The 277,013-nt window shown below is 43.0% G+C and overlaps 3 protein-coding genes and 2 pseudogenes across 6 annotated transcripts; 4 read left to right on the top strand and 1 right to left on the bottom strand.

The window, feature by feature from the left end:
• The first annotated feature begins 7,091 nt into the window (after nucleotides 1–7,091).
• On the top strand, nucleotides 7,092–45,770 carry SEC23B (SEC23 homolog B, COPII component). 3 transcript variants are annotated; one of them, XM_036092665.2, is made up of 20 exons: nucleotides 7,092–7,505; nucleotides 9,521–9,744; nucleotides 10,922–10,979; nucleotides 14,749–14,835; nucleotides 16,056–16,292; nucleotides 16,397–16,482; nucleotides 17,470–17,614; nucleotides 18,044–18,202; nucleotides 19,007–19,122; nucleotides 22,536–22,659; nucleotides 23,887–23,967; nucleotides 27,654–27,743; nucleotides 30,174–30,280; nucleotides 31,687–31,840; nucleotides 33,755–33,832; nucleotides 36,756–36,917; nucleotides 38,254–38,340; nucleotides 40,576–40,731; nucleotides 41,103–41,168; nucleotides 44,674–45,770. In XM_036092665.2, the coding sequence occupies exons 2-20, from the start codon at nucleotides 9,524–9,526 to the stop codon at nucleotides 44,761–44,763; spliced, it is 2,304 nt and encodes a 767-aa protein (XP_035948558.1). In that variant the 5' UTR covers nucleotides 7,092–7,505; nucleotides 9,521–9,523; the 3' UTR covers nucleotides 44,764–45,770. The 3 variants fall into 3 exon arrangements, with proteins under 3 accessions (XP_035948558.1, XP_035948553.1, XP_077913001.1); XM_036092660.2 differs by having other exon boundaries at nucleotides 9,510–9,744; XM_078056875.1 differs by having other exon boundaries at nucleotides 9,498–9,744.
• LOC118536053 (proteasome assembly chaperone 2 pseudogene) lies at nucleotides 28,912–29,954 on the bottom strand (annotated as a pseudogene).
• A 4,069-nt stretch (nucleotides 45,771–49,839) lies between the features above and the next one.
• SMIM26 (small integral membrane protein 26) lies at nucleotides 49,840–51,399 on the top strand. Its single transcript, XM_036092764.2, has 2 exons — nucleotides 49,840–50,025; nucleotides 51,067–51,399. The coding sequence occupies exons 1-2, from the start codon at nucleotides 49,908–49,910 to the stop codon at nucleotides 51,231–51,233; spliced, it is 285 nt and encodes a 94-aa protein (XP_035948657.1). The 5' UTR covers nucleotides 49,840–49,907; the 3' UTR covers nucleotides 51,234–51,399.
• A 15,552-nt stretch (nucleotides 51,400–66,951) lies between these two features.
• On the top strand, nucleotides 66,952–239,987 carry DTD1 (D-aminoacyl-tRNA deacylase 1). Of its 2 annotated transcripts, XM_078056872.1 has the most exons (6): nucleotides 66,952–67,107; nucleotides 72,634–72,724; nucleotides 74,584–74,819; nucleotides 93,851–93,957; nucleotides 224,646–224,817; nucleotides 239,400–239,987. In XM_078056872.1, exons 1-5 carry the CDS (start codon nucleotides 67,065–67,067, stop codon nucleotides 224,796–224,798), a joined length of 630 nt encoding a protein of 209 aa, XP_077912998.1. In that variant the 5' UTR covers nucleotides 66,952–67,064; the 3' UTR covers nucleotides 224,799–224,817; nucleotides 239,400–239,987. The 2 variants fall into 2 exon arrangements, with proteins under 2 accessions (XP_077912998.1, XP_077912999.1); XM_078056873.1 differs by lacking the exon at nucleotides 224,646–224,817.
• LOC118535959 (large ribosomal subunit protein uL11 pseudogene) lies at nucleotides 115,286–128,083 on the top strand (annotated as a pseudogene).
• Nucleotides 239,988–277,013: the final 37,026 nt, after the last annotated feature.

Here is a 277,013-nt window from a genome sequence, read left to right as displayed (position 1 = left end):
CCTCATGCTCTCTCTCTCAAATAAATAAATAAAATCTTTTTAAAATAAACAAATGGGAATGAACAGGAAAGTGCTTCTTCTTCCTTGCCCCTCCCATTGACTTACTCACTCTGTACATCGAAGGTGTTTCAGCATCTGTTACTGAGGAACACTCTCAGGCAGTTTATTTTTTGGACAGGCATAAGCAGGTGATCAAGGATACACTGCCCCACCACCACATTCTTTAGGAAGAACGAGACATAGTCTTTCTTCTTGAACCTGAGACTCTGAATTTCCTTTAATTTTTCTTTTCTTCATTCAATATTATGGAATTTTAAATGTAACCTTAATCACTTCAGAAGGAATGAATAACTGAGACACACAACACCATGGATTGATCTCAAAATAATTGTGCTGAGTGAAAGATACTAGACAAAAAAGAGTACATACCATATTATTCCGCTTATTTAAAACTATGGAAAATACCAGGGGCACAAGGAAACATTACACATGTTCATCATCCTGATTGTGGTGATGGACGTCAAAACTTAATATATTGTACACTGTAAATATGTGCAGCTTATTGTGTGTCAATTATACCACGATGAAGCTGTTTAAAATTTAAATATAAATTAAAACAAGCAGAGGCATTCCTGTAGCCTAGAGATTTCTTGCTTCGTGGTTTTTCATTCAATAAACAATGACACTCCATTAACAGGAACTGTGGGCTGAAAAAGGATCTATCCTTCCTCAAGATTTAAGATTTGTCTTTCTTCTCACTCACAAGGTAATTGAATCTTCCCTTGAGAAGGAGAAAAATAAGGTAATGGCCTCAACTGTCACCTTTCTCAGATTGTTTTTGTCGATAATGTTTGCAAAGATTATGTACTTACACATAAATCCACCTTGTTTTCTTTTCTACTTTCTATCTCTTGGGTGAGCATTTTCTGAGCTTATCATTATCAAAGAAGAAATAGCTTGATTTCAAAACTAACATCATTTTTATAAATTAAAAATGCACATTTATGTCTGGTATATCATTTGCTAATATTGAAAGAGCCATTCTTAAGAACTTGACAAAGACGTTTTCATTTTTCTTTTCTTTTTTTTAAGATTTTATTTTAAGTAATCTCTACACCCAACATGGGGCTTGAACTCGTGACCAACTGAGCCAGCCAGGTGCCCCTCATTTTCATTTTTCTGACAGACTCAGCCATCAGCCTCTACGACTCTCTTTCTGAATCACCTTCCTTTGCCTGAACTTTTCTTTTCAGGTCAGAATCTCTTCTTTAGGCAGTTTGCCTCTGAGTCTCCAAACTCACTTTCTAGACATTCTACCCTCTACTGTGGTTCCTTTTCTATTTCTTTCACATAGTATTATTGTTTTAACCAATAAGAAGAAAGGAAAATATAAGGAAAGCTTCTTTGGAGTCCTGAAGGACACCTGGGAGTTAAGTGAGAAAAGAAGAGAGGCAACCAATGATGTGGAAATGTTGGAGTTCAGAACAAGGGGCAAGAAAGAATTCTTGAGACGTCTTCGGTCCCAAAAGGTGGTTTTATTAAAGCACGGGGACAGGACCCATCGGCAGAAAGAGCTGCCTTGGGTTTGTGAGGAGCAATTGATTATATACTTTCAAGTTGGGAGGGGGTTAGGGATAGTGTAAGTCTCTAAGGAATTTCAGAAGCAAGGTTTCCAGGACCCTGAGGAGGCTAGGTATTGTTAGGAAAAGATCAGTTATTACTGTCTAGTAAAACCCTAGTCATGAGACCCTTCGGATGTGTCAGTGGGCCATATGCTTGGAGGATGATTGCTAAAATAGATCTTGGGGTAGAAATAAAGGAAGTTTCCAAAGGAATTTTTATATGTTAAAGGATCTGGGAGGTTGGGATAGTGTTAAGCTAAAATGGCCTTTTGCCCTTAGGAAAGTATTAACATTGAGGCAGCTGAGTTCCTAGAGGAAGGTCACTCTGCCTGTTTCAAGGACTTGTCAGGGGGCTGTAAGTAGTAAGGAAATTTTAATTTTTTCCTTTTGCCTTTGTTCCCCACATAAACCTGGCTGTTCTTAGCAGTGTGGAGGGTGTGCACAAGGGCGAGAGGTGAGACACAGCAGCATAGGCTGGGAAAGACAATTGGTTCAGTGCTGTAGGATTGAGGTAAGTAGATCGTGGAGGCCCTTGTACAGCAAGATGGGGCATCTACTTCATCCTGTGAGTGACGGAAGCCAGGTAGAGTTTTAAACAACAGAAGGTCTGGGTCAGATGTGTGACTCTGAAAAATCTATCTGGCAATCAAAGTGAGATTTGGGTTTGACAAAATTTGGGGAAGGAGATCATTCTGCGGGGCTGTTGTAGTAATTCAATGAAGGAGAATGAGGGCTTGAACTAAGTAGATAGATGGAATTGAGAAATAATCAGAATAAAAAAATCAACAGGACCAAGTGATTCATTATTAGTTTCAGGTTTAGGGTGTCAAGAGATGTAGGGAAAGAAAAAAATATCTTTTCCTTCTACCCTTCTAGGTTCTTGGCTGGGACTCTGAAACAAAAGACATATGAACAAGAGAAAAGCATGCAAATTGATTTTTAAGTATGTTTTACATGACATAGGAGCCTTCATAAGGAAATGAAAACCCAACAAAGCAGTTAAACCAAATTGTTTTTATGCTAGGTTTGATGAAGAGTGGTAGGTCGTGAGGAAAATGCAATAGGATAAAAGGATATGAGGGGCGCCTGGGTGGCTCAGTTGTTGGGTGTCTGCCTTCGGCTTGGGTCGTGATCCTGGAGTCCTGGGATGGAGCCCCGCGTTGGGCTCTCTGCTCAGCGGAATGCCTGCTTCTCCCTCTCCCACTCCCTCTGCTTGTGTTCCCTCTCTCGCTGTGTCTCTCTCTGTCAAAGAAATAAATAAAATCTTTAAAAAAAAAAGGATATGAGCTAAGGGTAGTAAACTGGAAGAAACTTAGCAAGGCCTGTTCATTTTGATTCCTCTCATCATCTAAGGGAGGTATACGCAAAACTACCTCCAAAGGCTGAAGGAGCCATAAGACCAAAGAAAAAGCCTGGTAAGTCCAGCTTGACAAGAGATGGTTTACTAAAAGGACTCTAGTGTCTTGGGCAGCTGCAAGATGAGTAGATCTCTGCAAGCCCACCTCTCATAAGACTTGCTTTTTTAGCCATAGAGGCAGGGGAATATGTCTTGGGAGACCACCCCCAGAGGAAATGTTTGAGAAGAGTTGGGTCATAGTCATATCTCCAGAGCAGGTCAAGGATGTTAGGCCTCAAGGGTGTACTTAAGGGTGTGGTTAGACAAAAAGAAGGTGTGGGAGGGGGGCAGCTGTGCTGGAGAAGGCTTCAGGTTACAGAGAGGTAGTAATGGTGGATTCATCCAAGATGGCGCTAGTCCAGCTCACACAGTACCCCTCTGTCTGCAGAGGTAACAGATGTCTCCTCTTGGTAAAGGGAGGGCATCTCTCACATGAAGGTCTTATGACCTTTTTGAAGGGAGACAGGAGAGGTCAGTGGGACCTTCCTTGCGCCTACCCTCTCTCAAAATCTTTCAGCTTAAAATATTCAATATGCCAACATGTCATATTTTGGGGTAGTGTGTCTTGAACCACATCAGAGACAAGAAAGGACCAAGAATAACTCCTTAGTTACTAGGCTGACTGGGAGAAGAATGGTATCTCCAAGTGAAATAGAAAGTACAAGAGATGGGTTAGTTTAGGGCAAGGGGAACAGTGAATTCAGTTTAAAAGATAAACTGAGCCATAGTAAAATTATCAGAGCTTATCTGAGCAAAATTCAGTTTGAATCAAACAGCATCAAACCAGAAGTGGTTAGGAGCCCTCTGCCAACAGGAGTCAGGGAAAACACTTTTATAGAGAAGGTATGGAAGCAAAGAGAAGAAACTGATTGTCTAGTTGGCTCTTTGTGATTGGTTGTCCTCAGTGTTTTGATTTCATAACCTCGAAGCATTTATATGCTTACATTTTAGTTTGCTTATGTAGGCTGCCATGGCCTTAGAGCCACATCAGTCTAATGGCCTTCTTGTTCAATCAACTTAAGAGGACATATGGAGATTGAGGTGCCAAGAATACCCAGAGATATCCAGCAAGTTGCTGAATATATGAATCTCATGTTAGATAAGTATGAGCCAGAAATATAGAAATTAGATTATAGATGATGAATAATATCATGAAAATCGTGAAAGATTTTGAAATAGTCAAGAGTTTACTGGGTGAACTTCCATGGAATGCTGGGCATTTTTTAAAGGAATCCCTGGGGTCATCTGATTGTAAGGGGTGTGTGCCTTTATCTTTGACTAAGCTATTTCACAACTCTGTAGAGACAGAAATTAATTTACAGAAAACTGGTAGTGATGAAGGATAGTTGGAAGAGAGGCAGGCAGGGACAGGCTCCCCATCCCCCCTAAGAGGAAACTACCCTTAAAAGGATTTTACACCATCCTGGAAGGAGCCCTCCACTCTTTCCCACGCATTAGATGACAAAAACCTGACTGGATGACAAGCGCATGGAGGGTTAATCAAATTAAAACAGCCCGCCAACAAGCCCATAAAAACCCCTAGACTTAGAAACTCTGGTGGCAACCCTCTGGGTCCCCTCCTTTTTGGGAGAAGCGTGACCAAGAACCACCAGCACTGCACGGCACAGAAGGAAAAGATATCCTGCAACAATAGTAATGCAAACATTTCCTGTCCATAGCAATGCAAATGAGTCTTGTCCACAGAAATGCAAGTGGGTTTTGTGTGTTAGGAAATATGAATCTATAAATCAAATTCTTCCTTGAACCAGTCTGAACATCCTTACTTGTTCCCTCATTAATGAATGAGTTATGCAGAATCTTTGACACATGCTCATTTTATATTTGTATGAGGGCCAGAATTTTACCTTTTGAAACTTTAACAATTTTGGAGATTTTATTTATTTATTTGTCAGAGAGAGAGAGCACGCACAAGCCAGGGAAGCTGCAGGAAGAGGGAGAAGCAGGCTCCCTGCTAAGCAAGGAGCCCGATGCGGGACTCGATCCCAGGACCCTGGGATCATGACCTGAGCCAAAGGCAGCCACTTAACCGACTGAGCCACTCAAGCATCCCTGAAACTTTAACAATTTTGAAGGTTTCACCAACATCCTAATGGATTCACCTGACAAAACTGGGTAAATCATGTTGCTGAAGAACACCTCATGGGCTGCTTACTTAAGCCCAGGCATGTTTTGCTTTTGGCTCCCAGACTGAACAGTGAATATGCAAGTGGCAGTCGTACAACAATGGACTGACTCTTTCTCCAGGTTTCTTCTCTTTACTGATTTTGTATTTTTCTTTTTGTTTCCGATACATTTACAGCTGGTAAGTTTCTCACCATTGATGGCAACAACAATTAGGAATTTGGTTTTATATTCTGACCATTTGGTGATCTCATTAAGTTAATTAATGGTTTACATAGATATATTCTCTTTTGGATAGGAGAAGACAGAGAATCTGGTTGGTTTTTTGTTTGTTTGTTTGCCTTTTTGTCTATTTATGAACTCAGATCAGTCAAGATTTCCATGCCCAGTGGGAAGGAGAATGGCTCTTTGATACCTGATCTAGTGAGTTTTTGTGTTTCTGCATTCACTTCTGACCTGTGACTGAAGTGGTAGAACCAAAGCTGTACTCTCTGTGTGTCTGTGCGTCTGTCTTTACGGCTGTAATCCAGAAAGGTCTTCACATCCTGTGGAGTGTGAAATGTTTACTAAGTTTGGAGAGCTTTAATAAATTAGATGATTATATCTCTTAAAGGAGTTATGTTCTGATTGGCTTATTGAGATAAATACACACTTACATAAATCAAATATTTCTACACTTCCCAGAAAATAAAGAAATTAAATTTCCAATACTTTAGGGGTGGCTGGGTGGCTCAGTTGGTTAAGCGACTGACTCCTGATTTCTGTCCAGGTCATGATCTCAGGGTTGTGGGATCCAGCCCCACCAGGAGCTCCGTGCTTAGCATGGAGTCTGCTTGTCCTCTCCCTCTGCACCTCGCCCCCCACAAAAATAAATAAATAAATAGATAGATAGATAGATAGATAGATAAAATCTTAAAAAAAAAAAACCCTTCCAATATTTTAAATGTTTAAGATTGTATTTAAAATATCCTTTTCAAAAATTTCTAGCACTGAAAGAATCCAGGTTCAAATAATCAAAGCAAGCTTTTGGCAAATGATAGTCTTTTAAAGTTTGGTTAAAAAAACATGGCTGTCTTTTTTCAGTGTAAACCATAATACAAATGTGTATGTATTTTAATTCAGTTTGTTTCCTGAGAGAAAAATTAGTGTGAACTTCCTAAATTTATTCAAGTTTAATAATTAAATAACCTAACATTACTCTGACATAATGTTTTAGGAACTGGAAAAATATAAATTTATTCAACAAAACTGAATAATTATTCCACAAACTTTTTATATTAAGAGTAATTACGTAAAAACAAAGAGTAATTATGTTTCATAGTACATCAACTTAAAACTAATTGGTGTTCTGTAGGTAATTTAAAATTTTGTACTAATATTAAGTTGAACTAATTAATGGTAACCCTTGGATGTCTAGATATGTTCTAAGCATAATATTAAGTTTATATAGCTTTCTTATTTTCATATACTACAGAGAGGCTGTATTTCTGGGTTAGATAATAAACGTGCTCATTTTTGTCACTTATAAAAAGGTGTATAATGCCTTTGATGGTTGTAGAAAGCAGTGCTCTATAAAGTTAGGAGTTTTATTAGTCTCCTAGGATGCTTGAATATGACAGCTCTCAATTATTCACCTTCTCGTAGATGGATGACAGGGACAGACACGCAGAGAGTAACTGTGCACTACTGCCAGTCCCTGCAGAGAACGCGAATCCAACACAACGAACGAAAGGAGGAAACCTGGTAGTAATTTAAGGAAGCATTTCTCTACCTGTCGAAATTCCCTAATCTAGCGCTAGTGGCCGCACTGTCCCTCCGCCCCGCCCCTTCCCGCCCTGATACCTTTTCCCGGCCAGCTTCAGTTTCCTCCGCACGGTGCCCCTCCTTTTTCCGGTGCCACACGTCATCATTCTCGCTTCCCGGTAACTAAGGCGATGAAAGGGACTTCCTACTAAGGTGAACGGAAGTTATGTTGGATCAGGGCGAATCCCTGAGGCGTGCAGGCTGCACCTAGGAAGCAATCCGGCAGACACTGGAGTTTTCTGAAGGACAAACGTTTAGAGGTGAACGTGGAGGAACTTAGGATCTGAGGAGTTTTGGTTTTGTGGACCAAGGCACGACTGTCTTGCCCCATTCCAAGATGGCGGCGCGGCTTCACTGAAAGTCTTGCTTCCGCTCCCCCGCCGGAGAGGCCCTCTTTGATTGGCCAGCGGACGGCGCCGTGGAGTGACACACAGGGGCGCTGACCAGTCGGCTGAGAGCTGAGCTGGACTTGGCGGTGGGAGCCGGAGCCGGGCTGTAGCAGCTGTGGGTGCGGACAAGGCCAGGTGAACGGCTCCTGCCAGGTGAGTGGGAGAGCAGGTGATGGGGGGTCGAGGGCACGGACAAAAGTCTGTGTAAGGACCGAGTGGGTGCTCCTGGAACGAAGCCTTCTCTCGGCGGCTCGGCGGGCAGAGGAAGTGAGGGACTCAATGACCCAGGGGTCTGCTGAGAGTGACGCGTTCCTCGTCTTGCTGTGCGGCCGGCCGGCTTCTGGCTCGGGAACCCCCGGAATCTCGGGGTGCGGAAGGATTCAACTTTTTTTCAGTTAAGGAAACCGAAATGTGGGTGAAATGACTTCTGCTTCGTGGCAGCTGGAACTAGGACCCGGGTTTTCCGACTACCCTTCAACCATTAAACTTTGCTTAAACTTGGCTACTGTGTCCTGAAAAGTTATGCTTTGATGGGATGAGCGGTTCAGTTTTTCGTGTGTGTGTGTGTGTCTTTTTTTCTTTTGGCAGATACTGCTACAAAATCTTTAAAGTTCTTTCATTCACTCATTTATTCAGCTATTAACCTCTTCAGAAAATCTTTGAGGATATGGTGTGAGCCGTAAATCGACCGCACTAGAAAAATGCACATTAACTCATGCACACAATTTTGCATACAATTTCAGAAGATTTTTTGACCCTCTGAAGTCCCCCGTTGGTTTTGTGCCCAGAGTTAAGAATCCGTGCTCTAAAAGAGGTGAGGGGAGGAGGCAGTGGGAAGAGCAGGTTTTAATATGTAGCTTCCTGGGGACATTGGATGGAGCCAGTACCTTTTAATAATGAATTGTTTTGAATGGGGAAGTTATTTAATGAAACCTTTAGAGGCACTTCCTGAGAATTGTGATATTAGAACATGCTTTTATTCCCACCTGAGTTATCCCTTTGCCACTCAGGTAGCTGCAGAAGTGGGTCCTGTGTAAGGGTGCTTCAGTTTCCTGCCTTTGCTGGAAAGAACAAATACATGCTTTAGAGCTTCAGTTGGAGCAAACATTTGGAATTTTTGTCGTCTGGGTTGTGTGTAGTAAACTAATTGATTCATTTGCTTTTCTAGTCATATAAAAACCATTTCCTTAGTTCACATTATTTACAGTATGTATGGCACTTCTCATAATAACATAGAGACAGTTATTCAACACTGCATAAAGTGAGCACTAGAGGCTACTAATAATGTAGATTCTTTAATTTGCCTGTTTTTCCATTTTTCTTGAGGGGCTTGTTCCCTTGAGCCCTAGTGACTGAAATGTGTGTTAGCCTTAGCCTAGATTTTAGGATGTAAACAGGATGTATGAAACATTCAATGGAGTTGGCAGTGTGGGGGTTTGAAAAGCTTAGTCTAAACGGTTATTTTATTAACCAGAATCTTTTGAGGCATGAGCATAAGCAACCATGGTGAGGAGAGAAGTCCTGGTGAAAGATTCATTCAGCATGATAGCAAACCTATCGTTGTAATTTTGGTGATCCCAAGTAAAAATACTTTGGCTCAGAACTGGTGGTGGATTATGAATTGGATTCACACGTCAACATACAGTTTTTGTCTTCACAGTTAACAGAGAGGAGGGGAAAGGGCACAAAAATGAAATCACTTAGAATGTAAAATTTAATACGGTGTTTGCTTTAATAAAGCACAGAAGGAAGTGGATCAAGGGGGAAGGTAGCTGGATGCTGAAACAGGGTTTGAGACTTACTCTTGGGCAAGGGGAATTAGAATTCCCTTCTCATAGATCACACAGAGTGATCTATGAGAAGGTTTACATTAGTATTCAGCTACTTGCAGCTTAAAAATGATCAAATAATGGTAAACTCCCCACACCTTTTATTTATTTCTTTAAGTGGTAAAGAGAGTTGAGAAAGGAACAATAGTCAAAGATAACTGTGAAGTTAATTGGCTTTTGGGGATCAAAGGGAAGGGAGATATCATCCTACAGTGACTGGTTCTTCCGGACTAAGTGTTTAAAAAACATTGCGTTAGACGACTATCGACTATCTTCTTTTTTGAAGTTTAGTTGAGAATTTCACATAAAATTACAGCTTTATCTTCAGTTTCTTTTTAGACTATGGCAACATATCTGGAGTTCATTCAGCAGAATGAAGAACGGGATGGTGTGCGCTTTAGTTGGAACGTGTGGCCTTCCAGCCGTCTTGAGGCTACGAGAATGGTTGTTCCCCTGGCTTGTCTCCTTACTCCTTTGAAAGAACGTCCAGACCTGCCTCCTGTACAGTATGAACCTGTGCTTTGTAGCCGGACAACTTGCAAAGCCATTCTCAATCCACTTTGGTATGAATTCTTTTTAAAACTAGTGAAAAAGAAGAATACAGTAATTATGACTTTTATGTGGTTCCCATAAAAGTGATTCAATTTGGGCAGGTCATCAAATTTGAGTAGAGAAGTGCATGGTAAGATTCTTATGTGATAAATGCTTGTAAAGTCTTCCCGGCCTAATACTCCAGATAAAATTGGAACTTATGGGAATGAAGCGGAAGCAAAGGGAAATGATTTGAAATTCCCTTTTTTTCTTTTTTTTTGCTAATTTCAGTTTGCTTTTGGCTTAACTGTAGATTATATGGGTGCCTTTTAAAGCATTTTCCAAAAATGAAAAGCTTTAAACAGTTTTTTCATACTTACCTGGTATGGTGATGCTGTATGGCAGGAAGTGATACGCAGAAGAAATCACAACTCTTAATGATTGTTAAGTGTAATTTTTTGTACCTGAGATAGTGACCTATGATATTTCTCTTAAATGTGGGCATTATTTGAAATAATTTTTTAAAGAGGTGAAGAGTATCAGAAATACTCTTTAAAAGGTAATATTTTTATATGAGGGAACATTTTTTACTGCATTGCCCTTGCTATTACTTAATGTAACCCTAAGTACAATGCTGCTGCTCTTCTTGTGAAGAGATAGCCATTGCTTGTTTTCTAAATGTAGAAAGGGGACAAAGAAGCAACTGAAGTGTATCTTTAACCAGTTCTAGGAAGTGTATCCACCCAGAAGCATGCCTCCCAACTTTTTCAAGTGAGCTAGGAGAGGTGAAAGTCAGCCAGGTTTTTCCTGTGTATGAAATGTGCTTTTAGTATTGAAATTTGGTAGTTTCACATATCTGAACAATAAAGATGTTAGAAAACTCACACAGATTATATTAAGATAATAGAGTAAAAGGGAAATAACCTATAATTTATATAAAATCATGAAATTTTAAATATTATCAAGGAAATTAGAAAAGAGGAAAAAAAGATTTACTAATTCTTCATGGCCGCTGTAGGAAGGAAATTTTTGGTGTATTTAACAGCCAGAACTCTTTAACTGCAGTGGGCATTTTGCATACCTCCATCCATTCATGCACACACACAGAAACATATCTATGTGATTTACTGAACTTGAGGATTACATTTGAATGCTTTCTACATTAAAAATGAAAATGGTACCTAGCTGCTATATTTATCTTTCTCACAGTCAGGTTGATTATCGAGCGAAACTTTGGGCCTGTAATTTCTGTTTCCAAAGAAATCAGGTATGTGAATTTTTTAAGTGTTTTTCTGTGTTTCATTTTGGTGGAACTATTCTAAAAAAAATAAAGTGAGGTTGAATTTGTGTCTGCCCTGACAGTCATCAGTTTCTGCTGAACTCAAGGTGATAGCTTTTGTTAAGCATATTTGAACATTTGTGATTTCTCTGTTGAATGGTGACCTCAGTTTCATTATGTGGGTTTTTATCATTTAGTGTAGAGGGCCATGGAATTCCCTTTTTTTATGTGCTCTGTTAGCAGTGAATATTTTACCATAAGAAAACAGATCTGTTGTCTAGGGGTGCCTGGGTGGCTCAGTCGTTAGGCATCTGCCTTTGGCTCAGGTCATGATCCCAGAGTCCTGGAATCGAGCCCCGCATTGGGCTCCCTGCTCCGCGGGAGGCCTGCTTCTCTCTCTCCCACTCCCCCTGCTGTGTTCCCTCTCTCGCTGTGTCTCTCTCTGTCAAATAGATAGATAAAATCTTTAAAAAAAACCCAAAAAACTAAAAAGCCCAGATATGTTGTCTATATTTCGTTTGACTTGTTTATTCTAATTAGATAGTGTACATTATTGAATTTTCATTTTTTGATCTTTGTAAATTTTAGGGTCCAAGTACCAGTGTTGAGCCTCTTTTGATTTAAAAATTTTAAAACTACTAAACTTAGAAGGAGCTCAAAAATGATGAGAGACACTTTTGTTTAAAATGAACTCTGCCTGTAATTCTAAAACTGGATTGTGGTGATCTTTGCACAACTCTGTACATTTACTAAAAATCATCAAATTGTACATTTTAAATGTGAATTTTAAGGCATATAAAATACACCTCAGTAAAGCTGTTAGAAAAAAATTAATTGTTCCCAACATAGTATACAGTGCTTTAGTAGATCTTTTTTTTTTTTAAGATTTTATTTATTTATTTGAGACAGAGAGAGCACACGAGCACAAGCGGGGAGGAGGGTCAGAGGGAGAGGGAGAAGCAGACACCCCGCTGAGCAGGAAGCCTGACAAGAGGCTTGATCCCAGGACCCTGAGACATGACCTGAGCCAAAGGCAGACCCTCAACCAACTGAGCCACCCAGGCACCCTCTAGTATAACTTAAGATATTAATAACATCATTTATTTATTCTTATATTTGATTATAATTACAATTAACAGTCTCATTCTCAGATATGTCACACGGTAAGTCCAGTGATGAATAGACCAGTCAATGTACTAAGTATAGGCCTGGAAAGTATAAGCAGATACCATTCAAAATTTACCTCCAGAAGAGATTTCAGAAATATATGCAAATCTTTTTTTTTTTTTTTTTAATTTTATTAGAGCGAGAGGGCAGGAGCAGGGGGTGGGGTGGGAGGCAGAAGCAGACTCCCCACTGAGCAGGGAACCCAATGCAGGGTTCGATTCAGGGACTCCAGGATCATGACCTGAGCCAAAGGCTGACGTTTAACTGACTGAGCCGCCGAGGTGCCCCAGTATATGCAAATCTTAAAGACCTGTGTACACTCTATTACATTCAGAATTGAAGTCTGTGTCTAATATAAATTTTTTTTTAAGATCTTATTTTTAAGAAATCTCTACACCCAATGTGGGGCTTGAATTTAGAACCCCGAGACCAAGAGTCACATGCCCTCTTGACTGAGGCAGCTGGGTGCCCCTTAGTATAATTTATTGTGAAAATTCTAAGGCATCAAAAGACAATGTCAGCAGATCTAAAGGGCAGTCCACAGAATGGGCAAAAATATTTGCAAATCATAAATCTAATAAGGGATTAATATCAGGTCATTCAAGGGAGAAGATAATGGGGAGATGTTGTTTACAGGTTCAGAGTTTCAGTTTTGCAAGATGAAAAGAATTCTGGAGATGGATGGTGGTGATGGTTGTACATTATGAATATTTAAGACCACCAAACTGTACACTGAGCAAAGATTATTATGGTAAATTTATATGTATTTTACCACAATAAAAAAAATTGGGGAAAAATCAATCTATAAGCTATGAATTTCAGATGTTTGCAGAAAATTTTAAAGACAAAAGAAAATGCCTGTGATAATATGTTAAGCATAAAGAGCAGGTTGCAAAATGATATATACGAGATGAGCTCAGCTGTGCTTAAGTAGAAAAAGTCTGAAAGGAAATACGCCTACATGTTGACAGTAGCTATCTCTAGTTGGTAGGAACATGAGGGTTTTTTTCTTCCTCTTTTATTTTATTTATTTATTTGAGAGATAGGCCGTGTGTGAGTGCAGGGGTGGGGGGGTGGGAGGGGCAGAAGCAGGCAGCCTGACAACTTGGGACACGATCCCAGGACCAGGGGATCATGACCTGAGCTGAAGGCAGATGCTTAACCAAGTGAGCCACCCACGCACCCCCCCCTTTTTTTTTTTTAAAGATTTTATTTATTTATTTGAGAGAGAGAGAATGAGAGAGAGCACATGAGAGGGGGGAGGGTCAGAGGGAGAAGCAGACTCCCTGCAGAGCAGGGAGCCCGATGCGGGACTCGATCCAGGGACTCCAGGATCATGACCTGAGCCGAAGGCAGCCGCTTAACCAACTGAGCCACCCAGGCGCCCTTTTTTTTTTTTTTTTTAAAGTTTATTTTTTCAGCAATCTCTACACCCAACATGGAGCTCGAGCTCACAACCCTGAGATCAAGAGTCACACGCTCTTCTGAATGAGCCAGCTATGCGCCCCTTTTCCTATTCCTTGTATTTTCTTGTACTTGCTGGTTTTCCTACAATATACATGCATTACTTTATTGATGACAGCTAAAATAATAAACCCAAATAAAAGTGTTCGACTTCCACGTAAACTATTGATGAAATAGCTAAAACCTGAGCCCTTAATTTGCGGGGCAGCACTTAAGAAGTGGTTTATAACAGTGCATTTTTTATTTTTATTTTTTATTTATTTATTTATTTTTTAAAGATTTTATTTATTTATTTGAGAGAGAGAGAGAGAGAGCACATGAGAGGGGGAGGGCCAGAGGGAGAAGCAGACTCCCCGCTGAGCAGGGAGCCTGATGCGGGACTCGATCCTGGGACTCCAGGATCATGACCTGAGCCGAAGGCAGTCGCTTAACCAACTGAGCCACCCAGGCGCCCTATAACAGTGCATTTTTTAATCATCTAGAAGTTACAACATGCCCTAATACATTAAAAAAAGTTACAATGGGATATAAATATAAGGCAGGGTTATTGATTTAAAATTTTGATATTTTGATATATATATTTATTTTTTTAATGCAGGCTCTGATTTAGGAGTTAGGATGAGAATTGAGTCTGTATTTCTTCTCTTTCTTTTTTTTTTTTTTTAATATTTTATTTTTATGTAATCTCTATACCCAACATGGGGCTCGAACTCAACCCTGAGATCAAGAGTTGCATGTTCCACCAACTGAGCCATCCAGGTGCCCCAAAATTTTGATTTTTATATTTTAGTTACATGTTCTATATTTTACAGAATTAATACCTGGTCATTGCCTATTTTTTTTTTTTTTAAGATTTTATTTATTTATTTGACAGAGAGAGAGACAGTGAGAGAGGGAACACAAGCAGGGGTAGTGGGAGAGGGAGAAGCAGGCTTCCCGCTGAGCAGGGAGCCCGATGTAGGACTCAATCCCAGGACCCTGGGATCATGACCTGAGCCGAAGGCAGACGCTTAACGACTGAGCCACCCAGGTGCCCTTTTGCCTATTTTTATAAATGGAAAATAGAAGGTATAACATAAATATCTTTCAGTCCTAATGAAAGATTGCTTTGTTTTCTTCCCTTCAGTTTCCTCCTGCTTACACAGGTATATCTGAGGTGAATCAGCCTGCTGAATTGATGCCCCAGTTTTCTACAATTGAGTACGTGATACAGGTAACTTCTTTGTTGTGCATTTAATGAGCAGTGTTAAATATTGAGTTTCTCTTGAAATTGTCTTTGTCTTCAGTGTCCCATCCATTCCTGGGCAATTTAAAGCTGCAAAGGCAGCAGGATCCTGAAGACTTGGTCCTGGTGCGTGTGCACTTACTGGCATTATTTGCAGTCTTGATAGGCGGCTAGAAAAGGGATCACTGGTTGAGTTCAGCATCTGTCCCCCACAGCCTTCTCCAGCTTTGTGATGGTACTCCATCTTGTAGTCAAGCTTAAAAACCTTAGGTTCATCCTTGACTTCTCTTTCTCGTGCATTCCATATCCAGTCCACTAGGAAATTCCATTGGGTCTATTTTCAGAATCTATCCACAGTCCAACCACTTCTTTCCCCCCACTGCTTTTGTCCTGGGCCAGCCAGCGCCTCTCACTTAAATTACTGGGCCATCTCTTAACCCTTCTCCATAATTTAACCTTTTCCCTCTTATATTTTATCCTTAACCCAGAAGCCAGAGTAACTCTTTAAAAACGTATCATGTTACTTCTGTGTTCAGAAACCTCCAATGGTGAAAATGGCTCTCTTTCACCCAGAGTAAGAGATAGTCTTCAAAGCCCTGCGTGGACTGGCCCGGTGTTATCACTTGGACCTCAACTTGTATTAGTGTTTCGTTCAGCCACATGGGCCTCATGACTTTCCTTGGGCATGCCAGGAATGCTCTTGCCTGTGGGCCTTTCCTCTGGCTCTTCCTCAGGCTGGAATTCTCTTTCCCCTATGACTGTATTGCTCCCTCCCTCTCCTCTGGGTTTTTGCTTTCATATTACTTTCTTAATGAGGCTGCCCTGATCTCTTAAGTAATACTGGAACCTGCCCCCTACCTCTACTCCTGGCATCTCCTTATCCTCTCCATTCCAGAAAGTCAGCAACTTGAGGCAGGCAGGTATCTTTGTTCTTTTGGCTCACTGATGTATCTCAGGACCTGGGACAGTGACTGGCACATGGAAGGCATTCAAAAATGTAGAATAAATTGTTGGATACAAACAGTTTTTACATTTAATTTGTTTTAATGTAACCTGTCATTTAATGAGGTGAGTAGAAGTTAGATGTCCTTATTCCCTGTAGGTAATTATAGATGAAGACTTGTTATTTACATACCTGATTTACTTTTAAAAGAGCTGGTTTGGTCTATTTGTATACTGATCATCATGCTGTATTTCTTTGCATAAAGCGAGGTGCTCAGTCCCCTCTGATCTTCCTCTATGTGGTTGACACGTGCCTGGAAGAAGATGACCTTCAAGCACTCAAAGAATCCCTGCAAATGTCCCTGAGTCTCCTTCCTCCAGATGCTCTGGTGGGTTTGATCACATTTGGGAGGATGGTGCAGGTTCACGAACTCAGCTGTGAAGGAATTTCCAAAAGTTATGTCTTCCGAGGGACAAAGGATTTAACCGCGAAGCAAATACAGGTTTGTGCTTTGCTCATACCTAAGCAGGAGCAAGGAGATTTCTTAAACATGAGTTGGTCATTCACTCTAGTGTTATGGGAAATGAGTCTTTTTGGGTTTTTTAGGATATGCTGGGCCTCACCAAGCCTGCCATGCCCATGCAGCAAGCAAGACCTGGTCAACCACAGGAGCAGCCTTTTGTTTCAGGCAGGTGAGCTACCAACATAGAATGTTGCACACACAGTAGTGGGCATGCGGGCCAACCCACTGGAGTGAGGGAAGGAAAATGTTAGAACTTTTATTTTCTTATTTTTAGAGAAAAAAAGAAATGATTAAGCCTAAGAATGTTTAACGTTTCATGATCTATGTAACAATTTGGTATATATTTGAAGCTCATAACTAAGTTGCGGATGTACACATACATATGTATGCACACATTTGTGTGGTTAGATTTGCTGAGAATGTCTTTCCTGTTAGTATCGTACCATCACAAATGTTTTGAGACCACCATATTCAAGCCTTCCCCTCCTTTTACATATGGCTGTTGTCCTTTTTGAGTCTGAAGTAAAACTAGGAAAACTGAAAGCTTCTGTGGGATGTTCTCAAGCAAACCTGGTCTCTCTTTAGAATGATGAAGGTGGGGGTGCTTGGGTGGCACAGTTGTTTCAGCATCTGACTCTTGATTTCAGCTCAGGTCATAATCTTAGGGTCGTGAGATTGAGCCCCAAGTTGGGCCCCATGCTCAGTGAGGAGTGTGCTGGATATTTCTCTCTCTCCCCCCGCCAACTCCCTCACTCCCCCTCTCCTTCTGCCCCTCCCTCCTGCTTTCTCTTCCTCTCTCTCTCCAAAATAAATACATCTTAAAAAAAAAAAAAGAATGATGAAGGTGGTCCACGTACAGGAATTTTACATGGATTGAATTCACATTAGACCTGTCTTTAGGATTTCTCTGCTGCTTAAATTTAATTAAACTGATTTGTTCCTATTTAAATTCAACTTTTTTTCCGTGCTATCTACATAAATTGCCATATGTTCAGCTTTAAATTATATTCTTGAATAAAATTGCTTTGAAGAAAAAAATTCCAAGTTTTTACTACTCTGAGTAATTATTTTGAAGAGCTGTAACTGTGTCACCTAGGGCTAAAGACCAGAGTACTTTATTAAACCAGGATTGATGTGTCTGTTGAAAATCATGCAGATTTCTGCAGCCCATTCACAAGATTGACATGAACCTCACTGATCTCCTTGGGGAGCTGCAGAGGGACCCATGGCCCGTGACTCAGGGGAAGAGACCTTTGCGATCCACTGGTGTTGCTTTGTCCATTGCTGTTGGCTTGTTGGAGGTAACTCACAACTTACCGGGGTGCCTCAAACCATGCAAGTTTGTTCCCACAAGTTGTATTTGCTAGTCTTGTTTGAAAATGAGTTGTGACCTAAATCAACTGACTGTGTTAATTTATCATAAAGCACTTCAGTTATTATTATTATCCACAATGAAGGAGCCCCATAATGTTTTGAAAATACCAGAAGTTTTCATGAGAAACACAAGGCCATTAGGGCAATGGCAAGTGCTCACAGTGAATTAATAAAGTCTATGAAGCCACCAGGTTGGAAGAACTAAGGCTGCTTCTCTGCATTGTCATCTGTGTTATTTCTTACTATCATCAGTATTCAGCAAGCTGAAGAGAACTGTATGGAATTTTTTTTAGGGAAACGGAAGCATACTCAGGGTGGGCTGTATGTTTCTAAAATGCTGCCATTTACTGTTCTAGGGTACTTTTCCAAACACGGGAGCCAGGATTATGTTGTTTACCGGGGGTCCCCCCACCCAAGGGCCTGGCATGGTGGTCGGAGATGAATTAAAGGTTCCTATTCGTTCCTGGCATGATATTGAGAAAGATAATGCACGTTTCATGAAAAAGGCAACCAAGGTAGGTGCTCCTGGACATAGGCTGTAATTCTGGTTACCCAGTGCTGGGTTTGGGCTGCTCTGGAGTGACAGCTACCTTGCTGAGGCCATGCTTTGTGGTCAGCAAATTGTTCTTGCTCAGGTGACCTTCCAGATCCCAGCTGCTGTTAAATTGGTGCCCCAGCTCTGAGTTCTTACTTAGAGTGGGTGGGCTTAAAACTGCTAAAAGTGTTTTGAGCAAGTTTATTGGGTGTTATAAAGAAAACTATCTCCATATTCTTTTTTAAAAAATTTTTTATTGTTATGTTAATCACCATATATTACATCATTAGTTTTTGATGTAGTGTTCCATGATTCATTGTTTGTGCATAACACCCAGTGCTCCATGCAGAACGTGCCCTCTTTAATACCCATCACCAGGCTAACCCATCCTCCCACCCCCTCCCCTCTAGAACCCTCAGTTTGTTTCTCAGAGTCCATCGTCTCTCATGGTTCGTCTCCCCTTCCGATTTCCCCCCTTCATTTTTCCCCTCCTGCTATCTTCTTCTTTTTTTTTTTCCTTAACATATATTGCATTATTTGTTTCAGAGGTACTGATCTGTGATTCAACAGTCTTGCACAATTCACAGTGCTCACCATAGCACATACCCTCCCCAGTGTCCATCACCCAGCCACCCCATCCCTCCCACCCCACCCCCCACTCCAGCAACCCTCAGTTTGTTTCCTGTATCTCCATATTCTTATGTTTGGTTACATCCCTTTGGTATAGTGAGACATACCTCGTGAATAATATTGTTTCCTAAAGGTAATTTTTCTCCACTCACAGCACTATGAAATGCTTGCTAACCGAACTGCTACAAATGGTCACTGCATTGATATTTACGCTTGTGCCCTTGATCAGACTGGACTTCTGGAGATGAAGTGTTGTGCAAATCTTACCGGGTATGTTGATAGCAAACACCTGGGAAAATGGAGCGTGTGTATTTTAACGAAAGAGAAGTGAGTGATGGAAGCATAGGAATGTGCAAGGCTGATTTAGATAAGTTTTCAGAAGGCTCCAGGCTGTTGTGTCTGTAGCAGGGAGGGTATATGGGCCTCTTGGAGAAAGAAGCAGTGATTAGCAGGAGGTTGCAAGGTTCAATTTGAATGAATCATATCAGAGTAACTCTACTTCTTCCTTAGAGTTGTCACAGAGTCTGTAACAGGGCAAGAAAGTGAGCACGTGTGGAGTATGTGGCCTTCAGCAAGCCACTTCCTTGTGAGGGAGGGGGGTATAGGGTCTGAATGCCAGAGCAATTAGGAGACCCGTCACCTGACTTAGTAACCGTAAGTCTTGCCCAACTTGGAGCACATGCTCAGCGTGGAGGGTGCGCGGCAGTGCTTAGCGCCTAAGTCCGTGTCACGCAGACAGGCCACAGCAGAGACCTGTAGTTCTCAAAGCACAGTGGGGCCTCGCCAGCAACCTTCAGGGTTCCCGGGGATGGATGAGAAATGTACTTCCTTGGGCCTCGCCCCAGACTTGCTGAATCAGACTCTGAGGATGCAGCCCAATAGTCAGCTTTCCCACGCTGTCCAGGGCATTCTGGTACACGTGAGTGTGAGAACTGGTGTGTACCACTGGTCTGAAGGAGGCTGCACACCAGACTCTCCCCGGGAGCTTTATTGTTTATTTATTTTTTTACTTATATTTTTAAAATTTTTTGTTTGTTTGCTTGTTTAAGTAGGCTCCATGCTCAGTGTGGAGCCCTGCCGGGGAGCTGTAAAAACTACTTTTGCTCTGAGTCTTGTCCCTCAGTGATTCTCACGTAGTTAGCATAGGGTGTGACCCAGTGTCAACATTTGTTATCCTTCCCTGGGTGTTTCTAACGTGAAGCAGAGTTTGAGAACCACTGGGGTGGACCTTTAGTGTCCAAAGTGTGGTTGAACGCAGGCAGCATCAGCCTTGCATGAGAGCTTGTAAGGAATGTAGCATCTTGAGCCATACCCTAGACCTTTTGTGTCAAAACCTGAATTTGAATAAGATGCCAGGTGACTTGCACAGAACAGTTTGAGAAGTACTGGCATAGAGCTGTGGGGTGTTCCTGAGATTCCTAAGATGTTCCTGAGATGCATTTCTAACAAGCTTCTGGGTGACACTGCTGGTCCTTACTGAGTAACAAAGGGCATGTGGTAGGTAGTCACTTGAACCAGTCCCAGAGACAGCAGATGTGTTAGGTGCCCGAGGCCCAAATGACACTGACAGAGCTATACCGGTGAGCCACATTTAATAAGATTTCCTGCCAGTATCCTCCAGGAGCTCTTGTCTTAGAGCATCCAGGGAAAAGCCTCACTGTGTTTGTGAACATCCCCGAGTTTATACGCCAGAGTGTGTGTGTGTGTGCGCGCACGCGCATCTCTCCTGTGGAAAGGGACCATCACTTCTATCAGGTTCTCAGGGAGGTCTTTGACTCCAGAATAACTTGGTATTTAGGTCACATAATCTGTTGCACTAGTATGGTGTCGGGGAAATGTATTAGCAATGACATTAAAAAGTCTCAGAGGTTTTAAGTTGTGGCTCAATGTTGGGATGACTTCCAGAAAAGACAAGGTGATTGTAGGCTGTGTTACAGGAATTGATTATCTTCAGAGAAGATCATAGTCTTGGTTTCCTTGGTGCCAGGCACACCCAGATTATATCATCTTCCATTCTGAGCATTTCAGTTTCAAAGGGATATGTAGAGGAACGGGGGGTGTTCAAAGGCAAGTGGTAAGAGTGCTGGAGAGTATTTGAAACTGTGTCATAAGGAGAATGATTGAAGGATCTAGAAAAGATACCACTGAAGACAGATGGGGCGTGAGATCTATATTCAACAATCGAAGACCTCTCCTGTGGAGAGGGCATCAGATTTGTTGGTTGCATGTACGACCAAAGGGGAGCTGCTGGGAAATAGAATTTCACCCAGTATGAAGAAAGACCTATTAACCCTCAGCACTGTCCATGCCTGGAATGGACTGCCTCTGGAGGGCATGCGTTCCTGATACAGGAGGAGTTCAAATCTAATCTGGGTGATAACCTGGCATGGTATGTTGTAGAGGGTTGGTGTGAGTCAGGATTAGGTTTGTGTGAGTGCAACAGAGGTAGGCAGCCAGGGCTGGGATATTGGTTTCATCTTCATTGGGGCTGAGGCCCTTCCTATGCTGCTCCACCACCTTTATGTTTTACCTGCAGTTCAAGATGGTAACTGGGCTCTCGCTGTGTTTGAGCAGCAGGAAGGAGGAAGAGTCAAAGACAAGCGCCTTCCCATGAGAATGCCCCCCACAAATCACAAAGGCCATTTCCAACAAACAAAGCTGAGTTATATGGCTACGTGCAAGGCAGGCTGGGAGATGTAGCCTTTTTTTTCCGGGGAACCATGGAACCCATGAGTAAGGAAGGGGCAGAAAGGGTCGACATTTAGGACCAAAGAGTCATCTCTGTCCCTGGAGGGGTCAGGCACTCTGAGATCGCTAGGCCAGATGATCTCATGTTCTGCCTCGTTATGAAATCCTGTTTGATGATCGATGGCTGGATGCATAACTTGCATCATGCTGTGTTTATCTGCCCTAATACGTGAACTGCTGAAATTTTGAACAGTATTTTCCTCTAACTTCAAAAAGGCATGAATATAGTTATTCATACACTAGAAGAGATAATTCACATACAGCTAAAGATTCAATGTTTTGAGGCAGTGAATTAACCTGAAAAGGATTTCCCGCAGGCTTGGGTATTTCCCCTACCAGAGAAGAGTGAGGAGAGCTGGACACATTTTCTCAATAGATACAACCCATTAAACCTGTGGGTTTATCAGTGAAGGGTTCTTTTGTTTTCTTTCTTTTTTTTTTTTTTTTTTAAATAATTACGGATTCACAAGAAATTGCAAAAATAGTACAGAGAGGTCTGCCCATACTCTTCCATGTAGCAGCTCCCAGCGGTAGCATCTTACAGAAAAGTAGTGCAGCGTCACGGCCAGGAACTGACATTGGTATGATATGATGAACTATATTACAGACCCTACTTGAATTTCACCAGTTTGTACTGGCACTCATTTTTTTAACATGTAGGTATGCATCGTATGAGACTGTATCATCTATTGGTTTGTGTAACCACCACTGTGGTAAAGATTTAGAACTCTTCTAAGGAGTCCTATCTTTGATGTCTTGAAAATAGTGTCTTTTGTTTAAGTACACATTGAACTTGCTGTTTCCCATTTAAGTTAGTAGCATCTTCATGGGCGTGGTTTTTTTTTCCTTCTTTAAATTACTGTTTGTGAACACTGGGGAAGCATCCAAATGGCTTTCGGTCATCTTAAATGTTCACTTGCTTCTTTCTTTCCTAGAGGCCACATGGTGATGGGAGACTCTTTCAACACTTCTCTCTTCAAGCAGACGTTCCAAAGAATTTTTAGTAAAGATTTCAATGGAGATTTCCGCATGGCATTTGGTGCTACTTTGGAAGTGAAGGTACGATAGCTTTCTGATACTTTAATGGAAGATTAGTGCTCTTACTTACTTAGTAGTCAGACTTAGTAGTCAGACTCACCTTGCTGGACACGGGCATCTAAAGGTAAATTAAAAGGTTCCCAGCAAAATAGTTGAAGAATGTATGTTGATTCTGTCCCTTTGCTTCTTGAAAATGACCTGTATATTAATTAACGTTCTAAACAAAGTGCTGTCTGATTCCCCTGCAGGCTCTTCTCTGTCCTGCTCTAGGACATCGGGCCTAAGAATTGGTGGTGGGCTGAGCAAAGAGGCAGCTGCATGGTGTCGAGTGGCCCTGCCACTGTTAGTATGGGCCACCATATTCATAGAACCGTGTTTATATTTAGCACCTGCCTGCAGACTAGCCAGAGTACCTGAAAATTAGTGCAGCACTGTGAGTTTGGGTCTTGTTTTTTCTTGTAGGGACTGAAAGCCCTGCACACTTGATTCTGAGTCATTGAGAAAACATTAGAAGGAGCTGTTACATAATGGGATTAGGATTATTACTTTGAGAATTGGAGATAATCATTAAGTCATTTAGATTAAACTTTAAACAATCTTCTCAAATGTTTGAGGTTTTTTTTTTTTTTTAAGTTGAAGAGGAATAGACTTTAATGAATTGAGATTTTAAAATCTAAGTATATTGGCTTTGTTATGTTGGAGTTCATGAATTAAGTATTTTTAAAACAACATAACAGTATATTCACTGATGAGAAATTATAAATAATTACAACTAAGTACATGGGATTGGAAAAAAATGTAGTATAGTTGGTAGAATTGTTATCTTCTATGTGTATAATTATTTCAAAGGTGAGGGGGTGCCTGGCTGGGTCAGTCAGAAAAGCATGAGACTCTTAATCTCGGGGTTGTGAGTTTTGAGCTCCACGTTGGGTGTAGAGATTACTTAAATAAACTTTAAAAAAAAAGTAAGGCATATCCTTTGTTTAAAAAAAATTTTCAAAGGTGAGAGTTGAAAATATTGCATCATTTTTGGAACAAAGTTAATGCAGTTTAAAGGAAGATCTTATTAAAGTTTGCATCAGATCATCATGGGCATGGAAAAGTTGTTAAGAGCATGATCCATGTAGGATTTCTTCTCGGTGGAATGATGCTGCTGCCATATTTTATCTGTAAATTTTAATTGTGTCTTCTGCGAGAGGTGGTTTTCAGTGAATTTTAACTTTATATTCTTGTGTATTTCCATTTTAGACCTCTCGGGAACTGAAAGTTGCAGGAGCCATCGGTCCTTGTGTGTCTCTGAATGTGAAAGGACCATGTGTGTCAGAAAACGTAAGGAAAACTCCATCATCCTCACCTCCTGTGCCCCAGGATTTAACCCATTATAACCCATTAGAAATGTCAGAGCAGGGTGATCTTATCTTACATCACGTCATCTGTTGGGATGTGTCTATGGTGAGGGGAGAAGGGCCAGCTCTTACTGACGACCACAACTCTGAGAGGTGGTGTCATATCTGTCTGTCCATCAGTCTATCTAAAGGGTCAGGGAGAGGCTCAGAGGGGTCTAATATCATGTTCTCTGGGTCAGAGCTGATAGGGAGGAGCTAGAGCCCAGGTTCCCCTGATCCACTGTCCTTGTCTGGGTTTCTGTGCCAGTGAGCCACAACATAGTCTATTTAGCAAGGCAAGCATTCAGCAAGAGCCTTCAAGAGTAAACCTCTGTGCTTGTTGCCCTTAGAGATGATACCTTTGTCTCACTTCTCAGAGACCATTTTGAGTTGGTTGGGCTCAAATGACACTGTTGTACATGTAGATAGCTATGTTCTTTGGGTAACAGATGTTGAGAATATGTGAAGAAGTTAAGTTACACTAAGTGGTGAGGTGGCTTTGCTGGTGGCTCACTTCCTCTGCTTATACTTTAGCTGCTAGGAGACAAGCCAGCGGGTCCAGTGAGTCCTGTCCAGGGGGGTTCTGGGCGGGGGTTGTCCCAATCCCGTCCTTCCCTCGTTGTCCTCTTCAACGAGACAGTGGTCTGTAGAGCCAGATGTGGATACAAGGGCACAGATCTACCCCTGCCAATTTTGTGTCCCTTACAAGGTATTGACTCACTGTGGGATTCAACGTCTTTATCTGGGAAGTGGGGATAGTAATAGTACCTCACTTGACAGCACTGTTGGGAGGGTAAAGGAGTAAGTTCAGGTAAAATGCTCAGAAGAGCCCCAAAAGAGCCCCTGGCACAATGGAGGCTTACGCCAGATTTCATCTTTCATGTTCTCACTTTGTCTTCATCAGCAGTGAGCATTCACTTAGTGACTACTTTGGTTAACCTTTTGTTGAAGTTGCCAGAGGCAAAGTGATTTGAGAGAATATTCCTGTAATCCCTTGGGCAAGGCAGGTGGCTGCCCCAAAGCCCATCTGAGGAGTTACCCATTACCCTAGTGTACTAAGGGACTTGTACCCCTAATTCCTGGTGGGGCTTCAGAAGGCTGCTCTGTTCCAAAATATGTTCCATACATTTAAATTCTGCCTAAGAAGGTAATTTTATGAATCAGTACAAGCCAATTAGCTGTTTTAAGATTAGGTAGGGATCAGCCATGAGATTTTGGGAGGGGGCCTGGAGGATGCAAAGAGGGGGGAAATACAATTCAGCATCCAGAGAAGTTTAAAGAAGAGCGTAAGGAGTTCTGTATATGCACCATTTAGAGTCCACACTTACTAACATTTAGTCATACTGGATGTCCTCTTTCTTTGCAGTATTTGCTTTGTCTATCTGGTCATTATCTGTCTGCCATGTTCACTTTGTTGTACTTCACAGAACCTTGGAACAACAAGCTGCAGACGTCACGACACTTAGTCTTTCAGTGTGCATCTTCTAAAATTAAGGATGTTCTACTGTGACATTTTATCAAACCTAAGAAAACAGTAGTTTGCTCATATCATCAGTGTCTAGTCATATTCTTTCCCTAATTTCTCCCCAAATATCCTTTGTAGCTATTTTTCCCATCCTCTAACTAGTATTGCATCTAGCATTATATATCCTTAGTCTTTTAAAATCTGGAATGGTCTTCCTGTTCTGCAGGGTTTTTTGCTTTTTTGTTTGATGACAGTGATTTGTGCCAGGCGTCTGTGTCTTCTGCAATAGAGTATCACACATTCTCAGTGTATCTGATCATTTCCTAGTGGTGGTGGTGAGCTGGTTTCTATCCTCCCTGTGTTTTCTGTAAAGTGAAAGTTAGATTAGCAATTAGATTCAGGTTAGACCTTTTTTTTTTTTAATTTTTTTAATTTTTTTTTATTTTTTAATTTTTTTATTGTTATGTTAATCCCCATACATTACATCATTAGTTTTAGATATAGTGTTCCATGATTCATTGTTTGTGCATAACACCCAGTGCTCCATGCAGAACGTGCCCTCCTCAATACCCATCACCAGGCTAACCCATCCTCCCACCCCCCTCCCCTCTAGAACCCTCAGTTTGTTTTTCAGAGTCCATCATCTCTCATGGTTCTTCTCCCCCTCCGATTTCCCCCCCTTCATTCTTCCCCTCCTGCTACATTCTTCTTCTTCTTTTTTTCTTTCTTAACATATATTGCATTATTTGTCAGGTTAGACCTTTTTGTCCACCACAGTTCCTGAGTGATCTTACACCTCGTATGTTTCTTCAAGAGGCACTTCTGTCTGATCATGTGTTAGTGATGCTGAGTTAGACTGCATGGAGAAGGTGATGACTGCCCCACGTCTTTCTGTTATAAGGGCACATTTCCTTTTTGCCATTGGCAAGAAATCTGTTGAACGAGATTGCAGCAAAATATGAATATCTTGTTTGCCAATAGCCTTTCACCTAATGGTTTAAGCATCCATTGATTATCCTTATTTGAATCATTGTTTCATTGGAGATTATTAAATGGTGATTTTCTGATTTTATCTTCATAGTTACTCTGGTAAAGGCAGGGTAAATGCTTACGTAAGGAATTTGTGTGTTAGTGAGAAAATGTACTTTTGGGGCTCTGGAGGGTTTGTGGTCTGCTCAGGCGTTGGTGCTTATAGAAGAGGAAGATTTTTCTTTTTCCTCTACCCATCTTGATTTCATTGGCTGGGCCCTGCAAACGAGACTGACAAAAGACAGGGTTTCACAAGAGAAAAAATTAACTCATGCATTGTGCATAAACATGTGCATACTCAGGAGTAACTCAGAGGGGTGGTTAGAACTTGGAATTATGTGGCATCTTAACAAAAGAAGAGTAAATTTGTAGAAAAGTGACAAGACACAGGAAAGGCACTTTGAGCTTCTAGGGGTGGCACATGGTGGAAAAGCAGGTAGATGCGCGAGCTAATGGAAGAGAAGGGTTGGTCTTAGCAGGTTTGTTGTGTAGATTTTTCTTGTACCATCTCTGGGCTGATAAGCACCTAGAGTTGTCTTTGGTGATTGAGAATCATCCTGCCCTTGGTAGGAGGAGGGCAGGGAGTTAGGTTTCTTATGTCTGCTGTTTTTAAATTACCTTCAGCTTAAAATAATCCTTGTCAGAGTGGCATATTTTGTGATGGCATACACCGAGCCCCTTGACTGGAAACTTGAAGAAGTTTCATATATTAAAAATTGAGTTGGTGGGGAACCTGGGAGGCTCGGTTGGTTGAGCTACTGACTCTTGATTTCGGCTCAGGTCATGATCTCAGGGTCATGGGATCAAGCCCTGAGTCAGGCTCCGTGCTTGGTGGGGACTCTGCTTGAGATTCTCTCTCTCCCTCTGCCCCTCCCCTGACTCACTCTCACACGCGCTCTCTCTCAAATAAATAAATAAATCTAAAAAGAAAAAAGCTTACTTTTAGAGTCCTGTAATACATCTTAAATTTTATTCTGGCTTGTAATTGTACTTTTTTAAATTAAATTTAAATGTTCATTTGGAATGAGATCTTCTAAGTAGCCTACCATTCTCAGAGTCAGTACTTTTCATCAGTGGTTAACCACAGGAATAGCTTCTTTGTTTTTTTTTGTTTTAATTCCTCTTCTCACCCCTAGGAACTTGGTGTTGGTGGCACGAGTCAGTGGAAAATCTGTGGCCTGGATCCCACATCTACGCTTGGCATCTACTTTGAAGTAGTCAATCAGGTGAGTTGGATTTCTTCATGAGTCTTCATGTCTCAGTGTTGTGTTTTCTGATTTATTACAGACCGGTGGCCTCTGGCTTCTTTCTGTGCATACTGATGCTACTTTGGCCTTGTGTTTGCCTGATACCAGTCCAGCATGATCTTTTTTCTCCTTTTAGGGTTTGGTCAGAGTCAGACAGCGTATTGCTTTCACAGCTTAAATTGTTGGACTGATAAGCTCATCAGAAGGGGAATGGCTTTTACCAGCCATCGTAATGTTTGTGAATTTTTGAGTGTGTCAGTTTTTTCCCCAGTATTCTATTTTAAAAAATTCTTTTTTTTTTTTTAAAGATTTTATTTATTTGACAGAGAGAGACATAGCGAGAGAGGGAACACAAGCAGGGGGAGTGGGAGAGGGAGAAGCAGTCTTCCCGCCGAGCAGGGAGCCTGATGTGGGGCTCGATCCCAGGACCCTGGGATCATGACCTGAGCCAAAGGCAGATGCTTAACGACTGAGCCACCCAGGCGCCCCTTAAAAAATTCTAATTTACAGAAAAGTGAAAAGAATTTTACAGTGAATGGTTGTACATCTTCCACTCAGATTCTGTAGTTAACATTTTACTGTATTTACTTTGCTTTGCCACATATCTATTTATCCATCAATTAATCTTTTTGCTGCCTTTTTTTTTTTGAAAGAGAGGGGGTGTGAGGGAGGGGCAGAGGGAAAGGGAGAGAGAGAATCCCAAGCAGGCTCCATGCCCAGCGCAGAGCCCCACATGGGGCTCGATCTCATGACCCTGAGATCATGACCTGAGCTGAAATCAGGAGTCAGATGCTTAACCGATTGAGCCACCCAGGTGCCCCTTATTTTTGATGCATTTTATTTTATTTTTTTATTTTTATTTTTTTTAAGATTTTATTTATTTGACAGAGAGAGACACAGCAAGAGAGAGAACACAAGCAGGGGAGTGGGAGAGGGAGAAGCAGGCCTCCCGCTGAGCAGGCAGCCTGATGCGGGGCTTGATCCCAGGACCCTGGGATCATGACCAGAGCCGAAGGCAGACGCTTAACGACTGAGCCACCCAGGCGCCCCATGTTTGATGCATTTTAAAACAAATTACACTCATCAGTGTCTTTCAGCTTTAAACACTTTAGCATGCATATCATTTACTTGAATTTAGTATTAATCTGAATATGGTTCCTTTTTTTTTTTTTTTTTTTACTTAGGAAATATTTTATTGTACAAAATTTACATTTGTTGAATACAGTGAAAAGCATGGCAAAAGAACTTTTTGTTAATCCATTTTCTTTGAGATTTTTTTGTGAAAAGTAAAGATTTATTTTCTAATACATTCGCAGATAATATAACTTTTTATATAGTTGTTTAACAGTTGTGTTGGTAATAAGTGTCTTGGGACATAAGGTATAAAACTGAAAAAAGATCAAAAAAGCGCAGGGGGAAGACCACTACCAAAGAGCGATCTCCACGAACTTGGCATTTTCCACTTCAAGGCAGATGCTGTGGGGTCATCACACTGTAAACATGGTTTGATTATCTGAAGCCATTCGTTAAGATACTCAACAAGACCTAATGCATCTGGGATATTGTCTCCTTCTGAAACAAATTTCAGCAGAACCACCATTGGGATTTCTTTAGAACAGCCTTCATCATAGAGTGTTTTTGTGATACCTCCTCCAGGAATACGAATACAAAACTCAGAATCATCTATTTCAGGAATGCATGGGCTTTTTTCCATTTCTTCCCAGTTAAGGCTCATTATTTTAGTTTGAACACTTTTTTGCACAAAAGGTGTGAGTAGGTATCTGAAAGGAGTACTGCGAAGCTGTAGATCATTACGGTGATATGAATGACTGCTTGAAAGAACAATAACTTTAGCACAGTTAGTACTTTTCACCCAGGAAAGCAGTTTTTCACAGAATGGCTTTGATTTATACTTAATAAAAATGGATCTTAACCGAAGAGCCACTAGCTTCTTTGAAGGCAATGAATATATTTCAGCATTTATACTGAGTTCTGTTGAATTTTCTTCTGCAGTTGCATATGGATTGTTTCCAACCATCGGCACAAGACAATCATAGAAGTAACCAATCTTACACATATTTAGTGTAGAAATAATCAAATCCATTGCAAGCTGGCCAATATTTCCAACAGATACTGCTGGCATTAGGAAAGTGTAGCCCGTGAGGTCGGGGACCGACTCTCCACAGGGAACGAACAGAAGTGGGAGAACGGGGTCTCCTTTTTTTTTTTTGAGGTGAAAGTTATGTACAGTGAAATGCCCAGATTTTAAGTGTACCATTTAGAATGCGTCAAGAACCGCGCTGTCACCACTGTGTCAGTCGTTTTAGGAAGAGCACAATGGGCTCTGTGACCGTTTGTGTTTGAGTCGTGCCTGTAACAGTAACCAGGTGTGTGGCCTGTTGCCTGCAGCACAGTGCCCCGGTCCCCCAAGGAGGCAGAGGTGCCGTCCAGTTTGTCACGCAGTATCAACACTCCAGCACCCAGAGACGCATCCGCGTGACCACCATTGCCAGAAAGTAAGCAGTCCCGGTTTCCTTCCTGTTGAGCCCCGGATGTTTTTCCTTTGAAGAGATAATTTAGCACCTGTTAGTTTATCTTTGTAATTCCATTGAATGGTTCTCACCAATCCTGACTGGCTCATTTGATCAGAGAAGGAGGAGGAGGAAGAGGCTTTGCTGGCCAACCTAGTGAGGCCTGCAGGCACTTGCCTGGAAGAATCCTCTTTTTGTAAAATATTAATTTTCGTTATTATCAGATAAGTAACCCATAAATACATCCTCCTTGTAAAAGATTCAAACAGCTCATAAATGTAGAAAGAATCGGTGTCTTTACCCACTCTCCCCAGAGGTGAAATGCTCTTACTGCACGGGTAGCTTCACGGGCCCATTTCCATGGAGCTCTGTACCATAGTGTGTATAATGTGCATGTGTGGCTTCTTGTGTGGCATGTTTGTAAGCTTTTCTCCGTACGTGTCAGGGACATCTTCCACGTCAGTACGTACCAGCTGCTCCTCCCCTGTAGTGGCCGCACCGCGTTGCATGGTTTGGATGGGACGTGTCCCTCCTCTCTTAAAGGAATTTCACATCCTACCTTCCTTCCAGCAGTGCTGCATTCATGTGTTCAGGTCTTTATGTGCATTGAGTATTTCTTTCCTGCCGCTTCATAGAAGTAGAATTTTGTATCCCACGAGACTACTCTTCTAAGAAGTGAATTTGTATTCTCCCCAATAGTGTAAGGAGAGTGTCCGTTTTCTCATTAATAATATTATCGATCTTTAACATGCCAATATAGAGCAGTTTGCCACTTTTAATGTATTTTTCTGTTTATTAATGGGTTGAACACTTTTCATGTTTATTGGACATGTATATTTCTTCTGTGATAGCCTTTGCCCATTTTGTAAAACCTCTTTCTTTTTCTTGTTCATTGATTTGCAGGGACTTTTTATGTATTCTGGATGTGATTATTGTTGTTCATATCTGTTCCTGGTCTGTCTGTCGTCTTTCAGTTTTGTCCATAGTGTCTTTATCTGTCTAAAAAATTTTTGTATATGTGCTCGTTCTTTCTACCATGGATATGATGTGGAAAGTCATTTTGTGAATTTGTAAACATACAGATTTTTGCAAGATTGACCTAGAGGAAGGAACTGAAGACTTGGGTACCTTTTGGGTATCTACTCTTGTGCTATCTTGTAGAACATTGGGAAGTTCTCTGTAATTTTTCCTTTGTTCTTAAAGCCTTCAGAGATCACATGAGGGTAAATGAAAATGTATGTAAAACTCCTGTGATTCCTTATTGACAATTGCAGTTTGAATCTATGTTGCCTTAGATGAAGGAGCAGGACTTAGGTTTCTTTATCTTAACGGAAAGCTGGTTTTCTGGTCTCTCCCGAATGTAAGCGTGGCACTGATTCTGGAATTGTCAGTTGGGCAGATGCGCAGAGCCAGCTCAGGCACATAGAAGCAGCATTTGACCAGGAGGCCGCAGCAGTCTTGATGGCTCGGCTGGGAGTGTTCCGCGCAGAGTCAGAGGAGGGGCCCGATGTGCTCCGGTGGCTGGACCGACAGCTCATCCGACTGGTGAGTTGGCAACTGTGGCACCAGCTTCAGGCATAATCTCTGCTGTGTATTTGAGAAGGGAACTCTGGCACATGCACCTGTCACTTCATACAGTCAGCCAACAAGCACTTTGTGTTGCTTACTTTATGCCTAACATTGGACGTCCTGGGAGTGACATAAGACAAGTGTTACACATGCATTTTCCCCCCGCGAGGGCTTACATTAGCATTAGAAAGAAACAACATGCACAGGACATTTAGAGAAGGATGCAAATCTGTGTACAGTAAGGGTTGATTTAGATGAGTCCCTGTGGGTCTGTGGTTCTATATTTTCCTTCCAGGTTTAAGAGATTTTTTTTTTAGCAATAGGGGTCCATTGCCCAGTGAGTGTAGAGACGTGTGTGATTCTGGGTCTAATCAGGAGAGAGAAACCACATAGTCATTTAAACAGGGAAAGCATGAACAAGCTTGTGGGACGTGGCTGTGCATTTCAGCTTATGCTGAAGAGACCATGGGAGCACAGATTGGTGGGAAGTAATGAAGGTGTGGCTTAATTGTAGAAAGCTTCATTTTATTTATGAATTTATTTTAATTTTTATTATTGAAGTATGGTTAACACACAATGTAATTTTAGCTTCAGGTGCACTATAGTGATTCAACAATTCTATTGGAATGCCTTGATTTTAAAGTTAAGTCACTGCTTAGGTGTGATTCTTACTCAGGGGCGTGCCATCAGCATGATGCTTATGTTTACATTTACCATTACCAAATGAGATAGACTGGAGGGTGAAAGGCTACTGATAGGGAGAACAGTGGAGGATTCTGGAGGCTCGAGAGCTGAGACCAGGGTGGTGGTAGGACCGTCGAAGGGGAGGGAAAGTTTGGAATCAGGATGTATGCTGAAAGAAGAGTTGATAAAGCTTGTTCAAACTAGGTGGAATCAAAAACCAAAAAATTAACATTAACTTAAGTTTTGAGTGTGGGTGACTGCAAGGATGATGGAGAGGTAAAAGAGCTGGAAGATGGGAAAGGGTGGAGAGAGGCATAATTTTTTTTTAATGTGATAAATAGTTCAACTTACTTTACTCATGAACTTGTGAAAGTACGTCCGAGGGAAGCTATCCTGTAGTTAGTTGGAAGTCCCTACAGGAGCTCAGGTTAGAGGCAGCACTGGACAGGGGCAGGGTGGGGGGGTGGATATGGTTGACATCAGTCTGGCTTTCCTGTTACTTGTAGCCGAAGCAGTGAGGATGGGATCAGGGGGCCAAGACCTAGCCTCTGAGGAACCCACTGTTGGGACGTAGGGAGATGAAGGGCATCTCAAGACAGAGAAGGATCCTTTGGAGAGGAGAAATAGGAAGGTGCTATGTTAGCGGCTGGAGGAGAATTTCACAGACTTTGGGGGAGCCACTTGACCTGGGGAGTCCAGGAAGGTGAGAGCCATACCAGGTCATTGGACTTGGTAAGAGAGGGTAACTGTCAGAGATGGGCTTTCTTTCAGTGGCGGAGGGTCCAGTTGTCTAGTGGCCAGAGGAGATGTGTGAAACAAAGAGGAAATAAAAGCGGAAGAGAAAATGTTGTTCAGAAACTTGTCTTTGAAAAAAGGAAGAAAATTGAGCTGTAGTGTTGCAGACTTAGGAGCTTTTCCTACGGAAGAGGCACCTAAGACAGCTCCTCGAGCCACTGACTGGTCAGAGCAGTCCGCCGGCAGCATCTCCTGGGAGCTGGGTAGAAATGCAGGATCTCTCCAGATCTGCGGAATCAGAATCTGTGTTTAGCAGCGCCCTGGGTGATGGGTCTGTCTGGCTATGCTGGAGAAGCGTTGGTCTGGGACCCTCAATCAGTCAGAGTTGAGACTGGAATGTAGCTCTCCTACTGCAAGGCGTTTTCCAGGTGACACTGACTTGACTTTTCTTTTTTGCTTTTCTTTCAACAGTGTCAGAAGTTTGGACAGTATAACAAAGAAGACCCCACGTCTTTTAGGTTATCAGATTCCTTCTCTCTGTATCCTCAGGTAAGTAATATGTATTTTTTTTAGTATATGTGCTACTGAAGTGAGCACTGTATTTTTTAAATAACTAAAGAAAAATAAATTGTTATAGAAATAAAACTCTCCGCTCTCAGGCTAAAGTGAAGACTTGGTGGGTTTTGAGGCTCCATCTATAGGTGATGAAGGTTGTTCAGTTCAGGACAGATACTGTGTCTGTGTGCGAGACAGTGCCTCAGCCCTACAGAAGACAAATGACACGCAGGGAGGAGAAGAGAGCGGCTCCCCAGCAACCCCAGCAAAACAGGGTTGTTGCTGAAGACCACAGCAGAATCTCTTCATTTGTAGAGGTTCTGGGTAGGCAGCTACCTCAGCAGCCACTCAAGAAAATGAAGCACCCGTGAAGGTGAATATAACAAAATGAGGCCACAGATCATGACAGATATTTAATGATATGTATGTAGTGACGGTGCTGATCGTACCTGGGAATCAGCAGTAAGCAGCTCCTGTAAATGATCACATCGTGCGTGAACCAGGCATTCGGGAGCCGTTGGACAGTGAAAGGGGGGAGAGGAGTGGACACGGCATGAAACCGCTGTCAGGAATCTGTGTATTTACCTCTCATGACGTCCTTCCTCATCTGTAAATGAGGAAGCTAGAGCCGGGCTCGGTGGGTGGTTGTGAGGATGGCAAGCCGAGGCGGAGAGTGTTGCCCGCAGGCCCAGGCGCCCGTCAGGCACTTGGTGTGGGTCAGCTCCACAGCGGGGCCCACGACTCTCAGGTGGCCCCTTCACGGGCGCAGCTTTCCCGGAACCGGAAGCAGAGCCAACTCTTTTCCCTTCCCTCGGAGATGCCTTAATGAGGAATAAGTAGAGAGCAGCACACTTTCATTTTTAAATAAATTTGTGAGCACTCACATATCCTAGTAGGAACTATTCTTTTGATTACTCAATTTGGAAAGTGGACACAGATTTCAGTCATGAACTTGTATAGCTTGAACTCTCAGGATTGAAAGGGGGCCTTAGAGGTCCCTTCACCTGACCCCTGGCCCAGGGCAGGGCTCTGTGGTCCCTGACGCCCGCGCCTGTGGCCTGTGCTGGGGCAGTGGAGGCTGTCCGGTGTTGTGGAGGGCACCCCAGGCCTGCCAGAGTCCGAGCGCAGCTCCGGAGCTGGCTCTGCCCCTGCTGACCCTGGAGGAGGCTCTGAAGCCCCATGGATGTTGGTGTGCTCTTTACAAGGAAGGAGTGGGTCTGGAGAAGTGGTTTGCAGTCTCTTTGAGGTTGTGGAGCCCTTTCTTGGAGAGGACCCCCTCAGAAGCCAGCACATAAGCAGACAGACTTGCAGCTGCTCTGGTTGTGCCCACCCTTACCACCGCTGCTGCCAGGGCACCTTCCACCGCCCCCCATCTTGGGCCCAGCGGACCCGCTAAGACCGAAGAGCACAGTTGGAAAACCACCGAATGGGGTGGTTTGTAAGATTCCTTTCGTCGAGGCATCTAGGTTAGAGGTCAAGCGCCCAGTCTCTGGAGCCAGATGCCTAGAATAAAGCGGTTCTGCCCCTCAGTGTGAGTGGCCTTGGGCAAGTTGCCTACCCCGCAGTTTGCTCACCCATAAACTACAGGTGGTAAGAGAACCTGCTTCGTGGGTATATTAGAAGAATTAAATCATTCTTTCAAGTCCTTTGCGCCTTGCACACAGGATGTATTGATTATCAGCCATGATTATTATGTAGGAACCAATGGTTCAACATTTGGAGTCTCAGGAAGCTTTATACTTCTCAAGGCAGCTCATTTTCATGTTCTGGCGCCTCTTTATCCCAACGTGGGGCTTGAACTCATGACCTTGAGATCAAGACCTAAGCTGAGATCAAGAGTTGGACCCTTGGGGCGCCTGGGTGGCTCAGTCAGTTAAGCATCTGCCTTCAGCTCAGGTCATGGTCCCAGGGTCCTGGGATCGAGCCCCGCACAGGCTCCCTGCTCAGTGGGGAGCCTGCCTCTCCCTCTCCCTCTGCTGCTGCCCCTGCCTTTGCATGCGTGCTCTCTCTCTGTCAAATAAATAAAATCTTTAAAAAAAAAAAAAAGAAACGAGTTGGACTCTTAACCAACTGAGCAACCCAGGTGCCTCGTTTTATTTTATTTTTATTTCTATTTTTATTTATTATTAAGTATTGGCTCCTCTTTAGAGAGAGCTAAAAGTCTGCCATGCCTCTTCTGATCTCAGGGTAAAGAACATACCTCTCCAGGCTCCTCTCTTATCCCTGTCTTCCCTCCACCCCTGATGCCAGTGCACCAGCCTGAGTGCCTCTCTTCTGTAACTGCAGCTGGAGTCCCCTCCCTCTGGCCTCTTCATGAACATCTTTCAGACCCCAGTGGCTTGGGAAGCTTGCTGCTGCCCCTCCATCCCCACCCCATCCTACTAGTACTTTCTGGTATCGTGCTCACAGCTTTTTATTGTGGCTGCCCAGAGTGGGCCTTTTCCTCACGGCACTGTGGCCTCTCTAGAGCAGACATTCTGTCTGCAGCCTGGCCCAGTGACTCCAGAAATAAATGCTTCTTTGCCTTTCCCCTTACCTGTGGAAGCTTTGACACACCCACAGGGCCCCTCCCCCTTTCTTAAAAATAATGTTTATAATTGTGGTGAAAAACATCTTTTTAACCATTTTTCAGTGTGCAGTTCAGTAGTTTTCAGTATATTCACATTGTTATGCAGCAGATCTCCAGAACTTTTTTATCCTGCAAAACTGAAACTGTACTTATTAAACAGCAGCTTCCCGTTTCCCCCTTCCTCCAGGCCTTGGTACTACCATTGTACTTTCTGCTTACAGGAACTCATAGGCCTTTGTCTGAAAGTCTAGCTTCTCTTTCAGAGACCTAAGGCAAGCTCGCTGTCTGGGTGTCTAAGAAAGTTACAGCTGTATGCATTTGTCTCTTTTTTTTTCTTTGTAAATGCAGTTCATGTTCCATCTTAGAAGATCTCCATTTCTCCAAGTGTTTAACAACAGTCCTGACGAGTCGTCATATTACAGACACCATTTTGCCCGACAGGATCTAACCCAGTCCCTCATCATGATCCAGCCCATTCTGTACTCCTATTCATTCCACGGGCCGCCAGAGGTGAGGTTTACGTGAATGCTTTTGTCAGAATTGGAATCACGTAATACAGGTTGTTTTTTTTTTCTAGCAAGTTTACTTTTAGAGCAAAGCTGTAAAAAAAAGAAAACTTTGAGTCTTTATAGTAGTTTAACATTAATTCTGAGTATTAAAAAATACACATAGGAGAAAGTCACAGGACGTATAAAGAAAGCTATTATCTGTGGAAGGCAGGATTATATATTAAAAAAACTTATAAAAATATGTAGATACTTTTTTTTTTCCAGTTACTTTGGCCCAGTAATTCCATGTCTTGTGCCTGAAGGAAATCCTCTTACATATAGGAAAAGCTTTGTTCAAAGAAATAGGAAAATGAACTATTATAATAGAAGATTAGAAAACAATCCAAGTGTTTAATAGTAGGAAAATAAGTAATCTGAGAAATATTTACAAAGTTTATGTAATGTGATAAAATACTAAATGTTATATGAAGGGGTACCTGGCTGGCTCAGTTGGTAGAGCAGGCGACCCTTTATCCTAGGGTCATGAGTTCGAGCCCCACATTGGGCTTAGAGATTACTTAAAAATAAAAATTAAAAAAAAAGAAGAAGAAAAAAGATACAAGCATCGAATTTAATTATTCTAGAAAGGGGGCAGTACCTGGCTAGCTCAGTCAGGCGAGCATGGGACTCTTAATCTCTGAGTTGTGAGTTCAAGCCCCTCACTGGGTATAGATATTACTAAAAAAAATAAAATTACATGAAAAAAATCAAAATAGAAACTTTCCTAAATTGTGTATTTTTTAGCATACAAGAATTAAAAACTAAGTGAAAATAAATGATGAATATTTGTTGGACTTGGGGACAAATTTTCAAATTTTCCTTAATGAGTACATTACTTTTATTATTGAAATAGAAATTATTATAAATGGATTTTGTAATAAACTTTTAAAACTCCTATTACGAGCTTTTCTTTTTCATACAGGCATCGCTGTTTTCAGTCAACTACAGCAATAGATTTGAGAGGATGTGTCTCCAATAGATAAAATACATTTCTAACACAAAACTGAGAATGTTTAGAATTATCTCTGGTTCCTGGAGCAAAAGATGTCCTTAATCTCTCTTCCCAGTTGATGAGGGATTATTTGGAGCCTCTTTCTAATACAGAGTTGATACTTAGAACTTCTGGGTCAGGGAGCAGAAAGCAGGAGTTTCCTTAAAGATGGAGAGAGCCGTTGTGCCAGGTGCCATTCGTACGCAGCCTCCTAGCTGTTGTGTAGACCACCCAGGTGGGGGGTGGAGCAGTCGCCATCGGGGGCACAGGGGGAAGACCAACGCCATCTCTCTCTCTTCTTCTTCAGCCAGTACTCTTGGACAGCAGCAGCATTCTAGCTGACAGAATTTTGCTGATGGATACTTTCTTCCAAATTGTCATTTATCTTGGTGAGGTAAGAAAATACTAATTTCTTTCCTTACTATTGTTTTGGCTTTCTTTTTCTTAATTTAGGTTTTTGTGACATTTGGAATAATTTGGGCTTGGAAGACCTGCTGTTTATTAGAATGAGTATAGCGGTAAAATCTTTTTTTCAGGTCCCTGGGGTATTTGTATATTTAGTAATTTTAATTATATTTGCTGTAAGTAAATCTCAGGTGGTCCTTTTAAATCACTCTAACTTACTGCTTTTCGAACTGTAAGACAAGGTCACTGTACTTTCCCTCATTCGACCCTTGACATACACTGCTGTCCTTTTGGAGTTACAGTAGAGTTATTAGTAAACAGTAAGTTTGGGGACTCCTGGGTGGCTCAGTCGGTTAAGCATCTGCCTTCGGCTCAGGTCATGATCCCAGGGTCCTGGGATTGAGTCCCGCATCGGGCTCCTTGCTCAGCAGGGAGCCTGCTTCTCCCTCTGCCTGCTCCCCCTGTTTGTGCTCTCTCTCCTTTCTCTCTCTCTCTCTCTGACAAATAAATAAATAAAATCTTTAAAAAAAAACCACCAAAAACAATAAATTTGGGACTAAAATTTTTCTCTGATGAAATAACATGGCACCCTGACCCTTACCCTGGTCTGTGGATCCCTAGGATGACTGTGGATGGCTTTCAGGGGGGAGTCCCTTTCTTCCTCAGAGGGGTTTCCTAAGAAAGGGAATGGCTCCTCTGAAGAAAATCCTTTAACTGAGCATTATGTTCATTGATAAATTCTTTTCCTTCTGTTGTCCATTCTTTACCTTCAATAAATTGCTTTGGTGATTGACTTGACTTCCTAGTCTATCTATATGTTAGATGTGATTTCAAATGTTCTGCAAAGGTATACATTGTATTTCAGAATTCCCTTAATAACTTAGGATGAATTCGTTTTCTGATATTAATATGCGTTTTACAGTTTTTAACTTTTTTCAGCATATTAACACCCACTCTGCTAGGCGCTTGCCCATTGGGTGACCAACTGCTGTTCCCACTGGTTCCTATAGGAGCAATAATCATGATGTAGGTTTCTATGCCTTCAGCTCAGCCCTTAAAGACTTTCTGACCACAACCCCCATCCTGTTCATTCACACATTTATTGAGTACCATCTGTGTGCATGCAAGTGATGGTTTCTAAAGACAAAGACAGTGACATGGTTCTCACTCTCCAAAAGCCCCATATCTGCTGGTTGTGGGTGTTCCGATGAACTCTTGGACCCAAACGAGCTTATGGGCATTTCCTCTATGCCACCAGTCAGTCAGAAATTAAGACCTGAAAAATGTTACTGGAAACTCTGAAAAAGGGAGAGCAGGCTGCAGAAGGAAGCACCTAAAGAGAATCTTCTTCTGGTATCAGACTAACAGTTCTGTTTTTAAAACCCATCGATCACTTGTTACATCCTCTTACTCCATTTCCCCCTCCACTGTTTTCTTTTTTAGTGTCCCCTAAATAACACGTGAAAGCACGTCAGGTTATTTATAAAGTTATATTAATCAGTCAGCGAATATTTCTTGACTTCCTGTGTGCACAAGGCATTTTCTAGAGCTGTTGCCAATAGGGATAAAAGAGGGGGAGACACAGTGTCAGCTGAGGTGGGGAGATTGGCTTTACCTTCTATGCTGTAGTATATTGCCTTCTACTTGCCTAATGAACACCCATGCATTGATTCTTGCAGCTTTTCTCTCCCCCACCAAGAGTATCCTAACTCAGAGCCCAGGGGAGTTGGGGATGAGTCTGGGTGACACTAGGCACTGGAGTTAGGCGTAGAGGTGTGCCCCTAGGGAAGAGAAAGAGGGGATGGATTCCATGTAGGAAGCCAACAAATCCCTTTCCCTACCAGCTGGAAGGACATGGGCGGCTGGACCCAGTGATGGCAGTGGAGATGGAAAGGCCAGGTGGCTCCTTGGGACAGCTGTTCCCTGGGTGTTTTTAGCTGGTTGGTATGTACAGGTAGAAAGGGAAGAGGTGTGACTGATGGCTCTGACGTTTCTGGGAGAACTGTGTAGGTGGGGGTGTCCTGGCTGCATCTCTTTGCTTACTCACACTTGTCCTACCCAGCTCCCCTTGCTACCCACTGCAACTTGTCATTCTTGACATGACTTCTTCCCTGGAAACAAGTTCTGGGTGGTAGTGGGAGTGTTAGAATGTCAGGAGTGTCAGAGAAGACTATTGTTTCTGTGTTTCCACAATGGTTTTGGTTGTTGGTTTGTCTTGGTGCAGACCATAGCCCAGTGGCGTAAAGCTGGGTACCAGGACATGCCTGAGTATGAAAACTTCAAGCACCTCCTGCAAGCACCACTGGATGATGCCCAAGAGATTCTGCAAGCGCGCTTCCCCATGCCACGTTACATTAACACGGAGCACGGAGGCAGCCAGGTGAGTGAGCTGTATTCCAGCTCTCGTGTTCTGGTGGTTTCATGATGTAAATGACTATATATCCAAACAGCATGGTTAATATTTTATGTGGTGACATAAATTGACATTCAGGCAAACTTCCAAATATGACTTCTTAAATGAGTGGTAATAATACATTAATGTAGAAAGTAGAGGATTGCCAAAATAAAACACTTCATGCTTTAGGAACCCTAATAAATGGAGAGTCATTGGCTTACACTAATGAAATGGGTGCCTTTGTGGTGTTAAAAAAAAAAAGCTAATTTAACAAAAGGAAATGTGGTAAAAACTTTTTTCCTACTACACCAATATTAATGTCACTTATAATCTTTAAATCTCTTGTGTTTTTAAAGGCTCGATTCCTTTTGTCCAAAGTGAACCCATCTCAGACACACAATAACCTGTACGCCTGGGGACAGGTAAGAAATTGTCAGGTATCTGGGGAGGAGGCTAGGCTCCTTTTTGAAAAACTAGTTACCAAATGGATCTGTTTTGGCTTTAGAGACAGAATAACTCAGGTATTTTGCTGGAGGGGAGAAAAACCTTTCAGTACCATAGCTGAGACGGGAGGGGGTGCCTCGTGTGGATCCCCTTCTGCAGTACACAGCCTAATATGACAGATTCGGACCAGAGGACAGAACTCTGTGGCGTGACCTGCATTTGGCTCTCTTCATAGACACAGCAACACCTCCCCAGACATCCCCTTGCCCCCCAACCCCACTGCTCTCTTTCCCAAGGGTGTGGGGCAAAAACATCTCCTGCTCACCACTGGCTCTGTCTCCTCCTCACTTTTCAGCCTCTGTCTCCTTCTTTATCTAATTATTCCCAACATTTATCTCTCTCAAGTCTTTCCTTTCCCTCTTCTCTTATAACATTTTTGAAAATTAAACTTTCTTTTGAGGTAGTTGTAAATTTACAAGCAGTTGTTAGAAGTAATATGGAGAGATTCTCTGTGCTCTTCACCTGCGTCCCCCAGTGGGAATATCTTGCACAACCATAATGCAGTATCACAGTCAGGATACTGACATAGATAAGGTCCAGATACACGTTTCCATCACCACAGGGATCTCTCATTTGCCCTTGTATAGTCACTCTCACTTCCCTCCAGCCTCCACCTCTTCCTTAACACCTGGCGACTGCTGCCGTGTTCTTCACTTCTATGATTCTGGTGGCAGTCCTTTTCTTTAGGCATCTGAAAAATATTTTGCCACTTCTCTTGGCTTCTGTGGTTTCTGATGAGAAATTCATTGTCATTATTGTTTTTCCCCTGTAGGTAAGATGTCATTTTTCTCTGGCTGCTTTCAAGATTGTTTCTTTGTTTTTGTCTGTGTCCAGTGATTGTTTACCAGCCTTTTCAGCTCCAGGTCTAAATACCATGTGTTTGGTGTGGATTTCTTTGGTTATATCCTATTGAGAATTTGCTTGACTTCTTGATTCTGTGTATTTATCTCTTTTGCCAAAATTGGGTAGTTATCAGCCATTATTCTTTGTTTCTTTTTTTTTTTTTTTTCTTCTTTGAAAACGTGTTTCCACTTTTTTTTTTTTAATTTTTTTATTGTTATGTTAATCCCCCTACATTACATCATTAGTTTTAGGTATAGTGTTCCATGATTCATTGTTTGTGCATAACACCCAGTGCTCCATGCAGAACGTGCCCTCCTCAATACCCATCACCAGGCTAACCCATCCTCCCACCCCCTCCCCTCTAGAACCCTCAGTTTGTTTTTCAGAGTCCATTGTCTCTCATGGTTCTTAGCCATTATTCTTTGAATAGTTTTTCAGCCCATCCTCCTTTTCCTTTCTCTCTAGGACTCCAGTGACATGCCTGTCAAGTCTTTTGTGGTTCCACAGGGCCCTGGTACCCTGTTCATTTTTTCCCACCTGTTTTCTATTTTTCAGTTGGGTAATTTCTATTATTTTATCTTCCAGTTCACTGATTATTGTCTCTGTTCCTTTTCTTTAATGAACTCACACATCGAGCTTTTTATTTGTTTCTGTATTTTTAGTTTTAAAACTTTACTTTGGTTTTTCTTTATGTCTACTTCTTTCCTGAGACCTTCTTTCAGGCTGTTTTCTCATTTGTTTCAAGTATGTTCAAGTAATTGCTCATTGAAGCTGCTTTGAAGTCTTTGTGAGATAATTCTAACACTGTTGTCAATTTGGTGTTAACACCTGCTGACTGTCTGTTTTTCATTCACTTTGAGATCTTGGCTGTTGGTATGACAAGTGATTTTTGATTGAAATGTGAACATTTTCATATTTGTTATGAGACTCTGGATCTATTGAAATTGGCTGTTTTAGCTGGCTTTTAGTCATGCTACTTTGGGAGAGAAGTGGGGGAAGACATTGTTTCATTACTGCCAGATAGCAAACCAGGTTTTCCATTGGCCTCTTGACACGACACCTGGGTGGGGGACAATTCATTGTTATTGTTACTGTTGAGTGGGGATGGGTGTTCCAGCTCCCCACCTAGTCTCCACTAATCCCACCATGGAGATGGCCTTGTTGGTGTTGGATGGTAGTGAAAGTGCTGACTCTCCACTAGGCCGCCTCTGATACCCAATGCAGGGGGCACGGAGGACATCTTACTACTGCCAGGTCTGGGTTGAAGTGCAGGCTCCCCGAATGGTCTCTACTGGTACCATGGCAATTAGGGAGACGTCCCCCTGGCCATTGGGGAGGAAGTTCCCAGTGCCATACTTGGCCTTCTCTGAGAGCATCCTGGTAGGGGTGTTGGGGTCCCTTGTTACTGTCTTGTGAGGGTGGCAGTCTACGGTGCTCACTCAGCCTTTGCTGGTGTGGGTGGGGCCACAGTTTTTTCTGTCATCTTTGACTGGAGTTATTATCTAACATTTGTTGTGTTGCTAGGCTACGCTGGTCCTTTAGCTAGAGAAAGTTGGCTTTCTCTCTGTTTTTGTCTGTGTCCAGTGATTGTTTACCAGCCTTTTCAGCTCCAGGTCTGGAATATATGAGGCAAAAAGGAAACCCAAGGCACTCACCACTGTGTTGTTCCTTGGGACTCAGGGCCCTGGTTTGTCTGCTCTCTTCTCTCCACCTTTCATAGTCTTCTTATTTTTTTTTATATAAAATGCCCAGGGTTTCTAGTTGTGTTTAGTGGAAGGAATAGGGAAAAGCACAGGTACTCCTTCTTCCCAGAAGGCATCTTCTTATAAAATTTTAATTATGCTTATATTTTCCTAATAGTAGTACAGTATCATTTTGGAAAATTTGAATATGTTAAAGAAAAGATTAAGAAAGAAAATTAACATTACTTATAATGCCACTATCTAGAGTTAAGTATTTCCAGCTTCTTTGTAGGTAATATAAAATGTGTATATTATGTATATTTTTACTTATTTTTTACAAATTTGGGATCTTACTAGAAATCAAGGTTTCTATTCAGTTCTTTTCCCTTCACATTACATAAATCGTGAACATTTTCTGATAGTACAGATATCCATCTTTTCAGTGGAGATCCTGATCCACTCATTAGTAAATATGCCACCCTACAAGCTTCTGTTGTAAGCATGGCATGAAGAACATTGGGTTAGGTGCTGGCAGAGTGATGGGGAAGGTGAGACACGGTGTGTGGCCTCCAGGAGCTCATGCTTGATGGGCAGCCAGACTCTGAGCGAGTCATCAGAACTATGGAGAGGATTAAAGTAGAAGGGCATATGCCCGAACTGTCTGTAGTGGCAGGGATGGCCTGACCTCAGTGGTTTGGAGAAGGGTTTTGTGGGGAAATTATGCTTCAGTTGATAGAATAGTTAGCTAGGCAGAGGGTGGCAGTGGCGAGAGTCCTCCTACCTAGCAGAGGGGGTAACACTGTGAATGTTCCAAGGTGGTGGAAGCGTCCTTAATAATTCATGAATTCTAACCAGCTTTTCAGATACCTGCCAATAAATCTTTACCATTAAATTTCAGGAAACAGGAGCACCCATCCTAACTGATGATGTTAGCCTGCAGGTGTTCATGGATCATTTGAAGAAGCTGGCTGTCTCCAGTGCTTGTTAAGCTGGAAGATGTGAGCAGAACATTGAAGAACACATCGGATTGTGTTCACAATTGCTGATAACGGCTTAAAAACATTCCTTTCACTTTACTTGTGGGTTTTAATAAATAATCAAAGGAAGCATTGTATGTAACTCTTTAGATTATAATTTATTTGTATTCCTTATTGTGCCCCATTTCCTGCATCATGAAGTTGTAAGGTCATAAATGTTTTGGTACTTGTAGATGTTTATATGCTTTTTATATCCTAACTTTACAGTTATATAAAATCAGAGGTAATGTATTTTGGCAACTTACTTAGGTGAAAATCATAATGACCAGAAAGGAAATAAATCGGGATAAAGAAAGCACCGGCTAAAATAATGCTAATACAAATTTGATTTCCTGAAGTCTCTGTGTGTGTATGTGTGTGTTTTTAGTGACTCCCCTGAGAGATATTTCCTGAACTTAATCCTCATTTTCTGTCTTAATGTTAACCGAGGGAAAGCTTGAAATATGTGAAACTTTATCATCAAGGCAGAGCTGTCTGGCGTGCACTGTCGCTAACTCACATGTAAACAGCACAGTCCAGGTAGCCATAAAGAGTGGCTGATGGGCATCAGTGGCTGTAACAGAGTGATAATACATTTATCTCGGGCATCAAGTAAAATAAACAGGTACTGTTTTTTAATCAAAGTAATATATGCATGGTTTTAAGAAACAAAACAAAACAGCGTATCCTAAAGAGCTTTATAATAACAGTTCACTCCTTGAGCCTAGAACTACTCTTTAGAGGTGACTGGTTTTAACCTTTCCTTTCAAGTTATTTGTTGATGTATCAGGGTTAGGCAATGTGTCTCTCAATTCCCATTTTCCAGAATGAGGACCTTTCTATACCTTTATTTTTCTATTATCAAGGTTGGTAAAATTTACATTCCAACCTATAACCACAGTTATGTCTTCTGTTTCAAAGTTCATTCTGAAAGTTGAAAAACTAATAAAGATCATTTACATAGTTGTGATAATGTAAACATTGTCCGTGTTTGAGTCAGGTAGTATTACATTTTTCTCCAAGGGTTTGCTGTCTCAGTTCCTACACCACTTGAAGGAAAACATTCCCAGTGACAAAATCAGTCACTTACGTTCTTATATTCTAGCACTCCACAGGTTGGTTTGCTTCTTTTTTGCATCATAACTTCATGTATTTGTTTTTTTTCCTAGAGTTTCTAATTTTTTTTTTGGCAGGGGGAGAAGATTTTGTTTTCTATTTATTCAGAAATTTGAATTTTTTTTTTTTAAGATTTTATTTATTTGACAGAGAGAGACACAGCGAGAGAGGGAACACAAGCAGGGTGAGTGGGAGAGGGAGAAGCAGGCTTCCCGCTAAGCAGGGAGCTCGATGCGGGGCTCGATCCCAGGACCCTGGGATCATGACCTGAGCCAAAGGCAGACACTTAACGACTGAGCCACCCAGGCGCCCCCAGAAATTTGAATTTCTTATTCTACTGAATGAAGTCCATTCTTTATTTTTTTTTATAAAGATTTTATTTATCCATTTGAGAGAGAGAGCATGAGAGCATGGAGGGTCAGAGGGAGAAGCAGACTACCCGCTGAGCAGGGAGCCTGATGCGGACTCAATCCTAGGACTCCCAGATCATGACCTGAGCTGAAGGCAGTCGCCCAACCAACTGAGCCACCCAGGCACCCTGAAGTCCATTCTTTTATAGATCACTGATCTCCCCTTTAATCACAGGCCGATTGCTATGACAAGTCATCCAGGAATTTCTTTTGTTTGGAGGCCTGGGTTCTACAATTCCTTTTATCCCATAAGTCATCTGCTATCTTAAATTACATGGGAGATAACTCACTGAATCTATTCTGGCTTCATACTTGACAGCTTTGCTGGGTATAAAATTCTAGGCCCCAAACAACTTTCTCTCAGAACTTTGGAGCTATTTTTTCATTCATTTGACAATTTGCTATGTACGGAGTATCTTACAGACACTGGGAATGTAGCCAATAAAATTTCTGCCCTGGTGGAGCTTATGTTCTAGTTAGGGAAGGCCAACAATAAAAAAAAAAAAAAATTAGAAGTAAATTATATAATTTATTAGAAGGTACTGAGTCCTCTAGAAAAACAAAGCTGGAAACTCCTATCCTTTGGATGTTGGGCCATCTGGATTGATTCTTCTTTATATTTTGAGTTTGTATTACAGCCTTTTGCCTTTGGTGTGCGTTCTGGGGGCCTTTCCTATCTTAAGGTGTTTAACACATTTTAAATGCCAAGGGCTTTTATTTTGTGTACATTTTCCATAGGATATTTTTCTTACTTTTTGGATTTAAAAAAAAAATATTTGAGAGAGAGAGAAGGAGCAGGGGGGAGGAGCAGAGGTAGAGGAAGAAGCAGACTACCCACTGAGCAGGGAGCCCGACACAGGGCTCGATCCCAGAACCCTGAGATCGTGACCTGAACCGAAGGCAGACGCTCAACAGACTGAGCCACCCAGGTACCCCAGATTTTTTTTTTTTAAGTAGGCTTCATGCCCAGCATGGAGCCCAACACAGAATTTGAACTCATAACCCTGAGATCAAAACCTGAACTGAGATCAAGAGATGCTTAACCGACTGAGCCCCCAGGTGCCCGATATAATTTTTAATTGAGATACATCATATAGAAGAGCACAGAAAACTGTATAGAGATTAAGGATGAAACTGTTCCACCTTGGGCCTTTCCATTTCAAATTAACAGAAGGTAGAATGTGACAGACGCACCTTGCACTGGTGTTCTCTTCAGTGACAATGAGTTTAGGTGCTGAGGTGAGGTGGCAGCACTGGGTGACCTAATATAGAAGACATTGCCATGCAGGTTCTACCTCTGGGTACTGGTGGCTGTTTCCAGAGAGAACATGGAGATGGGGAGTAGTGTATGGAAAGCAGCCATCCTGAGGTGGAAAGCATGGAGCCCAGTGTGCCCAATGAAGACTCTTAAATCCATCTTGAAGACAAGGAAAGCCTCTGACCTCTTAGGCAGGGGAAATGACCAGTTAGGGATTTTAAAAACAGGAGAGTGGCAGGATGGATGCGAGGAAGCTGGAATCCAGGTGAGGCCTGAACAGAGGCAGGTGTTTAGACAGAGGTGGGGTGTTAGGCAAGAGTCTGAAATCAGGTCTCCGGTTTGGGTGATATGTCAATCATTCTCTGAATTACAGAAAAAGAAGGAAGGAGTTCTTTGCTCTTTCTTTTCTAGCATTGATAAATTCAATCCTGGACATTTTGAGTTTAGGGAGCTTGTGAGAGATAACAGAATGCCCAGCAGGTTGGGAATAATTAATATGGATTTACTTTCAGGAGCATTTGGAGCCGATTTCAGTCATTAACAAATAAAGTAAATAATATGAGCAAAGTTGCTCAGAATGAGAAGAGAAGCAATCTTGCAACAGAACACTGATGTTTTTGTTTTGTTTTTAACAACTTTATTGAGGTATAACTTATATACAATGAACTGCTCCCATTTAAAGTATATAGTTCAAAGAGTTGCTTTTTTTTTTTAAGATTTTATTTGTGTGTGTGTGTGTGAGAGAGAGAGAGAGAGCACACACAAGTGGGGAGGAGGGGCAAAGGGAGAAGCAGACTCCCCACAGCGGGGAGCCTGACACAGGACTCAAACCCAGGACCCTGGGATCATGATCTGAGCCCAAGGCAGACACTTAACCGACTGAGCCACTCAGGGGCCCCCAGTTCAATGAGTTTTGACAGATGTGTACACCTATGAAACCACCACCACCATACAGAACATTTCTATCCCCCCAATGGTTTCCTTAGGAGGCAAGTACTGGTCAGCTTTGTCCCACTGCAGGTTGGTTTGTTCCTAGAATTTTGTCTAGTTTCATTTGTTTCTGGCTTCTTTCACTTAGCATAATCCATTTGAGATTCACCATGTAGCTGCATATATCAGTAATTCTTTTTTATTGCAGAGTGGTATACCACATTTCGTTTATCCTTTCACCAGATGATATCGATTTGGGTTGTTTCCCATTTTGGGCTCTTATGACTAAAGCTCTGTGAACATCCATTTACATGTCTGTGTGGATATGTTTTCATCTCTTTTGGACAAATTACTAGGAATGGAATATCTGAGTAATATGGTAGGTGTATGTTCAACTTTTTAAGATACTGCCAGTATTGCAAAGAGGTTATGTTCCCACTAGTAAGAGGTCTGATTGCTCCAAATCCTTATAACTCTTGGTATTCTTAATACAAATTTTAGTCATTCTAATAGGTGTGTAATGGTGTCTTGTGGTTTTAATTTGCTTTTCTGTGATGACTAATGATGTCCCTGCACTTATTGTCCATTTCTAAAGGGTGGGAGATACCGAAGAAAATTATGTATTTGAAGCCATGAAAGGAGCAGGTGTGGTCAATGGTGGCAAATGCTTTAGAAATCAAATTTGATTATGGTTGAAAAGTAGTTACTGGATATGGCAATTTACTGAACGTCCATGCTGTGCCAAGCACATCACTTTTGCTCTCAAGTTGTTTGGTCTGTTGGAGTGGGGGTAGATTATGCTTTGAATTTAGAAGCGTATGGTTAAGAGACAAGTTGAAGGTGGGCAGAGTCAAAGGAGATGTTCTGCTTTTGAGATGTGGGTAGAGTTAGAGTGTAATCCCGAGGAGGCAGTAAAGAATAGGACCCACACCCCAGTGGAGAGATTACCTTTGACCAGGGGGAACCCAAGGCTCACCCGGACTGGGTTCCAGAAGGGAAAATGGGGAAGAGCTGCGGGGGGAGACAGGCATTCTCGCGTATTTGAGAGCTGCAGGAGGAGTGGACTTAATCTTCACAAATACCATCTGAATCCTGTGTAAGGCAGGTGTTACAATTTTCCATGCGAGAAGTTTGTTCAGAGAAATCGTCATTTGGTGTCACGTAGTATGCGAGGCCGTCCCTCAGCGGCGCAGCCCGGAAGCCCCCTAAGCCCCCACCTTAGGGTCCAATTTCCCGGCGCGACTTTCGGGACTACACGCCCCAGGATGCTTCGGGGCCAGGGCAGGAAGCGGCCTCCCGGGATCGGCTCTCCATTGGAGGTGGCTGCTGTTGTGACGCGCCGGCCGGAAGGCCCGCCTCCGCCCTGGGCCTTCCCGGGTCGAAGCCCTCCCGGAGCTGCACAATGCGCGCGGACCAGGCCACGTCTTGGTACCGGCGTATGTCCGTGGTCTACGCGGTGGGCGCCTGGACCACGCTGGGCTCCATGTTTTATTTAGGCCGGAAAAAACGCAAGCCACCAGGTACGACCCTCCGGCAGCCTTCGGTGGGGCGTCCTGACGGGGTCATAAAAGCGGCTTCGCTCTGCCGCAAATACCGGGTTTATTCTGCAAAACCATTGTTGAGAGCAATGCGCTATAATGGAATCTGCCTGGCACTACCTTTTCAATCTTCCCACCTACTTCTTGTGTATTTGAAAAATCTGTACAAGATTCCAGAGGGAAGGTCAGAGACCCTGGACGGTGATTTATTTAAAGAGGTGATGCCTCGGTTACATGAGCCCCCGTCGCAGTTGGCGAGCAGTTTCAGCACTTCCGCCAGCCGAGCGGTATTAAAATCTTCCCAATTACTGGGCGGAAAAGGAAATCCCCGAGCCTTCAGAAATGTGCTGGAAATCCGTAGACACCTGTCCGATTCTAGTTGCCTGGGGCTGAAGGGGCGGAGTTGATGGGGCGGGACTTGCTAAAGGCGGAAAATATCCTAAAACTGCGGTTGCACAGATCTGAATATACTAAAAGCCATTCGGTGGTACATTTCAAACGAGTTGATTGTATGATCTGTTAAGTGTTACCTCAGGAAAGCTGTTCTGTAAAAACCGTGCTGAAGATTACATTTGGTGATAAAGCTTATCAGCGGCCTGAAAGTACACGTGTCCAGGATTGAGCATTTAAACACATTTCAGGGTCTGTAGTGGTCATGTCATATTTATTATTTTTCGCAGAGAGAAAATAGTGTCAGGAATCTGACGGGGGTGGGGGTGATTCCTACCTTAATTTATTTTATTTCCAAGACTTGACTAATAATTTTAAGGACTGCTGTCTTAAATTAAAAGTTAAGGGGCGCCTGGGTGGCCCAGTCGTTAAGCGTCTGCCTTCAGCTCAGGTCATGATCTCAGGGTCCTGGGAGTCCCGTATGGGGCTCACTACTCAGCTGGAAGCCCGCCTCTCCCTTTCCCACTCTCCCTGTTGTGTTCCCTCTCTCGCTGTGTGTCTCTCTGTCAAATAAACAAAATCTTAAAAAAAAATTAAAAGTTAATAATTCAGGTGTTCCATTTTTTTCTAAAGGTGATGAAGTAGAGCAAAAGGATGTCTCAAGAAATGAAATGCTTGAGCCCCCAAAAGGATTTTACTTCGAAACAATTGTCACGTATAAAGAAGATTTGGTTCCAGTCTCTGACAAGATCCTCAACTTTCTGAAATCATGGACTGGTGGCCCTGGACGGGAACCATGATTAGCTGCTGAATGCTGAAAACTGGGACTTTGGTTCAGCATATACATTTCATGGATGCCTTGATTTCCAATTTATGTTTATGGAGAGTGTATCCATTTAATTTAATTTTGCTGTAAAATATAATCACTCGTAGTATGCAATAAATATTTCCTTGAGGAAAAGTCAACTTGCATATTTCAGAGGTGTCCCTCAATACTTACATGAGTGAAAGGTTGAAGTGAAATTTCACATTGAGCTTCCGTAAGTTCAGTTTTCTGAGAATGTTTCATGTAACTTTATATTTCTCTCGTGTTGCCGGCAGACAGGACTTTAGCAGTCCCTTGAAGGTTTCATTCAGCTGATCTCCCACGTTCAGCCTGGGATTTATAGCAGCCCTTTGGGTACTATTGGGTACTTGGTAAGTACGTTATAAATTAGATTTTATAATTCCTGAATTAAATAGACTTGACCTTTTTAATAGGACCTGTACCGGAACCCGTCATTCCTTCAGCAGGCGTGGATTAAACCCCCGCTGTGGCTACCAGTATTCCAGACATGGGGGATACAAAGTCAGGACAACATGGGTCACGCCCTAGAGTGCTGCACTGGTCTCTGGTCTCCAGTGTCTCTTACGGCTGCAAGTAACAAACCCACACAAGTGAGCTTAAATCAGAAAGGGGTGTTTATTAAAAATGTGTATGGACAGCTCAGAATTAAAGCCGAGTATGTTTTTTTTTTAAAGATTTTATTTATTTATTTATTTGAGAGAGAGAGAGAGAGAAAAAAAAAACAGCATGAGAGGGGAGAGGGTCAGAGGGAGAAGCAGGCTCCCCACTGAGCTGGGAGCCCAATATGGGACTCGATCCCAGGGCTCCAGGATCATGACCTGAGGCGAAGGCAGTCACCCAACCAACCAAGCCACCCAGGCACCCAAAGCCGAGTATGTTGAGGTCTTAGGAGAGCCTGGCACCCGGCTCGTGAAGGCAGCCAGCCAGCCACTCCCTGAGCCTGCTTGGGCTCTTGTCGGCCTTGTTGCCTCTCTCACTACACTTCCCCCAACCCCCCTTTCTGTAGTAATAGAGCCAGGCCTAGGAGACCTCGCTTCCCAGCCACAGTGACAAAGTCTGATCAGCCCCTTCCCAACCCAGTGTTCGGCTTCCACTCTTGTGAGACTCAGTCACTTTCTGTCAGAGCCCTGCCCTGTGGATTACTGAGTACGCCTGAGTTATTAAGAAAGGCATTCGCGGGGTACCTGGGTGGCTCAGTTGGTTGAGCATCTGACTTTGATTTCTGCTCAGGTCATGATGTCTTGAGATCAAGCCCCTTCTGCGTGCTAGGCGTGGAGCCCGCTTGGGATTCTCCCCCTGCTCCTCCCCCACTCAAAAAAAAAAAAAGTGGCATTTGTTTCTCATTTGAGTAATGTTTCTTGTTTGTAGCTATTCGGGACCCTATGAGGATTAGGGATGACTGGTAGGACAGGAATCCATCGTTTCTAATTTCCTGCTACAGAACTATCTGGTACCTTCAAACCTTTGCCTTGATTTCTCCTTGATGTCCGTTCTACCAGTGTTTTGGTGCAGTCACCCTAAGTGAGGAAAGATTCCAGGATAGCAGGTAACAGCTTCAGATGCCAGCAGCAGAGAGCCCCTTCCCAAGGGATACCGGAGGTCAAGAAAGGGTCAGTGCCAGTAGGGTAGGTGCCCTAGTGGACCACCGTGATTGGCATCAAACAGATGAGCAAGAAGCAGCATATGGTGGGCAGGGAAGGTGAGAGAAGGGAGTGAATCCGAAGCACGGAGAGACAGGAACAGCAGTATAACCATTATGGGAGACCTTCCCAACGCAGAGAAACACAAGAACGAGGACTTGGGGCCTTTGGCAGGTGAGAGCTACCAAGAGATGACACCCAGGATGAATGCTTCTACCTTCCCTCAGCCGGCAGGAGGTTTACCCAGGATCCATAAACTAGTGCGGCCCAAGGGGACGTTGGCTTAGATTTCCCTGGGACTTGTCTGGGTGTGTTAGCTAGATCTACCCTCACATCTCTCTCACACCAGCTCCGACCAAACTCCCCTGAACTAGAGATCCATATCCACCTAGCATTGCCACTTGGATGTCCCCTAGCTACGTCCAACCCCACCGCTGAAATCGCCGCCCTCACCCACAGCCCGCTCTCCCCTCCCTCTCTCAGAGAACACTCCGTTGTTCGAATCAGAAACCCACCGTTCTAGGTTTCCTTCCCCGCTCGCTTTTCCAGTCACCATGCCCTGTCCTTTGTACCTTTGAAACCCTCCTCCACTCCCTCTTTGCTGTGCAGCTGCGACTCCTAACCATCTCCTCATCTTCACTGTCGTCCCCTCCAATTGGTTTCCACAGTATTAGCCAGCATGACTTCTTTGAAATTAATTTTTATCAAAGCAACAAATGCTTATAATTCTTAAAAACCAAAAATGCTAAAAAAAAAACGAGGGGCGTCTGGGTGGCTCAGTCGTTAAGTGTCTGCCTTTGGCTCCGGTCATGATCCCGGGGTCCTGGGATCGAGCCCCACATCGGGCTCCCTCCTCGGCGGGAAGCCTGCTCCTCTCTCTCCCACTCCCCCTGCTTGTGTTCCTGCTCTCACTGTCTCTCTCTCTCTGTCAAATAAATAAATAAAATCTTTAAAAAAAAAAAAAAAAGGAAATAAAGTTGCCTGCTTTGCCTCTCTAACCCCTATTCTATTTTTTTTTTAAGTAACACCTTTGGCTTTCGGCTTGGAGGAGGCCAGGGTGCATCTGTGTTCCGTCATCCCGAACCCGGGTTCACCCAACACCAGCCACCTCCACCACGCCACCTTAGTTCGACCCCCAATGTGATCAAAGTCATGTACCTGAGGTGCAAGGGTGGGGAAGTCGGTGCCACGTCTGCCCTGGCCCCCAGGATAGGCCCCCTGGGTCTGTCTCCAAAAAAGATTGGTGATGACTCCAAGCCAGTGATTGGAAGGGTCTGAGGATTACAGTGAAACTGACCATTCAGAACAGACAGGCCCAGATTGAAGTGGTACCTTCTGCCTCTGCCCTGATTATCAAAGCCCTCAAGGAACCGCCGACAGACAGAAGCAGAAAAACATTAAGCACGGTGGAAATAGCACTTTTGATGAGATTGTCAACGTTGCCCAACAGATGTGGCACCGATCTGTAGCTAGAGAGTTCTCTGGAACATTAAAGAGATCTTGGGGACTGCCCAGTCTGTGGGCTGCAGTGTGGATGGCCGCCACCCTCATGATATCATAGGTGACATCAACAGTGGTGCCGTGGAATGCCCGGCTAGTCAAGAACTACAAAGGAAAATATTTCAATAAAGGTTCATTTGACAACCAAAAACTAAAAAATAAAAGTAACCACTTTCAACTACTAGCTATTTTTTCTGGCATGAGTTTTACTAATATCTTTGATTTATCAATCCTATATGGGGTTTGTTAATGAGGATTCAACCCCCCTCAACACTTTCTTTCTAGCTGTCTTCCCAATAAAAGGAATTGCAGTTTTTAGTTGAATCATTCATATTTACCTTGTTTTAGCTATGCAAATATAGTTTGTTGTTAAACCAAGGAATAAGCCGTAATTAAGTTTCTTATATAACTTTTCTTCCTGGAGTTAACTTCATCCTTTTTTTTCCCATTTGCTTAATCTCCTTTAGGCTTATTTCCACTTCATTCCACACCCTTCAACCTCTCAGTATAATTTCCACACAAACTTTTCCAGTACTTTAATGGCTCTTTTTTTTTTTTTTTTTTAATCTTGGAGCTCTCTGTCCTGCTATACTCTGGACTGATTGCTCCTTAGTTCTGCTTCACACACACGTTTGTCATCTTTTACATCTTATGTTGGATCCCCTGTTTTCTTGGTTCCATGTCTCCATAATTTTGTGAAGAAGTGTATAATTTTTTGGAGACTTTTTCATACCTGAAAATATTTTTATTCTATTCTCACACTTGATTACTAGTTGGCCTGGATATAGATAAATGATAACATTTTTTTCCTCAGAATTTTGAAAGCATGGATCCACTGTATTCTAGCAATCCCAATATTGTAGGTGAGAAGTCCCAATCCTTTGACTGTGACCCTTTTTTTTCCTCCCTGGAGTCTTGGGACCCTCTCTTTAGTGCTCTGAAATCTCAGTGATGCATCTCGTGTGGCTCTTTTTTTTTTTAGAGATTTATTTACTCATTTTAGAGAGAGAGAATGCAAGTGGGGGAAGGGGCAGAAGGAGAGAAAATCCAAGCAGACACCTGCTGAGCTTGGAGCCTGACACAGGGCTGGATCCCATGACCCATCAGATCAGGACCTGAGCCAAAACCAAGAGGCGGAGGCTGAACCAACTGAGCCACCCAGGCCCCTCTGTGTGGCTCTTTTTTATTCATTTGGCTGATCACTTAGTGGACTCTGAATTTCTAGAGACTCTTACTCAGTTCGGGGGATTTTCTTATTTTTTTAGCAATTTCTTCCCCTTCTGTTTTTTTTTTTTTTTTTTTAATTCTTTAAATTTTTTTATTGTTATGTTAATCCCCATACATTACATCATTAGTTTTAGATATAGTGTTCCATGATTCATTGTTTGTGCATAACACCCAGTGCTCCATGCAGAACGTGCCCTCCTCAATACCCATCACCAGGCTAACCCATCCTCCCAACCCCCTCCCCTCTAAAACCCTCAGTTTGTTTTTCAGAGTCCATTGTCTCTCATGGTTCTTCTCTTCCCCTTCTGTTTTGTTGTTGTTGTTCTCTTTGTCTGAAATTCCTAATAGACATTCCAGACCTTTTTCATTATTTTATAATTTTTCTTTACTACTCTTCATCTCATTTTTGCTCTACTTTCTTCGGAGAGAGGCATTCATTTATACAGTCAACAAATATGTGCTGAGCCCCTACTCTGTGCCAGGCGCTGCTGTGTGTGTTGTGCACTATATAAACAGTGACTAAGGGTGTTTTACCTTCTAGCCAGGGAAGCAGACAGTAAAACAAGCGAATACGTGTCTTCCATAATCCAACCTTTTAATTGAATTTTTTATATTGGCTACACCTCCAGCTGTCAAGAGCTCTTTCTTGTTCTCGGTTCTTTTTTTTTTTTTTGAGAGAGAGAGAGAGCTTGAACGGGGGTGGGGGAGAGGCAGAGGAAGAGGGAGAGAGAGAGAGAGAAAGAATATCAAGCAGACTCCACACCCAGCTCTGAGCCCAATGCGGGGCTCAATCTCACGACCCTGAGATCATGACCTGAGCCGAAATCAAGAACCGGACGCTCAACCGACTGAGCCACCCAGGCGCCCCTCTCAATTCTTTTTTTAATGGCATCCCATTTGCTGATGAATATTATTTTCTCATTGCCGAAGGTATTCTCGTCTGTTTTACTCTCTCTTGCACTGTGCCAGAAATTCCTTTTTGCTGTTTGATTTGCTCTCTGTCAAGTTGGAAGTGCTTGTCTAAAACCCTTTCTTCCTGGACAGGTCTGGATTTAAGAACTGTTTGCAGCTTCGGGGGGAGGCATTATGATCAGGGTATGCCCAGCTTTCTACTGGTGGATGGTCTGGCAGTCAGTGTTCTTAGCAGCATACCAGAGACCTGGAGCAGTTCATGTGGAAAAGGAACTTTGGAAAGGACATGGGAGAACTCCCAGAATTGGAGGGAGAGTTGGGGAAACCTGGCTGGAGACAGCATGGCCAGGGACAGAACCCCAAGTGTACTGCTGGCTCGCTGCCGACTACAGGCACGGTGGGAACATGGGGCTGGGGGCAGGGCCGCTCCTGCCAGGACCCTGCCTCTGGTACCTAACAGCGGGGTTTCTGAAGACCCCACCTGCTTCTCATCACTTACCTCTGAATCTGTTCTGTGCAGTGATACTTAACTGATGGTGTCTTGGTCACATGCCTGGGCCCTAGCTGCAAAGGAGGCTGGGAAAGGGAGTTTCCAGTTTCTTTCTTAGGGATGTGTGGACTTTGAAGGTGAGGAAGTTTTCCAGATATAGGAAGGATATCCACAAAATGCTGGGCAGGCAAATACCATGACAAACGTTCACGCCGGGCAGCAAGCCTGACTTTTATTGGGAAGTATTGAAACATCAGTGTCTGCAAGTCATTTTCCCCAGCAGAAGTTCCTCCAGTCTCGCACCTGCAGGTAGATGCCTGGCTGCAGGAATTCTGGGAGCTGGATGGGGGAGAGCCTTGGGGTACAGATTACAGATTTCCATGTAGTCCAGTGCCCTGTCCTCGGGCTGCCGCCATGAGTATCTCTAAGCAGAAACCTCAGATCTCCTGAGTAAAGGGCAGGGAGTGGGGGTGGGCACCTGGGAGTTCTGCTAGGGAATCACTGAAGCTGGGGGTGGTCCTGGCCACACTACCCAGGCAAAGTCCATCTAGCTATGGAAGGATGGCTATTATAAAGCTGAGGATTGTCAAAATATACTTTTTGAGGGGCGCCTGAGTGGCTCAGATGGTGGAGCACATGACTCTTGATCTCAGGGGGTGAGTTCAAGCTGCACTTTGGGTGTAGAGCTTACTTAAAATCTTAGGGGCACCTGGGTGGCTCAGTCGGTTGGGCTCTGACTCTTAATTTTGGCTCGAGTCATGATCTTGGGGTGGTGAGATCTGCGCTCGGCACAGATTCTGCTTGTCCCTCTCCCTCTGCTCCTCCCCCTGCTCTCTCTCTCTTTCTCAAATAAATAAATAAAATCTTTTAAAAAATGTATATACTTTTCAAAAAGTTAAAAACATGAATCTAATACAAAATCAGATGAGCAAATACCAAAGACTTGTTCAACTCATCAGTGAAAACACCAGTAGGATGATAAAGCTTGTTCAAGGAGAATGAAGCAACAAGGATAATTTAGGCACCGGAGAAAGAATTGTTAGAATAGGATTTCTGGTTAATGTTCTACAAGGGGTAAATACCTACACTTTGGGGTTTTGTTTATTTGTTTACCAGACAGGAATCACTTTTATCCTTATTGGCCAAAAATCTACAGGTTGATGTGTAACTTCACAAAACCCAGGCTTTTAATCATAGGTAAATGATGGGTTAAACAGAGGTACATTCCCCCAGATAATTAAGGAATATTTGAGTGGGCCTGTAAAAAAATTCTTGGACCCAATTCCAATTGTGTGTGTGTGTGTGTGTGTGTGTGTGTGTGTGGTGGGGGGTCCAGACACCAAAGCAATTCTTGGGAACCAACTGGGGGTCCTATGATTCAACTCCATGCTGACACTATTTACCCAGAGATGGTATCAGATCCCACAGGTCAAGGGCTCAGTCCTGTAAGACTGTCACCTCCCCCCAGATGCCAGTCACAGCCCAGGTCCTCCTCACCTGTGCTTCTGCCTGTGGCAATCGGCTTTTCCAACAACACCTTCCTTGGACTTCAGACACCAGGCTCAAGCCCAGTTGTTACCTGTTCTTTTGACCCACCAACTATAGATCAGAGGTTCCCATGATCCCCTCCTTGGATTCAATTAATGTGCTAGAGCAGCTCCTGGAACTCAGAGAAACATTTTACTGACTAGATGACAGTATGTAACTCAGGAGCAGACAGATGGAAGAGATGAACAGGGCAACGTGTGGGGGGAAGGGCGCAGACCTTCCCTGTTCTTCCCAGCACACCTTTCTCCAATCTCCATGTGTTTACCAACCAGGAAGCTTTAGAACACTGTCCTTTTGGGTTTTTATGGAGGCTTCGTTACATAGGCATGACTGATTAAATCCTGGGTCACTGGCAATGGAACTCAATCTCCAGCCCCTCTCCCCTCCCCGGAGGTTGGGGGTGGGTCTGAAAGTTCCGACCCTCTAATCACATGATTGTTTCTCCTGACAACTAGCCCTCATCCTCAGGTGGGGTCCAAAAGTCACCTCATTAATGTGACAAAAGACATATTTATCACTCTCATCACTTAGGTAATTTCAAGAATTTTAGGAACTCTGTACCAGGAATAAAGGAAGACCAAATACATATTTCTTATTTCAAATCATAATATCACAGCTTGTTAAACACAGTGCTCCAAATGACATTAAAAGCACTTGCTATCTTTCTTTCGGCTGATACTGCAAGTTTTGGATAATTTTCCTTTACAGCATCCTGGCAGAACTCCGTCATTGGCGGTGCAAAGACTCAGTGACTCCGTCGCCAGGCCTGCCCAGTCACGGCTGCCTCACCAAACACCATAGGTGAGTTGAGGGTCACGTCCAAGGTAAGGAGGTAATTTGAGTGGATTTCGTGGAAGGGATCAGTCATGCTTGGCTTAGGAGCAGGGGTGTCTTTCTGCTGATTTATCAGAGGACTATCTTGCCATGTTTTTCTATTTTTTCCATCACAGATTCAGCATACGTTAAAATGAACATGAGATCCTCCTGGACTTAATCTATTTTCAGAGAAGAAAATTATACAATTGTGTACTGATGGAACCGGAAATACGCCCAAGTGGCAGAAGTCAAAGGAGCAACAGAGTTAAGGTTCTCCTAAGCATTAGCAATCCACCTGTTGGAAAAACATGCTTTTTTGGGGGCACTGTGCTCCCACATGCTCTAGCAGGCAGAGTGTTGGGCTTTAAACATTCAGGGGAGCTCTGCTTTACCTGCCTGAATTAGACTTTTAAGATGAATTACAGGATCTATCATTTCCAAAATGACAGATATGGCCCAGACAGAGATGATGGATATGTCATTGTAAAGATACGCTTATTTGCAGATTCCCCTCAAGATCAGTTTCTGAGAGCTGTATTACGTTTACTCCTTGCCGCAATCCGAAGAAGATATTCTCCCCCACTTTACAGATAAAAAGACAGAGGCTAAATGAAGTTAAACCATGTTTCCTAAAGTCACACAGAGAGTGGCAGAGCTGGGACAGAAAGCAAGGTTTTTCTGGTGCCAAAGCTTAAGCCATTGGCATTATGTCAACCTCTCTCATAAAACAGAGAGGGAGCTATTGATGATAAGCTTTGGAAAGAAACACTGAAAACTTTTTGTTTTCCTAGAATCCGAATTCCAGAAAGCCCAAGTTACCAGAATGTTTTATGCTTTTGTGAGAGCCAGATAACAAGTGCAAGACTACCATCAGGGACCTATTAAAAATAAAAGTCCAGTGAATTTAGGAGTCCAGTTGAATTTAGTCCAGTGAATGTAGCAGTTTGGCTACATATTCTATCCATTGGCTGTATCTATTTGCTGTCTAGTAGAATGGTGGTTGATGATTTGAGACGCAGCAGCATCCCATGTCATCATAGAAAGGTTGCATATGCAAAAGGAATTTTTAGTATTAAATTTATTTTATTTATTTATTAATTTATTTAAGAGCGTGAGCAGGGGGAGGGGCAGAGGGAGAGGGGAGAGAGAATCCCAAGCAGACTCCACATGGAACACGATCTCACAACCCTGAGATCAGGACCTGAGCCGAAACCAAGAGTTGGACGCGCAACCAACTGAGCCACCCAGGGGCCCCAGTATTAAATGTATTTCAAGTGCTAAAAACTGTCATATCCAGATATTACTATTACACAGAAGACATCTCCCATACCACAGCTAACTCAGAAGCAGAAACTCACCAGTTCATTTTTCACTCATTCTTCCTTTATTCATCCACCTATTCATGTCATGTCTATAGAGAACGCACTATAGTCACTACCCTGGAGGGAATGTGAAAGTGATTACTCAATGCACAGCTCACAGGTGCGGGGGTGAGCAGTTATTTCTTTGTCTGAGATTTATTATTGTCAGGTCAATAATATCTTCTATTTAAAATGGCTGGAAATGGACTGTTCATTAATACAATGTCTTCGGAAAAGTACTCCTATTTGTAATTTGTGGCAGAGACTGTTGACTTTTTGTTCCACAGGAGTATCTGCCAAAGTCTATGGCCTCTTTGAAAGGAAAGTGGGCCACATCTGTCCTGGGGTGTGAGTGAGTGATGAGCCATCTCCTGGGCATGCGCTTCCCTTCCCGAGGCCCTTCCTACTGGAGGAGCAGGGAGGTGGCTCTGAGACATCTCGACCGTTTCACCATTTGGATGAAGACGACTCCCAAAAAATGGTAGAACAAAAAAACAAGGGGTGCTTGGCTGGCTTAGTCAGTAGCGTGTGCTACTCTCGATCTCAGGGTTGTGAGTTGGAGCTCCATGTTGGGTGTAGAGATTACTTAAAAATAAAATCTTAAAAAAAAAAAACAGCAACAAAAAGAAAGGAATTGACTTCTCTGGGCCTGTGGAGGACCATATCAGTGCAGGGTTTTATGAGAAAAAGAGTCAATTTCTGAGACGTTCAAGCCACTGTTACTTTGGTCTCTGTTACAGCTGATGTAACTCTAAGCAAATCCCATCTTCCTATTAATTTATTAAAAAAAATTAATCTAACTTTCCGTGATAGAATAATTTCCTCTACTTTCCTGAGCCTCAGTTCCTTTTGATGAAGAGGCATCATATCTACCCTGTCTGCTGACAGGGTTATGACTTTCCACTGAGAAAGTGCTCTGTGTCCATGCTACAGTTACCAGGAGTAAAATATGTCTGAGGTAGTCCTGGGAATCAGGTGTGAACACCTTCCTGCTTTAAGTCCAGTCCCCTCCTGTAGTCCTCTGCCGCTTTGCTCTTGGTACCCCAGGGAGTCATTTGTCGCATGGAACTTGCCTGTCCCCTGAAAGAGGTCTTACCCTGGTGTTCATATACTTCTTCAGCAGCGCAGTTTAGCAATGTGTATCAAAATGGAAAATGGCGTATCCTTTGATCCAGCAATCCTGCTTTCAGGAATTTATGGAGATAACTGAAAAGATTCAGGCAGAAGCCTCTTCAATAAAACTTGCTCAACATGGCATTGAGCTGAAAACGACCTTTTGGTAGACACTGCTGATTGCCTTCCTGACATCCACTACTTCCATTCCTGCTTTATTACGGACCGGTGAGTATACCCCATCCGGTGCTTTAAGGGGGACTGGCTCCATCCGTAGGGCAGGTCCTGGTTGGTCCAAGTCAGTGTTTCTCAAAGGGGCACTACTGACACTGTGATGGGTCAATCCCGTTTGTCGGCTGCCCCAGGTGTTGCAAAAGCCTCAACATTTCAAATTCTCTGGTCATTAAATGCCAGTAACAACCTCCAGACACTGTGGCAGCTCCAGACCCCCTCTTCACACGCACCTCCTGTAACTCTCTGGAGGGCTGTATGGCCGGAGGCAAGAACCTTTTGTCTCAGCCAATCATGTGTGTGGGGGGGTCAAGTCCCATCTCCCTTCCAGTGATTGGGTTAAGCATGGTCATGTGATCTCATCCTGGCTAGCCAAGTGCGAAGGGCTTCCGGGCAAGATGTCCTAGCTTCAGAGGAAGGATCGGGAAGAGATGGTCTCCTGTACCTCTGGACATTGGGTCTGGATAGACTTCCTAGAACAGCCACAGCCATACTATAAGTCTAGGATACAAGCAAGAAGCCACGTTCACACATTTATTCATTGAACAATGTTACCGGAGCTCTGGGTACTGTGTTAGATGCTTCGGATACAAGGGTAAGCATGAGAGACATGAATAGAACACAGCCTAACAGGCACTAGAGTAATTGAAAGTTGCCGGAGGATGGGGGCACCTGGGTGGCTCAGTCTGTTAAGCGTCTGCCTTTGGCTCAGGTCTCCATCCCAGGACTCTGCTTCTCCCTCTGCCCCTCTCCCTGCTCGTGCTCTCTCTCTCTCAAGTAAATAAATAACATTAAAAAAAAAAAAAAAGAAAGAAAGAAAGAAAGAAAGAAAGAAAGAAAGAAAGAAAAAGAAAAGAAAGAAAGAAAGAAAGAAAAAGAAAAGAAAGAAGAAAGAAAGAAAGAAAGAAAGAAAGAAAGGAAGGAAGGAAGGAAGAAAGAAAGTTGCCAGGATATGAGGGAAGAACCATGGGATGGTGATGGGAAATAACGGGGAACAGGGATGCTTTTGTCTGTGTGGTCAGAGAAGTTCTGTCTGAGGAGGAAGCGTTTGAGCTGAAAACTTAAAGGAAGGAGAGGAGCAAGATGTACAAAGAATGGGGGGAGACTATTCCAGATGGAGGACCAGCAGATGCTGAGGTCCTGAGGTAGGAACAAATGGATTTATTTGAGAAATGTGAAGAAGACCACAGTCTGGAAAGTGAAGAATTTATACGTTAGGAATATCACTTTCATTTCTCTATGGAGAATGGGTTGGAGGGGGACCAATACGGCAATAGGGAGATAAGTGAGAGAGCTGTGGTAGAAATCCCAGTGAGAGATGATAGGGAGCATGTGACAGGATGACATGGTGGTGGGGCGCCTGGGTGGCTCAGTTGTTAAGCGTCTGCCTTCGGCTCAGGTCATGATCCCGGGGTCCTGGGATCGAGCCCCGCATTGGGCTCCTTCCTCTGCGGGAAGCCTGCTTCTCCCTCTCCCACTCCCCCTGCTTGTGTTCCCTCTCTCGCTGTGTCTCTCTCTTGTCAAATAAATAAATAAAATCTTAAAAAAAAAAAAAAAAGGATGACATGGTGGTGGAGAGAAGAGGGCACTTGGGGGTATGTTTTGGAAAGTGAGAAGATTTGTGATGGACTAGATACTTGGGGAGAGGGGAAGGGGGTAACTACGAGTCACTTAGGACTCTGGTAAACATTGGAGCCATTCGTTTAGATAGTAATGGCCCAGGTGGTGGAGTGTGGAGGGATTAGGGAGTTCTTCTAACAACAACCGGTGTATTGCAGTTCCGTCCTGGCACAAACCATCCAGACAGCCCTGACCTTGCAAGTTTAAGGGCACATCCCCAACAAGGCTGCTCTTACTTCAGATGCCAAATTCATTTTAGGGGTCCAGGCCACTGTATTTCAGACCAACGGGCTACGGATTTGGGAGTTTCTGTGACTCCCTCAGGTTTGTCACAATGACTCACATGATGGGTCTTTCTGGTGACCAGCTCCCCTCATAAAGTCAGGTGTGATCAAGGGGTGCGAAGAACAAACACACTCCTATCACTTGGGGGATTCTGAGGATTTTAGAAGCTCTGTGCCAGAAATCCAGAACAAAGACCAGACAAATTATTACACAACAGGGGTGGAAATCCTGAATTCCATTTAAAATCTATTCATTTTATGACATCTCTGATTCATGGAAATGGAGATGTGAAGGTATTTGGAAGCACAAACTCACAGGAGATGTCTGGAGCAGAAATGAAAATGTGAGTCGGGGGCATGAAGGTGGAATTTAAAATAGATGAGAATGGAGAGGAAAGCCAGGGTGCAAGTGCAGTGAGGAAGACAGGGGAAGGAGGGAACCCTGGGGAGAGTAGTCATTGAGAAGCCAAAGGAGAACTCGTGCAGAGGGGAGGAGGCCCCTGGAAGAGGGACCTGCTTTTGCCTCTGGTGTTGACCTTTTTTAGGTCAATAAATGTAAAAAAAGAACTTGGGTGTTTTGGTATGTTTTTAAAACCTTTAATTAATTAATTACGATTTTTATTTTTAAGTAATCCCTACACCCAACGTGGGGCTCGAACTCACAACCCTGAGATCAAGAGTTGCACTCTCCTCTGACTGAGGCAGCCAGGGGCCCCTAAAACCTTTTATTTTGAAATAATTTCCAACTTACAGAAAAGTAAGCATCCTTCCCTTCCAAATTGTCAACATTTTACTTGATTTGCTCTATCACTCTCTTTATTTTCTCTGTATGTATTATTTTTCTCCGAAGCATTTGAGAGTAAATTGCAGATATGATGTGCCTTTACTTCTAAATACCTCAGTGTGTATTTTCTATAAACAAGGATGTTCTCTTACATACAAATCAGGAAATTAATATTGATTTAATGCCATTATCAAATCCAACAGTTCTCAAAGTGTCCCTTTAGAGGATGTGTGATTGCCAACTCTTTCTATGATAATATATAGACAATATTTGCCTTTTTCACTCTTACTCCTTCAGGAGTGTACAATGGGGGTTTCCAGAGGTTCCATGGTGTGTAATGACCTCATTGCTCTAATGTTAACATATAATGAATTTATTATTGTTGTTTTTAAATGCATTATAAATCAATGCTTAATGATTTTTCTCTGTTGTAATTTCTAATACAGTAAATCTCTTTAGATATAACCTAGATAAACAAAAGCTATTTGGGGTGTTCAATAATTTTTAAGAATGTAAAGGGATCTTGACATCAAAATGTTTGAGCTATGCTGATTTAATGTAAAAAATTTTCAAATTTTAAGTTTTTCTCACTCTTCGGGTCTCTGGTTGGGCCTGACAATTAAGCTGACAAAGAAAATAACAGGAGAAAAGTTCACAGATTTATTTAAGTTTTACAGGACAGGGAAGCCTTCACAAGAAAATGAAAACTCAAAGAAACAGACTTGTATATTCTTATGTTATTTTAAAGATTTTATTTATTTATTTGACAGAGAGAGACACAGCGAGAGAGGGAACACAAGCAGGGAGAGTGGGAGAGGGAGAAGCAGGCCTCCCACGGAACAGGGAGCCCGATGCGATGCGGGGCTCGAATCCAGGACCTTGGGATCATGACCTGAGCCGAAGGCAGACGCTTAACGACTGAGCCACCCAGGCGCCCCTTCTTATGCTATTTTTGATGAAGAGTGGACATCATGGAGGAACGTAATAGGTCAAGGAGTATGAGGTAAGCATAGTAAACCGGGAGAAACTTAGCAAGGCCTCTTTGTTCTTGCCATCCCTTTGTCTTTGCAGATCAGGGTGTAGGGAGGGCACCTCTCACACAAGGATTTTTGACTGGTTTCAGGGAAGAAGGATGGAGGGAAGTTCAGAGTGACTTTCCTGATCCTGCTGCTTTTTCAAGCTCCGTTAGTTTACAGTATTCAATATGCCAAGGTGCCATATTTTGGGGTACATGTTCTGAATGTCATCACACCACACCCACTAATACTATTAGAGGGCTTTGAGAAAAAGGCACACTGAAAGGGGCTTATTTATTTATTTTTATTTTATTTATTTATTTATTTAAAGATTTATTTGAGACAGAGAGCAAGACAGCAAGAGAGAGCCTGAGCAGAGGGGAGGGGAGAGGAGGGGGGAGGCAGAGGGAGAGAGAGTAGCAGACTCCCCACTGAGCAGGGGGCCTGATTTGGGGCTAGATCCCAGGACCTTGAGGTCATGACAGTAGCAGAAGACAGGCACTTAACCGACTGAGCCACCCAGGCGCTCCTGAAAGGGGCTTATTTTTATCAGTGATAATAATTTGTTAGGGTAATACTTGTACAGTCCTTTGCGGCTTTCGAATGATTTTTACACAACCCTGGGTGGGGGGAGCTGCTAAGTATTAGTATTAGAGGAATTAGAATTACAGGCTCATAGATCTCTGCACTGCCATGGCATGGCTAAGTCATATGAATACTTACATACCGTAGTTAAATGGCTATTTTAGGCAGCAGATTCTGTTCTGTCTGGTTTCTGAGAAGCCACTGAAGCAGGAAGACAAGGGAAAAGGAATTTGGGAGCATCAGGACAGAGGGGTGGAAGGGTGAAAGGCGGAGCACAGGATTAGGATTCAGGACAAAGCTGGGATTTAGGGATGATTGGCTCCTAGGTCGAGGATGTGAGAAACACCGGGTGCAGAAACTGCGTAGAGGCGGGGGCCGGGCAGGGGTTTCTGGATCTGGTGGGGGCTGGGCCCACCTGTGGCTGGGGCGAGACCGAGGAAGGGGCAGGACCTATACCAGGTGGGCGTGACCGACGCGGGCGGGGCCGACCTCTGGGTGGGCGTGGCCGACGTGGGCGTGTCACCGCCAACCGGGGCCGACCGGGCGGTTCGGCGCGCTTCCTGGTGTCACCCGCAGAGGGCGCCGGCCGCCGAGCCGCCCGCAGAGTCGCGAGGCCGGAAGGAGCGCGGCGCCGCCCCACTCGCCCCAGCCGCCGCCATGAAAGCCGTGGTGCAGCGCGTCACCCGGGCCAGCGTCACAGGTCAGTCGGGCGGGGCCGGGGCCGGGCCCGGGAGGAGCCACCCCTGACCCCACGCCCGGCAGTCACTGGCCGCCCCCGCGAGGGTTCCGCCGGGCCGTCCCCAGGGCCGCTACGGCCGCTGCGGGCCCTGGCCAGCTCGGCCCCCGCAGCCCGAGGTCCCCGGGTTGGCTCCCGGCGCCGCCGCGGCCGCGGAGCAGTCCACGTGCCCCGCGGGCTCCCGCGCGGCCCTGGCTGCAGGGTTCTGCTTTGGGTTCACGATAAACGCGCCTTATTATCGTCTTTTTTTTTTCTGGCCCCGAGTATCGGGTGGCAGAACCTCCGAGCATCCCCATGGCCCATTCTGTGGAATGTTGCACAAACAACACGTAGGCAGCATTTCCGGAGCAAGGACCCCGATTCCCCCCCTTACAACGTTCTGTTTTAAATTTCCCATTCTTGCCTATTGTCTACATGTCCCAATTTTTATGGAGCTTGACTAGCCAATAAAACGCACAGATATGAAGAGTTGTTCATATGGATGAGTTCTGACAGTTGTGCACACCCACGTGACCAGCACCCAGGCTGGATACAGAATGATCCCCGCCCCCAGGACACCTCTCTTTCTCACTTCTCTAACCCTGCAGGGATGGGGTCAGAATCTAAAGAATTCTGGATGAAATATTTCTCTTTGCCACCAGTTTCTTGTGGACCAAGCCACCCAGCCATTAGTCATTGCTGGATCACTGTAGTCTAGCTCAAACATCAGAGATCCAGATGATTAATGTATATAAGGTAGTCGAAAGTCAAACCAAGATAAAAAGATGTTAAAAATTTTTTTAATGACGAATTTTAAGATTGTCTTCTAAGTCTTCTGGTTTTTTTCTTCAGACTTACAGTATTGTCTCAGTCCAAGTAATTCCAGATATCCTTTTCTTTAACCAGTCTACACCAAGTATGTGTTCTTGTGTCCACAAAAATCTAAATTTAAAAACAAAGCAACAAAATCCCCTAAAGAAACAACGCACCCAGCAAAACCATATATTTAGATCTGAGAGTCTACTTTTCAATGCTACCTAATGATTTCTAAGCTGTTCTGTTAACTGATTTTGGATATGGTCCTGGAGTAATAGGGAACACAATAGCTTTGGGATTTACACGGCTTTTAAAAAAAAAGGTTTTTTGGCCTTTCAGTTAATATTTAAATGAACTAAAACTGGGTAAATACATAGATGAAAAGATTTTTTGCTTTTTTGAGCAAAATCTTGCATTCTGCTCTGTGTGGTCATCATGAACAATGAGTGAATTTTGAGGAATTTAAGTTTTAATTTTCTCTTGCACTCTTCATTCTGCTGATCTGGAATATTGAGAACATGTATTTTGTGAGATTTGCTGAATAGTTTGAGTGATTTTAGTTTGCTATTTAAATTGGTGCTTTTGGGGGCGCCTGGGTGGCTCAGTTGTTAAGCGTCTGCCTTCGACTCAGGGTCCTGGGATTGAGCCCCGCATGGGGCTCCCTGCTCGCAGGAAGCCTGCTTTTCCCTCTCCCACTCCTCCTGCTTGTGTTCCCTCTCTTGCTGTGTCTTTCTCTGTCAGCTAATAAATAAAATCTTTAAAAAAATAAAAAATAAAAAGATTTAAATTGGTGCTTTTGGTAAAAAAACAACAAACAAACCTGCATATTAAAAAAGGTAAGGGTATTTAAAAAAAGAGAAGGGTATTTAAAAAAAGAGAAGGGTATTAATTGTGGGAAGTTTTAAATAAAATGGAATTCTCTCTCAGTGCTGGAGGAACCTTCAGGTTAGCCAGGCCTTCTAGTTGAACTGTAATGGAAAGATTTTCTGATTCCTTTAGAATGTGACTGGCTTCACTGAAACATGGCTGTACACAAATGGCATTTTATTATGGGGTCTAAAATGTCACTTCTGATTTTATGGTTGGGACAGAGTACAATATTAGGAGTCATGTCTAATTATGTGGTAGACTCACTTAATGAGATTGGTCAAGCACATTTTGATTCCTTAGCATGGTTATTGTGATAATCTAATTTTAAAAGCTTTATTATGGAACATTTCAAACATGTTCCTTTGGTTACACAGGTGGCAAAGTGTGGTAACTCCCATGTCCCATCACTTAGCTTCAGCAGTGAAAATCTGAATAGAATCATAGGATGTTGGGAAGAGGATCTAAAATGGGCTTGAGTGAGTTAATTTGAGAGGTTGTGAATTCTTCTTGAAGAAGAGGTCAGTGTACATGGTAAATTGACCAAATATCTCAGGTCTTTTCTAGTCCTGTGATCTGTTGTCTAAATTAGTGACTCTCAAGTTTTTTCCCTTGGAAATCCATTTGTCTATAATAAAAGAACCCTTTGGATCTCCTAGTTCTTCTACTTGTCCCTGGAGGGGGGAAACAAAACTACTCCAAAATATGTTATAGATAGGCTTTGGGGCATAATTTTTTTCTTATTAAGGCAGTAATACATTATAAAAATGTTGAAACTCTTCAAAAATTTTTTTAAAGATTTTACTTATTTATTTGAGAAAGGGGGAGCTTGAAATAGTGGCAGAGCTCGGAGAGGGAGAAGCAGGCTCCCCACTGAGCAAGGAGCCCCTCTGGGACCATGACCTGAGCCGAAGGGAAACACTTAACTGACTGAGCCACCCAGGCGCCCCCCTTTTTAAAAAAACTTTTTTTGGGGCGCCTGGGTGGCTCAGTCGTTAAGCGTCTGCCTTCGGCTTGGGTCATGATCCCAGGGTCCTGGGATCAAGCCCCACATCGGGCTCCCTGCTCTGCGGGAGGCCTGCTTCTCCCTCTCCCACTCCCCCTGCTTGTGTTCCCTCTCTCACTGTGTCTCTCTCTGTCAAATAAATAAATAAAATCTTTAAAAAATAAAAAATAAAAAAAATAAAAAAACTTTTTTTTTTAAAGATTTTATTTATTTGAGAGAGAGAGAGCACGAGAGAGTGGCTGAGGAAGAGAGAGAAGCATGAAACTCTTCAGGTAGTGATTTGAATCACTTTGAATAGTGATTCTACTTTTCGGAATCTGTTCTAAGAAGAGAATACTAATTGTAGGAAAAGATTTAGAGGGATGAATAGGCAGAGCAGGGAGGATTCTTAGAGCAGTGAAACTGCTCTGTATGGTACTGTAATGATGGATACATGTTACTGTATATTTGTCCAAACCTATAGAATGTACAACACCAAGAGTGAACCCTAATGTGAACTATGGACTTTGAGTGATAATAATGTGTCGGTGCAGGTTCATCAGTTGTAACAAATGTACCCCTCTGGTGGGGGATGTTGACAATGGGGAAGCTATGCATGTATGGGGACAGTGAGTGTAGTATCTTTTTCTTTTATTTTTGAGAGGGGATGTGGGGCAGAGGGAGAAGGAGAGAGAGAATCTTAAGCAGGCTCCATGCCCAGCTCAGAGCCTGATGTAGGGCTCGATCTCATGACCCTGAGATCATGACCTGAGCCCAGATCTAGAGTCGGACACTTAACTGACTGAGCCACCCAGACACCCTCAATCTCTGTATCTTTGCTCAATTTTGCTGTGAACTTAAAACTGCTCTAAAATGTAAAGTCTAAAGTCTAGTATACAAAGATTTCCCCCACAGTGTTATTTATTGAAGTGAGAATTTTGAAACAAACAATATATCCAGCCAAATGGGATGGTTAGTCGGTCCATTGGATGGACTGCAACTATTGCACTTGATGGGATGTAACTATTAAAAGATGTTTAGGAAAAGCTTATAACATGAAAAAATCCTTAGGCACTGTTAAGAAAAAGATGGGACACAAAAATTTATATACAATATTATTACAGTAGTTGAAAACAAATACAAAGTAAACCCATGGATAGAGAAAATATCAAAAGGAAATCATTGAAATATTAAAGTGCTTATCTTTGGGTGTTCTTTTTTTCCTTCCTGTTTCTTATATTTTCCAAATTTTCTATAATGCTTATGCATTAATTTAATGGTGGCTATAACTCAATAACCATTATATTTAAGCTTTTAAAACATACTATGGGGAAAATTTTAAAAAATACATTGATATTATAAGAAAATGATAGTGACTTCTTTAAAGAACAAATAAAGCCGGAAGCTTTTTCTAAAGCAACCCAAACAAGCGAACCACCCCAATTGTTTATTGCTTATATCAGGATAGATTATTTCTGTTTTCAGCTTCTGAGTCATTGGCTCAAAGGACAGTAAATCACTCATAGTCCATTATAAGCCAAGCAACACAGAAGAAAATACTTCTTAGCATAAAAAGAAGAGAAATTAAGCTTTACTGATATTTGGGTCAGAATGTGTTGATGCTGATACTCCCCTGGGGTCTGCATGTCAGGTGGTCCCTTGTCAGATAGGTGGAGAAGAGGGGGATTTCTCATTCTTTCCTTAGCTTGCAGGATATGGCAACACGTTCCAGTCTATGATGCCTTGTCAGGTATATTTACAGATACTATGACCCAGCAGAAGCAAACAGGAACATGGCAGAGTCTACACTTCTCCGGATTGGAACATTAGGTTAATAGATGGTAAAATAACAAGACATCAGTAATCTAATGAGATTTGGCAAAAAGTTGGCCAAAAATTTTGAAAGATACAAAGATTTAACATTTGAAATATGGATTTAGGTTTACCATCATAATGATGGATCTTGGCCTAAGAACTGTGCCAGCATGAGATACTGCCTCTTGTTAGTAAAGCGTACATTTGAGTATAAATACGTACACAGATGTTTGGAATATATATTAAGAGGTTTGTTGTTTTGTGGATGAGGTGCATGAATGAAAGGGATTTGGAGGTCATTGGTTTAGAATACAAAGTTTAGTACCAAACTGGGAAATAATAGAAGTTTGCTGACTTGAAGCTTAACTTGTATTTATTTAATTATTTTTTTTTAAATTTAAAAAGATTTATTTATGTATTTTAGAGAAGGGGGGAGGAGCAGAGGGAGAGGGAGAGAGAGTCTCGAGCTCTGGAGCTCGACACAGGGTTTGATGCCACGACCCGGAGAACATGACCTGAGCCGAAACCAAAAGTTGGATGTCAACTGACTGCACCACTCAGGCACCTTGAAGCTTACCTTTTAAACTGTGGTTTTTATGTATAATGTATTTATCTTTTCATAGTAAGTAGAAAAATTATTTCTTTATTTTTCTGACATAAATGTCTATTATTTTGTGCTGTCTCTATATTGTGTTACCATATTTGCTGATTCCCGAGAAAAGCAGGTATCTCTTTTCAGAGAATTAATACAGCTGAGCTCGATTCTCTGGAGAGGAAAACTGTTCTGTTTTTACAGATGGGCGAATTCTGTCATGGAAAGTTTGAGGTGTCTTACCCAAGGTAACACGGATGAAAATATGGCCCTAAAATTTGGCTTAATGGTTATTCATTTAAGAACTCATTCATTCTAGATAAAAAAGAAGTTATAAGAAGTATGTGTGATGTTTAAACATTCCTTTGGTTACTTAAAAGTGCATCATGCCACCTGTTTGGTTCTGAGTCTTTTTTCCTTTTTGTTTCCTTTCTAGTTGGAGGAGAGCAAATAAGTGCTATTGGACGGGGCATCTGTGTGTTGCTGGGTATTTCTCTGGAAGATACACAGAAGGACCTGGAGCACATGTAAGAGGCAGATTTCTGAGTCATTGCTGTTTGAATGGGCTATGTAGTGGTTATATCTCTATTATCTCTACCTACCTACCTACCTACCTACCTACCTACCTAAGTTATATATATACATACACTGGGAACTTTGATAGTATTTTGTTCCTATGAAGTGAGCCCCTGTTACTTTTATCTGTGTCCCATTGATGTAATATGGTTATCTCCATGTTTCAGGTGAGGAGACCAAGGAAGAGTAGTTTGTTTGTCAGATGACACCCACTAAGTCAGGAGCAGAGCTGGAACCCAATGGCCTCGGTCCCTATTTGCTCCTTTATCCATGAACCATTCTCTTATTGCAAAACTTAACTTCTTTTCTTTTTTTTTTTTTTTTTTTTTTAAAGATTTATTTATTTATTTATTTGAGAGAGAATGAGAGACAGAGAGCATGAGAGGGAGGAGGGTCAGAGGGAGAAGCAGGCTCCCCGCCGAGCAGGGAGCCCGATGCGGGACTCGATCCCGGGACTCCAGGATCATGACCTGAGCCGAAGGCAGTCGCTTAACCAACTGAGCCACCCAGGCGCCCTTAACTTCTTTTCATATGAATGATTTCTCTTTCCAATTTAAGCAGTATGATCTGGGCACCATTTATGCACTTAAAAAATGCTCAGTTGTTCATTGTATGCATAGGATCTGGAGCTCAGACAGTTAAATTACTTTCCTAAGATCATGAACATGTATGTAGCAAAAAGCCTGAATTCAAGTTAGAATCTAGGCTTGCTGACTTGGAAGCTGGTGCTCTTTTTACTAAGATGGGGGAGTTTGTCATTGCTGTTCCCTGACTGGCTCTCTAAGTACAGGCCGCCTCCCCTGTCCCCATGTTTGCCCTCCTCCCACCCCCAGCACCACATGGCACATTTGCTTCAGGTGTATGTGGATCTGTTCATTCTGCCTGTTGGTGCCCATACCTGGTATAATTCCACCCAAATGTCCCTTTGTATTAGGTTGAAATCAGACTTGGAACTTAATTCCTGCTAAGGAATAAATGTTCCCTGGTTCTCTTCCTTGCCAAAGTGACTGCTCTTTCTTTCTTTCTTTCTTTCTTTTTTTTTTTTTAAAGATTTTATTTATTTATTTGACAGAGAGAGATGCAGTGAGAGAGGGAACCACAAGCAGGGGGAGTGGGAGAGGGAGAAGCAGGCTTCCCACCGAGCAGGGAGCCTGATGCGGGGCTCGATGTGGGGCTCGATCCCAGGACCCTGGGATCATGACCTGAGCTGAAGGCAGATGCTTAATGACTGAGCCACCCAGGCGCTCCAAAGTGGCTGCTCTTTGTCATCCACATTTATAAGAAAGGCCCTCCTGGGGCTCAAGAGGCATGTGACACAGTTGTCAGGGAGGCTTTCGCCAGCCTTTTTGTATATTTGCAGTAACCTTGAGTTTTCTTCATGGTGTTTGCCCAGTGGTTCATTTTGAGTAGCTCCAAGAAAGGATGTAAAAAGGGGGTATCGTTTATTCCAGTGTAAAGATTGAATTCTTCTATAAAAAAATTAGAATTGGACCCATGTCTTGACATATCCACTAACTTGAAAGAGCAGGTAGTGAGTGGTTGTTCTTAGCTCCGGTTCCCGTGGGTAGCTGCTGGAGGGACTGACCAAAAAAAAAAAAAGGAATCCCAAAACAGCCCTGTGACTACCTCACATAACTTGCCCAGGGCCCAAATAACTTGCTCCTTTTGTCCTTATATATATGTAATACATATAATATTATGTCAGTATTATGTCCTTATTTGACAGGATGCTGGTGACATTTTGGAGGTATGGAGTGTGTTGGGGGGCTTATGATTCTTTAGGTAGCTCTCACCACTGTTTTCCTCTTAGGGTCAGAAAGATTTTAAACCTGCGCGTGTTTGAGGATGAGAGCGGGAAACACTGGTCGAAGAGTGTGATGGACAAACAGTACGAGGTGCTGTGCATCAGCCAGTTCACCCTCCAGTGCGTCCTCAAGGGCAACAAGCCTGACTTCCACCTGGCAATGCCCACGGAGCAGGCAGAGAGCTTCTACAACAGCTTCCTGGAGCAGCTGCGGAAGACATACAGGCCGGAGCTCATCAAAGGTAGGCAGGAGGGTGAGCCCGCCCAAGAGGAGAGTCTCCGGGACACTTCCAGAAGGGGGAAAAGAGAATCTGCAATTACAGCATCTCCTTTTCCAGGAAGTTTGTTGTTTGTGCTTATCACTTCCTTAAAACAACGTAGTGGCTGCTTCTCTGCCATGGTAAGATTCCTCTGAAGGCCCCTGATACTGTTTACCCTTCTTCATTCTTCTGTTCACCTGTGAAATGTTTAGCAACCCAGACGTGTGTTTGATACAGTGGTGTTTCATTTTGCTTGCTTATCATGTCCGACAGAGAAAACAATGCAAGCCACAAATGTGAGCCACATGTCCTTTTCAATTTCTAGTAGCCATATTAAAAAAAAGTAAAAAGAAACAAGTGAAATTAATTTTAAAAGTATATTTTATTTAACCCAAATATATCCAAAATAGTATGATTTCACCTCACCATCAGTATAAAAAGTTGATTGAGATAATTTTCATTCTTTTTTGGTGCTAAAGTCTTCTAAATCTTGGTGTGTAGTTTATACATATAGCCCATCTCAATTTGGACCAGGCACACTTCAAATACCCAATACCCTGTGTGCTTAATGGTTGTCATATTGGACAGTGAAGGCATAGGTCTTTGCCTAACTGCTTATTGGCGGGAATGCCAACCTAGTTTGACTGAGGTTTAGTCTAGAAAATGCCTTGGAATAGTGGTCCTGGTTTATGGGAGATTAATGAATCTGAAATTATGAGTCTGTTTAAGGGGACATTCATTTATATTGTTTTCATGTTTCTGGGGGGGGCAGATTGCATTTAAAACCATCATGTTTTGCCTTTTTCTTTGAAGCTATTAGAATGTTTAGCCTCCTTTGGTAATACATCTCACTGTGAGGCTGTTCTTAGTAGAATGTCTCAGTATCTGGCTGCAATTTCTTTTGCTACCATCATACTCTTTTGTAGACCTCTAAGACTTGTTAATAATAGTTAACTCTGTAGTATCTCCTATACTTTGACTTTCTCTGGAAGAAACAATGCTTAATCCCTTATTTATTGGACCTATTTTCAACCTGAAGGGTTAGAAGTTACTGCCTGATTTTGAAGCTCTGTAGCAAAGCCCCACATTGAGGATTGTCAGCTCATCAGATTTACTTAGGTTTAGAAGAGTGATATTCTTATCCCTCTTCAGCATTTCTTTCCTCTTACCCGTGTGAAGTGTCCGTTTGCCATGATTAGGATACCCCTGCCTTAAATCGAATCCCACTCTCTACTTGGGTCCTGATAGAGTAGAATGTATTTGCCTCTTCTGGAAATAATCCAAGTTTAGAGCTCCATTCATAATTCTGGTCATAGACGTCTCCAGTATTTTTTCCCACCCTGTGTCCACTGGGATCCTTCAGCATGGCTTTGCTGCAAACGTGTTTCTTCCCAAAATTAGTAATTAAGTCAGGTCCTCTGAATAATTATTTCTGTTTGCTGAGCTGAGGATTAAATGCTGTCATCATTGTCTTCTGTGCTTGATATTTGTAGAATCATCCCATTTCTGAGTAATCTCAGACGTATTTTAGAATGTACTGGAGCCCTGTATAAAAGCATAAATGAAGGCACTTTAAGTGGGAGAACACTAGTGGTTGTTAAGGAATGCTCAAGTGAAAACAAAACAGCTTTCATCTGAGTCGTTGAAGAGGAGTGTTTTGTGTATTATTAGGTGTTTTGTGTTCCTTTTACTTTTTGAAATGATATGTATTTTATCCAGATAATTCTCTGAAGTGCCTGAAGCAATGTACTATAAACACTATAATTTTATAAGGGGCCACAATTTAAGTATGTGGGGATATGATACATCTGATCGTTTTGATAAAAATTGACGTGATTTATGCGAAGAGTTTTAATCAAAATTTATTTCCAAATCCTTTGGACTTTCAGAAACACTTCAGTGAAACAGCAGTGCCTGTCTTGCTCTTTCAGCTTTTTATCTCTTTTATGGTCTTTGGTAGAACAGGATGCAGAGAGCATGTTTTACACGCTTGCTGTGTTTTGCTTAATTTTGAGTTTTTGGTTTCCAGCTCCAGTATGAAAAGCCCTCTGAGAGCTGAAAGGATGATGGAACACAAACCAACTGCTAATAAATACATTTTCTTTATTTTAGGATTCTCGGGGCTGCTTTGACAATTTTAAGACTTAAATAAAGTAGTTTAATTTCCTTTTTCTAGTTTTATAATACAATTGACATGTAACACCCTATTAGCTTTAGTTGTACAACATGATGATTTGATATCTGGGTATATTGTGAAATGATCACCAGTGTTACATTCCGTTAGTTCATCACCTCATGTAGTTACAGTTTTACTTTTCTTGTGATGAGAACTTTTAAGATCTACTCTCCTAGCAACTTTCAAATATGTGATACAATATTGTTAATTTTGTTCACTTCGGCATACCTTATATCCCAGAGTTTATTTATCTTACAACTGGAGGTTTGAACCTTTTGGCCACTTTCACCCATTTCACCCACCTTCCACCTCCTGCCTCTGGTAACCACCAATCTGTGCTCTGAATCTATGAGATGGGTTTTTTAGATTCTACATGTATGTGAGATTGTATAGTATTTGTCATTCTCTGACTGAAAGCCCTTAAGGTCCATCCATGTTCTTGCAAATGGCAGGATTTCCTCCTCCTCTCCTGCCTTACCCCTCCCCTCCCCCCCTCCTCCCCACTCCCTCTCCTTTTTCTTCTTCCTGAATAGTATTCTCCTGTGTCTATATACCATCTCTTCTTTATGTATTCGTCTATCAGTGGACACTTAGGTTGCTTCCATGTCTTGGCTATTGACTTAATTAGATTTAGTGTTTATTTTCACTCCTTTGCTCTTTAATGACTAGAACTTTATTTTAAATTTACATTTAGTTTATTTCTCTTAACTTGTTGTTAAGGATTGAATAGCAGGAGGATTGTCCCCTTTATTTCCTGTTCTGTTCCCTACCCGCCTCACCTTTCAGGCTTCTCCTCACTAGCTGCAGCTCTTCCCCTTAGGCCCCGCCCACCTCAACTGTCTTCATTGAAATAGAGCTTATTGCTTTATGACTGAAGCATGTGGAGGTATGATGAGTTCAGGTTCAGCTTGGGCTAGGTGCCCTCTGTCATCACCGCTGTGACTGTTCTCTGGGATTCTCTGAGCCCTGCTTTCCCCCCGTGCATGTCAGCCTTGTCCTCAGGCAGGCCTTCTGCAGGATGGTCATGATGGTTGCAGTCTTCACAGTTCACCATCCCAAGAAGGAGAGCAAGTCTTTGTTTCTGCATTTCAAGCGGAAGTCCTGAAGGTCACTTTGATTGGGCCAGCTTAGGTCACATGGCCACCCTTGAACCAATATGGGATGGACTGCGTGACTCAGTTTAGGTCATGTGTTTCGTAGATACGGAGTTGACCTCCTGGGGGCCACCTGGAGCCACAGTGGAAGTCTGGGGCTGTTGGAAAGCGGGATAGGAGAGATGCCTTCTGGAAGGGCTACCTGAAAGTGCCACTTGTGTGTCCTTGATTTGTTTTGTTGGTGGCTCATGGGAGGTGGGATTAATAGAAGGGGTGTGGTCAAGGGGAGTAGGCGGTCCTAGCAGAACTGCCTTTCTGGCAGTGGGGATGGAGAGGGGTCTGTCACAGATGTGTGTGCAGTTAATGAGGGTACCCCCTTTTCTGGGTACCTGGGAGGGAGGAGGAAGTAGCGTAATTCCCCCAAATGGCTCTTTGAGGCCTGTTCTGCCCCAGTTGGTCTTGAGTTGGTACTTGAAACCAAGCTGACCCACCACACCCACAGGACCAGAATTCTCAGCACCCTTGACCTGTTTGGGTGTAGTTTGTTTGGAACTCTCAGGCTTTGCTTCTGCCATGGCACCCCTCCCCACTCTGGTCCAGTTCAGCTGGCCCCCTGACCCTTTGGCTTTGTGGGAGCATCTCCTCTTCTCAAGAACTTGCCTACCTTGCCTTATGCTCCTATTCACTATTGCTGCATAGCATACTACCCCAAAATGCAGTGGCTTAAAAATAACCCTTCTGTCTTCCTCACAGTTTTGTGGGTCAGGAATCTAAGAGGGGCTTAGCTGGGTGCTTGTCTCTGATCCATATGGTGTTGGCTGGGGCTGGAGGATCTACTTCTAAGATGGCCCATGTGCATCTTGCTTCCCCTCTCTTTCCCACCTCATCTTATTCTCCAGGGTCTCTCCCCATCATTTGGGCTTCTCGCAGCCTGGTGGTCTGTGGGTAGCTTGATTTCTAACATTGTGGCTGGCTTCTCCCACAGTGAGCACTCCAAGACCAGGCGTTTCAAGAGACAGGAAATGAGAGTGCCAGCCCCTTGAGGCCAGGCCTGGAAAGGGGTACAGCATCACTTCTGCCATATGCTATTGGACAAAGCAGTCTCACAGCCCACCCAGCTTCCAGGGGAGGGATGGAGACCCACCTTGCAATGGAAGGGATGTCAGAATTTGTGGCCATCTTTAATCCTGCATGGCTCATAACTCTGGTGCTTTCAAAGGGTTTTTCCTGTTCTCTGGCTCTTCCTCTGATAATTGATTTAGGGGGAAAAACCCAGTGCATACATTCATCAGCTTTTGCCCTCTGCTGCAGAATGAGCCAGAGGTTAAGGGTGCTTTATTGGACACCCAGAGTGACTGAGTGGGCCCAGGAAACTGGGTCCAGATGTGGCCCTCGGCAGCCCATTGGGAATCTCCATCCTTCAGAAAGAGCACTGAAAGTAGTGTTCAGTGGGAGGCATTACATGCTCTCAAAGTTGAGTATTAAACATGCATTGCTTCTATAGTTAGGAAAAAAAATAAATGTTATACCAAAACGGAATAGTTGAAAGAGAGCTCTCTGCTCTCAAGCTTCTTGTTCCAACACTGAGCCATTTGTAACCGGCCCAGGGAAGCAATCACCTGTTGGCTTTGTTGAGCAAATCAGAAGCTGCCATGGTATTAAAAAGAGCTACCTGTGTATTCTCTGTGGGGTCTGATCTCTTGTGGGCGGCAAAGAGCTAGACCAGCGTGGAAAGACATCTCAGGAGAGCAGCTCTCTGAGTGCCTCAGCTCTGTTCACTCCGTGGTACGGCCATTAGGTCAGTGGCTCCTTCAGGTTCGTTCACAAAGAGAAGGCACCAGGAGGAGGAAGCCCACATCTAGTGTTTGCTTTGTGGTTAGTGTGTAATTTTTATGGATTTGTTTAATTTCCTACTCTTTTTACTACAATAAAGCATGTTAGCAATCTGAGTGAGCTTTCAGTGGAAGCCTTTTATATGCTTCGGCAAGGACTCGGATGCCAGAGGCATTATTGTTAATGTAAATTTAGGAAATCACAATGTGAGATCACATCTTCATTTTTTTTTTTTAAAGATTTTATTTAGTTATTTGACAGAGACACAGCGAGAGAGGGAACACAAGCAGGGGGAGTGGGAGAGGGAGAAGCAGGTTTCCCGCAGAGCAGGGAGCCCGATGCAGGGCTCGATCCCAGGACCCTGGGATCATGACCTGAGCCAAAGGCAGACGCTTAACGACTGAGCCATCCGGGCGCCCCGCATCTTCACTGTTAATAAATGGCAAGGCTGGTGGACTGTGGTACAGGCCGATCGCTCTCGCGAAGTCTCATGCAGATGTGTGAGTGATGTTGGCCAAATTAGTTTTCTTTTAAATTTTATTTATTTATTTGACAGAGAGAGAGAGTGAGAGAGGGAACGGAAGCACGGAGGAGCTGGAGAGGGAGAAGAAGCAGGCTCCCAGCTGAGCTGGAGCCCGATGCGGGGTGGCTCAGTCGATCCTAGGACACTGGGATCATGATCTGAGCTGAAGGCAGATGCTTAACGACTGAGCCACCCAGGCGCACCAAGTTTTCTGTCACTCCTTCCTTTTCATTCATTCTCTTCAGTGATTTGCTTACCAGCTTCCTTTATTTATTTCCGCCTCTTTTAGGTGTTAGACGTACACTATGTCATCTCTGTGACTAGTTTACTAACTCCCCTTTGCCCCGATGGCAAACTATATCCATTTTTGTTTTTGTTTTTGTTTCTTTTAAAAGATTTTATTTTTAAGTAATCTCTGCACCTAACGTGGGGCTCGAACCTACATCTCCAAAATCAAGAGTCGCATGCCCCACCGACTGAGCCAGCCAGCCTCCCCAATCCATTTTTGTTTTTAGATCCTAGCTTTTCATGATTCCTTGATTTGCTTAGTTGATTTTCCAAGTTGAACAACGGCCTACTTTTTACCAGTTCTCCTTTCCCCACCTGTCTGGAGCCACATTATAAACAGTGTCATAGATGTGGTGGTGGTTCAGTATCCTGCGGTAATGGCAGAGCACTTGCCTTATGCATCACACTGTAGGTGCTCAGTTATTTTGTGTGATGAGTGCCCCTTGGCCCAGGGAGATGAGGACAGGCTTATTTTGGTGGCTCTACTGTTCCATCCATTTGCTTCCTCCTTGGGCTCCTTCTCCTTCCCCCCCGTCTTTATTCTCCTTCACCCCTTTTATCTCATTTCCTGAGTCCCTCCATACTTTCGGTCGTGAATTGTGGGGTCAGCCTCTTTTTCTTGCCCAGTAGAGTCTGTTATTGCAGCTCAGTTTGAAGACATAAAGGCCATTTTTAAAAAAGAAGATGTAGGCATAGGCGTAAAGAAACTCACTATCGTCATAATCTGAGGACATGAAGTAACCCAGGATGAAAGGAAGAGTCTGAATCTCTCAGCAGAAGTAGGACAAATTTAAAACCATATTGTTTTGGGGTCCACAAATTCAGAAATGTTGATAAATTAGTTGGCTCTCTATATTTTCTTCAAACAAAGGGTGTATTAAATGATAGCGTACATGGTATCGTGTCTCAATTGCTTTTTCTTTTCTTTGCTGTGCCCTGAGGGGATCCTCCAGTTTACTAATTTTTTCTTTGACCATGTCCAGTGTGGAGTTTATTTATTTATTTATTTATTAATTAATTATTTATTTATTTTTTTATAAGGAAAGTTCTCTCTCTCTTTTTTTAAAGATTTTATTTATTTATTTGACAGAGACAGAGATAGCGAGAGCAGGAACACAAGCAGCAGGAGTGGGAGAGGGAGAAGCAGGCTTCCCGCCGAGCAGGGAGCCCGATGTGGGACTCGATCCCAGGACCCTGGGATCATGACCTGAGCCGAAGGCAGACGCTTAACGACTGAGCCACCCAGGCGCCCTAGTCTGGAGTTTAGCCTGTCATTTGAGTTTTAAGTCAGTCACTTATTTTTTATTCTCAGTATTTATTCTTTCTAAAATTAACTTCTTTTTTATTGTGGTAAAATACATGTAACATAAAATAAACCATTTTAAAGTGTAGAGTTAAGTGATCAAGTTGTGTAACCATCACCACTGTCTAGTTTCAAAACATTTTCATTACCCCAAAAAGAAACCCTATGCGCATTAAGTAGCCACTTCCCATTCTCCCCCACCCCTAGCCCTGGCAACCAGGAATCTGCTTTTGGTCTCTATGGATTTGCCTCATCTGGATATTTCATATAAATGGAACCATACAATCAATATGCAGCCTTTTGTGTCTGGCTTCTTTGACTTAGCATAATATATTCAAGGTTCATCTTTTGAACATGCATTGTGCATACATACATACATACATACATTGTAGTATATTATCAGTACTTCATTCCATTATATGAAGAATATTCCACTGCATGAATATATCACATTTTGTTTATCCATACATTCATTGATGGACACTTGGCTTGTTCCCAGCCTTTTAGCTATTGTGAATAGGGCTGCTATACACATGTGTGGACAAGTTTTTGTTTGAGCACCTGTTTTCAGTTCTTTTGGTTATATACTCAGGAGTGGAATTGCTGGATCATATGATAATTCTGTTTAACTTATTGAGGCACCGCCAAATTCTTTTCCACAGTGACTTTTTACATTCCCACCAATGAGGGTTCCGATTTCTCTGCATCCTTGCCAATACTTGTTATTTCCTTTTTTATTTTTATTTTTTGATTATAGCCATCCTGGTGGGTGTGAAGTGGTACAGCATGATGGTTTTTTTTTTTTTTTTTTTTAAAGATTTTATTTATTTATTTGAGATAGAGAAACACAGTGAGAGAGGGAACACAAGCAGGGGGAGTGGGAGAGGGAGAAGCAGGCTTCCCGCGGAGCAGGGAGCCCAATGCGGGGCTCGATCCCAGGACCCTGGGATCATGACCTGAGCCAAAGGCAGACGCTTAACGACTGAGCCACCCAAGCGCCCCCAGCATGATGGTTTTGATTTGCATTTTTCTTTCTTTTTTTTTTTTTTTTTTAATTTTATTTATTTGACAGAGAGACACAGTGAGAGAGGGAATACAAGCAGGGGGAGTGGGAGAAGGAGAAGCAGGCTTCCCGCTGAGCAGGGAGCCCGATGTGGGGCTCGATCCCAGGACCCTGGGATCATGACCTGAGCCGAAGGCAGACGCTCAACGACTGAGCCACCCAGGTGCCCCTTGATTTGCATTTTTCTAATGGCTAATGATATTGAGCATCTTTTCATGTGCTTGTTGGCCATTTGTATATCTTCTTTGGAGAACTAGCTATTCAAATTCCTCACTCATATTATTTTATTTTATTTTTATTTTTAATTTTTTAAAAAAGATTTTATTTATTTATTTGTCAAAGAGACAGAGAGAGTGCACAAGCAGGGGGAGGTGCAGGCAGAAGGAGAAGCAGGCTCCCCGCTGAGCAAAGAGCCCAATGCGGGACTCAGATCCCAGGACCCTGGGGTCATGACCTGAGCCAAAGGCAGACACTTAACCGACTGAGCCACCAAAGCGTCCCATCATCACTCATTTTAAAATTGAATTATTTGAGGTACGCCTGGGTGGCTCAGTCGGTTAAGCACCCAGCTGTTGATCTCAGCTCAGGTCTTGATCTCAGGGTTGTGAGTTCAAGCCTCGAATTGGGGCTCACAATGAAAATTGAATTGTTTGTCCTTTTTTTTTTTTTTTTTTACTGAATTGTAAGTAATTTATAAATTCCAGATACCAGACCCGTATTAGTAATATGATTTGCAAATATTTTCTCCCATTCTGTGGGTTGTCCTTTCACTTTCTTGATGGTGTCCTTTGATGCACAAAAGTTTAAAAATTCTTTTTCTTTTCTTTCTTTCTTTCTTTTTTTTTTTTGGCTCAGTGTGGGGCTTGAAATCATGACCTGGAGATCAAGAGTCTCATCTCCACTAACTGAGCCGCCAGGCACCCCTAACATATTTTTTTTTTATTGAAGTGTAGTTGACATACAATATTATATTAGTTTCAGGTGTGCAACATAGTGATTTGACATTTATATACATTACAAATGCTCACCTTGGTAAGTGTTGTTACCATCTGTCAGCGTACAAGTTATAACAATATTATACACTGTAGTCCCTGTGCTTTACTTTATATCCCTGTGACTTATTCATTTTATAACTGACAGTTTGTACCTCTTAATCCCCTTCACCTATCTCACCCATCCCCCACCCCTAACAGTTTTTAATTTTGATGAAATCCAGTTTTATTTTTTTGTGTGTGTGTTTTTTGGTTTTATATCTAAGAAACCATTACCAAAGTCCATGTCGTGAAGGTTAACCTTATGGTTTCTTCTCAAGAGTTTTATAGTTTTAATCCATACAGGTAGGTCTTTGATCCATTTTCAGTTAATTTTTGTGTATGGTGTGAGGTAAGGATCTAACTTCATTGTTTTGCGTGTGAATATCCAGCCTTTCCATCATCATTTGTTGAAAAGACTATTCTTCCCCATTGAATGGTCTCTGTACTCTTGTTGACTATATATGTATGGGTTTATTTATGAACCTTCAGTTCTGTTTCATCGTTATGTATGCCTGTTCTTATGCCAGTGCTTACACTGTTTTGATTACTATAGCTTTGTGTAGTAGGTTTTGAAATTGAAAATTGTAAGTCTTCCAATTTTGTTGTAATTGATTTTTGAATAGGTAATATGATCAGATAGTTCATACATCAAAATGATATGAAAAGGTCTGCCTTGGGAAGCCATGCTCTCACTCATGTGTCACCCACTCTGTTTCCCTTACTCTCTGTAGGGAAGCACTTTTAATTTTTTCTATCTTTCTAGTGTTTCTTCACGCACATGTGAGCAAATATGAATATATGTATCTTTTTATACAAAGGTAGCATCTTTAACAAATTGTTATTATTATTATTACTATTTTTAAAGATTTTATTTATTTATTTGACAGAGAGAGACACAGTGAGAGAGGGAACACAAGCAGAGGGAGTGGGAGAGGGAGAAGCAGGCCTCCTGCCGAGCAGGAGCCCGATTCGGGGCTCGATCCCAGGACTCTGGGATCATGACCTGAGCTGGAGGCAGATGCCCAATGACTGAGCCACCCAGGCGCCCCTTTAACAAATTATTTTAAAAAGGATTTCATGGTGTGTTCTAGAGATTCTTTCCTTATTAGTTCATAGAGAACTTCCTCACACCTTTTGTAACAGCTGTGCAGTGTTCTGTAGTGGGACCAGAGCCTAGCTTATTTAATCTATTTTAAATCTCATTTAATCTGTATTGTTGGACTCTTGGGTTGTTTCTGATTTTTGGCTCTTGAAAACAACAGAACAATGGTGATGTAATGAATAAATTTGTACATAGGCCATTTCATGTTCAGGCAGGCATACCTGGGGATAAATTCTCAGAAGTGGGATTGCTAGATAGTGCTTGATGGTCCTCTGTGGGCGTTGACCTTTTTTCAATGTGTGAGACATGTTCTTCACCGTTTTGTTAACAGAGTGTATTTGATCTAGAATGTTGTCTTTCTTACTGGTGAAAATGGCATCTCCTTTTAGTTTTAATTTGCAGGATATGGTTGAACATTTTTCAGATCTTTGTGTGATTTGTATTTCCTTTCCTGTGAACTGTTCATGTGCTTTGATTAGGTTCTTTATTTCTGTGAGCTTTTAATATGTGCTGTGAGTTGCAGATATTTTTCATCCATTTTGTCATTTGTCCTTTGTCCTTGCTTTAAGGGTTGTTTGCTGGATAGACCTTTTTTTTTTTTTTAATTTAATTTAATTTATTTATTTTAAAAGATTTTATTTATTTATTTGAGAGAGAGAAAGAACAAGAGAGAGCATGAGCAGGGGGAAGGGGAAGGGGGAAAGGGACAAGCAGACTCCCTGCTGAGCAGGGAACCCAATGTGGGGCTTGATCCCAGGACCCTGAGATCATCCTGAGCTGCAGGCAGACACTTAACTGGCTGGACCACCCAGGCGCCTGCCTGCCTGCCTCCCTTCCTCCCGCCCTCCCTTCCTTCTAAAAATTTTATTTATTTATTTTAGAGAGAGAGAGAGCATGAGCAGGGGTGGGGGGTGGGGGGAGGGAGAGAGAGAGAATCCCAAGCAGATTCCATGTGGAGCTTGGAGCCATGACCCTGAGATCATGACCTGAACCGGAACTAAGAGTTGGATGCTCAACCAACGGAGTCACCCAGGTGCCCCTGTGTTTTTTTGTTTTTTTAAGTAGGCTCCGTGCCTAGCGTGGAGCCCAACATGGGGCTTGAACTCACGACCCTAAGATCAAGACCTGAGCTGAGATCAAGAGTCAGATGCTTAACTGACTGAGCCACTCAGGTGCCCCAAGGACAGACATTTCTGATATTAATTTTTTGAAATGTCTGCTGGATTTTGAATCATAGTTTCTTAGGATTTTTATGACATTTCCTACTCCAAAGTTACAAAGAAATCGGGCTATTTTCCCCCCAGTGCTTTTATGCTTTCATTTTTTATTTTGAAATCCTAGATCCATTTGGAGTTTATCTTGTATACAATGTAGAACATAGATCCAAAGTTTATCTTTCTTAGGTGGTTATGAAATGGTTTCCCAAAACAGTTATTTAAAAAACCATCTTTACCTCCACTAATCTGAGATTCTGACTTCATCCCATATGAATTCCTATATGTGTTTATGAACTGTTAAGTTTTGTTTCTAGTCTGTGGTTTTTTTTTTTTTTTTTTTTGGTCTATTTATATGATGAAGAAACACTTTCAGTTATTGAAGATTTTGGTATGCTTTCATATTGGGTAAGGTGAGTCTCACCCACGTTGCTCTTTGGAGTTTTCTTGCCTATTCTTAATTGTTTTTCTGTATGAATTTTTAAATCAGCTTGTCTAGCTCTAGAAAATAATCTGTGTTATGTTTATTTGGATCACACTCATTGTATAAATTCATGAATCCTGTGGTGCATGATGATAATCACCCTCTAGCATATTCCCTTACCTCCTTTGTTTTGTGGCCATGGGGGCTCCCCGCTCAGGGGAGGGTCAGAGTTTGCAGGCTTAGTCCTTCCAGTCTACCTTTGAGCCTCTCCGAGGCTCCTTCTGCCATATGTCTTTTCTTCCTAGAGACTCTGAACTGGTTTAGAACCCTGCTGTGAAGCCCCTCCAAGGCCATTCTCTTCCAAAAGTGAAGACTTATTCCCTAGCCTGTGTCCCAAACCATGTCCAGTCACATCACCCAACCCAGCACACCAGAGGTTCTACAGTGAGGCTAAGTGATGATATTAATACACTCCTTTAATATAATACATAGGAAACTCATAATAAAATGCCAACAACCTGGGCGCCTGGGTGGCTCAGTTGGTTAAGCGACTGCCTTCGGCTCAGGTCATGATCCTGGAATGCCAGGATCGAGTCCCGCATGGGGCTCCCTGCTCAGCAGGGAGTCTGCTTCTCCCTCCGACCCTCGCCTCTCTCATGCTCTATCTCATTCTCTCTCTCAAATAAATAAATAAATAAAATCTTTAAAAAAAAATGCCAACAACATGGAGATGCACTGAACTTGAATGTAAACCTTCTTCCATTATTATAGTCCCAGGGAAAACTTTTAGGTCAAGCTTAAATTCTGTATCATATTCAGGTATAAAGGAATTAAAGTCTAAAATCGAACCCCATGGTCTGATGAGCTCAGAAGCCGTTCTTCCTGGTTTCTTACTTTGCTGCTCTCGATGGAAGGGTGTCCTTGCCTGGTGGGGTCCAGGCTCTTTCAGCACATCTGCGCCAGCACTGCACAAGGCTCCATGTAGGTCCTCTGGGGCCTCAAACACTGCATGTCCCTACCCAGGCTCCCTGGTGCCTCAATGAGGAGACCAGGGAGCCTTCCATGCAGTTATCCCAAGCAGAATGATGCCATGCCCGGGACCCCAGCAAAGACCAGAGATGTCCAAGCAAAGCCTGATGGCCAGAGAAAACCTTGCCTTCAGCCTCCCTGTTAGGCGAGGAGGGCTATGCCAGTTGCCTTGAATCTGACTTCAGAACTTCAGCTCAGATGAGAATTTAACCCAGAGAGAGGTTAATTTTGGGCTATTTCCCCTGGCAGCTCCTGTTTCTAGCTCTTTGGTTTGGAATTGGGGTGGCCCCTTGGTGGCAGGTGCCCTCACCTGGGAGTAGGCACTTTCATTTCCATCCTGGGCCACAGGGCCTGTTCACCGGTTCCTCTGGCCATGGAGTCCCAGGCCTGAGACATCTGCTGCCTGGAGGAGGTGTTTCTCTTGAGTGGATTGAACAGCGGCAGAGACAAGCAGAGACCCCTGATAAGGGAGACTTGAGCCTGGGGAGAAGCCACAAGATTCCAGGAATTGCCTTTCCAGTTCCCTCCATGGCCCTGGATGTGGAATGGAACCTGCCAGTGTTTCTAATGCTGCTGACTGAGGTCTAATGCGGCTGACAGGGCCTGTTATGTGCCCCTTTTTCTGCAACTGAATCCTTTCCCCAGCCAAGTCATTTAGGAAATGCTGTTACTGGAGCTGCTGGTCTTTGCTGAAAGCTCCCAGAGCCCTGGCCTCTGCTTCATAGGCTCCCTTGAGCCAGATCAGCCCGCTGGGGAATCCGTGCCCTACTGGTGGTGCCCCGAATCAGCTGAGTCCTCTGGGGAGGTGGGGGCGGGGGCACTCTACCCTCAGAGAAGCAGTTCCATGCTGGCGGACAGAGCTACCCTAGTGCCCATGACCCACTAGGGTCCACTCCCCTGGGCTCCAGGCGTGATGCAAACCTGTAGGTCTAGACCAAACTCCATTAGCTGCGGTGGCCCTTGCCTTGCCACATGCTTATTTTGAGTCCCCCAGTTCCACACATTTGCTTGATTTCTTGGTTCCCAGCCGGTGCACCTAATGTTGGAGCCTCCATCAATAACCCTCTTCCCTGCCTGCCCAGGCTCTGAACAACTTTAAAGTAGAATGAAGAGGAAGCCTGGGTGTTGAGGACTTTGCCTTAGTGACAGAGGGAGCTGCCTTTGGGGATGTGCTCAGGTGGGCTGGCCCGAGGCTCAGGACCTGTCCCCAGAGGTAGGCCAACTCTCAGCCTGGTCATGGCTGTGCAGGCTGGCTGTGGGAAGTGTACGGGCTTGCTCCCAGCCAATCCAAGAAACCGTCAGGCCTTTTGTTCTCCATTTTTCTTCAATAGCATGTTCTTTCAGTGTGGTTTTCTTGTCCCCTGCCCCCAACCCCCATTTGCCCATATTCTACCATGGACAGTGGTAGGAGTGACAGCAGTAACAGGGACCCAGATTTCCTGCAACCTGACTGCCGGGCTGTGGGCCCAGGGCCATGCCTGTACTAACATGCATCCTCCTTGTGGTGAGTGTCCTGCTGTCATCCTTGAACCAGCCGGGGCATGGAGAGGCGGGGCAGGGCTTCTCGGGGAGTGGTGACCATCATCAAGTATTGTTCAAAGGGGTGGGATGTCAGCCTTCGCAGGTGAATGGGGCGCACTGGTGTGGAGCCGGTAGAGACCTTGGACAACCAGGTCACAGCAGGTTTGGGGTTCCAGCTGGAAACGTGTGGCACAGACGTGCTTGACATGTGCCTCTCCTCCGGCTCTGGACAGAACCCTGGGACTTTGAGTTAAGGATGACTTGATTATATCACCACTGGAGCCCAGCTGTAGTTCTGCAGATATGTTTTTGTCTTTTAAGATTATTTTAAAAAATGTTTTTATTTTCTCTGGCCAGTATAATTTTTCATGGGGCTTTACTCTTTGATCTGAACTGGAAAAAATGTTCCCATTTTAAGACCTCTTAAAACATGTCTTTGGATTTATTGTCTGTACAAATGGAAATTCAGATAATAGTTCTGTTCATAACTGAAGAAAAACAGGAAAAGAAAATAAATTTCTCGCTACTTGGAGTGATAAACATGGTGAAGCATATGCTGTATGTCCTGGCAACAGAAATTCAAGGTCGGAAATAATTCCTTTTCTCCTGAGTCTGCCTTCAGCTTCCCTGAGGAGAGCAGCGGCTGAAATTTGCTACTAATTGTAGCCATAATTTTAGCATGCAATTAAACACATGATTTCCTTCCCAGCTGATGTCTTTTTAGCTAGTCTGACATGGATAAAACAAAAGCCCTGTAGATTTAAATGGCCACTTCAATTTGATAGGAGTTGAAGAAAAGTCACCATTGTTTGAGCACGTTTGGCTGCGCGATAGGAACGTGGTTAATCTTGCCTGTGAAAATGGTGAACAGCTTCGATGCTTCTAATGTAGTTTCTAATGCTGCTGTCCGAGCATTGAAGGGAACCAGCCGTTGGTATGCCCATTTTGCTAAGACCCTCCATGAGGTAAGGATCAGTGGAGGGAGTGATACCGGCGGGACGAGTCTGAGATGGAACTTGTGTGGTTGTGGTGGCAGGAGCAGAGGTGCATGGAGGTCACCTCATGCGGTAGTGGGTCTGGTGTCCGAGGGAGCCCAGGACCTGAGAGCAGAGCCGCTCTCCAGGGAGGGAGTCAGAGAGGCCCCAGGCTGGCCTGCCCTGGCCTAGTGTGTCTCTTTGGTGCTTTTCTTTTCCTTGGTCTCTCTCAGAGGGTCATCTGCTCTGTAAAGGATGTTTTGTGTGAAATTAGGGCTCCTTGCCCAGGGGAGTTTGGGAACTACCAGGGTAAAGAAACTAAATAGGTTTCTCTACTCAAGGACATGTTGAGAGTCTGTTATATGCTGCTGTGCTTTGTGATTCTCTGAAGGAGAGTTCAAACAAATGTGGTTTTCCAGAAGTATGTGACCGTGGCATTCTTTATTCAAGGAATACCTGGCAGGGCACAGTTTGGGAAGCATGGTTCTGGTTGTATGGAGCCTTTTGAACAGGACTTTTTATAACAATGAACATGAACAAGTCTTGAACATGACTTTTTATAACAAGAGCAAATGCTGATTTTGCACACACCGTGTGTGAGCTGTCGTCCCAAGCACTTGCATGCATGGTCTCATTAAATTTTCCCCATGTTTTAGGTCCTCTTGTTAGCATCCCTGTGATACAGGCAAGAAACTGAGCCATTGGGAGGTTAAGAAAGTTGTCCAAAGCCTCAGAGTTTGTGAGGACTGGGCCTGTCCTTCTCTTCCCAGCCTGGGTCCTGGTTGTCCTTCAAGTCCTGGACCCTGTGTAGCCTCATCCAAGAAGCCTTTCTGATTCCTTCCCCATCCCCAACGAGGACTCGGACCCTTCTCTGGTCTCCAGAGCCAGAATCCCTCAAGGTCTCTGCTATACTGCGTTGTCACCATGATATGCCCAGCTGTCCCCCATACTGGACCACAGGGTTCATGAGTGCCAGGGCTGTCTGTGCCTGGGAGCTGAGTCTTTGGTCTCTAGCACCATGCCTGGCACATAGTTGCTGTGAGTGAAAAGCAGTGAGTGGTTTTCACATGTGGACTGGATCTCATATGCTCTCTTTGTTCCTTAATGGTAGGTGGCAGCAGAAGAGTTCCTGATGGTTCTGTTTCTGAGGACTCATACTATTTTAATTCTGGACCCAATTCTTTTCTTACTTTGGATTTAAATGGATAAATTAAATATAAGTAAATTTAATTGATAAATTGTCAAGACCAGTGTGTTCTCTCGAGTAAGCGTCTGTATGTGTCATCAGCAGTGTTTAAGCCCGGGGCTTAACAGAGGTACTTGGATGGATGGAGTTGACATTCTCATATTCCACAGCATCATCTCTCAAGGCATATTCTTGGCTTTCTTTATAAATGTAATTCAGCATTTGGGGATTGATCAGACATGATTGAGTGGGTTTGGGTGTTAAAACAGAAGGTTTGGAATAGGACACAGAGAGGAGCTCTTTTCTGGGGCAGCCCGTGGCCATTGTGCAATGAATCCTAGGGAGCAGGATGATTCCCACAGTGAGGGAGCAGGACCTCCCTTCCCACCTTACCCTTTTCCTTTTATAGTTAATTTGTTTGAAAATTTTAATTATGAAACATACAGAAAATAGATACTAGTGTACTCACTACCCAGCTAGTCATGTTTGTCTGAGGTCTGTCTCTCTCAAATCCCACCATCCCCTGCCTTCTCTTCGGTATGAATGTGGTTATTGTCCTGTGTTTGGCTTTTCTCTTTCCTGCTCATGTTTTTTTCATATATATATATATATATATCTTCATAAACAATATAACTTGTTTTGGATATTTGAAAGTATCATATAAATGAATGAATGGTATTAAATGATATGTCCTTGTTGCAAGTTAATTTTTTTTTTAAAGATTTATTTTATTTAGAGAGAGCGTGCGCGTGTGCACACATGCAAGTGGGGGGAGGGGCAAAGGGGGAGAGAGAAAGAGAGAGAGAGAGAATCTGCAACGGACTCCCTGCTGAGCATGGATCCCAACATGGGGCTTGATCCCACGACCCTAAGATCATGACCTGAGCTGAAATCAAGGGTCAAACCCTTAACCAACTGAGCCACCCAGGCGCCCCAGCAAGTGACTTTTTAAATATCACATCATGTGTTTGAGATTTGCCCTGTTGACTCATGTGGCTGCCACATAGTATTCCACTGAGGAATTAAAGTAGAGTTTATGCATTCATCCCCCCACTGAGGGACAGATTCTGTCCACTTTTTCTGTTATAAACATTGCCAGACTGAACACCCTCGAACATTCCTTTTTTTCTTTTTTTTATGTTATGTTAGTCACCATACAGTACCTCATTAGTTTTTGATGTAGTGTTCCATGATTCATTGTTTGTGTATAACACCCAGTGCTCCATGCAGAACGTGCCCTCCTTAATACCCATCACCAGTCTCACCCATCTCCACCCCCTCCCCTCTAAAACCCTCAGTTTGTTTCTCAGAGTCCTTAGTCTCTCATGGTTTGTCTCCGCCTCTGATTTCCCCCCCTTCATTTTTCCCTTCCTTCTAATGTCCTCCATGCTATTCCTTATGTTCCACAAATAAGTGAAACCATACAATTGACTTTCTCTACTTGACTTATTTCACTTAGCATAATCTCCTCCAGTTCCGTCCATGTTGATGCAAAAGTTGGGTATTCATCCTTTCTGATGGCTGAGTAATATTCCATTGTATATATGGACCACATCTTCGTTATCCATTCATCTGTTGAAGGGCGTCTCGGCTCTTTCCACAGTTTGGCTATTGCAGACATTGCTGCTATGAACATTGGGGTGCATGTGGCCCTTCTTTTCACTACATCTGTGTCTTTGGGGTAAATACCCAGTAGTGCAGTTGCTGGGTCATAGGGTAGCTCTACTTTTAACTTTTTGAGGCACCTCCACACTGTTTTCCAAAGTGGCTGTACCAACAGTGTAAGAGGGTTCCCCTTTCTCCACAACCTCTCCAACATTTGTTGTTTCTTGCCTTGTCAGTTTTTGCCATTCTAACTGGTGTAAGGTGGTATCTCAGTGTGGTTTTGATTTTGTGTAAGAATTTCTGAGTAGACTCCCCAAGGTGGAATTCCAGAGTTGTAGAGTTTGTTCAAGCATCACAATGCCCTCCAAAGTGGTTAAATCAATTTACCTTCTCCCCATTCTATAGTCCTGTAACCCCACATTTCCCGACCCTGGTGTTCCCAGATCTTTTCATTCTTGCCAAGTCTGTAAGGCTTACAGTGGCACCTCTACTGTTTAGTTTTGCATTTCCCTCCCTACTTATGGGATTGGCCACCTTTTCCCGTGTTTACTGGCTAGTCCTACTCTTCATGTTTCTGATTACATTGATCTAGGTGACTTTTTAGACAGAGTAACCTCTCATAACTGTTTGCGTTGGTCTTTCAGATGGCAAGTTTGGTGCCTACATGCAAGTCCACATTCAGAATGATGGACCTGTGACCATAGAATTGGAGTCCCCGGCTCCTGGCGCTGCTACCTCTGATCCAAAGCAGGTAAGCCTGGACTCTTTTGGGGTCTGTCTCCTGGCTTTTGGCTTTGATTGAGTCCCTCAAGCAGTTCTCAGTCTGAGGTGGAGGAAAGACTTCATTGTAGCAACCTAATATCCATTTTAGTACATCCTGTCCCAAGAATGCATCTGTTTACGCTGCATCTCCTTGGTGCTGTGGTGGGCTGGACAGCACTTCTCCCTTACCTCCTCCTGACTTTGGATTCCAGAGAAAATGTCCTTTCCAAGAGCCCAGCTCTTCCCGGCTGCGAGGTGCCTTAGCCCCCACACGCCGCTGGGTGGCAGCAGAGTAGCGGCACAGCTCCACTGAGCCCTGACCTGGCCTCTGCACGGGTTTGGAATGGTTACCAGGAGTGGGTTTTGTCCCAGGCGTGGGTACATGTGCCTCCCGAGGTGCTTTGTAAATCCTTATTTTTCTAAAGCACTGTCTGACCTGGATTTGCTGCCAGCTCCCTAAGCTTTGAGGAAAAATTTTAATTAAAATAGAGAAAGGACATCTGTGATAGTTCTTGCAACCTGTATGGTTCTTATAGATGCTTAACACTTCTTGAGGCTTTAATTAATGTGTCTACTTAATAGCCTTCGAGGCACATGGGAGCAGGCAGAGGAGTGAGAACCGAAGGGACATTTCTGTTCTTCCTTCTCCCCTTACCCTCCCTCCCTTCCTAGGATGCTGTGAAGTGGAATGATGCAGTAAGTGGGGGAGTATTAGATAAATATAAAGCTGTATGACCTGTTCCAAGTTATAATGTTTCTGTCATTGATATTTATCGAATAAAATACTTTTGAGATACTCTTTTCACAAGAATAGAGTAGGAATAGATAGCAGCCCATAGTCTGAATCTTTATGGACAATGTCTGATATCAAAATAGTCCCCTGTCCAGCACGGGTCTGAGGACTCTGGTTGCCTCATGCATGTGCCACTGGGGAACTTCTTTTTTTTTTTTTTTTTTTTAAAGATTTTATTTATTTATTTAAGAGAGAGAAAGCGAGCATGAGCTGGGGGAGTGGCAGAGGGAGAAGCAGACTCCCTGCTGAGCAGGGAGCCCGAAGCAGGACTCGATCCCAGGACCCTGGGATCATGACCCGAGCCGAAGGCAGATGCTTAACCAACTGAGCCACCCAGGTGCCCCTCACTGGGGAACTTCTTACGAAGATGTCATTGTGACAGCCAGGGGGACAGAGTACTGTCAGCCTTACAAAATAGCTGATGTGAATTATTTTGTGCCTACTTGCTTATAAATTCACCTCTTAAATATGAAGGTCTGTGTGTATGGCCGAAGTTGATCTAAGACTTGCCATCAGTATAACCTGATACCGTCCAGAGGAGGATAGCAGACTCTTCTCCTCTTTGGGTCCTTACTATTATCAACCAAGAAAAACCTAATAGTTATGCAAAAGCAGACTGGTTTAAGTCAATTCACAGCATGCAGTTGATGGTTCTCTCCAATGCAGAAAGCTAAAAGGAAACTCCTGCCACCCCACCTCCACACATTCCTTCTGTTTTCTTTTTTCCTAAATTCATGGGACTACCATTTACCTTGTCAGCCAGGCCCAAATCTAGTGTCATCCTAATTTCATCCCTGCCTCTCCCAATACAATTTCCTATGTGCTGATACTGCTCTAATGTTTCTTTTTTTTAAATGTAGTAAGTAATTTAATCTTTATCATAGGGTATGATGAGGAAATAGAGGTACCATGCTTAAGCAGTAACTTAAGGTCACATAGCTGCTAAGAGGCAGAACCAAGATGCAAACCCAGTTTTCAAAATCAGGAAGCAAAAAATTATTGCCTAAAATCTGAGGTCACTGACATTGTTTTTGAAGAGAAATCTAATAGTCTCTGAATGCTTGCCACCTCCCAGCCTTTTTTGGAGAAAAATGCCTGTGGCTCCTGTGCTTTAGGGGCCATGGTTTATTTTTATTTTTAAAATTTTTAGTCCATTTATTGAAACTAAAAAAATAAGCAGTTTACCCATGGGTGATTTTTTTGTTTGTTTGTTTAACTGTTTTGTTTTGTTTTTTTCTTAGTTCCAAGTTATTATTTTTAAGGGGAACATAATCTTTCTTACTTGTTGCTGATACTTTGGGTTGATAGAGAAGCAGGAACATGTCTGACGTAGGAGTGCTGGACTTCAAAGGTGGTAATTGAAGTTCCTGGAATAACTATAACATTAAAGAAAATCACAAGTGAAAAATCCACATGAAAATTTAAATGTTTTATTTTGAAATAATTGGAGACTTAAGGAAAAGTTGGAGTCACAGTTCTGCTGGACGCTTTACCCAGCTCCCACTAACTTTATTGCCTTACATAATCATAGTACACTGATGGAACACTGAGGCTAATATTGATATAATATCGTTAATTGATGGAGGAATGTTGGGGTTCGGAGCCAGTGGCCAAGAAAGAATTCCTGAGATGTCTTCAGTGCAAAAAGGTGGTTTAATTAAAGCACGGGGACAGGACCCGCGGGCAGAAGGAGCTGCACTGGGGTTGTGAAGAGCAACTGATTATATACTTTCAAGTTGGGAGGGGGCTGGTAAGTCTCTAAGGAATTTTGGAAGCAAGGTTTCCAGGAACCTGAGGGGGCTAGCTATTGTTAGAAAAAGGTCATTTATTACTAGTAAAACCCTAGCCATGAGACCCTGTAGATGTATATCAGTGGGCCATATGCTTGGAGGATGATTGCTAACATGTATCTTGGGGGTCGAGATAAAGGAAGTTTCCAAATGAATTTTTATATGTTAAAGGATCTGGGAGGTTGGGATAATGTTAAGCTGAGATTGTCTTTTGCCCTTAGCAAAGCATTAACATTGAGGCAGCTGAGTTCCTACAGGAATGTCACTCTGCCTGTTTCAGGGACTTGTCAGGGGGCTGTAAATAGTGAGGAAATTTAACTTTTTTTTTGCCTTTGTTTCCCACATCATTAACTACACTACAAACCTTATTTAAATTTCACTAGCTTTTTTTTTTCTTCTGATGTCGTTTTTTTTTTTTTTTTTAAAGATTTTATTTATTTGACAGAGAGAGACACAACGAGAGCAGGAACACAAGCAGGGGGAGTGGGAGAGGGAGAAGCAGGCTTCCCGCGGAGCAGGGAGCCCGACGTGGGGCTCGATCCCAGGACTCTGGGATCATGACCTGAGCCGAAGGCAGACGCTTAACGACTGAGCCACCCAGGCGCCCTGATGTCGTTTTTCTATTTCAGGGTAATCCACATTGCATTTAATTGTTATTTCTCTTCTCTAATCTGTGACAGCTCTTCAGCCTTTCCTTGTCTTTCATGACCTTAACGATTTTCAAGAGTACTGGTGTGCTGTTTTGTTGACGATTCCTCAGTTTGGGCTCTCTGATTACACTGAGGTTATGTGTTTTGACAGGAATAGCAAATAGCACAAAAGTGATGTGCCTTTCTCAGTGCATCGTAGAGAAGTACATGAGACTGATCTGTCTTATTACAGGTGGTGTTAACCTTGATCCCTTGGTTAAGATGAAGTCGGCCAAATTTCTCCACCCTACGTGGAGTATTACTAACCTTTCCCCCCTCATCTGCTCTCTTGCTTGTTCATAACAGATGGCCGTCTATCTGCTTCACAAAGAAGCCATCGGATGGCATTGACCTTGCTTCTCCACCCCCCTCTTCCTACGTATGTAGCAGAGCTGCCCTTCTTTGTGCTGAGGCCAGTGCCTCCCCTGGGCCAGGACTGCCTCTATAATTTGGGGGCCCAGTGCCAAATGAAAACGAGGGGCCCCTTGTTAAAAAATTATAATAAAGAATTTCAGGATGGTCACAGCAGATCATGAAGCCAAGGTTGAGCCCTTCTACAAGCAAGGCCCTGTGAGCCTGTATCTGGTGGAGCCAGACCAGCCTGGGCTGTGGCGCCCTCCCCGGCCTCTCCTCTACTTTCCTGGCAGCCTCCATTAAGCCCTTTGTCCTCTTGTCCAGTCAGTCTGTCTCTCTCACTCATCCATCTAATTCCTGTGGCTTTTAAATATTCCCGAGCATTTCCAGTTGAGAAACGCCTCCGTTTCCTTTCTGCTTGCCGCCTGTTCAGTGTACTGTAATCTGCAGAGGCTCCTGCCAAGGCCCCCTGAGCTCCATGTTGCCTGATTCCGTGCCTGGTGGGCACTGATCTGGCCACTCAGCAGCTCCTACCACTGTTGCTGTTTGCATGGTCTTGAATCTTGTTTTCTGGGACACCGTTCTCTCCCAGGATTCCTCTTGCCTCTGCTTACTCTCTCTAGTTTGGTGTGATTGCTGTTTTGTAGTTCTGATTTATTATTCTGCTTTAACTCTATTTGGAGAAAAATTTTAGTCAAGTTTTTGTTTTCATTCTAAATCAGTGCCTCCTCTTTATAACATAAAGATATACAAGCATGATTTTTTTTTTAACATCTAATGAGGCATGCTAGCTTATTAGAGTAAGAAAGTCTTTTTTTTTTTTTACTGTTTTATTTTTAAGTAATCTCTGCACACGTGGGGCTTGTACACATGTGGGGCTTGAACTCACAACCCCAAGATCAAGAGTCGCATGCTCCACTGACTGAGCCAGCCAGGCGCCCCAAGAAAGTCTTTTATTTTAGTTATTTCTGAGTTTTTCTTTTAGGAACGTTCTCTTCAAATGCATGTATTATGCTGTATGAATTTCATTTGTTTTACTAGTTAACTGGCCCCGGAGTCTCAGACCCTGAGACAGCGTGCAGATCTGTGTCCTCTTGCTCTCCAGTAGGTGGCGACAAGTAGACATGCAGGGCCCTGGTGATGGTGGGGGCCAGCCTCTTTGCCTGTGGTCCGTCTCTGCCTTTCCATTCTCAGGAAGACTGGGTGTTATACGCAACTAAATGAATCGTTGAACACTACATCAGAAACTAATGATGTACTATATGCTGGCTAACTGAACATAATAAAAAAAAGAAAAGAAGGGGGTTCCTCTTTGGGCAAATAGCTAATTTGCTTGTGTTTGTGTTGGTAGGAAGACTGCAGCCAAATTGTTTTCACCGATGGATAAGCATGCCTTTCTGTCAGTTGAGCTTTCAATTCCAAATGTTTTATTTTCTCAATATAATCCAATTAGTAGTGAAAACTATGTACATTATAGAGAAATAGTTATTTTGGCAAGTTTTAAAATACAGGTTCTTTAGGGGCTGCCTTCGGCTCAGGTCATGATCCAGGAGTCCTGGGATCGAGCTCCATGTCAGGCTTTCTGCTCAGCAGGGAGTCTGCTTCTCTCTCTTCCCCTCCGCTCCCCCTGCTCCCCCCTGCCAATAAATAAATAATAAAAATCTTAAAAAAATACAGGTTCTTTAAACCATCTGGACAAATGTGCTGTGTGTGTGTGTGTGTGTGTGTGTGTGTGTGTGTATTTATGCATCACGTGTCTTTTTAGTACATGACCGTATACTGGGCACCTGAGGGAGAGAAAGAAGTCCTGTAACCCAGTCCCTGCTCCCAGGAGTAGATCTGGGGCAACGTAAACCTGGAAGGTTAATAACAGCAAGGGAGGTAAAGAGTAGTATATGACAGTGTAGGACGGGTCATAAGACCATCATGTCCTGCTCCTCCTTAAGGCCCTTCGGCGCCTTCCAGATGCTTTTAGATTACTATCTAAGTTCCCTCCTGTCACTTAGCATGCCTGAGTGCCCAGGCTTCTGTGCCTCCATCCACCCTGCTCCGCAACCATCTGCCCCTTGGTCCCTACACTTTACCTGCTCTGAGAACAGACTGAGCTCTTTCCTACCTCTGGCTCCTGTCTCAGTGTCTGTGTTTCCTCCTCAGAAGGGATCCTCTGATCCCATCAGTCCCGAGCAAGCCCCTGCCAGCTACTCTGTCACCATACTCTGATGATTAATTTCACAGCACTTGGCCGTCTGTTATTATCTGCTTGTTTCCTTGTTCCTCCTCTGTCCACTGTACTCCTAGAACTCAAGCTCCCTTGGTCTTGTTCACTGCCATGTCCCAGGAGGTGAGCCTGGGTTGCGTAGTTTGTTTTGGACTTCTGTGTCATGGGCTGGTGAGCTGTGCTGTCTGTGAATGTCCCAGGTTCCGAGAAGGCCGATGCCACTGCTGGGGCGGTCAAGCCGGGCCAGCCTCCCAGGGTATCGGAGGTTTTCACTGACCTTTAAGGATGCAGAGGGGAGGAGGTATTCTCGGTTGTTGTTCCCAAACTTACACTTCAGTGAGGGATAGATTCTTATTTTCATGAGTCCCAGAGCTCTATTTATGGGTGATGCAGTTACTTGCTGCTCGTGAAGCCTGGGCTGGTAAAGGTGACTAGTGGTCTGCCTGCCTTAACCAGGTCTCTGCTAGTTCTTGGAACTGGCCTTGCAGCCTCCTCATGCTTTTCTGTGGCTGCATCGGCAGCGTGCCCCATACATTTATAGGCTGCTCTGTGGGTTCCATGATGTATTCTGACAGAAGAAGTTGCAACAAGAGCATAATGTGTTTGCTCTGAAAGATATTTCCAAAGGGAACAGGGCACAGAAGCAGTAGCAGAACCACTAGCTAGAAGCTCTTTTCCCTGTTGCATTCTTGCAGAAGAACATGATTCTGGGAGGAACATACTGATGATTATCTAGAAAAGATTGCTAGTGCGTGAGTTCTTCTGTGGGTGGCTAGATACTGGGAGATTTCAACACCCTCCTTAGCCATTCCTGATGGGAGAAGCTTCTTCCTGCTCTTGCTTTAATTTAAATGCCCTTCCCCTTTAATTAGGGGGTGTTTGCCTGGGTCTCACAAAGAGGGGGTTGCATGTGTGTGTGAGCAGGGGCATTTTGTAATTGAGGGGCTATTTCCTCAGGCCCAGGGTCTACCTAGTTCATAGCATTGCCATTAATTATTTATATTTTCATTTATTTAGTGTGATTGAAACCCTCACTTAATTGAAATGCTAGAAGGAGTTGAAAAAATGAACTTTCAAATACACATCTTTGAACTAGCTCATGTGTTTATTGACACATTGCTGGGCTAAGTTGACCAGTGAAAAATGGTGCCAGAGCTTTTAATTTTATGCTTCTCTGAATATCATCATCACTTCACCCATAACTTTCTCCATAGACTTGTCTTATCAGCAAGGATCCATCCCTATGCCTGGAAACTTTGGAATGCCTGGATTGAGGCATTTATGGCTTCTGTAGGATCAGAAAGAAATACGTAGGGTAGAGAGGTGGGTGGGGAAAGAGCTCCGTTTGGTTTTATTTATTTGTACTTCCAGTGACAGGGTAGCCTTTTTAGTAATCCGTGCTATGGAATCCTGAAGGTGAAATGGAGGATAGACTAGGACACAGGTGGCAGCCTACTGCAGGTGCACAAAGGTGGGCTTTTCATTCCTGAACGTTCCAGTTTGAGGTTCAAATCTAATGGGAATTATTCTCAATATAAGGAAGAATTATGTTGATGCCCATAAGTTTGCATTTTTCCATAGAACTACATTAATTTAGTGTAGGCCTTTACTTTTTTATTCTTTTTTTTAAGGCTCGAACTCCATGTGCGAGTTCCCTATCTCTATTAGTTTCATCTCGGTTTTTACATGACCTGAGCCAGGCTCGAGTTGTTGACTTGCCACAAGGATGTGCTTCCAAGTCTGATTGCCAAAATGGTACCCAGATCCTCTCCTTTATTCCAGTCATTAGTTCATTTTGTCACATTGATTTATCAAACAAATGTTGACTTAGAGTCCTGTTTTGTTTATACTGAAGTGTTACTAAAACAGAAGCAGAAATTTAGTAAGAGCTTCTTCATTACTTTGTTTTTGTTGTTGCTGTTGTTCATCTTTGTCATGGTATCATGGTGGGAGTGCTGGTGACCCTGAGTCCTGGGACTTCGCCTGCCACACAGGCTTCCCAACAGGACAGGGCTGGTACCTGGCCAGACCTCTTGGGCTACAGAAATCACCCTTACTTTTCTTCCAGTGTGAACACTCACTTTCCTGAATTAGGAAAGCAGCATAACCCTCTGGAGGGTGGGTTGGGTATGGAGGCTGGGTGGGCTCTTGACCTCCCACAGCCCTGCCCTCTGCTCACCAGCAACCACAATCTCTGCTGAGTCCCATCAGTGTGTGTGTGGGGGCACCCTGCCTGGGGCATGCAGACCTGGCTGGTCAGAAAGGTTGGAAACCTTGAAGATGTTTCCAAGCAGGCTGGCTTCTTCCTAGTTGGGGGAGCTGCAAGAGATTGCTTTTGTCTTATCATTTAAATTTCTTTCCATATAGACGATTGTCCTAAGTTGGTATACTGTAGAATTAAAAAGAGGCCTTTCCAAGAGGTACATGATTGTATCTCTGCTTGGGGACACATTGATTGATCGACCGACCTTCATCTTACCTTCTTGAATCTATAACATGTGTTACTGAAATTGCAAAAATTGAAAAGAGTTTGGGTCCCTCCTATTGAAATATGGCTGGTAAATTAAAAACTGTGATCCTCTCGACCTTTGACACATGAAACATTTGTAATCAATTAGATTAAACAACTCTCTCAGGGCACTAATGGGTTAGTGCATTTAAAGTTTAAGGGCTTTGCTCCTTTGTATGTATTTTGGGCAGATTCTTAGTTATTTTAACCTTCTAATCTTATTTGTGGTTATGTTAAAAACACAAAATCCTAGGGGTGCCTAGGGTGGCTCAGTCAGTTAAGTGTCTGCTTTCAGCTCAGGTCATGATCTTGGAGTCCTGGGATCCAGCCCCGCATCAGGCTCTCTGCTCAGCAGGGAGTCTGCTTGTCCCTCTCCCTCTGCCCCTCCCCCCTGCACATGTGCGCGTGCATGAGCACGTGCGTTTTCTCTCTCAAATAAATAAAATCTTAAAAAAAAACCCCATAAACTCCTTACCTTACTGATTTGACCTGCCAAGGATTAACCAGCATCTTTTTTTTGGGGTGGGAGGAGCAGAGGAAAAGGGGGAGAGAGAGAATCTTAAGCAGGCTCCACCCTCAGCGTGGAGCCCAACATGGGGCTCGATCTCAGGACCCTGAGATCATGACCTGAGCCAAAGTCTAAAGTTGGAAGCTTAACCGACTGAGCCACCCAGGCCCCCCTAATCATCTTTTTTTTTTTATTCCCAGTGGAGGGAGGTGAATTTTATCCTTCCATGGATTTATACTTGGAGCATAGCAATACTTTAATTATACAGACTTAAGATTTTAATTGGGAATTTTTAGCTTTTTAGCTAATTTATTAGGAGCTTCATAGTTCCGGGCAATTGTAGAAAGATGTTTGGCAAATCAGTGGTGTTTTGTAGAAAGCCTTGTTCAAACATTTGCATTACTAATGGAGAGAAAAGAATGGTATGGAAGTGACAGAAATAAAAAATGGGCTTTCACCAGATTATCAGAAGGCCCCAAAGAAATGAAGATACTGGTGGGCTGGGGGCTGTTGTGTGCAGGGATTCCATACTGTCTTTCCCCCAAAGTCACTCGGACTATAGTTGTGTTCCTCTGAGAGCTGAGACCACAGGCTTCAAGCCATGGAGGGTGCATATTAAAATGCAGAGTCTTGGCACTTTTCCCCCCACCCCTGGTTTTCTGAACCAGAGTTCCTGGCATGTCTAGATGTGGAAGGCAGAGGAGTAGCAGATTTACGTTTTTAACTAGTTCTTTGTGTGTGCTTTGTACACTGACATTTGAGAACTACTGGACCAGAGAAAATTGAACATTGCCATTTTTATCTGCTCCAGGCATTGGTCTCTCCGGACCACCTTCCCCCACCCCCCCCCCCGGCCCCCCCAGATGCGACGTCTACAAATACTTTACAACCTGTGTTACTGCAGCTGCCAGGAAGCAAGATGGCTGGGCTTGTTATTGAGGTCACATATGAGGCTGTTCTTTTTCATCAGTGCCCCCTCAGTTCCTCCCCCCTACTCCCATACACACCACAGTGATGAAAATATTCCCAGAGCATGGTGCCTTCTTGACACAATTACAGATGTGTCAGGGAAAAGCCAATAGAACAACAGCTCAGTATATGAGTGACTGATGATGGGCCCCTCTGCCGAGTGACATTGGGGCATGTGCCAGTGGAGTAACTTGTTTTCCTTTTTTTTTTTTTTTTAAAGATTTTATTATTTTAATTTATTTTAGAGAGAGAGAGGGAGAGAGAGCATATGTGAGTTGGGGGAGGGGCAGAGGGAGAGAGAGAATCTCAAGCAGACTCTGCACCGAGTGCGGAGCCTGACTCGGGGCTCGATCTGAGGACCCTGAGATCATGACCTGAGCTGAAATCAAGAGCTGGATGCTCAACTGACTGAGCCACCCAGGTGTTCTGGAAAACTTGTTTCTTAAGAGAGATGAACCCAATGTGTGGATTGCCCAGTGGCTGGGTGAGATTGCAGTGGCATACGCTCTTGAGATTTTTGGTTTGAAAAGCAGTGCATAGTTCTCTTGGTATTTTGGGTACCAGACATGCCTTATTCATTGGTTGATTTATTCATGGGACTTGAATAAAAACCCAGGGTGATCATCACCCAAGCCTTGGCTGGGAGAATTGCAATTTAATAGAATGCATGAATGTTGAGGCTTTGTGGGCAGTTGGCTAATCATTTACTTTTAAACACAGGGGACATTGTTAGGGGTTCATATTTTATGATGTATTACTTAAGTTCATGGTAAAAGCTTTTCACATTAAATTGTAGGACTAGTTTCCTGCAGATTGTTTACTGGCTTTTGATTGTTATTTTTGTTTTTCTCCTTGTTTTCTGGTCATCCACCTGAAATGAACTCCTTCCCTGTCTCCCCCCCCCCCCCGCCCCCATCTTTTAAGGTCCATTTCAGGTAGTACTTCATTTGTGATGCTTACCTTAGGGCCCATCCGGGTGGGCTCTTCCTGCCTTTGAATCCTCATTGCATGGTGTGGCACTGGTTGCATAGTGGTTGATACTTTTATTAATGGCCCATCCTTATTTTGTGTTCATTTGTTTGCTTGTTCATTTATCCACCTCTGCATCCGTCATGTATCCATCCATCCGTCTGCCCATCCAACCATCCACTCACCCACCCACCACCCTCTCATCTCTGTGTGTAACAGATACTGATAGGGTGCCTGCTTTGTGCTGGCTTTGCACGTAGTACAGCCCTGAGCCAACGTTGCGCCCTTCTGGAGCTTTCACTGTAGTGAGACATGTACAAAAACAAGCATAATTTAAAGTTGTGATTGTATAAAGAAATCAAAACAGGGTGAGGTATAGAGAATGCTGGTGGAGTGGGGACTACCTTAGTTATGAGGGCTAGGGAAGGAGGTGGAGCTGAGAGGGAGGCAGGCCCATGAAGCCTGGGGGAAGAATGTGCTTGATGGAGCAATCAGCGAGTGCAGAGCCCTGGGTTGATCAGTGGAAGAAAGGCCAGTGTGGCTGGAGCTCAGAGGGTATCATGGAGAGGGTAGGACAATGAGGGCAGAACTGTGACCCAGGCCTAATGATGTGAGGCCTTGTGGCTAGGGTAGAAAGCCGGATGGTTGTTGGAACTTGAGAGCATTTGTGTGTATTTGCAGAGGTGGCTGAGCTGGACTGTAATGTAGGCTGCGGAAGGGGCAGCAGGGATAGCAGTTAGGAGATCTTGCAACAGGTGGATGAGAGACATGGAGAGAGTCTGGAGGCCCTCGGTCACTCTGGTGTTCTGCCTCCCACAGTAAGGCTTTTCTATAAATGATTCATGTTTGAGTTCTTTTATACCAGGGTTTGAGCAGTGGGATGTGCTGTAAAGTCTCACCTCCTACGGTTCACTACTAGGAAGACCCCATTCCTGCCTCCAATTCAGGATAGTGAGGGGATTCCATGGCATGAGTTTCTTTGAGTTTCTAGGATGAGATCAGACATTTAGACATCAAGGGGTGTGATGCTCACCCCTGGTTCTGCAAGGTCCTTGGGCACAGTTTGGATATAAAGCCAGAACCTCTGTTTGATGATGTCAAACAACAAAGAAGCAAGTTTCAGGGATTTAGGTCCCCTTCTTCAAGTCAGCATGAAGCCACGTGTTTCATTATCAGCCAGCTTTCCTCCCAATGCAAAAAACTTTATAAAAAGAAATCATAAAGAGCCCAAGAAACATTTATGTTGAATTTGATTTATATATGCCATTTTAACTTGTATCTCTAGGGCAGTTTCTAAATCTAAGTGTTGGGAACTTGTCAGAGGAAGAAAAAGATTTATTTTTGGAAAAAATATGTTTCCTGGTGTTCATTGATCTTGGAAATTATGGGAGGTAATTGTCAGAAGGGCAGCAGTGGCTCCAGAGGTGGAGTGGAAATCCGGGGCTAGAGGAGGTGTCGTGCCTGACCAAAGCAGTGGACCGCTTGCTGGTATCAGGTCAAGAGTTTCATAATCGTCACTTTCTACCTGCTTTGTTCCACCATCTTAGTTATTTTTGTCAATACAAAACAAAAAAGAACACTTTTATGAAGATTCTTCACATTAAATGTATTCCTTTGACTACTCTCCATAAAATGTGAAGTCAATTTCTTTTTCTATTTTTAAGCATGAAAGTGGAGCCCGGAAGCCTCAATTTCTGTGTAATGGAAAGATCTAAGTTTGTGGCCTTGTTTCCATTCTCCACTCCTCCTGCTCAGGCAGGAGCACAATGCCCACAGAATCCCCCCAAGCAGTGGCTCTGTTCAGGAATCACAGTGCGGTTTGACTGCAGGGAGGGCAAAGGCTGTTATTAACTGTTGGTGGTGTCGTTGTTGGGTCATGAAGCCTTCAGGGGATAAGTACAAGTCCTGTAAAATTTCATTTCAAAATCCAGACTAGATCTGGCCTTACGCTCTGTGGATTCTCCCCGCCCCCCCACCCCGGTTTCATGTTGTCCCTGTGCCCCCTTCATTTTCTCCTGGGAAGAATCTCCCATTATTGTTTTTTAAATTTCGTGCAAGCAGTGTATTAACTGGAAAGTACCAGTTTGGAAATGTTATTTTTTTTTTAAATTTTTTATTATTATGTTAATCACCATACATTGCATCATTAGTTTTTGATGTAGTGTTCCATGATTCATTGTTTGTGCATAACACCCAGTGCTCCATGCAGAACGTGCCCTCCTCAATACCCATCACCAGGCTAACCCATCCGCCCACCCCCCTCCCCTCTAGAACCCTCAGTTTGTTTTTCAGAGTCCGTCGTCTCTCATGGTTCTTCTCCCCCTCCGATTTCCCCCCCTTCATTCTTCCCCTCCTGCTACATTCTTCTTCTTTTTTTCTTTCTTAACATATATTGCATTATTTGTTTCAGAGGTACAGATCTGAGATTCAACAGTCTTGCACAATTCACAGCGCTTACCAGAGCACATACCCTCCCCAGTGTCCATCACCCAGTCACCCCATCCCTCCCACCCCACCCCCCACTCCAGCAACCCTCAGTTTGTTTCCTGAGATTAAGAATTCCTCATATCAGTGAGGTTATATGATACATGTCTTTCTCTGATTGACTTATTTCGCTCAGCATAACACCCTCCAGTTCCATCCACGTTGTTGCAAATGGCAAGATCTCATTCCTTTTGATGGCTGCATAATATTCCATTGTATATATATACCACATCTTCTTTATCCATTCATCTGTTGATGGACATCTTGGCTCTTTCCACAGTTTGGCTATTGTGGACATTGCTGCTATAAACATCGGGGTGCACATAGCCCTTCAGATCCCTACATTTGTATCCTTGGGGTAAATACCCAGTAGTGCAATTCCTGGGTCGTATGGTAGCTCTATTTTCAACTTTTTGAGGAACCTCCATAGTGTTTTCCAGAGTGGTTGCACCAGCTTGCATTCCCACCAACAGTGTAGGAGGGTTCCCCTTTCTCCGCATCCCCGCCAACATCTGTCGTTTCCTGACTTGTTAATTTTAGCCATTCTGACTGGTGTGAGGTGGTATCTCATTGAGGTTTTGATTTGGATTTCCCTGATGCTGTGCGATGTTGAGCACTTTTTCATGTGTCTGTTGGCCATTTGGATGTCTTCTTTGGAAAAATGTCTGTTCATGTCTTCTGCCCGTTTCTTGATTGGATCATTTGTTCTTTGGGTGTTGAGTTTAAGAAGTTCTTTATAGATTTTGGATCCTAGCCCTTTATCTGATATGTCATTTGCAAATATCTTCTCCCATTCTGTCGGTTGTCTTTTGGTTTTGTTGACTGTTTCTTTTGCTGTGCAAAAGCTTTTTATCTTGATGAAATTCCAATAGTTCATTTTTGCCCTTGCTTCCTTTGCCTTTGGCGATGCTTCTGGGAAGAAGTTGCTGTGCCTGAGGTCGAAGAGGTTGCTGCCTGTGTTCTCCTTTAGGATTTGGATGGACTCCTGTCTCACATTGAGGTCTTTCAACCATTTGGAGTCTATTTTTGTGTGTGGTGTAAGGAAATGGTCCAGTTTCATTCTTCTGCATGTGGCTGTCCAATTTTCCCAACACCATTTGTTGAAGAGACTGTCTTTTTTCCATTGGACATTCTTTCTTGCTTTGTCAAAGATTAGTTGACCATAGAGTTGAGGGTCCATTTCTGGGCTCTCTATTCTGTTCCATTGATCTATGTGTCTGTTTTTGTGCCAGTATCATACTGTCTTGATGATGACAGCTTTGTAATAGAGCTGGAAGTCCGGAATTGTGATGCTGCCAGCTTTGCTTTTCTTTTTCAACATTCCTCTGGCTATTCGGGGTCTTTTCTGGTTCCATACAAATTTTAGGATTATTTGTTCCATTTCTTTGAAAAAAGTGGATGGTATTTTGATGGGGATTGCATTGAATGTGTAGATTGCTCTAGGGAGCATTGACATCTTCACAATATTGGTTCTTCCAGTCCATGAGCACAGAACGTTTTTCCATTTCTTTGTGTCTTCCTCAATTTCTTTCATGAGTATTTATAGTTTTCTGAGTACAGATCCTTTGCCTCTTTGGTTATTTATTCCTAGGTATCTTACGGTTTTGGGTGCAATTGTAAATGGGATCGACTCCTTAATTTCTCTTTCTTCTGTCTTGTTGTTGGTGTATAGGAATGCCACTGATTTCTGTGCATTGATTTTATATCCTGCCACTTGACTGAATTCCTGTATGAGTTCTAGCAGTTTTGGGGTGGAGTCTTTTGGGTTTTCCACATAAAGTATCATATCATCTGCAAAGAGTGAGAGTTTGACTTCTTCTTTGCTGATTTGGATGCCTTTGATTTCTTTTTGTTGTCTGATTGCTGTGGCTAGGACTTCTAATACTATGTTGAATAGCAGTGGTGATAGTGGACATCCCTGCCGCGTTCCTGACCTTAGGGGGAAAGCTCTCAGTTTTTTCCCATTGAGAATGATATTCGCTGTAGGTTTTTCATAGATGGCTTTTATGATCTTGAGGTATGTACCCTCTATCCCTATACTCTGAAGAGTTTTGATCAAGAAAGGATGCTGTACTTTGGAAATGTTATTTTTTTTATGAGTGAGTTTTTATAGTATTCCTGGGCAGAAAGGTATTTTTATAGAAGCAGTTCTTTTCCTGTCTTTTATTTTTCTCATGTGCCCATAATACACCGTTTTTATATCAGTTTTTGTTACATATAATGTATCCTTTTAAAAAATTAAAAGTTTAAGATAGCCTAAGGGTGATTTTGACTATAATCTCTCATTTCCGGAGGTAACACCATTAGTAAGTTCTATGCCTTTTCTTCCAGACTTAATAAGAATTTATTTACACATTTACCACATATCCATAGAAAGTACGTCGTATCTCTGAGAGTGTGTATATCATAGGACTTTTTAAAAATTGTGGTAAAATATAAAGCATACCATTTTAGCCATTTTACCATTTTTGAGTGTACAATTCAATGGCATTAAGGACATTCTTGTTGGTTGTGCAGCCACCACCACTATCCATCCCCAGAACTCTTTCATATTCCTAAACTGGTACTCTACCTCTTAAACTCTAATTCCCCATTCCCCTCCATGCGTCCCAGGCCCTGGTAACCAATATTCTACTTTCTGTCTCTGAATTTGATTATTCTAAGTCCCTCACATGAATAGAATCATACAGTGTTTGTCCTCCTATGTCTGGCTTATTTTACTTAGCATAATGTCTTCAGAGTTCATCCATGTTGTAGCATGTGTCAGAATTTCATTCTTTTTAAGGCTGAATAACATTCCATTTTAGGTATATACCACATTTTGTTTAGCTGTTCATCAGTTGATGGACGTTTAGGTTGTTTCCAATTTTTGGCTCTGGAGAGTAATGCTGCTGTGAACATGGGTGGACAGATATCTGGTCGATTTCCTGCTTTCAGTTCTTTTGAGTATATATATAGAAGTGGAATTGCTGGATCATATTCATAATTCTTTGTTTAATTTTTTGAAGAAGTGCCCTATCATTTTCCTCAGTGGCCCCACCGTTTTATATTCCCACTTGCAATGCGCAAGGTTCCAATTTCTTCATATCCTTGCCAGTACTTCTTTTCTGTTTTTTTGATAATAGCCATCCCCGATAGGTGTGAGGTGGGATCTTGTTCTGATTTGCATTTCCCTTTTGCTTTGTGATGTTGAGCATCTGCTCATGTGCTGATTGGCCATTTGTGCAATCTTCTTTAGGGAAATATCTATTCAAGTGCTTCGTTCATTTTTGAATCATTTCGTTGTTGAGTTGTAGGAGTTCTTTATTCTGGATATTAACCCTTTATCAGATGCATGATTTGCAAATATTTTCTCCCATTCTGTAGATTGCCTTTTCATGCTGTTGATAGTGTCCTTTGATGCATAAAAGTTTTACATTTTTTTTGTTTGTTTTTGTTTTTTTGTTTTTAAGTAGGCTCCATGCCCAGTGTGGAGCCCAATGCAGGGCTTAGACTCACAACCCTGAGATCAAGACCTGAGCTGAGATTAAGAGACAGACACTTAACTGACTGAGCCACCCAGGTGCCCCTAAAAGTTTTATATTTGATGAATTCCATTTTCTCTGTTTTTTCTTTTGTTGCCTGTCCTGTTGGTGTCATGTCCAATACATAAGGTTTCGAAGGCTTTCCCCTGTGTTTTCTTGTAAGAGTTTTATAATTTTAGCTCTTAATGTTTATTTTGACTTAATTTTTGTATATGATGTGAAGTAAATGTTGTAAGGTTTTACTTGTAGACGAGTTGGAAGAATGGACATTTTTCCTAAACCATTTGGGAATCAGTTGCTGACCTGATGTCCTATCACTCCCGAAAACATGAGTGTATATTTCCTGCAAAGACATCTCTTACAAAACCCCAAAACATCCATTAAAAGCAGAAAATTACCACTGCTATTTCAGTACCATCTAATCCTCAGACTCTGTTCACCTTTGAGCAGTTATCCCAATAACTGGTCTTTTATAGTGGTTCAGAGCCATGTGTTGCATTTAATTGTCATATGTCTTTAGTTTCCTTCATTCTGGAGTGGTTGCTCAGTCTTTCCTGACCTTGGCTCTTTGGAAGAGTGCAAGCCAGTTATTTTGAAAAATGTCCCTCAGTTTGGGTTTCTTTAGGACTAGCATCAGCGTGTGTGTGTATACATGTATGTGTGTATGTGCATGCGTGTTTGCACATGCTTTTGACCTAAATGGTACTGTGTAGTACATACACTGTTCTGAGACACGCTTCTTCTCCTACCCAGCAATATCATTTGTTTTGTTACATTTACAACTAGTTCATTCATTTTAAGTGCAAGATAGGATTCTGTCATATGAAAATGCTGTATTTTGTTTAGCTGTTCTTTTGATGGACTTATGGGGTTATTGGCAATTTTTTGCTGTTACTAACAAGGATGCAAAAGTCATCCTTGTTTACATTTCTTTTTGTGGATGTAAATTTCCTAGGCAATAGATTTTTATTATTATTTTTAAAATTTGAAATATTTCAAACATGCCAAAAGCATAGAGTAATACAGCAATACCCAACTTTAGTAAATGTTAATATTGGCTCTGAATCTTTACGCTGGTAAAGTCGTCATCCCATTCAGTGTGTGGGAGTTTTACTGGGATTTGTGCAAAGTTAGCATCTCACTGAGTGAGAATTATTATTAATGACAGATTGCGTCAAAAGTATGTAGCTTTATTCAGGAGAGAGATATTTTGGGAGAACCTGTCAGATTTAAGAAGCTGAAAATGTAGGCCTTCCACCCAGATGTGAACTGTGAATAAAATACCAGGTAGGCTCAGCCAACTTTTCTTTTAGGCTTCTTTCATGTCTGTCTTAATAGAATTTAATGAAATGAAACAGGAGGAGGAATCATGAAAGGTTAAGAATAATAGACCTGAAAGACTTGCTCATTTCTCCTTTTGGATCCCTTCCTTGGCTCTGGTGTTGGGTGAGAGCGCGTCCGGGAATTCATTCCAAGCCTATTTCAGTACCCAGGACAAATTGGCGATAAATCAGTTCTATATGCATGCATGACATTAGACCAGTCAAGGGGAGAAGGAAAGGAATTAGATCAGAGCCCAGCTTACTTTACGAAGTCACAGGACATGGAATTCTCTAAAGATAAATAAATACATAAATTCAGGACTCTTGGATCTCTTGCAAGCCTTTGACCGACCAGAGCCTGAGGCACGTGGCCAGTTGTGTCTTCCTACAAGTCGTGGAAAAATGCAGTCCACTTAAACACCAGCTCCTGTGAGCTTTGGCGATGTGGCCTCAATACCTAGAAATGAAGTCTCCATGTTACTGTCAGTGGGTGTTTCAAGGTTTTTTTTTAAATTTTTTTTAAAGATGTTATTTATTTATTTGACAGAGAGAGACACAGCGAGAGAGGGAACACAAGCAGGGAGAGTGGGAGAGGGAGAAAAGCAGGCTTCCCGCGGAGCAGGGAGCCCAATGTGGGGCTCGATCCCAGGACCCTGGGACCATGACCCTAGCCAAAGGCAGATGCCCAATGACTGAGCCACCCAGGCGCCCCTCAAGGGTTTTGTTTTTAATGCTAAATAACATCCTTGGGAAAATTCCTCCTGGCTTGTTGATTAACAGTGGAATACAAAGGAACCACAGAGATATCTTAACATCTACACTGTGTTGGGATCTCATTCCTGGCTGAAACAGTGTTTGGTGGGAATGTGGCTTTCACTTTTTATGTTGCGATGCCTGTGTGGCCTCCAGCCTGAAAGACAACAGTGAGAACAGTAACCACAGGTGGGAGCTGGTTTGGGGCTTTTGTGGATTTCTTGTCCACAGTATTTGAAGTACTATATATGTTAAGGCTGTAAAAGTGAAATATTGGTATTTCAGCATTCAGTGGAGTGGGCATAACTTGTTTCAGTCCTTGGTTTAGGATTGTGGTGTAGATGGTAATACTGAGGGTTTTTTTCTGCCTCCTTTCTAGGGATACAGGTTGGGTGTCTTTGTGTTTCAGGTTAGAGGGTTGGACTAGGTGGATCCTTGGGGACCTTTTTAGTTCCAGAATCTGAGATTACTCTAATGTTGATAGTTGGCCATTTATATGACATCCTTCCTCATCTGCCCTCATTGTCTCTCTCTGTTGACATGTTTTTCCTTAGGCCTTTATTCTCCACAAGAAACCCACAACTCCGAATGGTTTTGCAGTCTCCACTGGAGACTGTTAGGCACCGTGCAGGCTTTGGTCTCTGTGCACCCTGATGGAGATCAGATGCCGCAGAGGAGGGCGCACGTGTTAGTAAAGCCGTAGGGGCAGATAGTATTTCGGGTTCCTCAGCTCTGACCTGAGAGAACCACTTACATTTGGATTTAACTTCAGCTCAGCAGAACAAAGTAAAGCCCTAACAGTGGGGGAAAGGATTTCCAGCTTTCTTTGCTCCTCTAATCAACCAACGTAAAAGTCTCAAAGGCCAAGCATTGCAGAAATAACAAATGCAAATAACATTTGCATTATGAATATATATATCTTCCAAAATGTAGTGGTGTTTCCATTTGCTTTGAGTAGGAGGCTGATTTCTATACTTGATCCATACCTGTATATGTAGAAATTGGGCCAGTTACCTCTTTTTTTTTTTTTTTTTTTCCTTCTCACAAGTATTTGTTGAGTACTCTTCATGTGCCTAATTTCTGGTTTAGTCATGGGTACAAGAAAGAGAAATCAGGCAAGGTTTCTTTCTTTGAGAAGCCTGTCCTTTAATGAGATGGAAATCACATTGGGACAGTTCTGAGAGGACATCATTTTCCTGGTGCTGAGAGAGGGAGTGGAATGCACAGAGCTCTGGGTGTGGGGGTGTCATCGGAACAGGTGTCCGTGAGCAGATACCCAGTATCTGGGTCGAGTTTCGAAGGGCGGAAGAGGGGCAGCTGGGTCTGGAAGGTGGGGCAGGGGCTGGCGCATTCCTGGAAGAGCAACAAGGGGAGGGAGGCTTGAACCGCCCGACAGGGTTACAAGCAGTTTGAGTCTCATGGCGACAAGGCTGCACATGGGGAGGAGGGTGATGAGCCTGGAGAGACAGGCAGATGGGATGGAAAGATGACGATGGTATTCAGGGTCTCAGTAAGGAGCTTGGGGCTTGGTCGTTTGGCAGTGCACAGCTATTGTGGATAGTTCAGCAGGATGGGAGGGTCACGTTTGCTCTTTAGCTGTGACCCTCTTAGATTGGACTGGGCAAGACAGGAAAGGTGGGGACCTGAGAGGTGAGCACTGCATTGGGCCAGGCTAGACAGGATCCAAGTGCAATTCAGAAGGATGGGGGGATAATGAGCCAGAAAGGAGGGGACTGCTTGATCATGGAGGATGTGTGGTTTCGGTTTCTGGTGGAATTGACTAGGGGATGGTGGCATCATCAACTTAGAGGGGGCCCACATCAGGAGAATTGTTTTTAAAAGGTCTCCTCTATTCCTTAAATTGCTGTGGACTCCTGTCCTCTCCATCCTTCTTCATAACAAAGCCTGCTCTCCCTCCCTGTACTCCTGCCCTGCCTACCCTGATCACCTTACTTCAGATTGAGGCCTGTTCCTGCCCCCCACTTCCCCTTCCCCTTCTTGCTGTGTACTCAGTGCCCCCTACCCTCTCCACCTCTTATTTCTTTGCAAGGCTTATCACCTTCTAAAATGTTATAACTGTGTCTGTTGGCTATTTATTTTGAAAAGCTTATTTTGTGTCTCCCCTGCTAGAATATAAGTTCCCCAGGGGCAGGGATCTTAGACCAGGTAAAGGAAGGCAATAGGCAGTTGAAAATCGAATATGTGCTATTTACTGTGTAAGAATATACTATGTTATTAAGTAGGCATTACAAATTAATAGATGGAAGGATTTCTTAGTAAGCAGTAATTGGGCAACTGGTTGGCAATAATGGAAAATTAATCATTTTGGATCCTTACTTTATACTATACCTTAAAATAAATTCCGATGGAATTGAAGAGATAAATATAATTAAAAAAAAATCTCACAGAACACTCTGGCCTTCCTAGATATCCGAATGTATTACGACACGACAGTAATGAAAACAGATGGTGCTGGCAGAGCAAGAGAGACACTATTAGCAAACTAGATGAGAGACCTGAAAGAGTTATTTAGAAGTTTGGTATATAATAAAGGCAGCGTTTCAGATCATTGGGCAAGAGGTGGATTTTCAACAAAGGTGTTACAGCTGGCTAGTGAGTTTTAAAAATTGAATGCAGTTGAGGTGTATGGACTTGTGTGGGAAAACATAGTGGCTATATTGTTGTATGAAATATAGGCATTTCTCCAAAGAATACTTGTAGTGTGATTCCGGTTATAGAAAAGCAAAGAATGTTGGTACATAATCCATTTATCTGCCTCCCACTTTCATGGATCCTTTGTATCCAGTTGTCTTAAACTCTCAGGACTGGGCCCCTTGAGAATGGCCTCACTGTGTCTTTTGGCCCCCTCTGCAGGCTGAGCTGACTACACTCTTGGCCGGTGTTGGAACTCATGGGTCCTGGTATAAGGGTGAGCCCGGGGCAGCCTGCCCCACCCTGAGACAGTTCAGTGTTATTTTTCTGGGAAGTGGTCTGAATATCAAGACTTTACAAAGGTCCCCAGGGAATTCCAACATGCAGCTAATGCTAAGAACCACTGTTCTAATTGGATCTGGTAAGAATTCCTTCTTTTGGGATGTAACACAAGATGTAGGCCAGGAATGCTGCTCCAAAGGATTAGGGCATAGGGCTCACCAGATTCTTATAGTTATATAGGGATGGGGGTGTAACTGCTGTATTTTTAACCAGCCCACTTATTAAAGAGTGCAGAATGTCTTCCAGGGTTGTCTGTCCAGAGGATGGGAGGTGGGGCCTTTAGTTACTGGGTCCTGTCCCCATTGGCTATCCAAACAGGTGAGCAGGATTGCATGGCTCCCGAGAAGGCTCTGAGGCGCAAAGACCCTCAGTACTTGCTTGAGGAGTCCTGCTGTCAGCTGAGCTGGAGCTTGCATGGAACTGTCTGCAGCAACCAGGGCTGATGTCAGAGGTGGGTCAAGGGGACAGCACTCAAAAGGGTCTGCATTTAAGTTGTATATCCTCATGCACCCCATCCTTAAAATTAAGTGCACTTCTAGGCACTTTGTGGGATTGTCAATAAATATTACCAGGAACATAATAGTTGTTAGAGTAAAGTATTCTCTAAAGCATGAGAGAAAAGTCCCATTTCTGTTTTATATGTTTACTCTGATAGAGTAGCTCCTGGGAAGATTAGAAGTCAGTGGGGTCCTTGGCAACGCTTTCTGGTTCCTGCTTGGCTTCTTTTTTGGGAATGGACAGGCTGAGCCTGGATGGGCCCAACCAGATTTTGGACCAGGTCAGGTGTAGCCTGGAGGCCTCAGGAGGTGGTGAGGGGTGAGGGGCAGGGGCAAACACCCTTCCAGGGATGTATGAAGCGACCCTTCTGGTTCCAGTTTTGTGAAGTGTGTCCCTGGACAGGGTGTCAGGAACGCCCATGACCAGGGCCTTGCCAGGTTCAGTATTTCCAGCCCCCTTGGGCACTTGGGTCTCACTTCTGAAAGAGCACTCCCACCATCGGTGCGGCATGCCTCAGATGTGAGGGATAAGATGGTGCTGGGGATTGGGGTGGGGGTGGGGGAGATGTTTGGGAGCAGGCTGGCTGATTTGCCTTAGAAATCTAATTTTTTAAAAAAGTTTTATTTATTTAAGTCATCTCTACACCCAACATGGGGCTTGAACTCATGACTGCGAGATCGAGAGTCCTGTGCTCTTCTAATTGAGCCAGCCAGGTGCCCCAGAAATCTAATTTTTGCCAGTGTGGCTGAAACTTCCTGAAGCAAAAAGGGCTCATTCAGCTGTGGATGTGGCTTGTAATGAGTGTGTTGTGGCCCAATACTGTGTTACCAGATATTAATTAAGAACAATGGCCAGATTCCATAAATTATCTTTGTTTGAATTTAAATATTGATCTAAAGTGTACAAATATATGAAAGTAGTAGCTCAGTTTCATTTTTGAGTATGAAATAAAAATACTCTAAAAATTAAAGAAGCTTATAAAACTGAATAATTTTACTTCTCAGTGGCTTATAATTAATGTGAGAGGCAAATCAGACAAGATAGCCTGCTTGTTTGAAAGTTAGATGCTAGTTCATAAACTTCTAATCTGCCTTCTAACTTTGGGTAGTAGCTCTGGTGTTCTTTTTTATTTTATTTTATTTTATTTCATTTTTTAGAAAGATTTATTTTAGAGAGAGAGAGCAAGAGCAAGAGAGAGAGAGAGCATGTGAGCATGGGGTAAAGGGGTAGAGGGAGAGGGAGAGAAAGTCTTAAACAGACTCCACACTGAGCGTGGAGCCTGACATGGGGCTCCATCTCATGACCCTGAGATCACGACCAGAGCCGAAACCAGGAAAGCTTAACTACTTACCACCCAAGCACTCCTATTTTATTTAAAAAATTTGGGGGCGCCGGGGTGGCTCCCCCCATTGGACGTCTGCCTTTGGCTCAGGTCATGATCCCAGGGTCCTAGGATCGAGCCCCACATTGGGCTCCCTGCTCGTCGGGAAGCCTGCTTCTCCCTCTCCCACTCTCCCTGCTTGTATTCCCTCTCTCGCTGTGTCTCTCTCTGTCAAATAAATAAATCTTTAAAAAAATTTTTTTTAAGGGGCGCCTGGGTGGCTCAGTCGTTAAGCGTCTGCCTTCGGCTCAGGTCATGATCCCAGGGTCCTGGGATCAAGCCCCGCATCGGGCTCCCTGCTCAGCAGGAAGCCTGCTTCTCCCTCTCCGATTCCCCTTGCTTGTGTTCCCTCTCTCGCTATGTCTCTCTCTGTCAAATAAATAAATAAAAATCTTTAAAAAAAAAAAAAAAAAATTTTTTTAAGTAATCTCTACACCTAACGTGGGGCTTGAAATCAAAACCCCCGAGATTAAGAGTCACGCCCTATGGAGCACTGGGTGTTATACGCAAACAATGAATCATGGAACACTACATCAAAAACTAATGATGTAATGTATGGTGATTAACATAACATTAAAAAAAAAAAAAAAGAGTCACGCCCTATATTGACTGAGCCAGCCAGGTGCCCCTAGTAGCTCTGGTGTTCTTTCCAAAAGTTTCTTTTTTTTTTTTAAAGATTTATTTATTTATTTATTTGACAGAGAGAGAGAGACAGCGAGAGAGGGAACACAAGCAGGGGGTGTGGGAGAGGGAGAAGCAGGCTCCCCACGGAGCAGAGAGCCCGACGCGGGGCTCGATCCCAGGACCCTGAGATCATGACCCGAGCCGAAGGCCGACGCTTAACAACTGAGCCACCCAGGCACCCCCAAAAGTTTCTTTTCTTTTTTAAATGAAATATTGTGAAACGGTTTCTTTTTTGAAATATATAACTCTAAAAGTAAACTTTGCTTTTCAAAAATGAAATTGTTATACATGAAGGAGGATTGTAATAAATAGCAGACTATCATTATTAATAAAAACATATTTGAGAACTGACAGTTCCTAAGTTCCACTTCTACGCATGTGACCCTCACAAGCACCAAGGGAGGGGAGCAGCTCAGTCTTCACCTTAAGTGACTGGTTCAAGATCAAGAGACATGGCCGTTAGATGGGAGAGCTGGGTTCCAACAGAAGACCGTTTTTCAGACCACACTGCCTCCGATTTCTGACTGAATTTCCTTAACTACCATCTTTCTGATTTATTATGTGGTCTCTTTAAACAAATAAAGCCTCAGGATTTCTCAGACCAGTAGGTGCCGCTTGGTCCTCCAGGAGTCCGCTGTTCTAGAAATGTGTCCACGTCCTTGCCATTTGACCTTGGAAGTGCACCTTCAGTTCACTGTGTAGTTGTCCCAAGGTTTACAGGTCTCTGTGTTCCTTTTCTCCCCAAAGGTTGGATGGTATTGACCAGAGTCCCTCAGTCCCTGCTTGCAAAGCTGTTCTCAGAGCTTCCTCATTCTGTGGTATCTCTCTAGGCCAAAGCTCTGAGAGTCCCTGGCTTGTCTCTAGAACCGGTGTGTCTCACAGTCTGAGGCATTGTCTGAGTTTGACAGGATGGAAAAAAATTTTGTTGAGTAAAAGGTTAGCTTAATAAGGGAAGCTTCCGTTTTATTCGTATGCAAATCAAAGTATCTTAGACTGTTAAAAGGACCTCCTTTTTTGCACGTTACTCAGTATTAACAGTGTTCTTTGGTTAAGATTGTATTATTATTGTTATCATTATTTTTTATTTTAAAAAATAATCATGGCTGGGAAAATGAATAAATGTGTATGGATCATGAGTCTATATTTTATTTTAATCTGTAATTTAAATTATAAAGTTATTTCAAAGAGTGTTTGGTTATTAGGGTGTTTAGCTATGTTATGATAATCACATTTAAATTTAATTTTGGTAATACCAAGACAAGAACCCTGAATTTTAGGATTTACAATGCAGTGTAGGAAATGAGGGTCCATTGGGGGATACTTCCTATTCAGTATCTTTGTTTTCCAGACAAGCTCAGGAACTCTCTTAAGTTAATCTAGATACAAATAGCTTCGATTACCACTGAATCTATGTGAGTGATTATAGTAGACTAATGAGTTAATCAGCTAACAGCCCATTCTAACCACTGATGTACTAGACTAATTGCTTTATTTGCCTGGGTTAGTTTTTTTTTTTTTTAAGATTTTATTTATTTATTTGACAGAGAAAGAGATAGCGAGAGCAGGAACACAAGCAGGGGGAGTGGGAGAGGGAGAAGCAGGCTTCCCGCTGAGCAAGGAGCCCGATGCAGGGCTCAATCCCAGGACCCCGGGATCATGACCTGAGCTGAAGGCAGACGCTTAACGACTGAGCCACCCAGGCGCCCCTGCCTGGGTTAGTTTTTTCTGCCCCTTTTAGTGAGCATCATAATTTCTGTTTATTACAAGGGTTAGTCAGTTTTAATTATGGCAATTTTTCTGAAATACACATTTTTAAAACTTTGTATTATAGTAAACTTCAAACTCACATAGAGAGGATAGTGTAACAGATTGCCATGTCCACATCATCCTGTATCAGTGACTATCATCCATCACAGAATGGTGTGTTCCCATGTGCATGGCAAGGCTGTGGGCCCTGCTAGTTGAGCTCCGCTGGAGGCAAGTGTGGACAGAGCACAGCACACATCAGGGGGACTGTTGTGGGGACTGTAGAGAATTTTTCACTGAATGACTGTCTTCTTTCCCTATTTGCTGTGTTCTTCCCTATTTGATTTAGTTTGTTTTCATTTTTTTTCTCATACAGACAGGCAGTGTGGCAGTAAACATGCTTGTGTGTACATCTTGCCTGCTTGTGTGAGTATTTCTATAGGATAATGGAAGGAACATCTAGATACAGAGGAGGCTTAGATATTTTCATTTTCCCCTCTGAAGATATTATAACCTGATCAATTTTAGCAATTGTGCTTTTATTCTTAGAAGTCCTGGGTTATTTTCTGAATGGAAATATCGTTATTGGGATTATCTTATTTTTTTTTTTTTTAAATTTTATTATGTTATGTTAGTCACCATACAATACATCGTTAGTTTTTGATGTAGTGATCCACGATCCATTGTTTTCGTATAACACCCAGTGCTCCATGCAGTATGTGCCCTCCTTAATACCCATCACCGGGCTAACCAATCCCCCCTCCCCCCTCCCCTCCAAAACCCTGCTTGTTTTTCAGGTCCATAGTCTCTCATGGTTCATCTCTCCCTCCAATTCCCCCCGCCCATTTTTCCCTTCCTTCTCTTAATGTCCTCCATGTTATTCCTTATGTTCCACAAATAAGTGAAACCATATGATAATTGACTTTCTCTGCTTGACTTATTTCACTTAGCATAATCTCCTTCAGTCCCATCCATGTTGATGTAAAAGTTGGATATTCATCTTTTCTGATGGCTGAGTAATATTCCATTGTATATATGGACCACATCTTTATCCATTCATCTGTTGAAGGGCATCTCGGCTCTTTCCACAGTTTGGCTATTGCGGACATTGCTGCTATGAACATTGGGGTGCATATGGCCCTTCTTTTCACTACATCTGTGTCTTTGGGGTAAATACCCAGTAGTGCAATTGCTGGGTCATAGGGTAGCTCTATTTTTAAATTTTTGAGGAACCTCCACATTGTTTTCCAAAGTGGCTGTACCAACTTGCATTCCCACCAACAGTGTAAGAGGGTTCCCCTTTCTCCACAACCTCTCCAACATTTGTTGTTTCTTTCCCTGTCCATTTTTGCCATTCTAACTGGTGTAAGGTGGTATCTCAGTGTGGTTTTGATTTGGATTTCCCTGATGGCTAATGATGATGAACATTTTTTCATGTGTCTGTTAGCCATTTGTATGTCTTCTTCAGAGAAGTGTCTGTTCATCTCTTCTGCCCACTTTTTGACTTGATTATTTGTTTTTTGGGTGTTGAGTTTGAGAAGTTCTTTATAGATCTTGGATACCAGCCCTTTATCTGTAGTGTCATTTGCAAATATCTTCTCTATTGGGATTATCTTAAATGCTAGCTGCTGCAGCACACAAACTCAGAATCTCTATGGCTTAACACAAAGTTAATCTCACCAAAGTATGATGTGGGTTAGAGCAGATCTAATCCTTTTGCTGACTCGCGGGTCCAGGCTCCCTCCAGTTTATAACACTGGCCTCCCGGGCAGGGGAAGAGAGGGATAGAGTCACCTTATCAACTCTTATGCATCACCTCTGCTCATACTCTCATCTGAATCACTCACTTCATGGGAGGCTGAGAACATAAGGTGTAATGCATTCCCAAACACTTGAAGTCTGCCCACCAGGAAATAGGAGGTTTGAAATCAAGCTAGACTCCTCTCATCACCATGTTGGAACAGCCTTTCCAAGTACATTCTGGAAAACTGGCACCAGAGCCTTTCAAGGAATGGATTTGGTGTCATTTACATTTTAGTGGCAATATTCTTTTTTTTGTTGTTGCTTTAAATGTATTTTATTTTTAAACTTTTTTATTTTGAAATAGTTTGTAACATCCGTGGGTGATGCATTCCAAAAACCCCAGTAGATGCCTGAAACCTATATATACTATGTTTTGTAGTATTGAACCCTATATATACTATGTTTTGTCCTATACATACATATCTATGAAAGTTTAATTTATAAGCTAGGCACAGTAAGAGATTAACAGCCATAACTCATGATAGAACAATTATAACAATGTGCTGTAGTAAAAGTTATGCGAATGTGGTCTCTCAAAATACCTTATCATACTATACTCACCCTTCTTGCAAAGATGGGAGATGATAAAATGCCTACGTGATGAGATGAAACAAGCTGAATGACACAGGCATTGTGACATAGCGTTAGGCTACTACTGACCTTCTGATGATAGGTCAGAAGGAGGATCATCTGCTTCCTGACCACATTTGACCATGGGTAACTGAAACCATGGAAAACGAAATCTCGGATGAGGGGGGACTGCTATATAAAAAGTTGTGAAAATAGCACACAGGGTACTTGTATGCCTTTACCCAGCTTCCCGTAATATTAACATCTTTCATAACCATAGTACAATGGTTGAAACCAGGAGATTAACATGGATATGATACTAATCTACAGATCTTATTTGAATTTTGTCAAAGGGCATGGTCTTATAACTAAAGCCGGAGCTGTTCTCAGGTTCCTGTTGGCACATCCCCATCACCCATAGGTGGGCTCTCATTGCCCACAGGTGTCTCTTACTTTACAAACGAGCACAATGAACTGAGAATCCCCCAAGTACCCCAGGCTAGGCCCCACACTGCTTAGTGTAACCCAGCACTGGGCCTTTTGTAGTTCATGCAATATGCCAGAACAAACCAGGGGAAGGAAAGACTTTCTTATTTATCAGACAGTAGACAAAGAACTCCAGTACTCTTGGGGACTTTTAAGATAAATAAGACCTAAAACTGCTTTAATAGGGTTATCCTAATATGGGCTTAGACACAGAAGGGTCAGATTGAGGGAGTCTGGATTAATCAACAGAAAATCATTTTCACTGCTGCCTTAATTCAAGCCTACTGAGTGCCTGGAATCTTGTAAAGAGATATGGGTGTATTAGTCCTCTATTGCCATGGAACAAATTACCCAAAATGTAGTGGCTTAAACTGTCAATACATATGTATTATCTCTTAATACTTCTGTGAGTCAGGAATTCAGGAATAGCTTAGCTGGGTGGTTCTGGCTCAGGGTCTCTTGTGGGGTTGTAGTTATCAGCTGGCCCTGCAGTCATCTGAAGGCTTGGCTAGGGCTGGAGGATGGTCTGGGGCTTTCAGGATGGTCCATGGGACTGGCAATTTGGGCTTGGCTACTGGCAGGAGGCCTCAGTTCCTCTCCACATGGGCCTCCTCTAGGCCTGTTTGACATGACTTATAACATGGCAGCTGGCTTCCTCTAGGGTGAGCAGTTCAAGAGGGAGCAAGGTGGATTACCAGTCACACACCATCATTTCCACAATATCCTGTTAGTTACACAGGTCAGCCCTATTCACTGTGGGAAGGGAGTACATAAAGCCTGAAAACCAGGAAGTGAGGATCCTTGGGGGCCATCTTGTAGGCTGGCTACCACAGTGGGAGATAGAGAAGTGACAAGGCTCTGTGACATTCAATTTGTCATTTATTGAAAAAATAGTATTAATTACAATTACATAATACTGGAGATTTGGTTTTCATGGCTATTGTGGTGTTTTGGATTTTAATGAAAAACAAATCAAAACCAAGAACCATCAAAAGAAAGTGGGCCTCATCAACGTCAAAGTTTGGTGGGCAGAAGTAGAGATTTTGAGTCAGAAGGCTTGAATTCCAGTACTGATCTCTGTTGCCTACAAGGTTGTCTTGGGGAACAAAGAGGATGATGAACCCTGCCCTGTGGAACTCATGGGCTGTTTTGAAGAATGAACTCGAGTGTGAGGGGATGCATGAATTATGCAGTGTGTTATGGGAATATTAGTTATGATAATGAGGGAGATTTTAAAGATGCAGTGAGATTTGTTCAATACTTAAACCCGGAAACAACTGAGTATATTTTTCAGATGAAATGTTTTAGGATTGAGCTTATTGATTTTATTTTATTTTTTTTGTGCTGGATAAAAATACCAGTGACTACGAGTACCTTTATTATGAGGAGCTGTAAGGTCAAAGCCATGGGGTGGGTTGTGGGGGAACCTGCATAGTTCTGTAAGGAAGTTTAAATCCAGGTGACTGGTCCATTTGGAGTTTTCTTCAGGGCCTTTCCATCTAGGATTGGGCCTTTGCCCTGTTTGCCATTGCCATTTGGCCTGTCCCAAATGTTTGGGTGAGCCTGGTGATGGGTATTAAAGAGGGCACGTTCTGCATGGAGCACTGGGTGTTATGCACAAACAATGAATCATGGATCACCACATCAAAAACTAATGATGTACTATATGGTGACTAACATAACATAATAAAATAAAATTAAAAAAAATAAAACAGTATTGTTAATATAGTCACCATGCTGTACATTACATCCTCAGAACTTACCTTATAATGGACATTTTATACTCTTTGACCAACATCTCACCATTTCTCCCACTCCTCAGCCCCTGGCAACCACCATTCTACCATCTTTATATGAGTTTGATTTTTTTAGATTCCACATATAAGTAGGATCATGCAGTATTTATCTTTCTCTAACTTATTTCACTTAGCATTAATGTCCTCAGGGTCCATCCATGTTGTTGCAAATGGCAGGATCTCTTTCCTTTTTAAGACTGCATAATATTCCATTATATAGATAGGTAGGTAGTTTTCTGTCAATGGACACTTGGGTTATTTCTGTGTTTTGGCTACTATAAATAATGCTGTAATGAACATAGGGGTGCAGATATTTCTCTGAAATAGTGATTTCATTTCTTTTGGATATATACGCAGAAGTAGAATTATGGGATCATGTGGTAGTTATATTTTTAACTTTTTGAAAAACCTCCATACTGTTTTTTGTCATGGCTGTACCAATTTCCATTGCTACCACCAAGGGTTCCCTTTTCTCCACATCCTCACCAGCATTTGTTATCTCTTATCTCTTTGATGATAGCCATTCTAACAGGTGTGAGGTGATATCTTACTGCAGTTTTCATTTGCATTTCTGATGATTAGTCATGTCGAACATCTTTTCATATACCTCTTGGCCATTTGTATGTCTTCTTTGGAAAAATGTCTGTTCAAGGTCTTCTGCCCATTTAAAAAAATGGGATTATTGGAGGTTTCTTGCTGTTGAGTTGTATGAGTTTCTTATGTATTTTGGATATTAACCCCTTATCTTGTATATGGCTTGCAAATATTTTCTCCCATTCCTTTGATTGTCTTTTCATTTTGTTGATATTTTTGTTTTTCTTATCCCACTGGTTAAACATGATTGACTTAAAATACTTATGCTTCTGTTTCTCTGAACACAGCCCATGTTAGCATCAAAGGAAGAATTTTTGGTAGAACCAGCTGCTAACCCGCTTATTTAAGGCTGGGACACTGGTTAGCAGTTGAAGATGTAACTGTGTGGTGCAACATGAGCCTGCACTTTGAGAAGTAGCACTCTGAGACATGGGATCTGGTTCAACACTGGCTTGCTCTGTGGCTTTGGACAGGTTACTCACCTTTCTGTGTAGCAAGTAGCTAAAGTGCCTGGACTGGCATCTCTGGCACATTTTAGGCACTGAACACAGAACTTTATAATTCTGTTTAAGATGTCTGGGATGTCTGGATGAATACTTTCTTTAAAAAAAGAAAATTGATGGGGCACCTGGGTGGCTCAGTTGGTTAAGTGTCTGCCTTTGTCAGGTCATGATCTCATGGTCCCGGGATTGAGCCCTGCGTCAGGCTTCCTGCTCAGTGGTGAGTCGGCTTCTTCCTCTCCCTCTGCCCTCCCCCACTTGTGTATGCGTGTGCTCTCTCTCTCTCTCAAATAAATAAAATCTTAAAAGAAAAAAAGAAAATTGGGGCATCTGGGTGGCTCAGTTGGTTAGGTGTCCGACTCTTGATTGCGGCTCAGGTCATGATCTCAGGGTCATGAGATCGAGCCCGGCATTGGGCTCCACAGTGCACGTGGAGCCTGCTTAAGATTCTGTGCCCCTCTCCCTCTGCTCCTCCCCTTCCCAGCTCTCTCTCTCTCTCTAAAAAAAAAAAAATCTGTAAGTACAGATAACTCAAATGTGTATGGCAGCTTTCTTAAGAAGAATTTAAAATTTTAAGGCACATGTTGTGATGAGCACTGGGTGTTATACACAACTAATGAATCGTTGAACACTGCATCAAAAACTAATGATGTACTATATGTTGGCTAACTGAACATAATAAAAAAAACAAAAACAGACAAAAAACAGCAACAAAGTAAGGTCTTTTTGTGTACCCCACAAAAAAAAGTGGAACAGACATCTTTCTGGGATATAGTCTGATGTGTCAGATCCTGAGTCAGGTGCTGAATAACTTGACCAAAAGCAGCACCTGGTGTTGGTTTGCACTTTTGGCCCTGTTGCTCCCACTGTGACTGCTTGGGCTGACATGGTCTGGGGGAAAGGTAGGGGTGCTCTAAGATTTACCTGGCTTTATAGAATCTTTCCTCCCTCCTTCAGGAGCAACTACGTGTACATGTGCTTTTGCCATTTTATTCATGACGTTTAATTTCTCTGTTCTTGTCATATCAACTCAGCCTGAAATTGAGATCACTTAAACATCATTCTTTTAAGGCCATTCCTAGGTTTCTTTAATTTTCTTATGTTTCATAGGGTTTCTTATGACTAACTAAAACAGTATTTTTAAATACTTATTTAGCATAAAATACTTTTTATTTATTTATTTTTTATTTTAAAGGATTTATTTATTTATTTGAAAGAGGCAGAGAGAGAATGAGTGTTTGTGAGTGGGGGGAGGGGCAGAGAGAGAGGGAGAAGGAGAATCTCAAGCAGACTCCCTGCTGAGCACAGAGCCTGATGCAGGGCTCGATCCCATGACCCTGAGATCATAACCTGAGCAGAAACCAAGAGTTGGACACTCAACCAACTGAGCCAACCAGATAGCCCTAGCATAAAAGACTTTTTAAAATTGTTGCTCTTTTAACAACTTCAAGAAAATTGCCAAGCATTAAAAAATTAGATAAATTCAGGAGACATAAAAAGAGAAGTAAATTTGATTAGATAAAAATTAACCCTTCTTCTACCATAAGGAAATTTAGAAGATAAAAGTTAGACAAGGAGAGTCTTTTGGCTTTCAACTTGGAAGAGCCCAAGGTGTGCCTTTCTTTGGTTGTCCCAAATCCTGGTTCATCCGACATCAGCTGCCTAAGTTCAACCCCAGTGTGATCAAAGTCATGTACCTGAGGTGCACTGGTTGGGGAGTTGGTGCCACATCTACCCCGGCCCCCAAGATTGGCTCCCTGGATCTGTCTCCAAAAATGGTTGGTGATGACATCACCAAGGCAGCCAGTGATTGGAAGGGTCTGAGGATTACAGTGAAACTGACCATTCAGAACAGACAGGCCCAGATTGAAGTGGTACCTTCTGCCTCTGCCCTGATTATCAAAGCCCTCAAGGAACCGCCGACAGACAGAAGCAGAAAAACATTAAGCACAGTGGAAATATCACTTTTGATGAGATTGTCAATGTTGCCCAACAGATGTGGCACCAATCTGTAGCTAGAGAGTTCTCTGGAACATTAAAGAGATCTTGGGGACTGCCCAGTCTGTGGGCTGCAGTGTGGATGGCCGCCACCCTCATGATATCATAGGTGACATCAACAGTGGTGCAGTGGAATGCCCGGCTAGTCAAGAACTACAAAGGAAGAGGAAAATGTTTCAATAAAGGATCATTTGATAACCAAAAAAAAAAAAAGTTAAGACTAGGAGAAAATATTTTCAACTTTTTTTTTGTCTCACAACATCAACTTTATTTGTACAAATAAGGATATCATGGGAGTAATTTCTAAAGCCGTGTCTCCTGTTTTCAACATTTTTAAAAAAAGATATATTTATCTTAGAGCATGCACAAGCAGGGGGAGGGGCAGAGGGAGAGGGAGGGAAGCAGACTTCCTGCTGAGTGTAGAGACCAATGCGGGGGTTGATCCTACAACCCCAAGATCATGACCTCAGTTGAAATAAAAAATTGGATGCTTAACCCCCTATTTTCAACATTTTTAAATTGAATTTTTAATTGAGGTAATTACAGCTTCGCATACAACTGGAAGAAATAATACAGTGAGATATTGTGTACCCTTTACCCAGTTTCCCTTATGGCAGTATCTTGTAAAAGTATAGTATAATATCACAACCAGGACATTGATTCAGTCCACCCATCTTTAGGGTGAGTGATTTCTCTTTTTGCGTATTGATCTAGCACCATTTGTTGAAAAGGCTGTCTTTTCCTCCATTTTTACCCTTTTGTCAAAACCAGCTGGACTTGCTTGTGTAGATCCATTGTTGGGTTCTCTTATTTTGTTCCATTGACCTATGTGCCTGTCTCTCCACCACTACCACACTGTCTTGACTACTGTAGCTATATAGTAAGCCTTAGTATTGGGCATAGTGATTCCTTCCATTCTGTTCTCCTTTCCAGACTTGTTTTAGTTATTCTGTGGCCTGTGCTTTCTCCAATAAATTTTAGAATAAGCTTGTCTACAAAAAACTAAGCTGGGATTTTGATAGGAATTGCATTAAACCTGTATATCAGTTTGCAGTGAATTAACTTTTTTACCATGTTGAGTCTTCTACTGCAGAAACATGGTTCGTCTCTCCATTTATGAAATATTTTCTTTTTTACAAAGAACTAGTACTTGGAACCCATAGTGAGCTTCTACAAATAAAAAAAAAAAAGCCAAAATTCCATAGGAAACTAGGAAAAGGCTATTTTTAGTCAATTCTCACATGAAATACAAATGGCTTCTAAGATTTGGAAAGATGTGCAATCTTACTGGTGTTCCAGGAAATGCAAATTATAAGATCCCGTTGTTGTGTATGATGAGATTGGTAAAAATAAAATGGGATAATATTATTAATTGATAGGAGTATAAGAAAATGGACATATTTTGATGTAGTCCCAACAGTTAATTTTTGCTTTTGTTTCCCTTGCCTTAGACATATCTAGAAAAATGCTGATTTTTCAACAAAAACAACTGATGTCAGAGAAATTACTGCCTGTGCTCTCTTCTAGGTTTTTATGGTTTCAGGTCTCACATTTAGGTCTGTAATCCATTTTGAGCTTATTTTTATGTATGATATAAGAAAGTGGTCCAGTTTCATTCTTTTGCATGTAGTTTTGCAATTTTTCTCAACATCATTTGTTGAAGAGACTATCTCCCATTGCATATTGTTGTCTCCTTCGTTGAAGATTGACCATATAAGTGTGGGTTTATTTCTGGGCTTTTGTTCTGTTCTATTGATCTGTGTGTCTGTTTTTGTACCAGTACCCTACTGTTTTTATTACTACAGCTTTGTATTATATCTTGGAGTCTGGAATTGTGATACCTCCAGTTTCATTCTTTTTCAAGATTGCTTTGGCTATTTTGGGTCTTTTGTGGTTCCATACAGATTTTAGGATTATTTGTTCTTGTTCTGGGAAAAATGCTGTTGGTATTTTGATAGGGATTGCATTAAATGTGTAAATTGCTTTGGATCGTAGGGACATTTTAGCAATATTTGTCCTTTCAGTCCATGAGCATGGAATGTCTTTCCGTTTCTTTGTGTCTTCAGTTTCTTTCATCAGTGTTTTACAGTTTTCACAGTATGGGTCTTTCATCTCTTTGGTTAAGTTTATTCCTAGGTATCTTATTATTTTGGGTGCAATTTTTTAAAGATTTATTTATTTATTTTAGAGAGAGTGCGTGCGTGAGCAAGGGAAACGAAAGCAAAAATTAACTATTGGGACTACATCAAAATATGTCTATTTTCTTATACTCTTATCAATTAGTAATATTATCCCATTTTATTTTTACCAATCTAATCATACACAACAGTGAGATCTTACCACTGCAGAGCCTGATGCAGGGCTCAGTCTCACAACCTTGAACCACAACCTGAGCTGAAACCAAGAGTTGGACGCCCAACTGACTGTGCCACCCAGGCACCCCTATTTTGGGTGCAGTTGTAAATGGGATTGTTTTCTTAATTTCTCTTTCTGTTGCTTCATTATTAGTGTATAGAAATGCAACAGATTTCTGTACATTGACTTTGTATCCTGCAACTTTAATGAATTCATTTATCACATCTAGTAGTTTGTTGATAGAGTTGTCCTTAGGGTTTTCTCTATATAGTATCATGTCATCTGCAAATACTGAAAGTTTTACTTACCAGTTTGGATGCCTTTTGTTTCTTTTTGCTGTCTGATTGCTGAGGCTATAACTTCCAGTACTATGTTGAATGGAAGTGGTGAGAGTGGCTATTCTTGTCTTATTTCTGATCTTAGGGGAAAAGCTTTTAGTATTTTTACCACAGAGTATGATGTTAGCTGTAGGTTTTTTGTTTTTTGTTTTAAATATATGCCGTTTATTATGTTGAGGTGTATTCCCTCTAAATCTACTTTGTTGAAGGTTTTAATCATGAATGGATGTTGTACTTTGTCAGGTGCTTTTTTGGCATCTGTTGAAGTGATCATATGGTTTTTATCCTTTCTTTAGTTGATGTGATGTATCATGTTGATTGATTTGTGAATATTGAACCACCTTCACATCCTAGGAATAAATCCCACTTGATCATTGTGAATGATTTTTTTATACATGCATTTTCTTTAAATAAACTCTATCTCCATCATGGGACTTGTACTCACAACCCCAAGATCAAGAGTTGCATGCTTTACTGACTGTGCTAGCCAGGCGGCCCTGATTTTTTAAAATACATTGTTGGATTTGGTTTGCTAGTATTTTGTTGAGGATTTTTTGCATCTATGTTCATCATTGATGTTGGCCTGTAATTCTCTTTTTTTGTGGTGTCTCTGTCTGGTTCTGGTATCAGGGTAATGCTGGCCTCATAGAATGAATTTGGAAGTTTTCCTTCCTTTTTGATTTTTTTGGAATAGTTTGAGAAGGATAGATATTAATTCTTCTATTTTTAAATGTTGGGTAGAATTCCTCTGTGATGCTGTCTGGTCCTGGACTTTTGTTTGTTGGGATTGTTTGATTACTGACTGATTCAATTTCATTGCTGGTAATTGGTCTGTTCAAATTTTTGTTTCTTCTTGGTCCAGTTTTGGGAGGTAATATGTTTCTAGGAATTTATCCATTTCTTCTGGGTTGTCCAATTTGTTGGCATGTAATATTTCATAATTTCAGATATACTTCAGAATATTTCAGTTTTTTTCATAATCCTTTGTATTTCTGTGGAATTGGTGGTTATTTTTCCTTTTTCATTCCTGATATTGTTTATTTGAGTCCTTTTTCTTTTTCTTTTTTTCCTTTTTTTAATGAGTCTGGCTATAGGTTTGTCGATTTTGTTGATCTTTGCAAAGAAATAGCTCCTGATTTCATTGATCTGTTGTTTTTTGTTTCTATTTTATTTTTTTCTGCTCTAATCTTTATTTTCCTTCCTTCTACTGGTTTTATGTTTGTTCTTGTTTTTCTAGCTCCTTTAGGTGTAAGGTTAGGTTGTTTATTTGAGATTTGTCTTGCTTCTTGAAGTAGGCCTGTTTTGCTATAAAATCCCCTCTTAGAACAGCTTTTGCTGCATCCCATGGATTTTGGACCATTGTGTTTCCATTTTCATTTGTCTCCATGAATTTTTTATTTCCTCTTTGATTTATTGGTTGACCCATTCATTGTTTAGTCACATTTTATTTAACCTCCACATATTCATGGTCTTTTCAGATTTTTTCTTGTGGTTGATTTCCCGTTTCATAGCATTGTGGTCAGAAAAGATGCATGGTATGACTTCAGTCTTTTTTAATTTGTTGAGACTTGTTTTGTGGCCTAATGTGTGATCTCTTCCAGAGAATGTTCTGTGTACACTTGAAAAGAATGTGCATTCTCCTGTTTTAGGATGGAATGTTCTGAATATATTTGTTAGATCCACCTAATCCAATGTGTCATTCAAAGCCACTGCTTCCTTGTTGATTTTCTGTTTGGGTGACCTATCTACTGATGTAAGGGGGTGTTAAAGTCCCCTATTATTTTTGCATTACTATTGATCAGTTCCTTTATGTTTATTATTAACTGTTTTATGTATTTGGGTGCTCCCATGTTGGGTGCATAAATATTTACAACTGTTATATCTTCTTCTTGGATTGTTCCCTTTATGATTATGTAGTGTCCTTCATCTCTTATTGCAGTCTTTGTGTGTGTGTGTTTTATAGTCTCTTTTAAAGTCTGTTTTGTCTCATATAAGTATTGCTACCCCAGCTTTTTTTTTTTCACTTCCATTTGCACGATAAAATGCTTTTCTCTTCCTTCACTTTCGATCTGCATATATCTTTAGGTCTGAAATGAGTCTCTTATAGGCAGCGTGTAGATGGGTCTTGCTTTTTAATCCATTCTGTCACCTGGTGAAGACTTTTCAGAAGGCATTTAGCAATGTTGATCAAAATTAGAACCAAGACAGGGACACCTGGGTGGCTCAGCCGGTGAAGCGTCTGCCTTTGGCTCATGTCATGATCCCAGGGTCCTGGGATCAAGTCCTGCATCGGGCTCCTTGCTCACTGGGGAGCCTAGTCTCTCTCTGCTGCTCCCCCTGCTTGTGCTCTCGCTCACTCTCTCTGACAAATAAATAAATAAATAAATAAATAAATAAATAAATAAAATCTTTAAAGATAAAAAAACTAGACCCAGACGTAAGTGGACTGAGCAATTTCACTTCTTTGAACCTCTCTTTGAGAAGTCTGTGCACATATGCATGAAGGTATTGGTGCAAGAGGGCTCAATATGGCATTATGGAAACAACCAAAATGCTCATCAGTAGAGGAAAGGTTAGACAAATCATATCTCATTTGTAGTGTAGAATACTGTGCACCATTTAAAAAGAATGAGGCTGACCTATTTGTACTGACATTCAAATTAGGTAACAATAGGAAAGAAGTCAAATTATACCCTCTTCCATTTTTAGTACTACTTTGCTTTTAAACAGATATAAACTGGCCATCTGCTTAATTCTGACTTTCCTGTCACACTGTTGAACTGATACAGATGCTTCAGATAATTACGCTGTGGCTCAGGGAGTCTAAATTACTGATAAATTAACTTTATTTTTATGGCTCTTATCTTGAAGTCATTTTTATTGCTTTCATTGTGTACCAAAATGGGGAATAAATATCCAGGGCCGCGGGGATGGGACCATGCCGCAGGCAGGAATGATGTGCCTCTGGCCATGTTGAGTGCTCTTGTCCTCTCAGTGCCCTGGCCCTTTGTAATCCTACTCCAGTCAGAAGGGCATTGCTAACCTCTTTGAGGAATGGCCTTTTCTTTGACAAGGTCTTAGTAGGGCTGGCATCTGAAGAAGTCTTGTTTTCATGATGCATTTGGGAGAAAAGTTTCATAAAAGGTATCCATACAACAGTTGAGTAAATGCCTTGATCTATGTGCCTATCAAAATGAATTGATCATTAAATTTAATAAATCACAACATTTATTTTTTCAAAAAAACTTCAGGACAGAATTGCTTCTGTGACCAGAGCTCATTTCCCGTATGTTCTTTTCCAATTAAAAATATTTTATCATGAATTTTTAAAACAAGAAGAAATAAGACAGTGAACACAGTGTATCCACCTCCCAGGCTAAGAAAGTGGGTTCTTGAAGATGTCCCAGTGAGGGGAGGGCTGGCCATTTTATTGCCCATTGTGCTGATTAACATTGGTATCTGGGGCTCAGCTCCATGCTGTTGTGGTGGCCCTTCTATAGCAGGGCCACATGGAATGCTTATGTTTAGGGTTGGTGTGGAACACCTGGTCTGGCTGAAGTGTCCTTTGCAGACCACCTCTGCCCACAAGTTGTTCCCAGTGTCCCAGGAGAGAGAAACAGGTAATTCCTAGCCTATTTTAAGAGTTTCTTTAAGAGAGGAATGTCCAGGGTGCTATGGCAGAGCACACTATTGTATGTGTATTAGTGTGTATATGAGAGAGAGAGGTGAGAGAGGGAGGGAGGATATATGTATGGGTAAGTGAGAAGGACATCTTCAAGGTAAGGGACAGGTTTTTGCAAAGACACAGGGAGAGAGAGCATAAGCATATTAGTTATTTATGGTTGGGTAACAAAATACCTAAAAACTTAGTGGCTTACAGCATTTATTATCTTACATTGTTTCTGAGCATCAGGAATTCAGGAACAGTTTAGCTGGGTGGTTCTGGCTCAGAGTCTGTGGTGGGGTTGCAGTCAAGATGTCAGGCCAGGGCCACCGTCCTTTGCAGGCTCAACTGGGGCTGGAGGGTCTGCTTCCAGAGTGGCTCACTCACATGGCTGGCAAGTTGGTACTGGCTGTTAGCAAGATTCTCAGTTCCTTTCCTGATGCTTCTTCCTAGAACTACTTGACTGTCCTCACAGCAAGCCGCCAGCTTCCACAGAGCAGGTGATCCAAGAGAGCAGGGTAGAAGCTGTAACATCTTCTGTGACCTAGCCTTGCTGGCCATTTCACAGTGTCCTGCTGGCCACACCGGCCAGCTATAACTACTGTGAGGGGGGTGGACACTCGTAAGGGCATGCATACCAGGAGGCAAGGATTATGGGGGCGCTCTTGGAGGCTGCTGCCATAGCCTGGTCCTGAATCTGCAAGCCGGTCTGTAGGCCAGGGGCGGGGGGTGGGGCAGCTGTGAGTTGGGGGAGCTGATTGGGCTGGGAATCCCAGTACAGACTCTGGACACTGCTTTAAGTACTTTCTATTTTATCTTCAAAGCCCTGGGGAGTCCTGGAAGGATTATAAGCAGGCAAATGACATGCTCAGTGTGCTTTTCAGTCTATAGCTCTGGTAGAGGTGTGCAGTGTGTTGGAGTGGGAGGCAGATGGGTGACCCAAGGGCTGCTGGTGGTGGTCTGTTTAGAGGCTCTGTAGTCCTCACCCTCCCTGGAGCATCTGGAGCTGGGTGAGGATCCCCAGTTGTGGCAAATCCCACCTCTCCCTACCTCCTCCTCTGTATGTGAGACTCGGGCTATAGACTTAATAAGCCAGTGGCCTCCAGAGTGAGCTGTGGGGAAAAAAAAGTCATTTGGAGTATGGGAAGTAAATATTACCACTTTTATTTATCTGTATCTCATTTTTTAAAATGTCTATTTTTAGGACTGTTTTATGATGTCCTTAATGTGTGAGTACCACAGCAAGATGTATGTAACTTAGAAGTTAGTGAATGTGCGTCATTGGGGTACGTGCCCCACATCTTTTACCAATAGGGTAGATGATCACTGAGTTTCAAGACCTCCACTAAGAGGGAGGCTGGTCCTGGGGTGCGGGACAGGGTTGGCAGCTGTGCCCCGTGTCTCCCTCTATGACTGGGTGCTTTCACAGAGGCCCTGGCACACCTCAGCACTGTCCTCAGGAGACCTGTGCCGGCACAGTGCCCACTTAGCCATCTGGTGGTAGCTGGCTTGCCCTGCAAGCCTCTAGCAATCGTCCCTTGTGAGCCGGGTCACTTTAGGGAAGCCATTCTTGGGCATCCTCTGGCCTCAGAGTCATACCTGCATTTACATCAGGCTCAGAAGTGTTGGTGGTTCTGCCCTGGCAGGTCATTCAGTTTCTCTGAGGACCCCTGTTGGTTTGTAAAACAAGGGTAGTCCTCCTCTTCAGGGTGCTTTGGCATGTGCCTAGCATGTAATATTCTTCTGCCTTCCCACACCCCACATTATGCACAGTAGGCCAATACGGACTGAAGATTCCTTCCTGACAGTGTCCCAGGTCAGGACTTCAGGGGGTTGCTATCACTCCCTCATTTAGGCCCTGCGGCCCCAAAGACACATTGAGTTCCAGGAGGATCCTGGCTTAGCTTGGTTACACATACTCTGTTTGAATGGTGTCCTGAGTTAAAAACATAAGTAGCTTTGATAACAAAGTGAAATGTCCTTAGCAATTGGGACCTCTGTTCCTGAGAAGCAGCAGTTTTTAGTGTTTGATGAAGTATACCCATCCTTTGCAGCCTTTGTGTGCCAGGCTTACTTTGTAGTCTGAAATTTAAAAAAAATAAAAGTCAATTCTCATAGTCTTTTCAGTAACTTTGAAGTATCTTTACAAAAGAATGCATCTGGTCTACAGGGCATATTTTTGTAATCCCTTGCATGTAATTTGCAAAATGTATCTTCTTAATCTTTTATTTTGAAATAACTTTATATTTACAGAAAAGCTGCAAAATAGTAATGAGTTTCTGTACACTCGTCTGGCTTCCCCTAATGTTAACATCTTACATGAGCCTAGCACAGTTATCAAAAGCAAGAAGTGAGCATTAGTACACCATCATTAAGTAATCGTCAACCGTTACTTGAATTTCCCTGATTTTCCCACTAGTGTGTTCCCTTTTGTGTTCCAGGATCCCATCCAGGATCCCATCCAGGATGCCACACTGGGGTTTGTCATGTCTCTTTGGTCTCTTCCATCCTAGGACAGTGCCTCGGTCTCCATGTTATATTTTTGAAAATGTGTAAATCTGACTTTGTAGAAATCCTTTGAACATAATTTTGTTTTTTTTCTCCAAGTCCCTGTTGCCCCCAGCTATGACCTGGCTTCTTCTGTTGGGTCACAGCCAGTTACATGCCTGGCACATAGTACTTGCTCAGTGAATGGTAGCTGCTGTTGTTTTGACAATAAATGAGGCATGGTCATTGGCCTGCCACCAGTGTTACTGTTGGAGCTTATCATTGGACTCCTTATATGGCACCTGTGGGTAAAATGCTTTCTAGTTTACTCAGATGCAGGTTTCCCAGTGCAGGTGTGAGATGGGAAAGTGCCTCAGACTATGTGCTGTGAGCAACTGTTTTTAGTCTTGGGAGATCTGGTGCAGTAGTGGGGGCCGGAGTGGTGTTCTCTATTACAGATGTGTTGTGCACCTACGAATCCACACCAAGCCTGAGAAAGCCCAGATCTCACTGTTCAGGTTTGTGCATGATAAACTGCACTGTTTCTGGGGAGGCTGATTGCTTATAAGGTGGCCTTTCCCAAGACTGTTGGGTGCTCTAGAAGTGTATCTGGGGCTGTGGAAGGACATATGCAAAAGTGGTACTCGGTGTTCATAGACTATGACAAAAAATTCCTTTCTTTCTAGGCCTGATATTGGGTATACATATATAGTAGTGGTAGGTAGGTGGTGGGGGGCGGGTGTTGTTTTATTCTAGAGTTTTCTGTAAAAGTGAATTAGTTACCTGGATTCTGGAGTTGTGCCCAAATCTTTGGGTATTTAACTCAAGAATCCCAGTGTTTGCGTGTGTGCACACATACATGCATGTACACATGAGACAGACACACGCACATACACACATACCCCTAGGGAGACAGAGACTGAGAGGTCTAGGTGTTCCCAGGACTGAGGGGGATCTCTGGGATGTGGGACTTTCAGTGCTAAAACTGGGACAGTCTCAAGCAAACTGGAATGGTTGGTTGCCCTATAAAGGACTTACTTGGGACAGAGGATGATGGGGATTGGTGATACCTACAAGATTCCCAGTGGCAAGTTTCTAGTCCTAGTCTTCTGCCATTTGCTCTGTCCCTTTTTAAAAAAATTTTTTTTTTTTTTTTTAGAGATTTATTTATTTATTTGAGAGAGCGAGAATGAGAGAGAGTACATGAGAGGGGGGAGGGTCAGAGGGAGAAGCAGGCTCCTCGCTGAGCAGGGAGCCCGATGCGGGACTCGATCCCGGGACTCCAGGATCATGACCTGAGCCGAAGGCAGTCGCTTAACCAACTGAGCCACCCAGGCGCCCCTAAAAAAATTCTTATTTAAAAAATTTTCTTCTTATGATTACCAACACTTTATTATTCTTGTTTTATTAATTCCCTCTCTGTGTTTTGCTGGAGAGTTTTGAAACATTTCCCTGGTATCCTCCCATTTTTTTTACATTTGATGTCATTAAAAATAAACTTTTGTTTTGGGGTAATCTTAGATATCCAGAAATGTTGCTGAGAGTACAGAGTTCTGAATACCTTGCATCTAGCATATCCCATTGTTATCGTCTTACCTTTCCATGGCACATTTGTGAAAATTAAGAAATTGACATTGCTGGGGCGCCTGGTGTTTCAGTTGGTTAAGTGTCTGCCTTCAGCTCAGGTCATGATCCCGGGGTCCTGGGATTGAGCCCCGTGTCGGGCTCCCTGCTCAGCGAGGAGCCTGCTTCTCCTCTCCCTGCCACTCCCCCTCCTTGTGCTCTCTCTCTCAAATAAATAAAATCTTAAAAAGAAAAAAAGAACTTGACATTGGTACATTACTATTAACTAAACTCCAGATTTTATTTGGATTTCACCAGTTTTTCCATTTATATCCTCTTTCTGTTCCAGGATCCAGTCTAGGGCACATTACATTTTATTGTCTTTGGCAGTTTCTGACTTTGAGGGGTACTGGTCAGGCACCGCATAGAATAGCCTCAAATCTGGGTTTGTCTCATGTGTTTTGTGATTAGACTGGGGTTATGGGTTTTGGAAAGAGCATCCCAGAGGTAGAGTGCTCTTCTCGTCTCATCCTATCAGGGGATAGGTGACACCCATGTAACATCCCTGGTGATGCAAACCTTGATCACCTGGTTGATGTCGGGTTGGCCAGATGGCTCCACTACAGTGTTACTGTTTTTCCCTTTCTCTCGCAATTCTGGGAAGTGAATCCTGAAGCACAGGGGCACCTTGAAGGGGTTCGGGAGGATGAAGCCCCACTTCCTGGAGGGGGAAGTATTCCATGTATTATTTGTAGGGTTGCAGGATACCCAGATGACTTTGATTTTCAGATAAACAATGAATAACTTTTTGGTGTAAGTATGTCCCTTGCGATATCTGAACATCAAATTTAACTGGGCGTCCTTTATTTTGTTAAATCTGGCAACCCTAATTATTTGGAATTCTTCTGTAAGAAAAATTAGTCTCTTCCCCCACTACATTTGATTTTTAGTTTGGTTACACCATCTTTTTGGTACGGTTGTCTTCCCACTTTCCGTCATTCTTCAGTAGAGTTTGATATATTTTAGTGATTGCACTTTGTCTACTTAATTTTCTTTTAAAACAGCGTGGCAAAATTGAGTTTTGCTCAAAAATGAGTTAGTGTGTGTGTGTGTTTAATCAAAGGATTTTTCTCATTACATGAGCCAAAAAGCACATTAGTTTCCAACCCCCTATAAATCAAACCCAGAGGTGAAGGAAACAAGAGATTTGTACTGAATTTCCAAGGGTGGATCATGGGAGGTGCAGGGAAAAAAGACGCTGCTGTTCCTTGAGCAGCCCCAGGGGGCGACAGCAGCAAGGAGCGCTTGGATTCTGGCTGAACCTGGCAGTGTGAGGCCCTCGTGATGGCTTCCGATCCCTGACTTCTGGCGGGGGTGGGAGAACGCTAAGTGCATGTGGAAATGAAGGTGGACTGGGGTGGTGGCGATGCCGAGGGGATCCGGGTAGTTTTCCTTTCGCAAGAAAACCAGACCGCTTGTTTCCTGCATGCGGTGCGCCTAGCCCATCAGAGGTGTTGCCTTTCAGCAAAGCGGTAGTGCTGCAGCACGCTTCCCGCCGTCTGCTTTCCTCGGGGCTGTGTTCTCAGCAGCTCACACCCGTCACACCGGGACCTGCTTCTCTGCAGCAGCAGGTGTTCCCGGAAGCGGCCCGGGGCTGCTCAGCTCCTTCTGGACGAGAGGCTGCAGCTGGCCGGGGTCGGGGGGGCCTGACAAGCCTTCCCGGAGCCGGAGGGCCAGGCAGAGGGGAGGTTTTGGAGCTTGGTGAACGGAATGTGGCTGGGCCCTGCTGACGGTTGCCTTCCTATCAGTTCATTTGAAACGATGGCACTTGAGAGGATTCATGTCACTTGAACGTGGGATCCTGCCTGGCACACTGTAGGTGTGTTATTACAGGTTTGTCCATCACATGGGTGCCCTCCTTCTTTGCAGCAGTTGTGACATGGATCTGTCTACTTACCTCAACTAGGCCCTGTCTCCCTTGTTAACAACGCCCATCACTTGTCATTGCTTTACCTAAATCCGTTTTCCCGACTACACGGTCTCATTCCTGTCAGGTCTCCACAGAAAGTCACCAGCACTCCTTGATCCACGTACCTTCTCTTTTTTCCCCACCAGGATGGGGCTGCCCATGTCTCTGCCTCTCGAGGGGTATTTTATGCAGTCTTGTCTCTGGCACCTGGCACAGTCCTCGGCCTGCAGAAAGCTCTTGTCCGATATGTGAGGAGTGAATAAATATCTACCTTAGGCTGAAATGATTTGTATGTCCCAAGTAAGAAATGCTTACAGGTGCAAAAGTGCCCAGAGCAACTTATTTTTTTTAGATTTTATTTATTTGATAGAGAGTGAGAGAGCAAGAGCGAGCATGAGCAGGGGGAGGGGCAGAGGGACAAGCAGGCTCCCCACTGAGCGAGGAGCCCAGTGTGGGGCTTGATCCCAAGGACCCCGGGATCATCACCTGAGCCAAAGTCAGATGCTTAACCCACTGAGCCACCCAGATGCCCCCAGGGCAACTTACTAAAATATCCGCACCTGTGTACAGTTAATGATTTTAGTCTGAGGCTGCCAGTTCTTTTTCATAAGGAAACAAGAAGCTTCACTTTTAACATAGCTTCCTCAAGGTATTACAAATGTCTGTGTTTGGTTCTTGTTATCTTCTTGAACAGAACAACATATGTCTGTCTATGTGTTTATATTTTTTAAGATACCAGATGTCTGTAGTACAAGTTTTTATTATCTGTTTTCGAATTTTGTTTTGAAACTTAAAAACACATTTTGGGATATTGCTGTAGAAATGAGCGCAGAGTTACCTGATCATAGGGTTATGTTTTGGCAAGCTCTTTTGAGTTTTGAATTTTCTTGAATTCCTGGTTATGGGATGCCGGCATGTGAAATACACAAATTGTAAACAGTGGGGTCAGTTTCTAACAGCTCTAAAAAAGAGCAGGCAGTTATATTTTCAGTGAGGATTTTGGAAGTAAAAGCTAAGTCCCGAAGAAGGACAGCCGGGTTCTGCGCTGTTTAGAGATGAGGAAGCCAGGAGCAGGGCACTGGGACAGTGGCACCATTTCTGGTTCCCCATTGTTGGGTAAAGTTCACCTGACCCACACCTGTCAGCAAAGCCCCATCCTGGGGGTGGCCCAACAGCTCAGCCCCAGCTCCACCTGTCAGTGGCCAGGGGCGTAGGAACAGAGCACTGCAATAATTATTATGAGGTGTGACTCTCTGGGTCGGTGCCCTTCTGTGTCTGGAGCCACGGTGGAATTGCTGAGTGAAATGAGCTACAGCATCTCGTTTTTACACAGACCACAATCTCTTCTGGACTGCTCCCTGTTCTTTTATGAGGAAACCTAAACAGCTTTACTTGCCCTTTTCCAGATTTTCTGCTGCCTTTTTATAGCTGCATATGAGGTCACCGGAAGGTTTTCTTTTCAGCTTTAATGTTATTGAATTGAACATTTTTGCAGCTGTGGCTCCTTGTTTTCAGATATTTGTTTCCCTGAGTTCTGGGTAACGAGCGTCTTGGAGGCACAGAGTGTCTTTGAGAGGTGTAGCTCACCTGGGGTGGCTCAGCTTCATCCTCATTAGCAGTTAGGCGAGGATACTCCATAGAGCACTTGTTTTCAAACTTTATTAGTAGGGGCCCCGTTTGTAGACATACAATTATATGTCGAACAGCAATAAAACACCAAAACGAGCTGTGTGACGTGGGGACTGGGATAGCGAGACGACAGAGAGTGTTGAGCTGTTTCTGCAGGAGGCACTGCGAAGGGGTGTCTCTGAGGCCACTTCTGGGGAGCCCTTGGTCACACAGCCCGGAAGCCACAGCCCTGGAGTCAGGCATTTGTGGGCAGCAGGGTCATCTCACGAGATCGAGGGTCTGTCCTTGGTGCTATCCGCCTCTCTTTGGACTGCAACCCTCTGAGCTTTGGACCTGCGTTTCACTGGAGGCCCGATAGTTCTGCTGGGAAGTCAGTCGGTCTCAGCATTTCCTCTGCTCTGTTCCTCTTTTCCCTGTCATATTCACGATCCGTCACTGGCTCGGGCTCTTGGCACCTTCTCCTTTTCCCTGGCCCCCCGTTTCTCGTCTGTACCCCGGGCCTGTTCGTCAGTGTCTTGGTCATGATTACAACAGCATTAGCGGCCAGTGTTGATGGAGCAGTCGTGGTGCTAGGCTGCTGTCAGTGCCTCATCGTGTTATCCTACTCACCCCTCGCCCCAACCTTTTCGTGGGAGGTGTGGATGACCTGTAGCTTCCATTTCTTGTATCGCTGCTGAACCGGAGTTCACTTCTCGCCTCACACTGGAATTTTCTAACTGCCCCTGATGAGTCTGCATGCCAAGGGTTTCTTTCTGTACATGTCTTGCATAGCAGCGTTTGCTGAGTGTCTGTCCAGCACTTTGATCTCAGCAGTCCCCTCCAAAGGTCCTTGCTGGCTCCACTTCCTTTAGGTAAAGATCAAACTTGAGCCCAGCACAGGTCTGCGTCTCTAGGTCTGGGTCCCATTGCTTCCCTGTAGGGATTGTCAGCAAGAACACACACTTCTTTTCTTGTCCCCAAGACCGTGCTCAAACTCTTTCCCCTGTATGGCTGCAAACGAGTGCACCTTCTTCCTGCTCACCCTTTCTTGCATTGGAATGGCAGGCCTGTCTTGTCTGTGTACGGTGCTGGTGTGCACAGCTATTTGTTAGCACTTTCATTGCCTGGAAATGTGACGAGGTCATTTCCATTTGACTTTTCAAGAGCTCATTCCTTGTTCTGCAATTAAATTAGGAACTCTTTTCTATAAGAGAACCAGAACTTAAAAATCCCCCAAAGTCCCCATGACTGCACAGAGCAGGCAGTTGACAAATATTTGCTTTCTATTAGAGTCCTAAAGAAAATCATTCCTCAGGATGAAGCTTTGTGTCAGTGCATCGAACACGGTAATCCTGTTTCTCCAGTCTTGTTCTTCATGAATGTTCTCCCATCCAAGTACTAACCAGGCCCAACCCTGCTTATTAGCTTCCGAGATCAGACGAGATCGGGCACATTCAGGGTGGTATGGCCGTAGACTTCATGAATGTTCTCCATGAGAGGCTCACTTAAGCAGAAGAACAAGAAGCCAGTGGTGACATTTCCTAAGGTTTTTGTACATTGGGACAGTGGGAACACTGGCGTCATCATCAGTATTATCTATTAATAGGAAAATGTAAGTCTGGAGTTCTGGTGGCATTCATAATTAATTATTTTGCATCATTTCTTCTAATGTTTATGATGTGGACCAATTACACAGGGTCTTGGTGTAACTGTGGTTAACAGCCTCATGAAAAGGGGAACTGAGAGTGGCTTTGTCCTTCCTTAGTAGTGTCCCAAAACAGTCTCCACCGTGTAAATGCACTTGAATTTGCAGAGTATACGGGCCTCCGCTGCCTTCTAGCATAAAGAAAGGAGGAAAGGGAGAGGCTGCACCTTCATATGACATTCTTAGATTGAGGGGCTCCTTCTCATTCTGTATTTATTTTATTTGGAGACCTTGGTCTCATTACAGTTTTAATCTTGTTCTCTTACTTTTGCAGCTTATTTAATTGAGACCATTTCAATGAAAAAAATGTTTAAAACATTGCAGTTGTAAAGAATCTGGGGTCATGCAGAGGCCTTCATTGATCCTTATGATGAACGAATGACTGTAACTCCCTGGCGAAGGGCCTCCTTTTCATTATTTCTCAAGGCCTTTATCCCATCTCAATCAGCGCGGGACAGCTTAATGTTTTTGGCCCATTGCACTCTGAGTTATGCTACTTTTAAAGCTTTGACTACATAACTGAGAGGCTGAAGCCAGAGTAAGCTGGATAGCATACTCCTGTGCTATTTATTGCACCGGGCAGTAAAAACAGCACCAACACAGTCCTTTGTTTTACTTTTTGTAGGCTCTGTCATCACTTTAATTGGTTGTTGTTAGAACAGATGTTTTAAAAGGAATATTTTGACATGACTGTATTTGCTTATTTAATTTCTGATGACTTGCAGGACATTTATATTTACATTAAAAAAAAAAAAAGAGCCATGGGCCATGGGAGCAGAGCAACCCCATTGGCCCTTTCCAGACCTGGTCCTGGGGAAAGATAGTGAGGATGCCAGGGAGAGCTTTGCTGGGAAGAGCCTTGAGGGAAGGAACCATAAACTTGAAAACCCAGGGCCAGCATGCTGAAACCTCTCCATGTACAGTCAGTAGGACATTCAATAGCAATCCAAATGTCAGACCACCTTGAAAGATGGCTTTTAAGAAATGCAAAAGTGAAGTTACCAGTGTTTTAAGGTAAGCCAAATTTAAAAAGAAAATTGTCCATCTGTTTAGAGAGAGCTTATGAACCAGTTAAAGCCTTCACAACTCTGATACCTTTGTAAAGCATCGAACTGACTTCAGACTTGGACATGAGCTTGGTTCCTATGCTGTAGCTAAAGAATCCAGTGATTATTTTTGGTTCTTTTAATTTGGGCATTCAAAAAAGAGATTTGTTTCCACATTTGGGTCAAAATGTACTTTCTAAATTGCTGTTTCATAACAAGGTTGGCAAAAATAATTAATAATGTAGCTCAGTATTTTGAAGAATTTTAGATTCAGAAAAAGTCTCTAAGGATGGTTCTTTGTTCTTTATACTGTTTGACTCCTCTTCTCTGCCCTTTTACAAATTTGGATAGATGGGGAAACTCCATTGGTTTATCCTAAAGCAGACACCTAGTAAGTCAACAAAACATCATCAGTGGAAGTGGTCACGACGACTCCTGTGGTCTAGCAAATTTCCTTCTATAGTTAATTGATACATTAGCTGATTTGGGGCTATACCATTATGATTGTACAGAAAATGTTTGTTACGGTAAGCTAGCCAGACAGATGCTGCTCAACTCATAATCAGAACTTCCTAGATGCAGAAGTCTCTTGATTCTGGGGTGCCTGGGTGGCTCAGTCGTTAAGCGTCTGCCTTCGGCTCAGGTCATGATCCCAGGGTCCTGGGATCGAGCCCCGCATCAGGCTCCCTGCTCAGCAGGAAGCCTGCTTCTCCCTCTCCCACTCCCCCTGCTTGTGTTCCCTCTCTCGCTGTGTCTCTCTCTGTCAAATAAATAAAAAAATCTTAAAAAAAAAAAAAAAAAAAGAAGTCTCTTGATTCCAAGCTAGAAAGTGAACCTGTTCTTTCATCTAGCTGGGTTCTCCCTTATTCTTTTTCCCATCGTACGGGACTTGTTCGGTGCATAACAAGCATTCGGTAACTGTTTGCCCAATTAATGAATTGCCAAGAGAATTAACAAGTGACCAGATGTCATTTGTACCTGGGGGATGGCTTATTGCTGGGGTGCCACCTGCTTTCCACAGTATTATCTATCTGTGAGTGTTAACTGATTGTCAGTCTGCTTAATCCATCCAGTCTGTTTAAGCTCTAAGTTGAAATTCTGAGGTTTTCTTGGTTGGTAGTAGGACTTTTTGTTATTATGGGATATCTTAAACTGTTTAAGATCAATGGATCAGGGATGCCTGGGTGGCTCAGTTGGTTAAGTGTCTGCCTTCGGCTTGGGTCATGATCCCAGGGTCCTGGGATCGAGTCCTGCATCAGGCTCCTTGCTCAGTGGGGAGCCTGCTTCTCCCTCTATCTGCCACTCCCCCTGCTTGTGTTCTCTCTCTTTCTCTGTCTGTGACAAATAAATAGAATCTTAGGAAAAAAGATCAATGGATCAGTCTTTTTTTTTTTTTTTGGATTTTGTACCCACCTAAGCATTTTAGAGTTAATAAAATGTTAAACCGTTTCTAAGTTAAAAAATGCTACAAATCAAAGCACATGGTAGAGCACATGTATGATCATATTTTCTTTTGTGATTGTTATTCATTTTTACATGTTACTCGGGGAGAGCTGGGAGGCACTTCATTCTTAGCAGGTTGCTACTCTTACATAACATAACAGGAAAGGTCTAAAGTGATGAAAATTATTCTTGTCAAGTTTATGATTCTTGACCGTTATAGAATAACATCTATCTCAATTGATTAGAAGAAAAAAGGTAGTTTCTTTGAGATACTGTCACTTATTATTTTCAAAAGAGCTTTAACTCTTTAAACTCATGTCACATGTAAATTGGCACTAAAAGTCTGTTACAGAATAAGAGAAGTTTATGCCTGGGGAAGCAAGCACAGAAGTCTTTCTCTCAGTTTGATGGCTGAGTGGGACTAGCATATTTTTCAGCCAAGTGTACCGCCTAGCCCCTCTGACGGCATTTATTCGGTTGTTTTCTCCATAAAATATGTGTCCAAAATGAAATAAAACCCTACACTGAGATACATTTCTGTATAGAATTCACAATTTAAAACTTTTATTTCATTTATTCTAAATTGATACAAACCATTTCAGAATCACCTTTTCAAAATCATTGGTAAAAGGGGAGGAGATGCTTAGTTTCCCTTCTTAAATTAGCAAATTAAGTGTTTCAGGGTTTACATTTTTTCTTGTATCTGCCTAGACATCATAGAGAAAAGCATCCTTGTTGAGTGCGTGGTGGGAGTGGTTTCTTCAAACGTTCTTTTAAAATCAGTGATAACACTTAATCTCTTTTTTTTAACACTTAATCTGTTTTAACAAAGAACAAGAAATCACCTTACTTCTACCCTCCGCAGTACCCAAATTCTTTTAGTTTTTTCCCATGTAGTCCTTTTTTTCTGTGCTTGTGTAGCGCTTAGCCCTCTAGATCTACATATATATTTACAAAATGGGATCACACTGTACTGTTTTATAACCTAATTTTTCTACTTCTAACATCATGGACATTTTTGCATATCTTCAAATAATCTTTTTCAAGCTCACTTTTAATAGGAGCCTTACCACTGTGTCATAAGAGGTAGTCTATTACCTAACTCAACTATTGTTGGACATTTAAATTTCGTCCTAGCTTTCCATCTTAGGAGAGGTGCTGTGGCAAACTGCATTGTGTCCTAAATCTTGCTGTGTAGCCAGGGTTGTTTCTTGGCATGAATTCCCAGACCTATAACTGCTGGGGCAGACAACAGAGTCACGCTCAAGCTTTTGACCGGGAGCATGGTGTCTTTATTTTTATTTACTTATTTATTTTAAGCAGGCTCCACACCCAACATGGGGTTTGAACTCACAACACTGAGATCAAAAGTTGCATGCTCTATCAACTGAGCCAGCCAAGCGCCCCCCTATGTGATATCTTTAGAGTTAACCATTAGCTGGCAGAGTTTACAGGTGGCCCTTCCCGAGTATTGGGCTTAGCATATCAATGTGAATCTTTGCCCATTTGATAGATTAAAAAATGGAAAACGATAGAAATTTTATCAGAGTATGCCTCACTTAAAAAAAAAAAGTTGGTTAATTTCTATTTGCCCAAAGAAATTGCATGGAGGTAGTAGCAAGGAGGTGGGGAATAACCAGGCCCTGTGGAGTGATCTGCCAGGCAGTTCAAGCAGAAACCCAAGCAGCCACCCCTGCAAGCAGCTGTTTCCTCCACCTGTGCTGAAGCCAATAATTGGAAAATTGACTGTTTTATGTTTCATCCTTCATTTCTCTCTCCCCACTCTAACTGATGATTCTGTCGAGCCGCAGAACAGGCGAGAGCGGAGAGCAAAAGCGCAGGGGTGCTCATCCCCAAGGTGATTGGTTTATTTTCAGAGCATCTAAGGTGATGATGTCCTGTGTGCCTTCGCTGACTGCCACTGGTTATTAGTAGGACGGCATTTTGGTCATGTCTGTTCTCCGTATCTGCCGCTGGTTAACATAGGGCTCGGTGAAGGACAGACCTTGAGCTCCCAGTCTTTGTCTCCCGCTTGTGTGTACTGGACGACCTATAACTTGTTGGCCCTTGGATACTTCGATCTCAGGCCCCCTAAAAGGGCAGGAATGGGAAGAGGGGAACTACCATTTATTCAACTCCTCGCTCCTCCTTGCCAGGCATTTCTCTTGTTTTTGTTTTTACTAACTTCCCTTCCCCCTTCCAGAAAAAGAAAACAAACAGGCATTTTGTATACATTATTTTATTCAGGTGACAAAGTAGTTAATCATGGTCATAAATAACGTACAACTTAAAAATTTTTCTTACACATGAACTTTATGAGCAAGTAAATATTTTCTTATTTGGGGCCTTTGTTTTTCCTGCCTGATGCAAGAGTTTTACAACCCATAACAACCCATGTGCATTTAAATGGTTTGAGGTTTCAGTTTGCTGTTTTATAAATGTAAAGAAAACACACGCAACTTCTGCCATTAAGGAGATGACATGCCAAATCTTTTTTTGTGAGCTAGAGCCCTGACTTTTGAACTGCTTGCTTAAGAACCTGTGTTGTCTCTGTGCAGCTCTGAGTGACTTAGGGAACATTTAAGGAAGTTTCATTTCCTAGTTTACAGTTGACCCTTGAACAACACGGGGTTTTGGGGTGCCAGCACCCCCCTTGCAGGTGACAGTCTGTGTATAACTTTTGACTCTTCCAAAACTTAACTGTTCAGTCTTCTGTTGACAGAACCTTACCCATAACATAGTCAATTAACATATGTTTTGTATGTTATATGTGTTACATACTGTGTTCTTACAATAAAGTAAGCTAGAGAAAAGACAGTGTTATTAAGAAAATTGTAAGGAAGAGGAAATATATTTATAGTACTGTGTTTATCCAAAAAAATCTGTATATAAGTGGACCCATGCAGTTCAAACCCGCATTGAGAGTCAGCTGTATTTCACTGTTTTGTTTTGTTTTTCCTCTTGGAGCTGTTTTCTTTTCTTTTCTTCTTCTTCTTCTTCTTCTTCTCCTTTTTTTTTTTGGAGCTGTTTTCTATAATTTAAGAATACTGGACACAGGGGATTAGGGGAGAGTGGTTGAGATGGGCTAACATGCCTTGAGTGTCCACCCAGTGCCGCTCTGATGTCTCTCATGGTGAAAATCTGCCCTCAGGGAATGCTTTCCAGAAGGCCCATGTTTAGCTCTGTGCCTTGTGCCTTAGATGTTTAGCAAATACTGCTTAACGAAGACATTTTACTTTCCCAAAAGCATTCAGAACCTTTCACAGATAGTGTTTTGTTAAATTCTCCCAACATCTCAAAGGAGACCTGCTTGGATTTTACTGATGGGATGGGCAGAGAAACAGGGAGACTGAGATGAGAACTAGACCCCAAATTCCCTCTTCTTTTCTTCTCTTTCCTTGACTTTATCAAACTTTTATCTAAATACATCTACAAAAAAGGCAAAATTCAGGAGCATCCACTCTACCAAAGTCTTAAACAGTAATTTGAGAAATGTAGTTGCTGCTTTTAAAAAATTAAACCTCAGCTCTCCTTACTGGACATACAAGTGTGATCTTAAAATATACTTGGCGAGAGGAAAGTAAGGGCTCATTTCTGAAACACTGCACTCCTTGATGCTCCGGTCTCTTGTGGCATAAATTATAAATGCAGGTTTTCCTGAGGTTATTGAGATGATATGAGAGCCTTATGAGTGGAAATATAAAAGAAAGGCTTAGAAAAGAATTTGAGACCAAGAGGTGCTGTAAATGGTGGCAGGACAGCAAAAGCGACAAGGAAGTTAAAACCTGCATGTGTGTTGAAGATTCTGATGTGGACAGCCTCGGGTTAAAGGGATCTCCAGAGGCCCGGAGCCACCTCTGGGCTGGCCATCTGCAGGCACACCGTGCCAGCCACCGGATAGGAGGAAGTAGAGCTGGTCTTAAGAGGGTTCTAGGTGAGGGATGGGCTGTTAACACCTCCACTGGTAATTCAACTTTACTGTCTGGGAATGTTCTTTCTTTGGAACTTAAATCTTTCCGCATTAACCCACTGCCTACTTTCCCACACCTTTCCCTGGAGACGTAGTTTGCCTTATGTTCTGACAGTTGCCGTTTTTTGGAAGCTCATCATAATCCATTTCAAGCAGTTGATGTTTTGAAACTTGATTACAGGTGAGGCCATATTGTAAACTGATCTTTTCTGAAAGAAGAGATCTGAAAAATATGTCAGAAATAATATACATTTTAAATCCTAGAAGTTTATCTAAATGCTTGATGTTGAGGTGAAGTTTTTCAGGTGAACTGTTTACCCTCTAGGAAGATAACATTTTACTTTTTTGATCCCATAGTTATTTTTTGTCTTGACCTCCCCATTTCTGTCCCTGTCCAGCCCCTTGTCACTACCTCTTCTCCTCCACCTGCATCACTCCATCTCTCCCCTGGTCACCCCAGATTCCCATTGAGAATTGATTTCCTTTCTTTTTAGTAAATTTTGGGCTTGGAATCCGTAAACTCTTCCAGACAGAGGTCTCCTTCCTGTCCTGTTCCTTAGCTTTCTAGGAGAGCTCTTTTCTCCACGTTTGACCTTATCATCCCTAGGATGGCTTCTGAGGAGTGGAAGGAAAAGCCGGCTAGACCGCAGGCCTCATGTCATGGGTTTTCTTTGAATACTAAAGAAATGTCAAATTTGCTAGCAGAGTAAAACCCACAATGAGCCCCATCTTTCTCCAAGTCCCTGAGTGCCCCAGGGCCTTCTTTCTGGTTTTCCTGAGACCATACTTTCGAGTTGTGAAAACGTTTCTTAATTTACATTTTCTTTGATTGCATCTGAAAAGGCCTGTTGGCCTGACAACAGTTGCTATGGGGATGATACTTGTGGTTAGTGCTGTTAGGGCAGTCACCATTATTGAGAGCACCAGGTGCATATTTATTCACGGTGTGGAATGAGGTTCTGTTCTAAAGCACATGAAAGTGACTCACCCTAACCTTGTTCTCTATCTGATTATAGTCTGGGAGCCTACATACATCCATCCCAACTGTGGTGGTTGTAATTTGCCACTGCTGGCCTTAATTTTCTAAGGAGTCTGGAACTTGGGGTACTTTTCTTGAAGAACAGATATTAAAAGTGAGATTTTAAGTAATTACTGTCCCTGGTATGCTTTATATGTAATACTGACCTGTCTGATTGACAAGAAGGAAGAATGGATAAACCGCCTTTGAAAACTGACCTAATCAACCTGGCCATGCCAACTCTTAGATTCTTTTTTGGTAGGTAATAATTACCACCAGAATATGTGAGGTGGGTGAGGGTTAGTTATTCCTTCCACCAATCTCCCTGCCAGGTGTGTGATGGAAGCAAATATCAGACCAAATTCTGCTCTATAGGATTTATTAAAGAAACATGCATTAATAAGCCGGCACAAAACAGTTCCTACAGCCTGTTCTGTTAGCTTGCTAGAGCACCAGTGCTCAAGAGGATGCTGTCTTCTAGATTTAGCGGCAGGAACTATTACCTGTACGGTCTACATTAGGCCCCTGGATCTGCGTTAGGATCCTGATCCAAGATGAGTGTACAAAGCACTGCTCAGGAATTAAGTCTAGGGCCCCTTTCTCGGGCAAAGAGGCTACACACCTGGGTAGATACCCATACCCTGTTTGTGCAGGATCCAGGGAGTTTGCCTCAAATATTGTAGCCATTCCATATTTCATGAATACTGTTAACTTTCACTGGTGAGAACCCATTTCTGATACCTGTTATGCAGATTAACCAATCATTAATTTGCTACTGAACTCCCACTTCTGACATTCATTTTCTCATAGCACAGCCCATTGCCAATGTGTGGATAATGAAGCCCCTGGCTTCATGGTCTCTGGAATGTGGGTCCTGATTAGAACACAGGCTGCCCACTCCTGCCATGTCAATTTCTGGCAGGCCATGTGGCCAAGGCCTCAGTGTCTCTGCTGAAGGGAGACAGCAAAGGAACCATGCACTTACTTTTTGTGGCACTTGGAGGCAGCTGCCTTTCATAAGGTGACCTTGAGCAAGTGGGAGAGCTCATACTTTTCAGGAGGCCAAAGTAAAAATGAATCCAGTTTGGAGTTAATGATGGGTTCATCTTTGTCAATGTTATCTTAAGGTGGTTCCCTGAATTAGCAAGTTTATCTCTATCACAAGGACAGTTTTCTACACTTACAAAAGTCTTCCAGTTGGTCCCTTATTCCTAAAGCCACCATAGATAGCCACATAGACATTCTGTTTTAAATACCTATCAGTAGTTTACTTGGCTCATAATAGTTTTCAACTGGTCTTTCAATAAAGTTGACAGGTAACCAGCTGCATGAAGTAAGCATTATCTATTCTTTATCTTAGTGATTTTTTTAGGCCTGGCAAGTGACTAGTAGTTATTTATTTAAGTGGTCCTGAGTACTTAGGGGTGCCTGGGTGGTTCATTCGGTTAAGCATCTGCCTTCGGCTCAGGTCATGATCCCAGGGTCCTGGGATGGAGCAGAGTCAGGCTCTCTGCTCAGCAGGGAGCCTGCTTCGCCCTCTCGCTCTTCCCCCCCCCCCCCCCCCCCCGCTCGCTCTCTCATGCCACACACACACTCTCTCTCTCTCTCAAATAAATAAATACATATTTTTAAGTGGTCTTGAGTACTGAGCCACACACCCTTGTACCGGAGCCTTCTGATGGGGATGGGAGTCTGTTCTCTCTGGGTCACACAACAGCTGGGCGTGCTGAGCTGTCTGTCAATTTGGGACATTTTAAACAGATTTGTTTACAGGCTGGTTTGCTTGCAAGGTGTGGAATTATTTTAAGCATTACGGTGTGAAAATTAGGTGAAGCCCTTCACAGACACCTCATGACCAGATGTCTTCTACTTGAACCACATTAATTTGCCTGGATTGCACATGGTGTTCAGGTTTACCTTATTGGGAATTTTATGGGATCGATAAAGAGCGTTTCTGTTTTTGGAGGAAGGTGTTTTACTGGAAGGTTTTCAATATGGAAATGAAGCATCATTACCTACAGAGGAACGGGGATAGGGATTAGAGCAGGCTTCTTGTCAGAAACTGTGCAAGCCAGAAGAGGGTAGAGGAAAATATTTCAAATGTTGAAAGAAAAACCCACCAATCTAGAATTCTGCATTCTGTGAAGTTACCCTTCAAAAGTGAAGGAGAAATAAAAACTTTCTCACATAAAAACTGAGAGAACTCATTGTCAGCAGACCTGTCTTACAAGAAGTGGTAAAAGAAGTTCTTTAGGCAGAAGGAAAATGATGTAGGTCAGATACTTGGGTCTCCATAAAGAAAGGAAGAGTATCAGGCAAGGAATAAATTATGGTGAAAGAAATTTTTTTTATCTTATTCTCAGTGGATCCAAAAGTTAACCGTCTGTTCAAACCAGTACCAGAATGATAGCATATGGACAAGTGAAATGAATGACAGCAGTGTCATAAGGGATGGGAGTGAGGAATTACGAATTCTGTTCTATGGGACCTGCACTAGATGGGTTAACACTATAGTGGTAATTTGAAGGTGACTTAGATTAGTTAAAAATGCATATTGTAAGCTCTTGGGCAATCACTGAAAGTTTTAAAGAGACATATAATTAATTGATCCCTTGAGAGAGTGAGCACACATTTGTGAAGACATGTGTTTATCTCTTCCTATTTTAGACAACAAATACTTCAATTCCCTGGTCCAGTTCTTGGTCTGACTACGACCATGAGGGTGATAGGTGACATGCTGTGTGTCACATTTGATAAGTGATAGTTCTTGCCCATTGTTGGACACTATGTATTGTAAAGTATGTTTCTTGGTTTGAAGAAATGTAACCTGGTGGTCCAAATGGGTAAAGTATCTTTTGTTTCAATCCTTCAGTAGTGTTTTGAGCCATACCATCTGCCACCCAGTCTACAAAGCCCAGTTGCGAAGGTGTCTATATATGTCAGGACCTATTTATAACCTCCTGGATCTCAGGCAGCAATTATTGATCATCGTGTTGTCCATTTGCCAGCTGCATGCCACCTTCCTTTCAGGTATCTCCCCAAGAGCTGCCCGAGTTTCTTTCTTTCTTTTTTTTTTAGGTTTATTTATTTATTTTAGAGAGCGAGAGAGAGTGCAAGCGCAAGTGGGAGAGTGGGCAGAGGGAGAGAATATCCAAGTAGACTCCTGCTGAGTGTGGAGCCCAAAGTGGGGCTCAGTCTCACAACCCATGAAATCAGGACCTGAGCTGGAACCAAGAGTCAGATGCTCAACCAACTGAGCCACCCAGGTGCCCTATCTTTCTTGTTTATAGGACAATCTTTGTTGGCATGTTGTACCTCAGAGGATGCAAGAGGAATATTTTGACAGTCAGCCCATCTCTGTATGGCTGTAGCTCCCCTGTATCCATTTATTTCATGGAGCTAGGTGGCTATCCCAAGTGAGTACTCTAGGATATCCACTTGTTGGTTTCAATCACCTTCTGATCCTGGAAGAGGGTTCTTCTTACAAATTTTCGTTGTGGCTTTAGTAGCCTGTGCCCCATATGAACATCACTTTAATAGCCCGGTTTCCATGCCTGTCTGTTTGACCATGTGGCAAGCCATTGACTACTGCCCGTGAGTCTGTATGCACCCAAACTTCAGTGCTCTTATTGTTGTCTAATTCTTCCATTATTGGAAGGAAAACAGTATGCAATTAGGCCACTGAGCTGATTTATCCTTAACCTTCTTTAATCAGACTTTTTCCATGAATTAGTTGTAGTGTGACAGCTTTCTAAACAGAATACTCTCCATCCATCTTGGAATACCAACTGTAAAACAAGCAGCTCTTGGTCAGTTGGGAGTTTTTATGGGGCACTGCCCATGTACTGATAGGCTCTGGCAGCTCTTTAGTTGGTTCCAAAGTTGTTGCTAGGGAAAAACAGGCCACCTGCTCATGAAGGCAATAACTCTGCATTTCTCCAGTAGCCTATTCCTGTATAAACCATTTCCATTTAGTATGGCATTTTTCTGGTAACTCCTTTCCTTATTAGAGTGTTTCTTTGACTTCACCTAAGACATTCTGGGTGTTTCAGATTTCAAGATTATTGTATGTCCTTCAGTCACAGGGACAATTTTCATTAATACTCAGTAGCAAGCCAGTAATTGTCTCTCAGATGGCATATACCATACCACCATGTCTAGAAATTTTCTCCTAAATTCCAGTGGACACTGCTTAGTGGCACCCATGGGCCTTTGCCACAAGCTCTAATCTGTCTAAGTGCAAAATCTAAATGTGGATCCTGGGGCCCAAAGGTATTGATAGCCACCGCTCTTTGCAATTCCGACATAGCCTGATATTGTTTGGGCTTCCATTCAAATAAAATATGACCTTCTTTTGGGTGGTTTTGTTTAGGAGCCAGCAATATCCCCAGATGTGGGATACTTGTCCTCCAGATCTGAGCAGCCTGACCAGGACTGTGTTTCTTGCTTAGTTCCAAGAGTAGACAAGGACAGCATTTTACTTTTTTTTTTTTTTTTTTTAAAGTAGGCTCCACGCCCAGTGTGTAGCTCAAGGTGGGTCTTAAACTTACAACTCTGAGATCCAGACCTGAGCTGATATCAAGAGTCTGACACTTAACCAACTGAGTCACCCAGGTGCCATGACAGTACTTTTAGCTACTTGTGGAATATCACAGGTGGCTCCTGCCCAAGTTATTTCTAAGAATTTTACTATGTGGTTGGGCCCTTGAATGTCTGCTGGGCTTAGCAGCCAGCCTGTGTTAGTGTGGGTCACCACTACATTTAATTCAGTTCTACTTCAGTTTCTACTGTGAGACACCAGTCTCCTCGAGTTTGTGGTTTTTGTACCGTCAGAACCACCTCAGGAGCTGTTGATACTGTAGGTGGTGCTGCTCTGTTCAGGCTTCAGTAACCTACTGCTCGTGTCCGTGAGCTGTCTGCCTTTTCCACAGGCCACTCAGAACTGCCATGCAGAACATTTGCTGGTACTTGTAGTATATCATTAATTAAGGCGAGAATTTCTTTTCATCTACTAGGTATTTTGTGTTGTTTCAAATTAACAATTCTAGGTAGGGAACATGTTCCTCAGTCAGACATAATGTCCATCCCAGCAGTACATTCACATAAGGTACAGTTCACATCAAGTCTGTCCAAACACTCCAGTTCTCACCTAAACTTTTATCTTAATTGCAGCAACCCTTGCATTCCCATTTCCTCCCAGTCTAACTGTAGCCCCTTTCAAGACCTCACCAGCAGTTTTTGAATCACAGAGAATTTCACTTCCGTGTCAGGGAGCCTCTGAAAAGTTTCTTCTTCACTCCCCGGTCATTTTACCCTCACATGTGCATATGGCCTTGGGTCCCCAGCCAGGAGTCAGGCCAAGAGACTGTGGCTCCTTCATCACTTCTAATCCCGCTTAATCAGTCATAATGTCACCCCCAGTGATTGGGAGGTCAGGCTTCTCATTGTCGTCTTTGCCTTCTGGCTTTTAACATTCCTCCAAATGGTGGTAAATAGAGCAGATCTATTTAGGTCCCTTTAATGTTGGAGAACCAGCAGGGGCTTCCATCAGTTGGCCCAGCCTTCAATAATGTTATATTGAGACCTTTGTGTTGACCCCATCAGTGTCCAGTTTACTCAGTTTATTTATTCCTTCATAACAGTTTAAAGATTCCACTCTGTTGGGAGAGTCTGTTGGCCGTCTTCTTTGTCTTTTCCCATTCCCTTGTGAATCACTCTAATATATATATATATATGTGATTCCCTTGTGAATCACTCTAATAATATATATATATATATATATTAGCATTCTTAATATCCACAGGAGAAGCTGAGATAATAAATCTCATATGGCTTCTCAAAGTGTTCCCTGATTCTGCATTAGTGAGGTTACATGGGGCCTGTGTAAAGGGGCTCCTTAATCCCAGCATTTTTAATGACCTTGGGAAGGGGTACATTAAGTGGGTGAACATCCCAGCCATAACGCCAATCCAGAATGGCTTGCTATTTGGCATTTAAAGGAGGGGCAGTGAGCCAACTCCTTACAAGTTAGAGCCATCATTTCTAAATTCCATGGGAAGCCTAACCCCCAGCAATGATCAGAGTGCATTTGCTCTCTAGACTATGGATGACTCATTGGCCATCAGACATCAAAGGTTTGTCCTCCCTGCTCCTTCATCCTTTTCCCAAGCGGTACTTTTGCCATAACCCAGTGAGTCAGAGTCATTTTACTGAATCTCACTTCTGACACCTCTCACTCCTCTGTTGGGTCTTCGGGTCCTTCCTCAGGTTTGATTTTCAAGAAGGACTCACAGGATTGAGAGGTGGTTGCACTCGTGGTTGTGGTTTATTACAGTGAACAGATACAGAGTTAAATCAGGAAAGGGAAAAAGTGCATGAGGTGAAGTCTGGAGGAAACCAGGTACAAGCTTCCAAGTGTCCCCCAAATATCTCATTCCCCCAGCAGCAATGTGTGACAATATGTGCAAAGTGCTGCCAGCCAGAGATGTTCCCCCACTGAATGTCCAGGCTTTTTCCTGGAGGTCAGTTATGTAGGCATCCAGAACCTTTGTGGCTGACCTCAGGGATTGAAGCTCCATGCCCCCAGAGGGAAAGCAGCTGCCCCCACAAATGACATTGTCAGTATAAACTATCCAGACAAGCTTACAGTGTGATGCAAGGCCTCAGGCAGGCAAAAACAGTCTTATGATGCAGAAGATTCCAAGGGCTCAGTTCCCAGGAGCTACCCAGGGCTGGTCAGGAAAATGGGCCTTTCTTGGTCATGTGCTGAGTTTGAGCAACCCAGGCCTGTGGAGTTAACCCTTTGTTGACAATCACATATGTTGGTTAGGGTTTAGGAGCTGAGGTAAATAGATCTTTAATGGGAGGATTTACATTAGTATGATTGGAGTTGGCTTTCTTTAACAGTTGTTCTAGCAAGAGATGCCAGAGGCTTCAAATTTCCCTACTGTCCTTATTTTTGTCTTCGTCACTTTGGGCTTCTCTAAGTACTCCTCTCAGAGAAAGTCTGTGTCTTCTAGTTCTTTGAGCTATAAACCACTGTTCCTACACTGGAACCCTGTTGGTGTGGTGGTAAGGAATAGGGGAGGAGCATTCTGTAATCTTCCCATTAAATTTTAGTCCTGTAGGGAGCCTGTGTCTTGGGGCTGTGGGATGGTTTTCTCTATCCCCTGCTCCCTTCCTTGCGTGCAGCATTCCTTATCTGTTTCCTTGAAACCCTCACCCTTTGACTATTTTACTCCCACTTAGACAGGGAACCTGGAGGGGGCTGGAGTGGGAGAAACTTTCCTTTCAGAGCTGAGGGTCTGAAAAGGTCTGCAAAGGGTAATTATAAATTCTTATTTATTTATTTATGTATGTATGTATTTATTTATTTATTTTCCTGGAGAGTAAGCCTCAGTTCTGGAGACATCCTTCACTGTGAGACTCTGATTCAGTTCCTGGTGGTGAGGCACACAAATGTGGGAACCCCCCTGATACTGTGGACCCTGGAGTTTCTCCCCCACACTAGTGCACATTCAGTCTCCAGCAGTTCACCAACATTACCATTTAAGTGTTCCTACCAGTTTATGGCTCCAGGGGCTTCTGTTCCAGGTAAGCAGACCTTGGCCATCTCTCTTGAAGTGTCTGTCTCTCCATGTTTCAAGGTGTAGTTTTCCCCACATCTCTGTTTGAAACTAAAGTTACATCCTAGTACAAGAACATATTTCCCTGATTCTCAAAAGATATTTGTTCATTCACTAATCCATTTGTTCATCTTTTAAACATTTATTGGTTATCTGCTATACCATGCATGGTACTGGCCATTGGGGATGTAATGATGAACAGAACTGACACAGCGCCACTCCTTACTGATTGTTCAGACATGTGGGGGGTGAGGTAGACATTCTCTATTTAATAATTATATTATTCTCTAAATAATCCTGTAGATAAATATGTAATTATAAACTGTGATGAATGCCATGAAGTATAAATACAAGGTATCGAGAGTGTGGATCTGGGGAACCTGTATTCATCTGGGGTGTCAGGAAAGCTTCCCTGGGGAAGTGAAGTTGAGTTAAAGACAGAGGGGCATTAGTGAGGAGAAGTGGGATGGGAGGAGCATTCCAGGCAGCAGGGGCAGCATGTGCAAAGGCCCTGATAAAAGACTGCAGGGTAACTCAGGGGCATTCTTATATAATAGCAGGGAAATATGTCGTAGTCTTTAGACCTAGCTAAATACACTTTGGGGCATAAAAATTTCCCCTTTGAGCATCTGGAAGGTTCCTTATCTGGAACAGTTTGCTTTACTATAATAGATAGTTGAATGTTATTTTTGTCATCATTTTATTCTCTAGTGTTTTGTATTTTAGCTATGATGCATTCCCAGAAATTACCTGAGCGAAGACGTTCTTCTTAAGGAAGTGGTGTTTAATTGGGTAATACATGTACCTGGGGGAAACACCAGCAGAGCTTTGTGTAGGAGAGCTTGGAAGTCTTGGCCCCATTTGCCATTGTTGGGGGGGTTGGGAGGGAGATAGAACATGTAGCAGTTGGAGCCATCAGTGACCAGGAGGGATGACCGAAAGAGAAATAAAAAATTCAGAACCCTCTGAAAGCATTACAGACCATTATGGGAATTGAAATTAGAAACATTGTGTGCATTTTTAATATTCTGCTAGGAAAAAGACCTTAGCCATATTAATATTTAATGCACGGCCCGTAATAGAGAGCTGAACAGCTCTCCATGGCCCCATTTGTTCCAGACTTGTCCAGAAAAAAGAAGTTGGGTTCTATTTTAGGCCTGTATTTGAGAACTGGATCCTGCCATGGAATGAGAGCCCTGAGGTCTGGGTTGCTTTTTCTCTCCTACACGACTAGGTATATCGTTAGAAGAAAAATGGTTTGCTTTGGGTTATCTGCCTCTCGCCCCCTTTGAATATATATTATGTGCAATTTTCAGGGGCTGTACACATTTTGGTAATTATAAATTATTTATTTATTTATTTATTTATTTATTTATTTATTTATTTATTATTTTAGAGAAGGAGAGAGAGGGGGTTGGGAGGGGTAGAGGGAGAGGGAGAGAGAGAGAAGCTTAAGTAGGCTCCATTTTGAGCAAGGAGCCTGACATGGGGCTTGATCTCACATCCCTGAGATCATGACCTGAGCCGAAATTGAGTCAGACACTTAACTGACTGAGCCACCCAGGTGCTCCTATAAATTCTTTTACCAGTTTTTCTCTCCAGACTTTCATAAAATCAGCTGTCAACTTTCTTTAGGGTAGCTCTGTTAGGGACAGAGAAAGGGAGTGGAATACACATTAGTCTTTTTTTTTTTTTTTCTCTTCACTTTTACATTCATTTGAGCAGAGATGCAGCTAAGATTTTAGTCTCTAGGCAGATTTATTTGGACAGTGGCATATGGGGAAGGTCAAGGGGCCAGAGAGGAGTATTTTATCACTAATTTTATTTAGAATTGCCAGTGCATGTTGACAGTACAAACCAGAATGACTTTGTCACTTTTATTATTGTTTCAAAACTATCTAGACCAGTGCTGTCCAATAGAATTTTCTGTGATGTTTTGAGGTATTCTGTGTTTGCATTGTTCAGTACGTTAGCCATCAGCTGCTTGTGATTGATGAGCACTATGAGGGTGGCTAGTGTGATTGTGGAACTTCAGTTTTATTAACTTTAAATAGCCGCATGTGGCCATTGGTTACCATATTGGATAGTGCAGGGCTAGGCAGTACCCCACCTGTTGCCTGCAAGTGGATTGGATTACTCCCATCCTGCCCTTGGTCTCCGCTGTTTGGAGAATCTCACACCTGGTAAAGCATCAAGCCAGCCTATAGGCTGCCATCTACCCACCACTGCCATGGTGTCAGTGTCATGAGTAGAGGCAGGAGACAGAAGAGGTTGTGCCCTTATAACAATTACCACCTTGCTTGCAACTTAAGGTGCAGTGATGAATGTATAAAAGAGCATACTTTTATTGAGTATATACTGTATACACCAAAGATGTGTGAGCCATACCCAAACTGTCTTCTCTTCCATAGTTTATTCTTCAGGTAGTGTCCACATTGCAGTGCAAGGACTGAATGGAGATTTCCCTTTCATGTGTAATGAAGTATTAACATGATACCTAAGACAAGGAGATTGATGTTTACAGATTGGATGCTTTGTCAGTGATGGAGATAATGAAATGGTCTCTGACTTAGAGGAGAGTCTTTGGTGTGCGGATGTTGATATTTTTATCAGCTATAAACTCTCTGTATCTTTGCTTCCTTTGTCCATTTCCCAGTAGGGGTGCCTTTCGATCAGGGCATTTGTGGCAGGCTAATGGAAGAAGAAGAGAAGTCATCTCCTCTGCCTTTATCACAAAGTCATCTGGCTTCATCAGGGCTAGAACAGGGCCCCACTGGTGGATAGGATTGTGTAGGGGAGAGTACAGATGCTCAGCCAGCCAAGATTTGGTCATCTCTGAGGTCAGTAGCTCAAAGTGCTGGAGGCGGGGTCAGTCAGGTTGGAGTCAGGAGGAGCTCTGCCAACATGCCTGGAAGGGACGGGTGTGGCTCTGAGCCTGGGCTCTTGGCAGGTGGCACCATAGGCCTAGAAGTTATGTTTACTTTTATAAAATCACCCCTGACTACCACACAGGATAGAGCTGCACATGAATTAATCAGTACTCTTCCTTCTTGAAATATCTCATACCTTGAATTCTTTTGGTTTGATATATGCTACTTGTACATTTGAACATTTTCTGGAAACATGACATGAATATTGATTCATCTTTTCTGCTTTTAACTGGCACCCGAGTAACCATGACTCAAATTTCTTCATAACTGGTATGTTTGGTAACAAAATTGTTTGCTTTCCTTTTTGACCTTTTCTTACTTTTTCTTGTGGTGGTTAGTGATAGGTAGGAAGGGAGGTGACGTTTGTTCTCATGACTCACTGATATCAATGAAGAGAAAGTGATCAGTGAATAACATTGTTTCCCACCAGCTTTTGTTGTAATCCCAAAATCGTGTCTTCAGCATGAGTCATGCTTATTTGATTCATTTAGTTTCTCCTGTTGTTCCTTCACTAAGCATCTTGAAAGTAGCAGCCTCAACACCCACCACGGATGCAGCGCCAGCGTGGTGTTCACACAGATGCGGGCTTGAGCGGGAGTAAAGCTTAGAGCAGAGGTGGGAAGCATCACCAGTGAATGTTGGTGTTGTGTTAGAAATCAGGAGAGGTTAGACCTGCGTCCACCAATGGGGTAGTCACCAGCCTCATGTAGCCATGGAAATTAAAAGTCATGAAAATTAAAAAAAAAAATAGAAAATCCTTTTTAGTCCCACTAGCCACATTTCAAGCACTTAGTAGCCACGAGTGGCTACCAGACAGCTCAGATGTAGGACATTTCCATCACAGAGAAATTTCTATTGGATAGTGCTGTGGTAGCCATTTTTTGGAATGGGCTTTATTTATCCAGTCAACAGGTAGTGCTGAGTATCTTATCCTGGTCAAGCCCTGTTCTGAGCATGGGGACACTGTGAGGAACAGGAAGGACAAGGCTTGGTGCTTGTGGACTCACTGTCTTGGTGAGGAGCAGGGTGTATTAAGCACAGTCAGAAAATCCCAGGTAATAAATGTCAGTACCTCTGTGGCCTCCGCTCCCTGGGGACACACGGATTATGCTGGGGATACTGTCCCTATCTCCTCGGCAGGGAAGAAGGATAACTAAGCAGAGTTTTTACAAAAGAGGAGAATGATTAGTGCAAAGAAATCCAGCCCAGTGCATGCCTTGTTGTCAGTCCCTTACTCTCTGTTTCATTTTCTTCCATTTCAGTAGTGGGGTTTTTAGTACTGTCTTATGGAGCAGTGGTGAAGGTTAAAAGAAAAAAGGTATTTGTAAAACCTAGTGCTCAGCACTCAGCGTTAAATAAATTGAGGCTATTATTACTCTAGCCTTTTCTACCATAAAAATGGTTTATAAGCTTAAAAAGCAAGTTCAGCAGAGGCAGAGGGAAGGCAGGCCTTTTCCTGGAACAGGAGCAGTGGGGTCAGATGGAGCCGGCCTCGAACTATCTGTGAGAAATGATTGCACAGCCCAGCGAGAGGACACTCCCTAGTGAAATCCCTGTTGGAAGTGGGACACTTTGCAGACTCCTGTTCTCACCATGTTTTTATGGATGTTGTTTTGATATTTATACCCAGGCTCCATTGTGCTCCATGTAAAGAGCACATCTCTCATGAATCTTTCTAAGAGTTCTCCAGAAATGAGAAAAATGTGGGCAGTACTTCTGGCCCCAGTACATTTTCCTGCCGTCAGAAGTGCATGCCTTTGAGAAAGTCAGGTCACTTGTCTAGGACAGTCTCATTGTGAGTGAAAGCAGGGATGAGAGGGGCTTGTCAAGATGAGGAAAGATGACACCTACGGTTTCCATGTCTTTCTACTCAGGTTTTGTTTGGTCTCCCCCTGCCCCTTTAGGTAATGCTGATCCCAGGTGTCCACCTTAGATTTGGGGGTCCAGTGGGGGTAATTGAAACATGCATTAATTAGTGAGGAAATTTATGCGAGTGAATAACACATTCCGGCAGACTAGAAAAGTTACTGTACTCTTAGGTGAATATACTTTTTTTTTTTAATTATGTTATGTTAATCACCATACATTACATCATTAGATTTTGAGGTAGTGTTCCATGATTCATTGTTTGCATGTAACACCCAGTGCTCCATTCAGTACGTGCCCTCTTTAATACCCATCACCAGGCTAACCCATCCCCCCACCCCCCCTCCCCTTTAGAACCCTCTGTTTCTCAGAGTCCATAGTCTCTCCTGGTTCGTCTCCCCTTCATTTTTCCCTTCCTGCTATGATCTTCTTTTTTTTTTTTTTTTAACATATAATGTATTATTTGTTTCAGAGGTACAGGTATGTGATTCAGCAGTCTTACACAATTCACAGCACTTACCATAGCACATACCCTCCCCAGTGTCTATCACCCAGCCACCCTGTCCCTCCCACCCCCACCACTCCAGCAACCCTCAGTTTGTTTCCTGAGATTAAGAATTCCTCATATCAGTGAGGTCGTATGATACATGTCTTTCTCAGATTGACTTATTTCCCTCAGCATAACACCCTCCAGTTCCATCCATGTTGTTGCAAATGGCAAGATCTCATTCCTTTTGATGGCTGCATAATATTCCATTGTATATATATACCACATCTTCTTTATCCATTCATCTGTCGATGGACATCTTGGCTCTTTCCACAGTTTGGCTATTGTGGACATTGCTGCTATAAACATCGGGATGCACATACCCCTTCGGATCCCTACATTTGTATCTTTGGGGTAAATACCCAGTAGTGCAATTGCTGGATCGTATGGTAGCTCTATTTTCAACTTTTTGAGGAACTGTTTTCCAGAGTGGCTGCACCAGCTTGCATTCCCACCAACAGAGTAGGAGGGTTCCCCTTTCTCCGCATCTCTTCCAACATCTGTCGTTTCCTGACTTGTTAATTTTAGCCATTCTGACTGGTGTGAGGTGATATCTCATTGAGGTTTTGATTTGGATTTCCCTGATGCTGAGCGATGTTGAACACTTTTTCATGTGTCTTTTGGCCATTTGGATGTCTTCTTTCCAGAAATGTCTGTTCATGTCTTCTGCCCATTTCTTGATTGGATTATTTGTTCTTTGGGTGTTGAGTTTGATAAGTTCTTTATAGATTTTGGATACTAGCCCTTTATCTGATATGTCATTTGCAAATATCTTCTCCCATTCTGTCGGTCATCTTTTGGTTTTGTTGACTGTTTCCTTTGCTGTGCAAAAGCTTTTTATCTTGATGAAATCCCAATATTTTTGCCCTTGCTTCCCTTGCCTTTGGCGATGTTTCTAGGAAGAAGTTGCTGCGGCTGAGGTCAAAGAGGTTGCTGCCTGTGTTCTCCTTTAGGATTTTGATGGACTCCTGTCTCACATTGAGGTCTTTCAACCATTTGGAGTCTATTTTTGTGTGTGGTGTAAGGAAATGGTTCGGTTTCAGAAATTCTTCTGCATGTGGCTGTCCAATTTTCCCAACACCATTTGTTGAAGAGACTGTCTTTTTTCCATTGGACATTCTTTCCTGCTTTGTCGAAGATGAGTTGACCATAGAGTTGAGGGTCCATTTCTGGGCTCTCTGTTCTATTCCACTGATCTGTGTGTCTGTTTTTGTGCCAGTACCATACTGTCTTGATGATGACAGCTTTGTAATAGAGTTGGAAGTCCGGAATTGTGATGCCGCCAGCTTTGCTTTGCTTTTTCAACATTCCTCTGGCTATTCAGGGTCTTTTCTGGTTCCATACAAATTTTAGGATTTATTTGTTCCATTTCTTTGAAAAAAGTGGATGGTATTTTGATAGGGATTGCATTAAATGTATAGATGCCACTGATTTCTGTGCATTGATTTTATATCCTGCCACTTGACTGAATTCCTGTCTGAGTTCTAGCAGTTTTGGGGTGGAGTCTTTGGGGTTTTCCACATAAAGTATCATATCATCTGCAAAGAGTGAGAGTTTGACTTCTTCTTTGCTGATTCGGATGCCTTTTATTTCTTTTTGTTGTCTGATTGCTGTGGCCAGGACTTCTAATACTATGTTGAATAGCAATGCTGATAGTGGACATCCCTGCTGTGTTCCTGACCTTAGGGGGAAAGCTCTCAGTTTTTCACCATTGAGAATGATATTCACTGTGGGTTTTTCATAGATGGCTTTTATGATATTGGTATGTACACTCTATGCCTATACTCTGAAGAGTTTTGATCAAGAAAGGATGCTGTACTTTGTCAAATGCTTTTTCTGCATCTATTGAGAGGATCATATGGTTCTTGTTCTTTCTTTTATTAATGTGTTGTATCACATTGATTGATTTGCGGATGTTGAACCAACCTTGCAGCCCAGGGATAAATCCCACTTGGTCGTGGTGAATACTCCTTTTAATGTACTGTTGGATCCTATTGGCTAGTATTTTGGTGAGAATTTTTGCATCCATGTTCATCAAGGATATTGGTCTGTAATTCTCCTTTTTGATGGGGTCTTTGTCTGGTTTGGGGATCAAGGTATTGGTGGCCTCATAAAACGAGTTTGGAAGTTTTCCTTCCATTTCTATTTTTTGGAACAGTTTCAGAAAAATAGACATTAATTTTTCTTTAAATGTTTGGTAGAATTCCCCTGGGAAGCCATCTGGCCCTGGGCTTTTGTTTGTTGGGAGATTTTTGATGACTGCTTCAATTTCCTTAGTGGTTATAGGTCTGTTCAGGTTTTCTATTTCTTCCTGGTTCAGTTTTGGTAGTTGATACATCTTTAGGAATGCATCCATTTCTTCCAGATTATCTAATTTGCTGACATATAGTTGCTCATAATATGTTCTTATAATTGCTTGTATTTCTTTGGTGTTGGTTGTGATCTCTCCTCTTTCATTCATGATTTTATTTATTTGTGTCCTTTCTCTTTTCTTTCTGGTAAGTCTGGCCAGGGGTTTATCAATCTTGTTAATTCTTTCAAAGAACCAGCTCCTAGTTTCGTTGATCTGTTCTACTGTTCTTTTGGTTTCTATTTCATTGATTTCTGCTCTTATCTTTATTAATTCTTTTCTCCTGCTGGGTTTAGGCTTTATTTGCTGTTCTTTCTCCAGCACTTTAGGTGTAGGATTAGGTTGTGTATTTGAGACCTTTCCTGTTTCTTGAGAAAGGCTTGTACTGCTATATACTTTCCTCTTAGGACTGCCTTTGCTGCATCCCAAAGATTTTGAACAGTTGTGTTTTCATTTTCATTGGTTTCCATGAATTTTTAAAATTCTTCTTTAATTTTCTGGTTGACCCATTCATTCTTTAGTAGGATGCTCTTTAGCCTCCATGTATTTGAGTTCTTTCCGACTTTCCTCTTGTGATTGAGTTCTAGTTTCAAAGCATTGTGGTCTGAAAATATGCAGGGAATGATCTCAGTCTTTTGGTACCAGTTGAGACCTGATTCGTGACCTAAATGTGATCTATTCTGGAGAATGTTCCATGGGCACTCGAGAAGAATGTGTATTCTGTTGCTTTGGGATGGAATGTTCTGAATATGTCTGTGAAGTCCATTTGGTCCAGTGTGTCATTTAAGGTCTTTATTTCCTTGTTGATCTTTTGCTTAGACGATCTGTCCATTTCAGTGAGGGGGGTGTTAAAGTCCCCCACTATTATTGTATTGTTGTCAATGTGTTTCTTTGATTTTGTTATTAATTGGCTTATATAATTGGCTGCTCCCATGTTAGGGGCATAGATATTTATAATTGTTAGATCTTCTTGTTGGATAGACCCTTTAAGTAGGATATAGTGTCCTTTCTCATCTCTTATTACAGTCTTTGGTTTAAAATCGAATTTGTCTGATATAAGGATTGCCACCCCAGCTTTCTTTTGGTGTCCATTAGCATGGTAAATGGTTTTCCACACCCTCACTTTCAATCTGGGGGTGTCTTTGGGTCTAAAATGAGTCTCTTGCAGACAGCATATCGATGGGTCTTGTTTTTTTAATCCAATCTGATAACCTGTTTCTTTTGATTGGTGCATTTAGCCCATGTACATTCAGGGTAACTATTGAAAGATAGGAATTTAGTGCCATTGTATTGCCTGTAAGGTGACTGTTACTGTATATTGTCTGTGTTCCTTTCTGGTCTATGTTGCTTTTAGGCTCTCTCTTTGCTTAGAGGACCCCTTTCAATATTTCTTATAGGTTTGGTTTTGTGTTTGCAAATTCCTTTAGTTTTTGTTTGTCCTGGAAGCTTTTTATCTCTCCTTCTATTTTCAATGACAGCCTAGCTGGATATAGTATTCTTGGCTGCATATTTTTCTCATTTAGTGCTCTAAATATCATGCCTGTCCTTTCTGGCCTGCCAGGTCTCTGTGGATAGGTCTGTTGCCAGTCTAATATTTCTGCCATTATAGGTTACAGATCTCTTGTCCCGAGCTGCTTTCAGGATTTTCTCTTTGTCTCTGAGACTCATAAATTTTACTATTAGATGTCGGGGTGTTGACCTATTTTTATTGATTTGAGGGGGGTTCTCTGTACCTCCTGGATTTTGGTGCCTGTTTCCTTCCCCAAATTAGGGAAGTTCTCTGCTATAATTTGCTCCAATATACCTTCTGCCCCTCTCTCTCTTTCTTCTTCTTCTGGGATCCCAATTATTCTAATATTGTTTCATCTTATGGTATCACTTATCTCTCGAATTCTGCCCTCGTGATCCAGTAGTTGTTTATCTCTCTTTTTCTCAGCTTCTTTATTTTCCATCATTTGGTGTTCTATATCACTAATTCTCTCTTCTGCCTCATTTATCCTAGCAGTTAGAGCCTCCATTTTTTATTGCACCTCATTAATAGCCTTTTTGATTTCGACTTGGTTAGATTTTAGTTCTTTTTTTTCTCCAGAAAGGGTTTCTCTAATATCTTCCATGCTTTTTCAAGCCCAGCTAGTATCTTTAATATCGTCATTCTGAACTCTAGTTCTGACATCTTACTAATGTCCATATTGATTAGGCCCCTGGAAGTCAGTACTGCCTCTTGTTCTTTTTTTTTGAGGTGATTTTTTCCGTCTTGTCATTTGGTCCAGAGGAGAATAGATGAATGAGAGAACAAAATGCTAACAGGGTAACAATGACCCCAGAAAAATATTCACTAAACAAATCAGAAGAGACCTGAAACTGGGGGGAAAGAAAGGGAAAGAAAGAAAAAAGAAAAAAAAGAAAAAGAAAAAGATAAAAACAACAAACAAAAAACCAGAATATGATCAAATATGATCAGGCTGGTGCATAGGTCAGTGCCACACACTAGATTTTGGGTGTATTTTGGTCTGTTAGAAGAAAGTGCCTCCCAAAATTTTAAAGAAAGAAAAACTTTTATATGTACAAAACTAAGGGTAAATACGATGAAGGGATGGACTATGACTATAAAGATGAAAATTATAAAAGATTTTTTAAAAGGAATTGATAAGATAAGAAGTCAGTTGAAAAAGAAAGAAGAGGATTTAAAAAAAAGAAAGGGAGAGAAAGTGATCAGGTAGGAGACTAGAACAAAGCCATACACTAGAGATTTAGCGTATATTTTGGTCGGTTAGAAGAAACCGTATCCCAAAATTTTAAAGAGAGAACAGCTTATATATATATATATATACACCAAAAATAAGGTTAACTACTATGAAGAGATAGGATATGAGTCTAAAAATGAAAAATAAAAAAGTTTTTAAGAATGGGATTGATAAGATGTTGGTTGAAAAAGGGAAAAAAAAATTCAAAAAACAAAAGAAAAAGTTAAAAAAGATTAACTTTGAAAGACTAAAGAATCATGGGGAAAAAGCCATGAATTCTTTTCTTTTTAATTTTTTATTGTTATGTTAATCACCATACATAACATCATTAGTTTTTGATGTAGTGTTCCATGATTCATTGTTTGTGTATAACACCCAGTGCTCCATGCAGAACGTGCCCTCTTTAATACCCATCACCAGGCTAACCCATCCTCCCACCCCCCTCCCCTCTAGAACCCTGTTTGTTTTTCAGAGTCCATCGTCTCTCATGGTTCGTCTCCCCCTCCTATTTCTCCCCCTTCATTCTTCCCCTCCTGCTATCTTTTTTTTTTTTTAACATATATTGTATTACTTGTGTCAGAGGTACATATCTGCGATTCAACAGTCCTGCACAATTCATGGTGCTCACCATAGCACATACCCTCCCCAATGTCTATCACTCAGCCACCCCATCCCTCCCACCCCCTACCACTCCAGCAACCCTCAGTTTGTTTCCTGAGATTAAGAATTCCTCATATCAGTGAGGTCATATGATACATGTCTTTCTCTGATTGACTTATTTCGCTCAGCATAATACCCTCCAGTTCCATCCACGTCATTGCAAATGGCAAGATCTCATTCCTTTTGATGGCTGCATAATATTCCATGTATATATATATATATATATATATATATATATATATACACCACATCTTCTTTATCCATTCATGTCAATGGACATCTTGAAAGCCATGAATTCTATGTGCTGTATTCCCCTAGTGCTGGAGTTCTGCCGTTCTCATTGATCGGTAAACTTGGTCTTGGCTGGCTGTTCTTGCTGATCTTTTGGGGGAGGGGCCTGTTGCCGTGGTTCTCAAATGTCTTTACCAGAGTCGGAATTGCCCCGCCCTTGCTGGGGCGGGGCTAAGTAACCTGTTCGGGTTTGCTCTCTGGAGCTTTTGTTCCCTGCAAGCTTTCTGTACAGTTTTGGAGGACGAGAGTGAAAATGGCGGCCTCCCAATCTCTGCCCCCAAGGAGCCAAGAACTCGGGGCCCCACTCCTCAGTGAGCCCCCAGAGAAAAGCAGTCACTCCCGTCTCCCCGGTCTCCGGCCGCACTCCGTGCTCACCCGGCCTGTGACTGAGCGTTTCGCACACGACCCCGTGTGGAGTCTCCAAACCCAACGGATTCCTGCGGTGCGCTCCCCTGCCGCTCCTACCTGTGGGAGGAAGGGGAGTCTCCCCGGATCTGCCACTTGTTGGGTCTCTGCTGGAAGAGCAGTGGCCCGACTGTGCCGCCGATCACGATTTATGGCAACCCCGAGCTGAGAGCCCCCGCCTCGCTCCGTCTCTGCAGCCGGCTTACCCCCTGGGATACCTGGGAGCTCTGCCACACTCAGGCACCCCCGGTCTTTTTGTGACCCCGAGGGTCCTGAGACCACAGTGTCCCAGCAAGGGTTCCACCCCCCGCTTAGCCACTGGAGTGACGTCCCTCAGCGGAGCAGACTTCTAAAATTTCCGATTTTGTACTCTGCTCTTCTATCACTTGCCAGTAGTGGCTGACAGAGGCCCCCTCCTCCACCATCTATCTTCCCAAATATCACCTTGGAGTCACTTCTCCGCACGTCCTACCTTCCAGAAGGTGGTCGCTTTTCTGTTCAGAGAGTTGCTGCTATTCTTTTCTTCGATCTCCTGTTGAGTTTGTAGGTGTTCAGAATGGTTTGATCCCTATCTAGCTGAATTCCTGGGATAGACGAAATTTAGGTCTCCTACTCCTCCACCATCTTTCTCCTCCCTGAACTATACTTTTTTATTGCTCTTCCTTAAAAAAAATTTAAAAACTAGAGAAAATATAATTTATTTATATTTAAGTTCTTATTTTACTTCCAGTTAATTAACATACAGTGTTACATTAGTTTCAGGTGTATAATATAGCAACTCAGCAGTTCCACACATCATCCAGTGCTCATCAAAAGTGTACTCCTTAATCCCCATCGTCTATTTCCCTCATCCCCCCACAACCTCCCCATCAGCTTGTTCTCTATAATTAAAAGTCTGTTTCTTAGTTTGTCGCCTTCTCTCTTTTCTTCCCTTTGCTTATTTGTTTTATTTCTTAAATTCCACATATGAGTGAAATCATACGGTATTTGTCTTTCTCTGACTGACTTATTTTGCTTAGCATTGTACTCTGGCTCCATCCATGTTGTTGTAAATGGTAAGATTTCATTTTTTTTTTTTTTTTATGGCTGAATAATATCTCATTACATATATATATATCTCACATCCTCTTTATCTGTTCATCAGTTGATGGACAGTTGGGCTGCTTCCATATCTTGACTGTTGTAAATAATGCTGTTGTAAACATTGGGGTGCATGTATCCCTTTGGATTAGGGTTTTTGTATTCTTTGGGTAAATACAATTGCTGGATCACAGGGTAGTTTTATTTTTAACTTTTTGAGGAACCTCCATACTGTTTTCTACAGTGGTTACACCAGTTTGCATTCCCACCAATGATAAAAGGGTTTCTCTTTCTCCACATTCTCGCCAACACCTGTTGTTTCTTGTGTTTTTGATTTTAGCCATTCTTACAGGTGTGATGTGATATCTCATTTTAGTTTTGATTTGCATTTTCCCGATGGTAAGTGATGATGAGCATCTTTTCATGTGTCTGTTGGCCATCTGGATATCTTCTTTGGAGAAACGTCTATTCATGTCTTCTGCCCATTTTTTTAATTGGATTATTTGTTTTTTGGGTGTTCAGTTGTATGAGTTCTTTATATATTTTGGATACTAACCCTTTATCAGATATGTCATTTGCAAATATCTTCTCCCATTCCCTAGGTTGCCTTCTAGTTTTATTGATTGTTTCTTTCACTAATTTGATGTAGTACCAGTAGTTCATTTTTACTTTTGTTTCCCTTGCCTTAGGAGGCATAGCTAGAAAAAGTTGCTGTGGCCAGTGTCAAAAAGGTTACTGCCTTTGTTCTCTTCTGGGATTTTTATGGTTTTAGGTCTCACATTTAGGCCTTTAATCCAGTTTGAATTTGTTTTTCTGTATGATATAAGAATGTGGTCCAGTTTCTTTTTTTGCATGTTGCTGTTCAGTTTTCCCAATACCATTTCTTGAAGAGATTATCCTTCTCCCATTGGGTATTTTTCCCTGCTTTGTAAAAAATTAATTGACTGTGTAGTTGTGAGTGTATTTCTGGTTTTCTGTTCTGTTCTGTTGATCTCTGTGTCTGTTTTTGTGCCAGTATCATACTGTTTTGATTACTACAGCTTTGTAATACAACTTGAAGTCTGGAATTGTGATGCCTCCGGCTTTGGTTTTCTTTTTCAAGATTGCTTTGGATATTCATAGTCTTTTGTGGTTCCAAAGGAATTTTAGAATTGTTTGTTGGGAGTTTTTTTATTACTGATTCAATTTCTTTGGTGGTTATCAGTTTATTCAAATTTTCCATTTCTTCCTGTTTCAGTTTTGGTAGTTTATATGTTCCTAGGAATTTATCTATTTCTTCCAGGTTGTCCAATTTGTTGGCATATTGTTTTTGATAATATTCTCTTATAATTATTTATATTTCTGTGGTGTTGGTTATTATTTCTCCCTTCTCATTTGTAGTTTTATTTATTTGAGTGCTTTCTCTTTTTTTTTTTTTTGATAAGTCTGACTAGAGGCTTATCAATTTCATTGTGCTTTTCAAAGAACCAGCTCCTGGTTTCATTGATTTGTTCTAGTGTTTTGTTTTGTTTTTGTGTTTTTTTTTTTTTTTTAGTTTCTATATCATTTATTTCTGCTCTAATGTTCTTAGAGAGAGAGAGAGAGAACAGAGAAGAGGGGTAAGGGGAGAGAGAGAATCTTAAGCAGGTTTCATGCCCAGTGCGGAGCCCAATGCGGGGCTAGATCTCATAACCCTGGGATCATGACCTGAGCCAAAGTCAAGAGTTGGACGCTTAACCAACTGAACCACCCAGGCAGCCCATAAACTGCTGTTTTTATGTGGCTTTTCCATGTCAGCTGCTGACTCTTTAAGGGTGGCAACCCAACTATCACTCTCCTCCCTGCTCACCCAGTGCTGAGTCAGCTGTTAAAGCCTCAGGCTCCACGTCCCAGTAGTTTTACAAACTCACAGAATTCAGCCCCTCTGGTTTTTAAAGCCAAATGTTATCGGGATTAGTTTTCCCTGTGTGAGCTCCCTGGTTTCGAGGGCCAGTTTCTCTGCCCTCTCTGGGCCTCCAGAAAGACTCCTTCTGCCTTTATGACTTTCCTGACCTTTCAGATGCAGCTTCTTTTCTATATTTAGTTGTGGAGTTTGTTCTGCCAGTCCTTGGGTCACTTTCTGGTTTATTGACTTGGATGTGGATGATATCTAGTTGTAAATGTGGGATAGGGTGAGGTCAGGGTCCTCCTACTCTGCCATCTTCCAAGCTCCAATCAAGAAAATACAGTTTAAGGGGCGCCTGGGTGGCTCAGTCGTTAAGCGTCTGCCTTCGGCTCAGGTCCTGGGTCCTGGGATAGAGCCCCTCATTGGCTCCCCGCTCTGTGGGAAGCCTGCTTCTCCCTCTCCCACTCCCTCTGCTTGTGTTCCCTCTCTCACTGTCTCTCTCTCTGTTAAATAAATAAATAAAATCTTAAAAAAAAAAAAAGAAAATACAGTTTAATACAAAATATGCATGACACTCTTTTTTCTGGTTCTGGAAGCCTCAGGAAGAAGTTGACTGAGAGACATGTATGATGGTGGCCTCTCTCATTTTGAAGCAGACTCTTGAGTAAATTTATCTTTTTTTTTAAGAGAGAAAGAGCGAGAGGGGAGGGGGCAGAGAGAGAAGGGGGCAGAGGGAAAGGGAGAGATAATTTTTTTAAATGTATTTATTTATTTATTTATTTATTTATTTATTTATTTATTTATTTATTTAAGGTAGCTAACATACAGTGCAATATTGATTTCTGGAGTAGAATCAGTGATTCATCACTTAAGTAAAATGCCCAGTGCTCATCATAAGTGCCTTCCTTAATAGCCATCACCCATCTAGCCCATCCTCCACTCACCTCCCTCCATCAACTCTCAGTTTGTTCTCTATCGTTAGGAGTCTCTTATGGCTGGGGGTGCCTGGGTGGCTCAGATGGTTAAGTGTCTGCCTTCAGCTCAGGTCGTGATCCCAGCGTCCTGGGATCGAGTCCCACATCGGGCTCCCTGCTCCTTGGGAGCCTGCTTCTCACCTCTGCCTCTCTCTCTCTGTCTCTACTGAATAGATAAATAAAATGTTTAAAAAAAAAAAAGTCTCTTATGGCTTGTTTCTGTCTCTCCTTTTTTCTTTTCCCCCTTCCCATATGTTCTTCTGGTTTCTTTCTTAAATTCCACATATGAGTGAGATCATAGGTATTTGTCTTTCTCTGACTGACTTATTTCACTTAGCCTAATATACTCTAGCTCCATCCACATCATTGCAAATGGCAAGATTTCATTCTTTTTGATGGCTGAATAATATTCCATTATATATATTCATATATACGTACCACATCTTCTTTATCCGTTCATCAGTCAGTGGACGTTTGGGCTCTCTCCATAGTTTGGCTATTGTTGATAATGCTGCTGTAAACATCGGGGTGCATGTAGTCCTTTGAATCTGTATTTTTGTATCCTTTGGGTAAATACCTAGTAGTGCAATTGCTGGATTGTAGCGTAGTTCTATTTTTAACTTTTTGAGGAAACTCCATACTGTTTTCCAGAGTGGCTGCACTAGTTTGCATTCCCACCAACAGGGCAAGAAGGTTTCCCTTTCTCCATATCCTTGCCAAGGGAGAGAGAGAATCTTAGGCAGGCTCCATGCCCAGTGTGAAGCCCGACACGGGGCTCAATCTCACAACCCTGAGATAATGACTTGAGCCGAAATCAAGAGTCGTGGATTGCTTAGCTGGCTGAGCCTCCCAGGTGCCCCTGTTTTGAGTAAATTTTTAATAAGTTGAAACAGTTTTGGGTGACAGAGCAAAAGGCATTGTCTCAGGTTGGATGGGAGGGTGATCTGGGTGAACAACCTGCCATACACGGATGACCAAGATCGGAGGCCTGATTTGTTACTGAAGGCCCATATCATCATTCCAGCCCTTCTCCCCATCAGCTTTATTGAGATATAGTTTACATATTATTACATATATTATTGAGATATAGTTTACATATAACATTGTAGCAATTTAAGATGTAGAACATAATGATTTCACATATGTATAGCATATTGTGAGACGACTTTATTTTTTTTTTTTAAATATTTTATTTATTTATTTGACAGAGAGAGACACAGTGAGAGAGGAAACACAAGCAGGGGGAGTGGGAGAGGGAGAAGCAGGCTCCCACTGAGCAGGGAGCCCGATGCGGGGCTCTATCCCAGGACCCTGGGATCATGACCTGAGTCGAAGGCAGACGCTTAACGACTGAGCCACCCAGGCGCCCCGTGAGACGACTTTATATTTGAATAATTTCAGACTGAAAGTTGAACAAATAGAACAAGTTCCGATAATGCCCTTTGCCCAGTTTCCCCAAATGTTAACATCTCACTTCTCTGTAGTAGTGATCAAAACCAGCAAGTTACCTAATACCATTAACTAATCTACAAACCTTCATCAGTTGCCCATTGTCCCTCATATGTCCTTGTTCTGGTCCAGGATCTACTACAGAATCCCACATTGCATTCAGGGATTGTGTCTTTTTAGTCTCCTCTGATCTAGGACAGTTCCTCAGTCCTTGTCTTTCATGATCTTAACACTTCTGAAGAGCATGGGCCAGTTATTGTGTGAATGTCCCTCAATTTAGGGCTTATTTGGTATTTGTCATGATTCAGCTTATGTGTTTTGGCAGGAACACCACAGAATTGATGTGTCGTTTTCGTGCATCACATCAAGGGGCACTGGGGCGGGGGGGTCAGTGTATCTTATTACTGGTGATATTGACTCTGGTCAGTCACTTGGTCAAGGTGGTATCTTCTAGATTTCTCTACTGTAGAGTCACTATTCCTTTATTTATTTTTGAAAAGCATATTTCTTATTTTTTTAAACACAGATGCTTTTAAAAATGACTCATCTTTTGATCATCTTATGTATATATGTATGTATATATGTATGTATGTATTTATTTATTTTAAAGTAGGCTCCATGCCCAGTGTGGAGCCCAATGCAGGGCTTGAACTCATAACCCTGAGATCAAGACCTAAGCCTAGATCAGAAGTTGGACACTGACTGAGCCACTGGGTGCCCTTCTGCTGATATAAAAAATATATATATATATATAATTTTTTTTTTTTTTAAAGTTAACATGCTCTTGGTTAGAAAAGTCAAACAGTAAGAACTGTAAAAAAAGAAAATTCTCCTCATTGTGTATTTCTCCAGAAAAATTTCCCTATATGCACGGTGCTGACCTTTTTTGACCCAGTTTCAATAGAGTGGTGGGGGTAGGAGTCAGGGCTGGAGGGGCCTGGGGTGTGAATGGAGGCTCTGGGAAGGCTGATTGAGAAGAAGAGACTTGGAGCAAAGAGGGACCTGGGGAGGAAGGGAGGCTTTCACAGGACAGATCATGTGGAGACTGGCTGTAAAATTACTTCTTGTACAAAAAGCACTGTACAGATGAAAGGTGGCACTACAGTAATGCCTAATGTTAGAAGGTAAAAAAGCTACTTCTGTTTTTCTATAGTGTTTTCTGGAACATTCCTAACAAAGGTCAGTACATCAGGAAAGCACAAGTTGATTGGTTTTTTTATTTGTTACAAAATGACTCATGGGGTGCTGGGTTTTCTCATCAGGGATTATGAGCCCCAGAAAGCTGCTGTTGTGGGGAGTGCTGGCGGGGTTTCTGTCCCCTGCCTGGTGCCTTGCACAAGAGCACAGCCTTTTCTACATGTGGGCACCCTGGGCCAGAGAGAGAATGTGTCCCCTAACAAACTTGGCTGGATGAATTCCTGATAAATGAGATGTACCAACAGGTACCCTGGTTAAGGGAGCATAGAGCAAATGTCTTTAAAAACATTACAAATGGTCTTCTTTAAATAGGTTAGTTCCTAATAATTCATTATGTCATTTGCTAGACCCTGGCAGTATTCTTTGAACTTTTTAGGCCTTTTCAATAATAGAGTTTTTGCCCTTAAGACTTTATACCTTTCCTTCATCATGTACAATCTGCAGACAGGTTGGAACAATAGATCAGGGACACATCTCCAGGGCCCTTGGTTCTGCTGCCCTGTGTGAGCTGAATGCACTCAAGGAATCCCTCTGGCCTTGGAGTGTGCAGGAGCACAGTTAGGAACGGACCACACGGATCACTTAGGAAATAGCATTTGGCTTGCCCCAGTGCTCGAGATGTAGTAGGTTGGCTTTCAGTAAATATTTACCGAGAGCACGATGTTCTGTGTGCTTGCTTTGGCTTCTGCTTTCAAAGAATAATTTGTTAAGTCTTTCTGATTGCTGATTTGTACATCTATCAGATAAAATGCAGGAAGTAAATTGATGATTCTGAATAGGAACAGAACTCATTTCTGGTTGATTTAAAGCATCATTTAGAGTTGCTTGTTTTGCATAGAGCTAATGTAGTGCAGTGCCTGAGGTCCATTTTAAGGTCCTGTTATGTAACCTTATCATTGTTGATAAGAGAAATTTATCTGTAGTCGCTTTAATCTGTTGCATAATAAACGTTTAGGGAGTTTCTTACTTCCATGTCGGTGGTTTTTAGGTAAGCATCTATTTTATGTCTTTTTTTTTTTTTTAAGGACCAGACCAAAGGGGAAGCAGAAGTGGTAAAAGGAGAGACTCTTCATTGGTCCCTTGAGCTACAACAGAGGGAAGGGCTGATAATCTTTTCAAAGAAAGGTTTTGGTTTCCCTCCCAAAGCCTCTAAGACTCCCCACCTGTGTATGACACCACCTCCCTCCTCCTTCCCTCCCTCTCTGTAACAGGCTCTCCTTCCTTAATTTTCATTTCCTTGGCAATTGAACCCTTCATTTGGGTGCCATTAGCTACCTCCCTGTTTTAAATTCCCCTTTTCCCACTTCCCAGTCTGGGCAGGTGTTGAGTCCAGCATGAATTGGGGAAGTTGGTGGATTTAGCAAGTGGTGTAGAATAAAGATCCGAGTCTGAGGCAGACCAGAGGAGCCACACTGGGATAAGCACTAGTGGTCCCAGAGGGTGATCAGCTGCAGTGTTTCTAGGGATATTAGATCTTCCTGATACTCTCTGAAGATGATTTTCCTTGGCGATTGAACCCTTCAATTGGAAGGGTTTAAATTGGAAATTTAAAATGTTCATTTCTGTTTGCTGAATTATATCTGTTTCCTTGGAGCCAGTTGTTCTGTTTATTTTACTTTCTTCTCTTTTGAGGAATGGGTGCTCCCTCAAATATCTGGATGTTTTGGTTGTGTGTCCATGCTTAAGAATGCTGACTGGAGTGGATTAATAGAGGTAGTGGGTGAGTAGTTAGTTTCACAGGTAGGCCAGTTTGGTCTTGAGCAGGCCTCTTCCCTGAACAGGAGGATAGCTGGGTGCTCAGCCTGTGTGCATATGTGGGCAGAAGCCTCAGAAAAACAATGCAGGCGCTCTCATTGCCTCAGGTTTTGAAGGGGGGACGTGGAAAGGGTAAAAAAGGGCACCTAATCAAGGGTAAGTGTGAGACAGTATCCTAGTCTTAAAAAATAAATGGAGACTTACAGGAATTCTAAGAACAATGTTGTTTGTTTATGTTTATTTTTTAAAGTTATTTCTCCTGGAGACATTTTTGGCTGTCACAGCTGAGGAAAGGGGATGGGCTACTGGCTTCCAGTGAGTGGAGGCCAGGGATGCTACCAAACAACCCAGAATCCGCAGGACAGTGCTCACAACAAAGAATTATCTGGCTCCAAATGTCCGTAGTGCTGAGGTTGAGAAATGCTACCGCAGAGCAAGAGGATCAAGGAGAGTGTAGGGCAGTCAGGGCAGATTGAAGGATGTCAGGAAGCATGTCTCATAGGATGTCAGTTTCTGTTTTGCTTGTCCACTCTGCCAGGGGGAGAGACTTGCGCAAGTTAATGTTTCCATCCCAGAGAATTTGTAAGAAAGATTGTCTAGACACTGTCCAGTGCAGTGTTACTAGCCACAAGTGGCTATTTAGAATGAACTAAAATAAAAAATAATTGAGTTGCATTAACCACATTTCTAGCGCTCAACAGCCACTTGTGGCTATGCATTAGACAGTACAGAGATAGAACATTCCCATCATCACAGATAATTCTCTCTTTGACAGAGCTGGTCTAGACAGTATTGGTGATGTTTTAAGGAATTTGAAGACTAGAAGGGGTGCTGTTTGTTAAAAAAATCTAGTTTTGTATTTTAAGGTATCAGGGGCTAAGGGGAATTTGGAAGAGGTCACTGAGAGGCACAAATTCGAATTTTAACAGACTGATTAATGAGAGTTTATCAGTGTCCTCACACGTAGATATACATCCATAATGCACCTGCTGCACCAACACAGACACCCACTCACACACCCACAGTAGCCCCTGGCCCCAGCCTGTATCCTTTCTGCACAGTTGGTTCATAGCTACTGTGGGAAGAGGAATGGAACTCCAGTAGATGGAAAGTGAGAGCAGCTTTAGATGTTGTTCACGAAGTTCTCCAGGAAGGTTCAGGCCAAAGATGTTCTGTGCCGAGTCCAAGGGCGCTGTTGAGATTATAATCCCAGCCTCATTTGATGAGTCCGAGATGTCTCGTTGGATCGGATGTTCTTCTGGAGGGTCTTATGTCACATTCAGACGTCTTTTACTAAGTAGGTATCTGTGAGATAGTGCTGACCCTCTAGCACAGGTCACAAGATGCATTCGGGTGCCAGTAGAATGTCAGATTTGGAGTTAGAGTGAGCACTCCAGACAAAGGAAGTGATGCAAGGCCTCCTCAAACTGCCAGTAACTAATCAGTGATAGTGGGGGAAATTAACATTCATTGACAATAATACATTTATTTTGCAAGTGCTATTTCACTGGGGGGATACACACGAGGAGTGAGTCAGGACCGTGATAGGTTATAGTGGAGGGAGAGAGTTCTAATATCTTTTCATTTTTTTTTTTTTTTTAAAGATTTTATTTATTTATTTGACAGAGAGAGAGAGAGACAGAGAGAGAGGGAACACAAGCAGGGGGAGTGGGAGAGGGAGAAGCAGGCTTCCCGCAGAGCAGTGAGCCCGATGCGGGGCTCGATCCCAGGACCCCGGGATCATGACCTGAGCGAAAGGCAGACGCTTAACGACTGACTGAGCCACCCAGGCGCCCCAGTTTTCAAAAGGTTCCTGAAGAATCTGAGCACTTTCATAACATGGTAATGAGCTCAAACACAGATGTCTCAGTGGAAGGGAGGAGGTGGATGGAAGTGATTTAGCTCAGTCATGACGGTCACTCTGAGTTAGGAGATCTGCTTTGTGTGAGAATGACCAAATCGAAGACAAGGGGACTCGATGAGCCCCTGCTTCTCTTCACCTGTGTAATCTGCCAGAGGGTGTACTTTCTCTTCTGGGAGAAGGCGGTGACACTGTGCTCCCTTACAGACTTCAAAAGAACTGAAAAGAATTGAGTGTGGAGATGTTAGAGACAAGATGCCAAAGGACAGAAGCAATATTGGAATCTTAAATATGTTCTGAAATGGAAGAGTTTGCTCTTGTAGCCCAGTGTATTCTCAGCGTGTTTGCTGGCTTTTGAGCCAGTGTCCTTCTGAAGACACAGCCATTTGAATCCTTCTTGTGCACCATGTTTTCTCCTTGGCTCTCTATGCTGGTGCAGCCATGACTGATCAAACGTGGAGCTAAGACTGTACTTGGAAAGGGGCCTGGCTTAATGCACGTGGGTTTCTTCAGTTTTCTCTTTTTTCTTAGATTTGGATAAAGAGGATAAAGGTTAAGTGAGCTGTTCTCAGCAGTTGTGGTTCGATGCTAGAGATTTGACAGTTGTTGACCAGCCAGAGAGTTCTGAACTCTTTCCCTATGTCAAGGGGCAAGGCCAAGGCAATTGTGCTTGTACCTCAGCTATGCTGGCCATACCCTGTGTTCATGGGAGGAGATTTGCCTTCCTGCAGAGAGGTTTATTTGGGGGCATTGCTTTTCTGTAGTACCTGGAAAGATCTCTTCATGAAGAGCACCACTGCAATTGCAAGTGAAGAAAAATTAAAAGATAAAATCTCTTTGCTACTGCTTTAGATTTTCTCCTTGTGGTGATGTTTTCTGGAATAGAATCTTCTTCCTTTGATTTCCAAACAGGTAACTTGTCAAGTGGGTGGGATTGTTCTTGGGTTTGGGCAGTTCAGGGTGTCATGGTTGACTTTAGAAAAGGAAAAGGAATATTGGGACTTCTTTACTGGTGGAGGATCCACTACCTTTAAAAAATGAGACTTGATGCTTTGACAATGATGTGGGAGGTTGCCTCCAAGGAGCTAGATTAATAGCTAATCTTTTGAAAAAATAACACAGAAAATGACCTTTCAGTTCTGTTCTCTGAGGCAGATCAAGTGGAGTGCATTTGTAGGCAGAAAAACATTTTGTGTGAATTATACCCAAGGAAGCAGTGTGACTCAGTGCTCTGTAATTAGCCCTGTCCTGGTGTTTAAGCTTCTGAAAGGAAGCACTGAGTTCTTTTTAATCTCTTTAGTGGTACATTTACATATTTTAATTGAATGTTTCAGCATTCCTCAGGTGAAGCATTTTTGAGCATTGCCATTGTACCCATCAGGTGTGGCCCATAGAGAGCAGCGTGCCCAAGGGGGCTGAACAGCAGTGGGAGCCCAGGCCCAAGAAAGTGCCTGCTCTTAGGCCATCAAAAGGAGTAAGATCTTGCCATTTGCAACGACGTGGATGGAACTGGAGGGTATTATGCTGAGCGAAATAAGTCAAAGAGAGAAAGACATGTATCATATGACCTCACTGATATGAGGAATTCTTTTTTTTTTTTTTTTTTTTTAAGATTTTATTTTTTATTTATTTATTTGAGAGAGAGAATGAGAGACAGCACAAGAGGGAAGAGGGTCAGAGGGAGAAGCAGACTCCCTGCTGAGCAGGGAGCCCGATGTGGGACTCGATCCCGGGACTCCAGGATCATGACCTGAGCTGAAGGCAGTCGCTTAACCAACTGAGCCACCCAGGCGCCCCGATATGAGGAATTCTTAATCTCAGGAAACAAACTGAGGGTTGCTGGAGTGGGGGGTGGGGTGGGAGGGATGGGGTGACTGGGTGATGGACACTGGGGAGGGTATGTGTTCTGGTAAGCGCTGTGAATTGTGCAAGACTGTTGAATCTCAGATCTGTACCTCTGAAACAAATAATGCAATATATGTTAAGAAAGAAAAAAAAAAAAGAAGAAGAAGAAGAATGTAGCAGGAGGGGAAGAATGAAGGGGGGGAAATCGGAGGGGGAGAAGAACCATGAGAGACAATGGACTCTGAAAAACAAACTGAGGGTTCTAGAGGGGAGGGGGTTGGGAGGATGGGTTAGCCTGGTGATGGGTATTGAGGAGGGCACGTTCTGCATGGAGCACTGGGTGTTATGCACAAACAATGAATCATGGAACACTATATCTAAAACTAATGATGTAATGTATGGGGATTAACATAACAATAAAAAAATTTAAAAAAAAAAAAAAAAAAAAAGAAAGTGCCTGCTCTTAGATGGCGTCCTTCACATTTTGTTTTTCTTGTGTGGTTTGCCATTTTTCACCCAGTCTTCATTTCCTTTAAGCAGTTAGTATCTTCATGAGAGAGACACAGAATCCTGATAACTCCAATCTTCTTGGCTCCCTTGGATATTATCAGGATTTCAGTTATGTTCAGAAAGAGCTTTCTTCATAGCAGGAGGGGAAGAATGAAGTGGGGGGGAATCGGAGGGGGAGACAAACCATGAGAGACCATGGACTCTGAAAAACAAACTGAGGGTTCTAGAGGGGAGGGGGGTGGGAGGATGGGTTAGCCTGGTGATGGGTATTAAAGAGGGCACGTTCTGCATGGAGCACTGGGTGTTATATGCAAACAATGAATCATGGAACACTACATCAAAAACTAATGATGTAATGTATGGTGATTAACATAACATAATAAAAAAAATATTAAGTCCCATATTAAAAAAAAAAAAAGAAAGAGCTTTCTTGGGTAAAGCACGTGGTGATTGATTATGGGCAGCCAGAGACCTACTTGGTCTCAGCTCAGGTTCTTCAGTTTAAACAACCTTCTTTAGTGTTCAAAATCATACATAGTTGTTGTCTAAGTAAAACGCCTCAAAATGCATTGGAATAGATTATTTCTTGAGTACTCCATGTCTGGGACTAATCTTGCTTGCTCTCTCATATATGCATCTGGTCTTACCAAATAACAAGCTGTAGTGGTCGATGTCTGGGGACATGCCAGCTCTTTAGGCCAAAGACTACAGTGTATTATAATGGCCCCAGGACTCAAAATGGAGCCTTGGTTGCCTAAAAGGGGTAATGGCTCCCTTCAAGGTGAACTGGTGGCCGTCTCAAGGCATCATGTGTTAGTCCTGTTGGAGACTGATCCACTGCTGAGGGTGGATCTTAGAGCTGATTCTTTTCTCTCTGGACAAGTAGACTTTGCCACAGAAAATCTTTTTTTTTTTTTAAGATTTATTTATTTGAGAGACAGGAAGAGAGCACGTGCACGCATGTTGGGGGAGAGGGAGAGAGAGTCTTTTTTTTTTTTTTTTAAAGATTTTATTTATTTGAGAGAGAGAGAACACAGGGGGAGCGGGAGAGGGAGGGAGGGAGAAGCAGGGAGGGAGAGAGAGTTTTAGGCAGATTCCGTGCTGAGTGCGGAGCCCAACATGGGGCTTGATCTCACAACCCTGAGCTGAAACCAAGAGTTGGACACTTAACCAAATACGCCACCAGGCACCCCGGCACAGGAAATCTTAAAATGCATGGTAACACGCATGTATGTACGCGTATCTTCATGCCGCCTCCTTTCTAGCCAGAAGAGCACTGAAGGTCTCCCGCTTCTCAGAGCTCCTTCCCTTGGCTCTCCTGGTGACCTGCTGGTCCTCAGGAACCTGGCATCCAGCCCAGCCAGAGGCAGGACGGAACTTCCCTGTAGGACCTAGACACCAGCCCGCAACACCTGGCCACTGGCCCGCAGGCATCCTAGGACAGGCGTCTTGTGAGTGTGTCTGTGTGAGGATTGTGGTGCAAGGGACACCTTTACGGACCTAGCGGTGTAGCTAGCTCTTCCCGTGAGTGGGCAGGGCTTGGGGGCTTGAGGGCCATGCGCATAGAGGGTGGTTAGGAACTTGGAGAAGATGGGGCATTCTCTCTGTCTCTTGAGATGTGGCTAGTCCCAACTGAAATGTGCTGTAGATGTAAAGTACACGCTGGATTTCAAGGAGTTAGTAAAAAGAGAAGGTGTAATATCTCATTAATAATTTTTATGTTGATTACACAATATAATGTATTAAAATGATTTCACCTTTTTCTTTTACTTTCTTAATGTGCCCACTGAAAAATTTAAAATTATATTGGTGCCTCTTATTTGTGGCTTGTGTTCTGTTTCTATTGGACAGCACTGAAGGACAGTCTGGTGAACATCTTGACACAACAGTGGTATATATGCTGGCCTCTGGTCTTTAATGAAAGGGGGTTTTCTTTAGGACTCTTAATGAGAAATTTGCAATAAAAGCAAGGAATGTGTATGTACCTGTATGTCGATACATTCGTATATGGATGCATGTAAATTGCCTAGGACTTGGAGAATAAAATAGCTAAAATCTTAAATATAAACTGAACAACTTCTCTCCACAACTCTTTCTCCACATCTCATTAGGGTATATTATGGGAAAACCGTATGACAATTGATTGTGTAGTAAAATGTTTTGATCTCAAGAGAGCAAGAAAGGGCATTTACTGTTGAAGTAAAGTTTGTATGAATAAAAATTTTTTATATACAGGGAGGTGATTTTACTGATCACTGGCTTATTGGTTATTCATTTTAAAGAGAGGAATGCAATTTAAGATTTTTTTCTCAAATGAAATTATTTGTTCATTTGAAATGATTCTTTGTGTTCCCCCCCCCCATTTGTTCCACATGATAATTTTATGCTGTTATTCAGGTAAATAGGATGTATCCATTGCTACCTAGAGGGAGAGAGGCCAGAGGGAAAAACAGTTTTTCATAGTAATGGTTGAATTATAATTTTTAAAAAGTTAAAACCTAATTCTCCTACAAATGTATAGTGAGTAGGTATCAAGAATTATTTAACTCATAAATGAGGGAGCCAGCTGGATGGCAGTGGGATCAGGGGAGGCAACAGGAGACAGGTGGGAATGAACAATCAGGTACGGAATGTTAGAGTAAGGGCACTAAGGTAAATACAGATTGATTAATGGACATCCAGCCATAATCTTGGGAATATCTCTTTGCTTCTACAGAAGTCATTTGCAGGTTCTCCGTCTTCTGATTCCAAGCTTCACAGGGTCTGGGCCCTAATCAGTAGTGAAGAGTAAGTCACACAAAGCTACATGCCCCGAGAGTGAGTTTGGTCTTGCTAATAAACCATGCTCCACAACAATGTTGAAGGAGAGCCCAGTTATCTTTTGGTTTCATTTCCAAATTCTGGCTAATTTTTTTTTTCTATTTCCCAGTAGAATGGGCTTATTTGATCTTTTCCAGTGTTCACGATTCCCTGGGGCCTTTCCTAATCTTGTAAACTCCAAGGGGACTTAACGATATTTGAGGATCACATGAGGCCACAGTTACGCTTTGCCATCCTCCCTGTTCTCTTCCCCTGTCCATGTCCCCACTCATGCCACACCGGTTTATAGTCTGAATCTTACCACCTGGGCCTGATGCCTGGGGAGAGTTAAGTGGAGGGATGGCTTGCTTAGAGTGGTACTTTTGTTAGTTTTTTTTTTTGTTTTTAATGTTTGATATTGGGGACCAATACAGTAAAAATGCACAGCAGCATCAAATTGCTGCAGAAATTTCTGAACATACTTACGTCCTTACAGATCTGCACAAACAGTTTGGGGCAGGCAGTGGTCTGTTGGCCTCCGTTTGAATAGCGTTGTCCTAGAGGGCGGTCTTTTCTAGCACTATGGTCAGGTTAGAGATGTAGTTCCCTGTCGCCTGCAACAGTGGTGGGCCTACGAGTGGCTAGGGATCTGTAGCCCTCCGCCTCCTAGGTCTCCAGCAGTCCTGCTGGCTGATCAAAGTACGTGTGTGAGTTAAGTCCGAGTGAAGGGTTTGCGGTGCACAGATAGCTTCAAGACAAGCCCCCTCGCCTGCCTTCCACTGAATTGGCACAGCCAAGCCCCTTCTAAATAGAAATTCTGGAGCCATTCCTACTTGCTGCCTCTAGGAAAAATGTACTTTCTGTTAGGCCACTGGCTCAGACTCTTGAGTCTTCACAGGCTTTGCAAGAAAGACTGAGGAATGTAGAGAGCATGTTATTTCCTAGACTCCCTTCCACAGAACAAGACACTTGGGAAAGACATGTACACCATAAATAAAACCCCATTTGCTCAAGGATATTTTTGGTCTTTTGGAAGAGGCTAACTTTCCTTTCAAAGGGCATCATCAAACTTTCTTCATTCATTATATACAAATGGACTTCTATTTAAAAGTTACTTTAGAAAGCACATCAAAGAAACTCCCTGCTATCCTATAAGTTTGGAAAGACACTTACCTTCATTGCCAATCTTCATTTCTTTAGCCTCATGTTCCAGGGAGCTTCTGTAAGTGATTCTTGGCATTTGATGCCTGCTCAGGTCTGTGGGGCGGGCAGGTTGTTCTCCTGGATAGTAGGCCTGTTCCTGTGCAGACTTGATGGAACCGGGAAGTATTGTCATGGAGATCACGATGCCTCCACGGATTCTCTCTGTCCAGTTTAGAACAACTGTCCACCAAACGGGTCTCTGTATCTACATTCTTTGATAACACTGGTTATTCTTGATGGTGGAGCATGGTCTTCCCGTTGCCCTTTGGCTGTTGTTTCTCCAGTAAGGGAAAAGCACACGTCTCCTTGGAAATGGACTGGTGTACATTGTGACTCCATTGGGTCTGTGGAGGTCTGGGCATAGCTTTTATTTTTACCCCCACAGCTCTCTCCAGTTTGAGCAGTGCCCACTGCCCACCTAGCTTTCGCTTACTAGAGGTCTGCTATGCCTAGATGTGATCCTGTTTGAAGGCAGTATTTTGAAGACTGGTTGGAGTTTTATTTTTGGTGATTTGATGAGACAAGGTGAATGCCCAGGCCATGTACTTATGGACCATGGGCAGTATAAACATAATTAATAGAATAAGCGCAGTGACTGAATATTAGAGACTCACGCTTGCAAACTGGGAGCCCACACCTGTGTGTTTGGCCAGTTCAGTATTTATACTTCTAAAGAAAACTGGTTGCCATTGTTATAAAAAGTTGAGATTTTCAGCTCTTCTCCCCCCAGTCAGACATGGATATACTGATGGCAGTGGGTGCTTGCCCTGAGTCACTGCTGCCTCTTCTGCAGGAGGCCTTTGCTCTTCTCACACTTGCCCTCTACGTGTGCGGCTGTACCTTCCTCATTTCCCTGAGGCATCAGTTTTGGTTCCCCTGATTTCACATGCCTTTGCTGCTGAGTTTGGGGATGCAAATTGGTAGTGAACCCTCTTCTGAACATGGGTCAGTTTCCAGAGTCTTCCTATTAGGTGGAAATTGGATATGGTCTGAGTGACCCTGGAAAATCCCTTGCACAGCCCATGGTTTTATATAGACGGCCCTCCACAGTACAGTGCATATTTATATAAATCTGTTTGGTATGCACTGGTGGGCATGATGACAGCCATAAGGGTGTCACTGATGGCAACTCCATTGGGCTGCCATTCCTCTTCGCCATCATCATCGTTTGGGTAAATATGGTTACTCATTTCCTCACTCTCCCATGGTCATTGTTTCTCTGTGACTTTCCATTCCTTCTCATTTCTTCCTGGAAGGTGTTAAGGAGCCTTACCACTCATCTGCCTGGCTCCTAAAGGTCGTATCTCTGCCTGAGACCTGCAAGTTCTATCCACAGGTCTTCGCATTGGTTCGGCAGCCTCTTATTCCCATTGCTGTGGGCAGATTCTCACCAAAGGTGATGGTGGGCAGAATGCCCTAGCTTATGGGGATCTTCCTTTCTTTTTTTCTGAGTGCCAGATGGTTGAATTCTTATAAATTAAATGTACTTGTGATGTAATTGATAATACTGGTATACACTTGGCATAAAAATCTTAAAAGTTTCCCTGGGAAATCTTACAGTCGAACAAAGGGAATGAAAGCAGCTGGTAAGGACTTAATAAGCCACCTTACACCCAGAAGTTAGGGGCTAGGGTGGGGTGGGGCATTTTCATTTGTGAGTGTTCTTCCCCTCCCCCCTTTTTAAAAATGCCTAGAAAACCATATAGAAAATAGGCACTCTGGAAACTTTGGGCTTGCATTCTAATTTCATTTTTGACTCTAGGATACATTAGTCTAAATCACTTTTTGTGGTTGTATTTGAGGATTAGGTTACTTTGGCAAGTACAGTGAGTTCCCTTCCATTATGAATGGGCTACCTATAATGTATTGTCTAAACTTGGGACACTTCTGAGACTGAAGAGGACAGTAGATTGTTCTGGGAAAACCACAATGTGTGGTCACCCTGATTATGAAGATCAGTTTGAGTTAGTCATCTTAAAATGAACATTTTTTAAAATTGAGAACAATTTTGATAGAATTCAGATTAGGTACCATGTTTTATATTCTCTCTATAATAGAAACTAATAATATAATAGAAATAATAATAATTATAGAATATTATAGAAATAATAATACAACAGAGAAATTTTTATTAAAACTAAGTAAATTGTCTTATGAAACATCTGTACCAAGGTCAATTCACATAAAATAGAATTTTTGACAAAAAATACATTGTACTTTCAGAATCTTATTAAATATTTTGAGAAATTTTTTTATGGACAGTGTTTGAAGGTAAATAGGGACAGCGTTCATCTTGTCAAGGATTCACATATAAAACAAGCTGCTTGTTTAAAATTATCTTGAAGATTCATAGATGTCACTAAAATCTTTAATAATAATCAGTTTATTTTTACAAGATGGTCATTTCTAATAAAATTGTATCTCATGACATAGAATTTTGTGCATTAGATAAGCTTTACAAAATGTAAAAGATGCGGTCCATATATACAATGGAATATTAGCCATCAGAAAGGATGAATACCCAACTTTTGCATCAACATGGATGGGACTGGAGGAGATTATGCTAAGTGAAATAAGTCAAGCAGAGAAAGTCAATTATCATATGGTTTCACTTACTGTGGAACATAAGGAATAGCATGGAGGACATTAGGAGAAGGAAGGGAAAAATGAAGGGGGGTAAATCGGAGGGAGAGATGAACCATGAGAGACTATGGACGCCAAGAAACAAACTGAGGGTTCTAGAGGGGAGGGGGATCGGGGGGATGGTTAGCCCAGTGATGGGTATTAAGGAGGGCACGTACTGCATGGAGCACTGGGTGTTATACGCAAACAATGAATCATGGGTCACTACATCAAAAACTAATGATGTAATGTATGGTGACTAACATAACATAATAAAAAAAACAACAAAATGTAAAAGAATTAGCACCTCAGTTATTTTAAATTGTTTCAGCCTTAGAAACAACTGAATAATTAAGACTTGCCTTAGCTTAGAAAGCTGTAGGAGAAGATTCACTGCACTACTTCTCAAACAACAGCCCTTAAATGAAGGTGGCCGACAGTGACAAATGTCACTGATGGGATTGCACATTGACGTGCTTTCTGAACCCAGACGACAGTACCGCTGAAGCCATGTGCCTCCCTGTGCAGAGTCAGGAAGGGGCTCTGTGCATTGAGAGCAATAGCTTATGTTTTCTCTGCATTCCCTCCTTTGGCCGTTTGTAGTTGGGGTAGATTTCAGATAGTTTTTTTTTTATCGAGATGGATACTGGATATTTTTGTATTCCTGTAAATATTCTTGAGCTTTTAGTGAAGTTACTTGGAATCAATTTGATTCTTTTGGGTCTTGCTTTTATGATTGATTGAGTCCAGAGCATTGCTCATCCTGGGGCCGGTTGTTCCCCACTACTGAGGCAAGACCTTGCTGAGCACCCTACCCACTGCCCCGTGGATTAGGAGCTTCTTCCATCTGGTGGGTAGGAACAGGCACTGTTCCCAGCCCTATGTGAGCACCAGGTACTGTAACCTGTAATGCTTTTGAGTGGTTCCTTCCTGGCCTTGAGTAGTCTCCTTACCCACAGGTGCTGCCTGGTACCCTGTCGAATGTTTAGTCTCTGCCTGTGGACCCCCAAGGCTCGCCATGTAGCTTGCTCCTCTCCAGTGCTCTGTCCCAAAGCACTTAGCTGCTTTGGCCTCCAGGACTCTTAATTCCATCTACTCTATTTAGGAAGTTATCAGGCTCTGCCTCGGTTCCCTTCTCTGCACTGCAGCCTGGAAAGTCTCAAGGTGGTCGGCTGGCCCTGCTGCAGGACTCACCTTGTTTGTTTCCTATGTCAGGGGTCACTGGCCTTTGCTGCCTTAGGTCCAGTGTCTTGGAAACAGTTGTTTTCTATGTTTGTCTGTTCTTTCTTCTCTTTCCCTTTTTTTTGGGTTCAGGTGAAAGGGTAAGTCTGGTTCTTGTTGCTCTGTCTTTGAAAGAAGCAGAGTCTCAGGATGGTTTTTTTAAAAATCTTGATTTTTTTTCCCCCCTTTTTTCCTTATGAGATGTTCTGGCTCACAGTTCAAGGGTGGTGTCTGGGTTACCTTGAAGTCCTTCCTTCTCTGTTTTTTATGTAGGTCCAGACCTTGTGTAAGGACAAGCCCAAGTCCGGCTTCCTCCCACAGATCTTCCTTCACTGGTTCCAGTTTGCTTGGTTTCCCTTTCTTAGAGCACTTAGAGATTTTAGCAGCCAGTGGTGTGCCATCTCCATATTTGTCTTACAGTGATTAAATCTTACCTTTCCAGACTTTTTGAGCCAGGGGTCCTTGTTTATACTTTCTCATGCCCCTTGTATTGATCAGCACAGGAATAAGCCCAGAAAGCATCAGCAGGTACTTGTTCATAGGAATACTCATCTTTGTGGCCAAAGGATGCACAGGAGATGTTCATTTTGGGAAATACTCTGTGCGTGCGGGTTTGGGATGGAGTAAGGGTGAAGTAGTGGCTCTCACCGCACGGTCAGATGTCAACACGGCTGTACCAGTCTCCCTCGGTCTGGGTCTCAGGTGGCCTTTTATTTACCATGAGATTGTTAGATCGCAGGTCAGCATGGAACTTGACCTGAGTGACCATATGAAAACCAAATCTTAACAATTGAGACAAACACGGTAAAATTAGGTCATTCCCCTCTCACAGCTCTTTTAATAAAGCAGCAGTGGGCTCCCTGCATCTATGTAGGTCCCCAGTGGAAATAAAGCCCCCAAATGCACACATGTGAGATGTGGAAGCATCGTGGGTATTTGTCTACTGTGGCTCTATCTCAGCTTAAAGTGGTCACGATCTTTTTTTTTTTTCTTTTTAAGATTTTATTTATTTGACAGAGAGAGAGCACAAGTAGGCAGAGTGGCAGGCGGAGGGAGAGGGAGAAGCAGGCTCCCCGCTGAGCAGAGAGCCTGATGCGGGGCTCCATCCCAGGACCCTGGGATCATGACCTGAGCCGAAGGCAGACGCTTAACTGGCTGAGCCACCCAGGCGCCCCAAAGCGGTCACGATCTTAAACTGACTCACATGGAACCTATTTTACCAATAGTTGTGCTGCCACTGGAGTCTTCTTTCTTAGTCCACACAAAGCCTTTTGTGTGCAGACCTCCCACCTTGCTACCCCACAGAAGGTACCAATTCCAGCAGAGGGATCTGGCACAGCTCTCGAGGTTTGACTGTCACTGGATCGCCCTGTAATGGGATTACCATTTTAATGTGTTCTCTTTCCCTCCCCTGCCTGGGCATTTCCATTTCCCCAGTGTTCCCTCTGGTCCTTGTGCCTTGGCCGGAAGGGGCTGCTGGCGAGCTGCTCTCAGGGCTTGCCGCAGCCTCTGCTGCCCCTTGGTGGCCTCCTGCTGAGGCTGGCCCACGGGGCATCCTTTGCAGAGGTCACTCTTTGAAAAATGCCTCTTTGTGCTCCTCTTCCAACTGCTCTTTCTTCCTGGTGCGTGTCCCCTTGGCATTTTAGGAGCTGCTTCATGCAGTGGCTGGCTTTGTAAGTGTGTACCTAAAGACAATAGAAAAAGCTTTAATTTTAAACACCTATTTTCTTCCCTAAACCTTTTTGCTCTTTCAGAAATGTCCTCTTGTTAAAATCTTCCCAGGGTCCCTGGGGGCGGTTCAGGACTTGACTCTCCAGTTGGCTTGGATGAGCTAGCCTGCAGGAGCAGGCCAGGCTTCTTCTAGGGATATCGAGTTCTGCTTACGAGCTGGGGCAAGGACCTGACAGGATCACAGTGATCCGGATAAGTGTGACTGGCTGAGATTCCCAGTGTTTCTGAATTGGTCCTCGGTGCAGGACTAAGGATTTGGAGGATCCTTGGCCTGGGTTCCTGTCCCCGTCTTTATCTGACCACATTGCTCATAACTCCTTAGTTGGAGCCTGAGGCTGAGTCTTCTTAACTGGTCATTCCTGGCCATTCTTTCATGTTTACTTCTCTCTGCTCCTTCATGCTTTGCCTCTGGGCTGAGAATTCTCCCTGCTCATCTGGGCTCTACCCATTCTTGAGCACCACCCCGCCCGGGCATGAGACCATGGAGTCCTTGTCTTCAGCAGCACACAGTGTTCTCTCCCCAAGGGTAAGGTCTGTTTTCCTGGCTTTGCATCCCTTTCTGGACCTGGCACGACTGTGGGTAGAGTGGATCATTATTAGATATTTTCATTGTCTTGATGCGGGTGAGCCCCGGTTCAGACTAGGGAAGCCTAACCTCAGGCCTCCACTCTCTTGTTCCCTAGAAATGTGAACCTGGGAAGGCCCGGAGCTCTCTGACCTTCGGTTCACCCGCCTATCAAATGGGGATGACTGTGAGGCCTCCTCAGCCCCTAGATCATTGTAAGGCTCAAAAGAAAGGATGAGAAAGGGGGGGCTCTCGGGGGAGCATAGAGGGTTCTTGTGTCAAGTCACTTAATCTCTTAGGCCCCACTTTCCTGACCTTTGAAATCAGAAGGCTGTCCTAGATACATATTTTTGAACTGAATTACCTTTGTGATTTTCCCATTTCGTAACCACCTGTAGGTTTGTTTATGTATTTACTTTGACCCAAGCACAATGTCATTAGGCTTCATGTGCTGCCGCATCACCACATGTATTGTATTGAAGCTGGTTTTACCTACACGAATCCCCCTATTCTGTGTGGATGACTTCTTGCTGTAGGGATAATTATTTTCACCTTGTGTTCTTTTCTGCTTGGAATTAGCTTTAGAACTTCTCCTTGCCCCTGCTGTTCGCAGGTAGACTAATTAGGATAAGCAGGGTTTTCCCCCTTGGTTCAATTCAGTGATTCGTTGCATACACAGGCTGATTAAGCACAGATCCTGGGTGATAGGTTTGATTGGTTCTGCTTCCTTCAGTGCTGCCCCTGACCAAGGTAGAGGCCAGCCTGGTCACTGGTCGTCCTCTAGGTTGGGCCCAGTGAGGCCGTCCTGTAGGAGGACTCAGGCCCCTTTGCTTGGTGTCCTGCTCGGCTAGGAGCACTTAAGAGTATTAGGTGTGATTTATCCTCTGAGTCCTGGAGAAGTTTTAAAATTTTTCCCTCAGAGCAAAACTTATTTCTTATTTCAACTAGAAGATTTGTCAGAATAGGCCATACGTTCAGCACCTCAAAGGGAGACTGGACTGCTGACATTCCTGCCCCTTCAGCCAAACCTGTGTGCATGATATAAACCAATGTCTATTGCCATTTGTGTGTCTAGGCTTTTAAGTCTCTGGTTCTGGTGCCCAGGCCCATCCTGGATCCCAGGCTCTGAGGATCTTCCTGTCCTCAGTTGTATACTCAGCCACAGTCCGAAGACCAGTCCTGATCCCAGGCCCCAGGGGTGCATGAGCTGGGACTCTATCTTCAGCACATCTGCCTTTGGTCCAGCTCTGATAGTGGGTGTTGGCCCTGTGCCCTGGGTACTTATGTGAGTCCTGACACTTTTCTTCCCCTGCCCCATTCTCTCTGGAGCCTGAAGATAGTAAACCTTGTTCCGGAGGTCAAACCCCAGGGGACCTCCTTGTGGAAGAATGCCTGTCCTGCTAGACCACTCCCTTTACCTGGGCCCTGCTTCTCCACAGTGTGCAGCATGCCAAGCTGGTCTTCTCACCTGTCCCAGAAGTTGGGGAGCTCATCTGCACATCTGCTTCATCTCAGGGTGTGGCTCTTTCCACTTGTTCCTGGTATTCCTACGGCTGTGCCTGGCCCTGGGCTGGGCTACAGCATCAGTAGGCAGAGAACACCAAACTAAACCAAGTCACCAAGTCAAACAGACATCTTGGAACTTCTGTTGGGGTGGGGGAATGGGTTGAAACGTTGTTTAAAATGAGACTCTGGGATTTTCTATGGATATAATCTATAAAATGAAAACTAATCAAGAGCTGGCAAAGCTCTTTTTGCTTTCTTCCCTCGTTACAAATTCTTTGGACTCTGAAAATTTCCTCAAATTTCTAAAGGTTAGTGTATCAGGTTCTAATTCACAGGCTTTATGTTCTCTGCAAACAGCAGGGATTCATTTTCCTCACTGCTTTTTCCTTGGGAGGGTTTTGGTGTTGAATCTCTGGTGTATGGATATTCCAGGTATATGTGGAGTCTGTCATTGGTGCTGACTCTTGTCTGACCTAGTTTATGTCATGTTTGAAATGCAAATTGAGTCATTTGAAGTTGGACCTACTAATATACTTTCAGAGATTCTGCTAAAGAAAGGCCAACTCTGCCATGCTCTTGGTTTACTGGATGTTTCAAACTATTTTTCAGGCATTTGGCATTTAATAAAACCTAGCACATTTCAATGGTACCTTCTCCATCCGTTTTCAAAGCCTTGTGTTTTTTCCAGCAAATATATTCCATGTGATTCTTTTTACTCGGTTCATCTAAATCTTGGTTCAGGATCTTAAACCCTTTGATAATCCCAGAAGCATTTGGATTCCTCTCTTAAAAAAAAAAAAAAAAGGCTATAAGGTTTCCCCACTTTCCAGAAAGGAGAAACAATGTTTTAAGACTGAGAGGGAACCTGAGCTCTAAAATGTTTCCAGATTCTGGTTTGTGGCATGTGAGGTCCGACTGGTTGGGCAGCAGTGTCACCTTGTCCTGGCTGCTCCACACAGAGGCCAGACTTTCACTGTGACACTCACACTTCTCAGACATCTGCCTTGCCAACCCCGAGTCTCAGGAGGAGGCCCACAGACTCACCCAGGGTCTGCTTTCTGACTCGTAGAAGGAGTAGACCTGACCTGTCTGAGACATTTGGGGCTTGCTTTATTCTGAAAGGAGATTTTGCAGTCTTTTAAAAATAACATAAAAGGCCAGCCTATGATTTTATAAATTTTGATTTAGGTGAAAGAGCAGTTCATTTTTTGTAATGAAACCAGTTTGTCTCCTTTTGGGTTTGTGATTGCAAGAGTTCCTGTTACTTTAATCTTTCTGACTATCCCCTTAGAAAATTTAGAGCTTAAACTGAATGTAATCAGCTAGGCCTTTTACTTAACTAGCTACTTTGTGTTTATTCAAAACTTCCTCTACAGAGGGGTGCCAGTGGAAGGGGAGAAATTAGTGTGCCATTCTCCTTTAAACTGGAAAAAAAATATGGCACTTTATAGGCCAGGATTAAAGATTTAGAAGGTAAAAAGACCTAGGAGAATATGGAAGAAAGAAAAGATCTGTCTGGGTTTCTAGGAAACTTGTTTATAAGCCTCTCAAGAAAACAGCCAAAGAAAACCAAATGGAAAGAAACAACAAGGGGTTCAGTTTAAGATTAGAGTTAGGTTTTCTTAGCTAGTCTTTATCAGTTTCTCCGACTGGATCTTTCTTTAGTTTATTTCTTTAAAAATACTCAATGAGTTTTGAAGGTTCAGGTAACATTAGTTTAATAAAGAGATTTATTTTGGATGAAAAGTTGGAAATCCATGCTTATTAGTGGAATGAAGCTTACATTTTTCAAAATTAGAAATATGAAATAAAGAGCTCCCTTTAGGATACCAATAATTGATGCAATATTATATTTATATTATCTCTCATAGAAAATTTTGATAATGTGTAATATATAATATATGCTACATAGATTATATTAGGTTGAACCGTATGAACTTGTTGCTCTTTGACCATATTTTATTACCAATATTGCAATTTTATATGGCTCAATCTAAAATAACATCATATGTAAATTCAGAAAATTTTCAGAAAGAGGTTGAAGAGGAATGATGCCAGCTTGTTAACTAGAGCTCTCCAAGTTAAGGAAAACTTCTTGCATGTTCCCTTTGGCCCATATAGGAACCCAGAGTTAGGCAGGATGGCGGTGGAAGCTCTGTCTTCTTCACCTTGGCTGGAGGCCAGACCACATGCATGACTTGCCTCCCTCTCTTCCATGAGCAGAGAGCTACAGGCCTTTGTCCTTCCTTGGAGAGCATGTCTCCTATTTTGTATTTTTGTGTAACTTTCTGCATATTTTCAATGTCTGTGTATTTCTCTATGTCTCGCCCTAACCTAGTTTCTAACAGCGCCCCAGGCAGAGTGCCTCTTATATATGCACATCTAAAGATATATCCTAGACCAGTTTCGCAGAGGATTCCTTAAAACATGGCTTCTGAGGGATTTGCTGCTAAAAATCTCCTGTCAGCTACAGTGGCTGGAACACTTATATGAAATGGGTGCCATAGAGTGTCATGTTATGACGTATCTAATAATAATTGGGATGGGAGTTGTGGAAACAGGTGTTGTTTTGTGTTTACCAGAACATCGCATCTTATGGATTGAGTTGTTTTTCTAAAACAAGCTGCCAGAGACTGAGAGGTGTACCAGGACTCATGCCTCTGAGGGGCACATGTGAGGGACAGGGAAAACTGCCATTTCCCTGCCAAAAGAGATGCTGGCATTCCAAACCCTGGCCCTTGCTTTGACTTAAGACACTTATTTTTATGTAAAAGTGTAGCAAAGCATTTAAAATCATTTTGTCAGAATAATTTGTTTTGTCAGAGAGTGGGACATTTTATGAAGTCGCAATCTGTTGATGTTCCAGAATTCCGATTCTTGAGGAGTCTGGTCTTAATCACTGTTGATCAGAATAGAGCCACACTTACTCGATTCAAAGGCTGAGACAGCATGGAGCGCAGCTTTTTAAAGATTTCACGTGGTGCAAACAGGCAATGATTTTCTCTTAGAGCTTGGACCTCAAAGTGTAATAATAACATCAAAGTGTAAATAACATTATAGTCTTCTCTGATTTGTGTGGAGACCCTGTCTGGTTTTTAAGTGTTAGATCCAGTAGATCACGTGCAAAACTCAGGTTGAGTACTCATTTCTCTCTGGCTTAGCAGGGAGAAAGATGACCAGTAGGTTTTTTGCCATTGACTGTTAAAGAACATTTCTTAACAACACAAATGCAGATCAGACATAAAACATTCTTAAACCAGGTCACCTCATCTGCACCTACCTGCAGAAAAATCTTTTAAGCAAGTAGGCCTCTTTCCTTCAAGAAGTAAGATAAACTTGACCCTTTCCCCCTGAATTACCTTTCTAAGATTTTCAGGAAATACATGTTTAATTTATTCTGTTTTAATCTTTTCTCTTCATCCTTGTTGGATTTCTAGTGTTTTATCAGCAGATCCTCATTTTTACTCCTAACTGGTTATTTTTAAAAAGTTTATTTACATGTTAAGGGCAATTTAACTATTTCCTGGGCTCAATTTTGTTTCTAAGGACACATATTAATTTAGATATTATATCCAACAACCTTGTTAAACAAACTTTCTAATAGTTTATAATCTCTAGGCTGTAGATTCTTTTGGGTTTTCCATGTAGATAGTCATACCAGCTGAGAATAATGACAGTTTTTACTTCTGGCATTATAATCTCTCTGCCTGTTATTTTGTTTTCTTATCTTACTGCACTACTTAGTATTTCCGTAGGATGCTAAACAGAAGTGATGAGAGCAGACTCCTTTGTCTTTTCCTAATTTTGAAGAGGATGATTCTCTTGTTTCGCCACTGAGGTAGTGATTACTATAGGGTTGGGTTGTTGTGTTTTAATAAATACTCTTTATCAAGTTTAAGGAAGTTCTTTTCTCTTTCCACTTTCTTAACATGTGTGAATGTTGAAATTTATCAGTGTTCTTCAATCTGAGGCAGCCACATGGGTCCTCCCCCACTGAACCTGTTAATATAGTGAAGTAGACTAATTTTTTAGTGTTAAACTATCCTTGCATTTCTCGACAAAAGCCAGCTTTGGTCATGACATATCATTATTTTGCTAGATTTGGTTTGTTAATCTTTTGCTTAGGGCTTTTCTCTCTTTTATTTTTATCTGGTTTTATTTATTTTTTTAAGTAGGCGCCATATCCAGCGTGGAGTCCAACACAGAGCTTGAACTCACGACCCTGAGATCCAAACCTAAGCTGAGATCAAGAGTTGGACACTTAACCTACTGAGTCACCCAGGCGCCCCTGTGTAGGGCTTTTTTCTTTATGTTTATGAGTGAGCTTGGCTTATCATTTTCCTTTTTTTGCTCTATTATTACCTGGTTTGTAATTGAGTTAATATTATCTTCTTAGAATTAATGAGTTGGGTGTGTTCTCTCTTTTTCTCTCTTCTCTGTTTGGAAGCATGTATCTGATTAGAATGATCTGTTCCTTAAATGTTGGTAGAATATGTCTGTAAAACCATCTGGGCCTGGTGGTTTTTTGTGGGAAGTGTTTTTTTGCTCCCACTTTCAAAGCCATTCTTTGTTCCGTTTGAGTTTAAAAACATTCTGCAGACTGTGAAGGTCATTTGGGGTGATGGGAGAGACAGACGGGAAGCTGCAGGTGCCCGGCAGGCAGTGGTGGTTCTTCCTTAGCTCCAGCCCTGAGCTCTGTCCTAAAAGAGGGACGGGGTCACATCAGCATCTGTGCGTCATGGGAGATGAGGAGACACCGTTCTCTTCAGGTAGCTCTCTAGAATTGAGTTGGAGCCGTCCTGGGGCTCCATGAGGGTCTTGGCACTATTTTCCTCTGACCTACATCTGTTAGCCAGGCTCCAGATGACAAGTCTGCCCTGGCCGCCTATTCTTAAACGCACATGTTGTCCAGTACACACCTCATTCAGACCCCTCTTTTGTCTCCCTGTGCCCTTTCCTTTGGTATAGTCATGTGTTCTTACAACTTGAGTGGATGCATTTGCACCATAGTCTGTGAGAATGGGGTCCCCTGGATGTAAGCCCTGACCAGCCTGCTCAGTCCCAGTAACTCTGCATCTTTTGGAATCCTAACATACCTGGGACACACTGGGTTAGAATCCAGTGGTGGAAAGGCACAGAGATGGCGCAATCAGGTGCAGCATGGCTTATGGAATTGGGCACATGCATTTTAAACGAAGGTGACTAGGATGGTCATGTAGGTGGAATGGGAAAGATTTTACATGTGAATTTAAGGTATTCACCATATTTGATAACTTTTCTTGAGTGTATGCCTGATTAGAGATTAACAGTTTTATGTCGGGTTCATCTGGCCTAGATGAAATGTATTTTTTATTGACTCATTCACCATCTGCATGAATTTTGTAACTCGTGTGAGCAATCCAGCTGTATCATTGGGGACCGTACTCATTCATCATAGGCACACTCTGAAGGCTACACTGTTGAGAGCAGAATAAGAGACATCATACATCTACCGAGTCTGCAAAGTATGCTTTCAAGGAATGGGCTGTCTTAGTGTAGAAATACCGGGTAAATGGCAGATTGGGGCTTTGCAAATCATCATTCAGATAGACCAGATTTCAAGCAAGCCTGAATTTTGTATGCCAGGTTCCCTTGAAATCTGAAAATACTGTCGTATTTTTCTGTGAGCCTAAAACACAGACACAACATCAAATAAATGCTGGAGATTTAATTATTAAGTTAATAAAATCAATTTTTTGTGTGCCTGGTTTGTGGAAGGAGTCACATCGCTTTAGACTGGGGCTTCTCAATCTTGACACCATTGCCATTTTAGGCCAGATAATTCTTTATTGTTGGGGCCTGTCCGGTGCATTGCAGGATGTTTAGCAGCATCCCTGGCCTCTGCCTACTAGAAGCCAGTAGTTCCTCTGCCCAGCTGTGACAAGCAAAAATGTCTCCTGACACTGACAGATGTCCTTGGCCCTGGGAAGTCCTGGAGGGGGCAGGAGGAGTGCTGCTTTGCTATATAGTGAGACACAGACTGGTGATAATAATAGTTTTATCTTGGAAAACTTAGCCAGCTTCACCTACACTGCCTATGTGATGCATTCACCAAAGCAGGCGTGTTCTAAAGGATTCAGTGTTTCCAAAATTTTTAGTTTGTGGAGTAGACTGTATTGCCAGGCTGATCACAGAAGAAATGATCATCATATTCCAAACATATTATTTTCTGCAGTGAGCTCTGATATTCAGCACGTGGTTTGGGTTTCACATTGCACTATATTTGGTTTTGTGTATATACTTCTACATGGTAATATGCAGGTGTAAATGTGTAACGTGCACAGGAAGGTGCAATGTATAATAAAGACTGAATTATTTAATAACATAAGAGATTGTTACAGATGAATTTGCATACGTCACATGCGTGTTTATGTCAGTTCTTTTGTAGAGTAAAAACATTTAACCTATTGCTTCCTACACTTAATGGTTCTATGAGTTTGTATATTTTGGCAATAGGTCTAAAAAAATTTTAAAGTGATGTGAATGATAGAGACATTTATTGTATCACATAACAAAGTGTTTAGAGGTCAGCCTTCATTAATACAGTGGTGCAAGTAATGTCCTCCAGGTCTAGGTTCCTTACATTTTCCACTTACCTATCTAAGTGCATTGCCTTTATTCCTCCTACTAAGCGTATTTCCAGGGGCTGCATGCAGACAGATGGCAGTGCCCAGAGGCAGAAGGACTGTCTCTATCTCATATCCCTTTTTAAGACCTTCCCCAAAGCCTCTAGCAAACTTCCCCTCACATTTGTTGGCTGGAATTCTATTGTATACTTTTGTCTCAGTCAATACCTGGCAAGATATATGGGGTGCGTAGGCCATGATGGCTTAAAGTGTGGCCCCTGAGGGATCTGGCTGGTCAAGGATGCACTCAGTAGGAGTTCTGTCAGAGGGGAAGAATGGAGGCAGAGTGCGTGGGCAGGAAAGGAGGGCGCCTCCTGCTGGGGTATGTCAAGAGTGGTGCCTCTGAGCATCATGTCCTAGTTCAAGAAATATAGCTGGGTGTGCGGGGTTCCTGTTCTACAGAAGAGTGATACTCTTTTTTGCCTTAATAAACAGAGTTTTCTTTTTTTCGGTTTTTGTATGAGCTCTTGATTACAAACATTAAAGTTACATCAGAGTATAAATGCCAATTTTAGGTATAGCATAGAGAATCCCATAAAGAGGACAAGATGACAGCAGTGAGTAGCAAAGCAGGGAAGTGACTAAGACAGTGGTTGTAGATGTTCATGGGAAGTTAAGAATATGCTATATTAACACAGGTTAGAACAATTACTACCTGAAGGCTGGCATCAGGCTTTTAAGTTCAGAGTCTATACATGTTGACTTAGGTTGATGAGTGGCTTATGTTGTCATGGGGAAGACCAGCCTTGAGTACCCATCCGAACTGTATAGAGAAAGGAAGTGGGAAAGAGAGACAGAGGCCCACGTGTGTGACTTTTTAACACCAAGTGACCCTTTTTGCTAGCAAACTGTACCCCAGCAATAGCCTGGAATTTGGTCCAGAGTCCTTCCTCTTAGGGAAAAGCAAGGGAAAGAGGAGGAAAGAGAGATAGGTAGCTGGGTACATACTTTTGCTTCTTTCTGGACACTTTTAGCCCAAACAAGGGGCATGTAGAGGATGGTCCAGCTTCAAGCATGTTGACTTCATCCAGATGACTTCATTCCAGTTTAGAGATGTGGAACCTGGAGTGTATGGGGAAAAAGTCTCCTTTCTTTTCTCCAAGAGGTCCTCACGCTGGAAAATTTGTGGGGGAAATGCCATGTAAATTTAAAAAATGATCAGTGTTTGGAATGAGATGTTCCCCTTCATTCACCTGACTCTCACTGCCTGTTGCCAGCTTCAGGTCTGCACCTGCTGGGGACATGTGAAAACACTGGTCTGCGTTTAGGAAGATAAAATTCAGGCACCACATAGCAAGCCATGTTTCAGTCCAGGAAGCCTCACGGTGTTCAGAAATCTGTAGTAAAAATCACGTACCTAAAAGGAGTGGATATGTAGGCTTTCAAGTGCTCAGAAAAGAAAAGGCTAGGAGACAGAGGTTGGGGTGGTGGTCCAAGACTTGTATTCCCTGAGCTTTCATGTTTTGTCTGTGATTTGTCCTCAGCCTTATTTGAGAATTCCATGGCCAGAAACCTCAGTTCTTCTACCATAATTGCTGATTGTTTTTAATAAATTGGCTCATACTAAGTGATACTAGATTTCAAAATTCCATTGGTAAATATTTTATTATTATCAAAACAAACAGTAACGTGAATATTGCCCTACAACTCAGTCACACTTTATGTATTATGTTTTTAACCTGGAACATGATTTAGGATCTGTAATGGGCACTAAATTGTATATATTTTTTCATTTTTCTCCAAATTGTCCTAAAAAGAAGAGCCCTCCCTTCCTCTAGCAAGATTTTAAAGTATTTGCAAATATTATTTTAGTTTCAGATAAATGGGGATCTATTTCATTTTTGTGTAAGACTTCCAAGGAAGGAAATCTGTCAGCTGTCAGCGACCTGTTGTAGGCCCTTCCAGAGCAACCTAGTCCTTAAATAATAGAAATTGGACTAGCATGCTCCCTCATTTTTTTTTTCAGTAGTGGAATGGATGTTAAATGGATTTATTTAAAAAAATTGTTTTTAAAGATTTTATTTATTTTTAGAGAGGGTATGTGTGAAAGCGCAAGCAGGGGGAGGGGCAGAGGGAGAGGAAGAGAAGCAGACTCCCTGCTGACACGGAGCCCGCCTCGGGGCTCCATATCCTGACCCTGAGATCATGACCTGAGCTGAAACCAAGAGTTGGATGCCTAACTGACTGAGCCACCCAGGCGTCCCTAAATGGATTTATATTTTTATGAGAAAATAGTTATGAAGCTATTCCTTAGCCTTTGTGGTGAAGTCAGAAGTTTGACATAATTTGTTTCTGTCGGGTCTGGTTCTGTTGGGCCCAGTTCTGTTGGATCTAGTTCTCTGATCTGATGAGTGCATTGTGCCTTGGCAGGAGGCACTGTTGGTTTGTGTTTTTTTTTAAGATTTATTTATTTATTTATTTATTTATTTATTTATTTATTTATTTATTTTTGAGAGAGAGCACACACGAGGGAGCGCACAAGTGGGGGAAAGGGCAGAGAGAGAAGGAGAGGGAGAATCCCAAGCAGATTCCCCATTGAGTGTGGAGCCTGATATGGGGTTCATTCTTTTTTTTTAATTTTTTAAATTTTATTATGTTAGTCACCATACATTACATCATTAGTTTTTGATGTAGTGTTCCATGATTCATTGTTTTCGTATAACACCCCAGTGCTCCATGCAGTACGTGCCCTCCTTAATATCCATCACCGGGCTAACCCATCCCCCCACCCCCTTCCCCTCTAACACCCTCAGTTTGTTTCTCAGAGTCCATAGTCTCTCATGGTTCGTCTTCCCCTCCGATTCCCCCCCTTCGTTTTTCCCTTCCTATTATCTTCTTTTCTTTTTTTTTTTTAAGATTTTATTTATTTATTTGACAGAGAGAGAGATAGCGAGAGCGGGAACACAAGCAGGAGGAGTGGGAGAGGGAGAAGCAGGCTTCCTGCCGAGTAGGAAGCCCGATGTGGGGCTCGACAGGACCCTGGGATCATGACCTGAGCCCAAGGCAGATGCTTAACGACTGAGCCACCCAGGCGCCCCCGGGACTCATTCTTATGACCCATGAGATCCTGACCTGAGCCTAAACCAAGATTTGGATGCTTAACTGAATGAGCCACCCAGGCGCCCCCAGGAGCTACTTTTTGATGACATTTTCTGTAAGATGCTGTGGTCATCTTGAGTAGGATGACATGACAGTCCTACTTTGAACTCTCTGAGGTGCTTCCAGGTTGGCTCACCCTTAGACCTTGACTCCTAGTCACAGTCTGTCTGTTTTCAGTTGACTCACATCTCTTTCTCCGTGACAGCGGTCAGTGTCATCATCGTACTACATCAGCATTTTCTCAGACTTGGCCCCCCAGTTACAACTGTGCTTCAGTGGATGTCTAGCAAGAAACCTCCAAGGCATGGTCAGCATTTTCTCTCATTCCTGCATCTTGGTCTGTGTCTGGTATGGTGTTTATCCCTTGGAATTCAGACAGGCCTTCCTGGGTGGTCAGAGGCAGATGTCGAAGAGTGGCGGAAGCCTCCCTCCTTCTGTCCTACTCTTGGGCTCTTTCCATGCAGATGGGTGCTGTGGTCGGTTCCAGAGAACTGGAATCTTTGTGTGCTGCGCCCTCCATCTGGATGGTTTTGTCTTAGTGGAGAAGGTTGCTTGGTGCCAAAACATTGGATTGTCCTCAAGTTCACTTTTTCGGGGTCCTCACAGGTTCAGGGATGTTTCTGAATTTATGCGTGTGGCATGGGAAGGCCTCTGGCATAGCTGGTCTGTGAATGACTGATTGAACCTGAAATTTAGACATTTATCTTGCCAGCCTGACCTTCCTAGTGACAGCAGAGGCATTTTCTTTTCCTGCTTCGTCAAACTCATTCTTCATCTATTTGTCCAGAAATGTTCCTGATCTTGATGTCATAATTGAAAATTGTGCAATTTATTTGTCCACCTGTGAGGCCATATTTATATTAATTCTCATCATGAAATTGCACTGTATAAGTGATCTCGCACCACAAATACAGCAATGATGGGGCGTGGTTGTCAGTCCAGGTTTTTTCTTACAGAGTACTGACATAATTTAGCCCAGTTAATCATCAGTGTAAATGTCAGCTGCTGGCACCAAAATTTAGGTACCTTGTGCATGGACATGAAGAGAGATCTTGGAGATGTTTCTGAGGGACGCCTTGTTGGATGATTGGGAATTCTACTCCTCTTGTCAGGAAGGTGGTCTCAGTAGAGAATGTCGCTCTTTTGCCTGCTGAGGAAGATCCAGATTTAGTCCCAGGGCTTTGGTATGATTTGCTGGCATTTGTTGCACTTTTGCTCCCAGTCCAGACTGAGGAGATGGGGGCACAGTATTTTTTTAAGACGTTAATTGCCAGTGGAGGCGTGGGGAGAAGGGGCTTGGGAGTGACTTCATCTTTCCCAAAGAAAGGAAATGTTGGAGACTAAGTTTGGAGAATTACTATTTTTGTATTCCAGGAGCCCATTGGCTTTGTGAGCTGAGAGCCAGTGAGGACGGTGTGTGGGCTTCTGTGTGCTGGGGTCTGTGGCAGTGGGGAGTGGGTGGAGGGATAGCGTGCACCTTCCTAGGCAGGCTGTAGCAAGGTGCTGGTATTGGGCCTGGTGCTTGGCTGCATGCACGTAAGCCTGGTCAGAGCTAACTGTGGGCAGGGTGACTCTGGAGGCTGGAGGGGGGCACTCAGTCCAGGTCTCAAAGAAGACCAGGATGCTGAATCTGAGGCTCTGAAGATGATTAGGAGTGGGGTGACACAGGAGTCTAGGCATGCATGTAGGCCTGGGCAGGAAACAGGGTGATGGGGTGGGGTCGGGAGAGTTTAGACATGCTAGAGCATGAAAGGCAAGGGGAGGAGAAGTGGGAAATGAAGCACTTTGAGACTTTGAGGCCAGTTCACGGAGAACTTTCTGTAATGCACTGAGGAGCGTTGACTTGGTCCTTCGGAAATAGAGCACCACCCTGGAAGGGTTCTAAATGGGGAGTGACTTTATTTTTTCAACAGTTTTACTGAGATATTATTCACATACAGTTCACCCACTTCAAGTGTACGCTTCAGTTCAGTGACTTTTACCGTGTTCAGAGTTGTGCAGCCATCCCCACCATGGATTTTAGAATGTTCCCATCAGCACAGAAAAGCCCAGTGCTCTTTAGCTCTCACTTCCCGTCTCCCCCCCCATCTCCAGCATCAGGCAGCAGTGTGTTTATTTTCTGTGTGTCCAGATTTGCCTTCCCTGGACAGTTCAAATAAATGGAATCATGCACTATATGGCCTTTGGTGCCTGGCTTTTTTTTTTTTTTTTCACTTAGCATAATGTTTTCAGTGTTCATCCACATTGTAAGATATAACACTAGTTCAGTCCTTTTATTTCCAAATGATACTCCATTGTGTGGCTCTACCACATTTTCTTTATCCATCCATCAGGTGACGGACATTTGTGTTGCCTTACTTGTTGGGTATTATGAATAATGCTTCTAGGGAGTGCTATTTACAGGCCATCGGCTTGGCATTTTGACTGCATCTCTGGCTGGGTACAGGATAGATTTGAAGGGGACAAGATGAGGCAGAGATCATTGTTAGGAAGTTGCAGAAGTCTCTGTAAATCCTTTTCGTACTTCTTTAGGTGTGGAATCTTGGGTTTTAGCTAAAATTCCATGCAGAACTGGAGTGTATAAAACATTAAATGAAGCTACCCTTGACAGTGGTATGGAGGCCTAGAATCTCTTGCCCTCAGTATCTTCCTTCCATGAAGCTAGCGGCGTAGGGGTGGGGAGTTGCTTTTTGAGAAGTTACAAAAGTTGGTTATATTGGTCAAAGAGGGGTTTCCCATGGGCAATGTGGCTGGCTGGAGGAGGAGGAGGCTAGGAGCCGGAGGCCAGGAGCTGGGAGAGTGTGTGTTCATGTGTGTAGAGGGGGTGGAGGGAGAGAGGCCTGGAGGGGTTTGGATTTGGACCCTCCATTGACTACTCAGAGTCTGATGAGCCCCTCTTGGGCCCCACCCCCCACCCCGCCTCCCCATCTGGCATAGACCACTTGCTGGACAGTAGCAACCCCTTAGCTACAAGGCTGGAGGGATAAGCTGGCTGAAAGGTTCCCCTGGGGTGTGGGAAGATGGAAAGCAGTCACGATGCGGTGGCTTTTGGTCAGAGGCAGCAGCAAGGCATGGCTGGGGGTGGGCATTACTTCTCCCCACTAGCCCCTCTCCAAAGCAGCTCGCTGCAGGCAGGGGGAGACAGTGCTCCCTCTGCATCCTCAGTTTAAGTAAGTCCTGTAGCCCAGTGTGTGTCAAAGTTAGGGTGCATGTGAACCCCCTGGGGGTCTGGTCCAACACAGACTGATCTGCAGTTCTGGGTGGGACCAGAGAGTCTGTCTTTCCAACTAGCTTGCAGGAAACTTGGAGCAGCGGGGGCCAGCCCCAGTTCCACACAGGTTGCTGGTGCTCAGCCTCTCTCTTTTGGTGTCTGGTTGTGGGAATTAGGAAAGTAGAGCGAAGTAGAGTAACCAAAGGTTTTCAAGTCTTTTTAGGACCTCATTGGCACAAGACACTTGACAATCACACCCACTTAGGATAGGTCCTCCTCATAGCGCGGAGTGGGGCTGATGGGTTAGGAGAAGCACCTGTACTATTTCCTGGGTCTGGTGAGTAATATGTGTATTTTGAGTCAGGAGAATCCAAACAGTGGGATGGCTGTGTGAGCGATGCTTCTATTCTCTCATTTCATTGTTAGCAAACTTCCTCTCAGGAGGTGATATTCCTGATAGCATCCTGAAAACTGAGTTGTGCCTAATTACAAATTTATCTCGGAGTGGGGTGGAGCAGCTTTTGTTTGTACTGGAACTATAGCCGATGCTTTTACAAATAGTTTTCTCCCACACAAATTGCATTCATGAGAGTTTTGTGGGGGTTGGCTAACATTTCTTTTTAGAAGTAAATGGTAATGATAGCAAACATCAAATTTCAAAGGAAGTTTGAGTGCCATAGTTTTGGCCCCTAGTGGGGTATCTGCGTGTGGACCCTGAGACTAAGCAGGCTCAGCCACGTTGCAGGGGCATTCAGAGCCGAGGTTTCAGTCAAATCCTTGGGAATGTCTAAATAATACTACTGAAGAGCACTTTCTTTTCTCTGACAGGCTGCGCACTTGAGAATTGTAAGTTTGTGATCAAGAGTTTTTACCTTTTTAGATATTCTCTTTGGAGGCAAGTCAGATTGTTGGAGCTGTTTGGACAAAGCAATGACTAAAGATGAAGTGTCACTCTTGAGCAAAAAAATTTATGACGGTATTTGATAGCTGGGAGAGAACGTATGTAACACACATGCATGTAAAGAGCATAACCTTGAGGTGAACACCCAAGGATCTCCCTCCTAAGCTTAAGAGTAGAGCATGTGCCATAGCCAGCGGCCTTCCTGTCTCTCCCCACACCGCACCTGCTCAGCGAAGACTACTATGCTGTGTCCTGTGTCGGTCAGCCTGGTTCCTGTCTCTTAAAATGGCTTCAAGCACATGCATGTCCCTAAGCAGCAGTGCCTGGCCTTCTTTTCTTTTCTTTTCTTACTTTTAAGTAGGCTCCACACCCAGCGCCCAGCATGGAGCCCAGCATGGGTCTTGAACTCATGACCCTGAGATCAAGGTCTGAGCTGAGATCAAGAGTTGGACACTTAACCAACTGAGCCACCCAGGTGCCCCTGGCTTTCTTGTTTAATGATGGAGATAGGAGTTCTAGTTTTTGATTACTGCAGTCACAGGCTTTTCATAGCAACACTTCAAATCAGGTGAATCAATTTGTACAGAAGGTCCCCTAATTTAAATTGTTAAAGAATCCCTTTTCTTGGGATTTATAGGTTCCTCCACAGTTTTTACTGTTGTAAAAATGAGTGCAGTGAACATCCTTTCGCATGTATCTCTGTGTACTAAGCCACTTGGTTTCCACAAGATAAATCCAGAGAGGTGGATTTGCTGGGTCATACTGTGCTTAGTGCTTTGAAATGAGCTTTGCCAGGTTGTGCCCCTAAGGCCTAAATTTACACCCTCCACCAATAATATATAATGTTCCTTTCCTCAGACCCTTGCAAAGGCTGATTATTATCAGCCTGGCAACTTGGTGAATAATTATATTGTATCTTACTGTTTTTATTTGCATCGATTTAATTACTAGTGAAGTTGACTCTTTTCATAAGCTTAGTAGGTGTTTGCATTTCTTCATTTCTTTAAAAAAAAATTTTTTTTTTTTTTTTGAGAGAGAGAGAGAGAGGACAAGCTGGGGGAGGGGAGGGAGAGGGAGAATCCCAAGCAGACTTCATGCTGAGCACAGAGCCCAATGCTGGGCTGTCTCACAACCCTAAGATCATGACGTGAGCCAAAATCAAGAGTCAGATGCTTAACTGAGTGAGCCACCCAGGCACCCCTGCATTTCTTCACATTTTAAAATATTACTTGTGAATCTGGATTTTTGGATCCCAATAAGTTTGATTAATTTCTCATTTGCATTTTCTTTTTCCTATCCACCAGCTAGTTTTGGAACTTGCATAACTCATTTTATTGGTCATATTACTTAACACAATTTCCTTTATTACTCTAAGAGGCTCTAGTTCTATGAGTAATTTATTTATGCATCTATTTTTTTAAGGATGGGAATGACTGTAATACCTTCTGAATACTTGCATGTTTGCAAGTGTCCTGTCGATATTGAATATTTGGGTCACCATCTTTTACTCTTAGACTCTGCAGGTATTGTCCTGATGCTTCGTTGGCTTTCTTCCTTCCCTTTGTCCACCCATCTGTCTGTTGTCACGCAGTCATTCTTTCATTCCTCCAACACACGGTTTGTTATTGTTTCCTGTGTCCTGGCTCTCTGGTGGCATTCAGTGGCATGGAAGAGAAGACTGGTGCCCTCTGTGGATTTCTTTTAAATTTCCCTGATGGTTGGTCCTTCTAGGACATACTCGAGCCTTTCCGTAGTCCGGGGGTTGTTCTCCGGTGATTTCTTTGCTTATTGCTTTTTCTGTATTTGCTCTGATCTCTTCTTTTGCAATTTCTGTCCTGCAGCTGACTTCTAAGTTTCTGCTCCTTTTGCTTATAGTCTTGTCCTCTCGATATTGGAAGGATTACATGAATTGATTTTTCTGAATCATTAACTTTTTTTATGGTATTGGATCTTTTGCTAACTATATCCGCTGTTTGAGTTTTCTTTCTTAAACAGATTTTAAATTTATTAAAGTAACTTTATGCATAATTAAAAAGCAGGTAATACTTAAAGGCTTATAATGAAAAATTTGCCTGTTTTTCCTTGTCCTGGTCCTGTTCCACACAAATGAGCACCTTTAACATGTTTTTTAAAAAGATTTTACTTATTTATTTGAGAGAAAGAGTGAGCAAGAGAGAGACCATGAACGGGGGTAGGGACAGAGGGAGAGGGAGAAGCAGACTCCCTTGCTGAGCAGGGAGCCCAGTGCGGGGCTCGATCTCAGGACCCTGGGATCATGACCTGAACTGAAGGCAGACGCTTAACCTGAGCCACCCAGGTACCCCACCTTTAACATAACATATTTGAAGCTATTTCTTTGGGTACTTTCTTCTCTATCCCTAAATAATAAACTTTTATTGTTTCTTAATATATTAAATTCCGGCATTATTTCATGCTACTTAGCACTGTTCACCTCCTACCCCCTCCGTCTTTCTAGTATTATGATATCATTAATTATTTTTTGATATCATTATTTTTATTGAATTAATAGTGTTTACATTGTCATGGTTCTGGAACTGTTACCACAGAGTCAGACTGTATCTTAGGTTTTTTTCTAGGTTTATGTACTTGTCTTTCTCTTCTTGAAATTTTACTGACAGTACTGTATTTACTCCTGCTGCTCCAAATAGCTCTTTGCCACACATCCCCTCTAGAGGCCTCTTCTGTGAGAACCCAGTTCTGGAGCCCTCGCCCTGCTCCCCATGGATGGGTTGCTCCCTGGGCTGCCAAGCCCTCATCTTGCCTAAGCCTGGCCATGATTTCTCTCCCAGAAAATGTCCACTGTTTCTCTGGGTCCCATGTCTTCCTCTTTTCTGGACTATTGTTATTTTGTACAATAATTCTTCATTGTTCCAAATCTGCTCCATTGGCATTTGTACAGCATATAGACCAAGTGGGGCAGAGGAAACATCCCACTCCCCCTTTTTTAAAGACTTGCAAATTGAAGAAACATTTTGAATCATTTAAAGAACACTATTAGTTTGAACTGCTCATGAACAGTTTTCTGTTACCAATTATGCACTGGAATAGCAAAACTGAAATTGCTTTACTGTCTCCTTAAACTTTGCTACAGTTCATGATTATGAACCAGACATGTGCCAGCAGCTTGATAGATGTTGACTTCAGTCTAAAGTAGATGTTGGTTGACCAAAGAGTTGCCTGTTATTTCTGCCTTCAAATGGCTTATGGCCTAAAAAGCAATAAATGCCCACAGGCACAGAGGAGGAGAGATGAATCCATTCACTTGGTGTGTGGAGTGGAAGAAGGCCAGCCTCTGGTCTCCCAAATGTTGTGGGTCGTTGCTTCTCTTTCAGTGGAGGGGAAATGGTTACTCCTTTCCTATAACTCTTGAAATTTTAAAATTAGCCACCATCGAAGCAAAAGCCCAGGCCACTGATGGAATGAAGAGTTGAGAAGTGTTAGAAGGGCAGTGATACCTTGTTCTCCAATAGAGTTAGGGAGTGGAGGGCAACATCATAAAAATCCTGGCTACTAGAATATGTAGTGTGCCATGGGGTTGGGTGATCAGTGTTCAGAGCATCAGCGTATATAATAAAATGTTGTGGGATTATACTCCAGACTCGCTCAGTCGTCCCTTCACATTGCTGCGTCCTTTAGGGCTGTGACTGGGGGGTGTGATCCCAAGCATTGCCACTGCCCTCCAGTATCCAGGTGTGTAAACCAGTGTAGGATGCTGGTTAATGGAGGGCCAGGTAACAAGTTACACAGAGTGAATTATCACATTAAAACATGGCTTATTTCAACGAGTTTAAAATGTTTCTGGTTTGGGTCTTCCCAGAGTAAGAGGATTTAGATATAGAGAGGTCTTCCAGGAAACATGTGAGACAGGGCAGAGAAGAGCCTACTAAGGCCTCATTGATGAGCCCTGGGGACCCTCTGGGGGACTGTATAGAACTTTTTCAGAGTTGGCACAATGATGGGTGAGGAAGCTGGGTTTTGAACAAACCCTCAACTCTCATTTCTCGGTGACTGAACTCTCTCCTAGAGGTGTTGACTTCCTGATACGCCTGGCCTGCCCTGCACTCGGGGCTAGCCCCTGCCCCTGGCCAGGTGGTGTGCTCAGGCAGAGAGGTACAGGTCGAAAGTTGGCTTGCAGGCGGTTGTGTGCTGACGCTGCAGTGACCTCTGGGCTAGGGGACACGGTGGGTGCTCGTAGTGCCTGCTGTAGTGGGCCAACTTGGGGATCTGGGGGGGCTGCACTGATAGAGAAACACATGCCTGGGCTGACCTTGAACCCCTTGGCGCATCCCACAGTGGCCTCAAACAAGCCCCACTGTGTGTGTCTGCGCAGTGAGGGAGTACACTGATGGGACTTAGCGAAGTAAGAATAATAGGAAAGACAACTGAACACCCCCATCCTCAACCCCCCATCATTTCTGCATGCCTAAGAGGGTTTTTGTAAACAATCGGGAATTAGAAAATAAAATTAGCTTGCACGACTTCAGATGGGAACAGATGCCTGCCTGCTTGCTTTTTTTTTTTTAATTCCCACAAAAACCTCAAGCAGAGTTAATAATGTATGAAAATTAGGTACCATGTGTGCACTTTGCTTCGTAATGTTTTTATTAAGCAGCCCGTTGATTTAAAAATAACACGACAGTTGACATAATGGCAGATGCTGCGGTGTATATGGAAACATCCTCTTTGAATGTTCTGTCAGGTTTTCCATTACACAAGGAATTTTTTTAAAAAAGCTTTCAGAATTATCACATAATATGAAATTACATCAAATTACAATTTGATAAAACAAATTGCCCAAATACAAATTCCAATTGCTTTTAAAAAAATGGCCTGGTCAATTAGAGATAATCTATAGAAGTAGGTTTCTACAGGATGTTTAAAATTCCGCAGTAAATTCACACTTCTGTCTTGTCAAATTTTTGCCCACATCATTTGCTGGTTGGAATTTGCCTTCTCTTCTTTCCCCTTCCCACCCTCTGCCACTCTGGCCTGTAACTAGCAGGAAGAAACAGGGAGAAGCAAAAAGTCATAGACCCAGGGGTTTCCAATAGCTCAAGAGATGTCCTGGTTCTGAAGGCAAAGCTGGTCTGTACCAAGTTGATATGCGTTGGACCAGCAGATGGAAGTATCCTCCGCCCAGAGTTTGAGTGTGGGTCTCTGCCATTCTTTGAAGAATCCACTTCTGAAGGTGTGTCGGTCCATTATGGAAGGGCAGCAGGCTGCTCCAGTCACTGTGCTGGTCCCCTTAGGCTCTACTGCATCTCCACGGTAGTAATGCAAGGTTGCCTCTTGGTTTATGTGGTCTAGGAGAGCACACTGAGGCACAGGCAAGTCCAGTAATTCAGCCTAACCCTCAGGAGGTTCATTGCTGATTGAATATTTCTGTATTCTACAGCGCTTCACTCATACATTACCTTGAAATTATTAGCTATTCAACAGAACATATATCTAGTGTCAGCTTGTTTTGTTTATCTGCAGGGTGAGCGAAGGACCACACAGGGCAATTTAAACAACTTGACAGAATCAGGACATTTTTTACTGGTGGTGGTAGTTGCTGGACACTAAGGAAAGACAGTGAGCATTGTGGAAAGTTCTAAAGCTATTGAAATGAGTTAACGGGGCTGATCAGTTTGGGGCATTTTGTCCTTTAACTCATGTCCTTCTAAGGGAGCCTGGCTGGGCATGTCCTTCCTTTGCAACCTCCTGTGATTGCCCAGTTGTGTCTCCTGACAGCAGCAGGGCCACAAGTGTGGGCCAGCACCCTCAGAGTAATAATACCTTATGGTATTTTAAAAAAGTAATTGCAGAGGAGACATTTGATCTTTATGACTTGCACCATAAGACTTTCTTGGAATCTTTGCAAGGGGTTGGTTGGAACAGAACTTTTCCATCTCTACTATGGTCTATAAAAATCATAGTAACTGACTTCATGGAGCTTGAATTTTTCTTTTGTTATTTTCTTCACTCTCTAATTAGATTTTGTTCATATGTGGGACAGAACAGGCTGGCAGGAAATAATCAGCACTAAAATAACTCAAAGATGGGGCCGTGGGGGTGGGCCCGCCACTGCCCTAGCAGGAATAGGCGCCAGGTTTGCTGCCCTGGACCTGTGGCTCACCCCAGGAGCTCCTGTCCCAGTGAGCATTTGCTCCAAAAGGAGGCAGGTTGACTGGAGTCTTGGCTGGGAGTCTGGGAGACCTGGTGCTCTTCCCAGCCTGGCTGGTGCCTGGATGTGGTCTTGGGTGTGCTCCCTTTCAACTGACTTCACCTCCGTAGTTCTCAAAAGCAATCTGGGAATCATAATATCTGCCCTTGACTTCTTGGAATGCTAAAGGTGTCAAACTTACCATAATCTAAGGGGTTATTTATTTCCCGAGTGTGAAAAAAGACTTTAAAGAGGTGAAATTAAAATTTCAGGTTATGTCTGTGGTTCCTTTGAGGAAGGAGGTACTCCTTCTGTCAACTGTAGGCTCAAAAAGGAGAAAGAAGGGGGCACCCTGGGTGGCTCAGTTGATTAAGCGTCTGCCTTTGGCTCAGGTCATGATCTCTGGTTCCTGGGATCAAGTCCTGTGTCCGTCTCCCAGCTCAGTGGGGAGTCTGCTTCTCCCTCTCCTTCTGTTCCTCCCCCTTGCTCGTGCTCTCTTTCTCTCTCTCTCAAATAAATAAGTAAATAATCTTTTTAAAAAATTTTTTATTGTTATGTTAATCGCCATACATTACATCATTAGTTTTTGATGTAGTGTTCCATGATTCATTGTTTGTGCATAACACCCAGTGCTCCATGCAGAATGTGCCCTCTTTAATACCCATCACCAGGCTGACCCATCCTCCCACCCCCCTCCCCTCTAGAACCCTCAGTTTGTTTTTCAGAGTCCATGGTCTCTCATGGTTCGCCTCCCCCTCCGATTTCCCCCCTTCATTCTTCCCCTCCTGCTATCTTCTTTTTTTTTTTTTTTCTTAACATATATTGCATTATTTGTTTCAGAGGTACAGATCTGTGATTCAACAGTCTTGCACAATTCACAGTGCTCACCATAGCACCTAACCTCCCCAATGTCTATCACCCAGCCACCCCGTCCCTCCCACCGCCCCCCCCCACTCCAGCAACCCTCAGTTTGTTTCCTGAGATTAAGAATTCCTCGTATCAGTGAGGTCATATGATACATGTCTTTCTCTGATTGACTTACTTCGCTCAGCATAACACCCTCCAGTTCCATCCATGTCGTTGCAAATGGCAAGATCTCATTCCTTTTGATGGCTGCATAATATTCCGTTGTATATATAGACCACATCTTCTTTATCCATTCATCTGTCGATGGACATCTTGGCTCTTTCCACAGTTTGGCTATTGTGGACATTGCTGCTATAAGCATCAGGGTGCATGTACTCCTTCGGATCCCTACATTTGTATCTTTGGGGTAAAAACCCAGTAGTGCAATTGCTGGATCATATGGTAGCTCTATTTTCAACTTTTTGAGGAACCTCCATACTGTTTTCCAGAGTGGTTGCACCAGCTTGCATTCCCACCAACAGTGTAGGAGGGTTCCCCTTTCCCCACATCCCTGCCAATATCTGTCGTTTCCTGCCTTGTTAATTTTGGCCATTCTGACTGGTGTGAGGTGGTATCTCATTGAGGTTTTGATTTGGATTTCCCTGATGCTGTGCGATATTGAGCACTTTTTCATGTCTGTTGGTCATTTGGATGTCTTCTTTGGAAAAATGTCTGTTCATGTCTTCTGCCCATTTCTTGATTGGATTCTTTGTTCTTTTGGTGTTGAGTTTGATAAGTTCTTTATAGATATTGGATACTAGCCCTTTATCTGATACGTCATTTGCAAATATCTTCTCCCATTCTGTTGGTTGTCTTTTGGTTTTGTTGACTGTTTGGTTTTGTTGACTGACTTTTGCTGTGCAAAAGCTTTTTATCTTGATGAAGTGCCAATAGTTCATTTTTGCCCTTGCTTCCCTTGCCTTTGGCGATGTTTCTAGGAAGAAGTTGCTGTGGCTGAGGTCGAAGAGGTTGCTGCCTATGTTCTCCTTTAGGATTTTGATGGACTCCTGTCTCACATTGAGGTCTTTCAACCATTTGGAGTCTATTTTTGTGTGTGGTGTAAGGAAATGGTCCAGTTTCATTCTTCTGCATGTGGCTGTCCAATTTTCCCAACACCATTTGTTGAAGAGACTGTCTTTTTTCCATTGGACATTCTTTCCTGCTTTGTCAAAGATGAGTGGACCATAGAGTTGAGGGTCCATTTCTGGGCTCTCTGTTCTGTTCCACTGATCTGTGTGTCTGTTTTTGTGCCAGTACCATACTATCTTGATGATGACAGCTTTGTAATAGAGCTGGAAGTCCGGAATTGTGATGCCGCCAGCTTTGCTTTTCTTTTTCAACATTCCTCTGGCTGTTCGGGGTCTTTTCTGGTTCCATACGAATTTTAGGATTGTTTGTTCCATTTCTTTGAAAAAAGGTGATGGTATTTTGATGGGGGTTGCATTGAATGTGTAGATTGCTCTAGGGAGCATTGACATCTTCACAATATTTGTTCTTCCAATCCATGAGCATGGAACGTTTTTCCATTTCTTTGTGTCTTCCTCAATTTCTTTCATGAGTATTTTATAGTTTTCTGAGTACAGATCCTTTGCCTCTTTGGTTAGATTTATTCCTAGGTATCTTACGGTTTTGGGTGCAATTGTAAATGGGATCGACTCCTTAATTTCTCTTTCTTCTGTCTTGTTGTTTGTCTATAGGAATGCCACTGATTTCTGTGCATTGATTTTATATCCTGCCACTTGACTGAATTCCTGTATGAGTTCTAGCAGTTTTGGGGTGGAGTCTTTTGGGTTTTCCGCATACAGTATCATATCATCTGCAAAGAGTGAGAGTTTGACTTCTTCTTTGCCGATTTGGATGCCTTTGATTTCTTTTTGTTGTCTGATTGCTGTGGCTAGGACTTCTAATACTATGTTGAATAGCAGTGGTGTTAGTGGACATCCCTGCCGCGTTCCTGACCTTAGGGGGTAAATAAGTAAATAATCTTAAAAAAATGAAAAAAAAAAAAAAAGGAGAAAGAGGAAGACCTTGACATGGTTTTCAGGAGATGTATGGGAACTTATGAGGACATCGACAAGAAGCTGTAGTTTTTTGCCATCATTCCCCCAGACCACGTTGGAAGCAAGTTTAAGACACCATCTCACTCTAAGACTGATCCTTCCATCAGGAATTCCTGGGCACCTGTTTTGCTCTGAAATGACTGGCAAAGAAGTCTGTTTTCTAGGGCCCATTCAAACCTGCACCCAATACCTAGGGGCCCAGCAGGCTCCAGGGTTCCCCAGAGAGGCAGGCAGAAGGGACAGCAGCGGCAGACATGGGTCAGCTCTGCCAGCTCTGCTTACAGCCTTCCACCCTGCCTGAGCTTTTCCTGGAGTGGGCGGAGTCCAGGGGAGCTTGGAGTCTGACCGTACACACAGTGCCCAGCGCTCAAGCTGTCTCATCAGGGTGCTCCTGGCAGCTCATTAGTGTCCACCAAAGGCTGAAGTGACTCACGGGGTGTTTGATGTCATTGTCACACTGGAGCATTGCACAGGGTGCAGTGATCAGCCTTCAAGGAGCCCTCTGAAGTGCTGTTTTGTGGGTGAAAGGATGGGGCAGGTAAGAACGATACCCTGTTTGGTGCTCTCCCCGCACCAGCGCCCGTGCCCATGCTGCACTCTGTCCCCACTTGGGCCCTGGGCCGGCAGACCGGGTGGGGGATGGGGTAGCATTTACAGAAGGACAGACGGAGGCGTGGAGGATTGAATGGCCTGCCCAGGAGCTGCTGTCTGCCTATGAGACAGCTGTGCCCACCCTGGAAGCCAGGACTCACCCGTAGGGTTGACACTCGGCGTCACTCGGCTGGGTGGGTCCTATGTGGTTGCCTCCCCCGAGAGCTGGTAAAGAGCTGTGCAGGCACATAGCTGACGTGACAACAGTTCAAGACTCCCTTCCCTCTGAGGCTGTCCCTCTTGAAACAGAACAGGGCCCACTCGCTCTTCAGTGCACTCACTCATGCGTGTTCAGTGTGTGCCACCCCGTACCAGTCACATTACCGTGGTTGTCTGAATTAATGGGGAGCTCGGGAAAATGTGCTCCCGGGGCTCCCCCACACCACCAGCACCCCCGCCTGCTGTGCTGCTTTGCCCCATCTGGTCTGTCCCCCAAGTCTCTGGCCGTAGTTACCACCAGCAATGCATCGACTCACCTGCCATTCCCAGATGGTGACACTTCAGTTGCTGCTGGTGGTGCACCCGCCTTCACCTTGGCCTCTTGCTGTGCAGCCTCTCCTTGTCTTCTGTCATCTGCCCGTCCTTTTCTGCTCAGGCGGTCTGCACTGCCCGTGCTCTCTGCCTCCACGTGTCTGGCCGTGAAGAATGAATACACAGGATGATGCTGGTCTCTGCAATTTGCATGCCTTCTCGGCCCTCCCACAGGACATTGACTCCCACCCCACCCTCAGCCCTGGCTTCCATTGGCCCTCCCTGACCTACCTCTGCCAGTTTCTTCCCGACCTCTCCTCTTAAGACCCACCACACCCTGGCCACTCTGTTCCTTACTGTGATGCTCGATGCTCTGGTGCTGACTGCTTGCTTTGGTCCCCCTGCTCTGTGGCTGGGCCTTGAGTGTCCCTGTCCTGCCTGCATTCTCTTGATGCTGGTAGCTGAACTGTTCCCCGCACTGTGTCAGCCTTGTGCCAGTGGATGGGCCTGGGGCCAGACTCCTCTCTCACCCTGGTCTGCCTCTCCAGCTGCTGTTGACAGGCCACACAGGGTCTTATCCTGAGGACAAGTGCTGGGGACATTAGAATGCTAACTCTAGGCCCTTGTTGCTTTGGGGAGTTTTGGAATGGTGGCTCTCAGAATGAGGAGGGGATGTCTGGAGGTACCCAGAGGCCTCTGGGGAGCTGTGGCAGGGCTGAGCTGGAAGAATCCACTGTCCTGGAGGGGAGGTCCTCCAGCTCCTTCCTGTTTAAGCCATACTCAGGTAGGTTTATAGCTCTTGCAGCTAAAAGTGAAATATCTCATAAAATACCCGCTGAACTAAATGAGAACGTGGATGTTCAATAGGTCATGTAACTTGCATACAGTTTCACAGCATGCAAGTGGCTGGCATGGGACCAAACTCTAGGCCTGTAGACACCAAACTCCACATTGTTTTCAGGGAGCCACACGCTCTCTTTTGCTTAATTGATGAACTTCATTTAAGATGTATATTGAGCCCCAGCTATAAGTCATGCCCTGTTCTAGGTGCCAGGGATACAGAGGCAAGCCCAGCTGACCCATTGCTGACTGTCTACCAGGTATATAGTTGGTGATCTCCACTTACTACGAGCCAGGCCCTGTTCTAAGCATTTGGCATGTATGAAGGGTAATATTATAATCCCCATTTTTTTTTTTTTTTTGAGAGAGGGAGAGAGAGAGAGGAGTGTGAATGGTGGTGGGAGAGGGAGAGAGACCATCTTAATCAGGCTCCATGCTCAGTGCAGATCCCGATGTGGGGCTCAATCTCACGACCCTGAGATCGTGACCTGAGCAGAGATTAAGAGTTGGACACTTAACCAACTGAGCCACCCAGGCACCCTTGTAATCCCCATTTTAAAGCAGAGGAAGCTGGGGGTACTGGCAACCCCTGCCACTCTGCCTGTAGTGTACAGCAGGCCAGGCTGGGATCCTTCTTTGCCCTCGTCTTCATTGCTAGAAGATACGCAGGGACCTCGAGGCCATCTCTGTTTGCCAAATTAAAGAGAAACTGGTTCCGACACGGGTCCGGCTCCTTGGTGGTTTAGCAGCAAGCTGCCTGTACATTTCTGCCTCGATGGTTGAGGAAGTCGGAAGGCTCCAGCACAACAATAACTCAGCCTTAATTAGCTGGGAACAAGGCTGGCTGATAAACCTGTGTTTATCAGGGAGGGAAACCTTGCTCTGTAGCCCCTGTACCCCCTCAGGTCCTGTCGGCTGTGATTTCCATCGCACGCGAATGTGATAGCAGGGCCAGACAGGGCCACTTCGGAAGTAGCAAGTGGCTCGGGTCAGAGAGAGGGAGGGAGAAGCTGGGAAGATGACTGTACCTGTGGTGCCGGCAGCTGGCAGTGGTTTCTCTGTGGGGCGCTGATGATGAGACAGCTGCCACTGGCTTGTTCAGAGCCAGCGGGATCACAAGGGGGTGGGGGGGGAGTGCAAAGTGGAAGGCCCCAACAGGGGGCCCATATCTGTCCCATTGACAGGACATCTGTCAGATGTTGAAGAAGAAACATGACTGTCCTTAGGTGGGACTTGTCCTCTCCAGTGTGGTTGCGGTCCCTACCGTGCCCTGTTGTCTGGTACTTTGTTACTTCCCTCAGTTTGCTACCCGTCTCGCCCTTTAAGGCGTTTAGGTTTGCAATCCGTGCAGTAGTACGCATGTGCAACTGGTTTATTCTTACATTATGCTGTTTGAGCATGGACCTCTTTATGACAAGGAAAATCCTTTATTTGCTCTGGATTTAATCATGAGTTGGGGAGTTTGGGGGTCTAGGTATTCCCATCCCCCCTGCCTTAGCCCCCCCAGAACTTTCCAGGATCCACCACGAGAGGTACAGGCTGGCCATAAAACGGTTACTGGCCCCTGGCCGCGTCTGTGTGCCCAGAGCTGCCTTTGGAAGGTTGGATTTCTTCCTGTGATACTAGAGCCTGTACGGCTTGGACAGTGTTTCCTTTGCATTGTGGACGTCCTCATCAGTTAATTAAAAAACAAACAAAGAACAAACGAAAAGTACTCCATTTCAGTGTTTGTAGATCATGTGTTCACAGGACTGTAGTGGTTTACATTCTCCTTGACATGCGTCTCCCTGTTAATTTGAAAGCTGTTGACATCCTACATGATTCCATATGCATTACCATTTTCTTTTCTTTTTCTTTCTTTCTCATTTGTTTCCTTTAAAAAGAAAAAATCCAACTGCTTTCTTGCCTTGAGATGTAAATTCCAAGTTTTGGCTGCCTTGGATTCCAAGTTTTCTGAGAAAAGGCTTAAATTTATTAGGTTAGTTCACAGTGTTCTCACAGAGAACTTAGAGGCATGGAACCATATGTGGTTGGGGTTGTATTAAGATAAATAACGTAAGAGAATCAGCATTACATTGTTCACAGAAACTCAGGCTATGCCTGTCACTTCAATAATTATCACACATGATTTACAATTGTGGTCCGTGGTGGGAGGGGACAGGGTTGGGGTGAAAGGTCAAATCGATGTTTCCACAGTTTCACACTCTGTTGGTGGCACCTCCGAGTCAGTGCAGAATCAGATGGGCACTGTGGGCACCGGAGAAACCTCTGAGAAGCCTGCTTTAATTGGGAATTATTCCCTGTCACCCTCCCAGAGTCTGGCTTCTCACCAGCATTTAAGAGTAGAAAGTAAAGAACAGGTCGGTTGACAAACAGGCCTTTGCATGAGATTGAATCTTAGCAGTGGGGGGAGGCTTGGTTTGGCTAAGTCAGTGGTGGTACTCACATTTTCTATATTTACCTCTAAAGAGGGGACACAAAACGGAGAGGGTTTCTTTTTAAAATAAAGATCATGCTTTCTTAGTGCCTAACTTGGAACATGTTCATGATTTTATGTGTGTGTGTGTGTAACTTGTCTGTAGATACACACGTAAACACAGACACTGATGTAAATGTAAGCTGCTGGCAGCCGAAGGCGGCTTATACAGTTCACTGCAGAACATTGATTTCCAGATGTTTGGATTTCATGAACTAGGAATATAAAAAATAAAAAAGAAATGGGGGGGGTGTCTAGCATGGAGTGCCAACTCTATGTTTTCTAAGATCATTAACAAATTTCTTTAGTGATGGCTGTTAGCTAGACTTACGGGTGATCAGTTTGCAATATATACAAATATCAAATCATTATGTGTACACCTGAAACTCCTATAATATATGCTGATTATATATAGCTCAATAAAAAGTTTTTTTTAAATTGTAGTAAAATACAGATGATATTTACCCATCCTAGCTATTTTTAAGTGTGCAGTTCAGTAATGTTAAGTACATTCACATTGTGCAATCCAAGATTATTTTTGAAAAAAAAAAAGAGCAAGACAGAAGGATCCCCATCTACTATCCTCCTCATTTCATGAAGAAAAGGAGCATTTTAACACCAAAAGGGGAATGAGGATGGAAGGCTGTCGTCTTAGATGCAAGAAATTCCTCTCTTATCTGTGGCAGAATAGTACAGAGAAAAATGCCACCAAGCACACAGTTCAGTAGTTGCTATTTTCACAAGAGTTTGTTGATGAAGGAAGCTATGTGTTGGTTTACATCCTGGTGCAAGCATTTTATTGTTAGTGGTCCAAGTGCTAGTAGCAAGCAGTTCACATACTGGCACTGGTCAGCAGCCCTGTTCTATATCTGGTTATGTTTTTATGAAAGTAAAAGTTGACAGTATGGTGGAAGCCCATATATATTCATTCCACTATGATCCCATTCTCTTCTGTGTCTCCTCAAACTTAACTACTGTACTGAAGTTGGTTTGTATTCTCCTAGTCATACCATATCAGCATAAGCCCGTTATCAGTGTATAGTGTTGTTTTGTGTAAATGGAATCCTGCTGCATATAGCCTTTTGAAACTTAATTTGGTTTGCATAACATGATCTATTTTGATATATGTAGATCTGCTTTACAGTATTGCTTTATTTGACTATATACCACATTACATTTATCTATCCTTCTGTCAGTGGACCTTTAGGTTGTTTCTGGGTTTTTGCTGATACGGACAATAGTGCAGTGCTCATTCCTGTGAGCCTTTCCTATGCACACGAATGGGAATTTGTCCAGGGGAATTGTTTGGGAGGAGAGTTGATGGGTCAAAGGTGAAGTGATGTCTTCATTCACAAAGTCTAATTAGCATGTTCACTAACCTCATTGTTTACTACAGCTTTTCAGGTAAATGGGGAGTGGGAAAGATAATATTATAAGTCAACCATTAATAAATTTGGTTTTCTGGACCAAATTGAGAGCTGCTGATTGTTGATCTATCTAAAGATTTAGTTCAAAGTCTGTCTATAATCAAGAGATGACATGGCAGGTTAGTTATAGTGTTTTCTTTGTGTGCTTGGATGTGGGACAGTGACTGACAGGGAGAAGCCAGCTCTTCATTAAGTTTCCCTCTTTCCACGTGAACTATAAAATGTTTGCAGTCCTGATCTGGGAGGCAGATGAAACTGGGTGTTGCTGTCTCTCGTTACAGATGGCTTTTTTGGTCTAAGAAAATCCTGTGGGCCCAGACTTAGCCAGTGTGCTAAGTTTCTCAGCAGGCCTTTCTGGAGTGTCCTTGCTGTTGCTCAGAGTGTCAGATGATCTGTTTCTTTCGACTGTCTAGTCTGTGGTTTCCTTGAACAAGTTGGGGAGAATATCCAGGGGAGAAGTGGACCCAGGTTCCTCTGGAGTCAGATGCCAGAGGCATGTCCCCCAGCTGGCCCAGAGGAGGTCTGAGAAGGCTCCCAGGGCCAGCATCCCTGTGTAGCCACCATGCGGCCTACTAGGAGCACTTAGGGTTTTGGCTGTGGGTACTTTCAGTCTCAACAAACAGAACTGAGATGATGTCTAAAATTGCTTAACGTCCTTTCTTCAGAGCCTCCTCTCTTACCTTCAGCAAAGAGAGGAGTGTGTTGATCACTCTTTAGAACACGGTAAGTGGGAAGACAACTTGGTTAAAAAAAGCTTTAGAGACGTCAGAGGAAAAAAAAATAACAGAATAGAAGCTTTCTCACTTTTGGGCTCTTCTCAGCTGTCAATGAAGCCTGTTGACCATTTTCAAAGAGCACATGGCAAGATGAGTTATGGGTGGGGAAAGTCCGGAGAGGTCCCACATGTGACTAATGTGTGTTAACAATTCGGGTGCCTGACTGACAGACATTTTGCAGCCCGTTTGGCACATCTGAAACCCTGAGGCACACCGGGTTATCAGACAGAAGCGTGTTCAGTGGTTGCTGCGTGTGAAGTAATCGGTGTTTTGGATATACAGGCACATGTTTACGTTTGTAAAACAAGTCTTTTTACTTTTTATAATCAGCTGTCAAAGCTTGAAAAACAGCAGCAGAGGAAAGAAAAGACCAGAGCCAAGGGGCCTTCTGAGTCAAGCAAAGAGAGAAATGCCCCCCGAAAAGAAGACCGCAGTGCCAGCAGTGGGGCGGAAGGCGACGTGTCTTCCGAGCGGGAGCCGTAGACTTAGGGATGGAACTCAGGTAGGAGCCTCCCCTCCCTGCATAGCTCCGTCTTCTCACATTTTGAGCAAATGGTAACAAATGGAGAACAGAATGGCTTTTGAGGCAGAATTCATCTTGTGGGCATTCACCCATGGCTTCCTGGGATCTGCCGCCTTCCCGGGTGGAGAGAAGAGTGGAGGTGTGGGCGGGGAATCCGTGGGCCTGGGGTGTTCTCCTTCCTCACTTGCCTGTGTTGGCCGATAACTGCTGCTACTGGGAGCGTTTCCAGAGTGTTCGCAGGTGTGCGATCCAGACCGGGAGCCTCACCCCTGCTCCCTCCTCTCCACTCCTGCTCTCAGCAGCTCCAGCGGGACCGTGGTCACCTGCAGCCTGCTCCTCTCAGAGCTGCCCGTCTCCTGTTCTTCCATCCTTCAGTTCATCCTGCCTGGCACCTACTGCACTCCCAGTGTCCCTTTCCTAAAATTGGGCTTCATTCTCGTCACTTCCACACCCAGGAATGTGTCTTAAGTCCACCTCCTTGCCTTTGCTCAAGTTCATTCCCCCCGCGAGCACATTTTGGAGAGCCTCTTACTTGTCAGAGTTCACAAGTTCAGGGAGAAGCATAGAACTAATTAGACAGCAGTGTGGTTTGTTGTGGAGGTGGTGGGAATGTGAGGCGGTGGAGAGGGAAGTCGGGGAGGCTTCATGGAGGGGAGGATCCCAGAACCAGACCTTAGAGGACATATGGAAATGGGCAGATGAGGGGCGAGGGTGGGAGCTGCCTAAGCCAGGAGAAGAGTAGATGCAAACACTGTTGGGTGTGGGACAAGGACAGAGAGTTTTGGAACAGAGGTGGAGAAGAATGGCTGAAGCGCTAGGTACAATTTGGGGTGGGGTTGTCTGGGGAACTTCTGTAAAATTAAAGAAGTAGGAGAGTTCTAGGTCATAAGGGTCTGGCGTGCAGCTGGGAAATTTGGATTTCATTCTGGGATGGCGGGAAACCTCTGAAACGGTTTGAATGTACAAGTGACATAATCAGCTCCAGAGTTTAAGGAGATCACGCTAGCAGCCGAGGGGAGTGAGGCTAGAACCAATAGGCCAGTTGGGAGGGGGTAGCAGAAATCAAGAGAGGAGCGAGGTCTGGCCATCCATCTCGGAGCCTTCAGCTTATATATAGTCTGTGGTTTCAAACCAAGTCAGCGTACAGGTGTTGATTGGCAATAGAGGAGAACATTCGTAAGATGGTTTTCTGCCTTCTCTTTCCCTTCTGAAAGGGAGGTCCATCTGTGAAATGACCTTTAGGATGCACACTGCCAGACACTGAGCTGTGTTACAGAGTCCGCAGTGATACTTGGGTGCAGTGGAGCTGGTTTACAAACACAAACAGACCAAAGAGCTCAGAAAGATTGCGTTGTGGACTCACTAATAGTTTTACGGGGGAGGAAGCACTGGATAATCAATCCTGTCATGTCCCCTTGACTTTTCCCCCAATCACCCCGTTTCCTTCCCTGTAACTATGGGGGATGACAGAGCCGTGGTCACTGGTCTTGGCTGATTTTTCTCACACTCACGTGAAAGTGAAGCAGGAATCAGAGGGAGGTTTTTTTCACACTCAGCCTCATTCGTCACAATCACAAGCCTCCCCCACCCCCTTTTCTTGGTCTGGACCTCAAGACATGGGTTTTTATTCATGAACTGGAACAGTTGGTGTCAGTTAGGGAGAGTCTTCTGAAAAGTGCTGTGTGGTGTCTAAATAATGTTAAATATTCACGAATACACAGTAACATTTACATGTGTAATTTGTGGCCTTTAGATCACATAAAACTTCCATTCCCACCCCTTCAGAACTTTGTGATGAATCGCTCATATCAGTGGTCAGTTTTGTCATCACAAATACTGCTGGTGCTTCTGACTTACAGTCTGAACAGAAACTTTCAGTCTGAGGGGTGAAGCACAGAGAGGCTCTTGAAGTTTGTTTTACAAGTATGCTCGTTAAGTTAGTCCAGCAATAACTCAGAAACTCACTGAGTTTTTATTTTCATCCTGCCAATTTCTGTGTGACAATAAGTTGTGTCATTTTTGCTTCCTTGGTTTTTCTTCATTAACTAAAAGAGTAAACCTCCTCCCTTCACCAGTGATGTTGTGAAAGGTAGGCAGGTAAAGCCATAATGCTGGGTGACCGTCCTAGCAGGCTGGGGCGGGAGGGGCAAGTCTCCCCATGTGTCTGTGGTGCTTCTTCTTAAGCCTCCCCTGCCCCCTGGGGATCCTATTAGAGAGACCGCCCTGGCACTCACTCCTGCCCCCTGGACCAAGGATGAAGGACTGGCCAATCTGATGGCCAGGGAGTGACAGTCATTACAGTGGGTGGTTCCTTGGTTCAGAAGCAAAATCCAGACCCGACATTTTCTATTTTTCCTCCTTGGACCAAGGGCAGCTGCCCAACCTGCACGGTGTTTTGCTCTCTTGGCCCTACTCTGACACGGCACCATGTGTTTTCCCTTTAGTTTTAAGATTATATAAATAATAGCTTCTTCCCCAGTGAGTCTTGGGACTTTACAATAAATTTTTAAAAATTGGATTTTCAGACTCCCATGATGAACTCAATGAATAGATAAGGAATAAATATATAATCACTCATCTCCCAGTAACCAAACCCAGCTTAACAATGTAAACATACACACACACACAAATTCAAATGTGTCTTGGACCTTGTATTTTCAAAATGGCTTTAAAAAATTCCTATGCCACCTAGTTGATTTCTTTCTTGACTATGTTATCTACTTGCTAATGTATTTTAGAAATTTAATGTTTTGATTTTTGCTGTAACTGTTTCTGTTACATTACTTTGAATCTTTGTTTTATTTATTGAGGGGTACTGAATTCTACTTTTTATATCAGTGCAAAACATAACTTCCTACTTGTGTTAAATTTTGGCCTCAGAATAATTCCAGTAAATTAGTCTAGTTAGTTAGATTAGAATAATTCCGGTAGAAAGGTGTCCTGGACATTAGTATCCTGTGGCCAGTGGGCAGCTTGGGAATGACTTTGCCATTTCTTTAGGCAAGAAAAACACCCAAAAGCCCTATGCGTAGAGGAAGAGACACTAACTATGTATCAAAGAACATCCTGGAGGACATGTTCACAATAGAAAACAGCACACAGTAAAACGGGGAAGAGGTGAAAGTGGGCGTTTCTTTCCAACATCTCCCAAAGCTTAAGAGGCAAAATTTCTCATAGACTTGTAGGTATTTATTTTTTGCTTTTCTAAAATCGGTGGAAAAATTAAAAACCTGTAATCATGTTTATTCTCAAGGTATTACAGATTGGATCGTATAGAACTTGGGGTAAATCATGCTACAGTTGACCCTTGAACAACATGGGTTTGAATTCTATGGATCCTCTTATCATGGATTTTTTCAGTATATGTATTAAAAAATTTTTTGGAGATTTGCAACAATTTGAAAAAGTCCACAGACAAACCCTGTAGCCTAGAAATATAAAAAAAAATTAAGAAAAAGTTAGGCATGTCATGAATGCATAAAATATATGTAGGTACTAGTCTGTTGTATCAGTTACTACCATAAAATACACATAAATCTATTATAAAAAGTTAAAATTTATCAAAACTTACACACACAAATACTTAACAGACCATATGTGGCACCATTTACAGTGGAGAGAAATGTAAACAAGTGTGAAGATGCAGTATTAAATGGTAACTGCATAAAATTAACTATAGCACATGGTATATACTACCATAATAATTTCCTAGCCACCTCCTGTTGCTAGTGCGGTGAGCTCAGGTGTTGTGAGCACCCGCTTCAAATGTGTGACGCTTATCATCTCCCCGTGAGCAGTTTGTCTCTGCAGTAAATTGCAGATCGTAGTAAAAAGTGACCTCTCACAGTTCTTGCATATTTTTCATCATGTTTAGTGCAGTATCCTAACCCTTGAGTAACACTGTGGGACCCATCGAAGTGCCACTAGTGATGCTGGGATTGCTCCCAAGAAGCAGAGAAAAATCATGACACCACAAGAAAAAGCTGAATTGCTTGATGTGTACCATAGATTAAGGTCTGAAGCTGCAGGGCACACCATCTCAGGATCAATGAATCCAGCGTAAGGAACATTGTAAGAAAAGGAAATTCATGAAGCCGTTGCTGCAGCTATGCCAGCAGGCACAGAAGCCTTGCACTTTTTGCAAAATACCCTTTTATCTCATATTGGAAATGCAGCTTTTATGTGGGTGCAGGATTGCTATAAGAAAGGCATACCGGTAGACTCAAAGATGATTTGAGAAAAGAAAAGGTGAAATCGTTATGCGACGACTTAAAGCAAAAGGAAGGTGAGGGATCTAAAACTAGAGTATTGAATGCCAGCAAAGGATGGTTTGATAATTTTAGAAAGAGGTTTGGCTTTACAAATACCAAGGTAACAGGAGAAGCAGCTTTTGCTGACCAAGAGGTAGCAGACAAGTTCCCAAACACCATTGAGAAGATCACTGAGGAAAAAGGATATCTGTCTGAACAGGTTTTTAATGCAGACAAAGTACCCTAATCTGGAAGAAAATGTCCCAGAGGACATTTATTAGTAAGAGAAGCAGGTATCAGGATTTAAGGCAGGAAGGGAGAGGCTAACTGCTGTTTTGTGCAAATGCAGTTGGGTTTATGATCAGGATTGCCCTTATCTATAAAGCTGCGAACCCCCAGCCTTGAAAGGAAAAGATGAACACCAGCTGCTATTTTTTGGTTACATAACAAGAAGGCCTGGACAGTGAGAACCCTTTTGCTGGATTGGTTCCGTTGATGCTTTGTTCCTGAAGTCAGGGACTACCTTGCCAGGAAGGGACTGCCTTTTAAAGTCTTTTTGATGTTGGTCAATGCCCCTGGCTACAGAACCCCATGAGTTCAACACTGAAGGTGTCAGAGTGGCCCTGTGGTCTCCAAACACCTGGTCTCTAATTCAGGCTCTAGATCAGGGGATCATGAGGACCTTGAAGGCTCATCACACACGGGACTGTATGTTTGAAAGCATTGTCTGTGCTCTGGAAGAGAACCCCAATAGAACATCAAGAAGGTCTGGAAGGATTACTCCATTGAAGATGACACTGTTATTATAGAAAATGCTGTGAAAGCCATCAAGCCTGAAATAATAAATCCCTGCTGGAGAAAACTGTGTCCAGATGTTGTGCATGACTTCACAGCATGTACAACAGAGCCAGTCACGGGAATCATGAAGAAGATTGTGGATATGGTTTTAAAAAAAAAAAGGTGAGTTGAGGGGGTGAAGGGTTTCATGATACGGATCTTGGAGAAATTCAAGAGCTAATGGGCACCACAGAGGAATTACCAGAAGACGCCTTGAGGGAGATGAGTGTCAGGCGATGGGCAGGAAGACCTAGAAGCAGCAGTGGCAGAAAACAAACTGTGTTAATCTGGCAGAAGGGTTCCAGGCATTCCTGACTGCTTTCGGCTTCTTTTATGAGATGGACACTGAAACTAAAGCAAAGATAGAGGAAGGATTGGTGCCATATAGAAATATTTTTAGACAAAAGAAGAAGCAAAAATGTCAGAAATGATGAGATTTGGTGTTTCCATGGTTACACCGAGTGTGCGTGCCTCTCCTGCCTCCCTTCCACCTCCTGCACCCCCTCTGCTCTGCCACCCCGGGACAGCAAGACCAGCCTCTCTTCTTCCTCCCCCGCCTGCTCTTCGTGAGGACGGCGAGGATGGAGACCTTAGGGATGATCCACTTCTACTTACTGAATAGTAAATAATCATCGTGCTGTACAGTTAGTAAACTGACGGGTTGTGTATGTGTGTGTCCTCGTGTGAAAACCTGCCAGCCGTGCAGCAAGGACTGATGTGTGTCATCCTCATCATCGCCCACGTATTCATCATGTGCAAGACGCATGTGGAAGCAGAGAGCGGAAGGTGAGCGATACTAATATGAAATTGATGACACGTTTGTTCTCTTACTGTCTTATAACCTTGCCTTCAAAGAATTACCATACAGTGTGCCTCTCTGTCTTATAACTGGACAAAGTGCACACTGGCCTATCATCACAGGTAAGTGGTTCTTAAAACAACATTAACAGTATTTACAGTACTGTATTATGAATACGACTGTGATACCGTATGCCAGAAACATTGTATAGTGATTCATTCATTAGCCTATGGGCTAGGCTCCCATAAAGCAATCCTACCGCTGCCTCTTCGTTCTCAACGCACTTAGTATTACACCTGTAAATAAATACGAATTTATTTTTCACACTCTCTTTTCATTTTTGGTGTCTGCAGTTAGTGATGTGGATAACGTGTACAGTGACAGTGTTTTGTGTCCTGTAGGACGATGACACAGGTACTGACAGACAATTCATCTTGTGAACAGATGAAAGCGTCTGGTGCCGATAGATACAGGACAGGACTGTGAATGTATTTTCTCCTCATGATTTTCTTAATAACATTGTCTTTTCTCTTGCTTACTTTATTGTAAGAACACAGTACATAATATGCGTGGCATACAGAAAATGTGTGGTTTATGTCAGCAGTAAGGCTTTGGTCAGCAGTAAGCTATTAGTAGTTAAGTTTTTGGGGAGTCAGAAGTTCTGTGGATTTTTCACCTGTGTAGGGGTTGGTGTCCCTAACTTCCATGTTGTTCGATAGTCAAAAAAACAAACAAACAAAAACTAGCCAGAGAAGGGACACAGTAGTGGGGGAAGCAAACTCAAGGGCACAGTGTTTTGAAAACAGTAGATGTGTTTTTCCTTTTCCCTGTAAATCAAGGGCACTGCGGCCCTGTCGTCATTATGGCCCTGTTGGGGGGAGGTGAGGAGAAGGTGAATGAGCAGGAATGATGTAGAGAGGATCCCCTGTCCGGCAGGAGGGAAGGTGAAGGAAAGCTTCAGCTTAGGAGAGGCAGTGGGAGAGAGAAGAGGGACAGACGGTGGAGAAGCCCAAGGCCACACGTCGTGTTGTGGCTCCAGGCTAGAGTCCTCGGGCTGCTGGTTAGGTTGATAGGAAAGGTGGAGGCCTGGGGGCCTGTGCTCTGGTCCCTGGTGGGAGTCTGGGCAGGAGACTGCTGTGTAGGACGGCTGTAGGTCTCTGCGAGGCTGCTGCAGCTGAGTAGAAGGGGCAGCAGGACATGGTTAGGCAACAACATGCAGCAGGAGTCAGTAGAGGGTCTCACCTGCCCCATGAGGGGTGTCGAAGAGAGGGGTGTTGGGAGTCCGTTGGGCTGACCGTGGGTCCCGGTGGAAGGAGTGAGGTGAGCCTGGCTCAGAGTCTAAGAGAGCCAGGAGGGTCATGACCTCAGCTCTCGATAGCACTGCTGCTCTCAGACCCTGCAGGTCTCAACCACCATCTCCATGTGGCTCCCAGGGTGGGGTGTGAGGGGTCTGTAGTGCTAGTAAGGGCAGGAATGAGGTCAGGTCAGGCAGGGGCAGGGGCTCTGGCCCCTGAGCTATCAAGTGCTGCTCAGTGGTGTCTCTGGGGCTCAGCACCAGGTGCGGAATCACACCAGCCACCCAGGCACAGAGACCATTTGAGGACTCAGATGTTCTGACACCCAGGTGAGCAGAATTACTAGGGGTTCAAGGTTGCCCCTGCTGCTACTCAGCGGGATGGAGTCCCATGAGGACATTTGGATGGGCCCATGAAAATGCAGAAGCCACATTTTCTTTGCATATTTATGGAGCACTGTCTGACTTTTTGACTGAGTGCGTGAGGCAAACCATTTACTTATTGGCAGTTGAAGGTGGGTGTGCAGTTGGAATTCTAACCAGAGATGGCAGCGGAGGCCCGGTGGCTGGTGCTGACATCCCGGCATGGACAGACGTGAGGGGTCCTCTGAGAGCCCACTGCTGCAGCCAGCCAAGGGCCAGGGAGGAGCTGGATTCCCCCCCACCTCTGGAATTATAGACATGTTCTCAGATTTGAAGACCCTAAAGGAGGCCAGGAGTAAATGACAGCTGGTCCTCCAATTATGTATTTGGGTTTTTTGTTGCCCATGGGCTTTTGTTGTCCCATCTGCTGAAATTTGTCATCCCAGTAGACCCACGAAATCACCACCAAATATTCAGATATCTCTAAGAGCTGAAATCGGTAGTGACAGAAGGTGACCTTGGCATTGACTGTGCTGCACAGAAAAGCAACAGCCCCGCCCCGGCCTCAGTGAGGGGAGCTGCAATTTTCATTTGCTTTTCTTTACCAACAGAAAGAGCCCTAGGGAGCCTCACAGGACCTAAGGGAGCAGCTTTGAGTTTCCAAGGCATGAGAGAGAAAGAAAAGGCAAAAGAAAATGGAGTGAGAGACTGCATGAGCTCGGGCATAGTTTTCTTTGAAAGTGAGTCAGAAACCTTCAGAGGACACTCCCAGGGTGCTGACATTTCTCTATCACATTGCAGATGTTTCTTATTTTATCATCTGGACATGGAAGTGCTAAAATGCACTTCTGTTTTTGTACTTGGTCTCATTCCTTCAGGCTCACTCACCTTGCTGGGAGGGTTCAAGGTTTCCTATGAGGCTGCAACTTCCTTTTCCTCCCTTTCTGGCCATAGCCAAAGGCGCATGGCAGCCTCTCACGAGGACCGCATGCTCTCTGCCTTTGATTGCAAGGTCAAGTATGGCCTCTTTTGAGTATTTACTTCGCTGCCATCATTAGGGTGTGAGAGGAGTATGCTCCTGAGCAGCACCCCACATTTCTGTCCTTAAATGTCAACACACTTGAAACCAAGCAAGGAAAGTGTTTTGGAAGCTGCCATCTGTTTGCTTTTTCAACTTGACCTTTGTCTGAATAATAAGATGTATCTGGCTGAGCACATTTCTTCCTAATGAGCTAGAGCAGTTATGTGTGTGTATTCAAGGATAGTCATGTTTTCACTCTTTTTTTGTTTTTTTTGTTTTTTTCCCCTGTAGAAAATAGAATCTCTTTTCATTTCCACAGCTTTCATTTTGCTTCCCTATGTCAACATTCATTCCCAGTTCAGGTGCTGGTGCTTCATGTATAAAACTATGCCTCTGAGGTGCTGTTTTTATTTTTTTAAACTTAAAATTTTTTTAGTGGTTGCCCTAGATGTTGCAATACACATTTTATTTTTTTTATTTTTTATTTTTTTAAAGATTTTATTTATTTATTTGACAGAGAGAGAGCACAAGTAGGCAGAGCGGCAGGCAGACGGAGAGGGAGAAGCAGGCTTCCCGCCGAGCAGGGAGCCCGATGCGGGGCTCGATCCCAGGACCCTGGGATCATGACCTGAGCTGAAGGCAGACGCTTAACGACTGAGCCACCCAGGCGCCCGCAATACACATTTTAAAAAAAGATTTATTTATTTTTTTCAGAGAGAGAGCTTGCGAGCAAGTGGGGGGAGGGGCAGAGGGAGAGAGAGAATTCTCAAGCAGACTCCCTGCTGAGCACAGAGCCCAATGTGGGGTTTGAACTCATGACCCTGAGATCAAGACCTGAGCTGAGATCAAGAGTTGGATGCTTAACAGACTGAGCCACCCAGGCACCCTGCAAATCCAAGTTTCTGACCTATATCATGTTTCTTCTGCCTGAAAAACTTCTCTTAATATTTCTTGAAATGCAGATCTAAGGAAGTCTATTTCCCGCACTTTTGGAGGATAATTTCAGTGGCACAGAATTTTGGTTGGTTTTTTTCTTTCAGTAGTTTAAATATTTTATTGCACTCTCTTCTTGCTTGCATAGTTTCTTCTGAGAAGCCCTTTGCGGTTTTCATACTTGTTCCGCTGTGGGTAAGGTGGGTTCACAGCTGTCCCCCATTGTACCCTTCCTCCTGTCCTCCCCTCCCCTTCAGCTTCTTTCAAGATTTTGTTTTTTTGCAGTTTGGAACATTCTTGGCCATTGTTACTACTTCAAATACTTCTGCTCTGTTATCTCTCTCTTCCTGGTATTCCAATTATGTGTATGTTACACCTTTTGCAATTGCCCCACATCCCTTTTCCCTCCATTCTTTTCTCTCTTTGCATTTCAGTTTGGAAGTTTGTAATAACCAGTTTTCAAGCCCACTGATTCTTTGGCTGTGTTCAGTCTACTGATGAGCCCATCAAAGGCATTCTTTCTTTCTGTTACGGTGTTTTTATTTCTAGCATTTCCTTTTGATTCTTTCTTGGAGTTTCCATCTCTCTGCTGTATTACCCATCTGTTCTTACATATTGTCTACTTTACCCATTAGAGCCCTTAACATATTAATCACATTTATTTTCCCTTGTCTGATAATTCCAACATCTGTATCACATCTTGAGTTTCACTCTGATGACTGCTTTGGGTCTTCTGAGCTTCTTGAACCTGTAAATGTTTGTCTTTTGATACATTTGGGAAATTTTAAGCAGTATTTCTTCAAAAATTATTTTCTGCCCCATTCTCTCTTCTAACCTGGAGGAGGTTACTGTTCCCAAACCTTAATGTTCTGGGTTTTGTTATTATACAGGAGGCTGATACAGAGTAGGTACATTATGTTACTTTGCCAGCAGTAGGGTTGGATTTCCAAGCACCTAGGCTTCTACCTCAGTTTCATTTATTATAAAATAAATTGGCAAGAAGCTGGCCATAGTTAGTGATTCTCCTTATTGCTGAAGCATTGAGCTAAGCTTACAGATAACCTAGAAGTATGCCATTTAATACAGTAGGTGCTACCTGTGTGTGGATATTTAAGCATAAATTAATTAAAATTAAACAAAATTTAAAATTCATTTCCTTAGTCACAGTAGCCACATTTGGCTAGTGGTTGTCATATTGGATGGTGCTGACGCAGAACAAGCCTGTCATTGCAGAAAGTTCAGTTGGACAAAAAAAGTTCAGTTCTGTAAGACTGGCTTGATTAAATACGTACAAATATACGTGAGCAATAGATAGCGTAGAAGTTAAGCCAAAAATAAAAATTAATCGCTGTTGGAGTTTCTTCCTTTAGCACACCACACCAAGCTTTCCTGTCTCTCTCCTCCCTCCCTCCCTCCCTTCCTTCCTTCCTTCCTTCCCTCCCTCCCTCCCTCTTTTCTCTTTTCTCATTCTCTTCTCTTTTTAAGTAGGCTCCACGCTGGGGCTTGAACTCACAATCCTGAGATCGAGACCTGAGCTGAAATCAAGACTCAGATGCTTAACCGACTGAGCCACCCAGGTGCCTAAAATTTTCTGTCTTAATCAGGAAATTGAATCACTGTCCCCATGTTCTCATCACCAAGTCAGGCCCATCTGCCCTTGTGTAAAGGCATAGAGTCTTCACTTGACAGTTCAGTTCACTGGAATCTCTACAAATGCTAAGTCAGGGAGAATCCTTCTCTGATAACATGGACTTCTCAGACACTCATGTTTTCTCATAGAACAGCCTTTCTTTCTAAGTAAGTGAATTCAGATTAGATTCCTAGCTGTGGCCTGAAATAAATACATAAAAGCTGGGTTCTTTTGACAGTGGTTTGGAGAGCAGGTCTGTGGTCTGTGTATCTTAACTCAAGCACTTACATCTTGTGGTTGCTCGAATGGCCTGAAGCCAGAAGCAGATCAGCTGGAAGTCAGCATCTTTGAGAGACTCAAACAGGCTGTTGAGTTATTCCTTTCTTCTGGTGCTGGACTATTCCCTCCTGCCCCTGATATTTGCAGGCAATAAAAGGGAACCACTCCAGAAACTTCTTTCGATAAGGCTATGAAATTGTGGTGCTATGTTATCTCGGGCACTTACTGCTGCCTGTCAGGTGCGTCCAGGCTGCATGTCATGTCCATCCTCAGATGGCTCACCTGACTCGCAGCGACATCAGAAAAAGACGCTTGGAAGTAGATGCCATCCTCTCAATAGCCCTCACAGGAAGCCACATTACCCTTCCTCCAGGGTTTCTAAATTTTGACACCCTTTTGTGCAGTATCCTGTGTTTGTCCGCTTGCACGTGACATCTGCTCAGTGCTTGTGACCTGGCAGGTGGACCTCACAGATAGCTCCCTCTCGCCTTTCCTGCTTTAGGCCGTGTGAGTGTTATGATCTCCAGCCACACCCACCTGACAGCCAGCATCCTGGCCCCTAGGTTTTTCCACGGTTATGTTTAAGAAAATGAGAAGGCACGTTTGTTACACGTGAGGTTGGAAATAAAAAGCAGCATCTACTGAGGGCAGTGGCTTTCAGGTGGAACAGTGTTTACTGTTGGCCACAAGGCTCTTGCATGCAGTTTGGGAGCTCATCACTCATGTTATTTTTCTTTTTCTTTTTTTTTTTATTATTATGTTAATCACCATACATTACATCATTAGTTTTTGATGTAGTGTTCCATGATTCATTGTTTGCATATACTCATGTTATTACTGTTGATATTATGATGAGGTGTGCCTACTGCATATCCCAGTATTAGAACAGTTAATTCTGAAGGAATTCTTAGTTTAAACCCTTCAGGTTAAGTGCTTTATGAAGTCCCTAGGCCTGAGTGGTTTACTGTAAACTCTGAGAACTCCTGGGATGAAAACTCTCAGGATCCCTTCTAGTTCTGTAATTCTCTGGTAGGGAATTGGAATTTCTAAATTGTCTTTCTCATAAAATTTCTTTTGACAGCTATTTTGTATTACAGAATTAATGCTCATTCATCACAGAAATTTGTTTAAAATGTCAAAATGCTCAAAGAAAATAAAAGTCACCTGCCATTTCATCGAGGATAATCATTAACATAATGCTTTTGTAACATTTTCTCTAATCAGATAATTCTATATCTCTTTCTCTAATTTTACATAGTTAAAGACAGACTGTGTATATAATGTCACTGCTTTTATCATCTAATGGAATATTGTGAACATTTTCCAGGTCATTTATTCTTCTTCAGCAAACCTTATCATTTCCATCTGCACATCAAACATTGGAAGCATCAATTTATTATCTCAAAGCTTTGAAACATGTAGAATATTTATTTGAAGTAAATGTAAAAGAGTAATATATTACAGCAGGATCCCAAAGCTCATTTTAAGTTCAAAAACAAAGGTTTTAATCTGCACCAAGAAAATGAAGTTCCCCAAAGGTCAATGTGAGATCCAGTTTCAGGATTTTAGTTATTAATATTGCAGATGAGGAAAGAGGCATTAATACAGCCCAGGTGCCTAGATTTGGGTTAATATCATGATTAAAATACAAGAGCATATGGATTGCTTTTCCTGACTTAAAAATGGAAGTAATATGGTCCCCAGGAATTATGTTGTAGAATCCCTATTGCTTTGTGGTCTTTGAGATCTCTCTTAAGAAGCAGTACAGGACTGTGACTGGTGGGTTTTAGAGCATGAGGGTAGGCCTTGGGGAAAATTTCAGTCCCTTGTGTGGGTCCGTATAGGACTGGAGAACATAGCTGTAGTTATAATTAGCCTTTCTAGTGTGGGCCCACGGACCTCCATATCAAGCTGGGTGCAGGAATGGAAGGCTGTTAATTCTGTTGAGACATCTGCTCATAATACAACCCTTTTCTAAAAATGCGACCCGTGCTGGGTGCATCCAGAAGCATATTCACAGATGTGGTATCACTTTGCAGCCTACTATTATCAGAATCTTTTGCTTTTACTGAAGTTCACCCAATTAGAATTTAGATCTGAGGGAATAGAAACTGCTGTATTAAGTTTGGGGTTTAGTTAAATCCTTGGATGTCAATTGCCTGCCTCACAAATCTTGGCAAGACTAGCTGGTTTTTCTTGTAGCCTCAGAATTACAGAGGGAAACTTGAGACACTTGGAGATTTTATACTGAAGAACCTACCATCCTTTGAGCAGTATTAAAAATACCTCAGAAGCAAGTGTTTAGTTTATTCCCTGTTCCTGTGCTTTATTTAAGTTCCCCTCTGCCTCCCTCTTGATTGAAAGGATTTGGAAATGAGACTTTTATATCTTTTTTCAAGGAATTTGTCCATTTCATCTGTGTTGTCTAATTTGTGGGAATAAAGTTGTTTGTGACATATCCTTTTTTATCCTTTTAATGTCTATAAAACATACTGATGTTGCCTCTTTGATTCCTGATATTCATAACTTATGTCTTCTTTTTTCTTGGTAAGTCCAGCAAGAGGTTTATCAAGTATATTGGTCTTTCCATTTATTTTTTGCTTTTGTTTGAAATTTCATTAGTTTCTGCTCTAGTCTTTTTTTTTTTTCTTCTTCTGCTTGCTTTGGGTTTTATTCTGCTTTTATTCTTTTAGTTTCTTAATGTGGAAACTCAGATTATTGATGTGATAGCTTTTTTTTCCCTAATATAAGCTTTGAATGCTATGAATTTCCCTCTACATACTGCCTTAGGTGCATATCACAGATGGTGATATGTTGCCTTTTCATTTACATTCACTTTAAAATATTTTCTCATTTCTCTTTGATCCAAAGGCCATTAAGAAGTGAGTTAATTCCCAGATATCTAGTGTCTCTTTGAGCTCTAAGAATGAGGTTCTAATAAATTGGAGACTTGGGTGAGAAGGTGTTTGGATTTATACATGACAACATGGCAGATTGTTCATAGTAAAGTGAAATACTGTCATGCTGTTGTCACTGTCTGAACTGAAAGGGTATCTTCAGCTGTTTCTTTAGGCTTGGTTATATTTTTAAAATAAGATTTGAAGGCATATTTTGGGACCTTCTCCTGTAATGTGTCTTATCTTTGTTCTTTGTAGTGCATTATCATTGGGCAGAACTGGATCCTGAAAAATTCATGAAAGATGCTGAGTACCTATACTGCTTTAAGAATTTGGAACTGAATCATGAAAAGGAAGACAGAAATAAGAAACTGGGACCCCGAGTAGCCCTGCAGAAACAAAGCAGAACAAAACAACACCACCAAAGGAACGAAACCGTTTTCTGTTGTTGCTGTGGTCTAATAGCAAAAGTGGGTGCTGGCAGTGCAGGGGCCTGCACCCCATGCACATGGCAGCAGGGCATACACCCGTGCTTCCCCCATGCAAAGACTGCTGGTTCCTGTGATTTCTTGGCTTGCTTTTGAAACAGGTTGGCCCAACAGCATTTGTCACCGAGTCCTCCCTTCACATGTGTCCATGATGGGTCTCAACTGCATTCACACTGTCCATGTTCTTCCCAACACTGGCTAAGCCAGGGCCCGGGTTAAGGTGTAAAGAGAACAAACATCGGTGATAATGTATTGTGTAAGACCTTTGCATCTTGTAAATTTTCTCATTTTTCTAAAAAGAAATAATAAAATCCTAAACCCCAACAAACCACTTTATTATTAAACAAATCCTGCTGTGTTTCTGCTTAATGATTTTGTCTATAGAAATACAATGTGTCTGACCCCACTCTGTGTATAATCTATACTTCTTTTCAAATAACCCTCTTGCAAGAGGCCTTCCCTCAGTGGCCTACACAGATCTCTGATTCAGTGGTGAGAGCCTATCACTGGTAATTTATAGTTGATGACATTTTACTTGGACATGAGATGGCAGGAAAGGGGAGTATACATGGGAAGGTAATCCAATTTTGGAATGGCCCAATGATCGAGACCGAGTGTGGCTGCCATCCCTGATTTATTTACCTTTGGGAGGTTCAAAAAAGGTCTCAGCATGTTGGACCATACAGACGCCCCTTTTCCAGGAGCTGAATGGTTGTCCATATATCCAACCAATATCTTCACAGTTATGTGAAGAAGGAACCACATTCTGCCAAAGAGTTTCTCAGTTAATTTTAATCTATTAGTGGCACAACCATAGTGGTCATTTTTAGACATTGTATGATGTTAGTAGTTACATATGTGTTACCATATCTAATATATACTTCTATAACATCTATAATATTTTAATGCTTATACAAACAGAACTATCCTCTCTTGGAATACTTCTTGCCTAACTATAAAGGAGACATCTTTATTTGGCATCTTTATAATGCTGAAACTCTTATCTGTGACCTTTATAATAACTTCTGAGTCTGTCTCATCTGACCCAGTTGTCTACTTCAAATAAAAACATAGAAAATATGAGAAAAAGAAAAAAGGCTCAAATTATACCTCCAATGTAAATTCAAGTACTTGGAACATGGAATTGGAAAGGGGTTTGCCAGACAGCCTTTCTCTGAACCAATACAGATGGTTTGGGATAATCCATGATAGCATGAACCTCTGGATTTGAAATCATTACATTCCAGATGCAAATCCCCAGTCAGCTTCCCCAGCTGTATGGGCAGCGAGGTCCAAGAGGCTCTCCTGTTTGAATTATCTGTGTAGGCTTTTATAGGATGAATTGAAATTCACTGTAAAGTTACTCCATACTACAGTTTTGTAAACTTGGCTGTAGGGTCATGGACTTGCTGAACACATTTGTCAGACATTGCTCTGCCACAACATTTTATCGCCACCAATTAATGCTTACTGAACAGCTGCAGCCTGCCCTTGTGCTAATTGGTCACGAGGATGGCATAGAAAGAAGAGCTAATGTGCTTGATATCTGCATAGTGGTAAAATGATAAAGACCCTCATAGCCCACAGTCCAGTTCCTGGATCCCATTTTAAAGGGACATAGACAAATTGGGGCATGAGCAGAGTCATGTGGGCAGTTGGCTGAAGGATCTGAAAACCATGAAGGACTGAAGGGGAGAAACAAAACTGAATATTTGAAAGATATGGACAGGACACTTGGGTCAGGAACAAAAGAGGAGCCATGGGTATAAGTTGCATGAACACAGATGCTGGCTTGATACAAGCTAAAGCTTTCCAATGTGATTCAAAAGTGGATGGCAACGTTAGGAGCATTTAGCGTTTGGGCAGAAGTTCTGAGCTTACTTATGTGTGTGGAGAATTTTATTTAATTAGTTTAAAAATCCTTCCTCACGGTTTGCAGTAAACCTGGTAAATGTCAGAATATGGTTGCTACTTTTGTAGCATTGGATTGAAGAAAGCTTTTCCATCATATTGAAGGCCTAGAACTCCTAGAAACAGAAGCAGCAGCATGTACACTAAAGACTGGCTCAACAGGGTCAGATCTAACCACGGGGCAAGGTTGTGAAATAAAAATGAAGGCTCAAGAAGAAACCCCATGACATCCACAGCTGCATCCAAGAGGTAGTTAATTCTGCCTTCTCCTACCCCTTCGCTATCTTATGGAAGATCATTTCTAACCCTTACTGTGGGACTCATGGCTAAAAGTAGATTTGGGGTGCAGTTCCACTTGCAGAGTATAAAACTCGGTCTTTACACCCTCCTAACATCTTCAGCTGCTGCTTGCTGTTTATTTTTAAGCTTGCTCTTTATTGTCCATTAAAACATCGTTGGAATGGGAGAGGAGAATCATCCCATGTATGGCTTCTCTGAGAAGGTTTGGCAGACTGCAGGCCTGTACTTTAAACAGAGCAATGTCCAATAACACTGGGCAACAGGGTCTGTTTCATTTGCCCTTCATGGTTTACTTTATAGGAGACCAAGCACTTGGGAGATACAAAACATAGACCAAAGAAAGGCACCTTCTGGGGCTGGGCATAGCATCACTTCATGGTTGGTGGTCCTTGGGAAGGCATTTTCTCTACCAAGCTGCATCCTGAAGAGCTGGGTGCACGCCTCCAGATAAAGTAGTAGTTTGATTGTAGGGAACAAACGGTTCCACCAACACACCCTTTCCTCTGACATGTCATTTTAGTCACTCCAAAGCCAGAGAGGTGATCTTTTCTGTCAAACTGGTTTGTCAGATTCCCTTCCCTTTTTCAGCCAGGCACTGTCAGAATTCTTAATTTGCAATTCATTACTGATTTGGATCTTTTAGGAGTAGAGTTAACCTCATTTCAGAAGACATGGAATAATATCAAAGGTAGAGCCTCCCGTCGATCATACCCGAGAAGAAGGTGGAAAATCCGGGTTTTGAGGCGAGATTGCCTCTCTCCTTTGCTGCTGATGTCTTTATTCTCTTCTGGGGTTCAGACACTTGTGCATTAACTTTGTAGAGGTCTGGAAACCAAAACCTAATAAATTCCTATCACAAAAGTATTAGTGATGGTATTTTAGATTTGTTAAATTAATTTTTGATAAGATCATTCATATTTGTAGGGGCCCTTAAAATAACTTTGCTTGTTTTTTAATCTTCCCCAAGGGTTAGTGCATGAGAGACTCTGTCATCAAGCAGGAGATGTACTGGGGTGTCTATTGAAGGACATTCAGCAGATGGTCACCCTGCAGCAGGGGGTGGGCTCGGCCCAGGCCCCAGTCTAACGCAGCGGTCTCCTGGAGGGAGCTGAGGTCTGAAGGACGGACGAGGCAGAGTTGGCCAATTGAAAGTGGCATGCCATGGAGGAGGGCAAGCCTTCAGGTGCAGCGCCTCAAGGTGTGAGCGAAGGAAGGGCTCAGACACCTGCCAGCAGGCCGGTGGGGCCGGATTCAGGCAGATGGGGCACATGGAGGGACGTGGACCGACGCAAGTGGGGAGTGAGGAGCAGGGACAGGCCCCGCAGAGGTCTGGTAAGGCGTGATCATGCATTTAGGCTTCATCACGTCTTTCTCCTTCTTCTCCAGCTCGATTTGCTCTAGTTCTGCAGTTTCTCATGTGACCTGGCCTTGAGAGTGACCTGGGGGACTGGGTGCAGCTCTGCTGGTGTGGGGTGACCGAGGCCACTGGACAGTGGTGTGGAGGTCTCAACAGGCCAAGGGGTGGCCCAGACTTGGGGTTGCATCCTGGCTATGCGGAGGAGGTGTCCCATGATCTTGGCACAGTGTGTCTGTTCCTTCAGCTCTTTGAACTTCGTCCTCTTTCTGTACCCCTGGGTTGTAAGGGTTAAGCAAGAGGTGTACACAAGGTACTGGACATGGTGGCTCATGGTGGCATCTGCTCAGGGTGTCAGGCCACATCCCTGTGCTGATGCGGCTCAGTGTGGCCGAAGCTGCTTTTTTTCAGGAGCTGCATCCTAGCTCTCACCTGGCGCTCCCCAGGCCTCCAGGCGACTGAAATCCCAGGTTTACTTCCCTTAGCCACTGTCTGGCTTGTGAAGAACCCAAACGAAGAACTGAATTCTGGTTCTTTTGGGCTAGGCCGTGCTTCTGGACTGTGGAAATATTTCAAGTGGCATGCTGGCTCTTCCTCTCAGCTTTATGCCATCTCCAGACATGTTTTCTGCACCTTTGCCCAAGTCTAGGCTTATCCCGATGCACAGGATAGAGTTGGCACTCCATTAGAAATCTTTCAGGTCCGTAGCTGCCTTCTTTATAGTCTCATTCAACCCCCGTTCCTCCATCCCACATCGCCCTTGCGGAAATCACGCTATACTATTTTCACGGTATTTTGGTGGTTAACCTGATAATCCTGCCAGAAAAAAAATGTTAGTACAGCACAGCATGTTACTTGTGAGCTCGTGCAGGCTTCCAGTGTTTGCTGTGCTCTTTACCACAGGCTTACAGACCATCTGTTTCATCATCAATTCTAGAATGTTTTCAGGAATCCGCATCTCACTGGCCTGTCTGCTGTGTCCAGAATCCATCTCTTAAAACTGGGATTTTTGGCATTTTTGGTTTTCTCTCCCCTCTTTTCAGAAGATTATTTTTCGGAGTTATGAGTAGTCTGTTCTATAATCGCATCTGTAAATTATTTCAGGACTTTTGAAGCTTCAGTTCATTCAGAGACCCTAGTAAGTCTGTCTATTCATCCACCGTGGGCTTCAAGTCCCCTTTTATGATATTTCTTTTGCTTTTTTGAAGTTTGAAACATTTGGCCTACAGGAGTAGATAAAATAACTATCTTTTTTTTTTTTTTTAAAGATTTTATTTACTTATTTGACAGAGATAGCGAGAGAGAGTGAGAGAGCACAAACGGGGAGCAGCAGGGAGAGGGAGAAACAGACTTCCCGCTGAGCAAGGAGCCTGATGCAGGGCTTGATTCCAGGACCCCGGGATCATGACCTGAACTGAAGGCAGCTGCTTAACTGACTGAGCCACCCAGGCGCCCCTAAAATAACTATCTTAATTTGAGCATGTATCCAGGGCTGAAAGCTATTCTAAGCCCTTTATGTGTATCAATGCTTGTCATCCCCACAGTCTGTTGTTCCCATTTTACAATTGAGGAAATTGAGACTCAGGAAAGTGAGCTGTCAAGGGCTGTGAAGAGTTTCAGACCTTGCCCTATTTCCAGAGTAACCGAGCTAGCCCGCCACACAAAGTCTCCTGGGGGCCGGCAGCACCCGCGAGACCCCAGTCTGCAACAGGGCTGAGCTTTCTTTTGTTTTTTTTTTAAGATTTTATTTATTTATTTGACAGAGAGAGAGAGACAGTGAGAGAGGGAACACAAGCAGGGGGAGTGGGAGAGGGAGAAGCAGGCTTCCTGCTGAGCAGGGAGCCCGATGCGGGGCTCGATCCCAGGACCCTGGGATTGTGACCTGAGCCGAAGGCAGCCGCTTAACCAACTGAGCCACCCAGGCGCCCCCAGGGCTGAGCTTTCTTGCTCACAGCACTAGTGGGAGCTGGTGTCAGCATTTGCGTCAGTCCCTGCGCCCCAGCTTCCACAGGTGACACAGAGGGCCAGGTGATGCCTCCCACACAGTGGGTCATGTACAAAAGGATCCAGAAAACTCAAATCTTTTATAATGCCTTGGGAGAGAGACACACTCTGTCTCTTCCAAGGCTCTTTGCTACTTAAACATCCTCAGAAGTATAGTCCCCAAGAAGAGGCAGTCAACACCTGTGCTCACAAGATGTACAGAAACACCAGAGACCATGAGAATTGTCGCCCAACAGGAACTTAACCCAAATCAGTCTGTCAGCAGGTAGTGGAGTCTGGGTTCAGAGCCAGGCCGGCAGGCCCCACTGGACTGCTGCTGCCGTGACATCGTAAAGGCGCCCTCCTCACACCCTGGGTCTCTCACGTCGTTGTCACCCCCCTTTCCTTGCCACTCATTCCATCTCTGATGCATTACTTCCTGTTAGCTTGTCCAGACCCCTCCTCTGCCCTTCTCCGCTCTTCCTCGAAGCTGACCGTTGTGCGCTTGTTCTGGCTTCTTGTCAGGTTTGGAGCAAGGGAGGCATCTGCAGGTGCTCTGGGGACTGAGAGAATGAGGGCTGGGTGTGGGTTCCCTAGCTCCTTCCCTCCAGGAGGTCTTCTCCCACAGCTGTTTCTAAGTCTTCCAGCCTCCCCCCACCCCCGCCCCGCTCCCAGGGCCCGCTGCCATGGCCCAGCTGCCCGTGTCAGGGTTTCCTTCCTAGTGAAATGTGCAGCCCCCTCAACTGCCCCTGTGTGCTGAGATTGAAGTCATGGGGGCTGTTGCCAGCTCGGAGTGAATTTCTTTGGAAAATTATGGGGACTTTTCTCTCCTAGTCCTTCCTATGTCATGTATGTTATTTAACAGTTTAACCTGAGCACTCTTCTCCCCTTTTACTTTGAAGTCCCCAGTGAGGTCCTGCGTTTCAAGTGCTCACTGTCCTGGTGTTGCAGGCCAGAGAAGGACTGGACCTTCTTCCTCTTCTAAAGCTCACCTTAGAGGCAGTGATGATGGCATCCCATGTGTCCTCAAGTCTCTTGGTTTCTATCCAGGATATCAGAACTTTTAGACTTAACACTGTTCAATACAGTAGCCACCTTGTCACATGTGACTAAATTAATTAAAATTAAATAAATTTCAAATACTACATTTTATTTATCCATTTGTCAATCAGTAGACACCTAGGTAGTTTCTATATCTTGGCTATTGTGAATTATGCTGCCATGAATATGGGAGTGCTGGTATCTCTTTAAGATACTGATTTTGTTTCCTTCGTTTATATATCCAGAAGTACGATTGGTGGATCACATGGTAGTTCTATTTTTAATTTTTTGAGGAACCTCCATACTGTTTTCTATAATTTATATCCCTGCCAATAGTGCACAAGGGTTCCCTTTCCTCCACATCCTCACCAACACTTGCTATATCTTGTATTTTTGGTAACAGCGACACTAACAGGTATGAGGTGATATCGCATTGTGGTTTTGATTTGCATTTCCTTGATGACTAGTGATGTTGAGCACCTTTCTTTCTTTTAAAAATTTATTTATTTGAGAGCGAGAGAAAGCGTGTGAGCATGGTGGGAAGGGGCAGTGGGAGAGGGAGAGAGAGAATCTCTAGCAGACACCTTGCTGAGTGCAGAGCCCAGTGAGGGGCTCAATCCCACAACCCCGAGATTATGACCTGAACCGAAATCAAGAGCCGGACACCAAAACAACTAAGCCACCCAGGTGCCCCTATATTCATCAGGGACATTGGCCTGTAATTTTCTTTTCTTGTAGTGTCCTTGTCTGGCTTTGTTATCAGGGTAATGCTGGCCTCATAGTATGACTCCCTTCTCTTCAATTTTTGGAAGAGTATGAGAAGGATTGTTATGAATTCTTCTTTAAATGTATGGTAGAATTCACCAGTAAAGCCATCAGGTCCTGGGCCTTTTCTGGGGGGAGGTCTTTGATTACTGATTAAATCTCCTTACTAGTAATTGGTCTATTCAGATTTTTTATTTCTTCATGATTCAGTCTTGGTAGAAAAAGAACAAACTAAGCCCAAAGTTAGCAGAAACAAAGGAAATAGCAAAGATCAGAACAGAAATAAATGAAATAGAGACCAGAAAAACAATGGAAAAGATCAGTGAAACTAAGAGCTGGTTTTTTGAAAGATAAACGATATTGACAAATCTTTAAACTTAAAAAAAACAAGAGGACTCAAATAAATAAAATCAGAAATGAAAGAGGAGACCTTGCAATGGATACCACAGAAATACAAAGGATGATAAAAGACATCTATGAACAGTTGTATCCCAACAAACCAGATAACCAGACCAGGTTCTGAGAGCCTCCCATCTGCTTTCTGAGGGTAGTGCTGAACACTGAGTTTGGGTGATTTCTCCTGATCCCACAGAATTGGCCAGCCTTCTGTGCATGATCACTGGCTGTCTGCAGAGGCTTGCACTTGTTGCTCTTGGTAACACACACAGGGAGCTGGTCACAGGGGAAGGGTCTGCAAATGAGGTGTGTAGAGCATTAGGGCACCCCTGGACCAGTTGGGGGGATCTACAGGTGAGATATCTTTAGTGGCCCGTTGCTGAAGCAGTTAGTAGGATCCACATCTCTTTGATGTTTCTGCAGATATGACCCTTGTGCTGGAACAATTCTGTGCTATAACCAGAGAAGAATCACCATTGTGTAGATGAGGTCACTGAGAGGAAACTGACTTGCTTGAGAGCAAAGAAATAGTGACAGGGCCACGGCTTAAACCTATGGCTCCTGACTCTTGGGCCTTATAAATTAGTTTGTTCATTTGCTCGTTCATTTGTTCATTCATTCATTTCATTCGTTCATTCACTCAGCAGTCTATGTCAACTACTGTGCTAGTTGCTGGGCACACACAGACAAATGTAACTGCTGAGAAGACAGGCAGATGGAGACAGAGCACAGTGGCGAGTGCTTCAATTCAACAGGGCACAACAAGGGCCTTACAGGATGGCTGAGCAAGTATTCCAGAGCATCCCGAGAAATGACTTTGGAGGGGGACTTCCAGGGCAGGTTGGTCAGTGGTCTGGGACATGTAGGGGATTCTAAAGCAACAGTTAGACAGCTTATAGAGCAGTGTATCTAGAGAACAACCATGGAGGAATATGGAGTATTTCTGGGAACCTCAAGGAAGATTTAATATCTGTATATGATGCCCATTCAAGACCTCACAAGTCTTTTCCATCTGAGTCTTCTTGTTGTCCATTAGGTTATTCAGTAAAACTGGGGTGGTATTCTGAGGGCAACACCAATACTCCCAAGTTCTGGACCATTTGGTATGGTGTTCAGAGGAAATGGGCTTCGGTCTCAAGGGCCTTGTCTCTCATCTGAGCCAGGCACAGAGGCAGGCTCTGCCTTCTTTGTGGTATAATTAATGGGTGCTCCCTCCACCCCCTCACCTCCTGAGGCTCTATATGGGAGATGGGAAAAGCCAGTGGTGGCTCAGGGCTTGGCATTTGAAGTGAACAGAACAGAAAGAGCTATATGCATCTGGCCAGAAGCCCCAGGTCTGGCTTATCATCCTATGCAAGTTCTTCAAAGCCCAGCTTGACCTCTGAGTCTCTTTCTTGTCTGAACATTGGCTGTGCCTCCTGCATGTGAGACTCAAGGCTGTTATACCTGAAGACAGGTACGGCAAGAAGGCAGCTGCTCAGCCAATGCTGGGTCGGCAGCAGAGGGGAAGGATGGGGTTGGGAGTCGGGGACTGATCCTTATGCCTGCTTTCCCTGCAAACTCTGGGCCCCAGACTTGGGTTCTAAAAGTTGTGGGCTGGGATCAGATCAGGGAGTGAGAGGGCATAAGAGAGGCCTGCTGGGTCTCCATGGGCATCCTGCTATCTTCAGTTTTTGGGTTACTTTTTGGCACATGCTGATGTAAGTGTTGCTGCTCAACAGGAAAACAAATTCCACATGGATAACTGACAGCAAAGAATGTTCTCTCCGTATTTCTCACTACTTTCTGAAGAAGGGATGCTTCCAAATAAGGACAGGGAAAGAGGAGGCCCTCCCTGCCCAGTGGGAGAGTCCCAGAGAGAGCCAAACCAAGCTGTACTTTGCTTGAGAGCAAGGTCTCCGGCATAATTGTGATCCTTCAACTCCAGCAACCATTTGCCTCTGAATAGAGTGGGTTTGGTCCCCTTGACACACCATATTCCAGATGCTCCTCCTTCCCCAAGATGGCAATAACCCATTTTAGTAAGCTCACCCCTCTGAAAAGCAGTCTATATTAACAAAAAATAAACAATATTTTGGCATTTTGGGGCCAGTTATGTGAAGTCACTAGAAATATGGAGAAAAAAAATCCTTAGGTTGCCAGGAATATAGAATTACAACCTATTATGGGGTTTAAAGGATTACTTTTTAAGCCTTTTATTTGGAAATAATTTCAAATTTACAGAAAAGTTGCAAGAATAGTGCAAAAAACACCCTTATACCCTTTATCCAGATTTGCCTGCTGTTAACATTTGCCTCTTTTGCTTTATCATCCCCACCCCCGTCCATATATGTATCTGTGTGTGTGTGTGTGTGTGTGTGTGTGCGTGTGTATATATATATATATATATATATATATATATATATATATATACATACATACCTCAGTTTAATGCTATTTTCTCTAATTTATTGTCCTTATTCTAATTTTGTTGAATGGCCCAATAATGTCCTTTGTTGCTACATTTTGTCTTTTAGTACTAGATTCAGTCTAAGATCAGGCTGCCTTTCTGTAGCTTCTTTTTCCTCCGGAGTAGCTCACAAGCAGAGCACTTCCCCACTGTGGGCCATAGTTTCCTCATCTGTAAGATATGGGGGCCAGAGAGGCTGACATCTGCATTCTGTGATTATTTGATGGCCTGGGGTGCCCCGCACAGTGCTTTATATGATGGGTGTCTTTAGATGTTTAATGGAGGTCCTGCTTTCCAGAAGGACTGGGACTACCTTTCTATTTGAGGGAGCTTTTGTCTCCCATCCCTTTCTAAAACAAGACTGGAAACAAATCTAAAGGCTCTGTCCTGGTCTCTGAAAGATTATAAAAGTAACTATTTAAAATAATAATGGTAACAACGTATTTGGTGATTGTAGCATATGGATAAGTGAAATGAAAAACAGCAGTGTCATGAGGTATGGGAGGGAGAATACTCTGTTACAATGTACCTGGACTACATGTGAAGTGGAATAGTGTTTTTTGAAAGTGGACTTAGATTCATTAAAATGTGTATTTTATTACTTATTTGCTTACTTGTTTACTTAACTAGATTGCTGGTTTGTTATAAAAGGATATAACCTAGGAACATTTGGCAATGGCAGAATGCATAGGGCAGGTATGGAGAAAGGACACAGAGCTTCCATGCCCCCCCGTCCCCCACACTGCCACAAGTTCACCAACCAGGAAGCTCTAAAATGTATATTTTAAACTCTAGGGCAACTACTATGTTTTCTACAAGAAACTTATTTTTTTTCTTTTGAGAGAGAGAAAGAGAGAGAACAAACATGAGTGGGGGAGGGGCAGAGGGAGAGAATCCCAAGCAGGCTTCATGCCCAGTGCAGAAACCAATGCAGGGCTTGATCTCACGACCCCGAGACCATGACCTGAGGTGAAATCAAGAGTCAGACACTTAACTGACTGAGCCACCACATGCCCCTACAAGAAACCCATTTTAAAAATAAAGATTGATAGGTTAGAAGTAAAGGGATAGAGAAAGATGTACCATTCTAAGAGTAATCAAGAGAAAGCTAGGGCAGCTATATTAATTTCAGACAGAGAAGACATCAGAACAAGGAAAATTACTAACAAGGATAAAGAGGGGCACTACATCATAATAAATGGGTCAGTTTTCCAGGAAGACATAACAATGTATGTGCCTAACAACAGATTGTCAAAATTTGTCAGGCAAAAATTGATAGAGCTAAAAAGAGAAATAGACAAATCCACTATTGTAGTTGGGCACTTCAGTATCCCCCTGTTAGTAATTGATAGGTCAAACAGGCAGAAAATCAATAAAGATAGAGTTGACTTGAACAGCACTATCAATCAACTTGGTCTAATTGACATTTATAGAACACTCCATCTACCAGCCGCAGAGGACATATTTTTCTCAAGCTCATATGAACACACATCTGGGTCATGGAACACCCTCTAACAATTTTAAAGGATTGGCAATCATACACAATTATTTGTCAGACTACAATGGCATTAAACTAGAACCCAGTAACAGAATAATATTTAGGAAATCCCTAAATATCTGGAGATTAAACAACACACTTCTAAAGAATTCATTGGTCAAAAAGAGTCTTAACAGAAATTTTAAAATATTTATAATTAAATGAAAATGAACATACAGCTTATTAAAATTAGTGGGATGAAACAAAAGCAGTGCTCAGAGGGAAATTTATAGCATTAAATGCATATAATAGAACAGAAGAAAGAGCTAAAATGAATGACCTAAGCTTCCATCTTAGGAAAGTAAAGAAGGAAGAGTAATTAAAACCTAAGGCAAGGAGTAGAAAAGAAATTTAAAAACATATTCAGTATCCCACCTCCCCACATGACAGAGGTAGCTCCACTGCTTGTGGGAATAATTGTTGTATTAATAGTAATAATGACATCAACAATGATGATGGGTAATACAGCATAGTGCCCTTTATGTACCAGCTTCTCTTCTAAGCAGTTCTCATGTACTCACACATTTATTACTTACGGTAACCCTAGGAGGAAATTACTATTAGAATCCCCACTTCACAGATGAGAAACTGAGGCACAGAGCCAGTAGGTAACTTGCCCAAGGACACACAGCTACTGAGGGGAGGAAGCAGGATTTGAATGAGGCAGCCTGGCTCCAGAAAAGGCAGAACCACTCAGTTCCTGTTCCGTGTCTATCTTCTCCATAGGAACAATGACTAGTCTTCTAGAACAATTTATGTAGACTGGGAATATGTAAAGTATAGAAGGGGAGGCCTAAGATGCTATCATCGGGGTGTACAAGAAATACAGATGCAGTTATGACCCTAGGAAAACTTATTAATGTCTGAGAACTCAACAGAGGATAGGAATGCTGCTGGGAGGTTTGCGGCAGATAAATTCTCCAGAGGAATTTGTCTGGGGAATGCCACAGGGCTGTGCTCCAAACAGCACATTTATCAATGTCTTGAATGAAGTCAAGCTCATCAAGTGGCAGATTCCAGAGTTGAAAAGAGAGCCTTAAGTGATGCAGTGATGCCAGCATCCACTTTGAATTCAGTACAATTAAATGATATTTGGGTAAAACAGAACTTGCAGAATATAGACTAGGCAGGACCTAGGTGAAGAGGAGTTTCTGTGAAAATGAATTTGGGGTTTAGCAAACCACAGCTACAAATGAGTTGGAAGTGTGATGTAGCTGCCCAAGCATCTGGTTCTGTCTCTAGCTTCACTGAAAGGGATGTGGTGTTTGTGCTAGGGACTCTTAAGCTGGACAGTGTATCGGAATCATCTAAAAATTTTAGATGCTTGGGCCCTACTCCCAGAGATGCTGACTCGATAGGTCTGTACTGAGAATGTTTAAGAGCTTTCAAGGTGTTTGGAATGGCAGTGGGATTGAGAACTACTGGTCTCACAGGTCTAATAGTTGTTAATTGCCTAATAGTTGTTCCAGAAACGAAGTCAAGGTGGTTCTGAGCATCAAAGTGGGGGAAGTATGAAGAGCCAGGCCTTCCAGCGTCAGCCTGGTTCATGGTAGAGGCTGGAGGCCACACAGGCATTAGCAGTGTGTGTCCAAAGATGCCTCTCAAAGCTGTTACTTCACTTCAGTCTTGGGCCTTCAAAGCACTCTTAACCTTAGTCAACTCCACAAGCTAGAGGGTCCTTCCTTAGTTCTGGGTTTTCCTAGCTTTCATCAGAGATGTCATGAGACTGTAGGATTGGGGCACAAGTGTGATTAGAAAGTCTCTTAAGGGGAGCCTGGCACACAGAAGATCCTCCCCTTGGAGCCCTGTCTGCCTTTCCTTTCATTTGCTGTCCAGGTGTGAGGCATGCACTGTAGCGATGCAGCCTTTTCAAGTGGGGTGATAGTGAACTTCAGTGATGGCTCTTCAGTATCATCACCTCCTGGTATTCAGCCTCTTGTGTAGTCCCCTCTTTCATTGAATCAGGGTTGACCTATGTGAGCAGTAGAACACAGCAAAATTAATGATGTGGGAGTGCAGGAGTAGGTCAGAAAAGGCATTGCAGCTCCAACCTTGTTTTCTTATATTGCTTGCTCTGAGGGGAAGCCAGGCACCACACCGTGTTCTGAAGACACTCAAGCAGCCCCATGGAGATCCCCACAAGGACAGGAATTGACTATAGCACTAATTTGCCAGGTATGTGAATGAACCTTGGACATAAATCCTTCCACTCCCAGTTGAGCCTTCAGATGACTGCTGCATCAGCTAGTAACTTGCTGAACTGTCACCAAAACCACACCCCTCAGGCCTTCTTATTACATGAAAAAAATAAATAAACCACTAATCTGTCTAAGCCAGGGATTGCCAAACTACACCCCATTGGCTAATTGCCTGATTTTGTAAATAAAGTTTTTGTTGGAACACAGCCACGTGCATTTTTTAAATGTATTGTCTATGGCTGCTTTCACATTACAGTGACAGAGATGAGTAGTTGTGACCAGAGACTGTGTGTCCCATAGACTGAAATATTTACTATTTTTTGGTCCTTTGAGAAAAAGTTTGCCAACCCTTTAAGCCATTGCTTTTTATTTTCTTCCTACCAGCAGCTGAACATAATATCTATATTATGTCCAGTCCACAGGATGTTTGTTCTTGAATAACCGGGTGACTTTAATGATGTGGAAGCTCATGGAGAATCTTGTCAGAAAGACTATCTGGTTTTCTAAGCTCTACACTGTCCAAAGGTTTAGCTCATCAATAGTATCAGTCAGGAATTGGAATCCATCTTAACTGATTTAAACTTTAATGAAAGGACTTATTACAGAGGTGAGGGAGGGTCAAGGGAGAAACACAAGATATCGGGGCACCCAGAAACTGTGACAGTGGGAAGCCATTGCCTCCTGCAGACCTCTAGGGGAAGAGGGAGGAAGTGGTTTAATCAGAGCCCCTTGGGTACCCGTGAATCCCACTGATATGTTAGAATCAAGTAATGATTATGGTTCAAACTACTCTAAGAATTCAGAACCCGTTTGAACCAGCTATGTTGAAACAAAATTGGGTGCTAGAACAATTACCCAGAAGAGGCAGCCTCTGGGATCCCTCTTTACTCTAAGTCTACCATCTGAGTAATTGTGCAGAGTAGCTTGTGGCCTCATCAGTCTGTGCAGTTATTGCCTCTTTACTTGATTTTCATTGATAAACTGATTTTTCCGTCTTACCACAAATGCCCAAACCATGTTTTGTCATTTTTTAAAGTTGTCATTTTTTACCAGATTTTTTTTAGCCATGAATATTATCTATAATTAAAGGGGAATCGCATTGCAATGAGCACTGGGTGTTATACGCAAACAATGAATCATGGGACACTACATCAAAAACTAATGAAGTACTATATGGTGACTAATATAACATAATAAAAAATAAAGAGGAATCTGTGAGTTCTTGTGGCATTTTTCACCCCAAGAGAGGCTCAGAATGTTCAAATTCTCTCCAAAGTATAAAATAGTCTCTTCTCTAGAGATTTTTGAATTTTATGTTTGATAAGTCAGAATAAAAGAGGCCTTGAAAAACAGAACCAGATAGGGTCTTCTCCCATTGCCTTCCCAAGTGGGTCAGAGCCAAACCCTCAAAGTGATATCACCTTGTGATTTGAAAACATTGCCACGCTGATTCTTATTTTGGGTGTATCAATGGTCTTACCAGGCAGTACATGCTAGGCAGGACAGCCATCTTCCTTTTTAGGTGCTAAGTCCCAAGCCCAATCCCCACCACAGTTCAGATGTTTCAAAAGAGGGACCATAGATTTCTTCCCTTAAGGTGCCCCCAAGGACTCTGCCTGCATTACAAGAGGAACTTCAAAATACCACTCTGCTATATACATGCTTGTTTGTACTATAACTTGCCATGCCAGTTATGATTGCTGTTTAACAAATAACCCACAAACTTAGCTGCTTAAAACAGCCATTTTATTATACTTAATGGATTCAGTTGATCAAGGATTCAGGCAGAGCATGCCAAGGATGACTTTTCCCTGCTCTGGGATTTCTAAGGTCTTACCTGGGAAGATTTCAGTGCTGGTGGTGACTCAACATTTGGAGGTTGGAATCATCCAAAGGCTCCCTTGCTCTCATGTCTACTGCCTGAGATGAAAGACTTGTTTAAGTCCAGGACTAGCACCTTCACCCACAGCTTCTCCATGTGACTGGGCTTCCTCACAACATGGCAGCTTGACATCGTTGAGCTTCTTATATGGCAGCTCAGGCTCCAAGTGCTGGTGTTCCAGTGAACAAGGTGGAAGCTGCATGGTCTTTTTGGGATCCAGTCTTGGAAGTCACACAGCATCATTTCTGCTTTTGTTTATTGCTCTAAGCAGTCACAAGCCCACCAAATTCAAAGAAAGGAGAAATACTCTCCCACCCACTCTCCATGAAGGAATATCAAAGAATTTTAGAGCCATGTTTTAAAACCACCACATTTGCAAATGGAGGAGCAGCTTCATTTGCTTGGTAGAAAGTGACATCAAGTTAAATGTAACATTTTCTCATCTGGAGGTTGGAGAAACCCCACCCCATGCACAGGCCAGGCTGAGTGAAATTTTTAACTGGACTGCAGAGGCCAGAACTTTAAATTCCCAATAATGGATGCATGGCAGTGATGGTGGTGGTGTGGTGGAGTATTATTAAAGAACTGTGGGTTGTATTAATAAAAGAAAGGGTAAGAACTATATGATCCTCTCAATAGATGCAGAAAAAGCATTTGACAAAATATAACATCCTTTCTTGACAGAAACCCTCAACAAAGGAGGGATAAAGGGAACATACCTCAACATCATAAAGGCCATGTATGACAGACCCACAGCTAATATTCTCAGTGGGGAAAAACCGAGAAGTTTTCCCCTTAGGTCAAGAACACAACAGGGATGTCCACTCTTACCGCTGTTGTTCGACACAGTAGTGGAAGTTGTAGCCTCAGCAATCTGACAGCAACAAATAAAAGGCATCCAAGTCAGCAAAGAAGAAGTTAACCTTCCACTCTTTGCAGATGACATGATACTCTATGTAGAAAATCTGAAAGACTCCACCAAAAAAATTACTAGAATTGATACAGGAATTCAGCAAAGTTGCAGGATATAAAATCGATGCCCAGAAATCTGTTTCATTTCTATACACCAACAATGAAGCAGCAGAAAGAGAAATCAAATAGTTGATCCCATTTACAATTGCACCCAAAACCATAAGAATACCTAGGAATAAACCTAACCAAATAGGTAAAAGATCTGTACTCTGCAAACTGAAGAACACTTATGAAAGAAATTGAGGAAGACACAAAGAAATGGAAAAACATTCCATGCTCATGGGTTGGAAGAAGAGATTTGTTAAGATGTCTATGCAACTCTGACAGGAGAAACTTAGGAGATCATATAATGGCATCCTGTCAAGGGTAGGGTAGATGGAAGAGCTGAAGAAGAAGGATAAGGTTCTGAATAAGGTGTGGCCATTTGCTGGTTCCTAAAGGAGATGGGGCTGCCATCAGGCTGAGGAAACCATGAAGCCCAGAGCAGGAAAAGACAACATTCAAAGGAGAGTGAGGAGAACTTAGAATGGATTGAAAGAGAAAATCAGATCTATCAATAGCTAACAAGAGGTCATAAAGGGAAACTACGGATTTGGGGGCAGGAAGGGAGAGGAATTAATTTAATGGAGGCCATGACTAACAGTTAAATGAGGAAAAGATTTAGAGATACTCAGTACAGTCCCATGAACAATGGGGCTAGAGTGTTGCTCTTGGTTTTTGAGAAGCAAAATAGAAGAAATTTCAAGGGTGACCAGCATGGACATTAGACATTTTCAGGTACTCTAAGGGAGGAAGCTGGTTATAAATATGTATCAACAAGGTCATACTTTTGCCACAGAACATCCCCAAGAGAAAGAGTTGGCCTCCCACCTACTGGCAGAATCCCTGCTAATGGTGTGGTTGGCAATTGTTTGCATGTCTGCTAATATTCTGAGAATAAATTAGGATCCAGTGATTTCTGGATATTGCATGACTAGCTAGCCATAGCAAGTTGGCTCTTAAGTTTATTTAGGGCTTTTACATTCATTATCTCATTTACTCTTATAAGCTTGTGAAGTAGGCAGGGAAAGTATTATCATGCCCATTTGGAGGATGAAGAAACTGGAAGGTTAAGTGGCTTCTCCAAGCCAGGCAGCAGCAGGACCAGGACTAGAATCCAAGTCTCATGCCTCCTGGTATTGCCAGGGCCTCTGGCCTCTCTCTTGCCACCTCCCATGCTGGGCCAGGAGGTAAGTTGTGCTGTCAGCTGGCCTCTTCCTGGGGCAGATGCGAGCAGTAATGTTTGACTGCTTCTTGTAGCTGGAGTCCATTTCAACTTCAGCCTTCCTTCCCTATGTGCATATACACCCACTTTGAGCCCCACACATGATGTTGCTTTTACAGGTGCCAGAGTGTTTCAAAGGCTTCAGAGTCCTGTGCTCCTTTTCTTTCCCCATTGATCAGTTGTCTACTGCTGTGTTATAAACCACTCCAAACCCTAGTGGCTTAAAACAGTACCATTTATTATTTCTCATATTTCTATGGGTCATAAATCTGGGCAGTTTTTCTGCTGGTCTCACTTGGGCTCACGTATGTAGCGAGATCATCTGATGACTAGGCCAGGCCTGAAGAGCCCAAGATGCCCTCATTCTCTGGATGTCGGCAAGACGCCTTGGTTCTCCTCCAAGTGGCCTGTAATCCTTCAGTAGGCTAGTCTGGGCTTCCTCACAGCATGGTGGTTTCAGGGTTCCAAGAAGGTGAAGGTGGAAGCTTCAAGGCCCCCATAAAGCCTAGACTCATGAAACCATACAACTTCACATCAGCCATATTCTCTTGGTCAAAATAAGTCATAAAGCCAGCCTCGATTCAAGAGGGATAGAGAAATAGACTCCAAGGATGGAGTCTTGATGGGAGGGATAGGAGTGTCCCATTGCAAAGGGGCATGGACTAACTGGGGGCCATTATTATAATGATCTACCATACTCCATGATCTGCTAAATGAGGATTAACCAAAACATGCCTCAGTAGGAAAAAAGCAAGCTACTCTCTACTACAGCATTTGCATATCAGCAACTAGGGTTCTTTGGTAGCAAACAGAAACAGACTAGTTAATTTAAAAAGAACAGACATATAGTAGGAGGGCATCAGGAAGCTCACTGACTCATGAGTTTTACAATGAGACCTCAAAAGTGATAGGAAGAGAGCAGCTCTGGGTGGGGGTTGGGGAGTCTCTGAAGCAGGGATTGATGGACAGCCTTTGTCAGGAAACACCACTGAAATAACTTAGTTCCAGCTGATTTTATTTTTCTGGTCTCTGTGCCATTTGGAGGAACTGTGTGAAAAGTGGGAGAGGACCTAGGCAGGCAGAAGTGTCAGCCGTCTGCTGCTTCCTGACCATTCTCTATGGGTGCTTATTTGGATCTGTTGGGCCTGACAGTGACTTCTGTATGAACGACATCATTCTGGGTCAGTGCCTCTGCTTCCCCCTCCCCATCCTGCCCCCAAGAAGGAAAAAACCTTTTTTCCTCCTTCATACAAAATGTCATCTTAGATTAACTTTTGTCCCACTGCACCTGACTTCTTAAATGCAAGTGTTCCCTAAGGTTCTATCATTCACTCTCCTTTGTTCTCAGCGTCCTCTCTGAACCATTTTAGTCCCCATCTCCCTGCAGGTGACTCCTTGATCTAAGCCTTCCCTATTGCCCATTTTCAATTTCCTGTGGGAATCCTCCACCCAAATCCACTGGCCTCAGCCTGCTCTTCCTCCCAAAACATGCTGTGGCAGATACGACATCGTGGCTCACTCAGCATCCCCTTCAATCCCCTTATGCATGTCTCCCTTGTAGAGTCTGGAAAGATATAAATGACATTTCTCAAACTCCTGTGCAGCTGGGGAGCCATGCTTGATTGACTTCCACCAAGCAGGCCCTTCCTCGTGAGACGTGGGAGGCAGAAGGGGTGATGTGAGTGATGGGGCTCTATGGAAGCCACATGGATGGCCACGTGGTGCCCCATCTTGTGTCAGAGGCATTTGGTTCTTCAAGGGCAGCACAGGAGCTTCTTCTTTTTTTTTTTTTTTTTTTTTTTTTTAATTTTTTTATTGTTATGTTAATCCCCATACATTACATCATTAGTTTTAGATATAGTGTTCCATGATTCATTGTTTATGCATAACACCCAGTGCTCCATGCAGAACGTGCCCTCCTCAATACCCATCACCAGGCTAACCCATCCTCCCAACCCCCTCCCCTCTAGAACCCTCAGTTTGTTTTTCAGAGTCCATTGTCTCTCATGGTTCTTCTCCCCCTCCGATTTCCCCCCCTTCATTCTTCCCCTCCTGCTACATTCTTCTTCTTCTTTTTTTCTTTCTTAACATATATTGCATTATTTGTTTCAGAGGTACAGATCTGAGATTCAACAGTCCTGCACAATTCACAGCGCTTACCAGAACACATACCCTCCCCAGTGTCCATCACCCAGTCACCCCATCCCTCCCACCCCACCCCCCACTCCAGCAACCCTCAGTTTGTTTCCTTCTGTTCAGTCCTCTAGAGTCACAGGCTGTGCTTGGGGCAGCAGTGGGGTTTCTGCTGGAACATTCCTCCGGGGAGGTTTGTACATATCTCCTGGCCATGTAGCACCCAAGCTTGGTTCTTGGAATTGGAAATTTTGTGCAATACCTAATGGAATAAACATTTTCCTGCTTGTTAAAGTGGATTCTGTCGTCTGCAGCTAAGAACCCTGCCTGATATAAACACTCCCTATCTCCACCAGTGCTGTAGTATAGATATTGAACAACAGGCTCTTTGGGGGAAAAGCCCTGAACAGGGTGCCTGGGGGGCTCCATCAGTTGAGTGTCCAACTCTTGGTTTCGGCTCAGGTCATGATCTCAGGGTCATGAGAACGAGCCTCGGCGCGTGTCGGGCTCTACACTCAGCACAGAGTCTGCTTGAAATTCTCTGCCTCCCCTCTGCCTCTGCCTCCCCTCCCCCAGCTTGTACTCTCTTTCTGTCTCTAAAGTAAACAAATAAAATCCTTAAAAAGAAAAAAGAGCCCTGGACCATTTTGTATTTCCGCCAGCAGTGCGTGTGAGGGTCTCAGCTGCTCGCTCTTCTTGCAGTGCCTGCTTTTGCCAGCACTTGATTGACATTGGTAAGAGAAACAGTGTAATTCTTAAAAAATGGTCCAGTATCATCACGTGACTTTGGAGAGGAGGTAAGATCACACACACACACACACACACACACACACACACACACCTTCCATTGCAGTTAGGAAAGCGTGTTTCTTATTAACACTGGCTAGGTCTTTAGAGTACAGCTTCTTTCCTTTATTGACTTACATTGTCGCAGATCAAGAATTAAGGCAAGTCTTCAAGGTATTGTTTGATTTAAACCAGAAACACCTCTCCAGATTTAGAAACAGATTCCCTAATTGTTCCTGTCTGATGGCTGTCATCCCAGGTGGGTGGATGGACTGGGGACAGAGCTGTCTCCTCATCAGCCCAGGACAGGTTTCTTCACACCCTGAATTGTCTTTTGAATGGGTGTGTGTGTGTGTGTGTGGGGAGATGATGAATAAAATGGCCCAGGTTCAGTCTCAGGACCAGTCTGTAATTTAGTCGTTACCTTCATGTTGAATTAGGAGGTACATTCAAAGACAAGAGGCCTAGAGTTAGCAGCTAATTAACGGCCTTGAGGGAATTCTTATCAATTCAGGAGGCTTGGAAACCGTTGCCGGCTTCCTCTGTTTATAAGCTGTGCCCTGTTTCCCACACCCCTTCTCCAGGCATCCTCCCTGACTCCTCAAGTTGGTCGCAGAGCTGGGTGAGGATTTCCACTTGCATGCCAGCCACGATCCAAGTCTTGCTGAGGTCAGAATCTGACCTCAGGACCCCAACTTCAGTTTTGCATCTGCAGGAAATTTTCTTGTTTCACCTTCTAAGGCAAAGTTCATGACACATAATCCCTGACATCCGTAGAAATCCTTGGTTATCAGCATCAGGGTCTTTTATAGAGAGACTAGGGCCCAATGCTGTGTTGTGTTCGTGGGTGTGTGTGGTGGGGGGGAAGATAGAGAGCAAGGTGGGTAGGGAGGGAGGTGGCAGAGGGGTGGTGAGTTCACTCATTACAGAGAACCAAATAAATTGTTTCTGCATAGTCCATCATTTCAAAATTTCCTGTTGCCTTTTCTTTTCTCCTTGGTGCTGATGACTGGACTCTATGGGATCCAGTGACTGGAGAAGGACAGGCATGTGCTGAACTGCTCAGGTTGAAGCATCTCATACTCTTTGCCTCTTGGGAAGTAGATATAGGAATTGCGTTCATTATCTTGTGCTCCAGTTTTGAGCCTTCTAGAAATAGGAATTTTGCTGTCAGGCCTCAGGGCAGGGAATCCCTTCCCTTAACAATAAGGAAGAAACTAAAACAGCACACAGTGGGGCCTGTAAAGTGTATTGTTCTTGTAAAATATCAGACCCAGCCTGTTGTCTGGTTTTAACTAATGTGCCATACTATAGGTGTAACTGTAGGTATAACTCTATAACTCACTCCTGAATTTTATGACTGCTGTATTATTGTTTGTTTTTTTATTTTTGTATGTGATTTTGAGGTGACAGATTTGATTTCCCTTTGATTCCCCTCCCCACCTGAGATTTGACCCAGTGTATCCGTTAGCTTTTGCTATGTAATGAGCCACCCCCAGAACCTAGTGGCATCAAATGACACATATTTTTAATAGACTTTATTTTTTAGAGCAGTTTTAGGTTCACAGAAAAATTACATGGAAGGTAAAAAGATTTCCCACGTACTCCTAACCCACTCCCTCATGCACAGCCTTCCCCACTATCAGTATCCTCCCCCAAATTAGTACATATGTTGCAATTGATAAACCTACATTGAGACATCATTACCATCCAAAGTCCATAGTTTACCTTAGTGTTTACTCTTGGTGTTGTACATTCTGAGAGGTTGGAAAAATGTATAATGACATGTGTCTGCCATGCCATTATAGTATCATACAGAGAGTAGTTTTGCTGCCCTAAAATTCCGTGTTCCACTTATTCATCCCTCCCTCCCACCCCTAACCCCTGACAACCACCGGTCTTTTTACTATGTCCAAAGTTTTACCTTTCCCAGAATGTCATATAGTTGGTATCATTGTACAGTATTTCACCTTTTCAGGTTGGCTTCTTTCACTTAGTAATATGTATTTAAGTTTCCTCAATATCTTTTCATGGCTTGAAAGCTCATTTCTTTATATCCCTGAGTAGTATTTTACTGCCTAGTACCACAGTTTATTTGTCCACTCACCCACATCTTGGTTGCTTCCAAGTTATGACAATTATGAATAAAGCTGCTATAAACATCCATATGTAGGTTTTTGTGTGGACATAAGTTTTCAACTCATTTGAGTAAATACCAAGGAGCACGATTGCTGGATCATATGGTAAGAATATGTTTAGTTTTAAAAGAAACTGCCAAACTGTTATCCAAAGTAGCTATACTATTTTGCATTTCCACCATTAATGAATGAGAGTTCCTGTTGCTCCACATCATTGCTAGCATTTGCTGTTGTCAGTGTTTGGGATTTTGGTCATTTTATTAGGTGTGTGGTGGTGACACATATTTTTAATTTCTCGAGATTCTGTGGGTTGTCTAGGTAGCTCTTCTCACATGGGCAACCCAGTTGGGGCTGGATAGTCTAGGGTGTTCTCACTTTTATTTCTGGGGCCTTGGCTGGAATGATAGGAGACCTCACTCCATGTGGTCTCTCATCCCCCAGTGGGCTAGCCCAGCCTTCCTCACAGGATGGTGGAAGGTTCTGATAGCAAAAGAGGGCATGTCCAGTTGTGCAGCACTTTTGAAGCCTCTGCTTTCTTATGTTCGGTACATCCCATTGTCTAAAGTAGGTCACGTGGCCAGGCCCAGATTGTAGGGATGCAGAAATGACCCCCACTTCTTGCTGGGAGGAGCTGGGAGGAGGAAACTTATGGTGACCACATTTTCCAATCCACAGCAGTTGGTGACTGTGTTGTCTAACTCAGCAAAGGAATCATTTCTTTAAATCACTCTAAATCCCCACTGCAGGTGGCACCTAGAAAATCAGTTTCTTCAGTTATGCCGGGCAACATTATGGAAAGGAGATTAGATACTCTCATTCTTCTTTTCTAATTACCCAGTTGGTATTGTTCCAAAGGGGCAGTCATCATTTCCTGAGACCCCAGCATTAGGAAGGAGCTCACAGCCTCTGGTCCTAGTGTCCCATACAAGAAAAGCAACACATTTATTCTTGGCTTCATTTCTTAACTGCTGGGGAAAAGGTTGTTGAGGTTTAAGGGCTGATAATTAATCATGCCTCTTCCCCTTCCATCTTTGGAATAGTTGAGAAATAGATGCAAGCATGGGAATTGGAGGTCAGAAGAGCACCTCTTCGCTGGCAGCACTGGACCAGAGAATGTGGTTTGGACTATATGGCCAGACAGAGCTTCCTGCTTCTTCCCTTCAGGACAGACCTGGGTTGCCCATGGGTCTGCAGAGCAGTTGACTGGCCTGGCCAGACAAAAGGAGAATTGTTGCCTCTTACTTTCAGGTCATGGCAGTCAAGACAGAGGGATCAGAGCAGGGCTCAGGAACAGGGGATGAAGGGCCGCCCAGGCTGTGGGTAGCTCTGGCTCCTCCCTCCTCACCAGCAGTCAGTGAGGAGTGAGGAGGGAGTGGAAAGAAGATTAGGTGGGAGCTTTCTCCAGTACTTTCTATTCTGACTTTTTTGCAATTTTCCTTTATGCATATATTTCTTAAACTTCGTTTTGAAGCATAATGTACATATAGAGAAGAGCACATATCATAAGTGTATGGCTCAATACATTTTCACAAATTGAAAACATTCATGTAATCAGCATCTGGATCAAGAATTAGAAAATTACCAGCTCCCTAGAAGCTCTATGGAATCTTTTTTGGTCTGGCTTCTTTTGCTCACAATTATGCCTCTAAGGTTCACTGTGTTGTGTATAGATTTATATTGTTAATTTTTATTGCTGTAGTATCCTACTCTGTGAGTATCGTGTAATTTATTTCCATTCTATGCCCATGATGGGCATATGTGTAGGTGCCAGATTTAGCTGATTTGAAACATTGTAATATGTGCCTTTTGTGAAAATATGCAGTTATTTCTGGTTGATATATCCCTAGAAATATCCCCTGGGGCCCAGTGATTCCACTTCTAGAGTTATATCCAACAAAAATGCCTAGCAATTTTAGATACTGAAACTGTTTTCCAAAGAGGAACTATTTGGCACTCCTGCTAGCAGCATTATGAGAGTTCCAGTTGCCCACCTCCTTGCCTCCTAATACTTTGGAAGATGCACCAGTTCCTGTTCTACAGATGAGGGTGAAATACCGGGAGAGGGAGAAAATGAGTCCCTCAATAAAATAAGAATGAAAAGGGAAGAATTTTACAAAGGATTTTTTAAAAAGAATTTTAAAAAACATGTCAATCCATCTTATTTTTTGATGCATTTCAAACCAAGTTGCAGACAATTAACAGATAGGTGCAAAGCACTACCCTACAAGCAGGAGAGTGATTTACGATCTAACTTTAGAAATTTGAGATGCTCTTAAAGTCTCACCCAGCTCTGTGGAGGAAGGGTTTGCAGACAAAATGTTCCCTCCACAGAAATTGTGATAAAACACCAATTAGTGACTGCAGCAATGAAGTGGGAGTGTTTAACCTTTCAGGCGTGCCAACAATGTGCTCCTTAATTTGAAAATAGGGTACAAAGTGTTAGCAAGTGAAGAATAGTAATCGTTCATCACTCAACTTGACATATCTCCTTTGCAACAGAGGCAAGAGAAGGAATCCTCTCTGCTCCACTTATTCTGGCTTTCGTCTAACTTCTCTGAGAAAGGACCAGATGTTCTAATGAGGGGTACCAGACACTGAAAATATCCAGAGATGAGGAGAAAGAGGCTGACAACTTTTCCCTCGAGAAGCCTACCTTCCCTCTGAGCTCCTCAGCGCACTTTATATGCATTACCCAGCAGCAAGGCTTATTATCCCTTTTTGCAAACTATAGAAAAGTGGTTCAAGGAGGCTAAAAAGGCTCACTCAAGTCTACAAGGGAAGCCAAATGTTCAGCTCAAAATAGAAACTGAGAGCTCTGGGAAATTCAGACAGCCTGAGAGGGTCCTTTAATCTCTGGACCCTTCCGTGTCTTTTTAGACAATAAGCCTTTCCTTGAAAGAGTTTTTATTCCCCTAACGATAGGGCTGCCAACTCTCCCTCCAGGATGTTGTAAAAAGGTGACATTTAACAGTGGAAATTGAAACTCTAATTGACTTCTCTTAAAACAGAAAAACAAGCGCCCTGTATTCCTTCTCTTGGCCAGATGTTTGTAATTGTTCCCTTGGGATTCTACCTTGAGGGAAGCTGAAGAGGCAAAACAGAACAGTTCATGGGAATTAGTATCGTTACAGACTCAAGACTTGTTTTTGCTGCGTGGTGGAAGACATGGAGACCCCACCCAAGTAAAGAGAGGTTTCAGGAAGAGGGTTGTAGCTCATGTCACTAGACCCTGGGACCAAAGAAGCCCCGGAATCTCTTGCAGTGGTAAGTAAGGAGCTAGAGGTGAACCCTTCATTTCCAGATCTGGGTGTATGGGGACCTATGATTATTTAGATTAATTGTGTTACTTGCCTTAGCCTAATGGAATTTTAACAGAGATCATGTGAGCAAAGTCTTAAAATGTACTTGCACAGGAGGTCTTGCCTTCTTGTATTTCAGTCATCATCATGAGAAGAACATGCCTCAGGGAGCCTGCTGGTCAAGGAGGCTGAGACACATGGATGAGAACCTGGAGCCTAGCCCAACTGAGCCCAGCCTAGACCAGTCAATCTCTAACCTCTCGGCAAACATGTAAGCAAGAGACAATTGCTCATTATTGTGAGCCACTGAGTTTTGTGGTGGTTTGCTATGTAGCACATTATGTTATAGCTGACTGATACAGGCCCACTGAAAGAAGGAATGGTAGAGAGAGAGTCTTAGTGACAAAATTTGCAGAAGTTCTCAGCTTGGGGTAGTCATATAGCAAGTACCTTGTAACTGTGAGAGGAGCTGAATTCAGTGGGGTGATTGTATTTTATATACCTGAGAAAGAAGAGTGAACCACACTATTTGTTCTGAATGTCTGGCCTGCCTGTTGATATCTTCCTCTTAATTGTAACTTTTATGAATCCTTTTCTACTGGCTTCATTCCCATCTCTTCCCTAGTCAGTACGTTGACATCTCTTTATGACTCAATCCTGGGCTGAACCATGAATACCCATATAACCACTGCCTAGATTCTACAATTAACATTTTGCTGTATTTGTTTTGTTGCATGTCTGTCTATCTATCCTTTTTTCCATCCATCAGTTCATCTTATTTTTTTGATGCATTTTGAAATAAGTTGCAGACATCAGTACACATCACCCTGATGGTGAATTTTGACAAAGGCATGTACCCATCACCCATGAAACTTTCTTCATGTCCCTTCCCAGTTAATCCCACCCTCACACCCCAGGATAAAGACTATTTTGTGTGTTTTTTTTTTCCCTCACTATAGATTAGTTTTGTCTGGGATAGTGTATAAATGGAATTATACACTATGTAATCTTCTGTGTCCAGCTTCTATTTAGCATAATATTTTTGATATTCACACATGTTGTTGTAACTATCAGTAATGGTCATCGTTTTAAAAAATGAATAATTAGACAAGATATTTGGAGACTCTCTTTACCTTAAGGTTTGGGGCTTCTGTGACATGTATACAGTTATAGTAACCACTGTTAAGTAATACACTTGAACCAAACATCCTTCTGAAACAGGCATCTCTCCTGCTGTCTGTCAGAGATCTGGCCCTTTGGTATTCACCTCCCCCCCCCTTGAAGGTTGATAAATCTTTCAAAACTGCTGAGGGAATTTATTGAGATTTGTCCCATGGGCACAGTGCTTTTGATTTACTGACTTGAGTAAAATGTAGGGGCTGACTGAGCTCTTAGGATTAATTGGCATCTGACTTTTCCCCAAAGGGGTCCTCAGCAGTTTATCCTTCCCAGGACTCACAACAGTATGTCCAAACTGTGGGTTAGTGGGAATGATTGAAAGACTTGGAGAGTTGTCTTTCTTACTTTGCTGTACTCTGGTTCCATAGCAGTGAGTGGGGAAAAAAATGAAAGAAAATGAGAATAAAATGACAATTTTCCTCCACCGTAGCTAAAAGCCAGTGCTCAGCCTATTCGACCACTTTATCCCTTAGACTTAGTGTGAAGATTTAACTAATTTAACTAAGAATTAAAGCCTCACTTAGTGTGGCCTGGCTCCTGACTTTGTTCCGTGCCAATTTAGCTAAGCTGGAACTACACTTCCCAGAATTCCCTTCCCTGCAGTCTTCCAGGGTTAGCGGGGACAACTGACCTCGCTCGCCTGGGAAGACGGAAGTGACGCAACACTGTAGTCTTTCCACCCTTGAAAGGCGGGTTTGGGGGCTCACGTGCTGTCGCAGGCCTTGGGATTGGCGCCCACCCTTGGCTCACCGCTGGCCGGGGGACAGCGGGCGGTCGTAGCACTCCGGCAGCCCTTCTGACAACTGGGCAGGGGGCGGGCCTGCAGCAACGTCATCCCTGGGGCCGCCGTCGACTTCCCTGACTTCTGGGCCAGGCTGCCGGCCGCGCTGCCCACACGTCGGGCACCAGACACAGAAGCAACAGCTGTGCATAAGCTGTGTAACCAGCTCCCACCCACAGTTGTGTCACACATCCCGTATTCCATGTTACTCTTGACGCTCCTGCCTCACTGGTCGAATCCTGAGTGGATTTCCCACCACAGAGGATGTGCAGCATTCACTGCTGGTTCTTCTCTCTTCTCCCCCTTAACACCCGGGTTTGGTTCCAAGATTCACAGTCCTCCCCGCAGCCGAGATTCAGGGAGAGCTGGCTGAGTCCAGCCTCCGAGGTGACTTGATGAACCTAAGGCAGTTTTGCTAAGGGTAAAGGACCCAGTCCTAGCCCGTGAGATGGGGGAGAAGTCACTGAAGGACTTCTAAAGAATAGGCCCTTTGGATAAAGAGGTAAGTATGGAAGGAAATGGCTTTTTGTTGTTATTCTACTAGATGTTGCCCAAAACTAATGCTTCCACAAGGGACACTGGCCTTAGGAGAACACGTTGCAGGAAGATGGAAGGAAGTACCTTGGCCCGTGAAAGCTCACTGAGCTGCTCGAGAAACCAACCCTTATCCCCGGTTGCCTGGTCCCAGTTTCAGCACTGAATGAAGGTCCAGTGTCCTGGGAAGCCCCTCAGTCCTGAGCATGCCCAATGGGTGGTCCCTCTTGCCCTGCCTCAGGACTTTAATGTGAGATGATAATTCCCTTTACTCTTTAAGCCTTGTGAGTTGTGGCTCTTTTGGGTGCGAGTAGCTGAAAGGATTCTGAATGGTATGGGGCAGTACAAGAATGTGCCTCTTGTTTCTGACAGCAGTTGTAAAAGAGGTACTCTAAAAAATATTTTGTGTAATGTCAACATCAGTGGAAAAGTGCTTCGTTTATCTCAGAAACTGTGTCATTTTGTTTGTTCAAATCAGTTTCACTAATCTATGGGCAGGTATAACTTAGTACATTTTACCTAATTAAAAAAAAGTTACCACTTAGGCATGCATATGATATATTAAAAGATAAATATAACATTCTATTTTAGTCTTTGCATGTCTTTGGGCCTTTATTTAGCTTCCTCTTAAAATAGGAGTGCCCTTAAAGTGATGGCTATGGAGGGAGGGGATATGGAGGGAGGCGGTGATCTCTGTTCTTTATGTTTAAAAGCCTTAAATAAGTTACTGGGACTTTAAGAAAATATTTTTAGATGAGTTTGATGTCATTTAGTTGACTTTTTCCCAGAAAGAAAGGCTTCCAGGGCTTGACACTGTCCTCCTGTGGGTGTGGTAAATTAATTGTATTATTGATCTTTACCCTTTCCTGTGTCTACACCTGTCCTAGCTTGGGCTGCTGTAACAAAAATACCACCCTGGATGGCTTATACATAACAAATAAACGAATTTATTTTTCACTGTTCTGGAGGCCAGGGGTCCCAAGGCCAGGATGGCAGCAAGGTGCCAGCTCTGGTAATAGCCCTTTTCTGGGTTGCAGACTGCCAGGTTGTCCTTTCAGCCTCACACGGTGGAGAGCAGAGAGGGGAAGCAAGCTGTCTTGTGACTCTAATTATAAGGGCACTAATCCCATTTATGAGGGCTCCCCCCTCATGACCTCATCCAATCCTCATTAGCGCCCAAAGGCACCACTTCTTAATACTATCATATTATGGGGGGAAAGTTTCACCATATGAATTCTGGGGGTACACAAACATTGCGTCCATAATAACACCCTTTGCCACGTGGCATGTGCCCTCCCACTATGACTCTGGGTTTGCTCATGTGTTGTTCTTTGGTCAACAGGTGCAAGCAGAGGCTGGAAAAGTAGTCACATAGTTGGGATTGTTCATGCTCTGCCTCGCCTATGACTGTGTGCCAAGGTTAGCCCGTTGGAGAATGAGGGTCACATGGCACAAGCACACCAGTTGATAGACAGACTGCCAGATGGGAGTGAGCCCAGAGGTGACAGAAGAATCACTCAACTGAACACAGCCCAAATTGCTGGTCCATTAACTCATAAGCTACATAAATGCTTACTGCTTTAAGCCAGGGAGTTTGGGGTTGGTTTGTTACACAGCATTATTGCAGCAATGGATAACTAAGATATCTTTTTATCCATCAGGGACAATTTGGATGGGTTGTAAGAAGGGGCTAAATATATTGGCTTTACAGACAGTCATACCTGATAGAATTTAACTCAGAAGTTGCCCAGTAATCACCCACTTAGACATGCTTATGTCCTATTCAAAGGTAAATATAACAGTACCATTTTAAGTATACATATGTGTGTGTCTTCAGGCCTTTAGCTTTGCCCAAAAAATGGGGTGCCTTCACGTGGACCAGATCCCACCAATGGGCGCTGGTCTCTATTTCGCATGTATGATAACCTCGAGTGAGTTATTGGGGATTTTTATGAGTTTGGTGTAATTCAGCAATTAAAATCAGGGGCAGCAACCACTAGATGCCCATGTAACTTTCTTATGCTGGTTAGGACAATATTGAGGTGGTTTTCCAGGGTGCTGATGTGAAATCATACGTGATCATTTAAATTTAAATTCATTGTAGGGGTACCTGGGTGGCTCGGGCAGTTAAACATCTGACTCTTGGTTTTGGCTCAGGGTGGTGAGATTGAATCTCTAGTGGGGCTCTGCAAGATCAGCATGGAGTCGGCTTGAGATTCTCTCTTCCTCTCCCTCTGCCCCTTCTCTCTCCAATAAATGAATAAGTAAAATCTTAAAAAATATTTAAATTCATTGTAACTCAATAAAATTAATCCAGTTCTTCAGTCATACCGGCCATAAGTCGATAGCTCCACAGCCACAGAGGGCTAGCGGCTACTGCTTTGGATAGCACAGACACAGAACATTTTCATTATCTCAGAAAATTTTATTGGGCAGTGCCGGACTCAGTGCTTATGTTCACATTTCTTACTTACAACTTCTTTTCTGTCTAAACCTCTAGTTTCTGCTGACCACTGGATTCTGACAGACCCTCAGTCTGTACCCTTTGGGAAAAATGAATTATTGTTTTCTAGATTATTTAATAAAACTCAAGCTAGCCTGTTTTGACATTTACAACGTCCAACGTTCTCTTCGTTTACAGGTCACAAAGCTAACTGACAGAGTATCCATGCTGCCAGAGCAGGGAGGCTTGGGGAGGAGTGAGGGCAGCTGAGGGGATCCCCCAGTTTGAGTTGTAAACTTGAGTTGTCCAACAAAACTTGAGGGGGACAGAGAAGAAAATGAAGCATGAAGAGAGATTATTGGACAAAATTGTGCTTCACTGGTCAGGCACTTCTGAACTTGCCCTCTCCATGCCCACCCCAGCTGAGCTAGCATTTGCTAGAGGACAGAGCTCACAGCTTGTCTCCATTCTCTGCTTTCAAGGAGAAATTTTCCCCCAAAGCAACTTCTCCCCAGATCACTCCTGGCCTCTCTTCACCTCTTTACTCACTGGATGGGATGACTTTTTTTGTTTGTTTTGTTTTACTTGTTTTGATTTTATTTTTATTTTAAACAATCTCAGTTACAAAAAATTTGCAAGTACCCTAATTTCCTGATAGTTTTTAGAGATGTTTTTATTTTAATTCCAGTATAGTTATCATACAGTGTTATATTGGTTTCAGGTGTACAATATAGTGATTCAACAGTTCCATACATCACCTGGTGCTCATTATGATAAGTGTACTCTTCATCTCCTTCACTTATTTCACCCATCTCCCACCACGTCCCCAATGTTAACCATCTGTTTTTCTCTATAGTTAAGAGTCTGTTTCTTGGTTTCTCTCTCTCTTTCTGTCTCTCTTTCCTTTGCTCATCTGTTTTGTTTCTTAAATTCCATGTATGGATGAAACCATATGGTATTTGTCTTTCTCTGACTGATTTATTTCACTTAGCATTGTATTCTCTAGCTCCATCCATGTTGTTGCAAATGACCAGATTTCATTTTTTATGGGTGAATAATATTCCACTGTATATGTATACCACTTCTTTATCCATTCATCTATCGATGGACACTTGAGCTGCTTCCATAATTTGGTTATTGTAAATAATGCTGCTGTAAACATAGGGGTGCATGTATCCCTTTGAATTAGTGTTTTTGTATTTTTTGAGTAAATACCAAGTAGAGTAATTACTGGATCATAGGGTAGTTTTATTTTTAACTTTTTGAGGAACTTCCATATTGTTTTCCACAGTGGCTGTACCAGTTTGCATTCCCACCAACAGTGCACGAGCGTTCCTTTTTCTCCACATCCTCACCAATCCCATTGTTTTTTGTGTTTTTGACTAGCCATGGTGAGAGGTGGTAGCTCATTGTGGTTTTGATTTGCATTTTCTTGATGATGAGTGATGTGGAGCATCTTTTCATGTGTCTGTTGGCTATCTGAATATCTTATTTGGAAAAATGTCTGTCATGTCTTCTGCCCATTTTTTAATTGGATTATTCATTTTTTGGGTGTTGAGTTGTATCAATTCTTTATATATTTTAGATACTAACCCTTTATCAGATATGTCATTTGCAAATATATTCTCCCATTGAGTAGGTTGCCTTTTAGTTTTGTTGATTGTTTCCTTCACTGTGCAGAAGCTTTTTATTTTGATGAAGTCCCAATAGTTTATTTTTGTTTTTATTTCCCTTGCCTTAGGAGCCATATCTAGAAAGATGATGTTACAGCCGATGTTAGAGAAATTACTTCCTGTGCTCTCTTCTAGGATTTTTGTGATTTCAGGTCTCACATTTAGGTCTTTAATCCATTTTGAGTTTATATTTGTGTTTGGTGTAAGAAAGTGGTCCGGTTTTCATTCTTTTGCATGTAGTTGTCCAGGTTTCCCAACATCATTTGTTGAAGAGACTATCTTTTTCCCATTCAATATTCTTTCCTGCTTTATTGAAGATTAACTGACCATATAATTGTGGGTTTATTTCTGGGTTTTCTATTCTTTTCTATCGATTCATGTGTCTTTTTTTTTTTTTTTTTTGCTAGTACCATACTGTTTTGATTACTACAGCTTTGTAATATAACTTGAAGCCTGGACTTGTGATGCCTCCAACAATGCTTTTCTTCTTAAAGACTGCTTTGGCTATTTGAGATCTTTGTGGTTCCATACAAATTTTAGGATTGTTTGTTCTAGTTCTGTGAAAAATGCTGTTGGTATTTTGATAGGGGTTGCATTAAATGTGTAGTTGCTTTGGGTAGTATAGATATTTTAACAATACTTGTTCTCCCAATTCATGGGCATGAAATGTCTTTCCATTTCTTTGCGTCGTCTTCAGTTTCTTTCATTGGTGTTTTATAGTTTTTGGAGTACAGGTCTTTCATCTCTTTGATTAATTTTATTCCTAGGTATTTTATTATTTTTGGTGCAACTGTAAATGGGATTGTTTTCTTAATTTCTCTTTCTGCTGCTTCAGTATTAATGTATAGAAATGCAACAGATTTCTGTACATTGATTTTGTATCCTGCAACTGCTGAATTCATTTATCAATTCTAGCAGTTTTTTGGTGGAGTCTAAGGTTTTTCTCTATATAGTATCATGTCATCTGCAAATAATGAAAGTTTTACTCTTTCCTTACCAATTTGGATGCCTTTTATTTCTTTTTGTTGTTTGACTCCTGTGGTTAGGACTTCCAGTACTATGTTGAATAGAAATGGTGAGAGTCAATATCCTTGTCTTGTTCCTGACCTTAAACAAAGGGGGAAAGCTTTCAGTTTTTTCCCATTGAGTATGTGTTTACTGTGGGTTTTTCATGTAGGGCCTTTATTATGTTGAAGTATCTTCCCTCTTAACCTACTTTGTTGGGGGTTTTTATCATGATGTTTGTGATGACTTTTTTGTATGCTTGATCTGGGAAGTATAAACTGAGCTCCTCCATGTCCAGAACTTTCCCTTGGTGGGCCCGTTACTACTAGCCTCACAGGCAGAGGCCTCCCAGGATGGGGACTGATAGGTAGTTGGATAGCTCTGCCTTGCATTGTGGGATGTAGTTGGCAAGTCCACTAGAGCCTCATATTAAGTACTTTCCTTCAACTATGCTTCCCTCAGTTATCACTTAAGTTTTATTTATTTAAGTAATCTCTACACCCAACATGGGGCTTGAACTCACAACCCTAAGATCAAGAGTCAGATGCTTTTTCAGCTGAGCCAACCAGGTGCCCCACTCCCTCAGCTATCACTTAAAGGTAAACTTTTGGTTTCCATCTGCCATTCCTTGTCTTAGTTCTCAATTTCTTTAGAATTCAGACGAGGAAGAGAAATGCTGTTTACTGGATGTTCCCACTGACCCCGTAGTCTTGGCAAAGTGTTTTCTGCCCATGCTTGATTTGGGCTACACCTGTGCACCCATCTCCAGTTTAGCATGTGTCTGACCCCCAAAACCTGAAGTGTATCCAGCTAGTTGTTTGTGCAGATTTTACTGCATGGGGGGGGTGGGGCTTGATAGAGGCCGATGTGGTTTAAACTGAGGTATGAAGGAAGGACAGAGTTTGGATGGAATTAGAGGGCCGGATGCACAAACCTAGAGGCAGGAAGTTCAAGGACTGTTCAGGAGGGAAGTGTAAAACCATTTGGTCTACAGGGCTCCTGCAGGTACATGATGAGAGATAGTCTGGAGAGATAGACAGGGATCATCAAGTGGTGATATTTCTCTTCACCTCAAAGTCATCAGCATCTTTGCTCACCTTCCTTTGCTTGCTCTGTGTTGGACAGGAAGAGGGATCCTTCATGCCCCTTTGAGGCCCACCCTCCTCTTCCCCGTCACCTCCTGCAGGATCTTGTTTCCTTTTGTGTCCCATCTTATGAGAAGAGCTAACCTTACAGAGCATTTATCTGTGCCAGACACTTTCTGAGGATTATCTCATTTCATCCTTACCACAAAAGCTTTGGCACTTGTGTATGCTGTTATCCTCACTTTGTGGTGGAGAAACGGAAACACCACATGGATGGGCAGCTTGCCCAGGTCCTACTGCTGGAATCGAAACCCAGGCTGGGGTGAAGCTCCTATAGCACTATAGCTTCCTCCCATTTCCCTTGCATTTTCTGCTCCTTTTCTACTTCCCTTCTGCGTATAAATGTGTTTACGTCTCCCTTCTCCTAAGAAACACTTCTCTCCATTGTCCTGTCTCCTCAGCCTTCCCCCCTGCTTCTCTCCCTCCCTTTCCAGCCAAACATTTTGAGGGCTCTTCTTAAGGCCAGTGCTTCACCACCATCACTGCCACTTTGCTCCCAAAGGTGTAACACTCATTAATGGCTTTTGTCTCGATTCCCACTTTTGCAGTTGTTTTGAAGCTTCAGACTGCTTCACCAATTCCTCTTCCTTCCATTCCATCTTAGAGTCTGTCTTGAGATTACAATTGAGATGTTGGCCAAGGTCCAGTCATCTGAAGGTTTGAGTGAGTCTGGAAGAACTGCTTACAAGACGGCTCACTCATGTGGTTGTGGGCAGGAGGCCTTAGTCCCTCAGCATGCAGACCTGTCCATAGGGCCACTGGGGTGTCCTCACAACGTGGCAGGTGATTTCACCTAGAGTGAGCAGTTCCAGGGAGAGCAGATAGGAAGCCACAATGCCTTCAGACTGTGTGAACATATTGTAAGACCACCACATGTATCTTTCTTGTGGCACTTGTAATAGTTTGCATTATATATTAGATATGTATGTGTATGTTTTTCTCTCCTAAGCTAAACTGCTTTTTGGACATATTTATTTTTCTTTGTGTATTCTTTTTTTCTTGTGGTAAAAAATACATGACATAAAATTTACCATTTTGCCCATTTTTAAGTGTGCAATTAGGTGGCATTAAGTACATTCACATTGTTCTGCAACCATCACCACCATTCATCTTTAGAAATTTTTATCTTCTGGGGCACCTGGGTGGCTCAGTCGGTTAAGCGTCTGACTCTTGGTTTCAGCTCAGGTTGTGATCTCATAGGTCGTGCTCTCATGGGTCCTGGGATCAAGCTCTGCGTTGGGCTCTGCGCTCCATGGGGAGTCTGCTTGAAGATTCTCTCCCTCTGCCCCTCCCGCACACTCCCTCTCTCTCTAAAATAAATAAATAAATCTTAAAAAAAGAGAGAGAGAAAACTTTTTTATCTTCCTATACTGAAACTATGTGCCCATTAAACAGGAATTCTCCTTTTCTTTCCTCCTTTCAGCCCCTGGCAACCACTGTTCTTTTTTCCGTTTCTGTGGATTTGACTATTCTAGGTACTTAATATAAGTGGAATGATATACCACTTGTCTTTTGTGTCTGGCTGATTTCACTTAGCATAGTGTCTTCAAGTTTCTTCCAAGTTGTAGCATGTGTAGGAATTTCATTCCTTTCTAAGACTGAATAATATTCCATCATGTGTCTATCACATTTTTGAAAAGATATGTGTTTTTATTATTTTTTCTCATTTTAAAGAATTTAATTCCAAGATAGTTAACATACAGTGTTATATTAGTTTCAGGTGTACAATATAGTAATTCAACAAGTCTATGTATCACTCAGTACTCACAATGACAAGTGCATTCCTTAGTCCCCATCACCTATTTCCCCCATCCCCCCACCCACCTACCCTCTGGTTACCATCAATTTGTTCTCTATAGTTAAGAGTCTGTTTCTTGATTGGTCTCTTTTTTCCTTTGCTCATTTTATACCATATTTTGTTTATCCATTCATACGTCAACGGACACTTGAGTTGTTTCCATCTCTTGGCTTGTGAAGAATGTTGCTATGAACATGAATGTACTAATATCTGTACAAGTGCCTGCTTTCACTTATGTACCAGGAGTGGAACCCTGGATCACATAGTAATTCTATGGTTAATTTTCTGAGGAGCCGCCATACTGTTTCCCATAGTGCTGCGCCATTCTCCATCCCCACCAGCAGTACACAGGGTTCGGATCTCTTCACAGCCTCGCCAGCCCCCGTTTTCCATCTGTGTGTATTCCTAACAGTACCAG

Source organism: Halichoerus grypus, chromosome 10, assembly GCF_964656455.1.
Source record: "Halichoerus grypus chromosome 10, mHalGry1.hap1.1, whole genome shotgun sequence".
Classification (NCBI taxonomy): domain Eukaryota; kingdom Metazoa; phylum Chordata; class Mammalia; order Carnivora; family Phocidae; genus Halichoerus; species Halichoerus grypus.
Note: the sequence above shows the minus strand (reverse complement) of the source record. Positions and strands in the feature narration are given on the sequence as shown.

Excerpts from the sequence above, each read along its gene's own strand:
- SEC23B (XM_036092665.2), top strand. The coding sequence starts at position 9,524 with ATGGCAACATATCTGGAGTTCATTCAGCAGAATGAAGAACGGGATGGT. Across the intron at positions 14,836-16,055 it reads CAATTGAGTACGTGATACAG|CGAGGTGCTCAGTCCCCTCT; the intron begins GTAACTTCTTTG and ends CTTTGCATAAAG. Across the intron at positions 22,660-23,886 it reads GTGCTACTTTGGAAGTGAAG|ACCTCTCGGGAACTGAAAGT; the intron begins GTACGATAGCTT and ends TTTCCATTTTAG.
- SMIM26 (XM_036092764.2), top strand. The coding sequence starts at position 49,908 with ATGCGCGCGGACCAGGCCACGTCTTGGTACCGGCGTATGTCCGTGGTC. Across the intron at positions 50,026-51,066 it reads GAAAAAACGCAAGCCACCAG|GTGATGAAGTAGAGCAAAAG; the intron begins GTACGACCCTCC and ends TTTTTTCTAAAG.
- DTD1 (XM_078056872.1), top strand. The coding sequence starts at position 67,065 with ATGAAAGCCGTGGTGCAGCGCGTCACCCGGGCCAGCGTCACAG. Across the intron at positions 67,108-72,633 it reads CACCCGGGCCAGCGTCACAG|TTGGAGGAGAGCAAATAAGT; the intron begins GTCAGTCGGGCG and ends TTTCCTTTCTAG. Across the intron at positions 93,958-224,645 it reads CTACCTCTGATCCAAAGCAG|CTGTCAAAGCTTGAAAAACA; the intron begins GTAAGCCTGGAC and ends TTTTATAATCAG.